At 38.2% G+C, this 265,446-nt stretch overlaps 1 protein-coding gene across 2 annotated transcripts; it reads right to left on the bottom strand.

The window, feature by feature from the left end:
• Positions 1–75,301: 75,301 nt before the first annotated feature.
• On the bottom strand, positions 75,302–251,026 carry Arid5b (AT-rich interaction domain 5B). Of its 2 annotated transcripts, XM_077798454.1 has the most exons (10): positions 251,006–251,026; positions 250,310–250,564; positions 216,618–216,843; positions 161,451–161,681; positions 114,808–114,920; positions 108,575–108,779; positions 106,517–106,569; positions 96,842–96,939; positions 81,282–81,480; positions 75,302–77,818 (listed from the first exon to the last, which is right to left on the bottom strand). In XM_077798454.1, exons 1-10 carry the CDS (start codon positions 251,024–251,026, stop codon positions 75,632–75,634), a joined length of 3,588 nt encoding a protein of 1,195 aa, XP_077654580.1. In that variant the 3' UTR covers positions 75,302–75,631. The 2 variants fall into 2 exon arrangements, with proteins under 2 accessions (XP_077654580.1, XP_026249505.1); XM_026393720.2 differs by lacking the exons at positions 161,451–161,681; positions 216,618–216,843; positions 250,310–250,564; positions 251,006–251,026 and adding an exon at positions 116,435–116,687.
• Between the last annotated feature and the right edge of the window lie 14,420 nt (positions 251,027–265,446).

The raw sequence follows: 265,446 nt of genomic DNA, 5'->3' as shown, positions 1-265,446 counted from the left end.
GTTACAATACAAAGTTGGGTGGACTTTTTTTTCTTCCTTCCCCCTCCTACACTCTGCCTCCTCTGCTCCTCCCCCACCTTCCTTCCTTCACAATTTAAAAAAAAATATCTAAAAATACTGAGTTAAAAACTGTCAGGGAGTTCATCAGAAGTATTTGTTTTCTCATTTCCTGAACCAGAGTTTATGACAAAGAAATATGCCATGTAATATAAAAGATGTTTCAGATTTTTATGAGCTGGCTTTTCATATTCCTTGTTTGTCCTTTTAATTTGCTTCTTGATGTATGAAGACTATAAACTTAAAGAGTTAGCTGTCAGATCTTGATAATAATATTATAATTAGAGAAACATAATAGAAGGAACAGATATTTTATATTATGATAATTTTGATGTTCTGAAGATAATGTCTCAGACAATTACATTTATGTTTTAAGCTCTAGGATATAAATTACTTACAGCAGCATTTAAGATAGTATTATTTTTAATTGCTACAAAGTGATAAATTTTTTATTTTTACATTTTGCAAGGACAAAGAAGACTGTTTTGTTGTTGTTTTAATTATAAATGCATCATACCTCTTACCTAAGGTAAACAGTCTTTCAAAAAACATTAGGCATGCCTACTGTTTCTGAGTTTCTTAAGCCCTCCTTAACTGTCTGCAGTGCCCCCTAACTTCTTTCAGTGGATGTGAATGTATATGGAAAACTAAATCCATTTATTATAAATATCTTATCTTTACCCTTTAGTATCCTATCAAATGTATTTTACCTGATACTAAAAATAGAGGTTGCCTTGGTTTAGAGAGGACTCATATAAGATAGGTTGAACAATCAAGTATTTCTTTAGGCTTATGTTCACCACCTCAGTTACCTACTGTGAAGTTAATTAATTCAGTCCAAAATGAAACTATGGAGCAGTTTGGTGCAGCTTATGTTAAATGCATTCTAATGTAATCATCTGTTACCATGAATGAAGAACAATCATAATAAATAGAGGTAGAATGTTGTACTGTGAAAAAGAAGAGAAATGCTTTTGCAGGAAAGAATATTTGTCCAAAATTTATTAAAATTCTTTTTTTAAAATAGTGAATTATTGAATAGTACTTAAATTTTAATTGATGACCATTTGTGTTCTAATAATTATATTCACTGTTCTGTTAAACTATAATATAGAGTTGACTTTTTGTACTTAAACATTTCAAAGTATTATTGTTCTTAAGTATTCACATGTTTATGTTTAACTTTTTCATTGATAATAATAGTTCTAAGAAGATTGTTTATTCTGGATTATGCATTTTTCTAGTTTGACCTGGGAATAATATTACCTTTGAATTTTTAAAAGACAAGATTTTATTTGGAAATATGTTAGGGTGTGTTTTTTTGTTTGTTTTGTTTTGTTTTTGACATGCTGGTATCCTTAGTATTGTTTATCATTTTTATTTTTTAATTAAATGTGGATCTGATTTCTGGATTAAAAAGCATTGATTTTATCACAGACTTTTAAAAAAAATCAAAGGTTTGGTGAAGAAGCCTAAGTCATGTAATTCAAACTTCTGTACATTAAAGGAACTGATTCATGAAGACATTTTCTGATAATTTTCCTTAGGTCTGCCCTCTGGGCTAGACTGATAGAAATTGTGTGGTTGAATCAGTTTAATTAGAGAAAGACATGCAGGAGCTGGTGCTAGTTATTATAAGACTAATACTCTGATTGGTTTGGTATAATTAACATTTATTTAAATGTTTGCATATAATCCTTAATATGTACATACTCTTTAAAATCTACTGATAGAACTTAATTTTTAGTTTGTGATCCAGAATCTCCCCAGAGCTTAAGTCACTCTGATAATAAATTAGTTACCTGGTATATTCAGTCACTGTTAGCCACAAGGAGACTTCTTACTTTAATTCACCTCCCTCAGTATGTAATTTATTCCCATGGAGCACATCAGAGGGAGGGGAAAACAAATGAGCACTTCTGGCTCGATTATATTATCTCAGCGTTTTATTTCTAAGTGTAGTATGATTAGAAATATTTCATGTTTCTTTTCAGGAAAAACTTCTGTTTCTCTAAGGAGAGAAGACTACTAATCACTGTGTTAATGTTGAACAAAATACCTTAAGGTTCAGTTTTAAAAAATAAGCTATTACAAAAATATTTTAAAACATTTTTTCTTTCTCTGACTATAGAAAAAAAATACCAATCCCTACATATTTGATAATTAAGCAAAATCATGCCAAATCTTAATGAAAATTGTATTTTCATTTGTAGCAGTTTGCTTTTGAGAGATATAGTAACCTCAATGCAGCTACTAAAGGAGAGGTAGATTGAAAAGATCTTGTTTATAAAATTATACTGTATTATAAGCATGTTTAAGGATTTCAAAATTAATTTTGTTGAAAAAGGATACTTTTCTGTCTTCTATCAAACTATTTTTATGTTTATTATCTACTCAAAGCAAATTCTATGTGAACAATTAACGTTTTTGTTGAACTTAGTTATTTTAAGAGATACATTTTAACTTAGTTATAATTTATATCAGAAGGAGAAAAAGTCTTAAGAATTACCCACTTAACCTCCAATGTTAAAATGTATGTATTATATTCCTTCTTTTGTGCTGTGCGTGAGAGAGCTGGATCATTTAAGCCTTTGCTTATAATTTATATTTTCTATTTTCTGGGTTTGTCCCCTGTATTACAGATTATCATAAGCTTAGCTACCCAACCCAATACCAGTTGATCATCTCACATTTCTCTATATAAGAAGTCTTGGTTGGCTCAAATGGAATCTTTGTTTATGAACGCATAATGCTGAAATCAAGGTGTTAACCAGGCTGGACTTCTTTCTGGAGGCTCTAGGAAAAATCTACTTTCCATCTTATTCATAGTTTTGTAGAGTTCTGTATGCTTGTAGGACTGGCTGTTGGCTACGGAGCACTCAGCAACTAGAACCACTCCCCAGTTCTTGTATGTGGTCTCTTTAATCTTCTAAGCCAGCAGCAGAGCATCAGATCTTCCTTATGCTTCAAGTCTTGACTATTTGCTACCAAGTTGAAGAAAACGCTTTGCTTTTAAAGGGCCCATGTGAAGGAGGGATGCTCATAGGATGATCTTTTGATTAATTTGAGATCCACTGATTGATATATTTAATTACACCTGGAAAGTTCCTTTTGCATATGAAATAATTCCACATGTGTTCTTTCTTCTTATTCATGGGGCAGGAAATATTGATGTGTCATTTTAGAATTCTGCCTTTTAGAATTCTACAGTTTTCAAAGCAAAGGAGCTTTGAAAAATGTCTTATTGAACTTTTAGCACTGTCATTATGCTATGATGAGAATGAGTACAGGTTATTTATTGAATATTTGTTGTAAGGTTGTGATAAATATTTTATATGAATTAACTTATTTAATAATTTCTGTAGCTTTTATTAGCTATATCTAACAAATGTAGGTAAATAGAAGACTTTCCCTAGTCATACTGCATAGTAGTTGAGTATGGATTCTGGAGTTAGACCTGGGTTTGATTATGTTTCTACCAGGACCTAGCTGTGTACTTTGGGGCAAGGCACTTTTTGGTTTTTTGTTCAGTTGTTTGGTTGGTGTTTTTTTTTGTTTTTAACCTCATCTGTTATGTTTTTTAAACATCTTTAGGGAAAAAAAAAAACAGTACTTACCACATAGGATAATTGCAAGTATTAAATAAGATAATACATCAAATGCATAACCCAATATTTGGTACTTAAATCTTTGTCTTATTTCTTCAGCATGGCATGTAGTACATGAAAAATGCATAAAAGGGGAGAAGATATACCTGATCAAAATATACCAATGCATATATAACCTTAAAGTCACTTATAACTCTTCCCATTTTCTTTTCTTTTTCTTTTTTCTTATTGTGAACATGTTAGACTTAGTGTATAAAACTTTAGAACACACCTAAAAATATGTGCAAATACTTATTGCCAATTCTGTCTCAAACCCTATATTTGGCACTATTAGGGCTTACAAATCAGAAGAACACCTAATTTCAATAAGCTCATATTCTAGTGGGTGGGTCCAAACATAATAGAGAATATTGAGATTAATTACTACTTGCCTGTCTCCATTTTATTTAGTATAAATCTATCCAGATACAGACATATAAAATAATTTCTATTTCCCATTTAAAAACAAGTTGTAAAGATGAAAGGATACATAAAACAATGTGGGCAATATAAATGAGTGGGCAATCTAACATAATTAGGCCTCTAATTTTAAGTGCTATGAGAGATTAGTGAGAGATATTAGAACTTTTAGAAAGCAATTTTTCAAATATGTGAAAAAGACCTTATTTCCTTTTACTATTAAAATAATGAGTTAGACAGTACAAAATTATATACTAAGAATATTTTGCAATGATGTCAGGACTCATTATAGGATTTTTCAAATCTTGTAGGGGGTAAGTAAAATAGGAAACATTTCATCCAGTGGTTTCTGTAGGTGTTTAATTTTACAGCACTCAAAGGGAGATGACTAGTCATGGAAGTTGTAGACAGGAATGGGTTGGGTAGGATACCTTACTGAGCAGAAGTGGAATGAGCATGTTAAGGCTAGAAGTAAGACACACAGGAACAATAAATTGGCATGATTGAAGCAAATGTCATGATAGGGAAAGGTAGGATATGTTGGTCCATATATAGGATCTTAAATGTCATTTCAGGAAAATAAAGTTAAAATAATAGTTGACTTCAGAACTAGCATTGGCAGGATTAGTGGAACACTCAGCTTACGATTTAAGGAAATTGAATTCTTGTTCCTGGATACCACTGACTAGTCATGTTCACTTGGATGTTATTTATTTACCCATTTAATTTCCTTATCAGTAAAACAAGTTGGGGGGGAATGGCTACTGGTGTTTGTCTCTCATGACCCAGTGATGCCAAGGCTCCTGAAAGATGGGATAATACCAAGAAATTGAGCCTCTGGGTCTTTCCTGTTCAGCTAAATGGACCTAACAGATAATTATAGAATATTTGATGCACCAGCAGTGGAACACTTTCTTCTCAGCTGTGCATGCAATCTTCTCCAAAATATATCATATTTCAGTACACAAAGCAAGTCTTATCAAATACAAAAAAAAAACTAGATAATTCTTTGTATGTAATCAGATCATAATGGAATGAGATTAAAAATACTAACAAAGTAAAAAAAAAGAAACCATGTTGAAACAAACCAGATTGAATGAGGAATGGGTCAGAAAAATCAGGGGAGAAAGCAAAATTTTTAGAAATGAGTACAGAGATACAACACATCAAAATTTCTGGGACACTACAAAGGCAGTTCTAAGAGGGAAGTTTATACTACTGAGTGTCTATCTTTGAAAAATCCCAAATAAATAATTCAGTCACTATAAAAGCAAGATCAAGTTCCAAAACAAGAAAACAAGAAATAATTAAGAATAGAGCCAAAATTAATGAAATTGAGAGTTTAAAACAATCCAAAGGATCAATATAATGAAGAGTTTGCTATTGGAAAAGATAAATAAGCTTGACAAACCCAGAGCCAAACTAACCAAAAGAATGAGAGAGAAGACCCCAATCAACAAAATTAGTTATGAAAAAGGAGTTATCACCATAGACATTTCTGAAATATGAAGCATCATTAGGAACTATTTTGAAAACTTCTATTTAAATAAATCAAAAATCTAGAAAATATTGACCCATATTAAACCAAGAGGATATAGAAAATATAAACAGACCAATATAAAGCATCACTATTGAAGCAATAATAAAAAGGTTTCCAACAAAGACAAGACCAGAATCAGATCGGTTCTCAGTTGGGTTCTACCAAACCTTTAAAGAAGAATAATCTAATCTCCTTCAAATTATTTTATAAAATAGAAGGGAAGGGAACACTCCCAAACATTCTATGAAGCCAGTATTTCTCTGATGCCAAAACTAGATAAAGACATATCAAGAAAGGAAATCTATACACCAATGTCCCTGATGAATGTAATGACATTCTTCTAGCATTTCTTCTAGAGTCAGGAAGAAGACAAGCATCCACACTTACCATTCCTATTCAATGTAGTTCTTGGAACTCTAGCCAGAACAATCAGGCAAGAGCAGGAAATTAAAGGGATAAAAATAGGAAAAGAAGACAAATCATCTCTGTGCTAACATGACTCTATTCTTATGAGACCCAAAATAGTATTTAAAATAATAATAATTCAGAGACTTCTAGAACTGATAAACAAATTCAAGAAAATAGTAGGATACAAAAGCAACATGCAAAAAATCAATTGCCTGTCTATATCCCAATAATGAATCTACTAGAAAGAAATCAAGAAAAAAAATTCATTTACAATAGCCTCAAAAGAAAAGGGGTGGGGTTTAATCTAACCAAAGAGGTGTGAAAGGCCTCTACAATAAAAATTATTGAATATTGAAGAAGACCTTAGAAAATGGAAGGACCTCCCATGTTCTAGGACAGGCAGAATTGATATCATCAAATGACCACATTACCTCAAGTGATATACAGATTCCACGTGATGTCCATCAAAATACAAATGACATTTTTGAATGATAGATACAAACTTTAATCTTGAAAATAAACTAATGGCATTCTTAACATTGTTATAGGTCTTTTATCCTCCCATATGAATAATTCCAAAATTCATATGGGAGAATAAAAGACCTATAACAACCAAATTAATACTGAATGATACTGGCAGAATCACAATATCTGATCTCAAATTATACTGCAGAGCCATGGTTACAAAAACAGCATAGTATTGCCACAAAACAGAGATGAAGACCAATGGCAAACAATAGAAGACAGAGAGATAAATCAACATTGATAGAGTCATCTGATCCATGGCAAACCTTGCCAAAAACATCAGAGAAAAAAATAGCATTTTTAACAAATGTGATGGAGAAGCTAGATATCCTTATGTAAAAAAATGAAACTATATTCCTCTTGCCCTGCACAAAAATCAACTCAGTGGATCAATGACCTAGGAATTAGACCAGAAAAACTGCAACTGCTAGAAGAAAACAGGGTCAACACTCCAATGCATTGGCACAGGCACCAACTTCTTTACTATGACTTCTAAAACTCAAGAAATAAAATCAAGAATCAATAAGCAAATGGCTTCAAGTTTAAAAGCTTCTGCAGAGTAAACAAAACTTAAGAGAGTGGATAGAATGGGAGAAAACCTTTGTCAGCTACTTTTCCAACAGGAAATTAATAACTAGAATATATATAAAGAGCTCAAACAATCTTACACCAAAAACAAGACCAAAATATATAAAACAAATAGCCCAATTAATAAATGGGCAAATGAACCCCACAGACATTTCTCAAGAGAAGAAATGTAAACAGCCAATAAATATTTTTTAAAAAATTTAACATCCTTAACCATCAGGAAAATGCAAATCAAAACTATACTGAACCTCACTCTAGTTAGAGTGGCAAGCATCAAAGCATACAAATAATAATAAATGCTGTAAAGATGTTGGAGGGAAATGGTATATTCATACATGGTTGGTAGGACTGCAAATTAGTACAACCACTTTAGAAAGAAGTATGATGATTCCTCAAAAGATTAGGAATGGAACTACCATATGGCCCATCTATCCCACTCCTTGGTATTTATCCAAAAGAAATACAATCAGCACACTATACTGATAATTGCATACCAATGTTTGTAGCAGCACAATTCAAAATAACCAAGTTCTGGAACCATCCCAGGTGCCCATCAACAGATGAATGCTTAAAGAAAATGTGTTATATGTATAATGGAGTTTTGCTCAGCCATAAAGAAGAATGAAATTATGGTATTTGGTGGCAAATGGATGAAACTGGAGAATACCATGCTAAGTGAAATAACCAATTGTCTTATTTGTGGAGGCTGGAGAGAAATAAGAAAATTTAAAAGGCAGGATGTCTCATGAAAATAGAAGGGAAAACAACAGAATAGATGAAAGGGAATGAAGAGCAGGGCAGAGTGTTGGGAAAAGGGTGGGAACAGTGGAATGGAATTAACTATGTTAGGTACATGTATGAACATATCACAACAAATTCCACTTTTATGTTTAACTATAATGCACCAAGTTAAAAGAAAAGAAAGAAAGGCTATTGGAATCACTCAGAAGATTAAAGAATGCCTAGGAAGGGTTGTACAGGATAACTGGTGGGTCCAGCAACATAAAGAATAAAGTCTGTTCTTCACTTAGCATGTTAGAAGAATCTTTCGGGTAGTGACTTGATACAAAATTAGTCACAGAACTTAATTGTCTAGAGCTGTATGACTCAATCAGGAGTAATTTTTGCCCACACAGAACATTTGACAATCTCTGAAGAGATTTTTCATCGTAACTGAGGGTGGGAAATACTGCTTGCCCAGGGACTGTGCTTAAGATCTTACAGTGTACAGGACAGGCCACCACAACAAAGAATTATCTAGACCAAAATGTCTGTAGTTCCAATGCTGACAAACCCTGGCTTGGAATACATGAATACTTATCCTTTAAGATTAGAGAGCAGTAAGTATAGTAAAACCAAAATAAAATAAAATGTAGAAATACAATGGGCATACAAAGAAAAGAAAGCGCTTCAGAGGCATTGAGAAGGCTTTTGGAGGAAGTAACAGTTAAACTGGGTCTTGAAAGTTATGTGGAATTGGGCTCTGCTAATAAGGGAAGTGACCTGCTGAGCAGAAAGAACAGAATGAGCAAAGAGGTGGGAGCATTATGATGGTTTAAAATATTTCCACAAGAATTTTGATACTTTTCCTTCAAAGATGGAATCTGATTCCTTTACCCTTGGAGCATGCACTGGACCATAGTAATTCTCATAGAATATAGTAAAGGTGATTCCATGTGACTTGTTAGGCTAGATTATATAAAAAAAAAAAAAGACACCTTATACCTGTCTCCCTTGGATCATTCTCTGGGGGAAATGATTGCTATCTCCAAAAAGATCCACGTGGAGAAGAACTGAGACCTCCTACCGGTAACCAGCATCAACTTTCTAGTTAGTCACCTCAGAAGTAGATGCTCAAGTCCTGACTTGACTGTAACCTCCTGAAGAATTCCAAGCCAGACCACATAAATAAGCTACTCCTTTGCACAGTAACTGTAGGATAATAATGGTTATTGTTTTAATCACGAAGTTTTAAAGCAATATATTTTCACACTAATAAATAACTTTAAAGACTTGAAAATATATATAGTGTATATCCAAGCGCTTAAAATGGCTTACTTGTATATGGCTTTTACTTAGGGGGAATAAGGTTAAGGTTGACTAGGCAGGTGGGGTCAGCCCCTGGAAAACCTTGAATTGTAAACTAAATAAAGTACATGGGTTTCTTTAGAAAGCTGAAGAAATCTGCCACATGGGCCTTCGTCTTGACCGATTCTTTTTTAACGTCGTAAGGGCAAAGATGGCTACAAATAGTATCGGGAGCATTTTTATTCTTAAATTGTCTCTCATAGGAGAACATAGCTTTTAAATATCATCAGTATATGGTAAGTTCATGGAGGACTGGGCCATTTCTAAGGCATGCTTTGTCATTATGAAGATTCAGAGAGGACCTAGCAGCCTGTGACTTTATAAAGAGGAAACTTTTCGCATCTATCCAGATCACTAATGTTGCACTATTGATTTGATTTTTCTTACCTACCAGCATTTTTTTTTAACAAGGAGAGGATGACACATTAAATTGCATCCACCTGCAACATCTTAGCATGACTGAGTCTTATCAAATTCTCCTCTTTGTAGCAAGAGGGAAGGAGAGGCCTGAAGGGTCATGAAGGGTGACCCAGAAAAGTGAACAGATTGAAAGGAGGAAACTCAGGGCCCTAGGGCAAACCTCAGTGATTGTGTCCAAGGCTTTGAATGGAGTCCATGATTCCTACTGAGGGATACTCAACTTTGTTTTTTTCTTTGTTCTTTTTTTTTTTTTTTTAAATTTGTGATGCCCAAAGTGTTGAAGTAGTTAGTTATGAAAACAAAGCTATCATCGTCCCCAAGTCAGCCACTCCAGGTTTCTTTGGGAAATTAGAATAGTGTGACTGGCATATACTTCAGAAGCCTTGCTGTGTTATGTGGTAATGTAGTCTAAGCAATTCAATAAAAGTTTGGAGATACAATTCCATTTTAGACCAATATCAACCAGTACAATAAAATGCTTGGAGGACTCAGAAAATGTAAGACTAAATGTACCATGAGTCTTAACCAACACCAGTGAGAATAATCTGTTTTTTCCCCCTGCCATGAACTGCCTGGGAAGAAATTTATAATGTGTGCTATTAATTACATATTTGGAGGGAAAATGTTCTCAGCCAACACTTTCCTAGTCCCCATACGGGTCTGTGGTGGCTTCCTGGGCCTAGTCTCTGTTCTCACAGAGACTGTACATTAGTTGGATTGATTCATGTGGTACAGTTCCAGTGTCAGTAAAAGAATAATTTTATAGTGTTTGTTTGTTTGCCACAAAACTGAATTTCCAACCATCTTATATAGATCTTGACTACATAAGACAGATGTGGAACTACTCTGGAGAGGGAAGGGGTGAAGAGCACAAGCCATGCTTCTCTATCCACTCTCCAGAGCTCTCAGAACCTTCTCCATAGGAACCTGACATTTCTCAGAAGAGTATGAAAACTGTGGTTTTAATGAATTGCTTGATTGACTTTACCAAAACACTACTACTTGTCATTTGGTTTAGAAACTGATAAGCTTTAGATAGACACTATTTGCTCTTTGTTGCAGTGAATTGGCCTTCTAGAACCTTACATTTTAACTGCTCAATACTGGGTTACTCAGTAGACAAAACTAATCAATGCTCAATTAAATAAAATACACCACACATACATGAGAGAGACCAGATTTTTTAATAGGAAAAAAAGTATCTTCATTTCAACATGTGTATGATTTATATTTTATGAGTTGGTACTGTACTGTTTTTAATTATATGGGATGGAGGGAGGAGGGCATCAAATTTTCAATGCCTAGTCTCCCAAAGGCCTAATTCCTTACTATCCAGCCCTCAACTGATTCCTGGGACCATGAATCATGGAGAGAACATGGCTCCTTAGGCCTTACACCTCCTTCTCTTATAGGGGCTAATAGCTCCTATCCCTGTAGCCCCAATCTCCTTCCCTGTTGACTGATGGAAGGCAAAGATGTTCAATGGGCTGTCTTCCTTGGTTGCAAAGTCCACACTATTCTTCAAATCAAGGTTTTTTCATCAGTCCCATTTCTATAGAGGAACTTTTTTAAAAAAAAAATTTCTCATTGTTTGAATACACTAAGTAGAAAATTTGGCTGAATTACAGAAAAATTCTGTAATATAAAAAAAAAAAACAATCTGAAAAGGTGAGTGGAGGAACTTTGGGTGGAGAAATGGGGACAAGAAAGATGGTGGGATGAGGTGTTCATCATTACCCTAGGTATGATTGCACGAAAGGTGTGACCCTACTTTGGGTACAACCAGAGAAGTAAAAAATTCTGCTCCATTTGTGTACAATGAATCGAAGCACATTCTGCTGTCATATATAACTAATTAGAATAAATAAATAAATCAGTAGATGAGAGTGAGATCCCCATGGCAGGGAGTCAGACATGGAGAAGGGAAAGATGACTCAGGTCTGGCAACACAGCTCTTCACTGTTGTCAGCCCTACCTTACAGGGTCCAGCTATTTTGCACAGAAAGCATCCACTTTGAGTTTTAGTCCCACTGTGCTATTTCACTGACTGACCTTCAGCCACTCAACGTAAGTCTTGTTAAAGCTCAGAGCCTATCAAATGGCAACAATAGGACCTTCCTCAGCAGGTCATTGCAAGGATTTATTGATTTGTCTGTGTAAAAAACTATCTGGAAATTTCCAAGAAGTGTTTAATAAATGTTCGGTACTGTAGCTATTAATATTGCTCAGACATTGTTCTAGGTCCAAGAAACAGTAGATGTACTGTTTAGTAAGCTAATTTAGGATTGTTGCAAAATGAGGACTTAGGAGTCACATGTAACTGTACCATGAATTCGGATGATTACCCTATTCTCTCCTGAAAGAAACCAAACTAAGAACTTCTCTGAAGTCTCAACCCACTTTGAAAGTGAGTTTTAATGCTTCGCCAGAAATTTTCTTTGAATCAGAGCCAGAGAAACTGAAGCAACCAAATGCTCATTAGTGTAGGCCTAACTCATTGTCCCAATCCAGTCAACTTGGAGGAGCTGTCAGTCAAAAATGTAAGGATTTTTGATTGTTGAGTGCTTGATTTTTATAAATCATAGAAATGAGGGAAATAAAAATGAGATAAGAGTCATCTGAACTTTGTCAGTGGCAAATTAGATCAGGAAGGCAAAAGCAATTATTTCTGGGGAGTTAAGGGTGGATATGGTGGCATCCACTATGGTAAGTAGAATGACAACTTACCAATTTAGTAACCTTTTTTTTTGGTACTGGTGATTGAACCCAGGGATGCTTAACTACTGAGCCATATCTCCAGCCTGTTTTTATATTTTATTTTGAGACAAGGTCTCACTAATTTGCTTAGGGCAACACTAAGTTGTTGAGGCTGGCTTTGAACTTGTAATCCTCCTGCCTCAGCCTCCTGAACTTCTGGGATTACAGGTGTATGTCACTGCACCTGACAATGTCAGTATTAAATTGGACAGACACTAAACCAGTAAATTGTAAGATTTCTAATTGAGCTTCAGGCAAAAGAGTATCTTGTACAAGATATTCTTTTTTTCTGTTCAATAATTAATAAGAACTGTTTGTTTTCTTTACTCATCTCTTGTTTGAGATCATCGTTAAATAATTATAAAATATAAATAGAATATTAGCATCTTGGGTGTATTTTGTTGTTGAGAAATCTCTCTCTAGAGAAAATACAATTTCATAATTGCAGTGCTTATCATAAGCTCCTTAGATGAGAAAGGGACCTCAAAGGTAATCTACTTCAACTCTCCCACAGGCAGAGGCCATTCCTTCAACCCATAATATCCAGCAGTATGTAGCCTCTATTTATCACAATTGTTTTTAAGATTGTTTTTAGAAAGTTCAGCCCAATTTCTGGTAAGTTTCAGTTCTAAGAAAGTTTTTCTTATAATAGAGACAACTCATTTTTCCTGAAACTTGTAACCTTTTCCACTGACAACCATTTGTGATTCTGATCAATGGTGATTTTCTGGTTTTCTCCTCACTTTCGTGGGTCTACAGGTGATTTTTTCAAAACAATACTAACCCAATACATAATCTCCAGGAACCAATATTGCCAGCAATCTCCAAATTCCCCTTCACATAGTATCTTAGATGCCTCATTGAAGAGCTGATGCACCATTTAAAATACCATGTGGCTTTGTTGTGGCAGAACCTAAGCTGCATGAGGGGAAAAACTTATGTTTTCTTCCTTTATTCCTAGCCCCCAGTAGAGTACTTGACACATGATAGTGGCTGTACAAGAATATTCAAAAGGCACCAAATGAGCCTCTGTGGAACTGTCATTTGTTTTCCATTCACTGTTTACAAATAACTTTCTTTTAAAGTTGTCTGCTATTCGGACAGTCACTTTATTGTTCATTAGTACGTGACTCTGGTTAAGTATATTTCCTGTGGAGAGAAATATTGTAACAAACTATTATGAAATTCAACACTGATATTGCAGTTACTCAACTAATCCACCCCCTGATAGAGTGAACTTTGAATTAAATGCTTTGAAGACTAAAGTCAAGTAAATCTTGATAAAAATCAAAGGCTGCGGAAATCTTGTTTGACAGAAAGCATGAACAAAAATGCTAAAATTAATACTGTTTGGGGAGAAACACTCATTCCGCAGCAGACTAAATGAAGAGCAATCGTTCAAGAGTATCAAAATGCCTATGTGATCAAAAGACAGAAACAGCTTCTTTTTATGACAGCTTTTAATATTCCGGGACTCATCTTCTGCCTACACGAGCACCTGTCTTTGGGGTAACTAAGATTATTTGATCACTTTATCTCATCCAACCTCAAACTTCCTGTGAGGTAGGTAGGCGCTGAGATCTCTCGGTTCTGTTTTCAAGATGGGGCAAATGAATTAGAGAGTCTGTTCACACACTCCACATTTCACAGAAGCCTGTGGAGGAAGTTGGGGTAAGAATTGACAGTTAACTCCTAGGCAAATCAGTGGCTGAACTTGAAAGGACATTGTAAGCCCCTAGACCATCACGGCTTTCATAGGATAACTTATTTGTGGTCACATGATTTCACCACCCACACAAATTTTAATCACAATAGTAATAAATACATGTATAAATGGTACAGAAGAATATTACACTTAAAAACAAATGTAAACATACATAATTATACCCTCTTCTCATCCTGTTGCCACTTTTCAGATTCCCATTGCTTAGAGTTATCCACTGTTTAGTGTATATTTCCAAAGTATTTTTGCAGTTATATCTTCCAGCGCCTTCTAAGTAACTACAGATGCAAGTCTATTAGATTTCAAACTTTTCATGACTTTTTATTATCTTCCAATTTTGATATTCTCACAATTCTTAATCTAGTAGGTAGAAACTCCATCCTTCCAGTTGCTCAGATCAAAAACATTGAAGTCAGCCTGGTGCAATGGCACACGCCTGTAATCCCAGTGACCAGGAGGTTGAAGCAAGAGGATCCTGAGTTCAAAGCCAGCCTCAGCAACAGCTAAGCAACTCAGTGAGATCCTGTCTCTAAATATAAAATAGGGCTGGGGATGTGGTCAGTGGTTGAGTGCCCCTAAGTTCAATTTCTGGTAGCCCCCCAAAAACTTAAAAGTTATCATCTTTGGCTCCTCTCTTCCCTTAATATCCTGTGTACAATTCATCAGCAAAATATAGTGGGTATCTGTTCAAACTGTATCCAAACTGCAAACATTTTATCTCCATCTATATTGCTTCCACCCTAATACAAGTTGACATCATCTCTTGCCTGAATTATTTGAATCGTCTTCTCATTGGTCTGCCTAACTTTACTAAGCTTGTTGCTATCTATGTTCGGGATGGCACCCAGAGGAATCCTGTGAAAACTCAAATCAGATTGTATACCTCCCATACTCAAAATTCATCCAAAGGCTCCCCATTTAATTCATGATGCAAGCCTAGTCCTTACAGTGACCTATCAGATTCCACATGATCTGCTGACCTCCTTACCTCTACAACTTAATAAATTGAATTTTGTTCCTGTTATTATATTTTGCAAGTCCTTTGACAGATACATGGTTTGTGAGTATTTTGTCCAAGACTGACTTCTCTGAACAGTGCTTTTAATTTCAGTGAAGGTTAAGTTCATCTCTCTCTCTCTCTTTTATTTTTTTCTATTTCATGGATTAATGTTTTCAGTGTCATTGAAAAAAAATTTGTCAAGGTCATTAAGATTTCTCCTGTATCTTCTAAAATTTTCATAGTTTTTAGGTTTCATATTTGCCCTGTGATACATTTCCTAATTTGTTTTTATATGTTATGACATAGAGATCAAATTTCATTTTTTGCATGTGAATATATAATTGTTTCAGCATCATTTATTGAAAACGTTACTGTCTCTTCACTAAGTTGCCTTTGTACTTTTTTACAGAATCAACTGTCCATGTATTTATGAGTTATTTTTGAATTCAGGTACTCTATTTTTTTCTCATTGATCTATTTTTCTTTCTTTACACCAAAGCCACACTGTCTTGATTACTCTAGTTTTATAATAGGTCTTCAAATAGGGTTGTTATCCCTAGAACTTTATTATTCTTTCTTTATTTAGATTTTTGTGGTTACCCAAGATCCTTTGCATTTCCACATCAGTTTCTACAAATTCCTACTGGAATTTTAATTAGGATTATATTTGTTCAATAGGTTTTGGAGGAGAAATTGGCAATTGTCTTCTTGCCCAGGAACACAATATATTTTCTCATTTATTTAGATCCTTCTTAATTTTTCTCAGAAATGTTTTGTTGTCTTCAGTGTAAAGATCTTCTGCATCTTTTGTCAGATTTCTACCTAACCAGTTTAAAATGTGATGCTATTATACATTATATATTTCTTTTAATATCTGGTATATTTTTGCTAGTATATGAAAATGCAACATAATTCTTGGATTTTTAAAATTATTTTTTATTTATATATGATAGCTCAATGTATTACAATTTTTACTACACATATAGAACACAATTTTTCATATCTATGGTTGTATGCAAAGTATATTCACACCAATTGGTTTCTTCATACATGTACTTTGGATAATAATGTCCATCACTTTCCACATCATTTCTAACCCCATGGCCCCTCTTTCCCCTCCTACCCCTCTGCCCTAACTAGAGTTCTTCTATTTCTCCCATGTTCCCCCTCCCTACCCCACTATGAATCAGCCTCATTATATCATAGAAAATATTCAGCATTTTTTTTGGGGGGGATTGGTTTGCTTCACTTAGTATTATCTTCTCTAACTCCGTCCATTTATCTGCAAATGCCATCATTTTATTCTCTTTTATTGCTGAGTAATATTCCATTGTGTATATATACCACATTTTTTTTATCCATTCATCTACTGAAGGGCATCTAGGTTGGTTCTACAGTTTAGCTATTGTGAATTCTACTGCTATAAACATTGATGTGGCTGTGTCCCTGTAGTATTCTGTTTTTAAGTCCTTTGGGTATAGACCAAGGAGTGGGATAGCTGGGTCAAATGGTGGTTCCATTCCCAATTTTACAAGAAATCTCCATACTGCTTTCCAAATTGGCTGCACCAATTTGCAGTCCCACCAGCAGTGTATGAATGTACCTTTTTCCTCACATCCTTGCCAACACTTGTTGTTTGTATTCATAATAGCTGCCATTCTGACTGGAGTGAGATGAAATCTTAGAGTAGTATTGATTTGCATTTCTCTAATTGCTAGTGAAGATGAATATTTTTTCATATATTTGTTGATTGATTGTATATCATCTTCTGAGAAGTGTGTGTTCAGATCCTTGGCCCATTTATTGATTGGGTTATTTGTTGTTGTTGTTTTTTTTTGTGTGCTTAGCTTTTTGAGTTCTTTATATACCCTAGAGATTAGTGCTCTACCTGATGTGTGAGGGGTAAAGATTTGCTCCCAAGGTGTAGGCTCCCTATTAACCTCACAGATTGTTTCTTTTGCTGAGAAGAAACTTTTTAGTTTGAGTCCATCCCATTTATTGATTCTTGATTTTAATTCTTTTGCCAAAGGAGTCTTATTAAGGAAGTTGGGGCCTAATCCCACATGATGGAGATTAAGACCTACTTTTTCTTCTATTAGATGCAGGGTCTCTGGCTTTATTCCTAGGACCTTGATCCATTTTGAGTTGAGTTTTGTGCATGGTGAGAGATAGGGATTTAATTTCAATTTGTTGCATGTGGATTTCCAGTTTTCCCAGCACCATTTGTTGAAGAGGCTATCTTTTCTCCAATGCATGTTTTTGGCGCCTTTTCTTGTATATGATAATTGTAATTTTGTGGGTTAGTCTCTGTGTCCTCTATTCTGTACCATTGGTCTACCAGTCTGTTTTGGTGCCAATACCATGCTGTTTGGGTTACTATTGCTCTGTAGTATAGTTTAAGGTCTGGAATAATGATGTCACCTGCTTCACTTTTCTTGCTAAAGATTGCTTTAGCTCTTCTGGGTCTCTTATTTTTCCAGGTGAATTTCATGACTGCTTTTTCTATTTCTATGAGGAATGTTACTGGGATTTTGACCAGAATTGCATTAAATTTGTATAGTGATTTAATGCAACTTAAATCACTTTAGTCAGAATGGCAACTATTATGAATACAAACAAGTGTTGTCGAAGATGTGAGGAAAAAGGTACACTCATACACTGCTGGTGGGACTGCAAATTGGTGCAGCCAACATGGAAAGCAGTATGGAGATTTGAAATTGATTTGTTTAAATTGTGCAGATTATCCTGATTCAATTTAGGCAAATTATATGACTCTAGTGATTTTGGTAGTATGGTCATTTTGATAATATTAATTCTGCCTATCTAAGAGCAAGGTAGATCTTTTCATCTTCTAAGGACTCCTTTGATTTCTTTCTTTAGGGTTCTATAATTTTCATTATATAGATCTTTCACCTCTTTCATTAAGCTGATTCCAAATATTTTTTTTAGGCTATTGTAAATGAGATAGTTTTCCTCATTTCCCTTTCTGAGGATTTGTCACTGATATACAGAAATGCCTTTGATTTATGGGTGTTGATTTTATATCCTGCAACTTTGCTGAATTCATTTACTAGGTCTAGAAGTTTTCTAGTGGAACTTTTAGGGTCTTCTATGTATAGAATCACATCATCAGCAAATAGTGCCAATTTGAGTTCTTCTTTTTCCCTTTAATTTCTTTCATCTGTCTAATTGCTCTGGCCAGTGTTTCAAGAACTATATTAAATAGAAGTGGTGAAAGAAGGCATCACTGTCTTGTTCCAGTTTTTAGAGGGAATGCCTTCAATTTTTCTGCATTTAGAATGATATTTGCCTGGGGCTTAGCATAGATAGCTTTTACAATGTTGAGATATGTTCCTGTTATCCTTAATTTTTCTAGTGTTTTGAACGTGAAGGGGTGCTGTATTTTGTCAAATGCTTTTTCTGCATTTATTGAATTTATCATATGATTCTTATCTTTAAGTCTATTGATGTGATGAATTACATTTATTGATTTCTGAATGTTGAACCAACCTTGCATCCTGGGATGAATCCCACTTGATCATGGTACACGATCTTTTTTATATGTTTTTGTATTTGATTTGCCAGAATTTTATTGAGAATTTTTGCATCTATGTTCATTAGAGTTATTGGTCTGAAGTTTTTGTTGTTGTTTTTGTTTTTTGTTTGTTTGTTTATGTGTCTTTGCCTGGTTTTGGAATCAGGGTGACATTGGCCTCACAGAATGAGTTTGGAAGTGCTGCCTCTTTTTCTATTTCCTGAAATAAATTGAGGAGTATTGATATTAGTTCTTCTTTAAAGGTCTTGTAGAACTTGGCTGTGTATCCATCTGTTCCTGGGCTTTTCTTGTTTGGTAGACTTCTGATGGCATATTCTATTTCATTGCTTGAAATTGATTTGTTTAAATTGTGTATATCATCCTGATTCACTCTAGGCAAATTATATGACTCTAGAAATTTGTTGATGCTTTCGATATTTTGTATTTTATTGGAGTTCAAGTTTTCAAAATAATTTCTAATTATCTTCTGTATTTCTGTAGTGTCTGTTGTGATATTTCCTTTTTCATCACATATGTTAGTAATTTGAGTTTTCTCTCTCCATCTCTTTGTTAGCATGGCTAAGGTTCTGTCAAAGAACCAACTTTTTGTTCTGTCAATTTTTTAAATTCTTTCTTTTGTTTCAATTTCATTTATTTCAGCTCTGATTTTAATTATTTCTTGCCTTGTATTGCTTTTGGTGTTGATTTGTTCTTCTTCTTCTAGGGCTTTGAGATGTAATGTTAAGTCATTTATTTGCTAACTTCTTCTTCTTTTAAGGAATGAACTCCATGCAATGAACTTTTCTCTTAGAACTGCTTTCATAGTATCCCAGAGATTTCAATATGTTGTGTCTGTGTTCTCATTAACCTCTAAAAATTTTTTAATCTCCTCCTTGATGTCTTCTGCAACCCATTTTTTATTCAGAAGCATATTATTTAGTCTCCAGGTGCTGGAGTAGCTTTTATTTCTTATTTTATCATTGATTTCTAATTTCATTCCATTATGATCTGATAGAATGCAAGGTAGTATTTCTACTTTTTTATATTTGCTAAGAGTTGCTCTATGGCATAAGATATGGTCTATTTTAGAGAAGGATCCATGTGCTGCTGAGAAGAAAGTGTATTCTCTGGTTGAAGGATGAAATATTCTATATATGTCAGTTAAGTCTAAGTTATTGATTGTATTATTGAGTTCTACAGGGGATTTTTTTTTGTTCAGCTTTTGTTTGGAAGATTTATCTAGTAATGAAAGATGTGTGTTAAAGTCACCCAAAATTATTGTGTTGTGATCTATTTGACTCTTGAACTTGAGAAGAGTTTGTTTGATGAATGCAAATGCTCCATTGTTTGGGGCATATATATTTATAATTGTTAAGTCTTGTTGTTATATGGTTCCCTTGAGCAGAATGTATTGTCATTCTTTATTCTTTTTGATTGAGTTTAGCTTGAAGTCTAATTTATTTGATATGAGGTTGGAAACCCTGGCTTGCTTCCGCAGTCCATGTGAGCATGTGAGTGGTATGATTTTTCCCAGCCCTTCACCTTCAGTCTGTGGATGTCTTTTCCTATGAGATGAGTCTATTGGAGGCTGCATATTGTTGAGCCTTTTGGTTTTTTTGATCCAATCTGCTAGTCTATGTCTTTTGATTGGTGAGTTTAGGCCATTAACATTCAGGGTTATTATTGAGACATGATTTGTATTCCCTGTCATTTTTGTTTACTTTTGGTATTTAATGTCACTTGGTTTCTCCTCTGATTAGATTTTCCTTTAGTATAATACCTCCCTCTGCGGATTTTCATTGTTTTTTTTAATTTCCTCTTTGTGGTTTGCTGAGGATGTTCTGTAGTACAGGCTTACTAGTTGTAAATTCTTTTAACTTTTGTTTATCATGGAAGATTTTTATTTCATCATCAAATCTAAAGCTTAGTTTTGCTGGGTATAAGATTCTTGGTTGGCATTTTACTTTCAGAGCTTGGTATATGTTGTTCCATGATCTCCTGGCTTTGTGGGTCTGGGTTGAAAAATCTGCTGAGATACTAATTGGTCTCCCCCTATATAAGATCTGATTCCTCTCTCTTGTGCCTTTTAAGATTCTATCATTATTCTGTATGCTAAGCATTTTCATTATAATGTGCCTTTTTGTAGATCTGTTGTAATTTTGTACATTTGGTGTCCTGTTAGCCTCTTGTATTTGGTTTTTCAATTTGTTCTTTATGCTTGGGAAATTTTCTGATATTATCTCATTGAAGAGATTGTGCATTCCTTTGGTTTGAAACTCTGTGTCTTCCTCTATCCCAGTAACTCTTAGATTTGGTCTTTTGATGGTGTCCCAGAATTCTTGGATGTTCTGTTCATGGTTTGTTACTGTCTTCACTGTGCAATCAACTTTATTTTCCAGATTGTATACTTTGTCTTCATTATCTGACATTCTCTTCCAAGTGATCTAGTCTATTGGTTATGCTTTCTATTGAGTTTTTTATTTTGTTTATTGTATCCTTCATTTCAAGGATTTCTGACTAGTTTTTTTCTTCAAAGTCTCTCTTTCTTGAATTAATCTTTTGCTACCTGTATTTGCTCTCTTATCTCTATGTTGGAGTGATCAATTTTTGCCTGTATTTTCTCATTTAGATCATTCTTTAATTCACAGATCATTTTAATTATTAACCTTCTGAACTCATTCTCTGACATTTCATCAACTTTCCTATTCATGGGTTTTATTATTGTATTATCCTGGTTTGTTTGGAGCACTTTCCTCCCTTGTTTTTTCATATTATCTATGTGTCTTCCTTTCTTGCAGTGTGGATCTGAGATATTACAGTTTCTACCCTATATTCTTGTAGTACCTATGCAGATTGTCTGTACCTTACCTTGATGTTCGGCTTCCAGGCCCTGCTGGTGTCCCTCAATGTATGCTACATGCCTTAGGGTGGTGGTGGCAATAGCCAAAGTAACTCGAGGTACAGTTGAGGGGCCCTAAGATGGAAGCAATGTCTGACAGAGATGGGGCTGAAAGGGTGGGCCTCACATTCTCTTTGGGATGCCTGCTTTGAGATGCAGCTGCTTCTAGGCCCTGTCTATTGTCAGAAAGTTAGGGGCTATTGTATGGGGAAGGCTAGGGTGATGACTGCAGGGTCCCAAGATGGAGAATGGGTTAGGCTTAGGCTCCCAGGGCTCCCAGGTTGTAAAGTTGGGTACAGGGGGCAGGGCTCGGACCTACCCTGAACCTGAGTCCTGTGCAAGTTGGTGTGGGTGGATCTGGGCCAGGCCTGGGCTCCCAGTGATAGTCTGCTGGTTGGAGGAGGTGGTCTTGTGCCAGAAGCTGGGCTCTGGCAGGTATCTGCTGGTGGAGGGGTCTAATTCTTGGATTTTGACAGAGTTAATTATGTTGTCTTTTGGATAAAGACAATTTTACTTGTTTCCTTCACAATCTTGATTTCTTTTATTTGTTTTCCTTACCTTATTGCGCTGCCTGGAACCTCCAGTGCAGTGTTGAACAGAAGTGGTTGAGTGCAGGTGCCTTGCATTACTTCTGATCTTAAAGAGAAGAAATCCAAAAAAAAAGGGAAGACTTCATCATTAGTTATCTATACATCTTTCATAGATGCTTTTTATTTGATTAAGGAAGTTCTCTTACATGCCTAGTTTGCAGTTTTTATCTAAAATGTTTTTGGATTTTATCAAAGACTTTTTCTGCATCTGTTGAGATAATCATATGGGTTTTTTGTCATGCTAATATGACAAATTACATTTGTGGTTACATGTGGTGATTTTCAAAATGTTAAACCAAACACATTCCTAGAATAAATGACCACTTGATTGTTGTCCTTTCAACATGTTGGTAGAATTGATTTGGTAAAATTTTGTTCAGGATTTTTGCATAGGCATTCATATGGGTCAGTAGTTTCTTTCCTTGTACATCTTCATCAGATTTTAGTATCAGACTAATGCTGGTCTCAAAGGATTACTTGGGTAGTATTTCATCCTCCAGTTTTCTGTAACAGCTTGTGTAAAACTGGTGTTAGTCCTTCTTAAATATTTGGTAGAACTTACCAGTAAAAGCCCTCTGTGCCCAGATTTATCTTTTTTTAAGTTTTAATTTCTTTAATAGGTAGAAGGCCATTCAGATTATCTATTTCTTCTTGAGAGATCTGATAGTTTGTGCCTTTGATAAAATTTTTATATTTCATCTAGGTTTTCAAATTTATTGGTTTAACCTTGGTTACCATTTCTTTATTTTTTATAATGTTTAATATAGATACTATATTATTTCTTTCATTTCTGATATTGTAAAATTTTCTCATATTTTTTCCTGATCTTATATTTTTCTAATAAACCAGAAGTTTACTGATTTTATTGATCTAGGAAATTTTTACTTTATTACTTCTTTTTTTCAAGTTCACTGATTTCTACGTGGTCTCTGTTATTTCCCTTCTGCTTACTTTGAGTTTCATTTGTTCATTTCCTAGTTTGTTTGTTTCTCTCCCTCTCTCTACCTCTCCCCCACTTCTCTCTCTCTCTCTCTCTCTCTCTCTCTCTCTCTCTCTCTCTCTCTCAGTACTAAGGACCAAACCCAGGAACCCAAGGCCTTGAGAATGCCTGGCAAGCACTCTTGGCTGAGCTACATCTCCAGCCTGTATTTTCTTGTTTTTTAGAGGGGAAGCTGAAGTTGCTGATTTGACACTACTCTTGTTATCTTCTATAGGCATTTATTGCATCAATTCCCCTTCAAATACAGCTTTAGCAGCATCTTACAAAATTTTGGTATGTGTGTTTTCATTTTTTTTTCAGCTTAAAACACTTTCTTGTGATTAGTGTTAGTATGGTTTACCTCTTTTGATTGTTTCACATTTAACCCCATTGTTCTTTATATTTAAAGCAAGTTTATTGCAGGCATTCTAGAATTAAGGTCTTGCTTTTTGATCCAATTTTAAATCTCTGCCTTTTCTTCTATTTCTGCCATCTTTTAGATTAATTGAGTTTTAAAAATTATTCCATTGATCTCCTTTGTTGAATTTTTAAGCTATAGTTTTATTTTAATGGTTTATTTAAGGTATATAATAAGGCCAATTTATTAGATAAGCAACCAGGTTTCTCTATACTATAGTCTCCTAAAACTTTTATAGCAATAAAACTTTTTAAATATCTACTATGTGTCAGGTACTTTTCAATACTTTAAATATATTGGCTCATGTAATATAATAGTACTGTCATATATGGATTATTACTCCCATTTTGCATATGTGAAAACTGAGTCCTAATTAAGATTATACAGCTGATGCATGATTAAGTCTGGATTAAATCTTTCTTTCTGTAGTCATGGCTCTGTGGGTCAGTAAATTCACAGTGGAGATCTTGAATCAATATTATATTGTAACTTCCTCCTTTGAAATTTTAGTTTTGTGTTATTTTTATTGTTCTTGTTTTAACTTACAAACCTATTTGTGGTAGTTTAAGCATTAAGGATTTCCTTGCATTTTTAATTTTATGTGATTTGGAAAATTGCCATACCACATGGCTCATTGCATGGCCTTCTCAGTTCCTGCAAGGTAATCAATCCATCAAACAAAAACCACAGCATTTATTATTCTAAATACTCTTCCACTGGATGCTATGTTTAACCTTAACCAAGGTTCTTTTACAACTTTACCAGCCTGGGTTTTATTTGTTTGTTGGTTGGTTGGTACTAGGAATTGAACCCAGACACACTTAGCCACTGAGCCATATCTCAGTTTATGAGCCATATCTCATATTTTTCACTTTTTATTTTGAGACAGGGTCTTGCTGAGTTGCTCAGGGCCTTAGTAAGTTGCAGAGGGTGGCTTTGAACTTGAGATCTTCCTGCCTCAGCTTCCCTAATCACTCAGATTATAGGCATGTGCCACTATGCCTAGTATCAGTCTGAGTTTTTTAAATTCCCCCTAGAATTGATTATTGAAAAGTTATAATTTGCTTATGCTTTTATTTAATGTAGCACTTTCCTGTTTAATATGGATGTACAATTTAATTGCTCAGTGGTTTCAGCTTATACAAATCTGTGTTTAGCAGGCTGATATACATCAGATCCCTGGCAGAGGCGGTGGTAGGTTCTCTTTGATACCACTTGATAGTATGAAAATGCAAAACTATTATCATAATAACACTAAAATGATGTTTGCCTTCTTTACTATGTTGACTTTACCCTGATGGTAAAAAAGCTGATGGGTAAATCCAAAAGCAGCTTCAACAGCAACACCAGGCCCTGCTAATAGTGGTTGGTCATTGTATTCTTTGTGACAGTGCATGAAATAGGAGTGGGGGAGTTTCCTATAGCATATTTAATGGAACAGTTAATTATTATTATCATTAAACACTGATCCTTGATGATATGTTATTTTAATGTTTCATGTGATAACAAGTACCAGAATATGAGGATTGTCTCAAGGAAAAGCTCTTGAGTAGGAACTTCAATTGTAAGCTTATCTAGCCTTCTTCTTTTTTTTTTGAAATAACAACTGCTTACAAATAATGGTTACTTAGGCTTGTGTATTTTTCAGGCATTTTATCAAAAGTAAACCAGGTCACTATGTCTAAAAGATACAGAAATAACAACACTCTAAAATTTAAGCTTTCTAAAGAAAATTAGAACTTTGTGACGGCTTCTTAGCACTTAAAAACTCCTGATGAATTAATTGGTGATAATAGTAGAAAATGTAGTTTTTATATTGCATAAGAAAATATCTCAACATTTGGAAAACATGTATAATTCAGTCAGTATTTTTCAAATGACTATTGTTTGATGTTACAAAATTGTGCATGAGTAAAAGTACTAGATGACCTGATAAAACTGTAACTGAGTACAAGATGTGCATTGATAAAGTTTCCTATTCTACATTGCAATTATCATTTGTCAGATTTTGATGGAGTACCAGAAAACAATATTCATGACTATATTAAGAGGCTACTAAAGTACTCCTTCTTTTCCCAGATACATATCTGTGGAAGGTGAATTTTCTACATATACTTCAGCCCAGTAATATATCATAACAGATTAAGTGCAAAAAGAGATAATGAGAATCCAGCTACCTTTTATCAAGCCAGAGCTTCGCAAAAATGCAAAACAAGGCTACTTTTCTCGCTACTTTTCTATTTATTTTGGAAAACACTGTCATTTTAATTAAAAATGTTATCAATATTAACATACAGTGGATTTGTTTTTTAATGAATTAAAAATTTTAAATTTCTCATTTTTAGATTCTAATATAGTAAATTTTAAAAAAAATTTAGTTGTAGATGGATGCAATACCTTTATTTTACTTTTATGTGATGCTAAGGATTGAACCCAGTACCTCCCATGTGCAAGGTGAGTGCTCTTCTACTGAACTACATCAGCCCCCATCTAATATGGTAAATTTTGATAGCTATAAACCATGTAAACAAATACTACTTGAGATCCTCAGTAATTTTTAAGACTATAAAGGGATTCTGAATCTAAAAAGTTTGAGAACTGAGTATAAATCTTCTAGGGGACACTGAGCCAGTTCTCTTCTTGGATAAATTCCCCTCCCTCTATCCATGATGGTTGTTGATTTTTCTGGGTTATGATCCTTCCTCTTTTCCCTGGATCAGCTGAAGGATAGAGAGGGGTCGATGGGTTGTAGGGGCTGTTCTTTGACTCCAGCAAAACCTTTCCTATCCTCCCCTTACTGTTCAAGTAGGCTAAAAGAGCTTCGTCTTTCTCCAACATCTGACCCCACAAGACAATATGTCTGTTACCATAAAGGGTCCAACTCTTCACCTACTGGAGAGAACAGGGGAAGAAATTGGTTTGCAGACTGAGAAAAGAATAAAGCAGATAATGTAAAACATGTAACACAAAAGACAGAAAGCAGCATAAAATTTCCTAGTGTTCCCACAGATCTCCCATCCTTGGTTCCAGTGTGTGCCTGAACATGGGCTTGTATACTCTGAGAGAGCCCAGTACTAAATATTATCTTGTCCTTTTATCTGCTTGAGTGGACTTTTTTTTTTCTTTAACTTGGCAACCACATTGAATCATTTATAGCTAATGAAGTAGGACACATGTGATCCATTATCAAACTTAAGTTTATGATGTGCTATATATTTTAAGGTCTGATTAGACTAGAAATACAAAGCCAAAGTTTCCTGGAAATGCAAAGATACTATTTCTATATTGAACTTAAAAAGAAGAATCACCATAGGGTACACATGGATTAATTACTATCTTCAAAGAATTAGAACTCTATTCTTACCACAAAATTATGCTGAACAAAATTTAATCTTTTATGCTGAACAAAATTTAATCTTTTCTCTGACTGTTCAAAGAATTTAGCATCTTGTAATGCTCCAGGGACATTATCATTTTGTAAATTGCACAAAAAATTCTCATTATTTCATCTTTCTGGTAGTTTGGATTTAGAATAAATGGGAATTTACTGTAATACTCTGAATTATTAAGTTCTGGGGAGCTCAAAGTGCTTCAAATATACATGCATTACATCACTTATCTTTCTCATGAAGTTGATAAATGGAAATAGTTAGTAATGGGTAGATTTAGGATACAAAGTCATGTTTCTTGATGTTTTAATGAATAATTCTTCCATTTGGCTATTCCAAACTGATGCTGGCTTACTTTTCTATTTAAAAATATTTCATATGTATAATATATAAATATATGCCATTTTATATATATATATATAAAATATATATACATATATATATATATTTATACACATACATATATATACACACAAACACACACACAAGGACTCCAACTATAGCTAAGACTAGAAGCAAAGAATTTGGGTCATAATTTTATTATAATATTAAGTATATAGTGATTAGATTATAGGTTTCAGCTCATAAATTTTAGATGAACTTAAATTGAAAAAATGAAAAACTCAATGGTAAAAAATCAAATATATTTATGTATACTCATGAATTTCAGCAAACTAAAAAATATAGTTTAAAATCAACTAAATTGTATTAGATATATGGTTGCTTATTATGTTATTTATTCTTTTACTTTTTCTTTCAGGATTTTAGGGCCCTGAGGTCCCCAGTATAAATACAGACTATCAGTAAGAAAATAAATAAATAAATAAATAAATAAAATGTACAGGGAAATAGTTGACATTAATTTTTGTCCCTTTAACCTTCCCTCTTGGACTCAGTATAGTAAAATTTGGCTTTCTACTCATGGACTATCTATGACCAAATTTATTTACTTTATAAATGACCATCTTGCCACCCAAGCTCCTTTCTAAATATCTCTTTCCCTTAAAATGTAATTAGTTTCTTTCTGCTACTAAAAAATTTAATGCTCTCAGAAGCCAAAGCTTATTTCTGCATCTCCTGCTGTTTTAGAGTATCTGTACCTTTCCTCCTGCCAGTTAGCATGGATAATCAAAAGTGAACTGTAAGAAGAAATCTTCCATTTAGGAAACATCAATTTGTACTAAGTCTAATCTAAAAGATTAATATGGAGCATGTGGTACATTCAATAGGAAAATGGCATTTAAATATTAATACTAGATAAATACACTCTTGCTGCCGTCTTTGATAATTTATAAGTCATACACTTCTAGAAGGAAGTAAATCACTTGTTTTTTATAGTGTTGCTCAGTAACATTATACAGCAACATGTAAAAACAAGGCGCCATTTTCCTAGTCAGTTCTGACAAGGGGAAATGAAAAATTTGGGCCCAATTTCAACCTCATTACCTTACAGCCTCAATTCGTGTCCTACCTGGTCCTTGATCCTAACTGGTGTTTTTCCCAATTAAATGTATATTTTTCAAACCAATATCTTAAGTGGTAATGTTCCAACAGTCCAAATGTCGATTACCAAAACAAACATTTGTTTCTCTAGCAAGTGTTTTCACACAAAAGCATTTGATTCGCGCACTGCAGCAAACAAACATTTGCTTTAGGCAGTTAAGGCAGCCAAAAGTTCTTGCAGAAACATTTCACAGGCTGGCTGGCATCCCTCCCTGGAGCAGGGCTTGCTGATGTCCGAGAATGCCTAGGAAGCCATTTGCTGACCAAGAGAATCCTTTGCAAGACATTGGGGCCATTAAGATGCTGAAGTTTTTCAAAACATGTCTTTTAAGAAAATGTGCTTTTAGTTATGTTTCCATTAGAAAATGCCTCCGTGTCTTCACAGTACTTCATTTGCTAATATAAATTCAGCCTTTGATGTAATCACAGAACTAAATTCTTAGGAAAGTTCACAAAACCAGTTTTCACATAAAAACATTCACACAATTCAAAAGTCATTATTTATGCAGCAGCCCATGAGAGCTCATTGCATAAATAGTCCTATTACTACATTAAAGTCTATTTTCTGTCTTGAACAAGAGGTAGATTGTCTGTGTAAATATATTTTTCTTAAGTGTACATCTACTTCACTGTCAAGATACAGCTTCCACACAAAAATCCTCTTGTTTTCCATATTATTTAAATTCTTTTGGAATGAATTGATATTTCTGAGGAAGTGATTTACTTAAATACATGTTCTTTAAAGAATGGGGGAAATTGATTCTTAACTTCTGCTCCAGAGACATAGTATCCTAGCAACTGGGTCAAGATTGATTCTTTGGCTAGTTCTAAACTGAGAATAGTTACTAGCCCACTTAAAAGCAAACAAAGAGGAACTCCTCTTAGAGGAATGAATGAAGGAATTAATGAATGAATAAATGAATGAATGAATGAAAACACTCAGATGCACATGCACACACTAAATTTCATGTGATAGAACACATGATAGTTTTGTCATCTACCTAATCTACTTGCAAGAGAAATTTGATTCCACAGGTTTGATTCTCTTTTGGCATTGATGGGGATTTGGGCAAGCATGAAAAGAGAGAGCAGATAAATGGCTGGAATCATTCTGCTAACAGTAGATGTAGCATGTATATGGGCCAGTGCCTGCCAGTAAAATAACTTGAAACAGAAGATGGTAGATCAAGCCTTACCCTAGGTCTGATGTTAAGACTCTGTAAACTGTAGTGCTTTGACATGGAGTCACCTGAGAGAGTAGATATTGAAGTGCCAATAATATTAAAGTAACAAAAACTTGTGTTTATTGAGCCCTTACTTGTGTCAGGGACTATTAGAAACCTGGTATCATGGAGGAGATGGAACATGGCTTTGGGCCTTGAAGCAGGTAGGGAATCAAGGAGGTTGTGTCCTTCATAAGATGCAACTGCATGAGCAGAGGCATAAGGAGGTGGGGAGGTGCTCTTTTTTGTGACCTGACAGGCTTGGGGTGATGAGTTGCTGGGGTGTGGCACTGAATATGTAGGGGGTCCCCAGATTATGGAGGATTTTGCATACCATGCTGAGATGCACAGTTGACCCAGGAGGAAAATGTGAACTCACTCTAAGGTTCTTGAGCATTGGCAACATGATAATCCCCCTCTGTAATTTCTAGGACAAAGGGAATATGAATATTCTATTGAAATAGCTACAGCCGGTGTTCTCCAAAAAGGTTCAACATTTACAGTATCACCAATATGCCAAAAGTGGCTTAAGAGTTTTCTTATCTGCTGCACTTGCAAACACTTTAGTTTTTGCTAACTTTTTCTTTAAATATGATATCCTCTGTTTTTTGATTTGCACGGTTTTGACTTTTGATATGATTATGTATATATTTATACATTCATTGTTCATTTGCATTTATTTTTCTATGAATTGCATGTTTTCCTCCCTTATTCTAATTGGCAGTTTGGCTTTTTTGTTAATTTATAGACTTTTTAATATATCATAGATTCTGCCCCTTTATCATATCTTTTCAGTTTTTTTTCAGAATATTGTCTTACAATTGGATTAAAGTGTTTTTTTTCCATATAGAAAATTTTTATACTTATGTAGCTAAAGGTACAAATCTTTTTTTTTTAAATTCCAGGCTTCATCTTCCTAGAAGAAAATGCCAAACTTATAAAAATATTCCAATATTTTCTCCTAGTACTTAAAATTTTTGATACATTTACATATACATACATTTGATCCATCTGGAATTTAATTTGAGTTAGGTGTGAAGTAGAAATTTATTTTCATTTTTGCTACTGATTTGAAATGCCTAATTATCATATGTTAATTTTCTATGTACGGGTCTATTTTCAGTCTCTATTCTGTTTCCTTAGCGTATGATAAAAAGGCACAAGGTTGTTGTAATCACTAACTTGTTATTTCAAAAAGTCCTGTTGTAGCATAGTTCTGTGGTTAAGAACATAGATGGAGTATAGTAAATAATAGCATTAGACTTGGGAGCCAGGTGACACTTTACCACTTTCCAGCGATGAGATATGTTACTCAATCACTCTGCACCTTGGTTTTCCTGTCTTTAGAATGGGAATGATAATAGAGTGATTGTAAGAATTCAATAGATTTCTATATGCAGAACAGTTAAAAAAAAAAGTACCTAGCACATAGTAAGCATTTATAAAGGTGTCAGCTATCATTGTCATAATTCCCCACCCCCACATTTTCTTGCTTTGCTCACTCATTCTCTGGGTGAGTTTTATGAAAAGTCCCTAAGAGAGCTTATCAAGGGATTCCCCAATATAGTTCCCTTCTTGTGAAGATTTCTGATGTCAACTGTTAAGAGAGTTCATTTTTTTTCCACCTGGCACAGAGTAAGCACTTGATAAATGGGAGTCAGTCTTATAGTTTTAATTATTATTTCAGAAGGAACAACAATCATGCAGCTAATAGTCCTCCTCAGATCTATCATTTTCCACTACTAAGGGAACCCCTTGGAGAAGGGAAGAAAGCTGGGGATAGAGCATGAAGGAGGATGGGGAAGGAACACCCTCTTAAATATCTTGGGGGAATTTGTGACTCAGTCTCTTTCTTGCCCCTCAGAGCATTCTGCCATGGTCCTTGCCTGTAAAGAGCTGTTGTGGGAATTAAAGGAAAGCCACCCATCTCTGTATTTCAGCCATGGCATTCAGAGATCTGGAGAAGATAATGCTTCCAAGAAATGCAACTCAAGAGTGATGGAGGGATTCAGCTGTTTAGTGAAAGCCTAAAAGGGCCAGTAGACAAACACATCAGTGGTCATTGAACATTTTTGCTCATGAGCATCCTTAATTTTTTTTTTATAAACTATGTACCTCTTACCAAATTTTTAGGTTAACTCTTAAAGATAATTAGAATTGCACATTAAATGGTAACATTAAAAAATAAAAGTTTACATCATTTAACAAAATGTAAACCCCATAGTAATTTGAAAGCACCATCAACCATTTAAAAAAAAAAAAGAAAGCACAACTTTTTATTTGATACACAAAATTTTACTCTTTTCCTCTGTGAATTCATATCTTAATTTATACCACAAAATTTTATTCTAATATTTGTTTTCATGTATTTTCTCAGTGCCTTAACAGACTTCATACTGACATAAATAAAAATACAAATTGAAATTTTATTTCTTGTGACCAGAAGGTCATACAAGTGTTCACAAAATGTATCTTCTGGAAAAATTGATCAAAACAACCTACATATACTTTTAACATTTTTATGAATAATAGTTAAACATAAAATTAGAATTTTACCTAAAAATGAATGCCTGTAGACGATGGATGGGGTTTTATTTTTTCCAGTTGGTTCATATATGGATGGATGAATCTTAATACTAAAATCAACAAGGTTAGCAACATCTCCATTTCTGTTTTTGGCATTTATAGATGTAAAGGCTAAAAAAACTGGTTTGCAAAAAAGAGTAAAGAGGGTTGGAATTGTGGCTCAACCGTAGAGCACTCGCCTGGCATGTGCGAGGCTCTGGGTTTGATCCTCAGCACCACATAAAAGTAAATAAAATAAAGATATTGTGTCCAACTACAACTAAAACATAAATATTAAAAAAAGAGTAAAGGAACCATTTTGTTACATCAACTTCAATATTCTGAATAGCCTCAGTGTCAACAAAAAGTTGTAACCCCATATTAAGATGGCACCATAGTATGATTTGAGTTGGGCGAAGGGTGTCTATCTCCTTTGCATTGAGGGCTGGGTTTTGGAGAAGCAGAATGTAGGGAAAGATGTTTATTAGGCATCAAAATTAGAAAGAAAGAGGGGAGGTAGCAGGCCTGAGTAGAAAAGATATTGTTGTAGACTTAGCCAGCCCAGAGGCAAAGTTCTGGTGACAGGCTGTACTCCTACACTGTACCTCATACACCCAGCCAACAGGCTTCAGGCTGTCCTGGGAAGGGTGTGGCCTCAGACAGGGCTGGAAGCAACTGACCTTTGGTTTTCTGTCTACTGATCATAATCTCCTATGTTTGGGCTTCATAGAGCTGTCACAACCAATTACTACATATTTGTAGCTTAAATTAACAGAAATTTATGCTGTCATGGTTCTGGATGCTAGAAGTCCAGTAATCAAGATGTGGACAGAGTTGGTTCCTTCTGGCAGCGCTGAGAGGGAATATATTTCATGCCTTTTCTAAGATTCAGGTGGATCCTGGAAACCCTTGGCTTTTGGTGTGTAGATGCATTACTCCCATCCCTGCCTCTGTCTCCATATCTGTTCTCTTCTTTTCAATCTCTTATAAGGATATCACTGCATTTAGAATCCACTGTAATCCAGGATGATCTCATCTCAAGATCCTGACCTTAATTACAAAGACCCTTAATCCATTGAGATAACATTCTAAGATTCCAGGTGAACATATCTGTGCAGGATGGGCTCAGAATTTGACTCGGACAGACTGCAAGTCCTTTGTTGAAGGGGTAGCTGAGCCACAGATCTCTCTATCTACTATATCTAATAAAGTGGGAAAAGAGGGATTGTAAAGGCAAGCTGAGGGAAAAACAGGGCAGCTATGAGGCTCAGAAACCAGAAAGCAAGCTGGTTGCCAAGAAGATCAACTTTAGAAATGAGAACATATGGAAATTGAGTGTCTGGAAATTGCTATTCTTTGGAAAGTCATAGAGTACCCTAGGGTAACAGGTAACCCAGTTTGAGGATATGGTTCGAGCTGATTATTTCCTTGTAGAAATACAGACCCTCAGCTTGTTAGATCTCCAGTAATCTAAGAGGATTAGAAATTCAAACTTTAAATTATATCTTCTTGTTTTTAAATGTTGAAAACAAACTATACAGCTCTAAGAAATAAATATTTTGGAGCTGATTATAGCCACTGAAGTCAACTGTGTTTTATGTTTCTATGCTTTCTCTTACCTGTTATCAAGTAGAAGATATGCATCTTCCTTTGATTGCCATAGTTTTACCGTCTTACCTGGAGAGCTGTCTGTCAGGGTTTTCCAGAGAAAAAGAAGCAACAACATGAATATGTACATAAGAAGATTTGTCTTAAGGAACTGGTTCACACAGTTGTGGGGACTGACAGGTCCCAAATCTGTAGGGTGGGCTAGCAAGCCAGAAACTGGCAGGAATAATTCTACAACCTTGAGGAAGAATTTTTCTTTTCTCCTGGAAACTTTAGTTTATGCTATTAAGAACTTTCAACTGATTAAGCAAGGTCTGCCCTCATTTTTTAGAGGGATTCATCTTATTTACTTGAAGTCAGCTGATTGTAGACATTAACTGCAACTGCAAAATAACCTTCACAACACCTAGATTAGTGTTTAATTAAATAACTGGGTACTGTAGCCAGCCACATTGATATGTTGTTGAAGAAATTGTGAAGGCTACCTGGCTCAAGAGCCCCTGATAGTTCAGCAGAGGAAAGTGCAGTGAGGTGAAGGCCACACAGTGGGAAAGAGAAAGAAAACTTGAAGCAATGTTCTCCCAGTGCAGAGCTATTCACACTATCTTACCATCATGCAACTCAATATCTCAAGAATAAAATCATAGCACTTGAGAGCACAGAAAGTCCCTCAAAGGTTAAATGGACCACTCCCATCATTTTACAATGAGCTTTAGAGAATTTAAGCCAGGAAAATTGTAACTTCCGGGAAAGAACATTTTTCCATCACATGCATCGCCCTTCACACAAGATTGTGTGCAAAGTGGGTTATGTTCATTTTTCTTTTTCTTTTGAGACATCTTCTCTCAGGAGAATCATTGACTTCCCATGAGTGTGTAACAGTCAACAAAACAAAACCAATGTGATTAATTAAAAGTTGAATTAGTTGGGTGTTAAATCAATATCTTTCCTAAAATTTTTGTGGATATTTACCAATTATATTTCTAGAACAGCAAGACCAAGAATTGAACAGTTCCCTGATGGGTGAACTTTTAAACTCCCTCCATTCTGCTATGCTGGTTGTTTTCTCAGAAGACCATGGGAGTGGCCTCACTTTAGTAGATTTAACAAAGTGAATCCAACTCAAATCAGTTCTATGTCATATCACATCCATTCCTCAGGCTTATTCAGATGGCCTAAGTCAAATTTCCAAATCACCTTTTCCCATCATATGCCTCAAACTCAGTCCACACCATCCATAGATCAGAAGAAATGGCCCCTATAATTATATTTCTTCATTTTCCAAGTTTGGCTATCATTCAGCACAACTTGCATGTTTACAACCCCCAAATGATTAATGACAGGTGCATATTAGATGATAAAGGTATACCAGTATAAGGCTGGTGAAGAGGGAAGGGCCAGAGTAGTTTTTGATTCTTATGGTCTACAAAAAGGAGGGAACTGTTGTCTCAGTGTGTCCCTGAGAGGTATACAGATGAGCAAGATTTTGCTTTTCCTAAGAGCGCATCTGTGATGACGCTCTGACTTTCATTTCCAACAGGGTCTTGATATTTATTATATGTTTTGCTTATTATTTGAGGAGAGTTTAAAATTAAACGTTTTTCTGTTGGCAAGAATGTCAATTTATATATATATATATATATATATATATATATATATATACATATTTAATAAATAAATAGTAAAATGTATATACATATATATTCAAAGGGCATAGATGAAGGAAATAAACATTTCTCAAGTCATAATATCTTCTCCCTGGTTCTTTGCCACCCTTAATTAAAATTAACCCAACAAAAGGAGAGGGGATAAATATAATTTCACAGTAGCATGGAGTTCACTGTTTCTCTAGGCAGAAAGGGGAAAATCAAGTCCCTGGGTACCACATGTCCTCTGAAATAGCAGTGAAGGAAAAATAATTTAGCAAATTCTATTTATTTATTTTCACAACCAAAGTCATGATTCTCTTCCCACAGAATCAAGGCTTAAAATCCTGATATCAAATTTAACAATACCAAAATTCTTTATTTTCCAGGATAAATAGGTTTGGGAAATGGCCAGTGGAATTTTCCACTTCAGTTAGCCACAGTGGGGAGTTTACATTGTTACACAATTGCAATGAAGTTTAGTAATGAGCATCACAATGGAAAATTAATAAAAGCTCAGTGTAGCCCGGCTCATTCAAGTAATTGTCAATTAAGGCTACAATCAATACCGAGGTAATAGCTCATGAACAAGGATACTTGGGTACTTACTTCATTAACGTTGCAAATCGATGTCGACCATTTGGGAGTAAGTGCAGAGAAATGAGCTCATATATTGGAGGTAATCATAGTTGGGGAACTTGCAGGCTGAAAGGAAACATAGGAATCAGAGTCTGCATATAAACAAATGTCAGAGAATAGCTCAACCTGGTTCATAGAAGACTTTGGTTACTAGTAGGCAAAACTTTCTTTGTTCCAATGTTTGGTGCTGAAATCCTTTGAAAGTACCTTGGTTTCTTTTTTTAAATATGGAATATTGATCAATTGCATTTATTTACTCTTCCTGTTTGCTTTTAGTCCCCCTTAGATATTTGTATATTTTTCTGTCATTGAAAAATGGCTATAAATATTTCTTCCATAGTCCTCTGTAGCACCAGATAACCCTTCCTAAGCTGTGTCTGTTTATTCAGCAGATGGGCCTTCCAAAGGCATTTGCTCAGAGAATAGTCTATGATCAGCATTGATAGACAGAATGTCTTACTCCTTCTTTTCCTTTTATTTCCATTCTCCTTTTCCTCTCCCCAAAATAGCACCTAAATCAAATATGTGCATCATATGAAGTTGAAACCTGAATATAATTTTAACATTGTATACCTAATGGAAGGAACGTGATCATATAGATTAAGCGGTATGTGTTGTTGATTTTCCCGTCAAAGTTGAAATCAGTGCAAACCTGACACTATAATGGTAGTCATAAATTCCACCACTATCTTATTACCATTCAAAGAATTAATTTACTTAATTTTATTGTCTAACAATTTATAAATTTCTTTCTTGCCTCATATCCTTCACCAGAGTGTGCAACCTGTGGTTTGCTCATCGACTTCCATCCTCTTGCTATTCTTGTGGTTGCTCATGGCTTCATCCTATTTGATATTTCTCCTCATCCTTCAGTTCAGATATGAGCTTTTACAAAACGCTGTTATTGTTGGTAATGCTACTTGGAAAAGAGAGACATGGTAACAGATCTGAGGTCACAGAGTCAAAGACAAGGCTGAGTCTTAAGGCAAAGAGGGAATTCTAATGCCAGTCTTGCAAATCTTTCATTATCCTGGGTGGTTTCTGATATGCTGAATGAAGAGCATATGTTTAGAGCATTTTTAGTTAGGACTCATGGAAAGGCAGTTACTGGGAAACGTAAAAGTAGAGGGTCAGACTATGGAAACAACTGCATCTTTATTCCCCAATCTAAGAGTATCTCATTAGTAGCAAAATGGAAAAGATAAAGCTAAGAGGTGTTGGATGTCAATGTCTTGGCTCCTGCTGCTACTGCCCTGCATTAGGTCTAAGCCAACATCATCTCATGTAAAGGGCAATCAAGTAGGGGTTAAGAAATTGGGGATTCAGGAGCAAACGTGTGTGGTCTTGGAGTGAAGTCACTGAACCTTCAATGGGCTTCCATTTCCAATCTACAAGCAATGTCAGGATCCAAAAAGACAATGCACTTGGCAAGAAATACAGCTCTCTCATCTAAAGTATTCAACATCATTAAAGCCTAGCACAGGCTATGTCCACAAACACAGATCTGGGTAGAAAATTCAAGGAATTTAAGCATTGCTCAAAATTATTCCATAATAACAATAATGAAAAAGAGATGTTACTTTTTTTGTATTGAATTCATCATGATTTTCTTTTCCAAACCAAGTGTTCTCCATAAAGAAGCCATGGGGAGTCCGTAATTATGCAATAGCAGTAGAGTCATCTGCCCTTGCTACTTCCAGAGGAGCTGTAAATTGGGACACAATCATGCAGCCAAAGGAAACCATTTCCTTGCCTGTCACCTCATATGTCAGCCATCAGTCAGGAGCAGGTTTTCATGTCGCTGCTGTAGAGCCAGGAAATGGGGCACCCCGATGGAGTCGCAGACAAGCCCTGGATGACCCCACCACTAACTGCACACATTTTGTAAGCTTGCCTGCCAGGAGATGCTTTCTTCACAGATGTAAAATATGAAGTGTTTACTCTAGCACTTCATGAGGATTCCCCCTGCCTTTCTTCTTTCATGAAGAAATCCCTCCTCTGTTGAGGCCTCCAGCTCCCCTCACTGTGCTCCAGTAGGGCCTAAAGTTAGTCCATGCAGGGTGTGAGGAGAGGGTGCCTCCTGTGTTCTAAGTCACTTTTTTCCAAGGTGGGTGCAATAAATATATGCACCTGCCTCTACCACATTCAGAGAGCACTGGGCCCCTATCAACTCCATCCACACCAACATTCATCTCAGTCCTGCTATTCTATGTTGTGATCATCAGCAAACTGTTGGTCAGAGTTGTCACTCTACTTCTTCCTCCCCGGCCCAGCCACCTTGAGAGAATTATGCTCAGATGTGCTTAGATAATGTTCCCATGGGGGTGTTTCAAGAAATAGCCATTTGAAACCCACAACTATATCTGTCTTAGGGATGTTGTTATATATACTGTCTCACAGAAAAATCCCTTTATGAGGACCATAAAAAAACTTCTTTGATCCAGTACTGGAAAGAACTAGGCTTTTCCTGAGCCAATGACTTCTAGTTTTTTTGTTTGTTTGTTTGGTTTTTTTTTTTTGTTTTTCCTATGAGTCTACCAAGGGACCTTTGCTCTCTTTTCAGTGGCTGCAGGAAGACTTATTATAATTCACCTCAACTCAAAAAACTATTAAGTATTTTCAACTACTAACTTTAATTATGGATTTTATGGATTTTATTTATTTCCTTATCTTTTCATTCCCTTGATCTGATTTATCATTGTGTGTGTGTGTGCATGTATGTGTGCATTTTAATAATGTGTACAGCTCTGTGCACAATTTCAAAAATGTTTTGGAACTGGTTGGAGCATAAGTACCTAAAAATTCCATCACCTTTCCAACATTTGTTGGGCACATACTGTATGCAGAAGGCTGCCCTGGGGTGTCCACAGCCTGGATTTGTTTTTATGTCCTGGGAGCCCTAAGATGAGAGCACCACTAGGCAAACCACACTTAGATGACGCCCTGAAGATGTGGAAGCCAGAACAGTGACAGGGAAGGGCAGTTGGGCTGGCTGTGTGACTTCTAGGTTATTCATCCTTTCCTTCCCACACTTCCTGTGATACATGGGGATTGGCTTCTCCTTCTGCAGGCTGGCTTGTTTGTGTCTGTCTTTCCTTCAGAATGCTAAATCTCCAGCCACAGTTCAACACACACATGCCGGGTAAGAGAGGGTTCTCAATTAATGCTTCTTGAATGGATGAATGGACAAAGGCCTATCACTTCCCTGCTTAAATCTTCCAGTTGATAAAAATCATACTTAGCATAAAATCCAAATTCCTTATGTTGGGCTGTGGCATTCACCTACTCCTCATCTCTCTGACTTCCTTTTCTTTGCTTCCAAACTTCCTTCTTTTGTTAGTCCCAGTGCCTGGAAATCTTTGCTCCCAGGATATGGAAAGGGCTAAAGCTGAGGCTTCGGGTCTTTATTCAGGTCTCAGCTCTCATTTTTGAGAAGCTCCCACCCAATGAGTAATACTACCACTGCCAGCCCCACCACCATCCCTGTGGGATCCAGCAACCCTGCTTTCACTTCCTGGCACTCAAATTGACTGCTAAATCCCACCTAAGACTACTGAAATAACACTGATTGTACCAAGTCATGTTTGTTGCTTGGTGTGATAAGTGGTAACTACGTTGATGGAGTCCTAGAAGCCTATGGTGGGATACTGGGGTTGCACTTGTAGCTCAGCGGTAGCACACCTACCTAGCATGGGTATGGCACTGGGTTCAATCCTCAGCACCACATAAAAATAAATAAATAAACTAAAGGTATTGTGTCCATCTAAAACTAAAAAATAAATAAAATATAAAAGATTGGGATATTGATAAGGTTTTGAGAGTCTATGTTAAAGTGGGTCTTTCAATGTGAAGACAGATGGGAATTGCAAAGTCTGCATCAAATTACAAATTTGTGAGATAATAGTTTAGAACGGATGAAAACAGTGAGATGAGGGTTCCCAGGGGGCATTGAAGAATGTGTAGACCAGTTGGATTGTTCTGAGAAACAGCTGACTACCTGTTAAAGAGTCTGTTTTCAGAAAAAAAAAAATGGATTTTCAGAAAGCTTCTGAGACAAACATTATTTGCAACTTGGTCATTTTAGGGCTAGAATTTTGTGGAGTAGTGTAATCATGTTCGTATAGACAGTAGACTGTGTGTCTGTAATGGCTTCAGTTCTTATTCATCACTGTATGAAATTATGATGTTTATTTATTTACTCCTTTATTATCTGTCATTACCTATTGTTATCTGTTATTACCACCAGCCCACACAAATGTAGTTTCATATGTCTGTAATTCCTCAGTTCCTCTATCCTGTTCATTTCTATGTCCAGAGTGCCCACAATAGGGCCTGGTACCAGACAGATGCTGAATATTTATGAAATTTGAAGTAAAATAAGGACTCTGCCTTTGTTCAACATCCGAGGCCAGAATGCTGTGTTATCAACTTCTTGCTTAAATTCAAACAGGAACTCTTCCATCCCATGGGAACCGATGTGATGGAAAATGGGCATTGTGTTTGGGCTCAGGTGCTCCAGTAGGGTTTATTCTTTCATTTATTCACTTAATCAACAAGTCTTTCATAAATTCCTCCTCTGGGTCTGGCATGGTGCTAGGTATTTACCATATCAGGAATCTGATAGTTAATCACGATCTGCCAAAATGGAGGTGTCTGTAGAGATCTGTCCTGTCACTCCCCAGCATGCCTGAGCTGGAGTAAGTGAGCATTTTCAGCCATTAAAAGACCTTCTCATGGGCTGGGGTTGTGGCTCAGTGGTAGAACGCTTGCTTAGCACATGTGAGGCCCTGGGTTCAATCCTCAGCACCACATAAAACATAAATAAACTAAAGGCATTGTGTCCATCTACAACTTAAATTTTTTTAAAAAAAAGAACTGCTCATGAAGGATATTAAAGATGTAAGAAAATATATAGCATTAAACATATATAAGGATAAGTAAAATAAAGATTAACATGATATGTTTAATGTTACATATTTCCTCAAATATAAAAATGTTTTCATATATATGTGTAATACTATGCAGAATAATATAAAACTACGTATTTTATATAATTATAATTTTATAAATAAACATGATTCACAGTAAATCAACCCCCACATACATACACACACGGACTGACAAGAATAGACCAAAATGTTAACAGTGGTTAACAACTCTGGGTGGCAAATTATGACTGGTTTTAATTTTTATTTTTCATACTTCTCTAAATTTTTGACAGTAAGTGTATTTTTTTAGAATGATATTTTAAAATGTCACTTTCCTGTTTGAGGGTGGGGACGGTAGAAGAGTTGCCAGATAAAATACACGGTGGCTGTTAAATTTGAATTGCAGATAAATAACATTTTTTTTAATATAAGCATGCCCCAAGTATCACCTAGGACATACTTTTGCTAAAGAGTGTTCATGGTTATTTGAAATTCATTTTTAACTAAGGTATTGTGGTTTTATTGTTTTTTTGTTTTTTGTGAAATCCAGCAACCCTAGAAGATGGGGATCAGCTCAGGAGATATATTGGGGAGTTTTTGAAACATATCCTTCCTGCCCCCAATCAGACTCAGCTATGTCTACCCACCTCCCTGCCTACATTCAGACTTTGAAATCTCCCAAAGTTATCCCAGACACCTAGGGCTGAGGATGGCATTGCAACGGAGTAGCACAGTGTGCTGGGGTCTCTCAGGAGTCCAAGGGAGCTTCCTTCCTGTGTGTGCCCCTGTTCTCCCTGGTGGAACTCACTGCACTTGACATTGAGAGCTCAGTTCTCTAGGAGGTGGCTAGACTCTTCTGTGTTCTGATTCGCCTGTTTTCACAATTTTTGTTCCCAAGGGGCACTGGTGGACCCTCCCACATGTGTAAGTACAAGCAGAAACTGGCAACTTGGATAGAGTAGAAGCCATCCAGACTGCCTGAGGCTTCTGGATTGGAAGATCCAACTCAGGATTTCTGACAGACCCTGGGCCTGAGACAGAGGGAAATCTGTCTTTAAAGAGTGTGGGAGTCCCCTGCCTCTGAGAGAATACTCCAACCTCAAAAGAATGCAGTTCTGCCAGAGGACACATGTGTCTAGGGGGCATGGCCTTCTCTGGGGAAGAAGGGATCTAGGACCCATGGCCAGTTCCAAGCACCAGTGTGGCACCTTTGGGGAGCTTGAGGAATTCACTGCATGGTCCTTTTGAAAGAACACTGTAAAAGATCTGAAATAACCCCATGTGGCAACACCAAAAATATATTACTAGAGGTGCAAATAATTAAACATCAGCCAGAAGGTGTAAACATGGACTTCAAAAAAGAAGATGATAAATGAGATATAGGACAAGGAGCAATAAAGGAGAAACATCAGGCTTTGAACAAGGCCCCTTAATGTTCTAGATCTTCGTTTCATCATCTGCAAAATGGGTGGGCTGAACAAGGTGGTATGAAAAGTGCCTTCTAATTGTAATATTCTAGAATGTTAATTTGGGGAGTTCATTGAGTGGGGACTCAGTCTTCTGAACCAGAGAATAGATTGATGACTCACATAAACCCAGCATCATTTACCAAAACTTACAGTATGGGGGAGAGGAAGGGATTCATATTCCTCAGGTACTTACTTGGTGCCAGTAATTATACATGTCTAATCTCATTTCTCTGCTTGACCACTGCTCTTAGAGGTCAATATTATTATCTTCATTTTATATCCAGGGAAATGGAGCCTCAGAGAGGTTAACTGTTTTTCTTAGGGAGACACAGCTAGCAAATGTAGAATTTGAACTAAGAATACCTTATGCTGAACTTGATGCCTTGACCACCATATTGTGTAGACCTCCCTTGGTCATCTTTGTGGTGAGCTCTCACCAGCACAAGGTGAGGTACAGAGATAGAGAGAGAGAGAGGGAGTTCCACCATGCGACCAGCACACTGGTTTCATTAAAGAGGTTAGTGGCATAAAAGTTAACTAGTGAGATCAAAATAAAACACACAGACTCAATTACCTTTTTCGATGGCCAGGTCTGAGACGGCTCTCACCTCTCTGGCTCACACCTCAAACCACCCGGTGGGGCAGCAAGTCTTACTCAGGGCTAGCAGGAGAGAGAGAGAGAGAGAGAGAGAGAGAGAGAGAGAGAGAGAGAGAGAGAGAGCACGCCAGGGAGTGGCCTTTTATTGGGGAACAAGAAATTCAGGGGAAAATTCCATCCAATGAAGGTCGAGGGGGGCAGCATTCCAAGGTCAGGGTCAGTGATTGGCCCTAGGGTCAGTGGTCAGTCACACCCCCACACGGACAGGCTCTCGCACCAGGAGAGGGTGGGGAAAGCTCCAACACAGTTTAGCCAGAGCGCCTCACACCCAATCTGGGAGGTGCCCAATCACGTTCGAGAATGGCTTCCCACAAGGGAGGTCTATGCCCCTTTCACTATGATTAATCTGCAAGTTGTAAGAAAGAAGAAGCTACAACCAACTTCCAAGGGTCTGTGAGATCCAGAATTTTCCTCATACCTCCAATTATGGTCCCGGAAATATCTTGAGCAATACCCAAAGCATTTCATTATGTACCCCTGTCTTCCCTTCCCCATCTCCTATTGAGAAGAAACAGAAGATATATGTCAGCCACTTAATGGTTTCATAAATTCTTATGAATAGACTTTGTGCAAGAGGAGAGAGAGAATTATGTGCATCATTTTTGCCTGAGAAGTCACTGGGGTATAAAAAGAGAGAAGTGAAAGGAGGGGAAGGCAGGGGATGTGGGGATAAGAAAAATAGTAGAACGAAACAGATATTATTACTGTATTATGTATGTGACTGTATGACCAATGTGATACTACAATATGTATACTCAGAAAACTGAGAAATTATATCCCATCTATGTATGATACATCAAAGTATATAAGTGCATTCTACTGTCATGTATAACTAATTAAAACAAATTAAAAAAAATAAGAAGAGGGGCTGAGAAAGAGGAGTCAGAAAGTCTTTGACTTGACAGTAAATTTTCAAGTAAATTTCCTTAAATTGCCAATCAGATGACTTATTTGGCTACTATAAGTCATAGCCACTTTCAGGCCTCTGAGGGATAGTCATAAGAAAAGTGTTAAGTGTAAATATTGCAAATAATCATAGCACAGAATTTTGTTGGAGAGAAATTGAAATTTTACTTATTTGTATGAGCATCTGCCATTTAAATGGTGCTGGTCACTCCACTTGGAGGAATCAAATCTCTTTGGAGTAGACTGAGTTGTCTATGAAAATGGAAGACCAGAGGGCAACCACCACCTTGCCCCTTTTGGAAGGTGTCTTGAGTTGAGTTCTGCAGGAGCAGACTCTGAAATCAGGGTCAGGAGGAAGCAATTGGTTAAGAAGTGCTCCCATGAAAGATGGGTAAGGGACTGGAGAAAGCAGAACAAGCAAAGAAATAGCAAGAATATGAGGTTGCTTCACCTGGTCCCACAGGAAATTTGGAGGGTTATTTGCATCCTATAGTTGTCTACCACAAGGCAAAGGGACTGGGTTTTCTTCATTGAGAAAGGGCCATTTTTGGTGTAGGGTGCTGTATGTAAATTCACAAATCACTTCTAGCTCTGTTCAAGTGTAAGCAAAGTGGCTCCAGCCATAGGGCAGTTCTTTGAAGATCCATAGGTATCTTAACAGTGTTGCTTCTTTATAGTCTTTGGAACACAGAACTAGTTTCTGGACAGCAAGTGGGTAACTTCTGTATAACTAGCCTTAGTGATGTCCCCCCATTTTGAAGATCTGATGACCTGAGGTGACCCGGAGTGAAGCCTGCTTGCAGGAAGCCCAACTGAGAGAGAATTCACCTAAAAGATGGAAGAATTTGAGTTTGTAGATAGCCCTATTGACTTATCAATCTGGCCTGGTGCGTTCACTTTGGGACATGGACTGGATGTGTGAGGGGGCAGTTATAACCTCCTCAGGAGCCTGAGGAGTACACGTAGATGAGGTGACGCTGAGGTAATAGCATCCTCCTCATAAACTGACCATCTGAACAGGGAGTGGTGTTATGGCATCAGTGGGCAAAGATGGATCAGGCCGATAGCACCACAGCTTTCCATGGTAACAGAGTCTAATGTAGTCATTGTGGTAATGGAAGCAGCAAGGGATGAAAAGGAAGATCTGTTAGTGGACTCAGCGGATTCTGTAGTCCCTCACAGTAGGATATTTAAAAGTTTAACTGACTAGATTGAGTACGTTGTTGGGTTCTAGGATAATTCGGCCAGGGATTCCAAGATGGAGACATAATACTTCCTGCTTTTATGGACAAATGATGGCTCAGTGTGTGTGTGTGTGTGTGTGTGTGTGTGTGTGTGTGTGTCTATCTGTCTGTCTGTCTGATATGTCTTGTTGCTCAAGCTAACACCAAACTCATGGGCTGGGGTGATCCTCCTGCCCCAGCCTTCCTGGTAGCTGGGACCGCAGGGGCGCACCATCACACCAGATATAAAACCTATGTTTTAATGTACAATAAATAAGCTAAGATGAGAGAAAATGTAATGATATAAAATGCTGAATTAAAACCAGAGAAAGCAGAAAAAGTAGTGGAAAACAAATAAATGAAATAATGGCAATGTAGAAAACAGACACAAATATAGTAGATATTAATCCAACTGTATCATAATTGCCTTAAATGCCATTAGTCTAAATACAAAATTAAAAGTGAAAGATTCTCAGAGTGGATAAAAATTAAGACCCAACTAACTATAAATTGTCAATAAGAACCCCAGTTGCCATTTAAAAACATGGATAGATAAAATACTACTACTACTACTACTACTACTACTACTACTACGAAGGATGGAGAAAGATATACTATGCTAACACTAATCACAGGAAAGCTAGAGTAGCTATATTCATTCCAGAGAAACCAGGCTTCAAAATAAGAAAAATTTTGGGGGGCAAAGGGACTCATTCTCAAGGAAAACCTTATAATCCTTCGTGTGTGTTCTTGCAGTGTATTTCTGATGCTAACTGCCCAGAATTAACTAAGATTTCACAGGCTAACGGCTTAGTTGTCCACAAGGCTCTCCTTGTCAGACAACAACTTCCAATATTCTTAGGCTGCTCATACTTCTGACCAACTGACTATAAATTCAGGGGTTCCCTTAGGTACTGTATTTCACTGGAATGACTTTGACATTTACTCTCTCCCTTTCATATTTTGCATGTAAAGAAATGAATCTTAGTTCAATAGTTTGGCCGGAATAGTGAAGCTAAAACTCTAATCCATGTCTTTAACAGGTATCAGCTGTCAAGGTTCTACTCCTGTCTCTTCCAGTCTTTCCATTTCAATGCAAGCCTGCCCCACCTCACCAGCATTTTCCTCTCTTTGCTTGAGAGCTTCCTCTTACTCCTGGAGGAGCTAACTCTCAACTAAGGAGACTAGTTTTGTAGTATAAATATCCCTTTTTCTGGTCCCTGGGGTGAGGGTAACTCTGAAGTGTGTTTTCCCCTGGCTCACACAGAGTTCCCCAATGGATCAAGCTCCAATGCTCTCAAAGGTCACTTGCTTGGTAATACACACTTCATTGGCTGCCTTCCCTGCCCTGACTCACTTTCCTGCTCCATGCTGGTATTTCCTATACTCCCAAATAGTCTCCATTTGTACTGAAATGCTTGTCCTAGGGTCTGTTTCTGAGGGAACTCTAAGACAATTGAGTTCCATGGAAACAATGTTTCTTGAATTTCCTAGCACTCATAGCCATTGCTGGTTTAGTCACTGGGTGTGATCTTAATATTGGTTTTCTCTTGTCCACAAGGCATAATTAAAAAAGAAAAGAAACACTAGACAAATTTCTACTTTTTTCATTTTCTTTGATATTGAGTAGGAATTATTTTTATAACTGTCCTTTTTATATTGAGGCATAATTCTCATATTGCAAACCTCATTATTTTAACATATATAATAGTGGTCTTTTTCTCAGAATTGGGCAACCTTTTCCACTATATAATTCCCAGATATTTTCATCACATTAAAAGAAAACTCATACCACTTATCAGTTGCTCCCCTTTCCTCCTGTCTCCAGCCCCTGGCAACTCCTAATCTAGTTTTTGTCTATATGGATTTGCCTACTCTGCACATCTTGTTTAAATGAAATCAAATATGTGGATCTTTTGTATCAGGCTTCTTTCACTTAGTGTAATGTTTTCAATTCTTAAAGGCTGTTAGCATGTTATCAGTACTTTATTACTCAATATTGCTAAATAATAGACCATGATATCTGTGTACTAAATTATATATATCATTCTTCAGTTGATACACATTGGGCTACTTCTACCTTTAGGCTACTTGAATAATGTGAATATCATGAATAATGCTATAAATATGTACACATTTTTGTTTAAACATCTGTTTTCCTGGAGCATATATACCTAGGAGTGGAATTATTGGGTTATTACAATAATAATAACTCTGATTAACTTTTTGAGGAACTAAGAGACTCTTTCTAAAATTGGCTACATACTTAGTCATTCCCACTGGCAATGTATGAGAGTTCCAAGTTTTTCATATCCTTACCAATGATTATATTCTATTTGTTTTTTTTAGAATTATAGCCTTTCTAGTGTATATGAAGTGGTATCTTGTGAACTTTATTTACATTTACCTAATGACTGATGATGTTAAGCATTTTTCAAGTGCTTATTGTTCATTTATCTTCTTTGAAGAATCTATTCCACTCCTCTGCTCACTTTAAAATTGATTTATTTGTCTGTTAATAAATCTGGTATCCTGGTCAAAATGAGTTATTTATAGATAGATATGAGTTTATTTCTTAATTCCCAATTCTATTCCATTGATCGATGTGACTAACTTTATACCTGTACCACACTTTTGAATCTATAGCTTTGTGGAAAGTTTTGAAAGTGGGAAGTGTGAGTTATCCAACTGTGTTCTTTTTTTTTTTCAAGATAGTTTCAGCCATTCTGAGTCCCTTGCCTGTCTCCCACAGCTGGGGTTTTCCTTAATTCCTACTGAAGGAGACTGGCATCTACTGTCCTAGCTGAGGAAGCCTGAAGACATGCATCTTCTAGGAAAAAGTCTTCTAATTAGGGAAGAGTTGCATGGCCACAGATACCTGCTCACTGCCAGAAACTTCTTTATTGTATTTTTGTGTTTTTAACTCAGAGAATTTTGAAGGATCTCAGGAGTCAATCAGGCCAAGGCCTAGAGGGAATCCAGGCAAGAATCCTGTGAAGGAATAAGAGGCCAACTTGTTAGGGACACAGGCTTTGGAGGCCAACATACCTTCACCACATGCTTGCTGTGTGATGTGGTTAGATACTTAACTTCTTTGAGGTTATGTTTCTTCATTTGTATAATAGGGATAAAAATATCTACCTGATAGCATTAGTAAGGTGATGAATAGGATTATGTATTTAAAGTACTTAGCAGGGGAGGACAGAGACTTTGAATTGTTTTTTAGACCCACTCACTCCCCTGTTCTAAGCCTGATAGGCTCAGGGATAAGAAGTGGGACCTGTGGGTGATCTAGGAGTCAAGGTCTACACAGATCTACTTAAGCTTACTTCTACACAGGACTGTTTATCCTGAGAGGCTTTCCCATTAGGTATGAAAGCCAGGGAGACTGCAGAACCAGAGATAGAGTTTGGCAAAGGGAAAAGGAGAGAGCTTCTTTCTAGAAGGGTCAAAGTTGGGAGAGAGGCAGTGAAGGGGCAAAGGGGTGTGGATTGTAGAAACAGATTGAATTTAGTAGCAATGAAGATGGAAGTTCCATAAGGCGACTTCCACCTTCTAAGTACTAACTCAAGAAAGATGTTAGCAAAGAAGACTCACATGATACACAGGAACTTTCTGGTTTTGTTTTTCTTTTACAAGTCCTGCAGTATATAATCTTATGCAAACTGCAGGGAGAAATTGGTTCATGTTGATTTTTATTTGCATCTTCATTTATTCATTGGCACTTACCTGGTACCTGAAACTCATTTGAAAATCTGACTCGAGGCTAAGCATGGTTTTGTATTCTTGTAAAGCTACACACCATCATTTACTCACAAAACACATGGGGTCAGGACTCACCCTTCTCCCTTCTGTAGGCCATAGCTCCTGATAGCAAAGCTGGCCTGGGGTTTGCATGTGGTGCTGGCTGCTTGCAATCACAGAGAAATGTCCTTTACCCTTGGTGATGGCAAATTGTGTTTCAATTTTTGCAAATACACTTATGTACGATTACAGAGATGTGTCAAGAAAGATTCTGCATCTGCATCTGGTCTCCATGAGGAAAATTTTTGATTGATGAGCAGGGTCTGTTTTGGTAATGGTAGTAAGGAGATATCAGTATAGGTCATGATTGGTCATCCCTGATTGCACTATGAAAGAAAAAAGCATATGTAAACATTTTGTCTCTTTCAGAATATGAGGATCACAGGTTTAAAAGATATCCTATCTTTGGGTCCAAAACATGTGATGTGCCCATATAGACCCAACCAATGCCTGGTGGGAAAATTCCTCTCATCTTCTATTTCATTTCTTTAAAATTTCATTGAGCCAGGTATAGTGGCAAGTGCCTACAGTTCTAGCTGCTCAGGGGTCTGAGGTGGGAAGATAGCTTGAACCTGTAAGTATGAGGCAACCTGGCCCAACACAGCAAGACCCTGTCTCTAAAAAAAAATAATTAAAATTTTAAAAACTTTAAAAATATTCATTGAAGGCTGAATGTTCTCTCTGATAAATGGATGCTGATCCACAATGGGGGAGGAGGTGAATAGGAAAAATGGAGGAGCTTTGATTGGACAAGGGGAGGGAGGAATAGGGATGGGGGAATGGGGACAGGAAAGATAGTGTAAATGAGATGGACATCACTACCCTAGGTATATGTATGACTGCATATGTGGTGTGAAGCTACATCATATACAACCAGAGAATTGAAAAGTTGTATTGTAATTGTGCACAATGAATCAAAATGCATTCTGCTGTAATATATACCTATTTAAAAATAAATTAATTAATTAATTTAAAATAGTAAAAAAAGCCATTTCTCTGCAAATTAACTTTCTCTTTATTTGGTCTTTTTTTTTTTGTATGTGGCAAAATATATGTAACATAAAACTTATCACTTTGATCATTTTAAGTACAGTGCAGTGACATTTTCTGAACCATCACCACCATCCATTTCCAAAACTTTTTCACCTTCCATTACCATAATCCATTTGTAAAAAGTTGAACTTGAGCCTCCAATAAAATCACAAATCCACTTTAAAATGAACAAATGCTATACACGAAAGGTACACAGCATAATGGTTAACAGAAGTGACTTTATGGTTTTAGACTGTACTTCTGGATCTCTTCCACTCACAAACTGAAAAATCACTTGTGGGCCCATGTCTCTGTTCCTCCATCTGTAAAAGGGGACATGCATAATGTCAACATGTCATGAAAATCAAGTACTATTAAGTATTCACTATTATTGTTATCCCAACAACATATCATATCACATTTCTTATGAAGAATACCTCCCCCTAAAAAGTGAAAAAACGTGAGATTTTAGAAAAATAGACAAAGTAGAGGTGCATTGTTTTCTCCAAGCCTTTTTGTATTGGCTTACATGGTCCCCCAGTTTCTAAATACTCTCCTTTGGCCACTGCTAAGCTTGCATATATACCTGCCTTGATGGTTCCAATGAGCCAGGAAGGTTCACAGGGTGGCACCATTAGAATGTCACTATGAACTTCATCAGGATCCAAAAGACTATGTTGGCAGCGAGGGTGAGTCTAAATACCCAAAGGACCATATAGGATTCCTGCAGGAAGAGAGTGACTGGCTTCTCTTTTAGGCCAAGCATAATGGTTCATCTCACTGGGGCTCTCCCTTGCTCCCTCACCTCAGACACACTCTATTTCTTACCTAGTTGGATTTTGTTCTTTACAACTCCTCTCATTTTCTAAAATTATCATTTCATTTTCTCATTCATTGTCCATCTCCCTCATCAGGATATAGGATGCCATCCATTTCATTTATGATATTTCCAGTGGTTAAACCCATGCCTAGTGTAGGGTAGGTGATCCACAGATATTTTTGAACATTGCCTCCATGACTTAGGGACTGCAAGAATATAACTGAGGAAAAGGAACTCAAGAGCTTATTCTAGTAAATATTCCCTTGCATCTCACTTTCTCCCACACATTCCCATTTTATAGATGAGAAAATTAAAATTCAGAGAGATAGGAGAATATCAAGAGAACCAATAGGACAAGAAATATGGCTTCCGAATTTTTGAACCCTCTTTTAGATTTACACTGATATTTTCTCCCTTTGGAAGGGAAACGGAGAATGCAGAAATTTTCTTTGTGTGTTCAGTACATAAGAAGCTTGAAAAACCAGGCGCTATCAATCACCCACTATGAGTTAGAACAAATTATATCTGCCTTACATGGGGTTTTTAAAATATATTTTAAAAATTCTTATTTTATTATAAACAAATTTTATTTGCATTTCTCATGAGAAAAACAGTAATTACCATCTAAGAAAAAACTTGTTGCACTGATTTTCAGAGTGAATATATAAAAGGCTTAACCAAGCTCAGACAAATTCTATTGTAATGATAAATACTGATAACAGTTTGATAAGCAAACTATTTTTCTTTTTAGTGCATTGTAGTTATACATCATAGTGGGGTTCATTTTGACATATTTGGAAATACATATAACATAGTTTTTCCCATATCTATCCCTAGGATCCCCTTCCCTCCCTTCCTCCTTTCCCTGATACCTTTCCTCTACTCAATTGGTCTTTCTTCTTTTTATTTATTTGTTTAATAAGTTTATTATTCCTATATATAAAATTGGAATGCATTGTGATATATGCACATACTATAATTTGGTCAATGTTATTCCCCAGTTCTCCTTTACCTCCTACTCAGTCCCCTGCTTCAACTTTACTGCCTTCCCTTCTATTTTCCCAAGATCCTCTTTTTAAATTCCTTTTTCTCTCTAGCTTCTGCAAATGAGAGAAAACATTTGACTTTTGACTTTTTGAGTCAGGCTTGTTTCGCTTAGCATGATGTTCTCCGGTTCTTTCATTTACCAGACATAATTTTATTTTTCTTTATGACTGAGAAGAACTCCGTTGTTTCTACACACCACATTTTTTTAATCTATTGATGGGCTCCTAGACTGTTTCCTTGTGCTGCTATAAATATTATTATGCATTTATCACTATAGGATACCAATTTTAGTTCTTTTGAATAAATACCAAAGAGTGAGATAGTTGAGACATGGTGGTTCCATTTCTAGTCTTTTTGAGAAATCTCTATGCTGCTTTCCAGAGTGGATGTACTGATTCTCAGTCCCGCCAGCAATGTATAAGCATACCTTTCCCCCCATGTCCTTGCCAGCAATTATTATTATTTGTTTTCTTGATGATTGCCATTCTGACTGGTAAGATGAAATCTCCGTGTAGTTTTGATTTGAGTCTCCCTGAGTGCTAAGGATGTTGAATATTTTTTCATATATTTGTTGGTATTTGTATATCTTCTTTTGAGAAATGTTCCTTTAGATCTTTAGTCCATTTATTGACTAGGTGATTAGTTTTTTGATGTTGACTTTTTTTTTTTTTTTAGTTCTTTATATTCAGGTTATTAATCCCTGCTGGAAGAGTAGCCAATTAGAGATTTTCTCACATCCTGTCAGTTCTCTCTTCATACTCTTAAGTTTCCTATGCTATGCAGAAGCTTTTTAATTTGAAGCCATCCCACTTATTGATTCTTGATTTTATTTCTCAAGCTTTAGGAGTCTTTTTAAGAAATTTGGTGCCCACACCAGTTTGGAGTGTTGCCCTGTTTTCTTCTAGCAGATGCAGTGTTTCTGGTCTCATTCCTAAGTCTTTGATGTACTTTGAGTTGACTTTTTGTGCAGGGTGAGAGGTAGGGATCTAGTTTCATTCCTCTACACATGGATATCTAGTTTTCCCAGTATTATTTATTAAAGAGACTATCTTTTCTCCTACTTATGCTTTTGGTACCTTTGTCAAGAATCAGATGACTGTTTTTATCTAGGGATTAGCTCAGTGGCACAGCGGTTGCCTAGTATGTGTGAGGCCCTGAGTTGAATCTCTAGCACCATAAACAAAAGCCCTCAAACAGCAAAATGCAAGAACCAACACACTCCCTTCTCATGAGTCCACTACCTCTCCAGGTGCCCTCAGAAAGGCAGAAGGAAGTACCTGTGAAACTTCCAGGCTATCTTAGTGCCTGACAATAATATCGAAAAAAAAAAAAAGTAGATTTGTTTCTGGGTCTTTTTTTCTATTCCACTGGTCTTCACGTCTTTTTTTTTTTTTTAATGCCAATAACATGCTGTTTTTGTGACTATAGCTCTATAGTATAATTTGAGGTCAGATAATGTGATTGATTCCTCTGTCTCACTTTTGTGGCTCAGGATTGCTTTGGGTATTCTGTGTCTTTTATTCTTTCATATAAATTTTTTCTATGAAGAATGTCACTGGTATTTTAATAGGGATGACATTGCCTTGAATTTGTAGATTTCTTTTTGACATTAATGGCCATTTTGATGACATTAATTTTATCTATTTATGAACACGGTAGATCTTTCTATCTTCTAAGTCTTATTCAATTTCTTTCTTCAGTGTTTTATAATTTTCATTGTAGAGGTCTTTCATCTCCTTAGTTAGAATTATTTCCCAAGTTTTGTTTTGTCTGTGAGGTTACTGTAAATTGAATAGTTTCTTCATATTTTCTCAATGGATTCATTATCAGAATACAGGAGAACTATTGATTTCTATGTATTCATATTGTATCCTGCAAATTCACTGAATTTGTTTATCAACTCTAGAAGTCTTCTGGAGGAGTTTTCAGGTTTTCTAAGCATAGGATCATGTCATAAGCAAAAAGAGGTAGTTTGATTTCTTCTTTTCTTGTTTATATCCCTTTAATTTCCTTTTCCTGCCTCATTGCTCTGTCTAGAATTTCAATAACTATATTGAATAGAAGAGTTGAGAGTAGACAATCTTGTTCCTTAGAAAAACTAAACAGATGATTTTAGATTTTATAGGAAATGCTTTTAGCTTTTCTCCATTAAGTTTAATGTTGGCTTTAGGTTTGTCATATATAGCTTTTATTTTATTCAGGTACTTATGTACCCAGTTTCTTCAAGTGTTTTGAACATGAATGGATGCAGAATTTTGTCAAAGGTTTTTCTGTATCTATTGAGATGATCATGTAATTTTTGTCCTTGCTTCTATTTATGTGATGAATTATATTTATTGATTTGCATACACTGAATTAGCCTTGCATCTCTGGAATGAATCCAACTTGAACATATTGTAGAATCTTCTTAATATTTTTTATTGTGGATTACTAATATTAAGGATTTTTGATAAGCAAACTTTTTTTCTTTTTAGTGCACTGTAAATGTTTATCATAGATAGTGATCTGTAATTTTCTTGATGTGTTATTATCTATTTTGGGTATCAAAATGATGCTGGCTTCATAGAATGAGTTTGAGAGCATTCTCTCACTTTCCATTTCATAGAATAATTGGAGAAGGATTGGAATTAATTATTTTTAAAGGTCTGGTAGAACTCATCTGGTCCTGGACTTTTCTTTGTTGGAAGGCTTTTTATTACTACTTCAATCTTATTGATTGATATTCATCTGTTTAGTTTTTCTGAATCATCTTTGTACAATTTGGATAACTCTTAAGTGTTTAGAAATTTGTCATTATCTTTTAGGTTTTCCAACTTATTGGAATACAAGTTTTTAAAACAGTTCTTTATGATCTTTTGGATTTTAGCAATGGCTGTAGTGATACCTTTTTTATCTCTAATTTTGTTGATTTGAATCTTCTCATTCTTTCTTTGGTTAGTTTAGCTAAGAATTTGTCAATACTGTTTATCCTTTCAAAGAACAAACTCTTTGTTGCATTGATTCTTTGCATTTTTATTCTCATATTTTATTTATTTTGGCTCTAATCTTAATGTTTCCTGAATTGGTTTGTTCTTGTTTTTCTAGGGCCTTGGAATGTAGCATTAGATTGTTTATTTGAGATTTTTCTGATTTTTGTTTGTGACCTAGAATCTGGTCTATTTGGGAAACAGTTCTATGAGCTGCTGGGAAGAAAATGAATTCTGCTGTTTTGGGATAAAATATCTATAGACATCTGTTAATCCCACTGGATTTATAGAATTTTTTAAGTCACAAGAGTCCTAATTAATTTATGTCTGGATGATATGTCTGTTGGTGAGGGGTGTTTTGAAATCACTAAGTATTATTGTATTGGGGTCTATCTAGGATTTAATGTCAAGAAATGATTGTTTTATGAATTAGGTGCACTGAAATTTGGAACATAATTTCAATCACTATATATTCTTGTTGGGTCATTCCCTTTATGAATATGTTATGATTTTCTTTGTCTCTTACTAATTTTTACTTGAAATCTGCTTTGTAAAATATGAGAATAGCTATCCCTGCTTGATCTTGGACTCCATTTGCATGGAATATCTTTTCCCATCCTTTTACTTCCAGCCTGTGGATGTCTTTGCCTATGAGATGAATCTTTTGCAAGCAGAATATAGTTGGATCTTGTTTTTTAACCTATTCTTCCAGTCTATGTCTTTTAATCAGAGAGTTGAGACTATTTACATTAAGTTATTATTGATAGATGTTTGGTTTGTTTCCTATAATTTGGTCTTAAATTGGATTTACTTAATCACTCTTAAAAAGCTTCATCCATTTGAAGACTCTGGGGTTTGTTGTTAAATTCTTCTGTGTGCAGTAGGTCTTTATATATTTCTTGTAGTGCTGGCTTAGTTGTCATGAATTCTTTTAATTTGTCTATATTACTTGAATTTTGAAAGAAGCTTTGCTGAATATAGCAATCTTGGCTGGAAATTATTTTGTTTTCTTATAGAGTCTGTAATAATCATAGGTGGTGTCTTTTAGCCTCATTATATCATTCAAAGCTCTAAAAGCTTGATTTTAGAGTCTGAATTGAGAAGTCATAAGTAAGCCGTATTTGTTTACTTTACATTTTTCTCTGGTGGATTTTAATATTCTTTATTCTCTGTTAGTCATTTTTATTGTGATATATTTTGGAGAGCTTCTTCTTTGATATTGTCTATTTGGGTTCCTATATGCCTCCTATATGTGAAGGTACATCTCATTTCTAAGGTTTGAACATGTTTTCTGTTATTATTTTACTAAAAAGTTTCTTAATGCCAGTATCCTGCATCTTCATGCTCACTTCTATCCCAGTGATGCTTAAGTTTGATCTCTTGATGTTGTTCCAAAGTTCTTGTATATTTTGATCATAGCCTTTTAAGGTTTTTTTCCCTTTATTGTATACTGAGTTTCAAGTTCACATTCCCTGTATTCAACGCTTTAAGTTCTGTCTTTGAGACAAGAAGCTCTATTTTATATGTAATCTAATTTGTTGGTGATACTTTCAAGTGAATTTTTTATTTGACTCAATATGTCTTTCATTTACAGGAGTTCTGATTGATTTCTTTTCGGAATCTCTGTCTCTTGGAATATCTTTTATTGATATTGAAATAATCTTTTATTTGATCTCTTAATTTGTTCCTTAGATCATCTTTTAGCTCATTGAACATTTGCACAATCAATTTCATATAGTCTTTCTCTGAATTTCATCCACTTCCTTACCTGTGTGGTCCTTTTGTTGGGGACTGTGAATTTGACAAGGGAGACTTGTTACCTCATGTTTTCAGAGGGCTTGGACTTTTGTATATGTTGAGATGTATTCCTCCTTCTCTTTTATGTGTGTGTCCTTTATTGTGTAGTTATCTTTTTTGTAGTGAACCCTATATTTTAGGTATATTTCAGCTGTAACACCTAAGCTCAGCATAATCTGAGTATTAATTTCAACCACCAGTGCTTCTCAGTTTACTGTTGTAGAACTGCTGATTTAATTCATTCTTGGTGAGCTGTTGCAATACTTTGGGTTCCTCTGAGCTCTCATCTTGAGACTTCTTTCTGCTTTCATTGTGGATAGATAGTATGTCCAGAAATGAGACCTCAAGTTCCTGTCTAGCCGATACTAGTTGGGGCCTAATCCTCAGTTGTTTTTTTTTGTCTCCTCTATTCTATGTGCTAAAGAATTGTTGGAGCTTGAGTAGGACTAGCTCATGCATGGAGTGAGGTTCATTGTCACTTGGCTGAGTTGTGGGATGTAGCTCAGCAGTATATTCTCTACCCTGTGAATATATATTATTCTGATCATTTCTCAGTCCCTCTTAGAATGTGGGGGAGCAATAGAAATAATAGTAGCAATCAACATAAAGTCTTAAAATAAATGTCCAGTGCCTACTATCACATATATAACACTAATTTCCAAACAAAGAGGAGAGATAGGGTCAGCTTTTAACATCAGTCTAAAAGCAAACAGCCACAGAGTAGATCTAGCATTAAATAGCAGGTATCAACTACACCATATACAACATCATGAATGGTGGGGGGCAGGAATTATATAAATCAGGTAGTTCTAAAAGATAGTAAAATTACAGTTCTTTAAGTGGAAAGAAAATGAGATAGAATGGGAATAGAATGTTTAATATATTTAAAAAGTGAACAGAGAGGAAGCAAGGAGGAGTAAAAAGATTACTAAAAGTAATAAAGAGAAAGGAAGAGGGAACAAAAGAATTTGGCTATTAGAGGGAGAAGAATGGGAAGAAGGAGTAATAACAGGAACAAAAACAAAGATAAGAATTTTTAAAAATTAAACTAAAACAAACTCATGAAAATCCCTATCCCTCCAAAGTCAAAACAAGACTGAAAAACGGGTGAAAGCAAATGATAAAAATGAAAGAAAAATTACATATGTAATTATATATAACTATATATATTTTTTTCTTAGATCAAAAGCACAGCAAGAACACATACACACAAAAAAATGAAAAAAAAAACAGGAAAAAAATCTTCATGAAAAACAAAGGGCTTCTTGCCACTGAAGTGATCTAAACTGTCGATAGGATGGATATTTACTACCTATGCTGTTGTGCCCTTCTTTTCATTTCTTCTTGGGATATGAACCCCTTAGATCACGAGCTAAGGTTATCAAATCTGATCTCTTTGTGTTTCTCTCCAAGTTGCTGGTTGATGTGGCCTGGAATGGAAACTGGTCATAATAGCTGTCAGCTTCTCTTCACAGTATAAGGTAGGACAGACTAGGGAGTCCTGATATTTGGAGTTTTGTCTGGGCAAACTAGGTCAATGAACTCCCAGAGCAGAGTTGATGCAGAGTTCTAAATGGGAAGTTCCAGTGGCCGGGGCTTAGTTCTGACCATCCTTTGGAACTTTTTCAAGTGGTATTTACTCCAGAGAAAAAAAATGCCCTATTGCTAGGAAGATGTTCTTTGCTGGATATCTGTGTCTTAGGGACCTCCTGAAAATCCCTATGGTGGCATGGTGAGGTCCAGAGATCTCACATATTCCACTGTTGTGAATGTGAATTTCCCAATATCAGACCTGGAGAGCAGATGTGCCTCTCTGACCGGTTTCTGGACTCTTCCCAGTTGCTTGCATGGGCCGGCAGCAACCATTAGAACCCAATCCTTTCTCCCCTTGGTATCCCAAGCCTCATACTCTGGATTGCATGGCAGGCATTTGCTGGGATAGATTGGCAATGCCCTTTATGAACTCCCAAGCTCCCACAACTGAAAGCTGGTGCATAGCCATCTGTAAATGGGCCCCTTCTCAACTCTCTGCTCACCAGCTGAAAGATTTGGAGCACTTTTCAATCTTCAGCTTGCCATCCTATGTGTACATCAGATGGATCTGCCTCCTTCTCTGTTCTACAGGTCCTCCTATGCCAACTGTATTTACAGTGATTTTATGTATTTTTGCCTGTTTTATCCCTCCCCTCTGCAGTGAACCGGCAGTACTGACGCCAGGACTGCTTCTGGCAGCAAAGCTGGTGTGTCTCTATTGTTTCTTGTTCTGTGTTCAAAGCTCCTGAATTTCTGTATCTCTATGATTATTTTACTTTCTACTGTTGAATGTCAGTGCATTCCCTTGCTCACCCATCTCACTGAGAAGCAGTCTCCTGATGCTGGACTCTCAAGCCTAGGAGCCATTGGAAACTGCAACTTTCCTCTAATCTGCCATCTTTGACCTGCCTGCCCTACAGAATTTTGAAGGAGTTTTATTCTTTGGAAGGAAAAGAAGCAGGGAAAGTAAAAAATAAAAAGACAAGAGAGGAGGAAAATGTTAACAAAGATTTTAATTACTTGTTGGTGCTGGGACTTCTCTGGAAAGTCTTCGGTTCTGAGCTAAGGGATACCTTCTTCCAAGATTCTCTGAGACCTACATTCCAATTACCCTGAGCTTTCCCTGGAAGGCTAGATTTCAGGTCTATGTCAAGAGGCAAGAGGATTTGTTTATGGACCCCTTGGCATTTCTTGGTTTTCCCATATGTCCTTCTGGATTACATCCCACCTCTTGCTCTGTTTGTGTTCCAGTTAAGCCTCACTTACTTCATCAATGTCCTTCCACATTCTCAACATGAAATTTATCAAATATTTATTGAGCTGAGACTTCTTATGTACAGTTACTTTCACTTCCTATTTTTAGGGAGACCTTAAACATGTATGTGAGTAGCTTTTTTTGACCTTGTTTTTTTACTTTTGTCAACAGAGAACCAGAAATGGTAAGTATAATTTATCCTGGCAGATAAGCCACACGACTAGGATTTAAACCCCCAACTTTTGATTCCAAGGTTGTTGCCCTTTTCACTGTATCAGAGCTATGTCCTCTTAAGACCAGGTGAATCGGTTAATAATGGATTTGGCTGCAACTAACCAAACACCCAATTCCTAACAACTTAAACAAATGGGAGGCTCGTTTTTCTCACAGAATGAAAAATCTGGACATGTCTATCAGGGCTGGTGCAGTGGCCCAAACCTTTCAGTGGAGGTTCTTGCCATGTTTTTCACCCTGCCTGCCTCGGTGGGTTGACTTTGCCCTCATACATGCTGTAGAATGTGAGTTATGCGATGGCTACTTCACTCACAGTCTCTCAGTCATATCCCCAAAAGAAGAAAAAAGGAAAAGAGACAAAAATCTGAAGGAACATTCCAACTCATCTGTCCTTTAAAGCAAATCTTTCCTAGAAGCCTCACCTAGAGATTTCTCCTTTTATCTCTTTGCCTGAACCATGTTCCAGGGATGCTCCTTGCTGTATGAATGAAGAGGAAGTTTGTTGGAAGTTAGGTTAGCTAACTGATTGATATCTGTCCAGTCTCCATCTTTTGCACCCCACATGGTGCACAGAGTGACCAGTGTGGAATAAGTGAACAAAATTGCCTTTGTATGATGGACATGGAGGAGCAAGAGTCTCAGAAGCAGGTGGCAGAGGGGTGAAGACCCAGGCAGGATCTCAGGACATATTCCCTGCATCCTGGTCTCCAGCCAGAAGGCTGATGCTTGGTGGCACCACTGGAGCCTACAGGGCCCATAAGAATACCAGATGGGTGTAAGCCATCTTAGTCTGCCCAGCTAAGGAGAGGGGAAAGAAAGGCAGGAGGTGAGCCTGTATCTGTTTTTGTCATCTCAATTTTATCTGCAGAGAGGAAATGCTTGCACAAATCATAACGACATTCTTTTAAGAATTTGATTTCCTTTCATTTATTTTAACTCTCTTGATGCTGAAGCCAGATGCCCTGCTGGTTATGTATAGGGCAACCACCCTTATGGGAGGCAAGTGGGGAAATGTCTGAGATATTGGACCCTAGCCATGTTCTATGGGTTACTGTTTGAATTTTATTCTTTTTGGTCAAAACCTTCTTGGCATCTTTGTTACTCCCACTTTTAAAAAATATATAGACACTAAAGAAAGAAAAGTCTATCATTCTACCATCTACGTAATCCCTTTCCATGTTTTAATAAATAAAAGTAATTTATCTATATACTTAAAAACTTCCAATAGTAAGGCGCAGTATAAAATGAGATGTAAAAGCCTTCCTTCCCCAGCTCTGTGCCTCTGCTAAGAGATATAAGAGATATAAGTATATATCTTAGCTATGCATTTGGTTTGTTGTTTGGGCTTTTGGTTTGGGGTTTTGCTTTTGTTTTGGTACCTGGGATTGAACTCAGGAGTTCTTAACCAATGAGACATATCCCAGGCTCATTTTTTCAGGCTGTTTTTATTTTTTTTATTTTGAGATAGTATCTCCTTAAGTTGCTTAGGGCCTCAGTAAGTTGCTTAGGCTAGCTTTGAACTTGTGATTCTCCTGCTTCAGCCTCCCAAGCTTCTGATGTTACAGGCATGTACCACCATGCCCCTGGCTAAGATATTTTAATTTGTCTTCAAAAAATTTATCTATGAGTATACCTGTGCAAATGTCTGTCTACTTATTTTTGTAAAATCATCATTTGTAAATGATGATTCTGTACTCATAGACATCTACCTGTTTTTTATTTACTTCATTCTTTCTTTAAAATTTCCCAATAATCTTTCAGATAAGAGCACCACACTTTATCAAGGTTCTTGGCAGGTTTCTTCTCCTTTTCTTTTTTTGTTTTGTTTTTGTTGCTTTCTGCTATTATAAACAGTGCCATAGGAACACACTCTTATATACCTGTTGACCAACATCTGTAGGTATAGTTATAATGGAAAATTCCTGGTAGGGTCATTACCACATAAAATTATATATACCTTTAAATTTTGACAATTTTTGCAAAGTTTCCTTACAACAGAGACATGGCCCACCATCCCCTGATTCTGCTCAGTGTCTTAATACCAATTGCTTCTCCATAGCCTTCTCAGAATTAGGCCTCATCGCTGCAGTTTCTCACAGTCTGAGTTAAAAAGAAAACGGTCTCTACCTGCTTTGTAATTTACATTTTTTTCCTTCTGAGTAACATTGAGCATATTTTTATATTACTGAATTTTTATTTTCACTTTTTAGTAATTGACTACCCATATTGTTTGTCCATTTTTTTTTGCCTATAGGACTGTTCATCATTTCTGTTTTATTTGCATAAGTATTTGGAAAATGAAACAAATTAGTCCTTTTTCTGCCTTATGAGTTATAAATAATTTCCCAACTTGTCACTTCCCTTTTCTCTTGGTTAATGGTATATATTTTTTTACCTCCCTCCTACAGCCCCAATCACAAGTTTTATATGGTCAAATGTATCAATCTTTTCCTTTGTGGCTTCTGAACTTTGGGTCCTTCTCAGGCCTTCCCTATGCCAGGAGCATAAACTCATCCACTTATTTCCCTAGAACTTTTATAGTTCCTAGTTTACATTAAATCTTTGACTTACCTGGAATTGATGTTAGTGTAGTAAGTGAAGTAGGTATTCAGCTTTATTTTTTTCCCCTCCAGTCAGCTATTTTTCTAACACCATTGCTTGACTGATCACCTCTTCCTCACTAGAAGTATCTCTGTTTCACCCATAATAAATTCACACATGAATCTGGTTTCATTTTTAGACTCTCCATTTTTATTTATTGATCTGTTTTTTTCTAATGCCAAACAATTTTAATTATTGTAGCTTTAAAGTAGTTTTTGTAGCTGGTTGTGGTGGCATATCCCTGTAATCCCAGATACTTGAGAGGCCAAGGCAGGAGGGCCATAAATTTAAGGTCAGCCTTAAACACTTTGCTAAATCCTGTCTCAAAAAAAAAAAGTAAAGGGGCTGTGGATGTAGTAGTGCAAAAACAAATAAATAAAAATTAAAACAAAATAGTTTTAGTATCAGAGTGGACTAGTTCTTACTGTTTTTCAATTCCAAGAGTTTTTCTGATTAATCTTCATAATTAGTTTTATAAATGAACTTTAATATTCCCTTAGCTTATACTAATATGTTAAAATTCCTATTTCAATTGGGATTTTATTCAATTTATAAATTAATTTAGGAGGAAATGATATTTTCCCATCAAAGACCAGTTTGTATTTCAATTTAAGACATTTTGGGGTCTGTTCATAGATGATTAAAGTGTTTTTAATAAAGGCCATGCAAATTATTTATTATATTTTTCCCTTGGATTCTTTTGGTTGCTACTTTTTTCTTTTTTCCTGAGGCCCGAGGGATTGAACCCAGGTCCATTCTACCAGTAAACTCATCTCCAGCTCATTTTTTTTTTTTTTTTTTAGTTTTGAGAATGGGTCTTGGTAAGTTGCTCAGCTGGCCTCCAACTCATCATCTTCTGGCCCCTGCCTCCCAAGTCTCAGGTTCTCTGGGCTTGGCATTCTCTTTTAGAATGCAAATTAACAGCCAGTAATATCTGTCAAGTCATTTATTCAGCCAATATTGGCCGAGTGCTGTTTTGTGTGAGGCTGTGGTCCAGTACTGAGTCAGCCCAGTAAGTGAGTGATGTTCATACTTTCCCAACTCAGGTACTTCCCCCCAAAGTCCCATTTCCCCATCTCAACCACAACCCCTCTGCTCTCTCTCAGTTCCTAGAACACCCCGTGTGCTCTCTTGTTTGTTAAGTTTCATGTGTCTTATTTCTCTATTTATCACTTCCCAGATCTTTGCTTAAAATAACTTCCTTCAAAAGCCCTCCCTGAACCCCAGTTGCCGTTACTGCTCCTCCCTCTGTGCGCATGGTCTTGTCTTCTGTACCACTCACACACTTAGAAGGACTGCTCTCCTCCTCAACCAGGGCTCCAGGAGAAACAAGACTGCTGCTCTCCTCAGTGCTGTAGCCAGAGCTTCACCCCACCCAGAACACAGGCAGTGACCAATGCATATTTGTCAACTTGCAGCTGCCACAAATAGAACGTTTTTTTGAAGTCTGTGATTTTATCTTAAAACACAGGAGAATTTTGTCTTCTATTACCTGTTATTTTTGTCATTTTTAATATAAAAATAATGGGTTTTTTTCCCCCTTTTTTGATGGTGGAGTAAATGAGGACAACAGTAGGTGGTCATGGTTTTTCTATGCCTCTGTGAACTACTACAGATTTAAGCTCTCTGTCTTTAACTTAAAAGATTAATATTGGGTTGTGGCTCAGAGGTAAAGCACTTGCCTAGCATATGTGATTTGATCCTCAGCACCACATAAACAAACAAACAAAAATAAATAAATTAATTAATTAATTAATAAAGAGATGTATTGTGTCCATCTACAGCTAAAAAAATTAAAAATAAAATAAAAATATAGAAAGATTAATGTTGACTTAATTTCTCATTGAAATTATATTATTGTTATGGACCAAATGTTTGTGTTCCCCTGAAATTTATGTGTTAAAATCTAATCTCCTAAATGGTATTTAGAGGGGCTCTTTGGGACATAATTAGACTATGGATATAAAAGCCTCATGAATGGGTTAATACCTTTATAAGAAGTGAGATAAGCTGTCTCTCTCCACTACATGAGGATACAACAAGAAAATGGTGAACTAGGAAGCGGGTGCTTACCAGACAGTGGATCAGATCATCTTGATCTTGGACTTCCCGGCCTCCAGAACTGTGAGAAATGTTTGCTATTTACATCATCCAGTCCATGGTATTTTTTTTATAGTATCTCAAATTAATGAAGATGATTTATGAATAAACATGTTTTTTTTAAAAAAAATGCTATGGGCTCCTCCCACTTTGCCAAGTTTGGAGGAACCTTGTCATTCACACTTTTCTGTGGATTCCAGGAATCTCTGGGTGGGTTACTGACTGGCAATATGACAAAAATGTTTAAGAGTGAGAAAAGAACTTCCCAAAGATGAACCTCCCAAAGTTTAGATAATAGATCCAGAGAAGCTGAGAAAGAACAGAGACCAAGAGGGATGGAGAAAGTCCAAGGGCATTGTGGCAAGGCTCACTCTCACTCATACCTAGAGTCTGGTAGAAAAGGTACAATTCCAAGGAGAGAATTTATTGTTTCAGTTCATGGTAGAAACAATGCAAGAATGCTGGAGCCTGATGTTCTATGTTTATAGTCAAAGCTGACATTGTTTAGGTGACTATGGGCAAGTTGCTCTTTCTAAGCCCTAGTTTCCTTTTCTATTAGGAAAACATGAAGTACTGGGTATGAACAGTCCCTTACTTGCATTGCAATAAAGAATCAACAACTATTATTATTATAGTTCACTAAAGCAGAACATCCAAAACAGTCTGTTTTTTTTTTTTTTTTTTATCCACAGACATTGAATGTAGATGGCAGCTGGTTACTGATTTAAGAGGATACCCCATCTGTTGCAGACCATTGCCCACAAGCATAATTTGCCCTTTGATTTACTTCCTGAATACAACTTAGTCTACACACAGGAATGGAGCACCTTCCAAAAATTAGACATTATGTTAAAAGTGTGTGTGTGTATTGGGGGTGGGGGATCCCATTGATTAAGGATCAAAGGAGTCAACAGGACTTTTTTTTTTATATACAGAAAATCATCTTTCCTATTGGGGACTCTGTGAAATACAGATGATGGATTAAAACATACTCTTAGAGGTAGAAATTCTGGACTTGAATTTCAACTTTGTCATAAATGCTTCAGATGATATTTTGCAAGTTATCTCTAGCTTCTCTAAACTCCAGTCTCCACATTTGTAAAGAAGAAATAAGATTAACCTCAAGAGTGTTGTTTTTAAGAACACTTAGCACAGTACCTGTGTGTGTGTGTGTGTGTGTGTGTGTGTGTGTGTGTATATATATACACACACACAAACACATGCACCAGCACACATCTTGATTTGGAGAAGGAACTGTAAGTGAACCCTCATGGCCCAAGGAAACCAGTCCCATTACTTTGCAGCCCCAGATCTAAAGCCCCTCACTTCCCCATCCTGATTCTCTCCTCTAGATAAGTCAGTGTCCCTCACAACCATGCAAGCAGTATCCTGCCCACACAGATATTAGAAGCCAATCTTGGAAATTGTTTCTGATATGTTCTTGAATTATGTAAAAATGTTACCACCAAAAAAAAAAAACCCAGAAACATATTCCTCTTCAATCTATGACACAGCTATAATAACTGCCTTCCATCCACACCTGTTTTGAGAAAAGGGCCAGCCTGTGAAGACCATGAGCTGTGAGAGGTGGCAGATAGAGCAAAGATGGAAATAATGTGCTCTCTGAGGGATCTGTGCCCTTCTCATTGAATTCCAGGAACTGGATCTTGGGCCTCTCTGCATTAGGCAACCAGGAACAAGTTCCACCAGCGTTGAAAGTAGTTAGGAGGTAAGTAAGAAGAAGACATGAGGTGGGGAGAGTCCTGAAAACGCAGGTCAGTGTTTGGAAGCATCTCAAGGTGCCTGGGCTGGGGAATAGCCATCTAGAGTTCAGGAGTGGAGGTTTTAGAATGAGATGCACCTGTGTCTAACTTTAAGCCTTCTGCTTACTTCCCCAGGACCTTGGGTCATGCACTTACTACTGTATCTGTACCCAGTGAGCTGTGAAGTGGGGATAATAATAGTGCAATACCTATCTGTTGAGGTTGTTGTAAGGATGGCATGGCTAATGCATTTGAGGATCTCAGCAGGGCACTGATACATGGAAAGAATGTGAATGGTGTCTCCTGGAGCTGCACACTGCAGTGTCCCTCAACATCAGCATGAATACTGAGCTTAGCTGTATTGGACTTCACTGCTTATCACACATTTTTGTGCCAGCAATACTGAGAAGAGACCACATAGGGGTTATTTGTCCCCAATTTCCATTGAGTCAACTGGGGCTTGGAGGGTGTCAACTCATGTCTTTACCCTTTTTGCAGCATTATATGTCCATTAGTTGGTTTTATACAGCAGGAGTAATTTCATGTATATGAAAATATGTCATAATGTATCACCGTATTCTTCCCACTCAAATTCAGTAAATATTAACATTTTGCTTTTTTGCTCTAGACAATAAAAGAGATAAACTACTATAAAGGTCACCTTCTCCTCCATCAGCTCCTCCTTCCTTGATTATGACCTATTTATATTATTATATATTTGTTAAATATATCCATAAACAGTATTACCTTGTTTATGTTTTTGATTCTTACACTGTGTTGATAATGTGCAATGTGTTTTTTTCACTGAACACTGTTTTTGATACTTATTTACATGGATACTTAGATATTTTAAATATTTTAACTATTGCATGTTATTTTCATATACAATAGTTATTTACCTATTCTTTTTAAATTTGTTTTTAATGGTAGATGGATACGATACCTTTCTTTTGTTTATTTTTTGTGTGGTGCTGAGGATTGAACCCAGTGCCTCACACATGTTGACAGGTGCTCAACCACTGAGCTATAGCTCCAGCCCTACCCATTTTTCATTGACAAACTTTTATGTTGTTTTGTTTCTGTGTGTTTTCTGTGTGTGATGCAGAATCAATGTGGCAATGAACACCCCATACATACTCCTAACTTGAGTTTGCTCGGTGTTAACCCACAGTGTTCTTACTGAGTTTATAATAAGCAGTAAGCACATCTGCAGTTTTACTGCATTTTGCCAAATTGCTTTGCAACTTATTTTTTAAATTTAATTCATAGGTGCATTTTCATTTTATTGCTATTGTGAATGGAAAAAATTTTTAAGTATCATTTCAGTTGTTTCTACAAAATAAAAATGTTAAAGACTTTGGCATTTTAATCTTATATTGAGCAAATGTGGAGAGCTCTCTCATTCATTATAATAATGTACTTATGGATTTTTTTTGGGGGGGTTACTTGATGAATAATTATATTGTTTATGAAAAATATTAATTTTGTTTCTTCCTTTCCAAACTTTATACCTTTTAATACCTGGTACAGTCATATTATAACACTGCAAGAAATCTGCAGCACATTGTTAAATAAAAGCAATAATATGATAGTAAAATATCTTGTGTTCCCAGTTTTTAAAAGAATATTAAAAACAAGGAAGACAAACCTCTGATGATAGAAATCAAAACAGCAATTGTCTTCTTCTGGGTCAGAGTGGACTAATCGTAGTGTCATGAGGAAACATTCTGCCAAAATGGAAGGGTACTAAAATTTGTTCTTGCTTATGATGACAGTTGGCCCTCCATACTTGCAGGTTTTTCAGTTGCAGGTTCAATCAACCATGTATTGACAATATTTTTAAAAAATCAGTTGCATCTGTACTGAATATATTTTTCGTTGTCGTTATCACTTATGTAATACAGCATAACAATCATTTATAGAGCTTTTTACTGTATGAGGTGATCCAGAGATAATTTAAAGTATATAGGAGAGTGTGTGTAGGTTCTACGCAAATACTGTGCCATTTATATGAGACTTGAGCATCTGGGAGCAAATGAATTAATAGCAAAAAATCATTTAAAACAGCACATATGGAGCTGTCAGTCAATATCATTAGTTATTATCATTAGGATTAAAAGAGAAATAGAGAAATAGAACCAGGCTTGAAAATGTAGAACCAGAGCACAACAAATTAATTTATCATAAATTCACCCACACTGGGTCCTCCTCTCTCCGCTTGGTCCTGACCCTCACACTGAATGCCCATAGCTGACTGTTGAATTGCCCCACAATGAAGCTGTGTAGCTTGAATACGGCCATGTCTAATATTTCCCAGATTTTCTGAAAGTTGCCTTCAAGCCTCACACAGATTTAACACAAAAGGCAGGGCAAGATTACAAGATGTCATAATTGTAGACTTCTCTTCACACTTGTTCAATGACTTATTTGCTCATTTAGGAAGTATTTAAACACCTGTGATGTTTAAATCTTGAATGAAAAATAATATTGTATCCATTGTCACCCCTAATTAACAAAATTTTGGCAATAAGAGGCATGATGTCATCTGCTTTAGTGTTTATGTTAGATTTTATATGCAGATATTGGCCATGTGCGATCAAGTCTATCCATATGTGCATATTGGACAACCTTCAAAATCTGTTGTCTCATTCAGAAACCATTAGCTACATGTGGCTATTTAAGTTTAAATGACCAAACATTAAATAGAATTTTTAAAGACTCAGTTCCTCTGTCTACCTAGGCACATTTCAAAGGCCTGATAGCCACATTGGCTATGAGCTGCAACATTGGAAAGCTGAATTCTGGAACATTTCCACCACACCAGGAAGGAAGACCATGGTATAGAGAGAATTTTAACAATAATTAGAGTAGTGGTAGGGTCTGAGGGTTTAGCTCAGAGACAGGGTGCTTGTCTAGTGTGCATGAAGCTTGGTTCCCTCCCCAGCACTGCAAAAATAAAAACCCAAAACTCCTGTCAAGTAATTGCTGCTCTTCTGTGGATGGCTCAGGGAACAGACTACTTTGTTTGTCCCAGGCTGGCTGAAGTCCCATGATTATGGCTAGCATGATTTAAAAGAGTTTATTCTTTGAAGCAGGTTAATCAAATGCTTTCTCTATCTTGGGAATTTTCCTGGAGATTCCAAAATTCAGGAGTTCTGAATTGGTGAGACCCATTTGGGGCCTCATAATGTGATCCTTGTCCCTCCTGCTGTCTATTCAAATCATAATGTGATTTACTCTATGCTCTAGGTCCATCTCGAAAGCTGTACTTTCTTTTACATAATTCCTGACCAGAGGTCACCTCCAACTCTATTCCTATCTTCTGCCTCTCGCATACTTGTTGATGTAAACCGTTGCCTATTTCCTGGTCGCTATCAGCCCTAAAACATTTGTCCTCTTTGGCCTCTTTCCTGGAATATATGTTTGGGCATTTTCGTTGCTTTTGCCCTATGAGTGACACCTTTAGCTAAGAGCACTGTGTCTTCCCAACAATATTTGCCAGCTAAGCCTGATAAAAATAGATAACTTATCATGATGCTTCCTGTTGTGTATGAATCAAGTATCAGATCTACAAATGCTGAATGTGTCAGAGATGGAAGGACATTCTTTTGATGTACTCTGAGCAATTCACATGATAATGATGATATTCATGATATGATGAAATACACATGAATCAGAGTGAGGGCCAGGAAACCATGGGGCTGGGGATTCCTGCTGTGCTTGTTGGATTCTGGATTAGCACAGCATTGACAACCAGCAAGAAGAGGGTAAGGCTTCTTGTGTCTCTCTGCAGCTCCTGCTGACCTGACTTGAGAGGGCTGGGCAGGGGTCCTTTAGGGAATTAACCAAAATGAGAAAAGGATCCTGTGCCTTTTATCAAAATGTGTTTTTCTCCTCCTCCCAGAGTTGTGCTGACACACTTAATAACACTTTATTTTCTTTTGTCTGTTCCAAGCCATCCTGACCATGTGTGCTATGGTCTTTTTTTTTTTTTTTTTTAAAGAGAGAGTGAGAGAGGAGAGAGAGAGAGAGAGAGAATTTTTTCAATATTCATTCCCTAGTTCTCGGCAGACACAACATCCTTGTTGGTATGTGGTGCTGAGGATCGAACCTGGGCCGCACGCATTCCAGGCGAGCGCGCTACCGCTTGAGCCACATCCCCAGCCCTGTGCTATGGTCTTAAGCCAAGGCTCTCACCAAAGCCCTGTTCCCATCCCTGTCCCTCGTCCCCCATCTCTGGGGACCATTAGGAGGGAGCATCCAGCATGTGACTTTGTTAATGCCTATTCAAATGATATTAAGGTGAGAAAAGCCAGGGGGAAGCTGGGAGGCAGAGGATCAAAGGGAAGATTAGAAATCTTTGTCCATCATCACCAGGTGTATGAATAACAGACACAGACATTAGAACATAGAGTATTTTCTTAGATTTTCAATTCTGCCTGGTATACTGCCATCAATTGTCCCATTTAGTCCACCACCAAGTTTGTTCTGTACCTGTGGAAGGGTCTGCTTTCCTATTCTACCACTCCAATTGAAAAGACCCTGGTCTTAATGTTACGCTGCTCTCCATCTGCCTGCACATAGTGGCTCTCTAGAGTGATGTTGGAAAAAAACAAATCTGAACCAGTCATTTCTTTGCTTAAACCTCTGTTCTGCTTAGGGTAGACCTGGTCCCAGCTCTACTCTACCCTCACCCAACCTCATTCCCTCAACATTATATATGTGGTGCAGAGGCTCCCCCCGCATCCCCCAATTCCTATCACAAGCCTCAGGGCCTTTGCATGTATGGTTCCCCCAGCCTGGTTCTCAATCCTCTCTTCTCCCAATTCCTCTTGCTCATCCTTACTGGGTCAGCTCATCCCCAATCATCCCTTAGTCATCACACTCCTCTCCCATAGAACTAGGTCAAGATTTGCATTTATAAGGCAACTCTGACTATTTCTCATAAGATTTACGAGTTTCATAAACAGTATTTATCTTTTACTTACCATCATATTACCAGCCGGCAATATAATGGTAACAGTATATCTGGCAATTGAGGCCTGAGTCAACCTCCATTGACTGAATAAACAGTAACTTTTGTGATCTTCAAGGAAATGAGTGTACGGATTTAAGAATCCTGGGTTCAATTCTTAACTCTGCCATTTGTCAGTCATGTTATCTTGGGAAATTCAATGCACTGGGCTAAGCTTTAGTTTTCTCATGAGTAAACCATATTCACATGATTATGAAGATAAGAGATAACATATACTAATTGAACATCCAGTAGGCTCTCAACAAGAGCAGATATCACCATCATCACTATCTAACTTAGGGCCCAGGGGGTGAAAGGTCCTCTAATGAAGCCACATAGCTTCTCAGAAAGAAGTGACAGACACCCAAAAAGGAAACAGATAGTAACATTTTTTATTAAATATTACAGTGGATCAAAAAGTACAAAATATCTCTTGCCTGCTATGTGATTGGGAAACTATTGGCACGTAATACAGTATCAAAAGCAGTAATAAGTACAATTTGGAAAACATACAAAATTGAGTGTTTATAGTTGGCTCAGCATTCTTCTGGTAGTGTTTAAACTAATGCAAAGGTTACTCAATAACCTCTCCATTGGGAAACTATATAATATCACTGGGCCACGTTGCTATATACAAATAATCACCTTACAGAGCATAGAGGTTACATAGCTGGAATCACCAAAAGTATACAATATTTACAACACAGGAAAGTTTAAAAAAGTATAAACAGCCAAGAGATTATGCTGCTATTCTTCAGACATATTTCAACCATGGGGAGACAAGCAGAATACCAAATACGTCAACAGCCCACACTGGAGTTGAAGTGCTCAAGGTAATCACGGCAAGGGTGTGGGTCTCACCAGGGCGAAATCGTTCCCATTTCTCTTTAAAATCGGGACAAGAGTAAAACTAGACCAAATGGGACTTGGCTGACCACCACCAAATGTGACTTTGTGGGACAACAAGTGAAGAGAAATAAATGGTTCTCTTTGAAGGCACACTACATAAAATATTTTTGTGGGACCACCTTGAAATTTCCATCAGACACACCAACACAGTGAAATACAGTACTTGAGAATTCATGCACCAGGTCAGAAAGTTGTAAAGTCAGTATTGAGTTTTAACAAACCCTCCTGTATATGCCCTGATAAACAAGTGAACTTAAGAGCTTCTAGCTAGTAAATAAATAAGTCAGTCCTGTGGCAAATATTACAAGTGTGAATCACTTATTAGGAGAATACTTAGTTCTGAAACTCAGTTAGACTGGGCTTTTGTTGTTGTTGTTTTTTCTTTTCTTTTTTTTTTTTTTTTTAATGTTGAGTTGCCAAAAGTTAGGCCAGAAGTTACATGGAAAGGTTTTTTAAAAAAATATTATTTGGAATCTCCAAATCTCCAATAAATCACAGGCTTAGTGCATTTTGAATTGCAACATTTCTTGGAAGCCACACTCAGTAAATAGATTTATAACTCCATTACCAATTAGATTCCACAGTTTCCTTTACAGAACTACCAATAACAATGGTTTGATTGCACAAAGAAAGACTTGTGCAATCCCATTCAATAATAAGGCCCCTTGAACTCAAACAATGCAAACAAAGCCCTATTTAAGACTTTTTAAAACGTAGTTCTCAGCCAATGAAGAATTCAATGGTCTTCCTGAAAGATTTCCAAGATCTCTGTTCGGAGTTTTAAAACAAATAACACTCAGCTTCTGTTGGGAATGTATACCCCCATCTCTATATTTGTCCTGATGTTTTGCCGAGGGTATGAGCTTCCTCAGACAGAAACAGTGAGTCTCCTCTCGGAAGAGATGAGAAAAACAAAAGCTGGACTATGTTAACATTGTTTGAAAATGGTGTGATCAAATTCCAACAGGATGAAACCAGACTGAAATCATCATCGCAGTGGGGAAAACAAATGCCCCATCTTCCAAATGGACAGGTGAGCTCTACTGGGGACAGATGGCCCCCATTTTCTTTGAGAAACAAACTCACAGAAACCATGTACAGTCTAGCCCACGTCTGCTGCAGAATCATCAGAGTTTCATTTTCTTCCATGTCCTTGATTCTGTGACCATTCAATCTAGTGCAACTTTCTTATATGTGTCCTGGCCAGCATCTTGCCAGCTGAAATTAAGATTCTTTCCCCCTTATTCTTGTGCAATAGCAGGATAATCTGCACTCACACATTTATAATCTAAATTCTACTAGTCTACCTATGGTTCTATTAAATATATATATATATATATTATTCCACAGGAAGGTAAATAATTAATTGAAGCAAATGGAACTCTTAACACTGGATCTCTACATTCTTTTGTTTCCACCTTTGGATATTAAGTATGTTACATGGAATATTTGGCTTCATATCATGGAGACATTTCAATACAGATGCACAGCATGCATGGCTTTGTGTAAGAGCCGTAGTTTCATTGTTATCAGTTTTGATTATTTTGCAGTCGAGTTACCTATTTAGAAGTCAAAAATTGTCATCAATTTTCATAGACTTAAAATATCTCAGAGGTAAAAGACTTGGTTAACTATGGTCCTAAAGTCTACCGGTAGTGTTGGGGGCAGGGGACAGGGGGCTGGGGGTTCATCAAAGCAGTCTGCAACAGGGCTGGATGGGAAGGGGAAAGAAGATCCACTCTCTACCGACCAACTCTTCACACACTGCGAAAATGCATCCGCCTTGATGTTGTATCTCAGGAGCCAATGGAACAAAGTGGCCAGAATGACAAGAGGCATTCTCCACACCTTTTGACTGCTTCAACAGCTCAACCACTAATTTCCAACAATAAAATAAATGATCAAGTGGACTGGTATTGCCAGGCAATTAAAAACATGGCACAGAGCATGGGAAGTGTGCACAAGCACCCAAAACTCACATCCCATCCCTCCAAAGAGGATGACTTTCTTTTGAAACAGGTAATCCATCATGGCAAATAGACCCTGGGAGAATCTTCTTGGGGATGACAAGAAACCAACTGATGAAAAGCAGTGTGAGTTGCTACCACTCCAGGGGCCAAGGCCCAGAGAAGCCATGTGGCGGCCGGCCAGGCCTTCCGCTGCTCCTCAGCTGAAGGCTCAAGCTCCACCCTCTCCCCAACCCCCTTTCCCAGACCCTTTAAAGGGAGCAGTGCCAACACCGATAGAAGTCATTCTGGCTTCTGTTTTAATTTTTGAAATTCCTAAAATATCTGTGCAGCCCACAAATATGTCCTCTAGATGCTGTTGTTATTCAGCAGCTTGCTGCCAGTGAGGTTTTTTGTTTTTTATGATTCCTCTGGTATGTAGGACAGTTTCACAGCCTAGATAAGGTAAGTACAATGCTCAATATTTTCACATCACCCAATACTTCAAAGCAAAGCATTTGGCCGGACAAGCAGTGTATAAGCTCTTTCAACTATGCCATTTATGAGGAACAAACTCCGTAAGTTGTGGATCTGCAAAGGAACGTTCTCTGCACTGTGGTGTGCTCGACTGGGTCTTTTTTCATTTGTTCCACTAGAATCAGTTGCTTCAATATGTAAACAATAACTTTACCACCCAAAGCTGCTCAAAATGATAAGATGTGGAAAAATTACAAACACACATCAACAACAAGGACAGTCAGTCAGCCTTAAAACAAAAACAAAAAAACAAAAGACCTGCAAACAAAAGCAAAACTGTTTAATTAAAAAATATATATATATATAGGGACATGAAGGAACCGGGAGAAAAATGGAACTACCTGTATATAAATTAGGTGAGCAAACAGTGATACGGGTAGTTTTAAGAAGCAAATATATACAGTCAATTTAACAGTGTTTACTTCTCTGGATTGTTTAATAGTGTCAAAATGAAAGATCTACTGAAGTTTCACTATACATTGCATTGATTGAACGTTGGAGAGTTTTTTTGAAAAAAGGGGCATTCCTTGGCTATGTGTGCCAGTCTCTCTTGCCCCTTTCTTTGAAAAGCCTGCCCCCATTTTTGCACAGATTGTTTCCCAACCATCCAAACTCAGATGGGGTCCTCTAAGTTCTTCCTGGATATACATCAATCCCTTCACAAGACCCATCAGCAAAGTGAATGATCTGGAGGCGCCGGGGGCATGCGCATTGCAAGGGGATCAAGACCGACCAGCCAAGGCTGGAGTTGTCCCAGAAAAATCAGGCCTGTTCACCTCCCTCTCTCGGCCTCTATGGCTGGGACGAATCGTACCCCCAGATTAGAAGGAATACTGACTTCTAACTCTATAAGCCATCACCCCTGGGTAGGGAGTGAGCCTCTGATAGCCACCCCATTTGGGGATGCTAGGCAGAGCCGGGCTTACAGTTTTGTACTGGGGTGTACGGACGACAGCTGGGAAGATGGAAAGGCAGCTTGAGGATTTATAGCAGCTAAAGGGTAAATGCTGTTGTGCAAAAGGTCCCCATACGAACTTCCTACAGGTGTGGCCGCAGCCAAGTGTCTGTACAGCTGCTGAGAATTTGTCGGTGATGTAAAAATTCCCCTCTGCATCACCAGCGAGTGGAAAGCCAAGGGCTGCATGAGTGGAGAAAGCACAGTTTGGTTTTTCAAGTACTGCAGAGAATGAGAATACCCAGCTGGGAGCCTGGAGTTGAGGCCCGAGTTACACAGGCTCCCCGAATACAAACCTGGGAAGATAGGGGAGGAGAGGGGAAGCTTGTGGCCCTCGGATCCGCCCCCGGAATGCCCACCACCACCATAGGCTGCCTTGCCTCCTTCACTCTCCTGCTCGGAGGCCTTCTCTTTCCCAGAGACCTCCTTGGACGGGTCCAGGGGAGACACTGCCCGGGCCTTTTTCCCAGCAATCACCAGGTCCAAATCCTCCAGGCTGCGCTTGATGGGACGTGCTGCACCAATGTTCTGGGGGCTCATTTTCCGGTGCAGGATAGGATGGACCATGCCTTCCATCTTTCTGAAATTCTCCAGTCTCACGTGGTGAGGTTTCCCCGATCTCGAGAGTGACTCTGGGTACTTTTTAGGGGCCGACATGGTCATGGGCGATACCCGACAGGCTTTGGGGTGGCAGTCTCGACTCTGGCTGCTGACGACCTGGAACTGGGAGATTCCTTTGTTCTCCTGCGGCCCTGTGGCTGAGTGGGCCAGGCCCAGGACCTTGCCGGTTGGTTTATGTGGGTTCTTGGGAAGGCTCAGATCCGTTGGTTGATCATCCGTAGGGGCTTCTGCAGCGGCCAACTTTTCTGAGGCCAACTTTTTGTCTTGCAGATGCAAAGATGCCAGATAATTTACATGGAGCTTTTCTTGATGTTTGTGGGAAGGGAAAGAACTGTTTTCCGATTCCCTGTACATGTCTCTAGAAAGATACTTGGGTGTCTGTTCATTATGAAGATGGTGTTCGGTGTGTCGATAGAGGCTATGGAGATGTGGGGATGAGTAGAAATCTGCCAGGAAGCTGGGCATGTGGGAATGGGGGAGTGCCCTCTTCTCTAAGAGTTTATCCTTGCCCTCCTGAATTTCTTGCTTCAGGACATAGGAGTCAGCCAAGGAGTTCAGGTGATGCTTGGAGAAGCTGCAGCGGTGGGCATCTGATCGACTCAGCTTGTCATGCTTAAAAATGTCATTGATGCTCTTTCTGTCCTCCGAGGGCTTGCTTTTGAAACTCTGGACATGCTGAATCACCGATGGCCGGCTGACCGCCATGTGGTCGGCGCTCTGACTGTGGTGGGCCTGGGACAAACCAGAACACAAATCATCCCTGGCTATCAATTTCTTTTTGCTGATCAAAGGGGGTGGGGAGCCATAGGGGTAGCTGCTGGAGAGGCTGGCCCCACTCACTTGGGACAAAAGCTTTTTCTTGGCCAGTGGGGACATGATGCCCGGGTTGCCCCGAGAGTAGAGCAGGGGTGTGTAATTAAGTCCATGGTTCTCATTCATGGGTCCAGTCAGGTCTTTGTCCTTGAACATGTCAAATGACTGGACCACAAGGACCTTGGGGGTCTGCTTTAGTGCATTGTGGATGTCGTCACTGCCCAGCTGGTCCACCTTCACAGTGCAGTTGGCGATGTAATCAGCCATGGCGGGTAGTTTGTCATCCTCGATGTCATTCTGGTTGGCCAGTGGTGGCTGAGTAGAGGGGAAACTGGCAAAAGATGCTTCTTGGAGGTCACTGTCAGGGTTCTCTGTAAAACAGCAGGGTTTGGATTCTGGCTTTGAGTCCACCAGGACATTAGGAGAGGTGAGGGACTGCTTGCCAGCCCCAGGGATTGGGACCGGATCCCTTTCAGGAGCCACGGGTGTGCTCGGGAGCGGAGCTGCCGGTCCCTTCTCTCCCACCTCCTCCGCCTCTTTCTCACTGTTGGAACCTTGGTCCGTTTCATTGTCGTTTTCTGGGTCTGTTCTGGATGCCAGGGACCTTGCTGTAAAATCCTGGTACCCTTCCGCTTTTTTCTTCAAGTCAGCTGCTGGGAGAGGCTCTGTGATGCTTTTCTGGTTTAAAGTCTCTTGTTCTTTCTCTTGCTCTGATGAAACCTGATAAAATATTTCAAAAGACAAGTCAGAAGAAAACCAGATACACTTGACACGTTTTGCTACGAAATAAAATGTTACACACAGCAGTTTTTCTTGAAAACAGGCTTGTCAATCAGCTCACCGCGTTTCCGTAAGGTTTTATTACTCCCCAATCATGGCTCTAAACAAAGAAATCTAAATTACAGAAACATTAGGGGAAATATGCATATTCACTTCATTCCCTCATGAGACACCTATCAAAATAGCAAAGTGTTATGTACTGATGGTATACAATCACATCACTCCTTGATTCTAATATATAGTTTAATTCTAAGGTTGTCTTCTTGTCAAATCAGTCAATTATCCAAATGGGTTTTAAATTACATGTTGTGTTTTATGACACTTCTGAGAAAAGATTTTTTAAGCATCTCTCTTTCAAATATCCAACCAACTCCACGTCAACAACAACAAACAGTACTCTTCGCCTTTCTTTGGAGAGCAAATCCCTTCCTAATGTGTTCACTATGATGCATTGGAAATTAGTGGGGCTCGAGTGTCCATGATTTCCACTCTATGACATTGTGGCAGACAGACAGTGCTAAAATATTGAAGAAGTATGCAGACACCAAGGTAGTCTGTCCACCTGAGGGACAGAGAATGTTCTAAGTCCTTCTGGGCTTGAGCAAACGATATTTCTATCACAGCCAAAAATGAAATTGCGGGAATTTATGCGCTGAGTGCCACCACACATATAGCTCTTATGTTCACTACGATAAATTAAAGTCAATCCGATGGATGTTTTTTATGTGTCTCTATTCACAGAAGTTGTGGGCACCGTTTAACCCATTTATTGTATTATATAGCTATGTAAGCTTTGACCTTAAAAGATCATTTTAACTTTTCATCAGTGGTCCAGCTGACTGACAAATCTTTTCAAAATTGCTGTCATTCTGCCCTTCCATGTCTTCATGAAGGAGTCACAAAACAGTGGTGTTGGTTGGTTCCCCCCTTCCCCTGCCCCAATCTCATCCCTAGAACTTTGCCCTTTCTTAAGGGAAGAAATGCCAACCACATTAGCATCTTTGAGTTAAGACTGAAAATTCTGGTACAGGGATACATAGGAACAAAAATTTTAAGGGATCACACCCATTTCATAGACATTTCTCCTCAAATCCCCCTAAACATATTTCTGCTTTCTAGGGTTGTGTTATATAACTAAGTGCCTCTGCTTATCCCCTCCCTTTCTTTCACTAATAGCTGCTTTTTTTTTCAGTACAAATATCATTACTTGTTCTACATTAATAATCAGCATTGGTCTCTTGAGCTTATGCATTGCATGAAAATACAGAAAAATGAGTAAAGGCGAATGCAAAAGGCAAACTGCATTTAATTGTTACTTTCTGATGGGACTGTAGTTTGAAGTGAGGCTCTGGGGAGTACTCAGTCACACTGAAGTTTCTATAACCTAGGCCTTCAGTTCTATTGGAATCTCATCCCTCTGGCTATAAAGGAGGTTTAGAGTGTGTGAGAGCTAGGCTGAAAAAAGCAGAAGGCCCTTTTCCTAAGATTTTATGATCTGCTTTAGTATGCTGAAGGCTAAATGAGATCTTCCCTGAAGTAGCTTGCAATTCAATCACCTGAAGATAGGGGATCTCACTAGAAGAGGTTGATCACCCCTCCCATCTCCACAGAATGTAGTGCTTTACATAAAAGAAAAAGAAAAAGAAAAAAAAACCCAAAATGTAAAAAAAAAAAAAAACCAAATAATTGAATCCAATTGAATTCAATGAGAAGAAATATAATTCAATAATGTGGGTTTATGTTAGAGGTGGGGGGTGATTCTGACTATAAGCCCAGTTTTGAAGAGGGTGGAAAATTCGGTGTTGTTCAGAGAACCTCACAGGTCAACCCTGTGACACTCCAGACACAGATAAGTCCTGAAGAGCACAGCTGGGGCCTGTAGGAAACAAGGAGCCTCACAGCTTTCAGGGTTTCTTTGGACTCTGGGGAGAAGGCTGCACTCTTGGGAATGATCATCTGCCCGGCTGGGCCGACAGGCTCAGTGTGGTGGGGCTGAGGATCCTCCCACAACTCGCAAACCAACTGTTTCAAACTTCACCCCCAAAATGGAGCCATTCCAAGGTCAGCCGGCCCCTTGGTCCTCAGTTTGTCCCCTGGTGCTCTGGCAGCACTGTATATATGGTATCTAATAGAATTCACTGATCCGAAACCCTATAATAAATCACCAGGCCAACAGGATAAAGGAAGAATGGAATGTAAGCCTTAACTTGGAATTTCCTTGCTTTTGGCCATTTGTGTTGCAAATTTGCAGATGTTTAAAAGTCTGCATCATCTTTCTTCCCCCCTTCCTTTTAAAATTACTAGAGCTTAAGATAATTAGGAAACTTAAAAAATAAGAACAAAACCAAAATTTCTCCTCTTGGTATTAATAGTTTCTTCATACAGAGGAATCAGTTGGATAAGTTAATATCGTGATGAGGTTGAGAGAGAGATAGAGAGAGAGAGAGAGCAAGCTAGCATGTTTTAAACTGGAGTTTAATTAGGGAGTCTCTTATGTGTTCATTATAAGCCTGATTTTTAGAGGGTGTTTAATATCAGCATCAAAATTCCCTCAGGGGTTGAATTCTAGAACATGCTGTCTCCAAATGTGGCTGCTAAGTTTTGTTTTTCAATTTTTTTTTTTAATGGGCAGTGGATTTTTTTGTTCTTATTATTATTCATGTTGAAACGGAGCCCAGACCAGCCTCCATGGCTGGCTGTATGCTGACAGTAATGGTTTCTACCAAAGAGCAACAGTTGGGGTCTGTGGGTAGACAGGACTTGTTTCAAAAGGTTAAGAAACTACCTGTTAATAGGAGAGATAATAATAGTTTCAGAGGAACCATTTCAAAAATTCCCCTATAAATAATAGGTACTTAAGATATTGCTAAATCGGTCCCCACCCAGGGCTGCTGCATAGAGGTCCATTCCAATGGAGACTCACAGCTTCTAGAGTTTCAGCAGAGTCCTGCTGAGTCAGAGCAGTCATTTCACTGCCATCCTCCTTAGACTGACCCCCCCCCAAACAAAGCTGCACCCCACCACCCAGATTAACTCTCTGTGAGATGGGGGAAGCATTGTTTCACTATGGAATCCCTGGGTTTCAGAAAGAGCTGCAGCCCTGACTCCTTCCATCTCAAAGTCTGAGCATTTGTTCCGTTTTCTACAGGATGTTCTCATCTCTCTAGATTCTCGACTTAGCATATCTCATTCCATCCTGTGCACGGCATCTCATCTCCCCAACAAACCAAAGAGTCTTCAAGAACTGGACAACTATGGTGGGCGGGGAGGGGGGCTGTGAAGCTCAGGTGTGAGATTTCTCAGTCCAGCTATGAACTCTGCAGGAACACAGCTATGGATTCGGGGTTCCAGAAGATGTCAGGTCAGGACACTGTCTTCACTCCTGTGGAGCACAGCGACTCACCTCCGCTGCATCCTGGGGCTTTGGAGCATTCTCTTTTTCTTTTTTGCTCTTAGGTATTTCATGTTTGATGCGCTTGGCTCCTGATACTTTTGTTTTATTTTCATTTTCCTGTGCACTGTTCTCCTGTTTTCGAGGTTTGATTGGAGGCAAGGGCTTATCTTCCTCTCCTTTAATAAACCTTTCATATGGCAGGATTAATCTACAAGAAGAGCAGAAGAGATGATAAATCAGCTGACCAACTCCAGCAGTCTCTATGCTGTGGGGGGTTTGCTTTCTTTTCTCAGTACGGTAGTCCCTTTGCACAGGACTTGGTCTAAACCCCCACAGAAGCAAACCAACCTAATTTATGAATTAGGTACAGTAAGCGATTACCCATCATAACTAATAATACAATAGGACAATTATTATAATGATTACTGTAATAAAGGTTATATGAACATGGTCCCTCTCTCTTGAATGAGTCAAGACAAATATTATTTTTGGACTGTGGTTGACCTTGGGCAACTGAAACCACAGAAAGCAAAAGCACCACGGATAAGAGAGGACTACTCTACAAACAACTTGTTAAATTATTGCCAGCAATCCAAATGCGTTCTAGAAACTTCCAGAGCTGAGTGGTGAAAGTCTCTACCTGGCCATTTAAATATTCCTCTGCAAGACAGACATCCTCCTTGGATTTTGTGAGTCTAGATACCAAAGATGCCAAACGGATACATTCAAGGTTGACAACATCCTCATTATAGCCCATGGCACTTGGCTACATGCCAACAACACCACAACAGTAATGATAGTTTCTGTTAATTTTTCAGTCCATCACTGTTCATTGAGCACCTATTATGCCAGGCAGTGCTCTAGATGCTGAGATACAGCAGTGACTCAAATATCCAAAGCCTCTGACCTCATGAAGGGACTAGTATGTGCCAAGTACGTTATACAGACCATTTCACATACTCTTTCCCACATCCCTATTCTTCTTTTAAGCATATGAGACAACTGAGATCCAAAATGGCTAAATAATTTGCATAAGACACTTGTTAGAGCTAGAATTTGAATCTGGCCATACCTATCTCCAAAGCTTTTATTTTTATCCACCTTAAAATGCAGACCTGACACCTAGGATGAAAAGGTCAAGGGCAGGCAGGCTCAGTGTGGCTGAGATGCAGCCTTTTCCTACAGCTCTGGGGAGACAGGTGATGCCAACCTGAAGAGGTCTGTTTTAGGGTGCCAAGTCCAAGAGGGCCCCAGAGAGAAGTAACCAGACCAACCACTCGAGCCACAAAAATCAGAGGGCTGAAAAATTCAAGCATTTTAATTATATAACTTTTTAAACAAAGTGCATAAAATTGCTCTAAAAAGAGAAACATCAAACAGCTCTGGTTTTAATCTGTTTTCCCTTTGCGATGCAGCTCTTGATCTGAACGGGAAAAGAGCTGATGTAATTAAAAGGCACGGATTGCATTACAATCTCAGTTTCAACTTCAGTGATTAAAGTTTTTATAATGCATTTGGTATGATTAATGACTCACTGTGGGATTAATACAAGACCCAGCCTTAAAAATATGAACTTTAATACAGCAAACATAATTTGTTTTAAATAAGACAAGTTGACTCAATGAAGAAAATGCAGTTGGCTTATAAACAACCAAAATCTGTTCAAATATTGGGAATCCTAATTATTTTTACACTAAGACACCCAGGCAAAAACTTCTTTGCTTTGGATATTTGTTTGCTATTCTAAAATTGCTTTCTAACTACATAATTTAGATCTCAGCTACTTAAACATACACAACAACTGTTCAGGTTTGAAATTAACGGGGCTGGGGGGGGCATTTGGGAACATAATATATCATTCTTTAAAAGCAAACCAAGTAAATGGTGGGAAAATCAAATCCCAATTTATAATATATCTGAAACCAAATTCATTTACTGAGCATGCTCGGACAAGGTATGTGCAAGGAGGCGTGAATAATACCTCGGAGCCCTCCATCTGGCAGTGGGCCAGCCATGAAGATCAACACAGCCCATGGGGAATAGTTATCTTCAGATCCCATTACAAACTGAGTTTAAACATGTTACAGCTGCTAAAACTGGAAACTGCTCCCTCTATGTGGACTTACTAAAATAATATATGGCTGCCAAATACCTGCTTCCCACTGTAATATTACAGTTAATGTTTATATAATAAAAAGCATAACTAAGCAGACACGAGAAAAAAAGCAATCTTGTTCATACTTGAATTTATTCTGTCTCATCTGTGAAGTCCTCAACATTTCCCCCCACCCCCCAATTCCTTTTATCTGAGTAATTCTGCCAGGGACTTTATCCCTTTCAGTATCAGCAGGTTAGGGATTGTCCGGGAACAAGACGCCTTGAATATTTTAAATTGGAAAAATATTTTAAATTAATTTTAATAAAAACATATTTTATTGTGGGGACAGATAGGTTTGTTTTACTTTTGTTTTGTTGCCATGGGAACGCAAGGAGCTTGGAAGCCTGGGTATTCCATTTGCTGGTACTACCCTTCCCCCAGCTTCATTCTCTAATTGAGATGGTGACACCATGAGGGACCCTCTTTCCTGAGAAGAATTACAGCATTACCCCTGAGTGTGGGGAGGGGGTTGAGGGAAAGCAGAGACCTGGGGTGGGGGAGACACCCAATGGGTCCCAAAGGACCCCTTGCCCTGAGTTCTGACAGTCTTGGGCCAACTCAGCTCTCTAGATGGGTGCTAAGGAGACTTTAATTTCCTTTTACAATTTTGCAAGTTCATGAAGCAGGGCAACATTTTCATTTCTTTTTTCTTTTTCCTGTCTTTTTTTTTTTCCCCCTCTCCCCTTCACTCAACTCAGCAGCTGGCGGTTCGACAGCAGTAAAAAATACATTTCACTTTGCTGGTCAAAGGCCTAAAGCCAGAAGCAGGAAATCTGGAATTAAATGTTTCTTGTATCTGGAAAGAGGCATGACTAAGGTAAAACTGAATCCAAACACAAGCTCTGCCTGTTCAAGGCTTCCAAAGGAAAGTGTGTGTGTGTGTGTGTGTGTGTGTGTGTGTACACAAAGGTCAATTGAATTTTTTTCCCCTTCTAAATCATTGAAAGATAATTATAGTGGTGGGGAGGTGGGGGGTAAAAAGGCTCCCAGAATAAAACAAGAAAGGCAGCAGTTAAAAGGAAACAAGTAAAAATATGACTAGCTAAGCTCTGAAGAGAAGGGCATGTTCTCCCATAGCACAGAAACAATCGCTGCTTCATAGAGTGATTTCCGTTTGGTACGATTTTCACTGAATGTTTTTTCAGTTATCCTGTCATGGTACAACACAATTACCCCACAGGATATGATCTTATCATTTGATTATTAGAAGTTTTTACAGTACAAGAGGACGAAAGCTATTATAGGTTTCTGAACATTTAAACGTTCAACGTACATGGGGTAGTATTAAAAACAGGTTTGCCAATATAAGGTCAACATTGCCCAATGCAGGAAGCTGCGTAGGTTTGTATTATATAAAGAATTCAGCATAATGCAACCTGCCTGTGCCTTGAAGATTATTATTCCTCAAATATTTGTAGTACAACAAAGATTTAATCAGTTTCTAAACTGTGCAGATAAAAGCAAAAATGCACCCAGTCTCCAAGAATTCATTATACAGGAGGAATATTTTCAATGGGCTGCATCTCTTAAAAACGGGGGCTGGATTTTAGGTGGGTGTCAGTAATGGGGAAGAGAAGTAATATACTCATTAGTAAATCAGAAACACCCCCCTCCATCTAGTCTGGGGATTGAAAGCTGGGCACATAAATGGGTCTTTATTTTTATCCAGATTTCACATTTCAGATTAGTAAAATGCTTATTTATGATGCCATTAATGGATCTGAAATAGGTAAGCCATCATGTATTAAAAAATAACATCTTTTCATAGGCATAAGATTTGTAGCAGCATGAGATTTTATTTTTCCCTAGGAATAATACAAGAATAACATTTTCTACCCCAAAGCAGAAACAGTAGGGGAGCCTTTTGCTATCACAGAGATTCTTATTAAATTCAGTCACTGTGAAAAGCAAGATTTTTTTTCTCCTTCTCATTCTTTCTCCTCCTCTTCTTTTTTATTTTAAATAAAGAAGACTTAAAATCAACCCAAGTTAAAATTAACAAATCAATGGCATTATAACCTTGATTTATTAGTGTCTGAGCCAGTAAATTATCATCATACAAGAAATTGCTGGTTTGAAAAGACTTCGGCTTTGCTAAATCTCAAGTTAAATAATGGTGCTCGGTATACTAGGGTTTTAGATTTGCCTCATCTGATATTATAAAAAATTCAATACATTTCTCTACAGCAGAAGTCAGGGGTCAGCAAATCTATTACTGTAATGTAAGTAATCTGGCAACCTGCCAACTCCTTCTCCCTTTTATTATTTTTTTAAACACCAAGGCAGATAATTTTATATTTACAAAGTCTAAAATCCTCCAGGGCCTTGCCTCTCTTTCTCAACAAAAAGCAGCAGCCTGACATTAGAGAAATGTATATCACACATGTCCTCATCATTTGCATTTCATACAAAAGAAGAAAAGACCCTTCATCTTTATTAGGCAACATTCCTCTCCCCTCCCCACAAACAGAGGAAAAATAATGTCAAATCTCATCTGAACGAGTAACCACTAATGTCTCCCGTATTGATTAATGCTTGCATGGAATGACTGAACTTTTGGGCCAAAACATTTAGCAAACAGTGCTTAAGAGAAGAAATGAGAATCCATCTATTTATAGAGCTCTGAAAAATGATATTATAATAATGTCTGGAACTGATTCAATTCAGAGAGTGGGGGAAAAGAAGTAGGAAATCTTGAGGGTTGTATTTGAATCTCAACTCACCCATTACTTCATAGGCACTTTCATAATATTAAATCAATGAAAAATTCTAGGTCTAGATATTTGCTAGTATTCTTGGAGCAGAATATTTAAGAGGCAGAAGGAAATATAGTTGGTGTGCATGTCAGGTCAAAAATGTTACTACTATTCTTATACTATTAGGTGTTTTTTTTGTGTGTGTGGCAGTAGAAAAGAAATGACATATTGGTTCCACTGGGGCTTCGGACCTGATCTGATCCCAAATGGACTCATTACACCTCTGAGTTGATTTCAGGGTTGATAAATTCTAAGTCTTGGCCAGACGTTTCCCTTCGCAGCCAGAAATTGAAAATATAACTTCACAGTGAACTGAGGGAAGCAATTTTTCACCAAATATGGAGCCAATAGAAGGTATATTTTTCCTTTCTGAAGATGAAGTACATGCACTTGTTAAGGTTCCAAAGAGCATAGCTATCACCTCTCAAGGTGCTAGACCATGACTATAAAAATGGCAGAACATTTGGGGAGTAGGGAGCCCAACATACATAAATGAGCTACGTAGATATCCACAGGAATAAGAAAGTTTTCTCAGTGGGCACAACACTAGTGGAGGGGAACACAATAGCAATTGTGCCACTTTGTTCCTGTTTTTGAAAAGGTAAGCTCCATTGGAGAAAGGTGGGGGCTCCTGATAAAGATCTCTGTTTTATGGTGTGAATTTTGGTGGAGAAGATAAAAATTATGTGTGGTGTGTAAGGAATGCAATATCATAAATCAAGAGAGCTATGAAAGAGGCCTCCAGTTGCACCTTTCGGCAGACAAGAATGTGAACTGAAAGCTTTGCACATCAAACCATGGAATGAGAAGCCATCTTGACAGGCAGGATGCCAAGAATGAGCCTATGTCAGGACACACCTGAGCCAAGAAAATGGTGGGAGAATGTAACATGGATTCTGTGGGAAGGACTTAGCTTGCCCCAAAGCTACCAAGAGCAAATCTTACTGTGCTTTTTAAAAATGAAGTAAGCATAAATGGTATCATTTGTATTCTATGCTAAGACACCAAAAAGGTATGGGGTCTACTATCACTAAGAACAAAACATGGCCACTTGTCAGAAAAACTCTCTTCCCTGGGAAAATAATCTGTTCACCAGGGGCTTCATTACCTACTCTATGGCAGAAATTGAACAAGAAAACTTTTGGAAGGTTTTAATACTCTCCACTTTCCCCTGGAAGTGATGAGTTTTTTCTTAAGCTCACTGTTAAAAATTTTGACACTCTCTTTATGGTCTTGGAGTGACTATGACCCTAAGTGAAGAGAAGAGTGAAAGGTACATGATGCTAGGACCCAGAAATATTGTGGCTTGCCTCCTATCAAGGTGTGTCAGCGTGGGAGAGAGAGCTCAAGGTTGAGCATTCTCTTGAACTGGAATTATGAACTGGAATGACTCTAGGGGAGTAGGTTAGAGGCAAGGTGGGAGGGTAGAGAGAGAAACCTCAGGTTATTCTTATATACTAATTGGCATTATTCTATTAATAGCACCCACCATATATTAAGTTCCTATTAATACCAGGCACTTTGTGTGTCTTTAATATTAATGCTTACAAAAAGAGATAACCTCAGGTATGTTATCTTCATTGTATGGGTGACAAAACTGAGGTTCAGAAACTAAATGGTGAAGTGCAGAGACAATGGCACACAGCCCTTAAGTCTCCAAGATTTTTCCAAGCACAGATCTGCCTGCCTCTGTTAGTTCATTCATCTCAGCAGTGGAGATGTGCATGTTCATACATTGCCTGAGAAGTGTCAACATACAGGAGGTACTAAATGATCCATGCACAGGTTAAATGAATTCCAAGTTCCTAAAGATTGCCTAAGAAAGCAAGCAATTCCTTTTTCTCAGAGGCAAGAGACCTACAGAATACATGTGTAGCCATTCCACAAAAGGCCAACCTACTATATCAGAAGTAGCACATGGCTAGAGCACTGGGCACACTATGTCTCTTATAATGTATCACAATAACTCCTAAAGAGATACTACCTAGTTGGATCAGGTCCATATTTAATACTGAGTAAGAGAAACTCAAGAATCATATGCTCCACGAATTCTGGCCTCTAGGACTCAATCTTACCATGTCTGAGTTTCCCAAGATCTCCCCAGTAGAGCTCTTCAGGAGATTTGTTTCACTGAGGCCTCCTTTGCCACTTCTAAGGGTACCTAGATGCACGTTATCCCTGCCCCTCTGCCTTTCAAATGAAGGCCACACTGAAGAAAGCAGGGGTGGGCTTAAAGAAGCTGACTTTATGGCCCAGAGATTAAAATTCATGATTACAACAGAGAACATGGACCATAAACAGCACCCAGCCCTCCACGGTGCCAGCTAGCCAAGATGGCAGCAATTACTCTTCTCAATGAGAAAACAATGACTAATGCAGAACGGAGTTGCATGGATCCTTTCCAAGGGCAGATGAACAGTATTTTAAGAATAATAAATAAACATAACTATCATATTTTCAATGTCAAGCGTATCCCACAAATAAAGGCAGGCAGTGTCCATGTGTAAAAATAGGCAATCGATGACTACATTTAAGTCCCAAGGCATGTCAGAAACCACTGGTTCCAGAGCTTCTGAAATGTTCACCAATTCCCCACAACACTTAGGATTTTGGCCAAACTTTGTAATAACTTGTACAAAAACAAAATGTTCCAAGAGGTTTGCAGTGGATGAGTTAAAGATATATTTTAATGGTAAACAATTACATTCTTCTGTCATCTGATACTCCCCCCCCCCTGCTTTTTTTTTGGAAACATGCTTTCTGAATTTTCAATAGTTCCTTTGTGAAGGCATCTGTTACTCACATAATTGAAAAGATGTTTGTGCAGTGGCATGCTTGAGAGTACAGTTATTTAATCTTAATGATAAAGCCCCGAGGACAGAAAATCATAAGTAGAAACCTCTTGTTATTTATCAAAAAGAAAAGGGGCTAAGACACCTAATCTATTCTCAAATTTAAATTCATGCTTGATGAAAACTATCAATAAAACATAGGACCTGAAAAGTTTCTTAAGTACTATAGTTAGGTCCAAAGGCAGCAGGGAGGTAGGTTGAAAACAAAAATGAGACAATAAAGGAGCCTTGACAAAGAAAAAACTGCTGTTTGGCAAGATTTTTTTTTTTTTTTTTTTTTTTTAGGTCAAACAAAGAAACTTGCTGCAGTTTTACAGCATGACATACACACTTGATTAGTTTGTGCCTAAGGGTGTTTTTACACTCAACAGTGTAAACTCCAACTTCTATTAATTACAACTCGCATTTAGAGGCGAATTTTAAGAATTTTTAAATAGAGAATTTTTTTTTTTTTCCAAAGGCTGTTGTTTATTTTTTTTTTAAACAGAAACCAGTTTTTCTACTCCAGGGTCTGGCTGGGGTTTTGTTTTTCTTTTTCAAAGTTTCTTGAAATATCCAGGCATTGGAAAGTTATCAGAGCATTTTAGGCATGCTGAGTGATATGGAGTGTGAGGCTCTTCTGTATGAAATTACCTGACTATCCTTTGGGGAGAAATTCTTTACAGATGATAAGAAAATGCTACTCAGTGGAGGGTATGTTGATCTGGTTCAGGTCTCCTGTGAGAAGCAGCTTGTTGGGGTATAGACAGCAGCTGCACAGCCTGGGGCCACCTAAACTCTGAGCCACTTGAATTTGACTTCCTGGGAGGCTGTCTATTGATAAGGGCCAGCAGGTTTTCTACTGGTTCAAGGAAAAGGAACCCAGCACCTGGTGGCAGTGTTGCAGAAGAGGAACAAGAGAGAGGCCACTGGCTAGGACTTCCCTCAACAAGACAGTTGGGAAGGAGGCATACAAGGCCATAGACAAGAGAGTTAAGGAACATCAAGAAGACAGACCACACTGCCTGCCTTTAGAAGTTCAAGACTTAGAAATCTCCTGAGTGCCCCTCCCACTACCACATTTCCTACCTCTTTACAAATATTTTCTAGTGGGAACCTCCCTTTTGGTTTAGATTTCATTTAGTTCATTCAATCCCTCTCTCCTGATGTGTTTGTTCATGATGCTTCACTGGGTGCCTTAGAGAAATTTCAAGGAAGGCCCTTCCCAGCTGCTTCTTTATGGTCCTTGAAATCTGCAACTGAGTTATTTTAGGCAACCTGTGATGATCTATCCTATTCTCTCATTCTATCTTTTTAAGATCCAGTTCAGATTCTAGATCCTCCAGGAAGACTTTTCTTATTTCAGTTGTAAATTCTTTCTTCCTTCCTGGATCTCGATTGAACCTGTTATTTGTATCCATTATGTAACTGTTTTTTTTTAGACCTTAAATATTTAACTCTTGGATGCATATATGGTCTATAAATCAGATCTTGTGATAAGTTAGAAAAATCAGGAGTCACAGTAACTTCGAATTCTAATGATCTGGCAGTGGGGATAGCTGAGAGTGCCATATTGAGGATGCTAAGGCTGAACCTGGGCTTATGGGAAGCAACATCATGTTCCCTTACCAATCTCTGCCATGAGTGCAGTAGCATGGGCATCTCCTCATTGTTGGCCAGTTCCATTCTCAACTCCCTAGTTCTTATATTCTCATTATCCCTGACACTGCTTTTCATAGGGTTGATGTTCAAAAAACACCAATTGGCTCTTGAGGACAGTAGCAAAGGGAAAAAAAATGGCAGTTAAACAAATGGAAAAATCCATCCTACTCAAGAAAAAGAAAGAGGAGGCCAAAAGGAGAGGCTTCTTAACCAATTTCACATCCAATCTTAGGCTTTGCTGATACACTGATACAGCTCCCATCCCAAGAAGTATTATGTCACATCTGGAGTAGCTTGGGGTATTCTGAGTGACACAAATTGGAGCCATCTATATGAGAGCAAGCCAAGCTGGGGAAGTACCATAAATTGTGCTCTGAGACTTGACTGAATGGAATGAGAACACTTAGAATGAGAAGAGAGCTTTGCCAGGCGTCTGGAAGCCCATCACTGAGAAAAGGGAGCACACAACAGATTGGCCCCAAAAGGCAAGGCAGGGTCAATGGGAAGCCACAGAAGGCTCCGTGTGTGGAAGAGTGGAAACAAAGCACCTTCCACTGTGCCACTTCCTCCTCAGTCTCCCACTGCAGGTGCTTAGCAGAGTCTGCAGAGCCTAGGGCAAAGCACAGTTCATTCCTATGCAGCTTAGCAAACTGTGGACTATATTCTGCCCAAGGGAATGGTTGGTTTATTTTATGTAAAAAAAAAAAAAAAAAAATCAGGAATACTGGAGCCAATATTTGTAAAGTCACATGATTTCACCTACAAATGATCTTGAAAAGATGGACGGTCAGGAAGCACAGAGATTACATCTGACTATGGCAATGGTGTTGGCTTCTCCCACTGGGCCTCTCTGGCCCAGACTGTGAAGGTGCTTTTCTTTCAAATAATCTTCTGCTATTCTACCTTGCCTCTGCTCACGTCTATGCCCTTTGCCCCGGTAAGCATCTGAGTTGGTGACAATGGCATGGAACAGTGCTTCTCCAATGATCGGAGAAGAATGATCTTCTAGATTTCCCATCTGATATTTTTAAAAAATACCATAAAAATGAGTTACTAGAAGAATGAAATTTAAAATGAGACACACGAGGCTTGGGAGGCTGAGACGGGAGAATCACAAGTTCAAAGCCAGCCTCAGCAAAAGTGAGGCACTAAGCAATTCAGTGAGACCCTGTCTCTAAATAAAATACAAAGTAGGGCTGGGGATGTAGCTCAGTGTCTGAGTGCCCCCAAGTTCAATCCTCAATAGCTATCGCTCCCAAAATAAAGCCACACAAAACACAAGCCCCGGTTTATAATTACATTCAACAGACATAAAATTACATTCAACAGACATAAAATTATTCTGGCAAATTTCAGGAAAAGTGTTATCAAAGCTTATTTGCAGTCGTGCTTACTATTTTCTTTATGGACTTGTAGCAAGCAATTCATGGATGGGCTAGAAAACCTCATTTTAGTAGCAGTGGTCTTAGCAGGGTGGGTACTAAGGGAACTTTCAAATATAAAATTCTGAGGTCCTGACTGGGACTTTCTCAATTCTGTATTTATTAGCTTCAAGGATGTCAAAATGAGCAAGAACTCATGGAATTGTGTCCTGAACATGAACGGAACTGTAACTCACCTTGACTTCCTTTGGCTTGCTGCCATGGCATGATTAGCTGAGTTCCTTAGAAACTGACAGATTTTTGGTCTTTATTCTAAAGCACATGCTCATCTTACTCAGAGCATGAAGCCTCCCCTACCCTGCCTACCACCTTTAGCAAAAACAAGGCAGACCCTCCAGCTGTCTGTCACTCGGTTTCTGCCCAAGTGCATCTGGCTAGGGCACAATTCACCCCAAGACACTAAGAAGGAAGCTGCGTCAGGCATGCAGAGTGACAGTCTTGTCCAAGAAATGCTTATGGGAAAAGCAGAAGGTTAGAATTTGAAATTGGGCATTACGTATGCAAGAAGATGAAGCGTAATTGCTCATTTCCCTCACAAACAAATACATTTGTTTATGATTTTGATTTTCTAAATACTCAGAAAAGCACATCACAGAGTACTTTTGCCTTAATGCTCCTTTTAAAATCCCTAATAACTACTTCATGTGCTCTACAGAAACAGACCATGTAATTTATTCAGGAAAATTAAAACCAGTAATCTGGTATTCTGTGTAAAGATTTTTTTTCCCCTTGCTTGTGCTTCAAAAACATTTAAAAGAAAAAGAGAGAGGGAGAGAAAGAAAGAAATCTGCATGTGAAAACAAAGCCTTTAAAGTGCATTACCATTCCAGAAAAATCAAGCTAAAATTCCATAAATGTAGCCATTTTCCTTTTGGTTTCCTTTACTGATAAAATGATTTGGGATGTCTTAGGTAAAGAGTTGGACAAAAAGAAAATGTTCCACTTAGAAGGGATCTGTGCCTAGGAGGATGTGGGCATTTTTCTTTGCGCTATAATCTATAGTAACTTTATCTATAAATCCTGAGCAAGAAATGTCCAGAATAACCACATTTCATAAGCTTTGCTGAGTTTGAGACATCTACATAGCAACAGCCTTGCGATGGGAACACATTAATGCTTTTTATATTGGTAATCATCTGTAACATGAGCAATTAAGTACAGTACTAATGGACTATGGCCAGGAGCCTGGTACTAATATTAAAAACTGACAGAGATGAATAGGTTTGGAAGCAAAACCAGGCTGACAAAGACATTTTTATGAAGTGCTTGGACCTATTTGATTTAAACCAATCAGAGGCAAGTTTGGACGAGTCGGGCCTTCAGCGACAATGATGCATTCACAGGCATTGTACCATTTCTGCTGTGCCTTAAATAAAAACACCCATTGATTCTTTTCAACAGCCCGCACTTTCATGATTACACTCATTAATAAACCAAAAGTGCCCAACTAATATACAAGTAACATTTACTGAGGAACTGGCTACTTTTTTCTTGTAGTAAAATGAAAACATTTACTGGAATCATGAACCACACTGCATGAAAAATACATCAGTGGATAATGCATAGTGGATCCCTCGCCCCTTTCTCATCTTCTAGGAAAGCAAAGCTGGTGGGAGGGGACTAGGTAAAGGAGCAAGTCTCCATAATAGGAAGGAAAAGAAGGAGAAACCAGCAGGTAGGGATTCCAAATATTCTGAGATGGTTTTGGAAGGCTGTAAGAATTTCAAAGGGCATCTCCAGATTAGACATGTGCCTGCAAAGTCCTAACCCTTCTCAAGGAGCCTTCATAAAAACAGTGGCCCTTCACCAATCTAGTCATCTCTGTCTTATCTGTGTTTGTGCAGCCTGTGACTAGCAAGAATGATGAAATCCACCCTCATCATGCAGCATTAGCCATGAGTATAGTCACTTCTTTGATCTGTCTCTGTACAGATCTGAGTCTCCTCTGCCTTTCTCTGGTAGAATAAAATAAATAGAAGATGCCCCAGCTTCTTAGCCCCACCACACATGTAGGATTATAGGTGATTGCTTAAAGATGGTGATTGGTTCAAGAATGAGCATGGTACTGCAAATGCAGTCTTGAATTTTTGAAAAATAAATCAATGATCTTCAAATATTGGCGGTTGGCTATTATTAATTAGTAATTATTTATGGCACCCCCCTTGCATCTGATTACAAGATCACAAAAGAAATGTAGAAAAAACACTAAGAGCTTGCTAATTGCCTGATGAGCTGTGCAGAGCTGTCCCTGTTGAGGTTTCAACTTGACAATTGGATTATTGTCTCTCAACTATAAGTTCACCGTGCTGTACTCGACTAGGTTATATTTGGAGAGGAACTTTTAAATGCCATCTCCCTTTTGTCAGCTGTCTTCTTGTGATAGTTCTGCAAATAGGGGGCTCTGGGATACATGAGGAAGGGATAAGGGACCCCTTTCTTTCTTTTTTGCTTGCTTTTCATATGAGCACCGTACCAACAGTGTTTCACATCAACACCAGCTTAAGAAATTCCATATGGTAAGTTCTCCTTATTGAAAGTCTAGAGTGGTTTCCATTTTTCTTCCTGCACCCTGACTGATACACTGACCACACAAATTCTAGATTTGGAAAAAATAACGTGGCTCTTCAAAAACTTTAATCCAGTGGGAAACAAACCTTTATGAATTATCCAGTCCGACCCCAAGAATAATGAAAAGAACTTTTTTTAAACCCTGATAATGTTTGGTAAGGGTTAGAGTTTGTGGTATGTCTACTAGAATTTTCCAATTTGACTGATTGAAGGTTTTGGGAAATCTGCTACTTCAAGAAGAGGTAAATCATGAATCAAAGTGCATCACCTTCAAAAGAAAATATCTTGGCATTTCATTTAAGACTGGGTTATTTTTAGACATAATTTCTCAAGTGAATTACACACACACACACACAAACACACACCCCACTATTGGATTCAATCCTTCTCTCTATCCCAAACATTATGTACTTATTTTCCGACCATGTGATGTTTTGTAATTCATTGGATTAGTGTGTGCACTCTTCAACTACACTGAGCTAGCTCACAGCTTTTTCTAATTTCATTTGTTATTTGGTCCTTTAAGTTTAATGGTTCAAGTGTTGGGGACATTTGCACATGAAGGAAAGGGACATTCACTCTCAGAAGTGAAGCTATTTGAAAGCAGAGACAATATTTCTAACAAAAATGATATAATTAAAACCTTGATTCACAAGTCAAAAACCAAGTAGACTATGGTATCCTTGGATGTTATTTATAGAACAGACACCTGAGGAGATATGGTGCATTAGAGGTGTACCTTTTAGGTACAATGAGGATGTGCAGGGCTTTTGTATTAAATACTGAGAAAAATAATATATTTTTTAAATCGATGCATTATATTGAAAAACAACACTATGAAGAGCAGCCATTTGAAAGTCTACTGTCAATTTTTAAAAATCCTTCTGGATTCTAACATTGCCAAGGCAAGCTCTTGGGAATACTTTGTGGAAAATTTTCATGAGGTACTAAACCCAACTCAATTTACTTCGATTATTCCTACAAAAGCATTCTAACTTTTGTTGAATGGCCATACTAAAAGAGGCTCCAGGATAAATTCAGTACAGGTGAAAGTACAACTGAACTTAAAGGAAACATGACTAAGAACTGGTGTGTTAAATGGCATCACCTGAGAATGCCCATATATAATCCAAAAGTGAATATCACTGATATTCCATTCAAACTGGACTGAAGTGGGAATTGTAACCAACTCTAAGAAGAACATCCAGTAAATTTAGTAGCTGCTTTATCTTTCAAAATAGCAAGTGAACTGGTCTTTTTATTCAGATTAAGATTGCATGCATAGCCACTATTAAAACACACACACACACAGACACACACACACACACACACACACACACACACACACACACACCCCTACTACCAAGATCTAAATTTGAAAGCAGGTTGTTCACTCCATCAATGCACTTCTTCTGGGAAGTGCCAATTTTAAGAAAGTTGGTACAAAATAAATCAATGGAGCTTGAAGCACAGAACAGGATAATGCACAAATTTGCAAACCCGCCATCAACATTGTAGGTAACTCAGTTCTAACACAAAGGGGAAAGACTCTTGCAGACACAACCTACAGGAGGCTACTAACTCCTGCATTGCTTCCTGGTTGCATTATCACCACCCTTCTGAAACAGGCAGAAATTGTTAGAAAACTAAGTTGCATGGAGTTTGGCAAGAAGATTTCTTGGGACAAAGACAAAGCCATAGAAGAAAAAAAAAATATTAAGATGGGAAAAAACAACAGACCTTCTCTGAGACCAGTGCAGTTATCCTAAGAACACTTACTTTTTAATGTTAATTCAGTTACATAGCAACATCATAGTAACACTGCAGATTTTTTTTTCCAGAAGTGCAAATATTTCATGGTAAATGACCCCCCAGAAACATCCTGAGTAATCTATGCTTGTAAAGGGAGAAGAAGGCATTGCCAGACAGGTGGTCACAAGACAAAACCTAACTAAAAGAATATCTCATTTTAACTCCAGAGAAAGCCATGTTCTCTAAAAATCACAGGGCAAGATGCAAAGAAAAGGCCATAGGGATATTTACGGTTTCCTAAAAGGTCCTTTAGACTTTCTCCGTCTTATCTTTGACCAGAGCTTCTTCCAATGAACACACTTTTAATTTTGCAAAGACTTTCCAAGAAATGGTTCCTTACCTTTCATAATGTCTGCGGGTGCAAGTGGCAGCGCTGGTGCTCCCAGGATTACCGCCTAATTCATCATAAATATGTTTCCACTGACGGCGGGCTGTTATCTGAAAAAATGGCAATGAGAAATTCAATCTAGCACCATCGGCGAGTCACAGTGCCAGGCTTCAATACATATGTAACAGTCAGAATAGAACAGACTGTTCTGGAAACCCAGAAACAGAGAAGTCCAAGTGAATATATGGGGAGACTTGTGGTTTTATAGCAAGATCTTACTTTACAATAAAAATGGCTCTATATTTTTGTCACCCACGTGCATTTTCATCTAAGGCATCTCCCTGGCTATTTATGTAGTTGTTTGTTCCCCTCCTGTGATAAATCATCAAAATAAAGTCACATTTCCACTAAACTTTATCTTAGTTCATCAGCTTAAGAATCAAAATTAATACTGGTTGCCTAAGGCTGGTGAAGGCAGGTGGCCAGGTTCACAGGTTAAAAAAAGAAAGGATTTTTTTACTAAACATGCTTTTGTATCTTCTGATTTTTGAACCATGTGATATGCTACCTACTTTAAAATATAAATAAAATTACTATGTAGATTAAATAAAATGATCAAATCGGTTGAGGAATTTACAGTCATCTCAGGCTATATTTTTATGCCAGCTCTTCTAACCACCAAAACAAAACCAAAATCTGAAACTGTATATGTCACAAGCTGTTTATTTTTATTCACTTAGGTCAGGAGTATGGGATATTGATCAAATCCTATGTAAACTAACATATTCCAAAGTTAGAATGCTCACTATGTGTATTATTGAGTTGGGTGAATAAAACAAACAGCTTGAAATATACTGATATACTGAACTGCACACTGTGGTCTTGTTGTTTTTTTTTTTTGAATTTTACTTTTGTACATAAATTAAGATTTTTAACAAAATAACAGATGCAAGATCTGGCAAATGATTATTTTGGGGAAACCACGTCACTTACTACATCCAAGCAAGTGTAGTGTTTCCTTGAAAGTAGGAAGACAGGGCAAGTTTTGAGGTCCTAGTGAACATTTCAAAACAGGGTTACAGGAAAACTGTGCTACTGGAATATGTAGGGGACAGATGCAAAGGTGCCAGTGGCATTTAGTACAATCAGGGCAGGAGTTTTTTGTTTTTTTTTTTTAAATACCCAAGGAGAGTTCTCAGCACCAGCAGAGTTCACCAAGGGGCAAAAGGCAGCAGTGGAGCTGGGGGGATCTCAATTTGCAACTGGGACTCTGTAATTGCAGTTGAAGGAGAAGAGTGGGGAGATGTTACAGGGTAAATAGTACCTTTTCCATTTCAAATAAAAAAGAACCCTTTCATTTCCATAATCTCTTCTCAACCGATCCAAGCAGGATCTCAAAGACAAGGTTAGTTTTTCATTCTTCAATTTCCCAAAAAGCATTCTCAAACCAATGTGTTCCAACTGTTCTCATTAAACAGAACCATATCTTACATCTATTAGCACAGACAACTGAAAATAAAATCCTCCATATTATGGTTTAGTTAATTGTTTTCAAAACCCCCTTTAAAACACCTAATATATATATATATATATATATTTTGAAAATCATTATATACTGAATCATAATCTCCCTCCAATCTTTCAATGATACAATCTTGGGCTGATCTATTCTAGAGCCATCCATCAAGGAAGAAGATGATCTCCTCCCAGGTGTTTACACTATCCCTCAAAGCCCTGAGAATACTGAGATCCCTTGAAATACACCTCTAGCATCTCATCCCTCACAAGAGGTGAGGGCCAGGAAAGCACAGCAGGGCCAGAGAGCAGCCTAGGTGTGTCTGTGTCCCTGCAATCACCTGAGAAGAAACCTTCACTTCATTCTTATATTTCTTATATACAGCACTTTATATGGTGTAAAAGATTCTTGCTTTCTATCATTTAATCTTCTCTTAGCCTATGAGATAGGTGGTTGGAATCTCCTTCACAGATAAAGACGATGAGACTCAGGGCTTGCATAACTTGCCCAAGGACACACAGCAGCACAGTGACAAAATCCAGACTCATGTGGTTGGTTGTCTCATAGTCCCAAGAGAAGACTCAAATTTATTTCTAAAACATCAAAGAAGCCTCACCAGAATGACCTGATGAACAGCCCACTCTTGTGGTAATGTGGTAACGCAGGGCTCTGGGGCCTTTTCCATAAAATGCAGCAGATGACTATGGAAAACACAACTTTTACTATCGGTTCTCAACATTTAGAGCTTTTGGTTTTCCTCTGTGGGGAAATACCGCTAACAGGTCAGCATGAGTCAAAAGGTGCACTGTCAACTGTGAAGACAAACTATGGTTCCTTCTACTGTGACTAATTATGTCTCCAGTTAGGATAAGAGGGTCTGTATTATGATCACTGAGACCCAGAGATGTTCCAATTATATGAGAATCTTTCCACTTGCCCATTCATTCATTCACCGACAATTTACCAAATATCTTCCATTTTTTAGGTCTTATGTTAGTAGTTGGGTGCAATAATGAAAAACAGACCCGACACTGGAGGTGACTACATTCTAGTTGGGGATACCAAAAACAAACTAAGGAATATACAAACAAAATAACACAGGTCGTGAAAAAGATGACAAACAAGAGAACCCACTGCTCACAGGGACATTAAATGCATTTGCACACTGGCCTTGTCTCCTTCCCACAATATACCATTTAGACAAGGAATTACCCTACCAGACTCTTGCTATCATAAAAATGACAAGCCTGCTTTAAGAATAAATAAAGAATCATTGAAAGGGAGAAAAGGAGACCTCACGCTAGGTTTGAAAACATGGCAGCTTGAAGTGGCACTGTGTGTTAATAAGCCATGTTCAGCCAGCTCGGGGTCTCTGTTAGCCCCCTGGCTAACAGGTTCTGGTGTTTCAATACAGTTTTTAGGAGGGAGGCTTCATCTGGAGCGAAGACAGGGCTAAATCTTGGAGAAAGTGGTCTTTTTGCTCACTGAATTCCAGTGGACAGCCTGTGTGAATCAGACCATTTTGAGATATTTTCTTTCCACAGCAAAGTCATAAAATGTGCCCTTCCCAACAGCTAAATGCTTTTTAAGCACACAGTTCTCTTGAGCACACCGATCTCTCTTTTTTTTTTTTCCTTTTTGTGTCTCCCAGTGTACTCTCTATTCAAGCAATGACCATGGTCTCTAAAGTAAGAAATGTCTAAACTCCTTCCACTGTCCAAACCCACCAGGAATCTCAAAAAACAATAAGGAGAGGGGAAAGGGCAGGAGACTCTCCCGACCCATCCCTTAACCTCCCATAAATCGGCCATCGACCCTAATTATGAATTTGCTTGGGGTTTTTATTCTGTTGTCCAATGTCTTCTCTGGGGGTGCATTAGCTTTAAAAACCCACCTGGGGTAAAACCAATGTCTGTCTCTTGCTATCTAGCCCCCAACCCCAGCCAGCTGGGAAATCTGATCGAGGCTAGTTTGATCAATTCTCTCACCAAACTTCAGGCCTCCTGGTTATTTTACGTTTCAATCTGATCTTTTATTATATTAAGTTCTTAAGAGAATGTCTAGCTTTTCATTTCCAAAAGAAAATGGCCAAATTCATCCAAGCAGTTATTTCTCTTGGATTATGCTCCCCCCATCCTTCTTTCAAGGTCTTCACTTGGATGACAGGGATTCCTGACATCACCATCTACTGTTGCTTCCTATTTTAGGGGACCCTGTTGGGTTACAGAGAGGTTACAAAGAGGTGTGGAGGAGGATGGAAGGTAGAGGGTGAGGAGACCACGGAAAAAAGGGATGTTTCACTAGGTCCAGTGGCACACACCTATAATCCCAGAGGCTTGGAGAGCTGAAGCAGGATTGCAAGTTCAAAGCCAGCCTCAGCAACTCAGCAAGGCCCTAAGGAACTAAGTGAGACCCTGTCTCTAAATAAAATATTAAAAAGGGCTGGGGATGTGGCTCAGTGGTTAAGTGCTTCTGGATTCAATCCCTGCTACCAAAAAAAAAAAAAAAAAAAAAAAGAATGTTACTGCTTTCAAGGGTTCATAATTTAGCAAGAAGCATAATTCCACACAATTAACCACAAGCAGGATGAAAAACTGAGCAGACCACGCCCAGGTAAAATAAACCAATCTGGGTTCACGTGACTCTAATCTCACTTTGAAGACACTTGAAAGTTACTTCTTTTCCTAGTGTAGGCAGGATCTAGGGAACTCTATGAAAAGCACTCCATGACTATTATGTTCATAAAATTTTCACTGCTTATAAATGTAGTGGTTTTCATACTGGTTCTTAGAACACAGGTGGTGTTTTAAAGGTGGCCTGAAACTAACTCTCCACACTGCTGATCCTGGTCAAGAGCAGGTCTAATGAATGGGAAGAAGCTATTCCTTCCACAATTTTATTTGATGAAAATATTCTGCCACTTAAAAAAAAATTGTAGACAACTACTATGTTAACCCAAGACTCTTGGAGCCTTGATTTCTCTCTTTGAAGATTTGGGAAGGAAATAATGCTGATATTTTTGTGGCCCGGTGAGGAAACAGCAATCAGAAATCATCTGGACTCCAGCTCTTCTAATGGTTTGAGAATGCATAGGAAATATGAAGTCAAAGGAGCTTGCACACAGTGTTGCCCAGGCTGCTCTGAGAAACAGTCTCTTTCTCAGGACACCTTGAGAGCAAACTGAATTCAAGGAAGATGACTTTTTTTTCCTGGTAGTACTCCAGGAACTGGAGCCTTTCAAAACTACATGACATCATCTTTGGCCTCGAGAACTCTGTATTAAGCCAGAGGCTTTGTCTGTCCAGAAAACTAAGGTTAGATTCAGAGGATGTCTTGAAAATGATGTCAAAGCCAGAATTTGATGTCAAAGCCTAATCCTTCCAGCAAGAAGACAAGTGACTTCTTCCAGATGAAAAATCATGGTCCTGTCTCACTGGTGGGAAGCAAAGAGGCTGTTCACCAACACTCTAAGAAGGTACCACCAAGTGTCACCCCCCCGCCTCCAGGGTAAGATTTCTTCAATACCCATTTCCCTACTCTATCTTCGCTCCAAGTATTGTGTCTGGCTTGCCATCAAATGGTTAGCAAAATGGAAATTGCTTTAGCAAACCACTCTCCATATGCTGCATCCTGGTAATATCCCAAGCTACTCTTCCAGCATTAACTGCTTCCCCAGACACTGAGGTGAAGGTTTCTATAGCTCGCCAGTTCTGCCTCTTCAATTGTAGGTGATCCATTCTCTAATGTTTGGGAGGAAAAGGTGGATAGATGACTGCAGAGGAAGAATCCTCACTGCCAACCAATCAAAATGCCAGAATATTGTTTTTTAGAAAATCAAATCTGTTCGATGCATTTCTGATCTCTAAACCTAAAAATGAAGTGACACTTTATACATTTCCAGCAAAAGCAGAGGAGGCTAGGGGATTGTATATAGTCATTAGTCAAATGCCATAAAGGCTTAAAATAAAACTTCTGTTCCTCTTCTTTTTTTTTAATTCAATTTGAGGGTTGTGAAGGACTGAAATGAAATAATCCATAATCCACAATTCAAACCAGAAGGTTTGGAATAGTTTATAACCACAAACAAAAACAAGCCAATTAAGATGGCCTCTTTTTATAACCAGAAGGAATTCCAGAAAGATGTCTTTATCCAATCACAAGTTAACAGCAGAAGTAATACATCTACAAATTTTAAACTTGCACTTTGTGATTATTACTGAATATTTACACTATCAAGATTTCTTGACCCATCTCCTAAATTCATATGCTTTCCCCAAGAATCAGGCAAAAAAAAAAAAAAATCTCAGCTAGTAACTCATCCATCTGGTAAAGCTCAAGTTTGAATGGACTGAAAGATGGTGTTAACAAAAGCAAGTTATTAGACCCTCTTTCCAAGACATGGCCCCAAACATGTAGAAAACATTTTAGATACATAAGGAACTGCTAGGAATGGAAGGCACAAGGAATGGTCATTTATGAATGTCTTTCCTCTCAGTGATGCCATGGAGGTTGTGACCATTGTGCTCAAAATTCTCAGCAAGTCAGAGACTGAAGAATGACACGATGACACCATGCAATTCATTTCATCTTCCTGTGACCCAGCGTCCTCATTTGTAAAATGAGGATATGAACTAGAACAGAGCAAGAAGCCTTTTTTGCACAATTGTCAGTTCAAGAAAGATACATAACATGAGAGTGCTACACCTTCCCTTATTCAGAGTGCAATGGCTCTAAGTTGAACTTTGACTACCACTTTACAGAATGGAAAAATACTCATCTGAAACTTGGTGCTGCTCCTGAGCTGTGGAAATGTTAATATTTTAGCATGTTTACATGTATAAAGTCAAATGTCTAATCTTTGATATTTAGCTTAGATTGGGGTCCCATTTTGAAGCTAGGTGCTGTGGAAGATTCTCAGACTCTGCATATTATTGTACATTTCCTAGACTGACTTCAAAATTAAGTTTTCTGAGATTTTTTACTAGTCAAAAACATGCCAATAGGTTGGGGTTGTGGCTCAGTGGTACAGTTCTTGCCTAGCATGTGTGAGGCACTGGGTTTGATCCCCAGCACCACATAAAAAAAAAAAAAAAACTAAGTAAACAAAATAAAGTTATTGTGTCCACATACAACATAAAATATTAAAAAAATATATGCCAAGATGTCTGTAATCCTGGTGGGTTGGGAGGCTGAGGCAGGAGGATCTCAAGTTCAAAGACAGCATCATCAACTTAGCAAGACCCTAAGCAACTTAGAGAGACCCTGGTCAAAAAATAAAATAAATAAATACATAAAATAAAAATGAAAAAGAAAGTAAAAAGGGCAGCAGATGTGGCTCAGTGGTTAAGCACTTCTGGGTTCAATCTGCAATAACAAAACAAATAAACAAAACAAAAGCCAACCAACCAAACAAAAAATGCCAAGAGAAAACTATATTCTATACATAGAAGTTATGGAAGCTTAGATGTAGGATGGCAGTATTGAATTTACATGCCTATAGGGCTAACAGGTAGCATGAAGCATCAATGAAGGAAGGAAACTGGAAAGGAAATAGGGAGGAATTTATTTAAAAAATTTTGTTCATTGCTGGGCATGGCAGTGCTTTCCTGTAATCCCAGTGGCTCAGGAGGCTGAGGCAGGAGGATCACAGGTTCGAAGACAGCCCCAGCAATTTAGTGAGACCCTGAGCAACTTATTGAGACCCTGTCTCAAGATATAAAATTAAAAAGGGGCTGTGGATGTGGCTCAGTACCAAACAAACAAAACTGTTCATAACCAGCCAGAGGGAAGATACCAATCTGTAATCTGGACTTCTATCTTCTCCCACCTCAATCAAGGGGATCAGACTAGGTCATCTCCCAATATGCAAATTGGCATAAGGATCATCTAAGATGAAGGCAACTGAGAATCAACAGATGCAAGAAGACCTCTCTGCCCTTCCTTTATCAGCCTAAAAGCAGCATAAATTTCCACTTGTGAAAGTGAGCTCCCCACCCCCCTGCCGCCCACAGAGAGAAGAGCTACTCTTATCACCAGAGATGGGAGGTGGCAACCCTCTATGCTCCCCACTTTCCACAGTCCACTGAGTAACTCTAGGTTGTCATTGCCACTATCATTTAATTCATTCTCACTTTCTGGAAAGCCATGACTGTTTATCTCTAAATCTCTTTCATCCCCCCCTCCACCACCACCAATCTGCTCAAATGTCATCAGAGCCATCAAGCCCTCCTTCCCCAGCCCCACAGGGGAACTGCTTTACCTCTACAGAGTACTGATCTTTTTCCACCTCTTCTTTTATTTACTGTTTCTTATGAATGGTAACTTAAGGACGAGAACCATAGGCCTAGATATTTTGTTTTTCCCACAGTGTCTAATACAAGCCTTGTACACACCAAGTATTCTGTAAATATGTGATCAAGTGATCTGCTGATCCTACAGTCATTCATTCATTCAACGAAAGAATAAATATTATTTGTTGAAAGATTCCACAAATGCCCTGAAACTTATCAGAAGTTTCTTCTGTACATTCTACACCAACTTGCTGTCTCATGGGGGAAAAAAAAAATATCTTTGTAAAGATACAGAAGATACAAAAGCAGGAAAAATTGATTCTGTGAAATGTTCTGGCACTCTTCCTATCAGTGAATAACAAAAAGTTCCTGAGTTTTCTTTTTAAAGACATTTCATAATGTTGTGCAATATCATGTAACTATGTGCAATCACGGTTCATAAAAATGTGCTCTCTTATTCTTAATATTTAGATTTAGACTTAAAAGTCTAGGCTGTGAGGTTGACTACTAAGTTATCATCATTTTCACATGGATGAAAGCTATAATTAAGATTTTGGAAAACTATGAGCTACAGTGACAAGGAATCTATATTCTGGTCCTATCAATAGACTCAATCAAGTGAAAATTATTGCATTTATTTTTACACAGGGTACTTGGTAAAACAAATATTTCAAGTAAATTCAAGTGTATGAAATCCACATTTTACATACAGTTCATGTGAGTATTGTATTTCCTTATAAACCACACATTTACCCTGTATATCAAATAAATATTTTACATATACATATAATCATATCAAAGAATTTCTAGTCAGGGTTCATAGCAGATATCTCTATAGTAAATACCAGGTTATCTGAATCACATAATGTTTGCCATCTTTTCCCATCCCAAGCCTCCAACATCAAAACATGATATTAGTTTATGGAACAATATGCTTTATCTGGCAAGAAACACTGGTTGTTGTGTTTGGGCTAAAATAAATTTCATTTTCTTGACTCTGTCTCTTACTGTCATTTTCCTATGGTACAGAGATATTCCAGATTACTTCTTAAGGAAAGAAAAAATAATTTCTTACTCAATTGCAGAAGAAATGGCACAACTTAATCTGATCATTGTGTGGAGGAGAAAATATTTCCAGTGACGACATCTTCCTATGTCAATTGATTTTATTACAGATGTCATCTCTGTGTGCTATATTAATGCAGCTCTTTTTTCTTATTTCAAGATCTTAATCTTAGTTTGTTGCTCTAACATTTTATTGGTTCAGAATACATGCTGTAAAAATCCGTGGCCATCAAATTTTCCCGTGGGCTAAAAATAACCCATTCCTGTCAGTTGGAATTAGCTGATAAAGAGTGTCAGAGCCTGTTCTGAATAAGTTTGATAACTTCCTGTTTATGCAGCACTGACCCTTGTCTAATAAAGCTTCTTTGCCCTAGAACGAAAGGAGATTCTGCTGCATTCTATTCCTTAATGGCCAATCCTGATTACTTTTGAAAGCCTTTAATACATTTCCCATATTAGACATGAACAGATGTCAGGTATGTTGCCAAGGGAAATTTCTTTTATGCAATCTTGGCTTGTTGTACAATAATAGCCCTTTCTCAACATGGGAAAAAATTACAGACCCAACTAATTTCCCTGACAGGGGAGAGTTACATATGTTTTCCACTTGTAGTTTTTACGACAAGTTTACAATTTTGCCAAACCTGGAACTAATTGGGACTGTTTCCAAAAGCAGCCCAATAAACCCCCAAAAGTGTAGAGCCATTTGAAAAGGCAGTCAATGATGGTTTGCTTTTGCATTTTCTCCATTTTGGCCAAAGAGAGGGGGAAAGTTAGATTGCAAAATTATTTCATTTAAGTTGCTTAAACACTTACTGTTTCATATCCTCCCAGTTTTTGAGCAGCTTGAAACATAGTCCAAAGGTTAACTGTTAGAGGGACAATAAGTATTTAGATAAGCATTGCATTAACATAATTCCAAGAAATGTCAATTAAAACATTTTGTTTTGTTTTTCAATGAGAAAGAGAAAAAAAAAAAAGAAATACTAATGTACCCCAGAGAGCTAAATTCTTAGGAAATATTTTGCCAAAGGGCATTCAACAACAGAATCTATTATACCACTTAAAATATTTCTTAAGAAACAGTCAAAAAACTACAGAGAGGTTCTGGTTTCAGGATAAAGAACAACACAATTTTAGTTCTGTTGCCATCAGTAGAGGAAAAAAAAAAGAAAAGCTGAATTAGAGTGACCTTGGGAAAATGTTCCAGGATTTCAAAATTGGGGTTGGTCTTGCTTAGCCTTTAGAAAGAAGCCATTGACTAAACAGTAATAAGTAATGCTTCCCTCAGATAAGACCTTTCTGGGATCAATAAATTACAGCCACTTTAATATATGATTACCTTCCTAATATTAAGACTGTCTGATGGCAACACTATATTAAAGGCTCAGACCACATGTATTTCATAAGTACGTGGTCCCTTGCAATAAATGACAAAGAAAACAAGTAATTCATGTGGGAGGCAACCACCTTACCATAGGTCAAAGGAAAGGAAGGTGTTCATTCACAGAACAACTGAGTCATGAGCTCACTTAATCCCCTAATTTGCCTGTGTGATGTTGCTAATATGTTTTTTTTCCCAGATTCTCTTTGTAGGATTTGTATACATTTATACTGTTAAACAATTATGCCCAACTGCCAGCAACCTTGTTTCATTTGTAGCAAATACCATGGAATGTGACTGCTACAGATTTGATTCTTTTATTTATAAGAGGGAAAAAATTGAACTTCTAGTTATTCTGTGGTAAGGGAAATGAATAAAATGAAAATTAAAAAAAAAAAAAGGCTCTTTGACACAACGTGTTCGCAAAGCCTCATTGAACCTTGCACTATTTCAAAGCTATCAAGAGCCCTGCCTCGGCCTTGATTTAATCTGAACCAATGCATAATGCAACAAAGCTGTTCATAGTACATTAATTTTACTTCTATTTCAAGCAACCAGTTTTCAGACAAACATTGTAATCATTCGTAGTTATATAAGTTTATAATGGCTGTGAGTGTTCTCTTGCAATCAGTGCCAATTGCTATTAGGTATGTAAATTGTTATGTAAAACATACAGGTTTGACATTCTTCATCAAAATGACACATGGTTTTAATCTAGGAAGATGCGTTTAGAGAAAATACTATTTCAAGCCAGAGGCTCATTGCTTTGTGCACCACTAAATCCAGACAGAGGCAAAATATATATATATTCAGTGGTGAACTCAGGGCAACACCAGGATTTCTTCTCTTTTGATATGGAATTTTGCTAGGCTCTGAGTTCCCTGGTCTACTTGTACACAACAATGCTTAGATGTACATCTCGAAGTCATTCAAAACTGGGACCTCTGTTCAAATCTATATATTTCTTGTCTCCCCTGAAGTCCTGTTTTTATTATCTTTTAACAAACTGGGGGGGGGCATAGGAAATGTGTTTTCTCTTTGTGGTTGTTTTGTCCATCTTTAAATGTCTTCCTTTCAAATGCTGTCTTTTTCACAGGCAACATCTGGCCTGATAAGGCTACGTCATATTATTATCTCACAAGAAAGGCGTTACAGGCACTCAAGATTGACAAAACAGAAAATGAGAAAACTTTCAACATGTCTATTTCCAGTCATAATCAGTGGATTCAAACCTATAAATATCTCACTGCAACTGTCCCAGAAGGGAACAATGTAGCGGAAAGAGGCAGGGAAAAAAATTCTTGGCTGGGACAATTTGGAGATTTAGTATAAACAGAGAACACCATCCCCAGATTTGGATTTCAACATAATTCCAAGTAAAGAAGAAAAAAAAAGACCCCAAAAACAAAAAAAACCAGAACTTCTTTTTCCCCCATTTCAAAGAATTTGAGCAATTTTTATGTTTCAGAAATGAAAACCAGTATACTTACTCTGTTTAAAACCTAAATAGGGTATTCGTTCTATTGGCGTTTTCCTTTCTTTCATGTACTTATAAAGTGCCACCAAGAAGGCCTGTTCATCTGCCCTGCACTCTTCACCAATGGCCAGCTTTGGTTTTTCTTCATTGGAGACTTTTTTACAATTATTATGGTTATTCTTCGGCTTGGTCAAGGCTGATCTGGCCTCACATTTCACCTGGAAAACAGAAAATACACCATATCAAATCAGGCACAGCACTTGAGGGTTTACAAAGACATGGCTGGTGACACTACCCTGAGTGGGAAGGACGAACCAGTAAATGACTCTTGCCCTGAAATGGCTTTTCAGAAGTATCATCACATGTGAACGATTCTAGGATCAGGGGATGGCCAATTTGTAAAGGGCCACATGTTAAATATCCTAGAGTTTGGGGCCCTGTGGTCTCTGTTGGAATGACTCTGTTCTAGGCTAAGAGCAACATGTATGATGAACGGGTGTGGCTATGTTCCAATAAAACTTAACTGACAGAAACAGGTGGCCAGTGGCCTGTCGTCTGCTTAACTACACCAGTTTCTTTTAGACTCTTTACAAGTATGCTGAAGCCAGAAATAGTGTTTGTATGAACCTTTTTGTCTGCTTCTTGACAACATCTTTTTTCCCCCCTAAGGGATATTATCAGTGTCCTTGAACAAACTTTGCTTTTTAAATAAATTGTCCCAGTTTGTTACACTTTGTATCAAAATGAATGACAAGTTTGGTAAACTTATCTTGTTGCTATTCCTGCCAGCAACCTGGAAAAAACAAGCCAATGCCAGCCCATACTGGTAACAAGAAAGCCAGCCAGGTCTCTTCTTTCTGTCACCTAAGGGTGACACCTGAATACACCCTCAGTAGGAAACAAAAGACCCCACTCTTTAATGAGGACTTCTTGCTTTTCAGTCGGCTCTGAGACTATAATAGAAGATGTTCACTGGCCACAAAAGACAGAGTCGAGGTCAGCTAAAAACTCAAGAAGAGTGAGTGAAAAGCTCCATGATTAAGAAATAAATGGCGGTAAGCGCTCCAGATGTTCTTGCTTCCACACTACAGGCGGATATGGAGCTCAGCCTGTGGAACTGCTAACCTAATGTTCCCTCCTAGCTGCCATGTTCTACAAGAGGCCTTTGATGGTTGTTAAATATAACGCTAAGTTGCTGAGCTATTTTAATTGTAAAAGGGGGAAGTACAAAGGGTCAGACTTGGAGTTCAAGTGCGCCCATGGGGAATGTGTACATTCCAATATTCTTTACATCTCCATATCTCACATCGGGCAGGAAGAGGGCAAGTGCTGAGGAAATGTTATGAATAAAAATGCCCCACAGATTCTACAGTGTTCTCCATTTCAGATTTCTGAACCCTTTTTCTTTCCCTGCAGATTCTCCTTCCAAGCACGAAGAACATCAAAGACCAAGCTTATGTATTAAAGGGGAGCATCTTCTGCGAGGATTTTCTTTATTGCTTATTCTCTCAAGTGAACACATTAGTTTGATGTTGTTAGACTGGTCCTGGAAAAAGAAAACTTCATGCGCAACTCTTTCAGCGGGGCCTCTAGATAAGGTTTTAATTTTTAAGGGGCTGTGGAAATGAGATTAAAACAGTTTTTTTTTCCATGTAGAAGTTTTACTTATAATCTTCTCATACTTTGGTACTTTGTGGTATTATATGAAGGCAAACATCCTGTGAAACTTTATGCCGTCATCATCTTTCACTGCCCAATTCTAGGTCGTTGGGTCCAAAGTTCTGATGAAATTTATTATTTGATGGCTCATAAAATCACTCTAGTTTTAATCTATATTGCCTTTCAGCCCTTTTGGAGTGTTTATGAGGTGGCCAGGGTCTATCATAAGAGGTGTTTAGATGTTAATTATTTCATTTCGTGCTCACAGCCCCTGGTGAGGTAGGTTCTTCTTCTCAAATTACGAAAGTGGAAACTGAGGTACAGATAGCATGAGTAACATGTACAAGTTTATATGAATATGCACAAATTCACAAGTGGTAAGTTTGGAACTGAACTCTGCCTTTAGGGTCGAACTCCAGGGTTTGTGGTTTTAATACACTATGCTTTACCGACACTCTTAATAAAAATGTTAAAATCTGCAGTCAAAATGAACTTTTTAACTAGAAAAGTAAATCTTATTACTAGGCATTACAAAACTTACCACTTAGAAATGCGATTTTTCAAGTGAGACACAAAATACAAGACTAGGTGGTTTTCAAATCATAAAAGAGCTTCATTCCTTCTATTGTACATAAAGCCAAGAGAAGGAAACCCTACATCAACTGAGCACCCACGATGAGCTAGATATAAGGCTATGGCTTCAGAGAGCCTACCCTCATGTCCATAAGAATTGAAAAAAGGAGATATCCAGCTCCATTTTACAGTGGAGAAAACTGAGACTAAGAGTGGTCATGGGTCTTGTCAAATGGCTGGTGTGGGGCAGATGAGTGGGCTTAGAGCTCTGGTATAGAGAGAGCTCCAAACTCGAGTCTGGTATAGTAAGAGTAGAACTAAGGACTGTGGGTAAAACAGGCTGAGGCTTAAATCTGCAGGGGTAACGAACAGATTATCTCTATTATTAGGTCAGAAGCACCACTGCTTAGGGACTATGAAGTTTGCTCTTCAATGTCTAGAGAGCTGTTTAATGTTGTGCCTCACCTGTGTAAAAACACCCAGAAACAGAAGGAAAACCCACCAGGGTGCAGTAACCAGGTCCAAAATAATTCCCACCCCTTGCTTCACAGCACAGGCTCCCAGTGAAGTCAGGGTGCTGCCTGGTGAACTGCATCCTGATCTCAGTGGGTGCCCCAGCATGCTGCACCCAAGGAGGCCAGCTATCAGCAAGAAGCAAATAAGCAAACAGTGGCTTCCCGGCTGCCACTAGCTCGATACTTTTTATTTTTATTTATTTATTTTTTAGTTTATATAAGTTTAAGGTATTATTCTGTTTCTGGGTAGGACCAAGTTCTTTTCTACACTTTTTTTTTCTACATTTATCCAACACATTCTCAGTATTTTAATCTACTGAATTATTGCAGTGCAGGTGGAATGGAAACATGAGCTAGTCTTCATTTTGACCTTGAAAAAGCCCAGCCTTTTGATAGTGACAGTTAATTACTAGATTTGTTTTTCCTGACCTGAACACTGTACACCTGTTGCGTTCACTAAGCGCTCTGGGGTTTCCAAAGTGATTGAGGAAGTACTAATTAGAGAATCAACATTTAATGTTTTCAATGAACCACCACCTATTTGATATTAACCACATCCTTCCACGGGATTGAGTTATAACTAATCTAGTCTTTAACTGGGGCAGCAAGATATGCTGAACTAGTAGTAAACAAGCTAGAGTTCTAATCTTGGTTTGGCCACTGATTTGCCGGGTGACTCTCAGTTTATTCCTTGGTGAAGCAAGGATAATCCCTGGGGATAGTTCTGAGATGCAAATGACTTGAAAAGTATTGAAAATAACGGAAGTATTGCATTTGTGAAATATCAGAGTATGTTTGTGATTGAAATAAAAGTAAATATTGCACACCATCGTGTCCTTCTCTGTGTTCCCTTTTGAATGTAAACCACCTGTTATACACTTCTGCTCTTTGGAAAATGCTTGAAAGGTATAAGGAAATATTTGCCTTCTATCAATATAGATCTTTCATTAGCAACTTAGGCCAAGTTTTATCTAGAGCAGATTGCTCTAAGAACAAGACAGGGCTGCAGATCTGCTGCTTTAAAATGATCCCAGAAAAAAGACAGGATTTAAACTGAATGTCTTCAGAGAACTGGTAGCTCTCTCCCCATGTGACTTTTGCTGTCTTTGAGAAGTCATAAAATTCTCTCTCCCTGGGAAAACAGGGTCTTGCAAAGCTGCCATCATGTACTCCTTGAAGAGACTGCAACCTTTTGATAGTGACAGGCAAATTACCAGACATGAACACAAACCCAGAGGGTCCCACTCTAGGAGCTTTGCTGTGTGGAGCTGCAGGAAGCTGGTACTTATCCATAGTTAGGAAAGGTCTGTTTGAGGCACTTTTTTAAAAAAAATAAAAATAAAGAAGAGTCACACAGCCCTTAAAGTCAAACAGCTCATGGTCGCCTAACATATTCCTTCCAGTTTAGCAAATGAAGAGATGGTCACAGCTTATACTCTCTACTATAGCATTTCATGGGAAAAGACCACTTTAAGAAACAAGTGCCATTTTAATAGCTGTCCTGGTCCCAGATGTGGCTTGTTCACTCTGTAGGGTTTTTGAGACAGGTACAAACAGACGAGCTCACCACACTTCCCACCTATCAATCTTCCTCAGCGAGTTGAAGTGGTTTTGCAGACCCACTGGAAATGACCAAGGCAGGACTCTAATCCAAGACACCAAAAGGAGCCAAGCCATTTGACCAGTCCCCAGGAGCTGACTGCTGCATGACATTCACCCAGCACATGAACAACAGATGGGTTATGTGTCCCTTGTAAAAATCCTGAATGGCAGCACTGGTACCAGGTGGGGAGAAGGGGTCACTTAGAAAACTCAGGCTTGACTTCCATCCCTCCTAATGAGAATAAGTCAGTGGACATCTAATAGGACCCATCCTTAGAGCAGGCTCCTGTCTTCCTCAGTTTTGTGAGCCTGCTGTGTGAGTCCAAGCTGCCTTCTGTAGAGAGGAACTTTGGAAGCAGTGTTCTTTCAGATCAATTGTATGAGTTTTAGAAAATCCCCAGAGGCATACTTGATAGTAACTCCAAAGCACTAGGGAAGTAGCTTCATCCTGTTGGATTCAGGCACAATATATGCTGGAGTAAACACATGATGTCACTCTTCAGGCATGGACCAGCACCGACATGAGGCATGGGCAGTACCCACTCTGCTGAATGTGACAGATCTAAACCCTTCTTGTTCCACTATGCAGAATCTGCAGGAACTTGCAAACTATATCATGTTCATATCACAAGGATAAACTATTCCGGCTGATATCCTTCAAGACCATGAGAACCAAAGCCCTAGGTAGGGCCCTGACCAGCTCACAAGAAAATGCCCTTTGTGGTATCCTTGTGCACTCACTAACAAAAGGTCAATTGGAAACGGCACATTTCTACTTACTGGGTTCTTTTTAACCCTTTAGAATCATAAAAGCATGAAGAAATCCTACCCAAGAAGTCTTCAGAACTTCTTGATGAAACAATCGTATGCGAAGATAAGATTTATGGAATGTGAATGTCTAGGACTTACTTCATTACACCCAGAAAGGGGTGGAGTACATGAGAGATAAATAGTAGAATGTCAACACAGAATTCATTTTTTTTTCCCCTATAGCAAAATCTTCCAAATTCACCAATAATCCAAATGCTCCCATTTTCAAAAGTTTAGTTCTTGCATCTGGAAATGTGCTGTCAGTTCAAATCTGGTATTCAATTCAGGTCGCAAATGGATTATTGCTGTCTTTGGCTCAGAAACAACACCCACACACAAACCAATGACCGGAACATGGAAATCTGACCCAATCCCACAAAAGTCAAAAAGGTAAGTCTAAAAATATGACATGACTTTTCACCTTTCATGGTGCTAAATACTATGGGTGCACACTATAAAGATTCTAATTAATGCTTACACAAAATGGTCTGGGCCAAAGGGGGCCTGGAATTGAGACTTTCTTCATTAACAGAGATTTTTAAAAACGTAGAAGTAGATATATGAGAATATGTATACATATAAATATTTGACTGTGTATCTTTAATTTTATTCTAATGTGAATTAGAGGTGACTTTGAAAAGTACATAACTAAAAAGATTAATTCTAGCCATTTCTAATTTCATCCTCTGCTAATCTCTGAAACATATTTAGATGAACACTTTCAGAAAGAGGATGGTTCAGCTGGTCTATTTTTGATTCGAGCAGAGTAAACTATGTCATTGTGTCACCTACTATGAAATCTCAGCCTCAGTGACGTGGGTGCTTAATCATCTGTCCTTTATCCAACAGGCCAAACTGGGAGGTGGGAAGCCTTTCTGTTGACAAATCAAAATGCCTGCCTCCCACCACCCCCAGACACCAGGGAAGGGAGGTAGCAGGAACAGACATGCATAGTGCTTTCAAAAGCTCTGAATACCAAAGTCCGATTCTGAATTGAAAACTGCCACCAAGGCACAAGAGCAGAAAGATGAAGAGAAAAATGAAAAAAAATGCATCAAAGTGAATTCCACGGAGTGAATGATCATACCTTGGCAACAGCTTTACCATCGGAATTATTGTTGGAATCCTTAGCTCCACTGAATGAATCTCTTCTTTGTGGGCACGGTTTCTTTTTGCGTGGTCTGCCTTTAAGATTTGGCGCTGAAAACAAATGGAGAATAATTGATATACATTTTCATTGGCATGGCTTTCCTCAGTAAAGACAATCTTATAGCAGTGATATCCTCTAATTGTTCAGAGAAATGTACATATCTGTGGCAGCCAACTCTCATTAAATACTTCTCTCTCTGGAGGGCTACAGTTGGGTAGACTATCCCCCTCTGTACATTTCCCAAAGCTAAGTGATTACACTTGACTATGTCTAATTAATATAAATAAAATGAAGACTAAATGATGATGATAAGAAAAATGCCCTTCCCCACGGTTAGAAAAGAAGCATTTGAGGCTGAAAGATAACCCTGAACTGGGCTTCAAGATCATTTTGTGTATTTGGTTTTGTGTCTTGTTTTCCGAAACCTAAGTGATAATGCCAGCACATTATGTATCATAGTAATCTAACACTTGAAAACATCTCTCTTCGAAAGTGTTTGGAGACATGAACATTTTCTCAAATTATCATACAGAGTAAGGAGAGAGAGAGAGAGAGAGAGAGAGAGAGAGAGAGAGAGAGAGAGAGAGAGAGAAGAGAGAGAGAGAGAAGGAGAGAGCACAAGCTATGGAGTCTTTTACAATAACAAACTGGAAAGTATTTTTATGTGTATTTACTAATAACATCATGACCAGCATGTTTCAAATCTCAATAAATCTGGGAGATACATTTAAATCAGCATGTTCTCTTTTCTTTCTCAATATATTTTTTTTCATGAAGACCTAGAGGGTTATTTAAAATAAATCCTAAAGATTATGCTGGGGTTAACTTGATTCCACTGGGGTTACACTATTTAAAAGCCATAGACAAGATATAAATCAGTTCTATTTCATCCTTGATGTTGAGCTTGGTCCCTTTTAAGATCTGTACAAAAAGTAGTGGGGCGGGGGAGGCTGCTGTTTATGGAGTGCTAGGACTGTCCGGCAGCAGCTTTCACATTTGATTTCATCAGTCACTCAAGTCCAGCAAAATTAAAACCAACCAACTAACCAAACTGCCCTTGAACAATTCCAAACTCATGCATTCAATCCTGGCCACTTCTTGCAGACCTTTCAAGGTACCCGACACTTTCTGTGACTTCCAGAGATGATTATGACAATGTCCAATCTGAACAACTCGAAACCCTCTTCACTGTTGTTAAATCTCACTTAGGACAAGCAGTTTAACCCGTGGTTTTAGGATATTTTACATGGTACTCATTTTACAGACACAATCCATCCCTTTAATTTCATTTTTCTGCTGCGGTTATCAGTTTTTGCTGTGAAGCTCAGCAAGGCAGAGAGAGAGAGAGAGAGCTAGCTGCCTTGTCAACCAAGAGAGAAAAACAAAACAAAAACAAAAAAGTTCCCAAAGTGGTTTCGGGGCTCAGGTCCTCTTTCCCAGTCCCCACTCGCATCTCATTCCTCCAAACATTGGTCTGAAAGTCCATCCCAGAAAGCCAGCCCCGGAATTATCAAAGGTAAACAAGCTCCCAAACAAAATCAAGCAAAGAGAAAGTAGAGATTACCCATTCCAGTCGACAAACATCTGCCTGATTGATGTCTGTGTTCATGAAAGCTACAGCATGTGACTGCTCCCCGGCCACATCCCTGAAGTCTCTACTCCGTGTGTGTCAGCCTCCCTGTGAATGTTCCCCGCGAGGCTCGGTCTCTGCTTACAACTCCCCTCCCCCGGCAGCTCCATTACTCATGTAAACACTCCGCAGTGACTAGCACCGAGTGTGTGGGATGAGCTCTGAGCACTTTGCTGGAGCTGCCAGACTGGCAGGGAGGGCTCTGCTCTCTCCACCTCCCCGCTCTCTGGGCTGGTGATTTCATCAGGCCTGTTTTGTGGATCCTGACCTCTGGCTCCTCTGACTGCAGCGTGATGCCACGTTCCTTGAATCTGACACGGTCCACAGCCTGGAGCCAGGGTGGGGGCTATTTTGTTTAGAAGACTTTTTGTGTAGCACAGAAGTGTTTCCACAAGTGACCCAAGTGTGAAGACTTTCATGACCCCTAGGAAAGGATGGACTTTCATGTCCCTTATCAAAATAATAGCCCAGCTGAAAAACTTGACAGAAACAAACAGAACTGGAAAAGGGGGGGGGGGATCAGCTGGGGGGAGCAGGTCTGAGACATTTCATCAGAAGTCCCAGAACAATATCGCCTCTGTTCTAAGACTTGTTACTATCATCTTCCCCTCCCAACATTTTGGTGAAAAGCACTTAAAACCTAAAAGGCATTTATTTCCAGAAAAGCTTTCAAATCCCAAAGGCCTTTTTGAAAAAGATAACTTGCATTGAACATGCCATTTTAAATACCAAAGGCAAAGGTTCCAGGAACCCCACAAGAAGTCATCCCCCAACTGAGTCTATTTTCTCCATTCTTTGAGCTGTTTTCAGAACCCAGAGAAGCACAAGTCCTTCCCCAGCAGATTCTGAGAATTACAAATTTAGAACAGACTAGCACCAAATATTCTGGTCACATAAACTGAAACTCTAAATGGAATTTGATCAAGAGCAAAAACCTTTGGTTCCTAATAGGACAAGTACTTGTGTATCTCAGGTACTATCAAGTAATTCTCACTAGTATCTCAAGGCTCGAACTCAACTCTGTCTTTAAGCCTCCCCTCTCTTTTGCTATCCTTCTCTTACGGAACATATCACTAAATTTCATGTGCTCGCCGAGCTGTGCTTTTTGGCTTATAATTATAGTGGACTGGCCTTAAGGGCAGGATCGTGTCCATTCAGCACAACACTCAGGGGGCGGCATTACGTAACAAATTTATGGAATGAACAAGTGACTAATGAAAATAAAGATGGCCACATATTCTTTGCAACCTCATGAACTGGGCTGGCCAACCTGACCATGTGGTATACTTGGGATTCTGGACACTGGTCAAACTGCATTCACCTTTATGACTTGTGCTGATGCTCACAGAACATAAGCCAATGACTTGAGGTTGCACTGTGAATTGGGATAGGAGGCCTCAGGTCTGTGGCTCCTGATAACTGTTGAGCCATTGTGTTTGGCATCGTGGTAAAGTCATAACCTTGTCCTACATGCAATGAACAAATGAAGACCACAAATGTTCAATGTCCTAGGAGCAGAGGAGCAGTAAATATTAGGCAAGAATCCCCAAAATACAAAAGAAGACTTTTGGGATTCAAAAGACCCCAGCTGAAACTTTGGGATTGAGGGGCTGGGATTGAGGGGCTGGTTTTTGAGGATAGAGGAATTTCTGGTTTCCAGATTTCATCTTTTTCTCCTTGGGAGCAGTAAAACAAATCATTTGCTAGGCCAGTGGTTCAAAGTCAATACACCATGATGTGATGGTGGCCAGGGGCAGGGTGGGCTCTGAATTTTTATTTATTTACTTAACAAACAGCTCCACTCCTTCCAATCACCCTGGATGGACCCATATCTACCCTCTTCTTGAAAGCCAAGGACTATATACATATGAGAGAGCCAAGAGTCTAAGAGTCCAGAATTGTAGCAGCTTTGGTGCTTTAGGTTGGACTAATCTCTATTCACAAAGTTCTGCAGAGCCAGTGGTACACTCCCTGGTACACACTTGGTTCCTGCCAGTTCTTTAAACAATGAACAGTGCAAAGCAATAAATGCACAGCTACTTGTGCTTCTGTGCATAAATAATCCCCTGCCCTGCCCTATCATAGAGTTCAGTAAGTGCTTTTTGTATGAATATTTTCAATATTACATACCCATAACCAAAGTAGCTAATACTTCATACTTGCTGTGTGCTTGTTACTGTTCAGGATGCTTTATGTGCAATAACTTATTCAAAATTTACGACAAACCAATGAGGGAGGTGCAAATTCTTATCCCTGTGTTACAGATCAAGAAACTGAGGCAGAGATGAAATTACTTGTCTCAGGTCATGCAAATGGTTATTGATAGTGGAATTCCAACCCAGGCAACTGGACTTTATCCAGAACCTCTGCTTGAAGCAGATTCTAATAGACACACATACTCACTCTGTCTCATAATGAGGTATTCATATTAACTTGAGGTGGCTGTCACCAGTAAGCATAAAAATACTCTCAAATACTGCACAATGCCCATCCCAGCAAGCACTCTGCATCCCATTGACTTGACAGAGAACAGGGTCCCCTCAGTCTAGTCTAGACTTAGCAGTGGGTGACAGAACTTCAGGAAAGCCACTAAAACTTTGCCAGAGTCCCATGCACACTACCCCTTTACAGTGGGCCTGTGACTCTTCTGCTTAATCAGTGAAAAGATCTCTGTGGTTTAAAAAGAATTATTTTCTCCAATTGCTCATCTCTTCCTCTTACTCAGTGATAAGAAATTCACAAGTATTCACCTTTGCGAAGTCAGGGGTGTTAATCCCCAGAGAACCAAACCACCTCCAGCCATCCAGGCTACTCTGACATCTAATTCATTTTTGTGCTGTTTTCTTTCTTCTTCTTTATTTTTTATTTTCAATATTTTCAAATATTAATGAATTATAGTTATTTTCTCAACGACAGAGCAAAACAAGTTCAGACAAGTTGTGTGTTCAGGCAGTGCAGGTGTGGGAAACTTTCATCTCAGCCTCAACTCTTGTAACAATAATAATAATAAAACAAAGGAAATGTAACCAGTTACTGGCAAAGTAAATTGCCTTTGGCTTAAATGTTCCTGTTTTTTTTCTACTGTGTTCTTCCTGTCGTGGCCATCTCTCTCTTTCTCCCCCCACCCCCTCTCTTTTTATAGCATTTATGCTCTTGGAAATACCATGAAGATAAACTGCTATAAAAGCTGGATTGACTCATCAGTTAACAACTCTCTCTTCCCATTTTGCAGAGAGGATTTTTGTTGCCAATGCAGCTACATATTCTCTCGAGAAATTCTTTGTGAGACTGCGGGTTGGCGGGGACTGGGAACTGGGAATGGAAAACCAGGGGTAATTTTCCTAAGAGTTTGACCCCCAGGGTCAATGTCTACAGGAAGCTGACAGAGCGTTAACTCATTTAATTTGCAAGTTGTGCGTGTGTGCTTGCGCATGTGCACCTATGTGTATATTTTATACACAAGTCAGAAAAGAAAAAAAAAAACTCTACTGATTGAAGTATTAGATTCTGACAAACATTGGTCTATGTATAGTCTGTGTTCCTGATAATACTTTGCATTTCTGTAATGCCTTTCTGTTGAGGATCATAATTCTCTGGTAGATTTTCTTTATAGACAATAATCTTAAAATACTCTGGCAAGTTCCAGCATGGAGCATTGCCCTTTCTGGAAGAAGGAAAAAAAAAAAAAACCTAATTTAGTTACCATTTACTTTGTTCTATTTTCAATGTTTCCCTTTTGACTATTTAGAAACTTCCTCTTTCACTACAACAAAAATAGGATGAATGTTTTTAAAGTTATTAACGTATGAGTAAAAGATTTAGAAACCAAGAATGGCAGAATGCTTGATCAAAGCCACTCCTAAAATTTATGGGTGTAATAAAAGAAAGGCATTTCACAGATAATCTCTTACAGAATTTTAGTTTTCAAATACTTGGGGGAAAAAAACAGAAACCAAAAACTCTCAGTCTTCATTTTGGCTTTTACTAAAGCCAACACTTTAACTTAAGAATTCGTAAATGATATCTGAAAATTTTATTTCAAATCCACAGTTTTATTCCATGGAGTGCCTGTCAGTACTCAATGTCCATTTAATTGGTTAAATCTTTCTGCAAATTCAAAAAGACAAGTTTTACTTTTATTCAGTTTTCTTATAAACACTCTTCCACACCCAACAGAAATACTTAAGAAGCAGTTGTATTGTTTGAGATACAAACACACAGGGCCATTAACAAGAACAACTTGATCCTGCAGGACAACCAAACTTTAAATAATGAATTTCAAGCAATGGACATAGCAAAACAAGGCAGTCAGAGTGGTTATTTGGTAATTGTTCTGACGGTTTCCTTTATTCCTCCCCCCACCCCCAAATAAAGGCTTTGAAAAGATGTGTCTGGAGTTGTGAGCCAAGATGCTAGAGACAGATTTAAATGCCCTCACTTCCAAATGCCACCAAGACCACACAGCCCAGAACAACTACCAACCACTGATGGATGTCCTCCAGTTTATCAGGTAGATCACACTGGATGTCATGGGCTCTAAGTTTCCAAGTTTGCTTTAGCCCAAACCATTACCCCACATTGCTTGCTTCCCTAACTACAATTTAGCATTTCCAATGAACGATGCTGTCACAGATTCTAGGTCCCAGTTTTACCTCCCCAAAGGGTGAGCACTTAGGTTGTTAGAAAGAGGGTGGTGGTGGGGACTTTTATATAAAATCCAGTCATTTGGGCTCTTGGTCAAAATCATTGAGATCCCCAAGAGCCACTCATGAGAGTGGAATGTATTACCACATTTGTCATACCTGGACTGCTTGGGCAGTTTAAGTCCAAAACAGCCATGGACTTCATTGACTGCTCAACAAACCATGTAAGTAAACACTCTCGTAATCTCTTCCAAAACATGCCCAGTCTTACTCACTCCTGTTTCATACTTGTGAATGCTGGAGCATTGTTAATGCCCCTGATCAAAGTTTTAGTAATTTCATTGGCATGTGATTTGCATAGCTATTTCCTGATCCACCCTCTCTCTCTCTGCCCTGGAGGTCTTCATTTCTCAGAAACACTTAAAAACACAGATTATTTGACTTCTGCCCTTCCCCCACCCCATAAATGGCACAGGACTTGCTAGCTCATCTGTACTGCTAATTGGTTTGAAAACAGGAGCTTTCTGCATGAGCTTCTGCATTAAAAGACCAGCAAAGCTCTTTTGTAGTCAGTTTTTAATCAGCAGAGATAGGCAGATTTCTAACCTTGTTTCTCTCTGGGTCTTGAGGAAGGAGAGAAATTATCAAATATTATCTAGACATTATTTCAAAATCATAGAGTGGGTCCCAACATATTACAAAATGTTATAGAAGTCTAGGAGAGAGGTTTACAAGGACACTGGCCAAGAAGAAAGGGATTCTAGCAGTGTTTCATGACTACTTGAAGTAGGCCAGGTACTCAAGAGCCTGTGGTGGTGTGAAGAGAGATGATGGGTTTTCATAGGGTTGATGCTAAAGGGAGAATCCTGGAGAGAGGAAGGAGACTGATATCTGTTCCAGACCTCACCTTCTGGCCACCCACAGAATCCACCAGTGGAAACCATGGGGGGTGGGGTCCCCTTTATCACTTGTAAAGGGGTGGAGATGGTGACTCCTGGCTGTTTTGGAAAAAAAAAAATGTTTTCATCTTTGTGATAATAGGGTCCACATACCACAGCATGGATGGGAACATGGCCTTGGTTACCTGAGAGTCACAGCCTATGGGCAAACTCCTCTCTGCCTTAGAATACCATCTACTCTGTCCAGAGACATTAGGGCAGGAAAGACACCTTCAGATTTAGTTGGGTCCTTAGGGGTACCGTGGCAGCATTATCCGGTGTTTATTCATACCGCACACCTGCACACCGAGGCGCTGATTCCTACATCCTCATCTTATCACCCAGCCCCTCATTGCAAGGTCTTCTCATGAAGTCACAAACCAGAAAATACCCATGTGGTTCCTTTTTAGCCACAATGACTCAAACCTCCACTTTCCCCCTGGCAACTCATCTCGCCTCCTGTCCATCTCTCCGGATGCCAGGTATCCAAGAGTCACTTCTAGGTCTCTGCACTGGGCCTAGAGGCTCCTCTTTCAGTGGAGAAAGTCAAGTAGGCAACTTATTGTCATTAATGTGTCATTTCAATGCTACACTATATGCTTTTTCTAAGGGATTCGGAAACACTCCTGCTCCCATCTGTGGAAAACCAGGCCATGAATACAGATTTAGTTTTAATATGCTACTATGTAATCAGAATAGAATATTAACTTAATATAACTGTCTGTTTTTTAAGAATGTTTAAAGATCCACTCTGGAAATGCTTTTGTAGGACAGTTTAATCTCTACAATTCCTGAAGGTTATAAAGATAGGACCTCTTAAGTACAGAGAATTTTTTTTGCCTCTTATCTTTCTCTCTTCCTTTTTCTTTTTGTTACAATCAATAAATGCTCTCATTCTAGTCTATGATTGATATGTTCTGTGTGTCACTATTGAACATGACAGCACAGAACTGAAAGCTACATTTTTTTTTTCAAATAGCCTTGTAAGAACAGTAAATATCAAAACAGCTCTTAAACTCATATATAAACAGAACATTCTTGTTCAGCTATTTTTCTAGGTTTGGAAATGAGATATTCCATTTTCAACATTAAGGATAATTGATTTGCTACATCTCTAAAGAAAACATTCCCCACTTGGAAATAAGTGAGAGTTTTTTTTTTTTTTTTTTTTTTGGTATGTGTGAATGTGGATTAACATGGAGATATTTAACTTATTACCGACTTGCAAGAATATATTATGAAAGACATTATAGTTCTTAAAACACATACATGTAAGAAAAAGTAAAAGGTCATCAAATAAATATAGGCTCCCGATTTATTTTAAAAAATCCAAATGTAACCAGTACTGAAAAGATTTTTTTTTTCACCCTCTTTCTGCTTTTCTGCCTTACAAGAAAAAAATAATGGAAGAAGCAGGGACATGTTTTACTTAAAAGGAAAAAAGAGGACAATGTTTGTGTGTCTCAGATTCTGAGGCATTTTTCTTTGTTCAGGTAAATCCTCTCCCCTTCCTGAAAAATACCAGCACAGACTCTGAGAGAGCACCTTCCTGGGCTCTGAGCTTCATCCATTCATGGAGGTACAGAAGCTACCATCCTGGAAAATGATTTTAAAACTCTTCTGTCGCACCATGGGACTCACAGACCATGTGGAAGAGTTGTGAACTGGAGCAGGGTAGAGTGAGGGTCCAAAATCAGAAGAGAAAGGAACCTGGTTGCAGGGGTTGGAGTGGAGAGCCAGCAACAAGGCCCATGACACCTGGTGGTATATTGACTATGGACAGATGATCATAACTCCACCCTGCAAGCTGGGGTGCTCCATTAAAGGAATCAAGAGTTTGTTACATGGTAGAGGAACAACAGGCAGATGCTATCAGCAACCCTAATGTAAATCTCATGAGGAACACAGGGGTTAGAACTTTTTGGCCTTCTTCTCTGCAAAATATAAACCATTTCTCCCACTATTTAAATTGTGTCCAATAGAGTTCCCACCAGCCACAGGTGTCCACTGAGCACTTGAAATATGTCAAGTCCAAATTGAGACATACTGCAAGTGTAAAATACACACTGGATTTCCAAAACTTGGTACAAAAAAAGTCAAATAGCTCATTAATAACATTTTATATGGATTACATATTGAAATGATAATATTTTGGATATAGCGGATTAAATAAAATATATTATTACAATTAATTCCACATGTTTCTTTTTACCTTTTAAAATGTGGTTTCTAGAATATTTTAAATTACATGTGGTTTGCATTATCTTTCTCTTGGGTGATGCTGGTTGAGTCAACAATTCAATGTTATGATTATAGATACGTCCTTGGAAATACGTGTTTAAGAGCAGACAGGACAAGATTAACATCTGAAGCTAGAAGAACCAGCAAAAAATCATGATTCAAAGTTTTGATACAATTTAGCATTTTATTCGGTGTTATGGAGGACGGTTCTGTAGAAATGTTAGTATCTGAGAATTTTATCAAACTTGAGGTATCTCCTTTGTGAGATTCAAATCTGGTCATTGCTGACTCAAGGCTACGACATGGCCCTGAGGAGAATGTGATTTCATGACTTCCTTGACTAAGATGTCAAACCAAATGTTAAGCCTTAACAACAGACTGGGGGAGAGACAGAGATAAATGATAAAGAGAGACAGAGAGAAAGGCCAATTATTTATTTCACAACTTATTCTCTTCTGTTGCCAACATAAGTTGGGTATTATAATGTGACCCATTTTCATTCAGTGCAAACCGAATAAATGGAACTTGAACTTGAGCTGTTCTGGCTAGTCCTAAGCAGAGAATTCTTAACCACAAATTGTTGAATAAGTTCACAGTCTTTCTGTGTTGCCTTTTGGAGATTTTATTTGAAAGTAAGCAGAGAGGTCAGATATAGTCAGGCCCAGAGACAAGGGAATAGCCTAGTTGGCTTGGCCAAGCTGCCTTAGGTTCCATGGTTATATAGGATAGAAAGTGAGATTAGGCATTGAAGACAGGCAATCCAATGAGTCCAGAAAAAATTAGCAAAACAAATGGTTTGAGCTCTGGGGACAGAGAAGACATATCCACCTCCTGCCTCTTTTATTCCTAGCACTAGAAACACCATAAGCATCACCCTGAGAAGATGGCTGCTGAATGCCCAGCTGACCCCATGTTCCATCCTCCCAAATAACTGGTCACAGGAGTTGAAATCAGATCCAATCAGATCCCATTTTTCCCGCCCCCTTCACCTTTAGATGCCTGTGGCAGCAGCAACGCAGAAACATAACTAGACATTAACAGCCCTCCAAACACAATATGCAAATCAAAGTCCTACACTATCTCCTGGGTTGTCTCATGGATCCCCCCGCCCCGTTTACTTCCCTTAAAATGTGTCTGATTGTAAAAATAAAAGAATAGCAATGTGGCACTGGAAATAAGCTTAGGAAATATTTTCTTTTCTTAGAAGGCAAAAGTTGCTGTAGCATTTAAGGCAGTAGCATGCAGAGAGATTAAGACAGAGACCTCTGCAACATCAACAAAAAGTGCAGTGAATATTATGCATTCTACTGTTTAAAGTTTATAAGGTAATAATTTTTATGAAATTATTTGGTGGATTCAACCTACATCCCGTGAAGCAGTATGCACACCTCTGGTATTTTTCTGATATCTAACTATAGAAGTATTTGTCTTTGTCCTCCAGACTCTTTTATAGCACATGGTATGCATATTTCAGCATCCAACATTATTAACTCATGACCAACTGTCAGTTGATGGTTATCTAACACATGGGGTCTCCACAAAAGGGAACCTTATTTGGGCAAAAGCTCTTGTCTGCACCCGGCTGTCTATATTTTCCCTCAGAAGAACTTTATTTGGATTATTATTCGCTGTTAGTGGAAACTCAGAGGCTGCATGTGTGGCAATTGAAAGGCGGAGAAATAAATCCTTAGCAAGCTAAAACACTTAGCTGATATTAAAACCATTTCTAGCTTTGTTAGCTGTAAGCAAACTCTCCATCGCCCTCTAGTGGCAAATCTATGAAATACGGTGGGATGACCATAAAAACCCAGAAACCAACAAGAGTTTAATCAAATACAGGTAAGAACATTCATCTTGGATAGAAATAGCTGCAAATCACAACCATATGCTGTTTTATATGTTTTACATTGAACAGCCCTCCTATGTGGTGATGGATGTTGTCGGGGGTGAGGGTGGGTGGGGCTTGTAATATGGAAATTAGAACTTTGTCTTTCTAGAATACAATGATTTCACTATATGTACAATCAGAGCTGTTATGTATGTGGAAAACTGATTTTTACGAGATTGAGAACCTTAAAAAATCATGCCCACATTTTTAAAGTTCCTTCATAACCAAAAATAGACTGATGTTCCAACTGGTTTGGAATTATAGGAACCAAGTAAAGAAGTCTGAATAATTTCCTAATATGGAAGAAAAGCCATTATTATTTTTTAAATTAGAACAGTTTATTTGTTTCTGACAATAGGCAACATATGGAAACTTGGAATTTACGAAACCAACTATAGGTATCACAACTTATCTTTCCATATCTTCTAAAAATAAAAACTATGAAATTCTGAACTCAAAATTTAATAATCAGTTACTCAATTGGCATTTAATTCTATTTTTTAGAAACACTATTTAAAATTTCTGCTGTATGCCTTTTGACAATTTCCTGCCTGACAGGCCCATCCCCAGAAAGCAAACAAACTTTGTATTAAAACAAACTGAGCAGACTGAGAAGAAGCTGGGAGAGAATTTGCAGCAAAGTACACAAGAACATAAACTATTTTTCATGTTATTACCAGTAAATGTACCAGTTCTCTCTTTTATGTGTCTTCCCTTTAAAGAAAAGCCACTCCCCCACCCAGCCTGAACAAAACTGCTCTGTATTTTCAATATGATTTTTTGGGGCAGAGTCATCTGAGCTTCACTTTTCCACTCACACGTGGAAGTTCAGTTTTGCAACAATAGTTGTTTGGTTTGTCTTTGAATTAGCAAAGTTCTTAAAGTAATTTTACTATAAAATCAAACAGCTGTGAATTCTTTAGCAAAACATGACGGATCTTGTTCTTCTTTGTACTATTGTGCAAGCTAAAATACCCTTTCTTTCATGTCTTTTTATTCCAAAATGAATTCCCTAGTTAGTCTTGTTTAGCTTAAGAGGAAAAAAAAAATAATAAAGAAGGGGGTGGTATTTGCTGACCTCTGAAATTCATCTGCCTTTAAGCACAGGCGTTTACACAAGGTACGTACTCAAAGGGCTTTTGTTTAATTCCTATTATGGAATGTAAAATGATATTCTGCCCTAATAAAATGCCAGTCCTGTGTAGAATAAAGCCGTCTGTATTTCTGTGAAGCGTGCTATCTTATGCCTATTTTGCAGATGGGAAAACTGAAACATGGCTAAATGGTGAGGAAGTACAGAACTAAGACGTTCATAGAGGCTTGAATTAAATTTAGAATTTGACTCCTAGCCCAGGACTCTAACCACGTGAGGGCCCGGACTCTTTGGAATCAACAGAAGAGCAATTTTAAAACATTCTTTTGACATGATTAACCACAGCCTCAGGGCTCAGGGAAGTGCGGGTGGGGGGCGGGGCCAGGAAACATAATACAGAACTGTTGGGTGATAGCCTCTTGCAACACTGCTAATAATATGGATTATTTGATCCACGCTGCCATATATTCTAGGAACATTCAGAGGCTGAATGAGTCCCCTTGTAACTCAAAAAAATCAGAATCTAAAGTTGGGAGCTATTGCAGATGATTTTCTAAAATATGGAGCCTGAGAGTCAAGACATGACATGAATTGCAGGAAGTGGCTCCTGACTGTTCAGATGGGCTAGAACCCAAGACCATTGTTAGGAACTGGTGAATCCAAGGTGGGAGATGACAGCAGGATTCTTCCTTTGAGTAACTGATAGAATGGTGGTACTCTACAGCTTAAAGGGAACCTCAGGCACAATCTAGTTCAAACTCTCATTGGACACATCAAGAAAAGGCAGGTCCAGAGAGTTTTTGACTGCTCCATAGTCACACAGCTTGCAGCAGAGCTGTGATAAGATTCCAGTTTCTGCTGGCTGCTTGGGACCAGCATCAGTGCCCTGGCAGCAGATGGCTTTTCCATGGGTCCCAAATACCTCCACTCGGGTATCTGCAGGGCCAGCTCCCTCATCCCAAGACCACGATACCGAAACACACTTTCCAAGGAACTGCGATTAATAAAGTCAACTGGGAGCTGACAAGGACATTCCCACTGTGTTCAAATGCCAAAACATACAACTGAGAAAGCTCACTTGGAGCGTAAGGACCATGGGTCCTTCTGGCAGGACTTCTGCGCACCACACTCCCAGCTGTTCACTCAGCCCCGAGTGGGCGGGACTAAAAAGAAAAACCGCTTGCAAAGACATCAGGACAGCACTGGGGTATTTGGCTTCCATGTCTGCTGCCACCTGCTTGCTTTTGTTAGGCTGGAAAAAACGAAGTTCCTCCTGGGGTTGAAGAAAGGCTTTGAGAAATCAGGATCTCTGAGTGTCAGGATAACAGGTCCACAGCCTACCTGACATGGAGCACCTCCTGTGGCTTCCCCCCTGTGTACCTTTGTTCCCCAGATTCCTGTGGAAACTTTTTCAGATTTATTCCCTCTTGTCCCAACTCCTGCTTGTTCTAGACTGGCATTGGGCATACATCTCCTGAGAACCTTCCTTACTGTCCCTCATCTCCAGTGGACACCTCGGTCTGTAGCTTCTGCGTCCTGTTTGCTTCTATCCTAGCACCTATGACTCTACATGCAAATAATGTCTCCCTGTGTCAGCAGATACTAAAGAGATTACATCTGCCTTGGTCCGCGTAGCATGTTCATAGTAGGTGCTCAGGAAACAGTGACTGAACAAATGACTGTATCACGTTTGCAAATAAGTATCTGGCACTTAATAAGAGTACAGCAAATATTTGTTAAACTACACTGACTGCTGATCTCACAGAGACCTCTGAAGAGGGCAAGGTGATTTGGCGTGGTTCACCTTTACCTATAGCACCTTCCCTTGGTTGTGATCACCATTAATAAGGGGAAGATGTGTACAACCACATGTTAATTTCCACCACATAACTCTGAGACCCAGCTATTGCCAACCACTTACTTAACTGAAATCTGTCTTGTCTGTGGACATACAGATCTGACCTGTTTTTTCAAGACCTTTTAAACCCACAGGAATGTGGGCTGCCCTAGAGCCCCTATACCAAAAAAAAAAAAAAAAAAAAAAAAAAAAAAGTCGGCAACATCTAAGAGAAAAAAGTTCCCTGGGGAGGATGGCACCCTGCCTGCTGAGAATCGTTTTTTAAGGAACCCACCTCTGCAAAGCTGCCTGAAAAATGTGCACATGAAAGTGGGAGAATCTATAATGTACAGATGAAATTTGAATTCCAAATAAAGATTTTTTTTAAACAAGAATCAATAAAATAGAAGATTGATCTGCAGTTAAAAGTTCCCAGTAATGGGATAGTCTAGAAATTTCATAAATAATGCTTTTATCTTGATTGCAAAATAATCCCCTGCCACAAAAACAAGGCAAATCAAGGTAGGAAATTGTTCAGCGGGAATTAAAATGTCACACTTTACACAGAATAAAGCATTGCAATCACCAGGGAAACACACATTGCAAATGTGTTAACACAAAATTACATACATCACTTAATTATATAAGCACATAGCTCCTGAGCAACCCATTAGCTAAACATGTCGGGCTGCGGTTGAATATATACATGCAATATTTTTAGCTCAGAGGGGATGTAACTATGTCAGGCCTGGCACCATAAAGACTGAGATGGCAAATGCTATTAAACTGAGATGCAATCATGTTGGAAAGGAAACAGTAACAAACAGCAGACAATTGAGAAGAAAATACAGTGAGCTTGTGTTCTCCTACATGTGCTTCCAAAACCTTATATAACTACTCATTGTCTACTTCATCTGGCTCACATCCCAGGTTTGTCCTATGCTATACTAATTTTATAATAATAAACTGCTACACCAGTTTTGTGAAATCACGCACACAGAGAGTTGCAGACGACATTACATCTGATTATTTTCACCAGCAAAGGACACTGTCCTGAAATTAAATATAGCCTCATGCAAAACCATCCACTTCATTTAAAATGGCCCCTGGAGTTTGCTTCTGAAAAGAGACATCTTTTCTTTCATCTCCGCAACACTGGTGAAGTTGGTGAAACTGCTGCTGGCTACCTCAGTTCCACAGGGAAGAGGAGAGCAGGTGACTCTGAACACACTTTATGTAGATCAGGCAACTAGAGGATCCTGGGGAAGTCATCCTGTCTCTGGGGCTGAATTTACCCATTTATCCACAGGGGATTACAATGCTTTCTATAAAGATCATGATGTAGAAAGAATGCGAACAAGGTGACAGGCCTGGCACACTGTTCACACTGAAGACACTAATAAATAGTGGATGCAATAATGACCATTACTATATGCACAGACATGTGGAAGTAATATATCACTTCAAGCATTTCAAGAAGCCAACAGTTGCCTGGTGGGAGAGTTATTGACACCCTGGAAACAGCTGAGCCCTCGACACACAGGTAAGCACCTTGGAGAATCTAGGAAGAAAGAATAGGTACACAAAAACTATAGTATCGTTTGACACAAGCATCTGGCATGCCTGCCTATGGACCAAAATGGGGTCTACATTAGCATATCTTCTGATGCAGAGCACTTATGGGCTGGTAAAAGGAGAGAATGTGTTTTGGTGATAATGGATTCCATGTTTGGGACAACTTTAAATCACAAGATAAAAAGTGAAGAAAGGCAATGATCACGCAGTAAAGTGTTGTCTAAATAAGACCGAAGGATATTGAGGTAGGGGTAGGGTGGGGGTGGGGAGGGGGTGTTGGGATGTCAAGAATTCTTATTGAAATAACTCACTGAATACTTCTGAAATGTATTTGGAAAAATCACACTCAACGTGCAAATCCCCAATTTTATTTGAATTCCCTTGTGTCTAGGAATCACCATACTGAGGACTTATACTGTGGGTACTCACTAAATAGACAACAAATTTAATGGAATGGAATGTGGAAGGCCAAGAAGAAAGGCAATCTGTTGGTTATAGAGTCTCCGGGATAGACAAAGTGTCCCAATCCAATTAGGATTCAAGGCTCTTCTAAGATTTTCACTAGAACATTCCTATTAATCAAATCATATTTTACACAAGCCCTTACCTGGCAAAGAGAAGAGCAAATTCAATCTCTATAGAAGTTAGGGCAGTTCATGTGGGAGAAAAGAGAAAAAGGGAATAATTTACGAGGAAGCATTTATGGTCCTTATTTCTATTGGCTAAATCAAACCTTGATTTTGCCTCTAATTTCCACTATTCATTGATTCAGATAAATATTTATTGAATTGCCACGATATGTCTGACTCTGTGCTACTCCAGCTGGTGATAAAATAAAGAAACCAATAACATGGTTCCCAAAATTAAGGAGTTGGCATTTTTGTTGATTTAGAAGAAGTATTCTTACTCACTGGGCCTCAGGTCCCTCATCTGTAAAATTAGGAGTTCATTAGACCAGAAAGGAGGTCATGAGCTGGCAGTCATTGGATCAATCTTGTGGAATAGTTTATTCAGCTTGCACAATTTTTTAAAGTTGTCATCAATGGGAAATCATGAGATTGTTTTTTAAAAAAGGGATGTCTGTCTTTTCTTAAACAGTTGAGAGATCTGACAATATTCAACTTATATTCCTATAGCACAAGAATGGAGTGGAAAAAACTCTACCCCTTTAACAGTATGGGGGCTTCTCACTTCCTGATTTCTTTTCTTTTCTTCTTTCCTGTTAGAATTATTCCTTTAAATTTTTTTTATTTGCTCTTTTTAGCTATACATGAAAGTAGAGCATATTTTGACATATTATACATACATGGAGTATAATTTATCCTAATTAGGATCCATTCTTGTGGTTGTACAAGGTATACTTCACAGAGGAAGAAATACAAATGGTCAACAAATATATTTTAAAAAGTTCAAATCTCTATCAATTAGAGAAATGTGAGTTAAAACTATACTGAAATTCCATCTCACCCCAGTCAGATTGGCAATTATCAAGAACACAAGTAACAATAAATGTTGATGAGGATGTAGTGGAAAAGGTACACTCATGTATTGCTGGTGGGACTGCAAATTAGTGCAACCACTCTGGAAAGCAGTATGGAGATTCCTCAGAAAACTTGGAATGGAATGACCATTTGCTCCTTGATTTCTTGTAGGATTTCTTACAGTCTCCATCTGCCCTTTCCCCTCAAGATTCTCTGCTGACATGTCTGGACAAACCTGAGCTTGTTACCTTTGCTCTGAAAGGTCTCTTAGATTCTTTTCATTTCAAAAAAGATATGCCTATGGGAGTCAACCAATATAAAGCAGTTACCTACAGGGATGATACTAAGTCTTTGATTAATCCACGTTTACCCAGTTGGCTAAGTATCTCAAGTGTGCAAGATCCTAAACTGGATTACCAGAGGAGGTGTGATAATCCTGCTTCTTAAGAGTTTACCAAAACTCCATTTCCTATACATCAACTTGGGATTTACAGGAAGCAATCCTGCTCCAAGGTGGAAAAGTGAACCAAGCTACATGGAGAGATCTATCTTATGGCTTCCATTTTCTCTATTTGCAAATGTCAAAGATGAACAGAACATTTCAGATTGTCTCCACTGAAGCCAGACCAGATTTCTTAAAGTTGCATGGCCCCTGCCTCGTTCCTGGGGGATATGTTTTGAAACTCATATCAGAAACTCGGTCATTTCAGCTGCAGCACGAACTCTATTTGCTCTTCATTCATTTTTAGACCCTTTGCACTTCAAAAATGCTTCCTGATGGGTTGCTAGGCAACTATTGTTGAATACATGCAAGAGGCATTAATTGTGTGAACACTTTCAAAAACAGGGGAAAAATTGTTTAAAATCGAGGACCTTGCTGTACTTAAAATATTTCCTTAGGCTGCTGTCCAGCATAGGGCCACTACAGGCTTCTGTATGTCGCAAGGTAAGGTGATTCACCACAAATTATTCATCTATACTTCTTTGTCTTCTGTCTTCCTTCTTCAACACCCAACTCAAATATGTAAGTAGCCTCATTGTATAGCAAAACCTCACACACAGGGTAACTGAGACTCATCATATTAAGTCGTTTCTGTTTTTCCTGTGGTGTGGTCCCTCACTACCCACATTTTCCCTGACATGTGTATTTCATACTTGCATATCCTCGGGGCAGGACAGCTTGTGGCTCGTCAATTATTACATCGAGCTTCAGAACCCACTAAACTTATCACAGAGCGATCATCTCTTTCTCTGACCCAAATGGAAACAACAAGAACTTTTCTATTTTCCACATCAAAGACTAAGCTTTCTGCTGATGCCAAATACTTTGTGCTTCTTACCAGTAAATGTACATTTCATTTTATAGTGTGTTTTCCCCGCACTTTTTTTTTTTGACATTCCAATGTCATGATCAGCTACAAAGACAAAGGCTTTTATAAATGGAGTCAAACATCTAAACTAAGCAAGGGCACAATTTGTTGCAAGGTGATCTCCCTCCTTTGTTGAATATTAAGTGGAGAAAAATAAATTTCCACGAGGCTGAAGTCTTAACAAACCAGGCTGATCTTATATTCTTTCCACTATCTGGTTTACATCAGCAACCAGTTTCTTCATCTGTAAACTGGAGGAAGTGATTCAGGACTCAGATTAGTGCCAGGCATGTAGTAAATAGTATAAAGCACTGGTCATCATCATTATTATTCCCGTCACTATTATTATTACTTCTCAGATCCTAAATTTGTCTTCCCATTATTTCCTGGCAATCCAGTCTCATTTTTTTTTTAAATACCTTTATTTATTTATTTATTTTTAATTTTTAATTTATTTTTTTATAAGTAGTTGGACACAATACCTTTATTCTATTTTTATGTGGTGCTGAGGATTGAACCCAACGACTTGCACGTGCAAGGCAAATGCTCCACCGCTGAGCCACAACCCCAGCCTCTATCCAGTCTCATTTTGAGTTAATTCGAATCAAAGAATATGTATAAAATAGAGTCCTGGTGAAGGCCATCTTCCTGGTTAATAGTAGTGACCTTCTCACTGTGTCCTCACTTGGTGGAGAGACAGAGTGACCTTTGGTATTGATTCTTCCTCTTTTTATAAGGGCATAAACCCCCCTTGATGGCCATGACCTCCTCTCAACCTAATAAAAAAAAAGAGAATATGTATGAAATACATATTGAAGACATATTGAATATGTAGGTACAAAGAAGATGTACCTATGAAATTAAGTTGAAAAAATACTGGGAATAACTGAAACTGCCACACAAAAAAAGGGTTAAAAAAAAAAGGTTGCTAACAGAGATGAAAATACATTAAATAAATACAATTTCCAACTTCCAAGCTTATTTTCCTTTTGGAGATTGAGATCAAAGAGGGCATGGCATGCCTGGACCTGAGTACAGTCTGTGGGATGTGTGTGAGAGGTAGGGTGGCAGAGGGGAGGAGGAGAGTTAAAATGGAGGTGAGAACATCATGGCTCTGGAATCTTCTCTTTGGATAAATCCTAGACACACCTCCCCTACCCCAGCCTACTGCCACCCCAAATGGTCCCACAAACAGTTCTGGAGAATGGTTGGAGACTAGCAAATCTCTTGGTCTGACTTAGTTGTGGTATGTATTTTAAATCTCTTACAATGTTTTTTTTTGGCCAAGCACTGTCCTTATATAAAAATCCCCCTGAGATGGGTAGCATCATTGTCACCAACCTACAAATGAACAAACTGACACAGGGAAGCTGAATAATTGCCAGGAACATGCAGATAGTGAGTAACAGTGATTGGACCCAGAGAGTAGGCCCACGTGTCTTCACGGTTCATTTTCTTGGCTCTGTGCTTTCTACCTCTTCAGAGCAGCCTGCCTCACTCTATACCATACCAGCAAATAGGCTTTGTTATCCCAGAGGAGGGGGCCAGAGAGAGAGGCTGCAAAGCAGGATGCATGACTGGCACGCACTTCACATAGGATTGCTCACTCAACACCGTAAACTAGTATTTTAGTACCTTAGATCACTCCTTCAAACGAAGAACAAAACAAGCCCAAGCTCGTTCGTTTTTCTCCCTGTCCCCCACATCATTAAAGGAAACCCGTCTCAATTCCTGGCTAAGGTAGATGTAATAGCAGAGTTAGGTACTGTTTTCAGTGGTAGAGCTGCTGCCTAGCAGGCTCAGACCCTGGGTTCAGTCCTCTGTTCTGAAAAAAAAAAATTTTTTTTTTTTTTTAAATTCTTGGGCATCAATTGGCCTTGTGACTAAATATTTCTTGGGTCACCAAAGAAACATGAGATAGGGTTCCCACTTTTTAGGGATGTGGAGTTTGTCTGATAGGAGTCAGAGTCGACATAGCGTTTTTTAACATGTTACCTACAATGAGTAGGCTGCGCGCTGTTTTCCAAGGTCTCAAAGCTGAGGGTCTGGCGTGTGGCAAAGAGAGACAGTAGGTGTGATAAAAGGGCAAGTGTAGGAGCTCTGGAAGCACCACAGGGATGTCATGGGAACCTCAGGGAAGATGTCTCTGAGGAAGTGCTGTTTAAGCTGAGATCTGCAGGAGGGAGTAAGTGGGCCAGGCTGAGGGGTAATACAAGGATGAGAGGCTTTCTTCTCCAGGAAAGATATAGACAAAGTTTATGCTCAAAGGAGAGAAAAACGAGTTTAAAAACTAAAGTCTTCTAACTATAGTCCTTGGCTGTGCAGAACCCAAGGCAGGAACCATTATCCTCTTAGGGGATACTGTATGGTGAAGACCCTCCCAGAGACAGACTCCAGGGGGCTGGCAAAGGACTTGGAGCAAGATGGCACTTGATGGATACATAAGACTAGAAAAGATGGAGGGAGAAAGAGAAGAAGTGCAGATTCTGTTTCCTTTCCTGTTTTCTTTCTGCATTATAGAGGGTGAAACTCACCCTGGCTGCCCAACCTGCCAAGAGCCTCCTTACCCCAGCACCTTGTCACCATGACATGACTCTTCATTTGTATGTGTCATCCTTGGTGATGAAAGGCTCACAATTACTCCTTCCATTCCCACTAGCCCCGGTTCAGCTCCTTTGCAGGCCGAAGTTGCCTATTTTAATATATGATTCTTCATTTTTTCATTTTCAGCCAGCAAACAATTTTTAATTAGCCTGCTCTTTATTAAGAACACAGAGCAGGTTATTAACTAGGTGTATCTTTGGGTCTTTTAAAAGAGTGCAAAAGACAGTGAGTCTCCATGTGACGTTTACGGGTTTAATTTGTATTCGTCAACACATTTAGAGCAAATCTCATCAAGCTCCATTTTTGAGCCCTGACTCAAACTGATAATCCCACAAGGCAGAAGGGTCGAGTGGCATTCATATATTACTCACTTACAAAATCTGCAGTTCCTCAATTACATTAGTTCTCACAGAATGTTCTAGGGAATAACCAAACTTTAAATGCATCTGTGTGTATGTACATATGTATGTATATATATCTTCTGTCTACTAAACATGACATGAAGGATTCATTTAGCCTTATCAGATATTTATTTAACTGTTACAGTTGTTTAATTCAAAGATTTCTGTGTCCTGAAAGGCTGGCACTGGGTTGTATTCCCTATTGTACTAGTCTTATTTCCTTATGTGAAGTTAGTCACCATTGTGTGGTTGGGTAATCAATAAATGTCAGTTGGACACACAAATAAATGAACAAACTGATTGTCCCCACCACATATATCTCCTACTAGTAACACAGAAAACTGGGGGATCAAAAGAACCATACAAGCTATCTATGAAATTATGGAGAAGGTCTTCTGGTCACTCTGTTGGGTAGTTCTTCCCTGGTCAGTTGTTCCAAAAGGTATCACTGGTGGTTGGATGTAGGTGATGAGCATGATTCTAACGCCATGCTTGGAACAGCCACTTGGAATGTGACCCTAGGTGAAGTGGTCAAGAGGTAAATGAGTGGTGTTACCACCTTATTAGAAAGCCAGTTCTTAGGAGTTACTCAGCTATTTCCTTATTATCCACTCCAAAATACATGTGAGAATGTACAAGGCAGGGTCTTTGGTGCATCTTTACCAGATACAAATACCTTGTGGATTTCCATTCAGTGAAAGCCATTGTGAGGATATATTTATCAAAATATTTTAGAAATCCTTCTAATTTTACCAAAATTAAAAATGCAAATGAGCTTACAATTTGCTTCAGCTCCACTGGCCCTGGGTCAGACTGCATGGAATGGCTTGCTTGATGATGCACATAAAACTTGAAGGACTTATATAAACAGAGCCACAATATGGTCACAAGTTATACCTGTACTTCTCAATGTGCAGTGACTTGATCAAGAATGATTTATATCTGTGTTTTTCTAATTACACCTATGTTGTAACACCCAGCAGCAAACACAGGTTTGCTGGAAATACCCAAGCAAACACAGGTCATCTGGCTAATTTTGAGGCACTAGATGCCAACTATAGATGTAGGAGTAAGACTGTAACTTAAATTTAAGTGACCAGACTTGTTATAGGAAAGTTTACAGCCCCTCACACTGCCAAAAAAGGCAAACAGACAAATCCAAATCACTTTTTCAAAGAGCCATTAGACATGACCCAAATCTCCCCCCTCTCCAAACTCTCTTTGAAGATACCCATGTGAATCTGCTCCAAATAATGTCACTGAATTCTATTGCTCAGATAAAGAGGTTCCTTTATTGTGAGATTTGTTACAGTAAAAATAAGGCAGAAATGAATCACAAAGATGTGAGATAAGAACTGTGTGTGGAAAACACTGTGATAGATGACACATCTCATTAAATATAATTTTATGTGATCGGTAACTGTATTGCCCGTTTAATTGATTTATATACACTTTAGGAAGCTTTTTACTGTTCAGAATGTAATTAAATACTTTATAATTGAGTACATAGTTGATTAATTACAATGTTTATGGTCATTTCAATTGAAAGCTGAATACTGGGTCCTTGGATAGAAACCTACCCTCCCTACCTTTAAAACATTGCTTCTACAAATAATGTTCTATGAATACAAATTATACTTAACCTATAAGACTTCCACTTACAGCAATTTCCAGTAAGGTATTTATATGTAGTAATCAAGTGGATGTCTCTTCTTAGATAATTGTCTATTCCTAAGTATCTTGGTACAGGGTCATTTTCAATATTTTGAAAGTTCTTTCTAAACAATCTTAGAACAGGGAAAGAATATCAATACAGAAGATAATTTGTATCCAGTGGGAATGTAGGCATTGTCCACCCATGAAAACTTTTCTGGATTTTCTTCAACTAAATAGTTTGGTAGTTTTTATATTTTTTAATAAGAACAATGGGAAGTTAATCTCCCTCTGAAAGAAAAAAAGAATCAGAAAACATAATTTTGTCAAATCTCCTTCAAAGGAATTTCTCTCTTAGCTTCTTATCTGTTCAAAGCTGCTTAAGATATGGTAGTCAATATCAATCAGGAAACATTTGACCCAAAGAGATAAAAGTCCGGAGGTATGAGCTTTTGATGAATGCTTTGCCCTTATCAGCTTGTAATTGCTATTATAAACCCAACAGAAAGGTTCCCTTCCACTCTTTCTGAAATAAACTCCAAGGAGAAAGGAGTAGGACTGTTACCATTAAACTTGTGGCACTGAGCATGTGCCATAGCCACTGGGTGCCACAAAGCCACAGGTGTTGCTTTAGTCAAAAATGGAGACCTTCTCATATATACGTATCTATACACATATTTACTTGCTTACTAGTCGCATCCCTAGTTTCCAGAATTCATGAAAGCAGGGCATTTATCTCTGATCACTGGGGCCTAATATAGTGCCTGGCATATAATTAGTTCTTCTTAAATACATGTTGCATTGGTGAATAATGACCTGGGCAGAAAGAAGAATAGATGAATGGATAAATGAAGAAGATACTCTGTACAAGGATATTATCATCCCCATTTTAGAGCTAAGGCAATAGGGACTTATGCAGTCAGAGTTGGCGCTTAAATTGGTGTCTTCCATGTCTTTGTGCAGATGTTGCTGAAGATGCTAAGAAGCCTCTTATCACTCAAAAGGGTAGAAGCAGGAGAAGGGACACCACCAGTTTCATCTGTGTGACACTGATCATTAACTCCTACTTCTATTATTTCAAAACTACTCCACTGGGGACACAGTGCAAAACATTTCCCATACATAATCTCAACCAATCCTTACAATTACCATTGGTAACGGGGTTTTAGTATTCTTGTACATGAAGTGAGAAGACTCAGAAAAGTAAACTAACTTCTACAGTAACAGCAATGGAATGAGCAAGAAAGGGGACCAAGCATTAGGAAAACATACTACGATAAATTAAATACCTACTATCTCGTTCTAAAAGTGAGAAGACAACCACCATGGTAAAATGATGGCTTCATTTCTAAGGGCCACAGGAAGGCCCTAGCTCAGCATCCCATCCCTAGAACAAGGAGAGTGGCAGGATTCAAACAAGGGCTGGTTTATTCTAGACTCTTCCATTGATCTATTTTATTTGATGAGTTCCAACAGCAGTTTTTGCATCTGTGCTAATGGGCTCTTATTATTTCCCTCTGGCCACTCACAGGACCTCTTGGAGGAACAAGGAGGATTTCATTTGCCAGCTAAATGCTGCTGTGGTGATTTGAAAGGGAAGTGGAGCATTCGTGTGAAAAATTACCCATAAGGCCCTCATAATCTCCAACCCAAGGTTTCACCTCAGCAGATTAGTGGCTTTGTGTTCTGCAGACCGTTTCACCCACAGCTCCATTAATCCCAGCAGCCTCTACAGATCCACGGCACTGACGGCCCTCCCTGACAGGTTCAGCGACCCCCTCAAGTCTCATCGGGTTCAAAGCTACTGACAAAAAAAGTGTGCCCAACAGTGTGGACACACCTCCGCTTTCTAGATCATTCTCAAAGTTAAAGATCCTCCAGAAACACCAGAATTATCTTTATTCATCTGCCTATAATCTTCATCACACAGCTATCTCCTTAGTCTTCTAGTCAAAATTTGTTTTTTTGAATCATTTCAAATAGATTTACTTAAATCTCCCAAACAGGCTTCATTCTCTAATGTTTAAGGCATAGCAGAATAGTCACCATTCATTAAATATGTGGTTTGACTGGAATATGAGAAATAGCTTTCTTAATTTTTTCTGAAAAGTATCATTCTTATTAATTTTATAAGTAAGGCCTCCCTTTACTGAATTAATATCCCACGTCACTACTTGTCTTCCTATTCAAGGCCACGGCTATCTAGCCTTCATTTTCTTTCTGTATCTGACCCAGTAGTAAGTTGTTTCTGATTTAACAACCTGCTCTAAATCCCTAGTCTGTTCGCCTTTACAAATCTTACCTTAAACTCAACAATACTTTCAGCTTTGCGGTACTCTATTCCTCTGGTCTAAGAATGTGACTTAAAGTGTGGCAATGACCTGCCATGTGTGAATAAACATGCCATCTGGTCAAGTCGGTGTTAGGAGACTGGAAAGGGCTCTATGTCATATTTCCATGCATGCACAGAACTCTGAAAGCAATGCTACTTCTTTCAGAGTTGGTCAATTATGTATTAAGAATGATGGCTGAAGGAAGCAATATAGGGAAAAGCTCCCTAACCGAAATTCAAGGAGCAAACCTGTGGAAAGTCTGCATTGAAGGTTCTATTCAACATTTGGTTACTTTCCAAACATTTCACTATCCTCTAACAAAGCATGTCCAAAAAGAAGGGTTACTTTAGTGAACAGGTATGAACTGTCCATAGCAAGGGGTATGAGGCAGTTTTCTCTGACTGATCTCGCCCACTAGGTGGTTCCGCCATGTCTGGTAGGTGCTGGGAAAGGGGCAGGAGACTTGCCCCAGTGTGTGGAAAGTCTAGGCAGGGGTCCAGAGCAAAAGTCACAACTGAGTGATCAAGGAGCTCTGAGGCAAAATTAAAGGGGTGAGGTTTTCAAAGAACATCATGGCCCTAGTGAGTTTACATAGAACCGGACTGCCCCTAATACGAAACCCATGTGTCCCTTAGAGAGCCCCATCTATAGCAAGAGTTTTAGCATTTTATCAAAGCAGTGTCTAAAAGAGCTTAGAGTTCATTTAGTACAGACTGCTGGGTTACAGGCAAATTCAATTGTATAAACTCTGTCCATATTGCAAAGAACAAATTGTATTACAGTGTGTGTGTGTTGTGGGGTGGTGGTGGGGTGACTCTGGGGCTTAAAGCTACTAAAATGGCTACAAAATGTAAAATTTAGAAGAATCCAAAAGAGCTATGTGATGTCAGGTCTAATTTCTTCTCCCCCCTACCCAAAAGAACATTTGCAAATCATTAATAACTCTCCTCCTCTGATGCCTCTATGTGTTGTGTCATCTCTTGCTGTGTTTGTGCTGATGGTGCCCGTTCCTTACAGGCCGAGCTATAAAATATATGGACTAATTGTTGAACAGAACCAGGGAGCTATTAACACCGCAGTGGTGTGGCCCTTCTGGTCACACTCGATTATATCTATGCAATCGGGTTTGTACAACTCCAACTAATGCCTTGAAATGCTGAAATAAATTAACTCCTTTATTTAGACATAAACATCACAGCACCCAGAAGGGGCCAGAATGGACTCTTCTGACTCAGACATTCGTTCCAGGGCAAAGAGAGATACTTTTCAGTAAATATCATCACAAACCATAATCTGGATTCTCTAATTTCAGAAACCCATTCCTCTGACAGAGTAATATTTATAGAAAATGAAATTCGGGCTTTCAATTATGCCAACTTTCTCTTTCATATTCAAATGCTACATATATTCCAGAACATGTTTATAGAATTTTCCCATATTTCTAAATAAATACACCAAAGAAGTTCTGAAATATACACATTTTAAAGATGCCTTTGCGCGCACCAAGTTATTCCCAGATGTTTTACATTCCAAATTTCTCAATAAATGAATAACATGCTAGGAAAGCAAACACGAGCTGACAGTATTTAGTCTAAGTTTTTTAAATGGTATAACATGTGCTGCTAAAAACAATGTTCAATAACTGCATTTCACTATCAGCCGTTATTAAAGAATCCAGAACGCGCGTCTATGGGATTTGGCACAGAGCTCTAGATAAATGTGGTCCTTAGGATGATCGCTTTGTGTTCCTTACGACCAGGCTGTAGCAGCAACTCTTGCCTTCCATCTTCTGATACATATATATCTCCATGTGACAAACCCATGATCCCCCGTGCACTGCCACAAGCGCTCATTAACAAGCATCGCAGTCCCGCAGTCAGTTCTGTGAGCTTTGAACCAGTTCCAGAACGAGGGCTACAGCAAATGGCAACTTGGCCTTTTCACTTCTTCTATTTTTTACACTTAAAAAAAAATGTAGAAAACTCCCAATAACTGCTCCTTTCACACCTTTTATCTCCTTTATAAATTCATAATATTCACTCATTAAATCTCAAACTTTGCTGTGTTCTTATGTAATGCTTAATTCTCTTCTTCTCTGCTGTTGGCTTGTGAAATGTCTTTAATTAAAAAAGCTAAAAGCACTCTAAATCTGGATGGCAGACTCATTTCCAGGGCATTCAGGCATGTTGTCTAATTTTAAAACTCTGACAGGATACATGTAAATTTATGCAAGTTTCATAAAAGTCACAATTTCCTCCTTGAATTCAAGCTAAAGAAAATGCCCCTGAGCTCTTTTCAGAGCTGTTTGTTTTACTGGAGAGCTCGCTGTGCCCATTGTGTCCAAGGTGATTATTCTGAAGAATATCTCATGTCAGTGTCCCATCAATCCACTAAGAAGGAAGGAGTTAAATTTCTCGATTATTGATCAAACAGGCTCTTTGATCCCTATTATCCGGCTTCGAAACACAGATGGGAGAGGGCAGGGGGAAATATTATCATGCAAATTATTTTGGTTGACAGTAATTAAGAAATTATAGGTTAAGAAAATCAGTAATTGTTCACATGAGTCATTAAAGTGTTTTCATTCTTTGTAAAACTTTCTGGCACGCCCTTCCTTTCTTGCTTTAAATAAGCAAGGACTGGAAAATATGCATAGTATTTGGAACCCAGGGGAGTGACATATTAATTCAAAGTTTGCTTGGAAGGGTAGCTTTGTGGAAACTCAAACATGTTCCCATCCTTTTTGCTTCTGCCACCCTTCGCCCAAGACCTTCTCTCCAGAAAGTTGGGGTAGCCTCGGAATAGATGAGGTAGGGTCTTCTGCAGGCTGGAACTGTCCTCCCTTCAGAGGGTCATAACTAGAGCACCCGCTATTTAGGAAATCTATAAGAAAAGCCACAGAATGGGGGAATCAGAACAGCGGGGCTGTGGGCAATTAACCAGTCAATGCTAATTCTGTGGCTCCCTAGAAGCAAATCTTCACTCTGAATTAAACCTTTGCCAAAGTTTGTTTTGGAAAGGTCTTAAATCCACAGGAAAGAGACTAAAAGTGTGTGACGGAAGACCGAGACAGGCTCCCAAACAGCTGGGACACCTTAGAATGAACTCAGGTTAGCTTACAAATCGTCAATCCCTAAAAGAGCACAAACTAAAATTACATTTGTTTTTATTGAAAGACAGCCTCAAGTGCTGACATGTAGTGTGTGACATGTGATACATAATAATACTCTTAAACCAGTTCTGACATAATATCTCCGGCAGCCTAATAACCACAAATGATTGCTTTAGTTAAGAACTAGCCAGAAGCAAAATAGATCCATGTAAAAGTAGCTTGAACCATAAATACCTCAACAATATTTTATGTCACTTTGTAAAAGTTAAAGGAGTCCTATAATAATTAACAACAAAAACGCCATGTTCTTTACTATTGTATGGTGGTTGTGAAAGGTTATTTCATAGTCCCGGGGCTGCCAGTGCTGTAAATTATGCAGGCACCAAGAAACATTAAGGAGAAATAATAGCAATTTAAACGAAGGCTGACGTAATTCATGATAAACAGTCATTGGAAAATATTACAATGTTGTCTTTTTCGAGTGGGTTTAATCAGAAGAATGTGACCATATTCTAACATAAACCACTTCTCTTTTCCATTGTGCTCACACTTGGAATGTTGGCACTCACCCTAGCTGCAAGGTTCTTATTCACAATAATTGCTGAATCCAGAGCTCCAACACCTCCAGGGACCCTAACAATGTAAATTTGGTATTCTGATTGATGGAAGGAGCTTCCAAGACAAAGCTCCAAAGCTCTGAGCTGCATGGTGGTCCAAAAGGGGGACCGAAATTTGAGACTCATGTAGCCAGGATGCCTTAAAGAATACATATCAAAAAGATGGCTCAGTAACATAAACATTCAAGAGTTACTTTATTGTCACGTCTAAGAGAATCTAGGGATGGGGTATAAATCAAGCAGCTGTCCTGATGAAAGCAAACCTTTGTCACAGATTGTTCTGGGTGAACTGTAAATATAGCAACGCATTAAGAACCCCATATGACGAGGAAGACCAAACCTGCCAACTCTCATTAATGCAAAATATCACCAGGTCAGGATCATAACATAGGATCGCATGATATGGTGGTCAAGCAGATGTTTATATCTGAATGCACATAAAAATGGTTACCTTCTGTGCTTAACTGCTGATTGGGGGAAGATGTGTATGTGGGGGAGTTCAGAAACACATCTCACGCTAACGTGGAGACCGGGCAATATTTACTTCTCCAGCATCTACCCAGTCTTTGGGAATGTAAAGAGAATAAATGACATTGCTATTATAATGGCAAAGCTTTCTGATGCGGAGTTCATTTAAAACTCTTTAAGCCAGCTATTGATTATCTGTGCTGACGAAGGAAGGCCAGGAGAAAAGAAACACACACACACAAAAAATCCGATAGCTTATTTTTCCCACTGGTTTCTATTTCATTCATGATCCATTCTTTCCAAGGGCCATTAAGAGCAGCAGAAGTGATTTCATTTTTTCTTTCTCTCCTTTTCTCTGCCAACCTTCGGGTGGAGGTGCTAATGAGCTGGAATAAACTCAAATGAAGGGAGAAGAGGCCTGCCCAGCAAGTCAGGGACTTGAATAATCTACATAGTGGGGCCTCTGTATCTGATAATCAAAAATTAATTGCCATCTTCCAAAGATCACTTAAAATATCCATTAAATAGCAAAGCAACCTATTTTTGACACTGGATCCTTTCTTCCAACTGAATCTATTTAAATCATTTCAGAGGTCAAATATCTGGCCACTCCTTTAAAAATATTCTTTCAAAATAAGACAAATGATTTTCTCTGGCATTTATACGAATAAAAATGTAATTTATCTCCTCTTACCACACAAAACTTACTTTCTCAAAATAGCCCACTGCGAACAGTATCAGTGAATTTTGCTCAGTGTACAAATATTTTACGTATTACAATGAGTCGCAGAACACAAAACTTGCAAATATTTATTTTTAGACATATGGGAAAAAAAGCAATTAGAGCTAAAAATGTGAAGAATGAAGAGCTCACTTAGAAGCAATTACATTGGACATGCAAACTGTTCTGCCATCAAACTTTTATTCAGATGCTGTAGAGCATATTAAGAAATATCACTTGCACACACACAAAAGAAAATATTATTTCACAACTGAAAATATCCAATCACTATAAACAACATCTGGGGGTCATTAATAACTTACTCTGCAGCTGAATTAGGCAAGTAATATGTGGCCTGACTCAGAACTCCTAAATGTCTATTTTTGAAGAAGAAAAAAGAATGAGAGAACAAAACAAACTGTCACTCCATGACTTATTTTTGCAAATATGGATGCTCTCTGGGCAGTTTATGAGCATTTGGAAAATATGTGTACACAAAATGGACAATTTGTATACACTTAGGAGGCACATACTGTTTATGCATTAATCATGACTTCCCCTTACCATAGTGTCCTGTTTTTGTTTTCAGGAAGTTTAAAATTATAATATTGAGTTCACTCTTTCTGCTCAGAGACTTGTATATAATTAGCATATTTTTCAGACTGGTGAGAATCTGACCATAAGCAACATCTGAGAAGCTTCCCATTCCAAACTACTACAAAGCCTTTTGTATGCAGTCTTATAATGCATTTTAAGAACAGGCAGAGAGTTCAAATATTCCAGCCCTAAGATAAAAGAACTAACAATTTTATTGCCACACAACCCACTGTATTGAAACACCCTAAATATTTATACTAACAGGAGTTGAAAATAGTATCAGAAGACAATGCCAAAATATTTCTTCCACACATTATTAGCAACAGGCTTTGGGAAGACAGATGCCAAAAAGCTAGCACTTTTCTAATTTATTGGGTCCCATCATGGGACCTGTTGTTATAGGTTTCATGGTGAGTCAACAGACCGGTGGCCCAGCTGGATAAAACTGTCTTTAAGACAATCTATATTTTACATTTTTTTTAATGCCTCTAAACCATCACCCTGAAACAAATTTTTCAATTGTAAGACACGCCCCCAACACACACATTTCAGTGTCTCTAGAATCCCATGGTCTCCCAATTCATGGCTCTTTGTAAATCTAAATTACAGTGCTTTCCATTTGTCTTAGAAATGATGCTTCAGATTTGATGAGCTATAGTGACTCATTGGTCTATATGAGGGTCAAGAAATAACATTTTAATTTATTATTTTTGATGGTGTTGGGGATTAAGTCCAGGGCCTCAAGGTGTAGGGCAAGTGCGCTAGCAATGAACCACATCCTCAGCCTAAGGAAAAAAAAAATTAAATATCAGAGACTAAGTATTTTCAGCTCTGTGGACCACATTCATGTCTACCATCATAGCACAAAGGCAGCCACAGATAAGACATGAGCCCACAAGTGGGCAGTGTTCCAGTAAATCTCCATAGCAGACAGTAGGCTGCATGTGACCTGTAGTTTGCCCTGCGTAAGCCAGATCGCAGACAGCTAACTGACCTGTAAGAACAGACCCAGCAATGCACAGTGACTGAATCTCAGTCCTGCCATTGAACCCGTTAAAGGCAGAAACCTGTTCCACCTTCGCAGCTTTCTCGAACTTAACAACCTACCCACAGCAGGTGCTCCATGAGGTGAGGTGAGTGATCACTTTTACACTCACACTGTTCAGGGTTGGAGAAGCAAAGCCTATCCAGGTGAATTTGAGGAATGTATTTGGCTTCCCCTGCAGACGCTTTGCTTTATATTTTGAGTACAAATTAGGTTCTTGTAATCATTATTTAAATGAATAAGAATAGTTAACTGGCTATTAAAAAGAGCAGCACCGCACAATCTCTAAGAGCATTATCTGGAGGTTTACAGGGCAGAGCTTAAACCCCAGGTTCTCCCACTTAATGAGTCATGTTGGGTGACTTTCTCCAACAGCTCTGAGCTTTGATTTTCTCACCTGCAAAGCAGGGATAATGACATCTCCCTCAAACTATGATTGGGAGGATCAATGGGGATAATGTATATAGTAGGTGTTCAATAAATGTTAGATGAAGTTGGCTTTTTGAAGCCTTTCACCAAAGTGATTAATCATATTAAACATGCACAATTCAAAACAGATTTCACTTAGAGATGAAAACTGTCTTTATGCACCTAAGATAGCATCAAGAGCGCATGGTAAACACTCAGTAAAAGGTATGAGCTACTGTCATTATTGTTATATTTTAATTAACCAAAATCCTCAGGAAATGAGCCATCCTAGTTAATGAAGTGTGAAGTGCATGGTCAATTGTTAGAAATGCCTTTTTGTGTTTCACTGATAGCCTGCAAGTGTGTGAGAACAGAAAAGGATATTAAAGATCACCCGGTCCAGGGGTTCTTAACCTCAGGTCTCATATACTCTGTAACTCCTGAAAAATATATGCAGAATACTCTATATTTGCTTGATATGCTAATTTTGCTAACAACATTGTTCAAAGGCATTTTTATAATAATTGCATTTGCATACACAGTTTTATGAGTAGATTCCCAGTTTTCATCAGTTTCTCAAAGGAACCAAAGATCCCAAAATGCTCAAAAACGTGGTCCAATGTTTCATATTGCATATAAAACACAGAAATTCAGAAAGATTAACTGAGTTGCTGAAGCTTCTTCTTTGGTATGAAGGTCATATTCAGAACCCAGTTCTCCTGATATCCAGACAAGTGTCCTTTCTAATACATTGTACCTTTTCCCAATTTTTTGGTAACTAATACTATTGAGTATATCCCTCCAAAATCATGGCTATGCACTTTCATTTTGCAAAGTCTTTTACCTGAGCCTGTAATTGTCCAAGGAACTGACTCTTAACTTTCTGTGGCTACTTCTTACCACACTAACTGATGTCCACCTCCATTGCAGCTCAATAGTTCATCTGTATACATGAGCAGAAGCCAATAAAGAATGGGGGCTGGTGGTAGTACTTACCTTGTTAACTTCCACTCTTCATTATCCTTGCAATGGACGTCAACTCTATGTGTTCCTACAACACTCTCAATCTTACATGTGCATAGAGTGGGATTAAAATATTGGTAACAAGGGAATGTAAATTTGTATAGACATTATGGAAAATAGTATGCAGTTTCCTAGAGAAATTACAAATAGAACTAACTACCCTATGATCCAGCAAACCCACTACAAGGTATAAATCAAAAGATGTTGAAATCAGTACATTGAAGAGATACTGATACTCCCAGGTTCATTCCTGCATTATTTATAAGATCCAAGATAGGGAAGCAACCTGTGTCCATCAACTGAGGAATGGATAAAGCATTGGTGGTTTATACACCACATACTATTCAGCTTTAAAAAAAGAAAGAAATCCTGTCATTTGCAACAATAAAGGATGAACCTGATGGATACTGTGTTAAGTGAAATAAACTTGATGCAGAAAGACAAGTACCACTTTATATCCCTTACAGGTGGAATCTGAAAAAAATTGTAATTTATAGAAATAGAAAGTAGAATAATGGTTACCAAGGATGAATACAGGAAGCAGCTGGGAGAGGTAGGTCAAAGTGTACAAAATTTCAGTCAGAAGGAATAAATTCCAAGAGATCTACTATACCCATGGTATAGTTTACAGACTATAGTTTATAATGGTATAGTTTATAGACTATAGTTTACAATGTATTATCATTTTGAAAATTACCAAGAGAGCAGATTTTATGTTATTATTGTGAAAAAAATATGTATGTGCAGCAATGCATGTTAGTTTCAGTTAGTTATTCCACAATGTCCATGTATTTCCAAACAATATGTGTGTGTGTTTGTCTACTAAAATATTGGTAATTAAACACTACATATTCAAACTCTAGAAGAATCCAATCTGCAGTGAGATCTTCCAGATACTGACGCAAATAGGATAATCTCTGCTTAGTGGCAAGCTTACTTTCTTGCCAAAGCCCAGTCTTCGCCCCAAAAAAGCTATTTTCCTATTGGGCTTCAGAGCCATGGAGATCACAGATGTTCATTCTGAGTACAGGTTCTCACTGTCCTCAACCATAGCTGTAGAAGGTTCAGTCGATACCTAAATCCATAGCAAGCTCTTATTATCTGATACCTCTGCTATTGCTTAGAAGAAAAAATAACTGGCAAAAAGAGATTCCTAGAATCTCTCCTAATTAAATCATTAAAGTGCTGATGCTTTTAATGTATGCAGATGTTCATAACAATGTTGACTAGTCATTATTTACAATAGCAACAAAACAAAACCATGAAGGTAAAGTTCTAACCTTCTAATAGAAAGGGATTATGTAAATTTTGATAAGGTCATTTTACACAATATTAGGCAACCAATAAAATGGTATTCATAAAATGCTTATAATAATATGGGGAAATGTATCTTTTATAGTAACTAATAATTTAAGGTATAAAATGGCATACAAAAATGCTCTCAAGTAAATAAAAATGCCTTGGAAAAAGACTGGATAGAAATAGATAACATTGATGGGATTACTGCTCCTACTTAGTAGTGAGGCAATATCAGAGTAGATAAGCATACCAACTTTGAAGCCGGACAGACCTGAACTAGGATCCAGTTTGACTACTTACCCCTGGTATGACTTTGGGCCTATTTAACCTTTCTCTGTGAAATGATGGTTAATGTGAGCTTCCTGATAGTGACGCTGTAAGGATTAAACAAGCAAATGTATGCAAAGAGCTTAGTACAAAGAGCATGGTACATGCTCACAGAAGACTGGCAATTATTATCGTTATTCTACTTAGACTTTCCATAATGGAAATATTTTCATAATGAGAAAAATATTTTGAAAAATATTTTTTGAGCTATTTTTTACTGTGCATTTTTTCTCCTCCTCAGAACATTTACCAAGGGGATGGGGGCCATATTTGGTTCATGGAAGATTCTGGTTAAATGGGGTTTGCAGGTGAGCGGCCATCTCCTTCAACACTGGCCACATTCAGGGGGATGGCAGTAAAAGGACAAGTTAAGAAGCTGGTGCCCGTGTCCCATTGTGGTCTGGGCACATCTGCACTACTTTCTAACCACTGAATCACCCGATCAGCTTTGCCAACTGCCCGATGGGCTCAATGATACTTGCATTTCCAGTAACAGAGTTGTATAGAGACAAGACTGAGTGAAAGCCCTGTGCACAGTCTGAGGAGCCTCTTACACCCACAAGACCTTCCTCTCATAAATGATGAATGGCTGGGCTGAGGATGAGGTGAGCAGTTTCCAACCTCTGTGCCTCTTCCAGGCCATCTCCTCAGCTCCTTCAACTGAGGGACAAGATTTAACTTAATTGTGTGTGTGTGGGGGGGGGCGTGGGGGGGATTTCCACCACAGTCTATGAGTTTGCTCTGGTCCTGAAGAATTTCAGCCATGGTACCTGCCATCTTGAGACCAGTCTCAAAAGAACCAACTGGTCCAATGTCCTCTCTCTTTCTAAAGGGGTGTGTTCTGAGAATGAGACATGAACCAACTACCTGATATAATGTTGTTTATGGTACTTTGGGTGTGTGGTGTGGGGTGTGTGTGTGTGTGTGTCTGTGTGTGTGTGTGTGTGTGAGAGAGAGAGAGAGAGAGAGGAGAGAGACCGAGAGAGAGAGAGAGAGAGGAGAGAGACCCCTTTGGTAACATATTTAATCTCTAATTTCAAAGACATAATGTTCATGCCTGGGACTGAGTGGAGAAAATGTGAACTGCTAAACCTCATATGTTTTGTGGATATATCCCAACCAGAATCTTCTACAGAACTCTCCTATGAGACAGAAGGTCTCATCCTTACCTATAAATAACATGGAGTGAGCCAGTGATTCAGAAAGTGTCTTTGGGGTCTCAGTGCCATCCACCAAGTGGACAAGAAACATGATATCAGCCAAGCCTTTCCTTTCTTAATACTTTTTGATACTGTTCCAACATGAATTGACATCTCTGATGTTTCTGACCCATAGAGCCCACACTTCAATTAGAACCTGAAAATTCCCTGATGCTAACAGATCAGCCACTGTTGCTTGATTTTCAGAGTGAATTCCGATTATCTGTGTGGTAGAGGCAGGTAAGGTCAGTGTGGTGACCTCTAGATACAGGTTACCATTAGTCCTAACTTAAGAATACCCCTCAACTTCCTTAGAAAGAACACCCTTCTATGTGGTGCAGATCATAAGGTTTTTAAAGCATCAGAACAAATGAACAAACTTTAACAAAAGACATTGATCAATTCATGAAGAATGCTCCTGGGGTTTGAAAAGCTATATAAACGCTGAGAAAAACCTGATCCCTTTGAGGTAGACACTTCCCTTTGAGAATTAAATTCACAATGAACTACAGCTGAAAGATTGAGGTCAAGAAATACTTGACTTATCTAAGAAAGGACATAAAGTGATGGAGGTTTGAAGCCCTCTGGAATCTAGCAAAGTTTTTATATCATTTCAACAAACATATATCATCACGAACATGGGTGAATCATGATTTACCTCCTCAAGGAGCTAGAAATAAGTGAAGAAAAGTTCAAGGGAAGCTGTTAATTTTAATACAAGGCAGAAGGTGAAAATATAAAACAAAACAAAACCCCTCAACTTGGAAAAGTACTGAGTAACAGAAAGGAGACAGAACAAAATGTTGAAGATGATCATTCTAAACCCATTTCTCAACTAGAATCTCCCCATTAAAGAAACCAAGGAAGCCCCTCCCTCTTTGCTTCCCACTGCCATGATGGTGCATCCTTTTTTTCTTTCTTAACAGCCCAAGGGAAAGATCCAATGTAATAAAAGACAAGTTGATTTTTTTTTTCTTCCAAGAGGTTTCCCTTGGGTCCCAACCATAATGGGGTCTATGACAGAAGGACCCAGGAGCACATGCGCTCTCAGGGGAATTTAACATCTTCTAAGAAGGAAACCAGTTTTGCTTTGTGGAGGCTGCTTGTCGTCTATACTTCAAGCTAAAAATGACAGAGAAAACAACCTCTTATTTTTGAGCTTCAAAGTCTAGAAAAGTTTCCACCTCCTCACCTGAAACAACTTCCTCTTCTTGAGTCCTTCAAGGTCCACCTGGAGATCCACTTCCTCTAAGAGGGTTCCCTTGACACTGGGGCCATCTTTCATGCACCTTTTAACTTCAATGTGCCCTCCTCTTCAGTGGATCCTCCCTTGGAACGGCCATTATATATGATAAAACTGCTTTTCCTTGACAAAACTTTGAGAGATGCTATCTCCTTTCAACCTCAGCATTCATGGACTCAGCTCCACGCTCTTCTCATTTTGTGGGGTGAGCATACCTGAGTGTATGTGTGGGGGATTTGGAAGCAGGGGTAGGGCAGTCAACAAAGCTATTTCACCAGCATGCTAGGTCTGTCTGTGATCCAGTGAAAACTGCTGAACCTGAGGTCACCAATGGGTAAAATGTAGGACCATTAAGAGAACGACAAAAAAATATTCATCGTGGACCATTGTTCCTTGTCTTATCTCAGACAATTCGATATTTAAGTGTTTCAAGAACAGAGACCAGGATCCCAACCATGCCTGGAGTTCTGTCTGAAACAGTCGGTGCTCAAAACAATGAATGCACGAACACCCAAGGAGCATTAGAATGCACTAGATCTTTTCTGCCCAAATCCAGTGTGTTCTTTACTCCACCAAGATGGCCACTGGAGAGTCAAAAAGGTCACTGAGAGAAGGGAGAGAATTCCTAGGCAACTTCCAAAGGGAGAATGAACCCCAGATGATGGAATCAAGGCCCACGCCAGCCGGCCACGAGAAGACTTCCTGATCAGGCAGCAGAGCCGGCTCTTGTGCCAAGAGCTTGGCTACTCTGCCTCCTTTGAAAACCCATTACCAAATCATGGCAAGTGAAATTTAATTTTAAAAAGGGAAATGATTTATGTGCTACAGGAATAAAGAAGTGACAGAAGCAGGAAAGCTTGCATACATTTCATTTTTTTGAAATTAGGCCTATAATTTTTTCATTAAAGAAGGATGCCAAGTTGGGAAAGCCAATGTGTTCTAAGCAGAAAATTATAGAGAGGTGTATAATGAAAGTCCTGTCAGCATTGAAGCTCTATGTCTTACAGAGTCCATGAGAACACAGGCTGTTTACTATCTACCCCCTCCAACTTCTCACTAGTTCCAGGTCTTAAAGAGCCCGTTCCCCACGTCTGTTTCTTTGATGAGAGGGGAGCCACAGGAGATCTGAGCAGGGATGGGATTACTCTGGCTGGGGTGGGGTGGGGTTGAAAAGAGATCCAGGATAGAGGGCCGGGGCAGAATGAGTGGGATAATAGAGATGAGACAGAGTTTCCATCATGCCAGCACCAAGGCTTCCTGAATCCAACCTGGTGGTTTTCATATAATAATCTTTAGAATTATTTCTTTCCCACATAAACCAATCTGTCCATTTAATGGCTACAGAACCTACTAAGCTATGCATTGTCTTGGAAAGCTGATCAGTTACCAGTTTCTCGTTAACCTGGTATCAGGCAGCCCAATTGCTCTTTCTGAGCAGGAATGAGCTACAGGCTTTCTGGGGAAGAGGGGTGGGGGTGGAAATCATGGATGATAAGGTGAGCTTCCTCCATTAACACCCCAATTTGACAACTTGCTAGCTGTGTCACATTACTGAGTTGCAATGTCTTTATCCATAACACAGGAGACAGCAGTGATCCTGAGCCATGGTACAAATGTATCCACTTGTTCACTTAACCAGTATTTATTACACATCTATTATGTGCCAAGTACCGTTCTGGTCCCAGGGCACATGATTGTGAACAAGACAGAAAAGTCACCGCTCACATTACCAAGAGCTTACCATGTAGAATGTGGGCAGACAGACTATAAACATATAAACAATTATGGGAGTTAATTTCAGATAATGATGAGTTAAAGGAAGATAATAACACACTGAGTGAAGGGATAGGGCTGGACTTGTGGAGGAGGGATGGTCCAAGATTTCTCTGGGGAGATGTTGGGTTGAGGCCTGAATAATGAGAAAGAGTTGGATCCATGGTATCTGGGGAAACACAGTCCATGCTGAGGGACAAACAAACAAGAATGTCTAAGTTTCAGTATCAACTAACCTATCTTCTTCAGCGGTCAATGTAGGTATGAAACAATTTTGTAGGTGTGATTTTTTTTGATGAATGGGCCCATGTGTGATCCATGTTGTGTTGGGTGAGGTCAGAGGTACAGGAAGATGCAGTGAACAAGGAGACTTCCACAGGACACACAAGGTACCATCTCAGCGCTTTTACCCTTTTCATCTTCACAACAATCTTGCAAGGTCTACTCCTGTGGTGTGTGGTCCATGGTGATCTTGCATGTTGTCACTCTCCTTTCTAGATACTATCATGTAACTGCTTTAACAGAGAGGAAATTTCTATCTTGTTCACATCTGTTGTACACAGCGACCAGAATACCACTTGGCAAAAAAAAAAATAACAGGTGCCAAATAAGATACTGATGAGATCAACAAATGAATAAATAAATGAATGAATGAAGGTGTACTGTGTATCAGCCACTGTACTAGGCTTAAAGCCTCCCAGTCAACCTCACCTACAGTCCAAGGAACTTGAATTAGTCTAGTTCCCTTGACAAGATAGAATGAAGGGGATTAGAGAGCATTATCATTTATCAAGAGAATTTTAAACATTGAGCAAATATAGACTTATTCTGAACCTCATTCTGATATTCCTGACCCTAGACTAGCACATCTGCCTGTGATTTTTCAATGACCTGGTTCTTTCCTATACAGTATATATGTTTTTAAATTGACAAAAATGTCTGTTTCACCCTAGAGAGGAATATGTTGATCTTGCTAATATACCAGGATATAACTTTCTTGCTTTTATAAATGAAATGCTAAGTGGAATATTGGCCAACAGACACAAATCCTTTCTTCTGGGATGAATAAGAGTTTATTGTACCTGTGAGTCCAAATAGTGTTTAATAAACCCATCCAGTCCATGAAGCTACAAAAGGAGTCCAGAGCTATTTTTAAATCTCCTTTCAAGTTCCCAAAATAGAAAAGGAATCTACTAATCTTACCTATTCCATATATCATGACTGTAAATTAATTTATGGTTGCAACATAAAATTCTTTTCATTAATCTCCAAGAGAGGTGATCTCCCCACTTTCAACGCCTCTGTCCAAGGAGGTCTGCTCTCAAGCTTTCCTTGAGTCTTACTGTCTTGGAAGCTGAGTCCATATGTTAATCATGATACGATCCCTGGAGCACAATCTGACACACCTCTACCAGCAGATTTATTTGGATTTGACTCATTATGCTGTTTGACCACCTCAACCTTCTCTTTGTCCCTACTTTGTCAGCAGAGGCAACAGGAAGCACAGAGGGTGACTTGCATAGATGTTTCTCCAGTGATAAAACCTCTAAAAACATCTAGGACAGAGCAGTGAGATCTCTGAAGGTTAAGGTCTTCTGCATCTACAGCAGTGTACAAGAAGCACACTCCTTTCCCACTGGCTTTCAATTACAGAAAAATGTCTGCTGTGTTATCATTTGGGAGATCGGTGGGCACCGCAGGCAGGCAGTGAAAGCCTGAATATGGACAGGGGCCAGGAACAAAGCCATTTGATCATCGAAATCCACTGTGACCATGAAACCTACTTTGGCAAGGAAAAAAAAAAAATGTTTACTCACTTACAAATTCCCAGGATCCTTAACAAAACAACTGTATTTCCTCTCATTTCCAGTAAAACATGTGATGTTTAGAAGGAAGAGGCAGAGTCCAGCTCATCCTTTATGCTTCAAAATAATTTTATATGTCCTGAGTTTTCTTTCATAAAATCTCAGGGTTTTGTCCCCTCATCTGTTTTGCTTTCTAACCTTTGCTTTTTCTCTTCTTTTGTCTAAAATATCATTATTTCAACCAACAGGAAAAACAGCAAGGGAAAGTTCAATGCAGAGTCAGAAAACCTTTGAAACATACTATAAAAAGTACAAAACTTTTCTTTTCCATTAAGATTCTAGTAAGACCCCCAGGAGCCTCAGGGGATTGGGCTCCTTTATTATTCAAAGAACAAGATCATTTCTGATGAATACAAGTTGTCTAAGACCTAAGACTCGAATAGAAACAGTAAAGAAGTTTCACTTACACGAAGATTTTTTTTTTTTAATTATATTAACACAGACTTAACTCTAAGCTCAGCAAGTTGACTGTGATTACCTGATTTTACACAGGAGGCAAGTTAGGGACTTCATGTCACACCTGCCCAGACACAGAAAGAATCAGATGTTTGAGCCCTGATTTAAACCTGGGCCATTTGCCCATGAGCTTAGAAATCTTTTCTCTAATCTGCTGTCCTCTGTCCCGACCCCACAGCAACATACATGTCTTAATAATGATATAGCTAACTTCTCCCTGAAGATCAGAGCTCATGGTATCTACACATGGGTCAAACATTTAACAACGATTCATCTCTTTTCTTTCCAGGCGAGAGACCACAGCCATCTTATGACCCCCAAACACTCACTGATGTCAAAGAACTTAGAAGCACCACTTTGACTTCTTACGTTTCTTTGCAATTCAAAACCCAGACCAAAACAGACTATTTCTTTAAGTCAATCATACCTTAAGCCATTTAGTCCCACTCACCTCTAAGAACTGACTTCATCTCACTTATGTCTATTGGGTTGCCTTACATCTCCCTGATGGGAGCCAGCATCTTAAACTTATCCATTTATCTACTATACTGCATGTGCCTCTGTTTGGATTTAGCTGTCAACACTTCACACATGTGAAATTAATCTGTGTGATATTAATGTAAACACTGTGCATTACAAAGTGGTGGACATTTTATTGTTCTAACAGCAAAAATAGGCAAAATGTTTGCCTGTGTGAGTTTTCTCTATAGTATAGACAATAATACAATATAAATGACAGGATGCATTTTACAAGAGAGGAATCATCACCAAAAAGGAGGTAAAAGGAAGGTAGGGGGCTGGTGGGGAATGCATTATGTCAGGAGATTCTAATAGGACCGAGGGGACGGAAATTATGCATAGTGTGAAGATTTTCATGAAGAAAAAAATTACCATTCATGTCACTTTCCCCTCATTGTTATTATAATCTCATTTCCTAATTGCATGTGCAATACAATGAGTTTTCATAACGTCTTAATGGGCAGTCCGGTTGCTTTAGTTTTAAAAATAGTCAAGTCTCTCATGCACATTGCCTGTAGAACAGCGTAACTGACAAGATGGAAGAATGCGGACAGGATGTTGAGGCTGAAGCGTTTCAATCACCTACCATTAATATGATTCAATTTATGCTTATGTCATAGGTTTAGACATTGCACAGTGCTGTAAGCAAGGAAGGGACTTGAATAAAATACAGTGAAGAAAGCAGATGGTATGCTATCAAAACCCTTCAAGCCTAAAATAACCTTTCCCAAGTAAGGAGGATAGTTAATTAAAACCAGGATATATTTACTCTTTTCTGAATATCTCAATGTAAATAAAAATCAAAATGACACTACTGTAATGTTGGATTAAATGATGAAATTTCATCTATTCTATTTTTCTTTAATAGTTTCTAATCAAACTTTTCATTAAACAGCTTCATAAAATTCCATGGAGAATTTATTTACAGGGACTCATTGCAGATTTAAAAGCTTTACTTTTATTGTTCAATTAAACTTGTTATTCGGTGGACAACATTAAAGAAGCAGGGAGGAGGTGCTGTTTTAGGCAGTTGGGCAAGGGTATCTCTTTTCAGAGATGAATACAGAGAATGCAGGTAAGCCATCTAGAGAGCACCCAGAGAAAATGTGGGGACATCTGTATCCAAGAAAAAAAAAAGCTGTTCCAGTTCCAGAGATGCTCTGGGATCTTTCAGGGCTCATATTCATGTGCCCTGGTAAAGAGGGCATCAGGCCATTCTTACAACCCACCCAAAGATCAGGGGCTCAGAACAGAACTAACCTGAGAAAGACCAACAGCAGACCCAGGTCAAGGGCAGCCTGTTTCTAATATGGAGAGTCAAGGACATGAATTTTAAGCAATGGACACTTGCTAGCAGTTTTAGAATAACCTGATTCCTCTCTTTTAAAACCACATCAAATCCTACCTTTTCCATAAGGCCTTTCCTGACCCCCTCACCCTGACTGCCATACACAGCTGCCCCCGACCACTGCCAAGTTCCTTCTGCACTTGTTTTCTGTGACACCCAAGAAATACTTAATCATTGACTTTCTCATAACATTAGTTAACCTTTTGGGCACGGTAATCCTGTCTTTTCCAATTAGATTTTAAATCCTCAAAACAAGCAAGGGCCGTGTTTTATTTATTTTTTTGGTCAAGCCCCTCCCACTCCCATTCTATAACCCCACTTAATAGAAGAAAGCAAAAAGTTTATTGGTTAATAAAATAAACATTATCCAATCATAGGAAAGCAGACACTGTCCTTTTGAGAAGGACTTTGGAGGCATTTTAGGGCAATTTATGAATTTCATGTGTCAAAGGTGTAGCTGCTAAATGCTATAAACTCTTTGCCATCAGCTCTACCATTCATCCACCTGGTGATATGGCTAATAAAATTTGATTTTTACAGCCTAGGCATACTGTTACCTAAATTACATTTGACCAATTACTGAAGTCACCAAACGTGTGGTACAGAATATATACTGTGTAGAAAATTCATCTGTGGGCCCCTTGGCACTCTCAGTAATCTGACAGAAGTGTTTCAGTCATCTGGCAGTGTTTAATATTAGGAACATTTGTTTAATGCTAGTCACTAATTAAATTTATGTTCTTCCACCAACTGTTGGTTGGAGAAACCTAACGCCATGTTTTAACAAACACGTTAGCCCATGCCGATTTCAAATACAACCAGTTGGGAGATTTAAAAGGGTGTTCTCTGGAAATTAAGATTTGTGACGGAAAGGAGGAGGTGGGGGAGACATGTTAGTTAAGGTGTTCAAATTGGGTCAAAACAAGCTTTTTTTGTTGACTTGTTCACACAAACTACTTTCAAAAGTAGAAACTATTTGAAGTACAAGCTTAACTAAAAAAAAAAAAATCTAATACTCCAATTATTAAGAGAACCATCTAGAAGCTCTTTAAAGATACCTTTATTCCAAAAGAAAACTTCCCCTTTAAGAGGCTAAAGAAGAAAAAACAGCATTGACATTAGCTATACCAGAAGAAAGTTCAGGAAAACATTCAAAAGTCAGACGCTTGTGTTTGTGAGAACATTTAAAACTAATTTAGGAACTCTTAACAGCCATTGTGATCGCTGTTGAATTGGAACTTCTTTTTATTACCAATTCTAGATGTAACAGCTTTGAAAGGCAATGACTAATAACTCTTAAATTAGCCAAAAAGGTTAAAACTTTTTTTTTTCATTATATTACATTGTGAAACTCTAATTTTGAATCATCTCAAATGAGAGAAAGCACTCTTACAGTTTCAGTGGGTGCCAGGAATTTAGAGACCACTTGAGTAACAAGTAGGATACAGGGTTTTGGAGCAGGGGATATGGAAGAAAAGTTCACCAATACTGAAAAGGGGAGGTCTGTACATGCTAATCTGATGATCAGATGGATGAAAAGAGGATATTGAAAAAAAATGCACATTTATCTCCTTAAATAAGATTTTTTGAATATTAAAAATATGACAATAAATCCTTCTTTAAAGAAAGAAAATAGAACTTGTACAAACACGATTACACTCTCATAGATTGAGTCATCTTATAAGCCAGAGTTGTAAAAGACATCTGAGAAAACAATTTATAAGGAAAAAAAAAAAGTAATGGCCTTTAGACTCCAATGAAGTTAGATCTTTCTGTTCTCTTTTTTTTTTTCTCTTGTCCCTTCCTTCTTGAGTCATCATTCCCATCCCCTCGCCCCCACATCTGCTTTACAAAATCCCTCTAAGCAGGAGCAACAGGGCTGCTGGAGTCACAAAGAATCCATTTTGAAAGGACTCTCCAACCATGCTGAGGTCTATAATGGTTAAGCAGGATAACCTGAAATTGAATAATCTGTAAACCAGGATTCTTTGGGGGGGGGGACATAAACCAACAGCATCAGGGAATGTTCCAGATCAAAGGGATGCTATGCTCTTTCTAGATCAGGGGGTCTCAACTTCTTTTCCACCGAGGGCTTCATCATCCCATCTATGGGGGTGATTCCCAGAGAAGGTAGAGGGTGGGGGTAGAGGGTGAGGGTGGAGGTGGTCATGCCTCTGTAAGTATAGGAATTCTGTCTGCAGAGAACCTCTAATGTGATCCAATCTGTTTGACAAACAGATGAGAGAGGGGAAGATGTGAGAGAACAACTGTCTGCATCCTCCAGTCTCTACACCATTCAAGACTTCCCAAACTGATGATGTGGTGTCTTTCCCCCCAAATCCCTATGACTACAGAGACTCGTGGACACTTAGCTTTAGACAGAGAAGCAGACAAATGTACATGCCCATCTTGGGTGGGCACTATGTATGTGTGTGTATGAAGAAAAAATTGGGGAACATGGAATCTACTCTATATATCCATCCATCCATCTACCTATTCACTTCATAGTACTGAGGTACCTATAATTTGTGCATTTTACAGTACCTTACCAAAGAGAATGATTAACCAAATCTAAAAAGACAGTATTTGAATAGCCAAAGCCTTTTAAGAAAGAGCATGAAAGCTTCCTGTCCCAAAGTCCAATTTCAAGGTCAACCAACCAACTTCACAGTATATTGAACAACAAATATTAAATAATAATCTTTAAACGGTGGTAAACGAAGGCTGCCAAGAAGGGAGTGACACTGTAGGGGAACGGGAGGAGTGGGATGGCACACAGGCCTGTTCCCCCTCACCACCCCTCACAAGAACAACTATTGACACATGTTGAATTTCAGATAGAAAAACAAAAAAACAAAAAAACAAAGACTCACCAAATTCATCACATATACTCTCATTTTCTATGAGAGTGGGGTGGTCAAAGGTGTCCCGGCAGTACAGGATCTGAGGGTTCCTGCTGACCACTGCGATGCCACCCAGGGCTAGCGCGAACTGGTCGGTTAGAATGGAAGATGGCTTATCCTGAATGCGTTTCAGCATGGAGCGGTAGCGGCAGTACTGAGGGTAGCTGAGAACGATCACATTGGTTTCTTCCTCGTCCTCCCCTAGACAAATGAGAAAATATTTGCATTACCTCCCTTTTTTTCCCCCCAACAATGAAAATAAAACAAAAAACTTTCGTGGCTATGGCATAACTTCAATAATCACGTCTGGTTCTCTGTAAAGATGTCATCTTCAGCAAGGCTCTCAATCCAGTTCTCCTCATCTAGGGTGACAGTGCCAGAATCTTCTGGCTCCTCCTCATAATCCAGCCCTCCACCCCCCACCCCCATCTCAGGCTCCCTATGGAGTGTAACCTCTTGCAAAGAAAAGAGGAGCAGGGTGGCTCTGAGGACATATTAAACAATGTTGGTGTCACCAGTGAGCAGGAGAACCAAAAAACTCTTTTGAGAGTATTTGACATTTTAATCATCAAAGTCATCATGGAAATAAAAAAGCAGAAATATGTTGAGCTTCTTTATACACTGACTCCCACAGTTTAATATTGCTTTTATACTGGAGATATATATGTATCTCCAATATATATATATATATATATATATATATATATATATATATATATATATATATATATATATATATATATATATTAATGTTTGTGGCCTCCAAAAAGGTCATCTGGCATGGGAGAAATGTTCATGGGTCCAAATAGCATTGTTACCTGCTCTGGGGGTCATTATTGCTATACAGCCAATATTTCCTGTTCTCTTTATGGGCCTGAGGAAAGGCTGTGCTTTTTACCCTCTAGGGAGTCCAGTGGCCCTGTGACTTGTTTTGGCCAATGATATATGACAGAAGTGGTGGCTGTGCTAAGAGCCAGTGTGCACCAACCAGAGTCTCCCCGTGTCTTTGTTCTGGCCATCTGTAATGCTTCAGATAGCAGCTACTCTGCCAGTCTGGGTCTTGGAGTAAAAATAACATGGAGCAGAGCCCCTGGTTGATTCAAAATAGATGCATAACATAAGCAGAAAATAAACCCTTGTTCTTTTGAGCTACTATGATTTGGAATCATTTGTTATTGCAGCATGATCTATCCCAACTTGACTGATATATCCTTCTTCTCCACCCTGCCTACACATACCCCCTATCTTGTAATGTTCCTCAAATCCATCTGGTAACTTGGCATATTTCAGAGAATCATGCTGAGAGATCTCCCCAAGCATTCTTATGAGAGAGTTCCATCAGAACCAACTCAAGTCAGGAGAACATTTCAGCACATTTAATGAATCTTCCTCTTACAATGATCCTAATGCTTGCTTATTTACATGCCTGTGCTCATTTACAGAAACCAGATTTGGCATGGATGAATCCTTCCTTCATTTTACGCTTGAGATGTGGCAAGCATCCCCCTTTGGTGACCTGTCACCTGAACAACCTCAAGTGGAATTTAGGTTCCATGACCCATTTTGCCATCACTCTCCACAACCACACCATTGGGGCAGTTGTAAGCGATTCCAAGACTTGTCATTTGCTTATCCAGAGGGAAAACACTCAATATTTTGAGCCCTTGCCATGCTGCAGGGAATTTCACAAGACAGTTGTTAAGGATTCTGACATTATCATGGCCATCTGGTAACCAGTAGGAGACGAGTGAGTAAGGACAGCACATAATGATGGAACGTAACCAGTACCCATGGAAGGTGTGCATATGACCTTTCAGATAGGAGGCCAATACCCAGATGTATTTCTAATTATGTTCACTTAGTTCCTCAGGCTGGAGGCTTCTCCGTGAATGGAGATGTTCAGCTGCTTGCAAGATGACATCTTTTAATGGCTTACATTCCTTAGACTCCTGCCTGGATTCTCTGGGCAGCCACTTTATCAGCTGGCACACTTAATTAAGAGGAAATATGTTTACATTGAAGGCAAGCCCATAAAGGAAAATTAGTTTTGAAATGCTGATACATATGTCCCTTGATATGCTAATCTGAGATTCTTTTAGCAGACCTAGACACTAAGTTCAAACTTTAGGATCAAATCTGAGCCCAACAACTTTTCATGGAACCGCTCACCAAACACGACCAGAAGTCCAGTATCTAAGAGCTATTCAAGAAGCAGCCCTCAAATGTGTCATGATATCAGTATACCCTCTGTATATGACTATACTCTATTGGTCCAGCACATTGTGAATATGAGAGGAAGACAACCAGGAACTTCCCATAATTTACTCTTCTTAGCATCCTCAGTATCTAATACAAATTTTTGTATGTAGCAAATATTGTGCAAACACCTAATGATCCAAAATTCTGTTTTGGTCATGCCATTGGCTTTCTGTGAAGGAGAAAGTTGCACCAGTTTCTTTAGGTGCTCTTGAAATAAAATGGAGAAAGTTGCACTTTTCAAGTTGAATGACAGAGAAAGAACAGTCGCTTCAGAATCAGTTTCATGGAAGATGGCATTACCTGGACACTACGATCCTCATGACTTCCTTCCTATCATTTTGTTCTGCTTTTCTCTAGCCATTTTTTTTTCATGATGGAGCCATCTCTAATCTCTCCCTTATTCTCTGTTCTATACAGAATCACCTCCCTGGAAATATTCTGCACCTAGGCATGGCTGCTGCTTCTTTTGTTCTTTCTACCTCATCCTAGCCAAAATATGTCTTCTCCTTTCCTTCACGCAGTTGATAACTCACTAGCCAAGTCATGAATCCTTCCTTTCAGCTGGATGAGAAATAGCAACTTCCCTCCACTCCCGACTCATGGAAATGAATCTCACAACCATCTATTCATTCTGAAGTCAATGTTTCTAAGAGAGGTTCTGGGACTGCTTATCTCAGAAGTACACAGGATGCCTGCAAAAGAGCAGACTCTGTGTGCCATCAAGGATGACTGATTCAGAATCTCCAAGGTTGGGGCCCAGGACCTTACATTTTTAACAGACATCTCACATAACTCTTGCACACTCGACTTTGAAATCCGTAATTCTGAATCTGAGTGTAGTTTTTTTTTTTTTTTTTTGCATAGAATTACAGTAACTTATTTAGCTTGGGTTTACACACACACACACACACACACACACAATTCAGATAAATCTGTCATGTATATGTATATGCATATGTATATCTATCTATACACATGCATACATACATAGTTGCCAGATACACACACACACACACACACACACACACACACACACACACACACATATATACATTATATGCACACACACATATTTTGATTTCTCTTCTAAGTCTTCTAATACTTAGAACAAAATATAGGAAAAAAGTTCCCTTCTCCCTGCCACATTTTTTCAGGATTATTGCAGATATCACGAAAGATAGCAAATGAAAAAAAAAATCTTCTTAACTAAATATATGAGGTCCTGAGGGACTATTTTCCTGTTTAGAAAGCAGAGCAAATATTAATGCTATTTCCGGTACTGATAATAAAACACTAAAATTTGCAAAGGTCCTTCACATAACGTATTTCTTTTGTTTCTCACAGCAGCCTATGCACAGCATTATTACCTGTTAATATTACCCAATTTAGAGGTGAGAGAAGAGGTTAAGACATCTATGTGACTAGTCCAGAATCTGAAAGAGCTAGAAAATGAAGGAGGTGAGGGTATAACCCAATCTTCTCACTCCAAGGGTGATGAACTTTTTATTATGACAAAATGCCTCAGATAATAATAGCAGTAGGAATAATAATAGCGATTGAACTAATTTATAATATTAGGAATGAGGATAGTGACCTATGATCAAGTAAAATAGGAGATTTCTGTTTCATGGAGAGTTTAGCTAGTTATAAGTCAGAATCATTCTACTTTGGCTAAATTAGCTTATTATTATTTCAGAGCATTGCAATTCTTACTGTAGTGATTTAATGTTATTGACAAACTCTTCATGGACATCAGCTCTCTCTTCAGGTGATAGGAAATCGCACCAACCCTGTGTTTTGCGAGCCTATCACCCCTGTGCCTCATTAAACTCTCTCCACACAAAGAGCCTAGAGGTACAGCTGGGATCTGGCCTAGTGTGGCAAAGCCTGATTGATGCCAAAACAAAAATTATGATAACTTTGTTGCTTATGAACAGAACCACCCATTTGGACCAGAATTCTGGCATTGTTTGGACAGAGGCAAATTTCCAACCTCATAATTAGACATCCCCAGGGAACTGACTTTCATATTTACAAAACCAGAGAAAGCCCATGAGATCCTCAGAACTCTATGGATGCTAACAAAGCACACTAAGGTGAGACGAAAGAGAAGATGCAGAGGTGAAGTGAGACCTGGAAGAATGAGTCAGCTGGGTCAAGTTTTCACTAAGCAAAGATACCCCAAGACCCCTCTTTGTAGTTTAGGCAGACATGTTTATTTTACTGGAGAGACATTTTTTTTTTCTTCCTAGAGACAAAGTGTGGTCAGTTTAATAATATATTTTTTAAAAGGGTGTATAACAGAGTATAAAAGTATGAGTTTGAGAGAGCTTTCCAGATCTAAAATTCTATGATCCTATAACGGCCTCCTAAGCCTCTGCATTAAATTAACTTCCTCCTGATACAGCTACAAAAATATTAAATTGTTCAATGGCTGGCATGTTTTATTTTGCCCTAGTACACTGTGAAACAAAGTCAAAAGACCCTTTCAAGAATGCTTATTTAAATTCTTCAGGATTCTCTTTTCCTCCTTATGCATTTCATACACACATAAACAAATACTCCTATGCAAAGCTACCCATGAAATAGGGCTGCCAATAAATGCTATGTAAGACAGTTCTCCCTTTCTAATTCATAAGAGGCAGAGTAGATAAAACTAAGAATGAATAAAGAATGGATAAATTACACATTTGTTTGGCAAAAGACAAAGTATTCCTGGAACAAAGATTTTCTTTCAACCACACCCACATAGGAAAAAAAAAAATCAAAGTACTACCCTAAGGAGTATCCTTCTAACACTCTCGTTGGTTGTATTTAGTTGGATTTTATATATATATATATATATATATATATATATATATATATATATATATACACACACATATATATGTAATATATATATATATATGTATGTATATGTATATTACTTTATTCCAGTCAATAGAAAATGATCAGCAATAAATTGCTGGTAGCCAAGACTGAAATTAAAAACCACAATTATCATATTCTATTAAAATATCATCCTATTCCTCAATTCCCCCTCCCCACCCCTCCCTAAAAAATGTGAACATGCCCATTTTAAAATGAAGTATTCAAAGGGAATAAGAGACCCAAAATTACTAAACCTCATTTCAACTTCAATAAAAAGAACTTTGCCTATTAAAAGTTAATACCTAAAGTACACTGCTTGTAATGCTCATCCAAAATTACTCTAATCCTGTGCTTATATCATAATTACACGTTTTGTTAACCTCTCTCAATGTCAATTTTTCACTTATTTATATATTTTCAAAGTCCAAAACAGAATTCCACAGAGAAACTGTAATTATAACATGAGACTCCACCCAGGCTTTTCAAACAGTAACTGTATACCATTGCTTTAATCCTCAAAGTGGGGCTGGGGGTGGGGAAGAGGTAGGGGGAGAGGGTAAGAGCAGGCATTCATTCTGAATAGCACGTTGCTCAAGTTGTCTTTGTACAAAAAGAGATGCATGAAATGGCAAACACAATGAATTAATGGAGCATTGACTTTCAAATATCCATAATGCTATTTTTTAAAAATAGTTAATGGTGGCCAAATGCACAGACGGCTGAAAACATAAATTCCGGAGGAGAAATTTGCTTTTATCTCTTACACAATTTAGAAATGTAACTTTCTTTTTGATTCTGTGGGGAGGAAGGGAGACTTGTTTCGGAAACATCACACTATTATGCTTACTGAAAACCACTATAATCTACTTCTAACATCAGTAAGCTTAAAAAAAAAATCTTAAAAAAAAAAACCCTGCACACCAGGATTTTATAGAGCCTGGTGGAAAAAATATGCATGTTCCTTCCTGCACCTAATTACCTCAACTGAAAAATCTGCCAAGTATTTTGCCCTTTAGTTCCCTTAATCGTATTAGGGCAAATGCATTTGGATGCCAACAGAAACAAACATTTAAAGATTTTCACTTAAAAGATTCCAAATATGTATGAAGGCTAAGTTTGAAACACAATGTCCCTCGTGCTTCTGAGACAACAGTTTTCTTTTTCTTTTTTTTCCCCCTCAAGCAAATATGAATTTGCTCATGTTATAAAACTTGATGTCTAGTTTTGAAACAATTTAAGTAAAATAATGTCAATACGAGAGGCTCTCACAATGATTTATGCTTCCTTCTGTTACTTTATTACATTAGACATTCCTTTCTCAAAGCTTTATACTTTTCTCTGTGCTCCTAGCAACCAACCAAAGGCAAAGCATCAACTTTATATACCTGGCACTGTTCCAATACTTACTGCTATTGACAATTATATTGAAGTTTCTATTTAATTGCTGCTCTGTTGTGACACTGCATATTCGTCATAATTAGGCATTTCCTATTTTCTGTCCATTTCTCTTTGATTATTACTGAAAATGATTTTTTTTAATTTCAGAAAACCTGAGCATGAAAATTCTACAGATAAGAGTAGCTACAGCTGTTACTATCATTATCAACATTGTAACATTCAGAAAAAAAAAAAAGAATATAATTTCTCGGAAGGTAATTTTCCTTTCAGTCTAAGTGCTCTTATTCATCTTACAGTTACTCAATGATTTCCTGTTCTAATTACAGGACATTATACAGAGAGACATTTGTAAAAGAAAAATGCAGCAGGGTATATGACTAAATAGCCTGAATTGGTTGAAAGTGTTTAAAATTCCAAAGTTGTACATCAACTTTATCAGTTCGTGGTAACAGTTCTGTGTAAATGTGTAATGGGCCCCCACTGTATTTCCGAATCTCTCTAAAGACAGTCAACTTTGTACTCAAAGTTAGTACACATCAAAGGGGAAAATACATTTGCAGTTAAACTGATGTTAGAGAGTCGGGTGAGAGAAGATCAGTTGGTTTTTGTGTGTGTGTGTGTGTATGTGTGTGTGTCCCCCCTCCCATCAAAGCTGTTAAATTGGAGACATGCCAAGACATGGAGTGGAAAATATTAATAATAAAAATAAATTAAATGCCTGATTAAAAGGGAGAGAGAACAAGATTCCATCCGGAATAGAAATGAAAATGCCACAAACTATTTCATAAAAACATACTGTGACGTAAATGACACATCAGTATTGCACTGTTGTGGTTATTTTGAGAAATGGCTTGTACTGTAAGTCAGCTGGTGCTGCCCCACCCTTAATAATTTTGTAATTCTCTACACAGTAAGCAAGTGAGGCAGCCCTGAGATTGCTAAGACAGAAAACAGACCTAGCCAGACAGAACTGGCAATAAAAAGATAATGTACTTTTAACATAACAGAACAAGGAGATTGGCTTTATTAACTAAAAAAAACCCTCCTTTAAATGGTCCCTAGCTTGCCATTTGTTTTGATAAATGGAAACACAGATCTTCCCAGGACATGCAACAAAAACATCACAGGAGAACTTAAAAAACAAACAAACAAAAAAAAAAATGTGGGAAAATATATCAGTGCATGGTTACAAATGGAACAAAGAATATTTCAAATACAAAACCAGGGGTTTTTAGTCAACCATGTCCAAAAGCCAGGCACTTAAAAAAGAGGGACACACAAATATAAAATATGTATTAACATGTTAACATTGGCGTTTGCCCTTACTGTTGCTTCATCGCTCAAAAGAGAAAACATAAAACCAAACACTGCTATCACTCTGAGTAACCAATGAACCCACTGGGAAGGCAGCCAGTGCCACCTCCACCATTCTCCTGGATGGCCTCTGAATTACCAGCCACATTCAGAAGCCGCTCTGGATTTCAACTTGAGAATTTTGCATCTTATTTCCATATGGCTCATCTCAGCCAAAATTTAAATGTCACACAAGACAGGGATTATGCAATAAAAACACCTACTGGTGAGACCTCATGATCTGACTGATGTATTTGTAGGTAGAGCTGTGACCACACACGAGGTATAATTGTAGGGTCCTGAACTACCTTAGCTTCCTCCTCTTTACAAGATTTAACCTTTAAGCTATCACCAGTCATTCATTTTTAGTATAAATGAATTTGAGTATCCCAAGAAGAAACTATAAGAAATCCATGGCACATCAGGGAGCCAGGGCCTAGACAAAATTTTTTCATGCTCCAAAGTCAAATGAAAAGTTTCCTCAGAGATTAATTTATGTATTATATAAATATTCTACCGGATTTTTGGATTTGAATTCCATTAAACTCAACCCTGTCCTGGCTTACTAGAAAATGCCACTAAGACTCCATCAGCCCCTATGGTTACCATGACTAAGTTGTTATACGAGGAATAAACTGAACCATCATTAGCAGAACGGGCCTTAAAAATTAAAACAACTTCTGGAATCTTTCCCCAGGGATCATCTACATGGCTTTTTATTTTTTTAAGTTGTATTTTACATCTGCCGTCATTGTAAAGAATCGCAATTCTGTTAGTGCAGCAGCTGCACAAAACCCTTGACATTTGAGATACTCTCCTGAACCCCAACTCATGAATAAACCTAATTAAGGTGCAGTACTGGACAGATCAATAGCTAAATGATTAACTTCCACACATCAGTCTCTCAGCATGTGAGATACAAATTTGTGCATTAACAAAATGACAAATCACTATTTGTCATGACTTTCATGGACATGATCATTTCACAAATAGTCAACACTAATTAGGCTAAATCTAATAATTGCCAACATAATTTATATCAGGAAAAAAAAACTGCATAGAGAGAACCAAATACCCATGTAGGAGTGACTAATATTGATGATCTAATGCCTACCACTTCAAAGGCATTTCATACACAGATATGTATACACATACACCTGTGTCCATATGTGTGTGTGTGTGTGTGTTTGTGTGTATATATAATGATATTCTACTGGTATTAAAATTGTAAAGCCATGAAAAATAATTAAGCTAAATAACATTTCAGATCTTGCAAAGAAGTTTCTGTTATATTAATATTTTTTTTAAAAAAAAAGAGAAGGTATGGGCTGGGGTTGTGGCTCAGCAATACAGCGCTCACCTAGCACATGCGAGGTCCTGGGTTGGATCCTCAGCACCACATAAAAATAAATAAATAAAATAAAGGTATTAAAAAAGGGGAAGGTATGAAATAAGCCCAGACTTGTGTGTTTTGTTAATTGCTTTACTGAAGATACAATTCATTCATTTTCAGTGTACAAGATTTTAGCTTATTTGTGTTGTGCATCCCTCAAAACAATCAAATTTAGAATATTTTCATTACCCAAAAAGAAATCCTGAACTCTCTTGCTCTCACCAATCTTAAATAACCAGCAATTTTCTTTCAATCTCTATAGATTTCCTATTCTGGACATTTATTGTAAATGGAATTGTACATTTATATGGTATTTTGTGGCTGGCTTCATTCACTTGACATCATGTTTTCAAAGTCCATCCATGTTGTAGCACACATCAAAACTCCATTCTTTTTTATGGCTGAATAATATTCCACTGTACGCATAAATCATATTTTATTTATCTTGTTTTGAATAGTACTGCTATCACCATTTGTGCAAATATTTTTGCGTGGATATTTGTCTTTACTCTTGTGTATACACTTAAGAGTAGAACTGTTGGGTAGTATGGTAATTCTAGTTTTACCTTTTTGAGGAACTGCCATACTACTATTTTCTGAGGTGACTACACCATTTTACGTTTCCACTGTTAGTGTATGAGAGTTCCAATACCTCCACATCCTCACCAGCACTTCTGATTATTTGTCTTTTTTTGGTGGAGAAGGTACTAGGGATTGAACTCAGGGGCACTTGACCACTGAGCCACATCCCCAGCCTTATTCTGTATTTTATTTAGACACAGGGTCTCACCGAGTTGCTTAGTGTCTCATTTTTGCTGAGGCTGGCTTTGAACTCACTATCCTCCTGCTTCAGCCTCCCAAGCTGCTGAGATTAGAGGCATGGCCACTGTGCCTGGCTTATTTGTGTTTTTGATAGCTATATTACTGGGTGTGAAATGGTATCCCATATTGTCTTGTTTAATATTTAAAAATAAGACAGTGGCTGACTCTAGGGTGTGATATTACCTATAATTCTATTTCTTCCTTTGGTTCTCTGCATTTTCAAATGTAGTTTTTAAAAAGAAGGGAACATCTGCCAAATCAATATGCATTTTTGAGGGGCCACTGAAAATAATCTTGAATAAAGAAAAACACTGGAGGACTTGCAATTCTGGATTTCAAAACTTCCTATGAAGTTACAGTATCAAGAGGTTATGGGGTTGGCATCTGGATCGACGTATATACTAATGGGAAAGAAGAGTCCAGAAATAAACCCTAACAGCTACAGTCAATGATCTGGGTGCCCAGATCATTCAATGAGGAAAGGGCAGTTTTTTCAATAAGTGGTAGCAAGAAGATTAAATATCCTCAGGCAAGAGAATACTATTAGACCCTTCTCTCAAATCATACATAGAAATCAACTCAAACTTGATCAAAAACCCAAATTTAAGAGCTAAAACTAAAATTCTTGGAAGAAACCCTTGGTAAACATTTTTGTGACCTTGGATTTCCCAATGACAGTAAAAATGCAGGTAACAAGAAAAATAGATAATTGGGCTTCATAAAAATTAATTTTTTTTGCACCAAAGAATACTATCAAGAAAGTAGACAGACAGACACAAAATGGGAGAAAATCTGCAAATCATATACCTGATAAGGGATTCACATACAGAATCTATAATGAGGACCTACAGCTCAGTAACAGATAAATGATCCATTTAAAAATGATGGAGGACTTCAACAGGTATTTCTCTAAATAATACGTACAAGTGGTATGTTAAAAATGGACAACATGATTAATCATTAGAAAAATGCGAATCAAAACTACAATGAGAAACCACTTCATATCCTCTTAGATAGCTATTATGAAACAAAAACAAAAATACCAAGTGCTGGTGAGGACGTGGAGAAATTGGGATCCTCTCTCACTGCTGGTTCAAATGTGAAATGGTGCAGCCATAGCAAAAAAGTCTGTCAGTCCCTTAAAAAGTTAAATCTAGAATTACTATATAAACCAGTAATACCATTCCTAGATATAAACCCAAAGGATCTGAGAACAAATACTTATATACTTCCACACCAATGTTGATAGGAGCATTATCACAATTGTCAAAAAGTGGAAAAAACCTAAGTGTCCATCAACAGATGAACAGATAAATGTGGTATACCCATACAATGGAATACTATTCAGCCACTAAAAAGAATAAAGCTTTGATATATGATACAATATAGATGAACACCTTGAAAATATCATGGTAAATGAAATATGGCAAAGACAAAAGGGCAAATATTGTATGAACCTACTTCTATGAGGTATTTAAAACAGGCTGACTCATGGAGATTGAAAGAAGACTAGAGGTTGCCAGGCGTTGGTTGGGTGGGTGGTAGAGGGGTACTGGAAGGAATAGAGAATTCTTGCTTAATGGGTTCAGAGTTTCTGTTTGGTGTGATGAAAAGTTCTGTCAACAGATAAGAATGACAGTTACACAATATTGGGAATGCACTTAATGCCACTGAATTGTATACTTAAAAATGTTATGTATATGTTATACAACCAAAGAAGAGGGGTATGACTGGCAAGGGTTATATGCTAGAGTATAAACTCCTGGAGGACACGGAATCAGTGTTCTAATTTCTTGGTATCTTTCCTAGACCTTTGAGAGTGTTAGCAAATGTAACTGCCTACAGACAGTGTCTCAACAAACATCTGACCCTTTCATCACGATTTCCCCCCGGGCTCTGGATCCACAGCTCTTCCTACAAGACAGAATGACTCTGGAGAAAGATATCTGCCCACCAGCCCCAGAGGCATGGGTTGGCAAACCTTCTTAGATGAAGGGTCAGGAACTTAGGCAGTCCTTCCATTTTATGAGATCTCTCTCTCTATCACTGGAGATTCTGAATTTTACCCCCAAGCTCTGAGCCCTGTCCACAAAGCTGAACCAACTTCTGGAAGCTCATGCCCTAAGGCAACAAGAGAGTTGGATGATTGCTTTGCTTTCTTGTATCTTATCATAGGGATCCTGGAGTGACTCAGCACAGAAGGAAGGGCAAAGGCTTTTTATTCTGTCAGTGTCTCATCTTTAAAAAAAAATTTAGTTTTAATCAGGCTTTTATTTTTATTTTTTTTCTGGTTGTATAGAAAGTGTATTCACACCAATTCGTGTCTTCATACATGTACTCTGGATAATGATGTCCATCACATTCCACCATCTTTTCTAACCCCCTGCCCCCTCCCTTCCCCTCCCACCCCTCTGCCCTATCTAGTGTTCATCTAATCCTCCCATGCTCCACGTCCCTACCCCACTATGAATCAGTCTCCTTATATCAGAGAAAACATTTGGCCTTTGTTTTTTGGGGACTGATTAACTTCACTTAGCATTATCTTCTCTAATTCCACCCATTTACCTGCAAATGCCATGATTTTACTCTCTTTTATTGCTGAGTAAAATTCCATTGTGTATTTATGCCACATTTTTTTTTTTATCCATTCATCCACTGAAGGGCATCTAGGTTGGTTCCACAGTTTAGCTATTGTGAATTGTGCTGCTATAAACACGGATGTGGCTGTGTCCCTGTAGTATGCTGTTTTTAAGTCCTTTGGGCCTCATCTTAAATCTGTATTTGAATTGGAGAATCCCTACTGAGTGCTCAGGAGGCTTTCTGAGGGGAAACTACATACAGATGGGGTGGATCCTCAACTTCTATCTCACATCTCCATTCATTTACCCAAGAAGGAGCCAGCATCCAGTACAGTCAACACCTTTACCCACCACCCATCCCTAGTCTTATTATGACCAATAAGGAGTCAAATCAAAATACTGTTTTGGAGAAGCTTCCTTTATGTATATATCAAGACACCTCAAACCATATATTCTTGATTTTTTCCCTTCTTGCCTATATTTCAGTTAAAACAAAGGCTTGGCCTGGCATGGTGATCCATGCCTGTAATCCCAGTGGCTTGGGAGGCTGAGCCAGGAGGATCATGAGTTCAAAGTCAGCCTCAGCAATTTAGTGAGGCTCTAAGCAACTTAGTGAGGCCCTGTCTTAACATTTAAAAAATAAAATAAAAAGGGCTGGGAATGTAGCTCAGTTGTTAAGTGCCCCTGGGTTCTATCCCTGTTACACAAAACAAACAAACAACAACAACAACAAAAACCCACAAAGGCTTGTCTACCCTGAATTCAGAAAAGCCAAGTAGTAAAGTTAATGATGCTGATCCCTCAAAATGTAGCTATAATGATTTGCAAGGCAACCAGATTTTTTGACATAAATTGGATAAACCCAAGGATAACAATTTTACATGATTTATTTCGAACTGCTATGCTTTATTAACTACAAATTTTAACATGTAAAATCTTATCAAATCATATATAAAGCTTCTTCTAATGATAGTGAATCACCATCTTATTTTATTCTCTAGCATGTTTAACATTTTATACTATTTAACAAAAACTTACTCAAAGTCATAGTTAAAAAAAATTTTAGATGTCTACTTAAAATTTAGCAAAGGAATATATAGTTTTTTCCCCCAAATCTTTTGCAGCAGCACTATTCAATAAAATGTAATGTGAGTCAAGTATGTAATCAATATTAAAAAGGTAAAAAGAAAAAAGGTGAAATGAATATTATTATCTATTTTATTTGGCCTCAAATATCTAAAAATATTATTCCTTTTATTTTTTTTTTCAGTACTGGGGATTGATCAAAATATCATTTCAACATGTGACCGCCAAAAAGAATTGTTAATGATATAGCTTATATTATTTCTACACACTATTTAAAAAATCTGGCATTTGACATTGATAGCATCTGTTGATTTGGGCAAGCCACACCGCAAGCACTTACCCACCATGTGACTGGTGGGTACCATATTGGACAGAGAAGCTTAAGAAGAGTCCACCAGAAAAGACATTTGAGAACAACCTAGGATAAATGGGGCTGTTCTGGACACAGAGCATGGTCCCCAAGGGGCCTTTCCATTTTAGATTCTAATAAAAAAAAAAAATCAGAAGCACAATAGGAGAAGAAACAGAATCTGGAGAAGAAACCAAAACAGGAGGAAAAGAGACTCGAGTGGAATTTGATACCTAAGACTCCAACCAAGGCCAAGAGATGGAGAAAGTGTGTTACTATTTTAGTAGAGATCCTGCTTGGTACCTTTTGTTTTTGATGAATGATATAACAAAAACCAAAGCCAAAAAGCTTCCCACTATAAAAGCTGGCTGGAGTTCTCTCTTCTGGGTTATACCTTTTCTTCTGTGCTAACTAGCTGCAAGTTCACCTAGTGCCATTTCCACAAACCATCTGCTCTGCTTTCTGTCATGATGCCAGGAGAACATCAGCCTTTCAGAAGGGGTATTTTCTTTCTTTCTTTTTTTTTTTTTTCTGGTGTGTGCAATACTAAAATTAGTTTAACATCTGAAGGAGATACTTATAAAACCTACTGGAAACCGAAACCACTCTTCAATCTCACGGCTATGCAGTCATATAAAAACTCCAGCACCTTCTAATGTGCTCTTACAGGGCGGCGTGGAAGAACATCATTGAAAGCGGACGATATGGATATGCTCTGTTTTACTTCCTTTTTGAACAGTGTCAGTACTGAATAAGCTGATGTAAGAGAGGAGGAGGATGAGTCTATTTATTCACATTTCCCATCATCCTCTGAAAATGAGTTCCACTACAAATGTCCTCCTTGACTCAATCTCTAATATCCATATCTACTCACTCCTCTTTTCTCATAAAAGACAATAAACAAATTGCTGGTGACTAATATATTAATTCCAGTCATAATTTTGTGATTTTATACCATGAGTTCCCTGGGTGTTGTTTATATTTCTGGGAAGAAGGTTTACACTCACAAGGTTTGCAAACTATGAGCCAACTCTGGCCTGTTGCTGGTTTCGATCAATAAAGTTTTATTGCAACATAGCCATGCTCATTCATTTACATATTATCAATGACTACTTTTGTACTCCGACCACACAGTTGTGTAGCTGGGACAGATACATCAGGACCCACAAATCTAAAATGTTTACTCTCTGATTTGGCTGGTTCTTGCTCTAGAGATTATATATTTTTGCTTCCAGAAAGCTGCTATTTGGATCATTGGCATCAGCTGAATTCCTAAGACACAGCTACTCTGCTAACACCCGACTGTACTTATTGATTCATGTTGGACTTTTCTTTGTAGGCGATGGGTTCTTTGAAGGGCAGGAGGTAGATCTTTAGAGGGTCTGAATCCCTAATGCTCTATGAACAACAGAAGCATGTGATAGACTTTCAATTTATGTCGTTCTCTTTTTCTGGATATTCACTCTTTGGTGTTCTCCTTTCCTCATAGTATCCCCTGATCTATTATCTATTTTCTTTACCTGGCTCTGTGACCTCTGAAGTTTAAGTCATTGGGCTCCTTCACAGCCTGGCTTCTGCTTAGTTCAGCCAACAAAATACCCAGCAGGAGATGAGATGTGGGAAGAAAGAAGTTGTGTTACAGTTCTCTCTTTCCAACTTGCTGACAGCTCCCCAGGTCATGGCACACCCAAGGGCAGTTCCTCCAGGATGCCGGTCTTCACCAGGTAGCACCATCTCCTCCACCTGCTTCCTGACCTCATGAGTCCCCTCTTGCCTCAGCTGCTGTCCTTAGCTCTTTTCACCCTAACCCTATAAGTCTTCCCTTTGTCAATGTCCTATAGGTTGAACGCTCCAAGAGGAAATCTCTTTCATGCCTCCATCTTGACTGATACTCCTCTATGGATCCCATCTAGCAAGTGGTGACTCAGTGGATGTCCCCACCTCAGAGGCTCAACAAAAACCGAGAGAGGACTTGTGTTCTGTGCACCATTAGCATCAGAATCACAGAGGGGCCTGTTTTAAATAGAGAATCCTGGGTCCCCATCCTGCTGTGAAGAAGGATGTCTGATCTGGGTCTCTGGATACTTCATGACAAACACCCCCCCCCCCCAGTTGTTTCCAACGCACCTAATCAGAACAGATGGTGAATTTCAGTTTTGGGAAGCAAGGTGAAATGAGAAACCAAAAACCAGTTTGAAGCAACTGCAGTGTCTTTAAGATCCTATAGTAAGATGTGTTAATCATGAATTTAATGAAAAAGGAGGCCAGAACTACCTGGAAGAGGGCCACAGGAAGTGCTGAAGCTAAAATCAGAAATTACCCATTTTTCTTGGTCATAGGGTGAAATCCGTTCAAGTAGGCTGTCTGTTTAAAAATCACACAGTCCACAACATTGCCTTCCATGGTCTAGCTACATGTAAGTACCAATATAATGATGAGCACGAAAATCAATTGCATTGACAGATGGAACGGCATGAGTCACACAGCCCAGGCATGTGCAGAAGGTAGCACATGTGAATGACAGAGGGCCGGGGCCTAGTGTTGGCCAACTACCAACTGTGTCATATGGGGAAAGACCACCTTAGAGAGTCTTGGATTTCCAATCTGTAAAATGACCAAAAAGATGACTTCCTAAGAAGATACCTGAGTTAAAAAAATAAAAACTAGTTAAGTGTGGCATACTAATCACTCAGGAGGTATCCTGGGTTATAATTACTTTGCAGGCTCTTCCCCCAAATGTGTCAAGAACACTTAAAGCTCCTGGTGGGAGTGGGGAGCCTGTTTCCAAGCATCCTGTGGAAGAAAGGGTGTCATAGTAGGGAAAGCACTGAGTTTCACCAAAGGTCACACAGATGGAGTTCTCGGAAACTTTAACATGCTAATAGACATTTTAATCTATAGGAGATGAATTGCTGCCCTTTCTGAACTTGACCATGAAATCCTCTCCTTCCCCTCCCTGATCCTGACCCCCTACCCTTTGTCATTCATGCCTTACCTCCACTAGCTAGTATTTCTCTCATCACATTTTGGGGACAAAAAACGTACCAACTATGTTGACTGCATCAACTGCCCGACTCCTTCCACACCCTCCCCTCAAGACACACTCTGCTTAACAGTTTATAACTACAAATAGTTTACTATGTGTCCTATCGTTACTCATCTATTAAACACTTCAGAATCTATAAAGCCCCTTCATGTGCTTAGATTTACTTAATCCTTCCAGAATCTCCCTTGAGATCTGTCAAGAATGCTGCCCATTTTTAACACGGAGGACACAGAAAGCTCATTGGTTTCTATAAATAAAGTTTTATTGCAACACAATAAATGACTTGCCCAAGGTCACCCTGCGAACAGGTCATCTGGCACTAAATCTCACACCATTCTCTTTACATTCTAGCTGCATTCTGCATGGATCCAAATCTCTGAGAAGCATTCTGGCTGATTCACCATATTCCCAGTTAACTCATACAGACCTTCCAACAGACATGGCTTTGAGAATCCTTGTGATTTTACTAATCATATGCAAACTTCTAGTTTCAGGAACCCTTTCGGTCTCATATTTAAAACAATCCCCTAAGGAAAACCTGTTTTGCCTTCTGTGGATCAATAATTTCAAATAGAGATGACCATTGCATAAAGACCCTTCGCTAGCAGAACTGTGTACCTTTGACCTCTTTGGTAGCACTTTTCAGGTTTAGTGAAGCCTGTGGTGTTATTTCTATTGTTTTCCCTTTGGGTCCTGGGATGAACGCCCACCCACCACTTCTTATCCCATACACAGAGCTCAGAAAACTGCAACCTGTGTATCATCAAACGAACAGCATTCAAGGTCAAAATGGCCCACCATCCAGTGACTACTCAGACCACAGAGTAAGACCCAAGACTCAAGACCCACCCCCTTCAAGGATGTATAGCTTAGCAGAGAGGATGGGCATTTGAACAAATAGACAAATAAGTGTCCTGAAAGAAGTCAAACAAAAGTGGCAGAATCTTGGTCCTTTCTCTTCATTGTGAAGATAAACTCAAGCTAAATTTTGAAAGACACAGAAAAACTCCCAAGGCAAAGGAAAATACCAGCATTCACTAGACACCCAGTATCTGTCAGGATGAGAGAGAAGGAGGACCATGCTCTAGGAGGTTACTACCACTAGCACCATTTTTCAGATAGAAAAACTGATGCCAAAAAGAGATTAATGACTTCCCAACAGTCACTCAGAAGAGATGTGAGCCAAGAACCTGGGTCTGTTGGCTGCTGCTGTCTCAAAGTAGAGCAGAGCGCCTCCAGACCCCAATCCTGTAAGTGGCGGGGTCCAGTGAGAAGGCTGGAATCAAAATGCTGTGGCTGCAGTCCATGGCACTCCCTGAGGCCACAGGGGACCTCAGGGGCCATGCCATTGGGTAGGGTTTCCATTACATCCTGAAGGCACAGAGTGGAGGACAGAGGAGAGCCGGATCCTGACCCGGGTCTTCATGGTCTTCCTTCTGTCTGGTTGACAGAGGTCCTCCTGCCTCCCCCAACAGCATGAGTGAGATCATGGTCACTGTCCTGATCAGGTCTCTTCCAGGAGAATGAGGCCATTTCAGCCAGCATCTGAAGTCAGGATCCCAGGAAGGCAATGCAAATCTAATTCACTAGACATACGAGAATAATGTCTTATTCTTCAGTTGTTCCTATATCAGACGTCATTCCCACTTAGGGCTGCACACTGCATTCAGCTGTGGGTCCACACTGGTAAACGTAGCAGGGCCTGCCTTCAAGAAGCTCTGGCTTACAGACCATTGAGAGAGAGGAGAGTAAAGTAGTTTCCAGGTGAACATTTCCAGGGAACATTGGTGGCTCTAAAGGGAATGACAGGGCCCATAGGATGATGAATTAAAATGCCACACATGCCACAGAGCTCAGTGCTTTATGCGTAGCTTTGGGGGAAAAAAAAAGGGCTTCAAAAAAATTCATCTTTGAGTTTGAAATTTTGAAAGCTGTGGTTACTGCAATAGTTAGAACAAAAGGGATTTTTTAAAAAACTGCCATCTGACTATGACCAGGTTCATGCAGAACGAGGCTGGATCCATCAATTGTGTCGCCTACAATTTAAATGCATCCTTTTTCATTCTTATTTCTGGCACTTGGCTTGCTACATCTTCCGTGGGGCAAGCACTTCATATCCAGCGCATGTAAGCAGCTCAGGTCTCTTTTAATGATGAAGGATATTACTAATATATTTTGCCTCCAACTGAAATTCAAACCCAATTTGATTTTCTCCCTCAGGTGAGATGTGGACAGAGAACAAGTAGATAATAGGTGTGATCATTCACAAGGCTGAGGCTGAACTGATACTTTGTAGCTAAATGTAATTCGTAAAGCACAATTTAACAGCTCCATTTAGCGACTCTTCACAATCAAGATGATTTCAACAGTCTCTGAACACCAGCCAAGATACCTCCAAAGTGTACTTAAATACCAGCAAATATTACATGTTATAAAAATTCCATGTGTGTCTCTTTCTCTGACTTAAGAAAAATCAGCCTTCTCTCTCATCCTTGTAAGGCAAAGCCATTGCCATTCTTCTTTTCTTAAATGGAGAAGGACCAAGAGACTGAGCTCTGAGCTTTCCAAAAATTAGCATTCGTTTTCCCCACCTTTCTTTTTATTGACTGTTAAGCTTTCAGGTCCTTATTTCAAGCCAAGTGGGACACCCCAAAACACCATTTCTTCCTCCAGTCACAAATCTTGAAACTCAGAGGACTTTCAACAGGAGTTATTCCAGGGATTCAGTCAGAGACACGCATGGGCAGTGTAGGAAGGAGCCTCACTACATGGTGTTAGGCAGCCAGGAAAGAAGCTCTGAGATCTACCATGTCCCTCCACCTTCCAATCAGTCTCCTTATTCGTTGTCATCTGCATATTGTTTATTTGGTTGGTTTTGGTGCTGTGGATTGAACCCGGGGCCTCACGCATGCTAGGCAAGGGTTCTACCACTGAGCCACATCCTCAGCCCAACAGTCCGACTATGTTCAAGTTACCTTTGCTCTTTCTGTCTAAAGGGGCCAGCTTCTAACTTAATAAGCAATATAATTTGCCACCTTGGGTGGTTCTTTCTTATTATAACTGTGTTCATGTTTGAGATCTGGAAATAAAATCTTATCCTCTCGTGTGCAATTGGAGAACAAAAGCAGGAGCCTCTGAGCTGTCCTTTCTGGAGGTCACAGAACCTCTCACACTCCTCTAGTGGAGCGGAACTTCTGAGCTGAGACAAATGTTCTCACACGCAGGTCACTACAAGAGACTTTTCCAATGAAACTCCCCCCTATGTGGTATCTTGGGTTAAAATGCTCTTTGTAAGTATCCCTGTTACTCTGTGAGTCACCATGAAGAGGCCGTGTTTCTTCTGCTAGAAGACATGAGATAGGTTCCTCTATCTTTGCTCACATATTTTTTAAAACCATATTTTAGAAAAAAACAATTCAGAACTAATTTGTAAATACACCCCTGTTGTAAAGGATAAAATGATGATGCCCTTGACCTATAACCCCTTCATAATTTAAGGGAGACTTACATTTCCATCTCAACAGGAGCCTTCTTCACAACTCAAGAACAGTCTTTCTTGACAGGAGACTGAGAATAGTTGTTCTCAAAGGGACACAATCAGTCCCTTGGTCTGAGGTCTCTGCCCCTTTCAGAAATCACCTTGAAATCACACTCTTCTTAACTCTTCTAAGTATAATTTACCTAGTGCAGACACAAAAACATCCCACATACATGGTACACTGTGACAAGTTGGAGAACACAGCCAGGATGCACGTTTGTGTGAAAATAACCAGCCAATGTAACCCCAACTCTCCAACTGTGATACTGCTTCTTCCAACACATGGAGAAGTGAGAATGATTACATTTTGTTCAAAGTGTCTCATTACATTGATTTAAATAAGATTTCTAAACCTGCAAAAAGAAAAGCAGTTTAAAATGCTACTTGTTTTGAACAAGATTCTATAAAAAGACAGGTAGTGAAACCCTTCATAAATTCAGGCGGGTGAGGACCAAAGTCTCTTCTGCTGTGGACATCTGACAGAAGGATAATGGAATTTAGTAACACCCAGGTCAGGTGTTTCTGTTCTGCTTAATGCCTCCTCGTATGCCCACCATAATGTAACAGACAGGTGTTAAGAGACCTGTATTGAGGGATACACATTATAGGTTTTGAGATCTTAAACTTGATGAACTTGCTTCATCTCTGACAACACTGCAGTCCAAGTCACAATGGAAACAGATCTCACAGGACAGGTAAGATGTGGACCAGTTTGCAAAACGTCAAACATACTTCCTGATGTTTATTAACACCGAAGGCATCACAATGCTTAATGCCAAACTCACAACAACTACAAATGGAATTTCTCAGCCTACTAGTCAGTATTCAGCTATTGAACACTGCCAGAATACAGTATCTGTTATTGAACATACTGTAGACCAGCAAGCACTGAGCCTTTGATGTGTATTTAAGCACCACAGCAATCCAATGAGGGATACTTTTACTACTTCCATTTCACAGATGAGAAAACCGAGGCTTAGAGAGATGATACACCAGCTCAAGGTCACTCTGGAACCCAGCTGTGTGTGAGTCCAAAGATGATGATTCAGGGTCATTGCTTACAAGTTCTTAGAGAAGCGTACACCAAGACAGACTAATGACAGAAAGGCAAATTCACTGATGCAGGCAGACTAAGAGTGGAGCTGCATGCTGAGCCGAGATCCCCAGATGAGCAACCTGTTAGCTGAGTGATGACACTGGGGGTCCAGGCATCATATGCAATGGGGATCCAGAGTCACTATCCTGGGAAGCCATGAGCCTCCCCATTTTGTTCAGGGTCAGTACAAAACCTTTGACCTGGGAGGAAGCAGGAGAGGGCCCATTCTAGTTTTGCAATTTTAATTCCCTCTCTGCTCCCTAAGTGAAGGCAGGTATCTTCTGAGCCCAGGAACAACTTTATTATTTTAAGAGAGGCCTCTGGAACCAGGAAGCTCCATGAATTGATGAGATCAGCAGCTATTTTTCCAAGATGGTTATAATAAGATTCATTTCATTTGCAGCTGGTTTAACCTGAAACATTGTTTAAGAGAGACAAATAAACAACAATTCACATTCTCTGGGCTTCTCTCCTCTCCACCCCTCCCAGTTCTTCCACAGGAAATTTTGTATTGATTAAAGTGCAATTACATTATGGTTGGGAAAAATTGGCCCTGGAATAAATCGTTTTAAGAAGAAATTGTGGTGACATCCTACGAAGCAGCAGCCAACGAAAAGGAACTCTGAGCAGCACTGGGTTTGTGGCTGTGGGTTTCAGTCTCCTGATCTGTAAAGTGATTGATGGGGGGCCCTGCCTTCTAGGGAAGGTGGGATCAGGTAAATATGGTCATATTGTGACTTGCATGAGCCTCTAAGCACCTCTGCCACCTCCTGGGCCCCTTCTTCCATAGAAAGATATTGAAAATTACTTTTTAGGGTTGCCTTCGTAGAAAGTCAAATAAATACACCGAGTCGGGTATTTCATGTGGGACCTTTAGCAGAGGTGCTGGGAAATCCATGGAGGGCACAGGGCTCTTCTTTTCCCATCTGCCATCCCTTATGCACAGCTGCACCAAAATGCATATTTTTATGTAAACTTTCAGTGGGAGGACCACTACTCTATAGGTTGAATCCTCAGATACAACAGAAAATGCAAAGGCCAAGATCCAGGAAATGAAGGAATTCTTCCTGATCAGCAAAGATTGGAAGACAGATGCATTTTGATGACAACATTCAAAAGGATCCCATGCTTCACCTTATATTGAGACCTCCATGGTGGTGTAAAGAAAAGGGAGAATTACACCATCCTAGAAAGAATAAGCATAAGAGAAAGGAGATCATGCTGGCTGTCGCCGTGCAGTGTAAGGAGGATGAGAATGTCAAAATTGGTGGCTTCTCCTGTGAATGCCCTTCTGATGAATGTGGTACTGGAGTTTTTATGACCAGCCACTTTGACAGACATTATTGTGGCAAGTTGTCTTGACTTCCTACTTCAACAAATCAGAGGAAAGGAGTAGTGTAGGAGTTAATGAAAGACACAAACTAGCAACAATAAGCAAATATATAAATTGTATTAGTATAATATTTTCTTTGAAAAATCATTGTACTTTCTTCTGATTTTAATATACACAAAAGTCTTTTTGTGGGTCCCTAAAGTATTGTGGGCCCTAGGAATTATGCCTACATGGCTCCTGGATAAAGGGAGGGCCCTTTGTTTGTTGGGGGCCTGGATCTGGAAAAGCAAGTTTGGAGGTGCTGAGCCCCCAGCTCTGCAAAAGAAGAACTTTATGAGGGAGAAGACTACAGGGGAGACCTCCACTAGGGAGTCAGTTGAAGAGATGGGGAAGGAGAGAAGTGATAACATTCATCTATGTATGGAGAATAGGATGTAAATCAACCTTCCCTCCATCTCTCCTGTCTACTCTTGAGAAATTCTCTCTGTAAGATCTACATTGCTCATCAGGAATGTGGAATTTAAAAAATAAAAACAAAATAAGGAGGCTGGATCCCATGATGTCTAAAGTCCCTCTCTTCCCACTCTAATATTAGACTTTTCACCACAAGTATTTAAATAACTGTTCCATAATGCCAAAAGCTGCTTCCTCTCCCAGAGGAAACTTACTAATGTAGGAAGTAAGAAAGGCCTTTGAGGAACCCGATGGCTTACAGGGATGCATCACTGCCAAGTGCTGCTGCAGATCTCTGGATATAGCATCTCCTGATGGTCTGTATGTCCAAGTCTTGGTTAGCTGTACTTCACACCTCGTACATTTGGAAGTCTCTGTCCCATCGTTACAATTGAATTTAGATAACTCAAAATGAAAATGTGAAGTGCTATCTAATTTACGATCCTATGAGACAAGAAGTTATTTAATCTGTAGTTCAATCTTTATCCTGCAAGTATGTCAACTGGGCACTGATGCCCCCAAATCGCTTCCCGCTCACCAAATGAAAATACTCCAGATTGCTTGGTTGGGCCTTCCTCCCAGTCTGCCATGCTGTTTTATCAGGGCGCCATCTTGCCTGCTCACCAGGATTCAGGCATTGTTTAAGTGTTTTATTCATTGTCCCTATCAGTGTGTGCCAGTTCTGTTTCAACAACATACACACTAAAAAGCAACCCATTCTTCTTTCCACCATTGACTTTCTTCACACTAATTTTTTGAGCTTTGGCATTGTGCTACATTAAGGAGAACAGAGACATGGGTAATTTAGTTTCCGTGTGTTCACGAAATACTCAGCTTCACCTTCCAATCTAGCAATTGTGGTAGCAAATCTTTACTCTGGAGCTGATGGCCCAAACAATAACTGTTAGCTGCATGTGGCTATTTAAAGTTATATTAATTAAAAGAAAACAAAAATCTAAATAGATAAAAATTCAGTTTCTCAGTCATACTAACTATATTTCAGTGGTCAATAGCCACATATAGTTGTACCTTGCTGGAAAACACAAATACAGACATTTCCATAATTGAGAAAACTAAAGTCTTGGACATTTGCAAAACAAAGGCTACATACCTTTCACCACTATATTCCTGGTGACTAACATGTAGTAAAAGCTCCAATAAATGCTTAAGGAACTGAAAATTTCCATCTCTAAATATGGAAACAAAATATGATCCCCTAGAAATGTTGAGTTAGACAAGGAAGAGTAACAACTACAAAGAAGGGGCTATGTTGGGCAAATTGTTTCCATTAAGCAAACTAGAATTCTAGTGTTAGTACACAAAAATTATTTCTAGATGGCTCTCTATGAAAACAAAGAATTACTGAAGGAGACAGTTGCCTAAAATATGCATCCATGAGCCGTTCACAAAACCAAGAGCTCAGCAAAGTTACCAAAGCCAGTATTATAACACAAGATCCACAGTAATAATGATGAGGTTAGTGATGAAGGGGATATGTATGAAATATGGAGCATTTTATACTTAGAAAACCCTTCCACATCTTGTTTCACAATCTCAAAACAATTTTATGAAGTTGGAATTCTTATACCCATTTTATTGATGGGGAAAAAGAGGTTTAGAGATTCAGTGCTCTGCCTAGGATGAATCAGCTGATAAGTCAAAGGCAGAGACTTCTGGCCTCGGGTTTTTCAATTCCAAGTCTTTCTTGCTTTCTCAAAATTGCTGCTACATTTTGCCCTGAAACTTCCCATTGTGCTATTCCTACCTATCTGAGCCCTTCAGTGAAATTGACATCCTTTAGCAAAAGCGCAACTATACTTGCAATGCCTTGGAAGGCCAACTAATCCGTTGTCCTTTTTAATAATAATTTTTGGTTTCTGCAATACTGCGAGGCTAATCTTTGGTAACCGTAGGCTCCAGAAACATTATTAATTTATCACTGAAGAAACCATTTGTTCTGTGGATTACCCATCTCAAACGGTGGTTGTGAAGCCCAAGCGTGATATACTGTGCTCTGGGTTGCACAGCTGCTTTGCATTTTGAATTCTTTATTTATAGAACAAGTCAAATTAATAACTCAAAAATGTTGTTTCAGGCAAAGTAATGGACACACAATAAAACTATTCATTTCCTAAAAGGTCACTCCAGGAGATGCATACATTGTTTAAAAGCCTACCAACAATGCTATTATTCCTTCGAAAACTGAAAATGTATAATAAGCAGTTAGAGCACATATCTGCCCCTGAGACCCCAGGCTAATTTAAAGTACAATCACAAGGCAATCAATCATACTCCAAAATTACTTCATTTTCCAAACTGTTTACACTTTTTAAGTTACAAATCCACTTTCTGCTATTTCAACTCACGATTTACAACTACAGATTTAGACCTCTTGGCAAGCAGCCAAGCACTAGTCATGAGGGAACTAATGATATGAACAGATCAGTGTTTTATAAAGGAGAAAAGCGCATGTAAATTTCCAGTGTGTCTGCAAGTAATCAAGGCACTGCTGACTATAAATGAGACCGTCTCAAATTTATTTTAGGAGAAATATCTTAAAGCTGCACTTTTTATCCAGGCCAAAAAAAGCCTTTAAGAGGAACTCTGAGATTACTCAAATTATTGTAAATAAACGGTTATGTGAACAATATGGAAAGAATAGTGAAATACACGACTTATTTCAAAAGCGACTCATTTCAACATTTCTGTCCCACATGTCCTTATCGTGATTTCTGGAATGCTGGAGTTAATGGAAATGGAGGAAAAGATTTGCTATTCACACCCCCCTCCCTCCCTTACTCCCTCTCTCCCTCTCTCCTTCCTTCCTTCTCTCTCTCTCTCTCTCTCTCTCTCTCTCTCTCTCTCTCTCTCTCTCTCTCTCTCCTTTAAAATGCTGTTGTTAACTGTAGCAGCAAATCAAGTTTGTTTTAGTAGCCAAAAATGCTCTGAATAAAAGGAAGACCCTGGGGATACTGTTTTAAATTAAATATGATCTTTATTGTTTCATTACAATAGCATAGCCAAATAATCACTTTGTGCTATTTGTACAAATAATGTAGGATGCTCATTTTCTTGCGGAAATAATTACTCTAGTCTATCATATCCTGCTCGTCATCAAAACCTCCCTTTTTGCTGTCACCAAGCATGTGCATTAGACTCAGGAGGCTAAATTTAGCCAAAGTTTCATGTGTTCTTACATGCTAAGGGGGAAAGCCAAGTAAGCATATTCAGATGTAAGGGTGCCTGGAAGAGAGAGGCTCGAAATAACCTCACAGTATATACATCACAAAAGTCTATTTCACCATGATTGATATTTTAGTTAGAGAATCATTACATGACTAAACTCAATTTTATAATTGGATAAGGCCAGATACAATAAACCGGCACTGCTCTGTTAAAGCATCCTACATCTTAAGACTATCTGTGATCATAAATCAACCTAATTATTTGAAATACTGTCATGAAGTGGAAAAGAAAAGAAATTAAAATAAACTAGCTGTCTGAATATCTCATTTTATTTTCTAAAGACCAACCAAAGCTTTTTATTGGACTTAAAGCCCAGCCCCACAATGGCTGATAAACCACACTTTTTAGATAAAACCATATACACAGAAAATCAATGGCAAAGATTAAAAACATCCCCTTGCCCCCTGCATTTTTCACACTGGCATCTGGAGTGTGCGTGTACATGTGTGTGTGTCTGTGTGTTAATTTAACTGTGACTAAAAATAATGATATTCAGGAATCTAGAGCAAAAAAAAATATAGCCCTGTTTTTATTAAAACTTCATTTTCCTAACCTTGCCTTTGTTACACTCAGAAAAGCCACTAAGATGGAATGAAAGCTTCCAGTTCTGAGTGATTTTTTTCAGGAAGACCCAGGAGCCTTAGAAGTCATCATTGTGACATCACTGAGATCCATGCTCATTGGCTGCAACAGCCTTTCTGGTTAACACACTCAGAGATGTCCTAACCTATTACTTTGCTGGCTCTCCAATGTGGGAGCCCTACATTTACCTGTGAATGCACAGAACACCCAATCCCTACACATACACATAAAATGCTGCTAGAACATTCTATAGGGCAGGGATGACCTCTTCTTCTGGAAGTCTTCATACAAATATAGGCCCTCTGAAGCACACTGTGGAAGGTTCTGGAAGGTGGAGAAGGGAATGCCTAGGAGCTCTCCTGAAGGTGGGCTGTCCTTCCTCATAGTTTGAGGACTGGAGACAAAATTCTGGGTATCTGAGTATCTTTGTGTTCTCCACACATAGTACAAGGCTGCTCAAGATAGGCTATATCTAAGCTTGCTCAACTCCTTTTGAAACTCAAGGACAAATTTACCCATTTTACATTGGCTTTAGCAATGCCGATCACCGAGGGAATTTCAGAATACACCATATGCTAATTGTACTGAAAATGTTCTTTACAATCTGACCAACAACTAGCAAAGACCTCAGAATTCTGCTTTGACCTTTGACTTCAAAAGTTCCACTTCTAGGAATTTATCCTAAGGAAATAATCAAGAACACAAACAATGATATAACTTCAAAGATGTTTCTGAGGTTTATATAATCAAAAGCTGGGAAAAAACCCAAAGCTCAACAATAAGGGAAAACTTAAATTATTTCACTTCTACATAATGGAATACAGTGAAGTTCATCTATAAAGGTGAAACCACAGACTAATATCTACTGTGTAAAAGAGCACATTTTTTAAGCATGATATAAAAGTGTATAATAAATAAAATATAACTCATATAGTATCAGGGGAAAAACGGGAATAATCGGGAATAATATCAACACTAGTTATTTCAGATTGATGGCATTATGGGAAAATTAAACTTTTTTGTGTCTTTGTATGTGTCTTACAGTGATAAGCACACATTACTTTTATTAGAACACATAAGCACAGTGAAAAAAGATTAAGAAAAAAATGTGGAAAGAAAGATAGAAAACAACTCCACATAACCCCCTCAGTGTTAGATGGGTCAAATATCTTCACCTCTCTGCAATAACATACCCATTTTTTTGTGTCTTTGTTATTGATTAAATCCCTCAACACACCTCCCAAGGGGATGACAACCCAATAAATATTTTCAATTAATAATATTGATAAAATAGTTGCATCAAGTTAAGGAGGAAAATTGGATTTAGGTTTACATGCCACTGACTTTGTGGGGGAGCGGGGGTGCTGGTATCTTTTTCAAAACATTTAAAAAAATAACCTCTTATTTTCATGTGGTACATTTGTTATAACTGGTAAAATAATATGCTACATTACCCAGGGTTTTCATTAGGGCCCACGTACTATGTTGTACAGTTTTATGGGTTTTACCAAATGCACAATGTCACGTGTTCATCATGACAGTATTCTATAGAATACTTTCACTGCTTACCAATTTTTTATACTGAAATTGAAAATTTCTTTCTAATAACACATACTGATTTTCCGTTATCAGAATAGTCACACATATAACAACCACCCTTAGTACAGTTCAAGGTACAAAAACAGCTACAAAGTTTCAGCAAAACTAAACAATCACTATATTTTTGGTGCCAGTTCAAAGGGTGGTTGTGAAAAGAGATAAAACTTTGAGATCAGCTAGTCCTTTTCTCTGAAACAAAAGGAGGAGGAGGAGGAGGACAGACTCAAATTTCCTTCTTCTCCACTCTAAATCCAGAATTACTATTCAATTACAAGACAGAATGTCAAGATATAATAAACTGAACTGAAAAAGGGAAAAGGAAAACATGCTTTTTTTTTTTTTCCTACAAATGAAGTTCAGAGCTTTTGTCCATTAAAGTAAAGCAAATATGTTTCTCTCTCCAAAATTCCAGCCAAAAGGCAGGATGCCAAACACACTTAACAGATAAATCACTGTTCCAGGGTCTCTATTTTACTTTTTCCTCTTTTCTTTCTTTTGTTTTACTCACACACACACACACACACACACACACACACACACGCGCGCACACACGCACTTTAAAAGTAAACCAACATTCCTCCCCCCTCTTCTCAATCTCCTTGCAGAAAAATAAACCAAAGGAAACAATTACTTTTGTTGAAGAATCCATTGTTTAGGGGAAAAGTCACATAAAAATAAGTTCTACCTTCTTCATCAGAGATTAGCATTTCATATCTTGGGATCAAGCCATTGTCCTGAACACTATGTATAACTTATTGCAGTTAATTTATCACTAAGGTCATTGTAAACTAGGAGGGAGTTTGTAAACAAAAATGAATCACAGGTTTCATTTTTGTATCCTTTTCAAACTGGAAGACCTAACAGTTTCCTGTTCCAACATACAAAATAGTATTGCTTCTATCAACCTCCTCAGTGCTCTTGCCAGCAGTTTCCATTTAATTAAACTGACAGCAAAACAGGGCCTTTGCTAATGGGATCCAGACCATATTTCCTTCAATGTAAATTCTCAGGCATGAAATTACATCTGAAACAGACACAATAATCCTTCTCTATCTTCGACATACATTTAATCTATAATAACAATTCCTTTGTCTGTCTAAGAGCGTGTTTTAGATTGCAGTCAACTTTGTTTTCACTGGAATTCTCAAGCGTTATCCAATTTGAATTCACCTTAGCATTCCTCTGGGGCCTTGACTCTATCTAACCATAGATTACCGTTAAAGACCAGATGCCAACGGCCAATGTCCACAGTAGGGAGGAACAATTATAAAATGAATGAATTATGTTTCTTTTTGCATCCTTGTTCTCAAAATCAATTTGTTTAAGTAAGAGCTTTTTCATCTATTGTGTATTCTAAATAAAAGCTATTGGCATTTATAAGCATGTCTGAATTTCACATTATAAGTCCGTGTTTCAAGTATTTCAATAAGGCTAATCAAGGCAAGAATATATTGATTAAATGCATCTTGCAGACTTGATCATATGAACATAATTAATGGACTGACTAAACTATTTTTCTCTGTTTCGATGTTGGTCACTTTCCTGGCAGCTTAAATATGCTTAAAAACTTGATTCTTTCCTGTGCTTTAAAGCGTAAGTATGAAAACAAAAATCTCTTTATTGAATTTATTGGTTAAAGAGAGAATCTTTTCAGGTTATTTAACATGGCAGTCAAGACCTCTGGGGGGGGGTAAATAAAATTCCAAAATAAATAAATAAATAAATCCATTCCTAAACAAAATTAAAGTACCTAGCAAACTGAGTGGGGGAAATACAAATTTATTCTGATCACTCTTGAGTGCAAATTAGTTTGGTCAAGTGTCCTTTAAAAAGAACAGTTTAGGGTACAACTCAGGGGTAAAGCACTTGCCTAGAATGTACAAGGCTCTGGGTTTGATCCCCAGTATTGAAAAAACAACCACAGTAAAAACTGAGCCTCTTTCCTACTCATGGCAGGTCTAGAGATCAGCAATGCAGGTGTATGAGAATATAAATAATTTGGAAATGCTAAGGCCAAGGTCAAGAAAGGCTGATTGGTAAACTCAACTCAGTCCTCCCTCAACACTGACGAAATGGCAGGTCCCTTGATATGGTCTGCCTAGCTGTCAAAAAGAACTATTTCAACAAAGAAAAGGAGTTTTGTTGCAGACACTCATGACCCTAAAGAAATATAATGGTGTGCATATTTTAGGTTCAATTCTTTCTCCATATTCAGAGAGCTACTGTCCTGCTTGGTCTTCCCACAAAACTGGCAACTCTTGTTAGAAAGTGAATCAAAAAAGATATTCCTGCAAGCAACTTCATGAAACAAAGAAACTGTTGGCAAATAAGCATTTTAAGACTTGCTGAAAATCATATCTTCCAATATAAGAAGTAATGCCATTGTTCTCTTGGAAAATACAAAGCAAAGCACTTTATTTTTAAAGGGTGGGGGGGGGACTGCAGAGCATTGAAGGAGCTGTCTTCAGAAAATCCTGACAGTCTCTTTGAAAATGAAAGATTTCATTTATACAGCAGAAGACAGTTGTGGCAAGATTAGAAATCATTTTGAATCTCCTAGGCAATCAAAATACAGTCTTTCCATGCGATGGAAGGTCTCCTGTTTTACAGAAAATGCTAAATAAACAATTCTATGGGCAGAAATGTGAAAGCAATTTATTATTGTTCTATTCACTTTGGTTAAAACTTTAGAAACCACATGAAGCCTATAAATAGAAGCTTTTCTTTGTCTTTGGGGTGTTGAAAGCAGTTTCTCTTAGGTCCAGGGCGAAGAGGCAGGAAATTATTGCTCTTTCTCCACTGAGGAGTAAAACACTGATTCAGACAATGCCTGAAAGATGGATTCCTTAAAAACATCGTGAGAACAGCGGCAAATCTGTCTATATATTTTGAAAAATCAAGAGCACTATATTATAAATGGATTTGTGTTATAGGGTTTTCCTTCTATTTTAGACATTGGCAATTTAATTATATATGACAATATTTTACATTAGATTACCAAAAAGAGCATGGAACAGCACCAGTTATGGTGCTTTAGAAATAGGATACCTGCAAAGGGTTCACTTTTAGATTTTGGAAAAGAAATGCAAATCCTGCAGGGGTTGTTGAAGGGTTGGGATAATCTAATTAAAATTAGCCAAATTCAGATCTATAAACACTTAGTTAAGTTTGGAAACAGCGTGTGTAACCAGAAAGAAGGCATCATGAAAAATGATTACTTCTAGATCAGTGTTTTCCAAACTGAGGTTGGCAGCCCATTAGTAGGATTATAAAACCAATTAGGTGAGTTGCAACTAGAATTTTTTTTTTAAAGAAAAAGAATAGAAAATGTCAGGGTGCATTAACTATAATCATAAGTACTATTTGGATATAGATATTCACACACGTATTCATATGCAAACATATATCCACTAATAGGTGTGCGTGCGTGCATGTGCGTACCCTGGCTTACCATGTTAAATATATTATCTTCTGTGGAACATTATATTAGGTATATTTATGTACTTACAAATTCTTACCCAGGTAATTTTCACAAAATGAGCCATCCTCAATACTGCCATACAATAAAAATGTGAGCATTTTAAAGAATCTTTCTAAAAAGCTAGACTAGTGGAGCCTGGACTATAATAGGTCCTTAAGTTTTTACTGAATAAACCAATGAACAAATAAATAAAGATAAGGTACAGATGGGCTATGTGAATGCACCAAGCATATCCAAACCCAAGGTTACATGAACTACCATGGGCCTGGGCAACCCACCTTTATAACATCTAGCTACACTACCAACATTCCATTGGAATAAAATGCCAGCACTATTCTTTCTGTTGTAAATAGCGCACACATTAACAAAGGCATTAACATTCTCAGGCCAGAAATGTATCTGTTAAGGCTATGTCTATATTATAGCAAAACATCTGCTTGGAAAAGGAAAAACTGAGCTAAATGTTTGGGTAGTTTGGCTACACAGTATAAATCATCTAGCTTGAAAGATGAGCATTTATCCATCAACCAGCTCTGCTTGTCTTTCTGTAACAAAACACATGGATGCAAGAAAAGGACTTTTTTTGCTTTAAGGTTCACTGTCATTTACAATTCCTCTTTGGGCATTTACAAAGAAATTGTGGTGATGGCAAAAGGTAAGGTAGATACATGATTCACTAATGGCCAATGGATCAATTAAAAATTTACTCTCAACTCAGGGCTCAGAATAATATAAATATTGACTGGTAAGATAAGCTTCTTCCCATAAGACATTGGAATCAAGTCAGGAGACATACCCTAAAAAGAAATTTGAATGGTAATATGGTAACATCCAAATGATAAGAGTGGTTTGTGTTTCTTTGGTGGTTACTTGCTTTCATCAAGTTTACTTGAGTAAAGATACAGAACACTTCTCCATCTTGCAAACAACACAGAAGATAAACCCAAATGTAGGTGAGTCAAGAGCAAAAAGCTCTTAAAAGGCTGAAAGGCTGAAAAATGGCCCAAAGCTAATAAGATCTAATAAGGGGAAATGGAGTCCAACATTTATTTTTTGGGGGGAAAAAAAGGCCTGATTCTTAACTAATCATAATTTCTATAAGAGCCAATAGAAAGTACTGCTAGCAAGTAACAATAAAATGTAGGCAGAATTTGTGGAAATACAGGTCCTAGATAAAGAATGTGACAGCTCTTATCATTTGCCACATTGGTTAGACAACATATGTTGTCTGCAGACAGAATTTTAAAGTGGGTATTGATTAACTGAAACACTGACAGAAAGGAAGTATAAGGAGTATTACACTTGAAAGCATCAGGGACATTTAACCTAGAAGTCAGAAGACATCAGAAGAACCAGAAAGATTTCCAGAACTCTGGAAAGCAACAGAGAACTGCCTTTAAAATATCTGAAAGACTTTCATGTGGAAAAAGAAGTTTATACCCAGGTGCCATAAGGAAATTGGTACCAGTGGGAAGATGTGGCAAAGTCACAATACAAAAAAAATTTTTTTTTCTAAAATTCAGAGCATGTGGGGAAAAAAAATCACTAGTTGCATAAGGTAAGGAAGCTCAATGATACTAGAACAATGGAAAGATACTGATATGGATATAAGATGAAATCAGGTTGAATTGTTACATTTCCTTACCATCCCAAGAGTCAGATTAGGGAATGTGGGTACCCAGGAAGAACTATGACCTCTGAGGAAGGAAGGCCAGAGGTGGCCTTTTAAAACAGGTCCCAAGGACTGAAGATGTGACTCAATGGTAGAGCACTTGCCTGGCACATGCACCACTCTGGGTTCAACTTTCTACACCAATAAATAAAATAGATTTTAAAATGCACTCCCTGCCCCTTTTATAACTTTTTAATTATCTGAAATCAGTTTCTTAAAATGATCCATATTATTAGAATGGAATAGTTTCCTGTACTTCAAAAGCTATTGTGAAATCAATGATGTCTCTTTACAACCACAGACACATGGGTATAAAAACAAAACAAAAAATAAGTTGGAATGAAATTGTTATTATTGGTAGCCCCTGGGAAGTGGGACTATTAATTATTTTTATTTCTTCTTCTTGTATATCTTTCCTTTCCACAATAAAAAAAAATTATATTCGTAATGGGGAAAAACATTTTAAAAGGATGATTTAGAATGCGATTGGATCTTTATCTAGAAAAGCCCCACTGGTGAAAAATGAAAGTGATGTTCAAATTAAGACATTTCAATGTTTCCCGGAGAGGTCACATGACCTTAGTTCAGCCAAAGCATTTACTTCCATGGATGGTGGAAAACAACTCATAGCTTACCTCTTTGAGATGTTGGCTTCAAATCTAATTTTAACATCATTGCCTAAAAAGTTATCTTTATGTTTCTGCTCCTCAAATACACCCATATGTTCACATTTTAGTGACCAATGATCCACTGACATTCTTTTATTAACTTAAGAAGTTAGTCTAAATTGTAAAACTAGAGCCCTTAGGGACCCTCCCCCCAATTTTTTGTTTTAAATACAAAAAAGGTGTTTTTTTTTGTGTGTGGGGGGGGGGGTTGTTGTTGGTGGTGTGGTTTTTGTGAACTGCCAGCATGCACAAAAGCCATTCACTTCAGAGGGGGATATACCTTGACTAAGCTGTGTAACAGTAATGTAATAAACACCAACCCACCTACCTGACAGTAATCCTGCTTCCCTAACATTTACTAATTTTCAGGATGATTGGAGCTGGAGGTTAAAGGTGTATTATTATATCCCACTTTGAGGATTTGCAAATTGGATTTTTTAAAAAAAAATTCTGCGCCTTTAATATAGTGTTAAAACCGGTATACATTTAAAAGTTTTCCTCTTCAATATCAAAAGGAACATGGAGAATATTTCCTATTATCTTTAAAGAACTGTGTTCAAAGGAGGTATAGGTTCGAAATATATAACTCTGAATATACAAGGCTCCTTCAATAAAGGCTGGGCAAGGGTCATAAAACTGTAAAAAGAAAAAAAAATACGCTGCCCCTTTGGACTGTAACAGCTAATCATTAGCCATCCATTCGTAATGTTTACCTTTTAGTGTGTTATTTTCACATTTTTCTTCATGGGGACTAACCATTAGTACCCCCCTAAGACTAACAAAAGTACATTCATTGCCTGCTGGCAAATGATTTCCGGCCCCAAAGCATTCGCTGGTAGAAAAAGTTAAAGTATATCTAGGCTTATATTTCTATTATTGTTGGGCATTAGCAGCAGCATAAATTTTTCAGCCCAAGAACTTAATTCTAACTGACTTCACATAAGACGGCACTCCAAATCCACTCGCAGGAGAGTTACATGTTTGTGAATCAAATTTAGGAAAATACAGCATTTTAAACAGTGGATGTCTTGGAAATACTTTACTAAATGGACAGATTTTAAATTCATTCTCTACTCAACTTCCCTTCTCCCACCCCCACCCAAAGACTACCCCAAAGCACTACTAACTCCCAAATCAATAGTCTTCTGCATTTTATAAAGGGAACTTGTTTGTATTTAAACATGGCTATGTAAACAAGGTGTTTGACTGGGGGAGATTTTCATCTCATAGTATTCCAGAGCTGGAGTGAAGCTATTTAAAGAATGGAGTATTCAATTCCTTAGGCCAGATGCTAGTGTAAATATGAAACTATGTTCACGCTGCTGATGAAACTATTTTTAGTGGTTGCGTTTTGAAGAGGACTATTCAGTTAAGTATTGTAGGGTGGCACTTCAGTAAGCTTCAAGCAGAATCCAGGGAACCAACCCCTGCGTTAACACACTGATTCCAGGCCTGCAGGGAGCGCTGTAGGGAGCAGGGCCACACAACTTAGGCTTCACCAGGTATTTACCTTCTGTGTAGGAAAGTGAATAGCCATGGCCCCCATCCCCTCTGCCCAATGCTCTCTCCCTGTCTCTTCCTAGATCTCCCTAGATCTTCCCTTGCGAGCCCAGGAGCATCTCACAGTCTAGGCACTGAAGGGTTAACTCCTGGAGTACACCAGGGGTCCCTAGTTGCTGTTCTAGCCCAGAGGTCTGTGTCTATTCTGACCTGTACCTGGCTGTAACCCCCAATTGCTAATGTGCCGATTCCACACACATACTCCCATCTGATTATTCAGTAAGTTGGACTATGTATTTGACTCCAGATTTTAAAATCAAAAAAGGTGCAAATCTAAAAGGGATTTGAGGACCATAGAAGTGTGCAAAAATAAAATTACTCTCAGGCAGATGCTGGCAATGTTTTTCATACCAGACACATGGCTCCCTGTGTGTAAGCTCCTTTAAGTGACTGTTGCTAATGCCGCCAAGACTATAGGTATGCTTGCCGCATGGGTGCTTTCTTTCCTATCCTAGGTACAATATAGTAAGTGCACACAGAAGGGGCCCAAGAAATGCCAATAGTGATGGAAGTCTCCATGAGCAAAAATCAAAAGAGTGAAGCAAAGATACAGCAAGTAGTTCCCAACATTCCTCCAATACTTGTCTTGGATCATTTTCTACAGGAATAATTAGCTTTATAAAGAATGATCTTGCGGGCTGGGGATGTGGCTCAAGTGGTAGCGGGCTCGCCTGGTATGCGTGCGACCTGGGTTCGATCCTCAGCACCACATACCAACAAAGATGTTGTGTCCACCGAGAACTGAAAAATAAATATTAAAAATTCTCTCTCTCTCTCCCCTCTCTCACTCTCTCTTTAAAAAAAAAAAAAAAAAAGAATGATCTTGCTCCTTACTCAAACATAGGATGTTCTACCAATCTGGTCCTGCAGGGACACTGGCCTAGAGATCAGCTGTCTGTCTGGTCTTCATCAGAGACAGGGCTGTGACGTCCTGAGACTGTGTTCTGGGCCTTGTCTTGCTCTTGCTGCCTCTCTGATTGGCCGCCCTTCCTGTGACTGAATCAAGCAGCCGGCCAGAGTGGGGTGGTACCCCTTTGTGTCTCCTCCATGAGCTCACCAGCAGGTAACAGGACGGGAAACACAGTGCCAGCCTACAATCTTTAATGCTTTTCTTTTAAGAATCAGAAACAGGAGACAAACCAGGAAGACTAAGGGTAAGAACCCGAGAGGCCCAGGCCATTCCATGTTGTTTTTTTCCAACTACAGAAAATTCATTCAAGGGAAAGAAACCAGAATAAGGAAATTAAGAGTGAGACAGGAAGAAATACTTTATTTGCTTAAGTGTGTTTTCTATTTGTTCTAAGAGTCATGCATTATACAAACTGAGGGCCTGGTCTCAGAATGCTTCTGTTGGCCCCAATGGAAAAAAAATTGCACTTTTTTTTTTTTTTGATAAAACATCAGTCACACACCACCACCACCCCCATCCAAAAACCAACTGTGGTTCTACAAACATGGTTTTAAATATTTCTTAAGGTTCTACCAACATTAGAAACCACTCAGCTTCTCTCGTGGTTTATTATGGTATCACCAAGCAAATCCCTTTCATGTATTTATAGCCTTGTAAGTCATAATTACCAATCATTTACTCTTAAGACCATAAATCATTTTTTGTCCACTTAAATGGACAACTGATACTATTAGTCAATGAATTCAGGTACTGCTCGTGAATGGGAAAAATTACTCTAGTACAAACTTCAGGAGTTCATTTGACCAGTATGTTATGTTACCATTCTTTTTAATGATTCAGTTATCTTTATAATAGTTGTATTCAGAACTGTGGTGTTTCTAGCCAACAGTGGAATGTTTGGTTGAATTAATTTTTTCTTTCACAGTGTGAAAGAGTAGAGCACAGTCAAATTGAAGATGGCCTTCAGAACACCGTTGGAATCAGATCATCAGGCAAATGCATCCAGACCCATTTCTAGAACCACATGTAATATTCTGACTACCAGTGTGCCCATCAAGTCATTAAAAAGCATCCTAAAACAGGTAATACATATTGAAATGATGAGGAGAGTAGTATGGATGGTGAGGCTTCTTCAAGTGGGGCTTCAGCTTCTGTCAATTATGCAACACAACACAGATGCAAGCCTTCACCATTGTTTTTCGTGTGCAGCTAAAGTACACTCTCTGACGGCAGTATTTATTTCCTTTTGCTCACCTTAAGCCCAGTGCATAAGCAAATGAGTTGTTCTAATCTAGCCAGTCTGAAAGATTCAAACTCAGCAAGTCACCTTTACCTAGGCAAGTTTCTAAAGAAACTAGTTTTATCTAGGACTCAGTTTTGCAAGATTATACAATTATCATTCCAAGTAGTCATAAAAATTTTCTTTTCCTCACCCTAAGGAGACCCGTATTCATAAACTTCCCAGAAGTGAAATTCTTAGAGGTCTCCAACCCCAATTAGGAGCTGAGTGTTTAATCATCTCTGAGTCCAGGCATGGTGAAAGTAAGGTTCATGTTTTTATTCTACTGTTTCTACAGCATGAAACCTACTGGTGCTCCATGAACAGTGACTGGCCCACAAAGGGGAGGTGCATGGGGGTATTATTTTCAGAATTCACAACTGTGTGGCAGTTATACTTATGAGCCTACAGATCCATTCAGTGCAGCTGGGTCCAGCTTAGCCTGTTGCTGACAGAGGCTTGCATGGCCTGAGAAGGTCTCACTGCTGGCAATAATCTGGTTTGGGCTTTTGCCCAAGATAAAAACCTCAAAGGAAATGACTTAAGTGTGGTGTATACTGGTGGCACCCACGTCAATGTTAGGTGGTGCGTGGATAAACATTTTTTCTTATTTTAAGAATTATGTACTTACCTTTACCATTATTTATTACAAATCATATAGGTTTTCCATTTACAGAAGTGCTATGAAATTTCCTATTTAAAATAAAGTCATTTAAGCAAAAAACAGCAGTTAATTTAAAGAAAAAATTAAGAAAATAATAAAATTGTCAGTTATCAACATGGTAAAAATTGCAAAGTTGGTTTATAAATGACTGAAGTCTAGGATATCCTAACTTAAGTCCTCAGACTTTAATAATGTTATCATTTATCAAATGCTGTGTTTTATCTGACACTGTCCTAAGTACCTGGAATTCAATACGTTATAAATCCTACAATATTCTTGTGAAGTAGCAATTATTATACCCATTTTATAGTTGATAAAACAGACTCTGCAACTTACCCAAGGTTATAAAACTAGAAATCGGGGTTCCATATTTTATGTCCAGGTCTACCAGACTTCCGGGCCATTACCATTACATTATACTGCCCCACGTATAAGATTTAAGGTCTACTCATCCATCATACATCCAGCACACACAGTGAGAACCTACGCATGCCAGACAATGACTTGGATTAAAAGATTCCCTTCCTCTCAAGTCCTTTAATCTAGTATGGGTCCTGATCAGGGAAAAAAAGGAAAAGGTTCTCATGTCAGGCTTCAAATCATGTTCCCAGGGAATAGGCCAAATTTAGATCTAAAACAATATGCAGAGCTCCCCACATAAAGACAAAACGCATTGTTTTATAAATATTTAGAATATTGAGTGTGAGATTGATTCACATAATAAACATATTGCTGTTAGAAGAGACAAAAGGCTTTCAAAGAATTCTTAAGCAGGCCTCATTTTAGGAAACCTGATATATAAAAATTAAGCTGTAGAAAATTTATTTCCATTACAAAAGGTGCTCTACTTTACCAAAAGGCATTTTCATAGGCTTTCCACACTATAAGCCTTATTTGCACATTCCAGAGAGGAAGTAACTAAGGAAGATCTAACATCTACACAGCGTCTTCACACCAGCCAGACAGTTCAGAACAAGTATTACCCATTGCCCATCCTTCTGTTAAATTTTATAATTTGAAAACAGAAAAGAAAAATATTCAAGATGAGAGAGGCATGCCTTCCTTCCCTCCCATGTGTGGGGGACCAGAAGTTCTCCTACCTGAAAGTGGACTCCCACCAGCCTTGTGAGTAGACATTACATGATCCTTGTTGTTCTTCATAGCATGATGGTTTTGTACAATCAACTAGTAGTTCTCAACCAAGAGTACATGGACCAATTACAGAAGGGTGCTCATGAATGTCCCCAAATGTCATTTAAATTTTGTGGGTGTGTTTTCTGGGTATAGAGTTTATAGGGTTTTCTAGCTCCTCAAAGCCTCCATATCACCCTCTAAAGGTGAACTCCTGCCAGGATAGGAAATCCAGCTGTCTGTCCTCCAGCCCACATGTGCCTGGACAAAGTTATACATTTTTGGGAGGTGCAGGAAAGATAACAACAATCAGTATGCCACCTGCCAAACCCTGACCTCACTATCTATGCTACAGATTATATACCATCCCTACCTTCAGTCCCAGAACAGAGATGTGACAGAAATTTTATTCAGCCAGAAAGTTCTACCCAGGGTGAATTCTATGATTTGATGAGATCCTACCATTAACACTGCCTTGGGGAGAAATTGTTTTATATGAATTGATTTGATTAACCACACTAGTCCTATTTGCAACCATGAATAATGTAACTAGGCAGAAAGTTGACATTTTCATGGAAAAGTTCTATCATTTGTGATCTAAAATTGCTAACTTTTTTTCTTAGTAAGTTATACCCTTTGAATATGATATAAAAATGTCGCTGTGATGAATCAAGGACACACAATGAGAAGATAAAATACTTAATGTTTTGAGATTCAACTGATAGCCTTTCATTTCCAGAGTGCGTATTGGCTGGCATGAAGAATCTTCATTGTTTTGAGACATATGAAACTCAATATGCCCAGATAAATCAAGAAAGAACCTGAAGCTTCATTATCATCCCTTCAACATCTCAAAACACTTTCTGGATAGAAGTGCTCAAGCTTTGGTAGAATAATAGGAATTTCAACAAGGCATACACAATGTATGTTTTCTTCTGATAGACTGATAGCCTTGATATGAACTACTACATATTTATCAGAGACAATGAAAGGTCAGTATTGAACACTGAACACAGCATTTCTAGCTAAAACGTCAAGTTTGAGTTAAGTTCAAGTACCTGGTGGAATGAATTGATCTAAGAGAGAGATGAGCGTGAGATGCTCCCTTTATTCAACAATCATGTATAAGACAACTGCCAAAGAAATGGGTCACAATTCCTGCTCTTCAAACAGTTCTGAGTTTGTTCACAGGCATGACAAGTTCTCCAGAACCTTCCTCCATGTTCCAGTGCACATTGTTTATACCTTAATCCATGTACTGACAGAATTCTGCCTTATAACACAAGTAATGATATGGTAATTGCCCTACCATATCATGACCACTTGAGGACAAGGACTGGACTCATCCCACAGCAAATATAATGACCTAGCCTCATTAAGTATCAGTGCATAACACAGTGATTCCACTTTAACATAAAAGATTGGGCTAAACATCATACCCGTATGAATTTCTATATATGATCAGCATTGTCCAATAAAGTGGGCTACCTATATAATTTGAAGTTTTATCATAACCATGAAAAAAATTTTAAAAGGAAAGGTCACACTAATTATAATAATATATTTTATTTGATCCAATATGTAAAAAATATTATTCCAACATGTGATCAACATAAAATTAGTAGTGAGATATAGATTTTTTTTTAATGTTGTGTTTTTGACAGTAGGGTTAAATTCTGTACTGGCCATAGATCCAATTTGCATACTAAATATTCAATAGTTAAAGTGATATAGTCCTACCAAGATAAAAGTTTTAATAAAAAATTTTTACAGTGCTTCATTTTTAAATTTAAATTAGAATTAATTAAAATTAAATAAATTTAAAACTCAGACTCTCGGTCACAGTAGCTACATTTCAAGTGCTCAACAGCTATTTGTGGCTAGTGGCTACTATCCTGGATAGGAGAGTGGTAGGCTACTGTTAAACACTGATAAAAGCAAGCTGCAAAATATGCACATAGTTGGGTACTGATGTCTTAGCAAAATAATTTATACACAAACACATACACACCCATAGACACACATTTAGATAAATGGAGAAATAATCACCAATTGTTAACAAGGTGTTTACTTCTGAGAGGAACCATTGGACTGACTTCCTGGAAGGAGGTAAAGAAGGATTTTTACTTCTATATGGCTTAAATTTTTACATGTACTAATAAAAAGTAAAATCAAGGGGAAAAAAACTTAAGTATCACATTTTCTTTAAATAGAGGCAAATATAGTTATATTTTAAGGGTGATAGGGGTCAACTTAGGTTTCTTGGTTTAGGGGCACCCAGAAGGTAAAGGAAATAGAAATCACTTTATATAAGGAATATGGAATCAGGCCATTGGTGTTTGCCCCAGAGATGGGAAAACTGGAAATAGAAACAAGTCCTCATGGAGTGAAAAGCCCTCGTGAATATTATCAGAAACAAGAAAAATTTGATTTGGCTTATATTGTTTTGAGAATAGAACTAGGAAAAATAGAAGATAGTGAAAACATTGTTCATACTGTAAACCATGCATTCAGATTTAATTTACCCAAAGTAAGAATTTTTAACAACCCGACATATCAAAGATAGAATGGGGCTCTCATAAAGTAATGAGCTCTCAATCATTGAAAAATATTAAAAAGTAGACTGAGATTTCTGCACAGGCCATTTAAGATGTAGTAGATGCAGGAAAGAATGTCACAATTGTAATCTTGTAACTAGATGATCTGTAGTTCATTTTAACTCTGAGACTTTATGATCCTATGATATTCACCAGTATCCTGAATGCATGTATGATATACTATATATATATTCCATATATATATATATATATATATATATTAACATTCAATTCCTCTCTCCTTCAAAGAATGCAGTAGAATTATATGTTCCAAACTCCTTGAAGTAAAACAAAGCCATGAAATTAGTAAACTAATAATTGAATAGTGTAAGTAGAAATGACACATGTTACCATGTGCTATTAATGAGTGTAAATATTTAATTGCTAGTCCTCAACCCTTTACTTGTTTTTTTCTTCCTATATGAGCATGGAAACATGTTGACATAGAGGTCCAATGCAGTTACCATGGAGGAAAAACTCTGGGCAGAGTTCTTTATAGCAGAGTTAACTGTATCTAAACAAGAAATAAGTCTTTGTGGTATGAAGCCATTAAGATTTTGAAGATTTTTTTACTGTAGCATAACATAAGCTATGCTAACATACATTGAGCATTCTTGCTCATAACCTCCGAGAGAAAACAACACATAAAACCATGGCCATAACAGTGTGTTTTGGTTTCTTTTGGAATAATTAAGCACCTTTAGGACAAAAGAGATTTCCAGTTTGGATCATTCCACAAACACACAAGCATATTCATACACTTACCCATACATGTTCGATAAACCGCAAGAACAGCAAGTTCACTGTCAGAGAAGCATCAGAGAAGACCAGTAATACACATGTTTTATGTGGGACCCTCCAAAGTACAATTCTGAATTCCTGGCATCAGAATTACTAACCAACTAGGATCAGCTATTAATTGTGCTCTATGAGTGATCAAAGGAAGTAAAAACAGATGGTTTGCAGAACAATACATATTTAGGTAGATTTCAGCATAGAAAATTTAAAATCACACTTAAAACTCATCAAAATAACCCTCTTGAGTTTTTCTGGACCCCTAGGGGACTGAGATCATGGCTTATTTAACCCTGAATCCATTTCAATGCCTTACAGTAGATAACTCGAATGTTTGTGAAGCAAATTGAATGAGATCACATGCTACTGTTATCTATATCTTGGTATTCTTTTTATGTTGAAACTGTCCACTTAACTTTCTTGGGGGAAGAAAACAGCATTTCAGAAGGTTTGCTTTTCTAAGGGAAAGACAGAAGAAAACTGATGCTGTTGACTCAGTGCCCCCACTGTGCCTGGTGCCCCCTACACATGATTTAATCACATCTCCCCAGTTCTGTGAGACAAGTATTGTTAACCCTGTTTTCCAGATAAGTGATCAAAGCATAGATAAAACTTGAAGATCATACAGCTTATGGAGCAAGGATCTGATCCAGATCTGTTTTGTTTTAAAGTCCATGGACTTTCTACTACCGTATAATGACTACTACGACTTAGTGCCATTGTAAAACAGAAGCTACCCTAAAATGGTGGCTTCCATGGTTGCTCATTCTTCTAAATCTTTGATTGAAAACATTCATGCAAAACAATGGAAACTAAATGAACATTCAAAAGAAAGAAAGAAAGAAGACAGACAAGAAACCCACACAGAAGCTGCACATGTGAAAGCCTATATTTATACACACAGCCATCACGTGATGGGTAATTAGCCAGGTAACTATAGGTTTTTCTCTGGTAGAAAAGTATACGTTTCATCATGCTTTGAACTCTGCCTTATTATCAGCACTGCTATGAAAACAATGTTTTATTTCTTATTGAGAGAATAGGCCAGGCACGAAGTTTTGTTTTTGCAGGGCCTAACAGAATACTTTCTTTGTAAACCAAAGGAGTCAAATGGGTAGTTGGAAGGTGGAGAAAATCTTCTACCATGATTAGCAAGGCACCATTTTTAAGGGAGGTGAGGATTACAACAGGGCAATTGCCTAGAAAAAAAAGAAGCATTAGATGTCGAGCTAAAACCATCTCCTTAATAACCTGTCACCTAAAAAAAAGACAGATTACAAACAAGCGATAATAAAAAAGATAAGGCGGAACAAGTCCAGTCTGGATTTGTTTACTTCCCTGCACATTTTTGTCTCTGCTATAATCCTAAAACATGGAAAAAGATTCCCTTGAGGAAGGGAGACATTAATATGTGCCAGTATTAATATGTAAAATGTACAAACACATACCCCCATACCACCACCCCCAATCCTCAGGCTGGCAGGCTAGCTTCAAGCACATTCAAAAATCTCTTCCATAAAGATTTTTAGAATGAATGACAGATGCTTTTATACTAATTAGACCAAGAATAGTTAGCAACCAAATGCTCCAAGTATGTTGCTTCCTCTACCAGGTACTAATAAGACATCCCCTTCCACTAGAGGGTGTCCTAGAAAGTACTGTAAAAGCAGTCAGATCAACCTTCAAATACACATAAGTGTCTCCAGTAGACTAAGAACAGAGAATGTGAGAGATTCCAGAGAAGGCTGATCATAAAAGCCGTGTGTTTACTTAACTTACTGGTATAGCTTTGAAGTTAGACAGCCTACACCATAGAGCTAAGACTGTTACTGGGAAGATAAGACAAACACATGAACAAAAAAGGTACGGCATTATATTGGTAGTTATAGAGTAAGGTGCTCAATAAGGTGGTAGAAACACTGAATGTGATAAGATAAGAGCTCAATAAAGCCGGACAAATCCCATGAGCAGGATAGCTAAGAATGGTTCAGCAGCCTAAACTGAGCCTTAAAGGAAAGGGAGAATTCCCAAAGGTTAAGAGTCCTGGAAGAGATAACCAAGTGCAGAAAGGCATGAGCCACTTAGAGTATATCAGAGAGTTTGGACGGCAGGGGAGCAGATGCATGTGGTTACAGAGGAAGAAGACCAGGTGAGTAAATTAACAAGACTAAGACAGAAGATTCACAGGACAGACAGGAGGTAAGGAGGAAGGATGGACGGATGGTCTTAAAATTCTAAGCACATTAAGAGTTAGCAATGTCTCCCCTGCTTGGATATGTGAAGAAACAGTCATGGATATGTGCATAGCAGCAAGGATTTCACAGTATGTGGGAATCAGAAGCAAATGAAAAGTCCAGCAATAATTAGTCAAAGTATGAAACACCTCAGTAATGAAACATTCTGGAGCCATAAAGTGTTTCACAATAGAGAGGCACAGTCATCAGAATATATGGGTATGCAAAATACGTATGAAGGGCAGGTTCCCAAACAGTAGATTTTATTTTTATGGGGAAAAAAGTATGTATATGAATTCTTGCCTATATACCAGTCATACACATTGGCACATATGTAAATGCCAATAGCACTTACATCTGTGTGGGAGGAAAATACTTAACTTATATTCTTTTGCTTTGTGTTTATCTATACTGCCAGCACTTTCCAAAGTGAACATGAATGATATTGGTAGAAAAAAAAGTAACCACAAGAATCTGGGAATGGTGGTGCATGCTTGAATCCCAGCGTCTTTGAAGCAGGAAGACTGCAAGTTCAAAGCCAGCCTCAGCAAGTTAGCAAGGCCCTAAGCAACTTAGCAAGACCCTGTCTCAAAATGAAAAATAAAAGGGGTTAGGGATGTGGCTCAGTGGCTAAGTGCCCCTGGATTCAATCCCCAGTAACCAAGCACACACACACACACACAAAGTAACCACAATGAAAATTATTAATAAGGAATTTAAGACTGATGAAACTGCTCACTAGATGTTTGCCTGTTTGTGTTTTATTCAGTAAACACAGAATTATTGAAAAAAGAAGCAGGGCACCCTAAGCTGAAAGCTAATATTTAGAGTAGGTCAGAAATGTAAAAAAGTGTAGAAATGTTTAAAATTTTTAAAAGCAATTGAGGAAGTCCAAAGGGAGAATGTTCTAGGCAAGGCACAGCTCTGGGATTTTAGGGAAGAAATAAGCAACATACCTTCGTCCCAGCACACTAAAGCAAAACATACTGAGTTAGGCAACCAGGAAAACCCCAAATCAGTAGTACTATTTGCTCAGCCCCTACTGTGCATGATGCACTTTGTAAAGCCTTTGAAAACCCACTATTATTCCAGTCTGTCCTAAATAAATATATTTACTAAAATGGGCTAAAAGTCCAAACCTCACCTTTCCTCTGCAGTGACCTGTACAAACTACAGACTTAAACACATAATGTTAGAGGAAAGCAGGGGAGTGAATCTTTGACATTTAGGGAAATTAATGTTTTGCAATAAAACCTCACATTTAAAGCACTCTAAAAGATAAATGAGCTGTTCAAAAGAATTGGTGTCAATACTAAAGAGTATTAAGACTAAATGCCCAAATCAAATACCTGTTCCTGAAACCCTCTGGAAAAGCTGTATAAATTCACATGCAGGATGTATGTGCTTTGTATTCCAAGGTAATGTTATCACGGCAATGGGCACAATAATGATCTATGGTCAGTCATCATGCAGGTAGGAGGTGAACAAAAACATTTTAGAGTTATAATAAAATGGAAAAGCTTCATGTACTCCAACCTCAAGGGGAACTCATTTTAAATGCACATCAGAAAAATAGTCAATGTTGCTTTTTTCAAGAAATAGTTAACAGACCATGGTGGGCCAACTGGATTTGTTCTTCACAATAGACCCATTCTTCCTACCTAGGGAAAATAGAATCATTGCTCCAATTCTGGCAATGAATGTAGGAAGCCCAGGTGTTTTTTACAGGAGACCCAAGGGACATAGCAAGAGACTATCACCCATGGGAGGAGAACTCCACCACAGCTGAATTCATCCTTTCTTCTCTGATTATCTTCCCATCACACAGTGATGGTGACCATGATCATTGTGAAATTAACATTTATCACTAATGAAGCTAAAATAAAAGCATGACTTGGGTGCCTTCTCCAACATAGTCTTATCATAGAAACGGCCTTAAAGGACCTGATGAAGGACAAAGCACCAGGAAAAAAAAAAAAAAAACCAAACCAGATCCCCAAAACCAAAACAACAACCATCAAAGAAAACAAACAGAAAAACGAATACAAGAACAGATAAAGTTCAGGAGGAGGGTCTGAATTAAACTACAACATTTGCTAGGGTAGGGAATTATTTGTCAATCTTCATCTTGTTTGGCTGAAGCACCTTGAAGAAATTGAACACCAAGCTGGTCTTCTACTCTGGATCTTAATTGGGGCAAAACCCATTTGGGTAAGTCATACCTTCAATGCGACAGTATACAACTAAAGGAACTACAGGAGTTTAAAAGGAACCAACAGCCCTTATTGAGTCACAGCGGCTGCCATATTAACAATGATACTCATTAGAGAATATCTGTACTTAATAATACTGTCACTAAACTTCAGAGGGTTTAAAGGGTGAAATAGCTTGATGGTCTAGTAAAGGTAAGGCCATACAGCTGTAAGGAAGAACCTAGTAGTTTTGCTAGTGTCAGGACATATCTGGAGGGTGTGTCAAGTCAGTTCCTTAGAGCTCTACTGGCCGTGAATGATGGATGTACCATGGCCTTTATTTCCCCATAAGCCTCCTACTATGGTTCTAGGATTCTTAGCAAAACTGCGTTCCTACAATATAAATGAATAAACTAGTATTAAAAAAATCCCAAATGTATTCTGAGATGAGTTGCCAGAATGGTGAGGAATTTTGAAAACATGTCCTGGACAAGAACTGAAAACTCTGGAGTAGTTTAGCCAGGTAACAAGGGGACTGAAGACTATTTAGAGAAAAACATGGAGAAAACTGGACCCATGTCCCTGGTGGTCCCTTCCAGCCTGACAATAGTATGAAGAGCTCCCCCCAAAGCCTGAATTTCTTACTTTTTCATGCATTGTATTCTATAGGTGAATACTGGTAACCTAGATATTGAACGTAACACTAGAAGTTCTAATCCCCCACCCCACCCCGCGCCAACATCTGCCCTGACATTTCCAAGTCTAAAAGTAAAAATAAATTCCTAAATTCTACAAAATGTTCTTCAGCTGATTGTCAATCTGTAGTCCATCATCAAATGGAGAAATGAACCTGGAATTCTAAAAGCATTATGATTAGATTAGGTGGTCAAGCTGAATTTTAACTTTCAAATGAAGTGAGTCATCTTATTCCTTAAGTGTTACAAGATTATGGGTTCCCAGGTTCTTAGAAAATGTCTTGCTACTAAACAGTTCTAAAACTTTGAATATTTTGTCAGGAAGCTGAAGCAGGAGGACCGTAAGTTTAAGGCCAGGCTGGTCAACATAGCAAAACTCTGTCTCAAAATAAAAAATAAAAAGGGTTGGGGATGTAGCTGAGGGGTAAGAGAACCCTTAGGTTCCATCCGCAGTTCCAAAACAAAACAAAACAACATCAAAAGAAAATAAACTATTTTGAATGTTTTGGATGCAGATTCCTGGAAATGTGAACTTACTCCTTTTACCCGTCCTCACTTTATAATAGCATAAAGCAATCTCTTGAAGGAAGAGCCATGGTGGTATTGGGACAGCATGCCTCACTCAGGATAACTGTGCTATGAGTAGATTCTTTAAAGAATCATGGTAAACACAATATTATCAGAGGACCTTGTGAAAAGACCCTTTGGAAAGTATCTTTCTAAATTATTGATGAGTCCTACATGTAATTGATTTCTATTTTGAACTTAAGGATATTATAAAGGACAAATTTGTTTTAGTGAGGAGTCTGTTCTTCAGGTCTTTCTTAAAATATTCATGAATAGAATAATAAAAATGTAAATCATCTAAGAAACATCTCAAATTTCAGTGTTAAAGAAAATGGGTTTACCTGGCCCAGCAATTGAAAGTGAAACATAAACAACAATACTTCAAAAGACTCTTTAACACACATACAAAATTTCCATTGACCAAGGAAGGAAGGATTGTTCTGGTATGAAGGATATTTCCAATCCTAATAAATTCAGATATCTCAGATTAAAAAAAAACCCTTATTATAACAAATTGTCACCATCTTAACATACTTCTTATAAGAAATATTTATTTCTTCCAGGAAGAGTAAGAATCCTTCCCCTGACTACATCCAAGGAAGCCTCCTGATGTATCAAACTCAGAAGGAATCTGAAACCATCATTTGAAACACAAGGTCTCAAGAACTTCTAAGCAAAGACTATATTCAATTTTTTTTAAAAAAAGAGTACTTGAGAAGCCACTTAAACAACAGGCCACTTACAATTCAGCTTATTTTGACAGAATTTTCAGAAGATGTAAAGTTTTAGAATATACATATATACTTACCTGTATAAATATATAAAACATTCTGTATTATATAATGTATATAAATATAACATTTTAAAATATATAAGTGGCCTATTTATTATATTTAGTACATACAGTTAAATAATTTCTAGAACATTATAAAATATATAAATAATATAAGTATATTATATATCTATATAACTGTATATCTACAGCTATATATAGTTTATATATATATACTATATATAGTTTATATATATATTATATATAGTTTATAAACTATATAGGTATAGTTTATAGATAAACTATAGATAAAAATACAGATATATATGTATATAACAACTTGAAGGACTTCCACTGAGGCAGACAGTATTGAGAGTAAATCAGGGTTTACTCTAGAATGGGTGTATGATTAGAGACCTTCAGCATGAACAAATCAGCTATCATTGTACCACACAGCTCTCTATCATATAATTTCCCTCTAAAAATAATATAATGAAAATACTACCTTTGGCTTCAGTATCACAAAAAAACTCATAGATACTAATTAATTTGTTCTCAGCTAATCTCCTCCAAATCCAATGAGATAAAACCAGGTACATATTACCACTCATTTCACACACAAAGGACCCAAAGTTATAAACATACAGCACCTTTTTTCCAGGGAGTGACAAGCTTCTCCTGACATCCTGTCCACTGCCCTTTCAACACCACCATGCACAAGTACCGGGGAAGTCCCAGCCACAGAAGGGAGAGGGAAGCTAATCTTTCTCAATTTGATGGGACTTTAGAAACAGAAATTGGGCCGAGGGAACCTCCATCATTAAATTCATGCAGACACACACACACACACACACACACACAACCACACAACCACACACACACACATACACACACTGGGTCTCTTTTCTCAATTTCAGTTCCGACTTCTCTATCTTATATTTATTTTTCTAAAGGCACATTTGGAGATGAAACCATTCATAACTGCCCATCCACAGACAGTTTGTGGCAGCATAATTGACAATGAGTCTGCTGCAAAAAAAATGAAAATGCTGTTTTAATAACCTCGGCCTAAAATACATTTTGTTGTATGCCTCAAAGGGTTTCAATAAAAAGTCAACCTGTAGAGACATATTTTCTTGGCTTAAACAACAATCCAAAGCATATAAATGTAGTCCAACTATAATGACATATTTATAGGCCAATAAAGCTTACACTGCAGCTTTCATACTTCACTTAAAGGAACTCTGTAAGAAGCAGTGTTATATAAAATAATTTGATTTTTTTTTCAAAGTATAGCCCAAGAAATTAAAAAAAAATGCAAGTTTGCTATGTTTAACTGATAGTATTTATATTCCTCAGTTGCTAAAAATTTTGTAAAATGAAGCAATTCTTCATTTGACTACTTCCAACTGCCATACCAAATATGGGTATCAAGTCCACTTTATTACAAAAGCTAAGTACTGTAATTCTAAAGACAAAAATAAATAACTAGAGGCTTGTGTAGTGAATGATTTAATCAACCCGATTCTTCTGGAAAAACAGGTTCTTGTGTTCGTTATGCTTATGAATAATACATTCCTTAACCCTTCTATTTTAACATAGTTATTTTTCTTCATTTTTAAAAATAAACTTCAGCATGAAATAGACTGAAAGAAGGTAAAACATCTTACCCAGTAAAGTCACAATTTGCACTGGTTTCATATGGAATTTTCTTTTAAAAGGACAAAGAAAAGGGAAGACGTGAAGCCACTTTACCATATCTCACAAGTGTTTTTTAAAGATGACTAGTTTTTCCACTACACTTCTCTGTAATTTTAGTCAACAGTCATTTAGAGTCTTAAATGAAAACTCCAGAGATCTTTAAGAAACAAATGGGTCATCCTCAAATATTGTCCAAATGTGCCCCTTCAAGAAGGAAGGGGTATAAAAAATGAAAGACTTGTGATTTGAATCACAGCAATTATTGGAAGCTGCCGTTTGAGGCAGAGTTTCTCTTTGTGGAGTATTAATTTGTTGGCAGACGCGCATTTGTGAGAACATTCTTGGTTTTTTTTTTTTACTATTCAGAGACAGGAAGTGACACAAACTGGGATTAAAGGGAACTTATTCTACCTAAACACAGAGCAAGAAGAGTTCTTTAATTACCCTGGATATTTTAAAGTCCCTTCTTTAAAAATCAACCTAATTTCTTTCTTTATTATTAATTTTGTAACAGGATGAAATCACTCAGTTAAAAAAAATAACATGTTAAGAATTTTACTTTATCCATAGAAAGGTGAGATCTTTGCATTCTTTGTTTACTTTCACCAGGAAAAAAAAAAAAAGAGGAGGGTCTTAGATAATCTCAAAGTTCATCTTTCTTTGGTAAGAACAATGAGAAGTTGGAAGGGTTCTACAGAAGGAAAAACCTAATAAGTGTGTGAACTTCCATTAACAATGTGGTATTGGAGATGGTTTCAGTGTGGCCAAGAGAAAAAGAGATAAGAAAACCACTGTGTAGAAAGAAAAGTACAGACAACAAATATTTTGATGTTGTATACAGAGAAAGGAAGAGGCTAAAGAGAGAGTTGGTGGGACAGGATTGTGTACAGCAAATGACACCCCCTCTCTCCCCAGTATAATTCCTGACAATGTCGACTTACAAACCTTAGATCAGGCAGATAATGGAAACTCATTACATTAAGGAAAGTTTTTGTTTCTCTTTCCACATTATTACAACACAGTGTGCATTCCAATTACAAAAGCTATTTGTCTCAAATTCCCCACAGTTCATACCGACTGAGTAGAATTTCAAGGCCCTAAATTCTATCCTTAAAGGGGTAGTTTACATTAAAAAAAGAAAAGGTACATGGTGTTTCTTGCCCACCAAATCTCCTGTTGATTATTTTCCTGTCTTCAGCACTAATCTTGGAGATGTCTCTCAAGACTAGGGAAAAAAAAAAAAAAAATCTGAATCACCTAGCAAGACTTTTATCAGCACACATTCTTGGGCCTTGCCTTAGTCCAACCTGAAAGAATCTGAGGAAGCTGAACCCAGTAATCAGTATTGCTTTTTAAATTCCCCTAGTGAATCTGAAGAGTAACTAGATTTAAAAACCACTAATCTAGATTTTCCAGGCCAAACCACCTGCAAGTATTTTTAATATTGTCTATAAACCCACTTCTTCTGGAATCAATTTGTAAAAAAAAGGTAGATTATGGATATTTTTTAGAATCCAAGAGATCAAAGTCTCTAAATCTTTTTGATGGAATTAAGAAATTGGTTTTCTTTTCATGCTCATTAATAAACTATCCACTTGAAACACAAAACAACCCTGCTATAAATACTCTTGTTTATATGTGTGACATCAAGCTTAACCATCTACACATCCTTTTGTCCCCCGTGGGTTTCCTGTTTAATTTTTTTTTATTAGTAACAGTATATTCCACAACTAAAAAAAAAAAAATCAAACAAAGAAAGGTTTTAATGTTAAGGAAAACATAAGACAATGGCAATACATCTTAGATCCTACATTAGGAAAGCAACAGAACGGATGTATTATTCAGCATTTTCACACGTCATGAGGGTAGTCATTGTGCGTTCACAAAATTGGGGCATGTGACAGTATATATAAGAAGACGATTAAAAAATTCTTTGGCTTTAGGAAAAAAAACCCTGGCTTCATACTTTTCTTTAATTGTGCACATGACAATCAGGCTGCCATGTCCCAAATATTACCCTCTGACATCAGTAAACTGTTGACTGGCAAACTGTAAGTCAATATTAATGCTGTTCCCAAAACACAGCACAGCTCGTCACAAACCAGAATCACATGAAAGACCCAGTCAGTTACTGGTGTTATTCAGTTTCTTTATGCCAGTTAAAATAAATCATCAAGGTTTCTTGTAATAGTTAAGTTCTAGGTTTAAAAAAAAAAAAAACAGGAAGTTGCCACATTAAGGCATAAAATAGGGCTGTGAAAATCAGCATTGTGTTAGAATGAAAGAAAAAGATCCCTTAATATGTTAAAAGTGAAGTTCCTCTTTGCCTAAAGAGGAAATAACTAGGCTAAATCAGAGGTCAACAACTTTTTGGTCTTGAGCAATGCTAAGAGAATAAGTCAGTGAAGGCAACAGAAGGATATAAACAAAAGGAAAAGAACAAAGAAAGAAATCATGGAGGGAGAAGAAAGTGTTACAGCAACAGAATCAATTATGCAGTCCCTAGTGTCTGTCATCACCAGGCTGGACTCTTTACACCTCTCTTCTTACAATGACGCTATTTTACACAAGGGGAAACTGAGGCTTTGGGGTTAAATTATTTGCCTAAAGCCACACAGCTAAGTAGGTGTCAGAATTAGTGTTCAAGCACTAGTCACACTCCAAAGCTCCTTTTCTCCTTTAAACTTATAGTAGAAGAGGGAAAGGAAAAAAAGAAAAGAACACAGTTGAATGCTTAGAGCTCAAGGAAATCCACTCCATAAACTGCCAAATCCATGGATCCCCTGCCTCTGGTAGTTCTCTCACTTCACATTAAGTAACTCATCTCTTTTCTTCACTTTGCCCTCTACCCATTGTAAAACACAAAATTCTGACATGGCATCAATAGATGTGGCACAATCTACTTAACAGCAGCTCTTCATCAATTCAATTTTAGGTGCCTGAATTTAAGTCTCCTGTCTTGATGGTGCCCTATAAGTTGTTTAAGGACATCACTCAGCACAGGGCTCTGTGATCCCACAGGGAACACCCGTTCAACCATTCCTCACCCACCCCACTATCATCTCTCCATCCGTATTCTCAGTCCCTTTTGAGCATAAAGTGTGAATACACACAAATGGAGACACACTTCACTAGAAAAAAAAAAAATCTACAACAAAAAAGGTAGGTTACGATCTATGCTCACGCATTGGATTTAGAAGCAAGAATCCTATTTACCAAGGTCGGCCTTTTCCTTGAGAACATCTTTGAAATTGAGTCCGCTGTTGAGGGTGGACTGCCTGTACTTCAGCAGAGCCTCTCGCTGTCCATTTCTTCCCAATGCCTCTGCTTTCACTGGCCCAGCTCGTAGACCACATCTCCACTTGGAGAAGTCAGAATGGACCCACTTGACCAGGTCTTCAAGCTTCACGATCACCTTTTCGGAAACAGCAATGACTTCATCCTACAAGAGGTGAGATGGGCAAAAAAATATTATTTATGGGTTAAAGATAAATGATACACTCTCCCACACAGCCCACCTGAAATGCCATGTGAATGTTTAACCTTAGGCAAGCAGGCAGTGTGTTTTTCAATATCAGAGGATCTCCAATAACTCACTGGAGATTTATTGTTTTTTCACTGCTAGTTATTTAAACAATAATTTAAATGATATATTTGTTACACAATTAGAAAGTATCCAAAAAAAAAAAATAGGGCAGTAATCCTAATAGTCATTTTGAATGCTATTTGTAAAGCTCACTCTACCTTAATCTCACCACTTGGGCAAAAGCTGATTTTTAGGTGCAATTAATTGCAAATGTAAAAAGCAAGGGCTAGATGACTAATCGTTAGCCTGTCTCCATATAAATGGCCTAAGTAAATCTAGGATTCTTGGAACTCTGACTCACCCCAAAATTCCTATGTTTATGGTACATTTTCCCTTGGCTTATACACAAATATTGAATTTAACTTTTGTCCTAAAAATTAAATAAAACTGTGATGTAATCCCAAAAGAAATACTTCATAAATGTTATGTGCTTCCCACTGAAAGAAACTTACACATTCTCATGTTTCTTGAAAACTTTGTAAGTTGAGAAATGAACTGATTTTTTCTTTTAATACATATGGGGTAGGGGGTGAGAGGGTGGAGTGAGGAGAAAGTCTTTGAATCTAAGAGAAGAAGTTGAAACTTAAGTTCCTCCTATGGATCATAAATTTGAATTTTAAGCATCTCTAATTGCTTCCAGGAAACAACCAACTTTTCTGCTTCAGAATTAATCCAGCAAGATATTTAATAGATATCCATACGTGGAACAAAGGGAAGGCTCCCTTGCCCAACAATTCTTTGAAAAAGGCTTATAAAGATTGTCTCACTGGGTTTTAAGTTAAATTATTTGAAGCATTTGACATTTCAACTTGCACTGACTCCTTTTATTTCTTTTACTTCACATTTCTGAAGAGGGCTTAGCTGTGAAAACCCCTAAGCTTACAAAACCTTCGAAATATTTTAGACAAAACAACAACAGGAAGATGTCTCTAAGCTATTAAAGACAAGGAATTCACAACTGATTTTGGCTAATTTTACTGTTAAACATAACTCTTTCCTCCTTCCCCCACCTACACATATGCACACACCCCCACACCCCCAACACACACACACACACACACACACACACACACACACACACACCACTGCAAACACCACTTCGATTCAAACCAAAAGGGGTTTATTAAGATAAGCTTCACATAATAAGAAGCCCTGATTTGTTTCTAAAAACTCTTAATAAGGTAGGATCTAAAATTTCACTTTTCCTCACTCAGTCCCAAGTTGCTCTTGAGAAGAAAGTTTACTAGGCAGCAGAAAGTAACAAATACTCTATCAAAAATGAAAAGTAAAACTTTGGTAATGGAATCTTTTCCCTTATCATGATCAAATACGAACTTCCACTAAAGGAGAAACTAAGTGGAAAATGTGTTTTCATCTTCTGCTCAAGAAAAAAAAAATTTCAATACTTTATCAACAATGGGGCACATTACAAAGTACCATTTCAACGGGTGATTTCATCCAGACTCACCACACTATCCTCTTGAAATAAAAGATCTGTAGTTGTCATGCATTTTATAGCTATTACATGGTGATTATTAAATGTCAGAATAAAAACTCAGACTGGGTATTGTTTCAAAGCATATGGGAACAGCTTCTGGACAGGACATACCAGCAATCAAATCTAGAATGTACTGGAAAATAATTAAGTTGCATGATATATCAGTCTCAACGTTAGTAAAAATGGAATTTGGCAACATTCTGACCAAATAAGGTTTCCTAGAATAGACAAGTTTGGAGATGAGTGTTATTTTCAAATAGCTCTGACTATGATCAAATGATTATCATTTCAATTACCAGTTGCTTCAGATCTTTTCCAAGAAATGGCATGACTAGCTCTGGCAGGCTTACAACACCCGCCAAACAAATAGTTTATTAACCAAGAGAAAATACAATCCTTCTGATGTCACTGATGAATCAACTCATCTTTCAAGATTCAGTCTATAGATTCTGTGCTTGTTCCTTTTCTCTAACACACACATAAAAAAAAAAAAACAAATGCAGGAATTCACATAAACATGCAAACCATAAACCCCAGTTTGTATTAATTGTGAAACAACCAGTATGTTTTACTGTGGATTCACAGAGAAACTGGCCCGGCAACATTGTTAAATGCCAGAATTTAAAAGGAAATCTGATAAGTGGAGGAGGGCGAAACAGCAAACCAATCTCCAAAAAAACAAAACAGTCAACACACAAGTAGAAAATGTCTCAGGAAACATTGCTTTGAACACACAGTGGCATAAATCACATGCTCATATTTACTATTCTGAGCAAGTGCTGACTAAAGTTCCTAATATGTACCATTCTTGGGCAAGTCTCTATGTCTAAGAAAAGAATTTCAATAAGCTCATCTCATGATTACATTAGCTCTCTGCAAACTGAGAATTAGCACTGGATAAATATTGCTGATTTGCTCTAATACAACACAAAAGGAACACAAAGAAATACACTTTGTTATTCTATTAATGTACCTTGACTTTTCAATTAACCCAGCTCTTAATCAATATTTATGTAGGCTGTGTTAAGACACTTTTTAAGTCCTTATCCCCTTTCATCGTTGTTTAAAATTATTTCTGTAATTCGGATTTTGTTTCTACCACTGTACAAAAACAGCCCATTTAATCATGAATCCTCTAAGTCAGAGGAGATAATCTAGTCAAGAAATCACAGACCAGCCAGCCGGTGTGTATGCCTTGTCCCACCAACTGTTTAAAGAATTGGAAATTTTACACAAAAATGTCCAGACTTCAACCTTCTCTTATAAAATAAAACAAAGAAAAAGAAAAAAAATAAAACAAAACCAAAACCAACAACAAAAAAACCACTTGAAACTAAGCTGCAGCAGATGCCTTCTTTAGACAAGACGTAAAATCCCCACCACTCATTATCACATTATATTTAGTCCACTCTTCCCTGACCTGCCTGGTACCATCAAAGGTACATTTTCACTTATACCCACAGATTCAGTCCATCTCATGTTATTGATGAGGACAATGAGCTTCAGTGGCATGTCCTGGTGTCAACTTATGGCAAGATTTAGATGAGGACCTGGGTTTCTTTTCCACCAACACAGTACCTTAGACTGCAGCCAGAATGCCTGGGTTCAAATCTCAGCCCTGGAATTTACTTCCAATGAAACATAGGGCAATTTCTTTACATTCCCTGTGTTTCATGTTTTTTTTTTTTTTTCATTGATGAAAAGAAAAGAAAAAGGATTACACTGTCTACCTCTTACATTAATTGCCTGGATTCAATGGGTTGGCACAAATGAAGTAATGCCAGATTTAGCTATGTGTCATTACTTCTCTACATTGATGTTTTCCAAAGTGTAGCATGCCTAGATGAATTCAGGTCTTTCACAGGGAAACTTTACATAAAGTTATTCGTTGTTTATTTATTTTTGTGGTTTCTCTATTTATGGAAAAGTGGTACTGGTTTTCTACTTATAGGAGATATAGAAAGTTTCCTCTTTAAATAAATTTAAGCCAATAAGTGGATCACTTTTTACAAAGCCATTACAGAAACAATGGAGATATGTGGATATGGGGAGGACAAGTTTTTGAAAAAATGAGTGAAATTTCGGATGACATGTCTTATTAGTGGTTCTTAAAGTAAAGTCCAGGAAGCCGTGGAAATCCCTGAGACCCTTTCAGGTGGTCCAGGGGGTGAAAACAGCAATTCTAATCATATCAAGACATAGGCTTTTTTTTTTTCTCACTCTCATTCTCTTTCAAGTGTGCAGTGGGGTTTTCCAGACCTGTGACATGTGATATCACAACTGTCTGAATGCAGAAACACATACGTGAATCCAGCTCTCTATTAAGCCAGACAGTAAGGAGATTTACAAAAAAACATAAAACCATGCCACTGTTTCCACTGATCTTTTTGTTTTTGAGAATATAATTAATTTTCATTAAAATGTGTTACATTTTCATAGTGGGTTTATATTGGTATTTTAATTTATTACTGTAATTAATTTAGAGTAAAATTTCCTTTTTTTGGCATACAGTGCTGTGAATTTTAACACAAGGACAGAATCATAAAACCAGTATCACCACAATCACTAGATATAGACCAGTCCATGGCACCCTCAGAAGCCCTTTGTATTATGTTGTATTTGTTACATTCCCCCCACTCCACACCAACTTTTGGCAACCACTGATCAGCTCTTGCTTTGGTTTTCTTTCTTAAAATGTCATGTAAATTGAATCATATGGTATAAAAACCTTTTAGATTGCTTCTTTCACTCAGCATAATACTTTTGGGATCCACCCATGTTGCTGCATGAGTCAACAGCTTATTACCTTTTATTGCTGAACAGAATTTGATGGTGTGGATGGCCACCAAACTTTGTTTATCCATTCACTGACTGAGGGACATCTGGGCAGGTTCAATTTTGGTGATTACAAACACAACTACTATAAACTTGCATGCACAGGTTTCTGTGTGAACACACATTTTCAATTCACTAGAGTAAACACCTAAGAGAGGGATTGCTACGCAATGTTTGAGAAACTGCCCAACCATTTTCTGGAGAGGCTGCGCCATTTTGCATTCTCACCAGCACCATATGAAAGTTCCAGTTGTTACTCATGCTTGCCAGCACTTGATACTGACCCTATAAATTAATTACTGCCATCCTAATATGTACATAGTAATTTCTTATCATCTTTTTAGTTTTCCTTTCCCTAATGACTAATGATATCATACATCTTTTCAGGTGCTAATTTGCTACCTGTATATCTTTTTTCAAAGAAGTTGATGTTAAATCTTTTGCCCACTCAAAAATTGTGATGTTTGCTTTCTTACTATTGAGTTTTGAGAGTTCTTGAAACTTCTAGATTCAAGTCTTTTGACAAATATGTGGCTTGAAAATATGTTCTCCCTCTTTGTCGCATTCTTCTAACAGTTTCTTTAATAAAACAAAAGTTTTAAATCTGATTAAGTTCCACTGGTCAGCTTTTTGTTTTATGGATTGTGGTTTTGCTTTTTATATCTATGAACTGTTTGCCTAATCTGAGGTCACAAAGAATTTCTATGTTTTCATCCAAAAGTTTTTTACTTTGATGGGCTGAGAAAGTATCTCAGTGGTAGAGCATTTGCCCACCATGCTTGAGGACCTGGGTTCAATTCCCAGCACCATGCAAAACAACAACAAAAGCAATAAAAATTTTATACTTTAATGGTTTACATTTAGGATTCTGACCAATTTTGACTTAATTTGGTGTAAGCTATGCAGTTCAGCTTGACATTTTTTTTTCATGTGAATGTCATATTATTATTTTTAAGTCAATTTAGCATTTTAAATTATTTCTTAGTTTTAATTTCCAAAACCATAAATACTGATATGTATCACTCACATACACAAAACTTATTGGGGTCCTCAGTAATTTGTGTGTAAAAATTCCTGAATCCAAAAAAGTTTGAGAACCATTGTATTAGTCACTAACTCAAGGCATTTCCTTATTCTTAATTTTCCTTGACCCCTTTGTATCATTTGATAATAAACAATTGTACTTCTGACTTGAACTTTCCCTCGTGTTAGGAACTGAGAAGGGTCTGTGATTTTACTATATAATATGAATTTTTCTCTTCCATTTCATTCCACTGGCCTTCATGTCTATTTTTATACCAATACCATGCTGTTTTTTGTGACCAAATTTTACTCAAATTTGCCTCCCACAGTTTCATGGATGCAGAGACTCCTGGACGCAAAGGATGGTTTATTGCTCATGGTGCTAGCAGTAATCAATGTCCCAGCATTTGTGTGGGCCTTATAATATCCAATTCCCCCCCAAAAAGACACAAGGATCGATAGATGAAAGGTGCTCACACATTGGGATGAGTCTTGAGTTTAATGAATCTAAATCTTCACTTGTTTATATGCTTCTATTAGTGCATTATATTATACATAATGGTGGACTTCATTTTGACATAGTCATAGATGCAGATAACATAATTTGCTCAATTTCAATCCTCAGCAGTGACCTCTTTCCTCTCCTCCTCCCTCCCTCTGACCTTCTTCTGGACTTTATTCAATTTGTGTATGTTTTTAATGGGTGTATTATTGTTATACATGAAAGTGGAATTCATTGTGATATATTCATGTATGCACACAGCATAATTTGGTCAGTTCCATTCTGCAGTTCCTCCCCTTTCCCATTCCTCCTCTGTACTCCTTGATCCTCTTCCTGTACTCTACTGTTCTTTCTATTTTCATGACATTTACTTTTTTAAAAAAGTCTTCATTTCTCTCTAGCTTCTGCAGACAAGAGAAAACATTTGACCTTTGACTTTCTGATTCTGGCTTATTTAGAATGATGTTCTCCAGTTCTGTCCATTTACTGGCAAACATTATAATTTTATTCTTCTCTATGGCTGAATAAAATTCCACTGTGTATGCCACATTTTCTTTATTCATTCATCTAATGATGGACACGTAGGCTCCTTCCATAGCTTGGATATTGTGAATTGCACTGCTATAAAATTGATATGCATTAGTACTATAATGAGCTAAAGTTCTTTTGGAGAGATACCTAGGAGTGAGATATGTTGGTTCCATTCCCAGCATTTTGAGAAATCTCCATACTGCTTTTCAAATTGGTTGCACTAATTTCCAGTCCCACCAACAATGTATGAGTGTACCTTTCCCCCAACATCCTCACCAGAAATTATTGTTATTTGTATTCTTGGTGATTGCTATTTTAACTGGAGTTAGATGAAATCTCGGTATAGTTTTGATTAGCATTTCTTTGATTGCTAATAATGCTGAAATTTTTTTCATATATTTGATGGATGTCTGTATTTCTTCTTTTGAGATATGTCTGTTTAGATCATTTGCCCATGTATTCACTGGTGTGTGTGTGTGTGTGTGTGTTGAGTTCTTTATATATATTTCAGATATTAATTTTCTAAGAGTTGCTGGCAAAGACATTTTTCCCAGTGTTTAGGCTCTCCTTTCACACTTTTAATTGTTTTCTTTGCTGTGCAGAAGTTTTTAAAGCATCCTACTTGATTCTTGATTTTATTTTTTTATGAGTATTATTAAGGAAGTTGGTGCCTGTACCAATATGTTGGGATGTTAACCCTGTTTTCTTCTAGCAGTTGCAGTGTTCCTGGTCTAACTCCTACCTCTTTGATCTGCTTTGAGTTGGTTTTGGTGTAGTGTGAGATAGGGATCTAGTTTCATTCTTCTACATATGGACATGGAGTTTTCCCAGCATCTTTTATTAAAAAGGCTATCTTTCCTCCAGTGTGTGCTTCTGGCACTTTGTTAAGGATCAAATGACTATACAATATGAATTTATTTCTTCTATTTCATTCCATTGGCCTTCGTGTCTATTTTTATACCAATACCATGCTGTTTTTGTGACCATAGCTCAGCAGCATAATTTGAGGTCTGGATACCTCTGACCTTACTTTATTGCTTAGTATTATTTTGACTGCTTTGAGTCTATTATTCTTCCAATGGAAATTTAGGACATTTTTCCTCCTAGTTCTAGGAAGACTGTCACTGGTATTTTGGTGGGGGTCACACTGAATTTGTGATCACTTTTAGTAATATGGCCATTTTGCCAATATTAACACTGCCTATCCAAGAATATGGAGGGCTTCCCATTTCCTGATATATATATTTTTAATATTTATTATTATTTTTTAGTTGTAGTTAAACACAATACCTTTATTTTATTTACTTATTTATTTTTATGTGGTGCTAAGGATTGAACCAGGGCCTAGCACATGCTAGGCGAGCGCTCTACCACTGAGCCACAACCCCAGCCCTCCTGATATCTTTTTCAATTTCTTTCTTCAGTGAATTTTTATTTGAGGCTATTGTGAATTCAATTGTTTGCCTGATATTGTTCCCAGAAAATTCATTATCAGAGTATAGGAAAGGTATTGATTTTTGTGTGCTGACCTTGTATTTTGCAACTTTGCTCAATTTTTTATAAGTCTAGAATCTGCTGGTGGAAATTTTGGGGTGTTCTAAGAATAGGATAATGTCATCAGTAAACAGAGATAGTTTGACTTCTTCCTTTCCTATTTCCTTTAATTTATTTCTCTTGCCTAGTTTCTTCAGTGTTTTTAACATGAAAGGGTGCTGGATTTTCTCAAAGGCTTTTTTCTGCATCTATTGAGATGATTGTGTGATATTTTTTATCCTTAATTCTATCTATGTGATGAATACATTTATTGATTTGAGCATGCTGAAACAATCTTGCATCTGTGGGATGAAACCAATTTGATCACAGTGAATAATCTTCTCAATGTGCTTTTGAATAAAGATTGCTAATGTTTTATTAAGAATTTTTGCATCTATGTTCACCAGGGATATTGGCAGGTAGTTTTCTTTCCTTGATATGTCCTTATCTGATTTTGGTGTCAGGGTGATACTGCTTTCAAAGAATGGATTTGGGAGTATTCTCTCATACAATAATTTTAAGATTGGCATTAGTTCTCTTTAAAGATTTGGTAGAACTCAACTGAGAATTCATCAGATCTAGGGCTTTTCTCTGTTGATATTGGTTAATTGATATTGGTCTATTTAGGTTTTCTATATCCTCATAGTTCAATTTGGGTAGGTAATATGTGTTTAGAAATTCCTAGATTTTCCAGTTTATTATTAGAGTATACATTTTCATAACAGTTTCTAATGATTCTCTGGATTTCCAAAATTTGTGGTGATATCTCCTTTTTCATTTCTTAATTTTGTTGATTTGGGTCTTCTCAAACTTTCATTAGTTTGGCTATGTGTTTATCAACCTTTATCTTTTGAAAGAACCAACTTTTTGTTGCTTTGATTCTTTGTATTTTTTTAATTTTTAATTTCATTAATTTCAGTTCTGATATTACTTCCTATCTTCTCCTGGTTTTGGAATTACTTTGTTCTTGTTTTTCTAGGCCTTAAGATGTTACATTAGACCATTTATTTGGAATCTCTGTTTTTTCAACGTATGATCTTTCTTCTTAAAACTGCCTTCATAGTGTCTCAGAGATTTTGATATGTTGTATCTCTGTTCTAACTGGTTTCTAAGAATTTTTAAATTTCTCCCCTGATCTCTTCTGTGACCCTTTCTTTATATTCAAAAGCACCATGTGTTAAAGTGGTTTCTATTTTTTATCTTGTTATGAATTTCTTATTTCATTTCATTAGGATCTGATAAAGCGCAAGGAGTTACCATGTTTTTTTCTTGTTGTTGTTTGTTTTTGTGTTGTTGTTGTTGTTTTTGCATTTGCTAAAACCTGCTCTGCGTCCTAAAATATGGTCTGTTTTGGAGAAGGGGGAACCTAAATCTTTAATATTGAAAAATTAGCATACTATCTCCTTGTTCTAGAACAAGACACTATCTTTGTCTTCCCAAGTTGTTCACTATGTAAACAACTTTAAAAGATAGTCTAGGACAAAGACAGTCAGTGGCTTTGCTTATAAGATGCACAGATATGTAAGAGATTCATGGAGAACATCTACCCAATATCTACCACCTCTACTCTGTTTTGTTCAATTTCTCTTCTTCCTCATTCCATCTCCCAATTGGAAAAATGTAGGAAACAAATATGCATAGATGGAGTCTAGGTTCAGGTCTTCCTTCTCTGCATATCACTCCCTGAAGATACCATTCTCCACTGGGATTTCTGTACTCGACTCTAAACTTCATGACTATATTCTAGTTTGATTTCAAAAATTTATTGAGTTCCTTGTTATCAATTTAGATGTCTCAGAGTAACTTGAGTTCAGTGGAACTGTACATCCCCTTTGGCTTATTTGTAAGAAAATGTCTTACCTGACATAAGGGGAATTTAACACTTCCCAACTATGCCTAACTTTTCCCCAATATCTACACTTCCTTAATGATAAGTTGAAATTCTGCACAGAGTAAAACACCATGTTTCTGCTTTTTTTTACATCCAGGTACAGCCATGTGACCAAATTATAACCCATGCTATGCATTAGTGAAATTTCATGTTCCAGGTCATGCACTCAAAGGGAGTGAATATATAGCTTTGGATCAGACAAATGAGACACAGAAGAAACCTGATCCCTAACCACCATTCCAGCCCTGAACCATCCACCTGTAGGCTATGACAGGAGACAGATTTTGAACTTCCAACTTATTTGAACATCTGTAACTATAGTCTCTGTACACACAGCTGAACCTCTATCTTTACTAATATATCATCCCTCAGGAGACAGCACACGAATGGAACCTTTCCTATCATACCACATGATACACAACAGTATGGCTGAGAAGAAGTATAATAAGCTAAATTCCAAGGACAATAAACACATGACTGGTAATCTCAGAAGGCTGGCCAAGGAGGGAAGGAATGAGAAAAGAAAAGCATGGCTTATTTACCTCCATCTTCCCTCAATGCTCAGATTTTTAGAATGTGCCTTGTAGCATTTGAAACCTGATAAATGTTGTGTGTTAGTCAGCTTTGTGTCACTGTGACCAAAATACCTGGCAAGAACAACTTAGAGGAGGGAGTTTATTTTGGCTCATGGTTTCAGAGATTTAGTCCTCGGTTGGCAGGGTCCATGGCTCTGGGCCGAGGGTGAGGCACCACATTATGTGGTGGAGGTTTGCTGCTCTGTTCATGGCAACCAGGAAGCCGGGGGAAGGGGCCACACCCCCAGTGATCCATCTCCTCTAGTCACTCCCAACCTGCTTACAGTTAGCACTAGCCCATTCAAACTAGGATGGACTGATTAGGTTACAGCTCTCATAGTCTATTTCACCTCTGAACAGTCCTGCATTAACACAGGAGCTTCTGGGGGGACACCTCATAACTAAACCATAACATATTGGGAACACAAAACCACAATAAATGATGATAGCTGAAGAAATTGTGAAACTAAAATACCAGATGGTTCCACGAGAGTGGAAAATTTTCATCAAGATGGAAACTAATAATGAAAAAAAAAAACTGTTGTGTCAATTTTTAGAAAGGCCAACTATAGCCACTTGAGATCATGCCCTAGGAAGGCACGGGTGCCTATGATGTGCACTGGGGAACTCAGGTAAGCGGGGGAACATGCCACCTTTGAGACTGGCTCTGCTGGCCACTCCCTTGATTTGAAACCTCACTCAGACATGCTGCAATGGGAGGAACTGACCAGTTTGCTCAACTGTGCTCCATTACACATTATTTTGCTTTGTTAATGGTACAGCCCCAGGGCAAGTAAAAAGGTTTCACTCTACAGGTAAGTGGTTGCCACTCAAAGATCCAAGAATGTCAGGAAAAACAGGGTGGTAAAGATGAGGCTTTCATTGGTCAGTTGTGAAACAAAAAAAAAAAAAAAAAAAGAGGACAGTGCAGCAAGGTTTTATAAAACTAGATTTCAAGAACTATCTTTGTATCCGTCAGGATGCTAGCAGGAGATAGATGGGATACTCGTATAATGATAATCTGAGGGGAGGATTTATAAAGAAACTGATGAGAAAGGTGTTGATGGGATGTAAAGAGGCATAAGGGATAGACAGTACAGGAACCTAGGCCAACAGCTGCTCAGCCAGCACCAGCCCAGGCTAATGGGCCAAAGAGGAGGTGGCAGTAGTTACTAGGATCAGAGAAGACCCTTTGAGCAGCAGCAACCCTTCCTTGGAAGTGACAACCACCAGCCTGGAGGGATCTCCCATGAAGGAGCAGAGAATGAACACCTGCCTTACTCTCCTCTCTTACCCTCTCCTGGCAGAGAACCTGTATGGCTGAACCCTCTAAAAACCAGAGGGCCCTGGGTTCTCACATATCAGCCTTCCATAGCAGAAAGAAGAAATGAGCAACACTGACATGGATGAAAACTCCAACTTTCTGCTGAAGACTTTATTCTTCCTCATTTCATCTGGCATCATAATATCCTTTTTTGTTTTGTTGTTTTTTTTTTTTCTGAAATGAGGATGGCAATTTTTAAGGGGTAGTTGTTCTGTAATATCTTTGATAGGCTAACTCTAATTCTCTGAACTAAAGATTACTAAACTTACTACCTGTGACATGATGTTAAATCTTTATTAGGCATCAGTATTTGATGCTGAATTGCATAATTCTTATCTTATACAATAAACACCGGGATTGCCAACACTTTATAGAGGCAGATACACTTGCTTAACTTCTGTTTCTCTTATAAGAAAAAGAACCAAGGATTGTGTTGGACCTAAAACACATGATTTTTAATGGTACACCATCTCTGGAGATTCCATGTGGGGAGAAACTAAAGGAGAACTAAGAAAGCATCAACTTTTTTGAGGGGGTACCAAGAATTAAGCCCCAGGGTGCTTAACTACTTGAGCTACATCCCCAACTATTTTTTTTTAAATATTTTATTTAGAGACAGGGTCTCAATAAATTGCTTAGGGCCTTGCTAAGTTCTAAGGCTGGCTTTGAAAACTAGTTATCCTCCTACCTCAGCCTCCTGAGCTGCTGACATTACAGATGTGTGCTGCTGTGCCCAGCAAGCAACAGCCTTAGAGTCTTAATGACCAAGGTTCAAATGCAGTTGCACTGCATTATTGTGCATGTTAATCTTGGTCTAAAAAAAAAAATGAGTCAAATGGAACAAAAGAATCCACCTAAGGCCTGGGGATTTGGCTCAAGCGGTAGCTCGCTCGCCTGGCATGTGTGCGGCCCAGGTTGGATCCTCAGCACCACATACAAACAAAGATGTTGTGTCTGCCAAAAAATAAAAAAATAAATATTAAAATTCTCTCTCTCTCTCTCTTTAAAAAAAAAAAAAAAAAGAATCCACCTCACAGCATAGTTAGGATGCTGCAGGTATTAGAGTTCAATGGTCGAAGCAGAGAAGGCATCCAAAAAACTGATGGCTATTCCTATTATTACATAACACTGGAATAAAAAATTAGAGAATGAGGCACAAATGTATTCTACAGTCCCTTCTGAGTACCTGCGTACATTCCTAACTCTTCTTAATTCTTTGTCTACGAACAATAATGCCCTACAGCTCCTGCTGGATACCTTCAAGGAAAAGTTTGGCCAGAAGACCATTAAGAAGACCGGGATTACTCATTCTCTTCCACTCTAAAGTAGATAGCAGGAGAGAACCCTAGATTTATTACTTGATCCAGATAGTAACCCGTGAATTCAATGACATTATCTCATCCAATACCTATAAGTAAAGATTCCCTGAGATAAGTATTCTTAGGCCCATTTCAAAGATGAGAAAACTGAAGTAGAACCAGAAACCAGCTTGGTAATATCCTCTTCTTTCTGGAAAATTGGTCATTTAAGCCTTTTCTATAGTCATCTCCCACCCTGCACCCATCCTGGGATGACTAAAGATTTCTCCATTTCTAGCCAATTCCACGGGGTTTGTGGCATTTAAAGTCACTTCACAGTAAAAACGGGTTTTAATTCTTATAGTGCTTTTGCCCCCCAAAGTAAGACTACAGATCTTGGTATTTACGTGCTAGTTAAAAATGGGAAGAATTTTCTGTTGACTGAGCAGTGAAGATAACGTCTCAAGTACATGCTAAGATTTAATTTGACTCCCTTAACACGATGGAATGGATTTGCCACGGAGGCTCCTTAGTGTATTGGATTCCCATTTCCCAAGCCGCCTTTCCTCTTCCAACCTTTTCCATCCCCCATCCCTCCCTCAATGGAGTGAAGCTGGTGGCTCAATGAATTTTGGAAACCTAACTTGGCACAATTAGAGGGAGTAAGCAAACAGAAGACTGCTCTGAGGCACGATTTGTCAGAGGTAATGTGACTATCCTTCATGGTACAGCCAACGGCATTTGGTATCAAACAAGTAATTCAAGAATCCTAAATATTTTATGTTCCTAAATACATTTTTAATACACACTAATCTAAAACATGTTAGGTTGCAGCCTGCTTCCCTGACCAGGAGACCATTTCCAAAGAAAGTCCCAGAAATATCCTTTTGTTAATTCCCAGTTCCACTTCTTTCCTCTTCGACTTATCATGCCTACACCATTTTTGTCCTCCCTAAACTTAAAAGACAATTTACACTGAGAGCAAGAAATTGCATCCTAGTGTCCTAGATGTTTCCTCTTTAAGCAGCAAGCATTTTATAATGTACAGAAGATGCCTTCAGTTGGTGGTTAGGTTTTCCCACATTTCCTTTGGCCAAATTAATAGGGTGTTAACTCCACAGTCTATTTTTTAACCACTTTCAGGTTGCCATAATGAAAACTAGCTTGGCACCCAAATACTTAGCTCTGGCCATTAAAACATTAACAAAAGAAGATAAATGAGCCCAATTCCAACGTTAAAGCTCAGTTGAATTACCTAGAAGAACACTCTATTAAAGACAATAAAAATAAAACCCGAATCCAACCACCACCCAATCTAACTCTTCTATTGTACTGAAGGAGTCCAAACTATTACTTTTTTACATCTCCTGTTTTTTTTTTTTTTTTTTAACCCAGTTTTGAAAGCACATGACGCTCCACTCAGGTATGCTGTTCTGCAAGGCCTATAGGCCATAAAGACTCTCAAAGGAAGAAAGAAAACCCTTTGCCCTGTTGGTGTATGAAAATCAGAGTGGAGGCTGTCTGCATTATTAAAACTTATTCGTCATCTGGCATGGAGTCTGGATATCCCATTGCCATTAATGAGAATAGTCTTCACAGAGAATCACCAAAAGCTTTGTGCCCATTTAGAACACTATAATGTAGAATCCCAGTCAATCTTCCTGTTTTGTGTAGCCTCTGTTTAAACGTAAACATATTATTCAGACATGCTCCCTCTTGTCACACATTTTTTTTGCTCAGCACAGTTCACATTATTATCCTCACATGTACAACAGCAGTAGAATAATTTGAGACCCACAGCTTTATTTAATAATGTAATTATCCTACGTTGGATGACTTCAAGGGGCTTTGTATTTCTAAGTTCTAGTTTTTCCTATAGTAGTGATATGTTCTGCCACAGTAAATGACTCAGGCTTCAATCAAAAGCCCTAAATTCAGTTTGGAAAAAATATTGAGTGTTTTTAAATTAGCCAAGATGAACACAAGAGCCAATTTGCAACCACGTTGGGGACCTTTCTACTCCTGTTCAAAGAGTGTAGCATAGAGGCCAACACTGAGGACAGATTAAGCAACTACAGCCAACTGATTCTAACTCTTTGGAGGGAGGTTTCCTCAAAGTAAGATTCCTAGAGTTGGGACTGAAAACTTGGATTGTTTCCCATGTCCCATATACAATGCTCTCTGTACCGTCCAAGGGGAGCTTGGGAACGAATGAATGCATGCATGTATGCTACCAGGCATTCTGAAAAAAAAAAAAAAAAGCCACAGAGGGAAATCCAGAAGTTGCCATTCCTCCACCTTTAAGGAAGCATTCACAAGCTGAACTTTGTCTAATGTTGTCAGAAGAGATTTTGCGCTAGCTTTTTCCCAATTCCATTCAATCTGATCCAATTAACTTGTGTGGACTCTGCTCTGTGCCAGGCACTGGGCCACACATCCAACCAATGAGAGATAAAGATGAATAAGAGATGAGTATCATCCTTCAGAAGCACAGAGTGCCCAGGACCTCCTACTCCTCACCTAGACAGTGAATGTTATTGTTTTTCTTGTCCTATGTCAGAAAGTTCCTTCACTCTTCCTTCCTCACTTTTCTGAGTATCTACCCTGAGCTCTGCTAAGTAAGGGGGAAGGGCTTGGGAATAAGGTTTTGATTCAATTTGGGGGGGGGGGGATGGACAGTAAACAGTAAGCTGTCAGCTGAAGGTGATTTATATAAAGAGAAATGGCCACACGTGATTTTATGCATCCAGGAAATACTGAGTACCAACTGTCTGCCAGGCATTGGGGTTAAAACCAGGAATAAAAGAGATGAAATTCCCTGCTCTTCTGGAACTTACAGTCATGTGCATATGTAGGTAGAAGGAGTGGGGCAGAAAAGCCAGAGAGTAAACAAAATCTGAAACAAAACTGTTAAGAGAACAATAATGGGAGGCAAGGGACAGAACCAGAAATGTTTTAAGTTGAGTGGTCAGGGAAGGTTTGGGAAGGTCTCTGCAGAGGGAACAAAATACACAAAGACATGTGGTGCATTGCCAAATTCAAGGACAAAAAAAAAAGAAAAAAAAACACAACATGCCCCATGCATGTTTTATAGTTTTGGCATCTTCTCAGTGAATGCAGGCCCCTTTTTATTGAATTCTCACTAGGTTTAGCCTGGCCACTACTCCTGAATCAATTTCCATTATTAAAAATCCACCAGAATCTATCTAGTTTCATCTTTTCCTCATACCTTCAATGCCTACATATGTATGTTTTGAGCACTATGTTGAAAACCAAGATACACCCTTCCTAGAAGAGAAATAGAGCAGTTTTCCTGTAAACAACTAATTTTCACAGAATTTAAAAGATGGCAGGTCAGCTGCTCTCTTGACATATGCACAAGATTGAAGGGCAGCTAGGAGATATCTCTTCTGTAGACATACTCATTAGGAACACAAATTGAAATAGTAATTCCTCTCATCTGGAGTTTTAGGTTTGCTTTAAAAACCAACTTGATTTAATGCCCCACCTCAACTACCGTGCATGAAACATTCCTAATTTCTTATGCATTAAGAAGCCTGTCTGTATGAGCAACAGGCTCCTCCTTCCCCTTCTCTCTGCAGATTTATCAGCATACCAGACACAATGCCTTTTCCAGAAAAACTCTCCAAATTCATTGATCAAGACATTAGGTTTAAAAAAGACTCAATATGGCTTGTTGACATGCTGTAAGACTAACAAATCCTTAAAAGATTAAAGCAATCTGCTGTCTACTGTGCATGTCATCTATAATTATATGCCCAGAAGAGGGAGGAGGTGTTTGGGAGGCACTGCCCAAGGAGACTGCATAATAACAATAAAAGGAGAGAGAAAAGAGCAAGATGGAGTAAGAATATCTTTCAACCCTCATTAGATTAAGTGTCCACTGAAGTGATTAGTTCTGTTGCTGATCACGGTAGGGGGCCTCTAAGATGGCCCCCAAAGATCTCTACCTTCCTGTATTCACACTTTTATGTGATCTCCCACTCTTGAGTATGTGCCTAGATATGATGTCTCACTTCTAACAAACAGAATTAGGCAAAGTGATGGAATACCTCTGAGACTGGGTTACGAAAGGACTGTGGCTTTAATCATGTCAGCTGCCACTCATGAGCTGTCCCATGAAGGTGCCCATGTGGCCTGGCAAGGAACTGAGGGAAGCCAGGACAACAGCATAAAAGACCTGACATCTCTGATTGGCAAGCAGGTAGGCTTGGAAGTAGATTTTGCCCCAACAGAGATTTGCAATGACAATGTCCCAGGCTGACACCTGAATTCACAGCTTTAAGAGCCCTCACACAGAAGAACCCAGTTAAGCCACACTCAGACCCTTGACCCTTAGAAACTGTGAGGAATAAGATGCCAAATTTGAAATAATTTGTCATGTGACAATAGATAACAAATATACCGAACACACTGTACACTGTTCTGTGACAATGAAACAAAGTTTGCAAAATAAAGGTGCTAAACACCAGTTTCAATTACACTGGGGAAATAGATTATGTTCTGCTTAGAGAATGAAAAGCCAATGAAAAAATGCTTCATGCACCCGTCTAGATCTTGAATTGCCTGTACAAGAGAGTTTTTATTTGGGGAATATCCAGAGGCATTTCCAAAAACTACTTAACAATGTGAGCACACTTTTCAGGATGGAAGGGGCCAAGTAAAATTTAATTTTGCCTAACTTGCATTAACTTGTATTTTATTTCCTCTAAAATACTAGAGAGAAAGAGGCTAATCTTACTTTTCTCTTTATCCATCCCATAGTACCCTGGTACATATCAAAAAATATTGAATTTAATTGAATGAAAGGTTATAGTCAAGAGGCCTATATTTTAAAATAGAAATATTTTTTAAAATAATTTTTAGTTTTTATAGTTGGACACAATACTTTTATTTTATTTATTTATTTTTATGTGGTGCTAAGGATCGAATACAGCGCCTTGCATGTGTCAGGTGAGCACTCTACCACTGAGCCACAACCCCAGCCCCTAAAAATAGAAATATTAAGTTTTTCAAGAGCAGTATTATTTTATGCTCTTAGCCACAAAAGAAAAATTCCAAGCCTCATCTCTCTTTTTCCTCTTCCTACCCTTTCAAAATTCATCTTTTGAGGACCTTTGGCACAGCTGACCAGCTAGAATTGTGTTGCCTATAGGCACAAGCCTGTGTATACACAACTCTATAACACTTGGTACCAAAACTGAGGTGAGGTTTTTCTGTGCTAAGAAGAGGCACAAAAGAGCCTTTAAAAATGAAGTGAAAAAAAAAATTAAGGCAACTGAGACATCTCAATATTCTGACATGCTGAGAATGTTTTCACTCCACTGCTTCGAGGGGTCATTTAAGGAATTCTGGGTGTCAGGAGTGATTTGAACACCTGCTTGGCTGTCTATTGAATTACTGATCTAACTAACATCAAAAATGTGGAGTGAGAAATAGGACCTATACTGTAAAGACATACACACAAAAAAGAGCAGAGTCTGTTGATAATTTTAAAAAGACACTACCATTTATGTGACTCATAGAATTTGCATCAGAAAAACATCTTTAGTCTTTTTACCAGAACCTTCTTTTTTGCCTGCCCAGATAGTCAAGGATGCATATTTTACAACAACTCAATGCATTGTTTCTGGATACATATTCCACCCCTTGGAGCACAAAACACAATTAGACTATTATGGAGAATATTCACAAGAATGGAACCGATTACTTCACTTAAGACATAGAAAATTCAATTATTTTCTGTATTTATAACCCATGTATTTTGGAATAATTCACTGAGGAGACTGAGTACTGCAGCAGTGTTTTCATCTGAATTCTAGTAATCTGATACACACTGTGGGATTAACCCAAAGCAAAAGGATTTTAATGGCCCAGCAGGCAGTCTCTATTTTGAAGATCCTTCTTCTAGGATCCCTCAACCATTTTGGCAGGGACCCTTCCCTTTACATCCTTTTGCTGATGCTTTTGGCATCTTTAAGAGTTGGACTGGAATATACCCCCTACCACCACCACCAAAAGAGAAGAGGAGGAGGAGTGGGTGGAAAAGGAGACAGCAAGGGGAGGAAACAAATTTTCAAATTAGGGGTGTTTTTTTTTTTTTTCTTTTAAGAATGGGAAATTAGAGAGATCTTTGTAAATGAAGCAAAAATGGGTATATTTAAAATAAATTCCATGTTTTGCACATTCAGCAGATCAGCACCACATTTCCTGGCGGTTGCATCATGAACGGGCAGGGGCTAGGAGACCTAGGAAGCACCAGGTTTGAACTTTGGCACACAGAGAGGACATTTGGAATTCAGGTTTTGTTTCTTGACTTCATTGTCCTCCCATTCCACTTTATTTTGCTATGGCTGATAGAAGACATGCCCCCTAATGCTCCTTTGACACCTAAGTGGAGCAGAAAAGAATGGGTTGGAGTAAGTTCCCTTCACTGTCACTGGAAAACCCCAAACATAAAAACTTTAAACCTCACTCAAGAAAAGTTTCTGGGGATAGATGAAGAACCAGGAAGCTTAACACTATTTAAAATGATCGTTTTTTTGTTTTTTTTTTTTTAGTTATTATTTTCCAAATGACTCAGCCAATAAATTACTTATTAGAGACTATTAACATGTGGTCTAGCATCATGATAGACTTCAAAAGTTAGGATTTGGTCGTTGACCAAGAAGAGCAAAGTGGATAACTAGCGTCTGCCAGAGGCCTGGGATAAGCCAGGTCATGGTTTGGTTCCCAACAGCTGTAAATATCTCATTCAATATTTTTGGTCTAGCAACCTTAACCCATTTCACAAATAAGAAACTAAGAAGCCAGAGAAACAAAACAGGTTAGCCAAAACGACACATAACTACTAACTGCAGAGTAAATATTCACACTTTGTTCTACCATGCTTCAAGACAAAGGGTTTATAACCAGAATGAGAAAACACAGATGTGAAATTATTAATCAGCACTGTCTTCAGATTCAAGTCCAAATGACAGGAGGTCTGGTCTTAGTCTACCTTCTATCCCACTAAACCCATGCTCTCTTACCAAACTCAGCCTATTTCTACCCTTTTCCTTTATGTCCCTATAGGACCAACAGGTTGCTTCTGCTTTAATTATAGAAAATGGGTCAAATATGAGACAGTTTCAAAATTTTTTAAAACTTCAGAGCTTTGCTCTGGAGATTGCAAGGTGGCAGGACGTGGGCCATATATGGACTGAAGACATGTTTTGCTTGGCCCACAGAGAGTGTTTTAAAAATCAGACTGAATGGCCAACTCAAGTTATACAAAAATCTAAATTTATGGCTTTTCTTATAAAATGGAGAGATCTGACAATGTTGGAGCACATCCCCGCATGCAGTGATAGGCAGGGCCTGAAGGACAACATTTTAGAGACATGCTTCACATAAGGCATGCAGTCCCCAATACCCCCTAACTCCACATCACATCTCAGATCTTCTCCCTGCTCATCTTGCCTGCCAGGCCCAGTGGGCATCTTCATCTTCCACAGCTCCTTTTCCCCTAGAGTCCTTGGAAGGCCTCCCAGAGGAAGTGGCTTCTGAATGGGCCCTTGTAAGGCAGACACTGCTGTGGTGTAGCTTCACCTCATGGGGTAATTCCTCAGGTAAGGTGACCACCCGCTTTCTGATACTACCTCTTTCCTCCACTTGTATACAGGACAGCACAAGCCTTCTGCCATCTCCCTCATCTGTACAGCTTGGGTTCCCACTCAGTGTCTATCATTTACCTGATGAATAAAGTTGGAAACCTGAACAAGTTAGTCAACTGCTGAGATTACCCTTCTGCAACATGGAGATGACCCTGGAACCTACCTCACAGTATTATTGTCATGAGGAATAAATAAAAGGTCATAAATAAAGCTGCTAACACCTAGTTTTACTACTAACTTTAATAAGATTATTTTAGACCAGGAGTCAGCAAACATTGTCTGAAAAGGGCCAGATAGTAAATATTATAGTCTCTATGCATCAGCCAGTCTCTGCACAACGACTCTGCCACTATTGTATGAAAGCTGCAGGAGACTTTTGTCAACAATTGGGTGTGGCTGGGTGCCAATAAAACTTTATTTACAAAAACAAGTAGCAGCCCAGATTTGGCCTATGGGTCTAGGGGTTTCCCTTATTTTCTACCATATCCACAGAAAAAATAATATAAATCAGCTCTGAAGATGTTACGAAGGGGTCTGAATGATATCTACAAAAATTGGTGTCTTCAGTGGGCCCTGGTGGTTATTTCTAAAGTGGTGACTGGATTCACGAGGCCAGGCGCAGCCCAGAAATCATCCTGCAGGGAGGATGCTCCCTCCACCATGTCTTGCCTAGAAATCTCTTCCCCATTTTCACCTCTGTAGACCTCAAACTCAAATGGGATTTCTTCCAAAATGTCTCCTCAGACCTTCCTGACATGGTCAGGCACAACTGTCACAGGTTCCTAAATGTTTCTTCATTCTCATCACACCACAAAATCACTCCTTGGTTGATGATACTTTGATTAACCATATATGTGCTCCCCATGACTGTAACATCCATGAGGACAGCTTCCCATCTCTGTCACTTCAGGACCCAGCGCTAGGCTGCTCACAAAATGTTCTCCAAGGAACTGAGACAGACTTCTCTTCTGAGAAATATGTAGAGTCTAAGGAGCCCTTTAATGTGTATAACACAAATGCATGGTACTACTAATGACTTGTCTGTGTTATCAGTCAACTGCCAAACTGACTGCAAGTTCCTAGAGGAATAGGTCAGGATATAATAAAAATCCCAAAGTCCAGAATTCTCAATATATCCTGAAGTTATAGGGAGCTACAGAGAATCAGGGAGAACCCAGGTTTCAAATCTGGCTCTGAGTCTTTCCTAGGTGTGACCTTAGGCAAGTGACTTAACTTCTCTTGGGCTGAGTTCCATCATTTGTAAGTATGGACTGTCAAAATGCTACCAACCTGACAGGGAAATCTGTGAGAATTAAATGAGCTATTTTATTTAAGTTTGATTTATTTATTAATACATATGCAATGCCTGACACATAATATTTAGCGAATAAATGGAACATGTTATGACTTGGACTTCACTGAAAACACTGAGTGAAACTCTCACATGTGGTTTTGGAATAGGGAAAGCTGGGCCATTTTCTCTGGCTTGTGAGTACACAGAGAAGAGAAAGGAAAGTATTCTAGAAGAAGGAAGCCTGAGAATGGTTCTAAGAGTTAGATGTACAGAGATGGTTTTCCCTTCATTTTGGAAAAACCAGTCAAGTTGCTTCTCTTACAATAGGAGAGTAAATAAGCCCTATGAGAATAGGATATCTTCACATATTAGGAAATTTGTTCACCAATACAACCCCAGCACAGAGAACTGACACCCAAACATTTCTGAATTAATGAAATCACCCACGAGTATCAGATATTGGCAGGGATACCAATTCCATCTATCACTAAGATTCCTACCTTTTAGCAAAAATTTTTGTAAGCCAAAATAAATATCCCTCTCAGAGGGACCCCTGGCTTTGAGAGATGATGGAAATAAAAGTGAGGTCCAGCTTGGAATCTGAATATCAAACACGATTTCTCTTTTATCACTGGCCCTCTGCTAACTAAGTATCTCGTCCTTCCAATAAAGTCTAAACTCTCCATTAGTGATTTTATAAAACATGATGTCTTGATGGGACAACTTTCAATGGGGTAAGACAGGTGCAGGACTGACCTGTCCCAAATACCATTATGGGAACCACTTGTCTACTTCCTCAGAGCATTACTGCAAGACAGTAGCCCTTCCCCAAACCAGCAGACAAGACTGCCATTCTGGAAGGCACTGGGTTCTAGCTCTACTTGCCACTTTCTAGTTCTGAGCCTGTGCCTAGGATTTTTATGAGTCTTGGATTATTCAACTATTAAATAAAGGGAGCTGGACTCATTGTCTTCAATTTTGTATATCCTGTGACTCTGTTAAAATGTCCATGGCAAATTATTTATTCTTAAATAAAGAATTGGCAATTCTTCTTGATCATCTTTATCAACAATACCTAGGGACATTGGGCTAGTCACAACCCAAAACACAAATGTCTACCAAGGCAGAGGAAGAGAGACCATCTTTACCATTGGATATGCCAACATTCTGGGCAGGACAGAAACATTATAGGCAACTTCTCTTCGTGACCTTCATTGGACTAACCTTTGTTTCTTATTAGCAGCCCTTTTCCCCCCACAATACAAATTTCTAATTCCAACTTTGCCAATATTGCCAAAGTTGGGTAGACATATAAGGTGGAAAAACAAAACTAAACCTTTGCCTATCATTTAAAAAAAAACTTGGAGATAAGGCAATGAGTAAGAATGTCTTCATTATTTGATATAATATGTAGCTAATTTGCTTTATTTCCAAGGGTACTCTGAGCTGAATTCCCACTGCATAATAGCAAGCAAAGACTGTTCTGTCAAAACTGCTTCCATCTAATATTCCAGAGGGAACTTAGGTCAAGTCACTATATGGTAACTTGAACTATTATCTCTGAGGCAAGCAAGCTCTCCCTTGTAGGAGTAAAGAAGGCACACACACACAGACACACACCTATGTGTGTGTGTGTATGTGTGTGTGTGTGTATGTGTACACATACACACACACTTAATTTTTAATTTTTATTGCTTTTCAGCTTTGAGGTAAAATTGACAGAAATTATATATATTTAAGTTGTACAGTATGATGAATTGCTATTATGCATACACTGTGAAATGCTTACCACAATCAAATTAACTAACATCCATCATCTTTCAGTTACCTTTTTGGTGAGAACACTTAAGATCTACTCTTTTAATGATTTTGAAATACACAAAATACAGTATTACAACTATAGTCACATGAGATCCCCAGACTGAAAGTTTGCACCCTTTGACTAACATCTCCTATTTCCCCCACTCTATACAAACATATTTTTTTAAAACATACTTCTCCCTTAAAAAGAACAGACAGAATTAGTAAGTTTAAATTATCTGCACTGAGTTCTTTGTCTCCAGTTATACTGTGTTCTTTTGTGCTGGTGAAACAACATGTACTTTAATTAGCAAATATCTGTAAATAATTTACTTGCTTTTCAAATATAACAGAACAATGGGGTCAGTTTTCATACATTTACCAAGCATGTATCCTGGATCTTAAGCCAGAATCTCCCATTGTTCAATAACTATATCAAGCTGTCACATTCTTGCTGCCCTTCTTGGTGGAGGTTGGGGGTATGGGGCTGGAAACCCAAGTTCCAGTGACAACATCCATTTTGTGAGACCCCCAAGGCAAGAACACAGGACTGTGCAGCCCAAGCTGAACAAACTCTCATAATCTCTAACCCTGGAACCTTCTTTAAGGAATAAGGAAGTGTGTCAAGGGTGAAGGCAGTGGAGAAATGGCTGCTAGACACAGGCACTCTTCTGACCCCTTGCTCCCCAACCTTGACACCTCAACGGCACAAGCCAAAAAACATAAGATGCAATGTCTGAGGGCAATGAATCACAGGACCTCATCTAGGCTCTGCAGGGTTAAAACTGGGCGCGTGCATGCAGTGCAAAGAAAGATGTTAAATCAAATGAGAATGACTGCTCCAGGACTGGAGGCACTATTATTTTGAATAAGATTGAAAAGGCCAGAAAAAGCAATTCAAAAACATTTCAATTATGTATTTCCCAGAACTACATCTTTGAGCAACTAATGCAAATGTTACCACCACAATAAAACTTCTTCCCACATAAAAGCATATAAAACAGGTTGAACAGCATATACTTTATATATCATATGCATATTTTTGACTATTAATAAAAAATTCAAAATCTATGTATGCTTTACTCTCCTAAGCAATACAGTAATTATGATTAAAGGACAAGCAGCACAAAAAGAGCCAATTTATCTTACTCGTGCTCAGGAATACTATTGTGTAACTAAGCAACTAAAGACAAAATATGGTCTAATTAATTCACTCCTATGCTTATTTAAAAGACACAATTAGAACATTTTTATTTTCCAGCTTGCACAGTAGCTCAACATGCTTGAGGGTGTAGAAAGCAAAGCCTATTATTCTCAAAGACAAGAGTTTAATGTTTAGTGCCACTGATCAGGCCTGGAACTCAACTGTGGGGAGAAGGAGGTGTTTCATAGCCCGGATGTTCAGGGCATCATGAAAAAGAAAGAGGGGGGATGTTTATGGGGTCCCTAGACGTACTAACAATATGTGGCCTCTACTGCCTGCTTTCCTTACTAGGGCACAAGGACAGAGATGGGACCATGAACTTGATGGTCATGTGTACAAGGACACATGCCACTGTGTCTACACACAGCCATAAAGATCCTAGAGAAAATTCACATAATTAAACCACCCGTCCTAGTCTGTGTGATAAATGTCAAATATCCATCTTTCATGCTGCTAACAGTGCATCTGATTTTAAAAGCAGAATTAATTTACGCAAGTATGTGCTGGAGACTGATGCCATTAGCATGATTCTAAAGCACCCTTTCAATAATCATCATCATGTGCAGGTTTCGAATGTGTCATCAATACTGATGCTCACAGTCCAGGAAGTGAGTGACATTCTCTTGAGGGCCAAGGCCTGGGTTCTAATCTCCAGCAAGACAGTAAGGCTCACAAGGTGGCCAGAAAAACCATCTTCCTGCAAGGGCACTTTCTCTTCAAGAAACTCGGGAATCCATGACCACAATTCTGAGAGGCAAATGAATCCTTAAGCCAACAATCGATAAATTTATTTTAAATTTCTTAAAAGCCAAGCCAACAAGTAATCACTAGCTTCAATATTATTCTGAGTAAAAGATGGCAAATATCCAACCATGTTGGCTATAAAAAAAAATGACAAGTGAATGCATTTGATTTGAGCAATTATATTCTGGATATTGGTTAAAACTAGACTTTGATAAATGATCTTGAGTCATTTCTATCATATATCTCTAGGTGCCACTAGGAACAATGGTATGCTTTATTAATAATTAATAACAAAGTATTTACATGTGTGGACTCTGGTACTTCATAAAAATAACATATCCTCAGAATGTGCCTGGCAGTCTAAATGTCAAGAGAGGTTTTAATTGCTTACAATTTTGAGTCTCTTAAATATATGACCTAGTTAAAACCATCAACCTGAAAAAAAAAAAAAAAAAAACCACATTGGCTCCTGTGAACTGCCAACCAACCCTCAGGTGAGGGGCGATTCTTCTTTCTAGAAGTCTAGGTTTCACCCGTTGCCACCTCAAAGCCCTGAATATTAATGAGCTGATTGCAGAAGATTGGAAAAGTACCCAAAGAGATAAAGAGGCTAGCCCCAGCCTCATCATTCAGTCCTAAACATATGCCCATTTATTTGGTGAATGCTCCACCACAAAAAAATGTGATTTTTTTTTTACACCCTCTGGTATAAAATAATTGTGTGGAGCTTTTAAAAGGGAAAGAAAAAGTGTAAGATGGGGTGGGGGGCTGGTCCACATATGAGAGACTGATCAGGGCCCTCTGATGGAAAGAAATTTGGCCGAGCTTAAAGAAGGCAGACTGTGAGTAAAAAAGGCATTTGAATATTATGCCATTTAGTTATTTGGTACCTTCTGAATAGCAATGAATATTGAGAGTGGAGTGGGACTGGGGTCTGACCCAGAGATGAACAGAACAAGGCAAAGGAAAAGAACTCAGATAACTATAAAGCAGGATGTATTAAGCACATGAAAAGTGAAAACCAACCACCGGACCACAGGCTCACTCAGAGCAATCCTTGCTCAGAGCAAGGATTATGGTCTATCATGGCCGTGCTATATCCCCAGGACCTACAGCAGGCTCCGGCACACAGTAGGTGCTCTATAAATGTGTGTCTAGTGAATGAGAATTCAGAGTTGAAGACAGTAACTTCTAGTTTCCAGAAAGATCATGAAAATTTACAAATAGTGATCTTAATCTCAGTTTTAAGGGATACAGATGGAAAGCCTGTTGGCTTTTCCAGGACTGGTGCCTGGCTATAGGGCTAGTTTGTGAGCTCCTTGAGAACAGGGACCTTCTACTTCATCTCTATAGTCAAGTGTTCAGCACACAGTAGGTCTTTAATCAATATCTGAGGAATTAGGTAGATTTTCCCTCAGAAACATGCTGCCCATGAGCCTTCCTCTGACCTATGTCATATGTACTGAAAGCAACATTTACTCCTGTGTTACACTGCATCTATAGCATGTACTGATCTTATCTAAGACTGATAAACATCTTTAGAAAAGGCCCAAATCACCAACTGTTTTACCTCCATGTCTTCACCTGGCAGAGTGCTGAGGACATGATTAACACTCAACAGGTAGTTTTCTTTTTTCAGAGAGTGTTTGTTTTTTTCCTTTTTTTATTGGTGCATTATAATTACTATTATAAATAATCACTATTATAAATAATAGTGGGATTTGTTGTTATGTATTTGTACAATAACAGTATAATTTGATCAGTTTCATTGTGGGCAATGAAATATTGGCTGGAGTTTGGATCTCAGTGATACAAAATATAGTTTAATATTTTACTCATTCTTAAATTTTTAACATGCTTGACTCAATGATGAGATGGAGGTTTGCATGTTTAAATGTTATTTTGATGAAATATTAATGTTAAATTATTTCTTATACTACTGGATTTGCTCCAAAACAAAGTGAGATATAGCTCAGTTGTAAAGCACAAACTTACATATATAAGACCCTGGATTAAATCTAAAGCACAAAAGGGGTGTGGGGGGGGGAGGGGAGAGGGAAGGAGAAGAAGAAAGGAAAGAGGGGGAAAAAAAGAAATGAGTATGTTATCAGGTACTTTCTTTCATATCAACCCTACAGGCCAGGGATCAGCAAACTTTTTCCATAAAGGACCAAGCCAGATAGTAAATATTTCCATTTTGTTGGCCATATGGTAACCATCAAAACTACTCAATTCTGCTGTTGTAGCCGAAGAGCTATAAACAATACATAAACAAATGAGTGTGGCTACATTCCAATAAAACTTTATTTACAAAAACAGGCAGTGGGCCAGATTTGGTCTTCAGACCTTAGTTGGCTGACCCTCAGTACAGTCCAGTAAATTCTCTCCATCTAATTCTTTAGTTCTAATCTCAGTTGGACAGGGCCTGCCAGGTAGAGAGTAAAGATGTTCCCTCGAAGTTTAAATGATTACTACAAATAAATAATAATGACTATATCTACAACTATCACTTGTTGTGCTCTTATAGGAACTACGCTAGATTCCAGGCCCTTTTCATTATTATCTCTAACTCTCCAAAGCAGAGTAGAGATCATTAAGTCCATTGTACAGATAAAGAAACTGAGGCTCAGAAAAGTTAAAAACATTGTCCAAGGCCAGTGACATCAGGAATATCAGAATCTCTAAAAAATCAGTTTATACATTCAGACCAAAGCTTAGGGACTATCCAAAAAGATCAAGACCAAGCCATCACTTTCTGGATTCCAAAATGTGTCTGCCTAACCCCATACATGATCAAATTATGCAATCTTTTTTAAAAAATCTTGCCAATCCAGTTGACAGCATACTTCAATAGCAAAATGTAAATCCTTAAGAAGTCTTTTATTTTGAGGACACAACTAAATGCAATAAACAGATGAAAGCCTGAGCTGAAGGGACATGTTCTAGCAAACATGGATGGCTACATGTTCTAGCAAACTAGCCCAGGTACCAACCCCTCATACAGAAAAGATTTTTTCAGTAAGATCCACTTTAGTGATCTCAAACTTCCATGAGAACAAAAATACTAATATTAATGGTAATGATAGCAATCAGTCATTATCAAAGTATCTACCATGGGTCAACTTTAATTGTACACACTTTACATGTATAAACTCATTTAATCCTTTAAAGATTCCTAAGAAATAAGTACTATATTTCCATTTTACAGATGGAAAAACTAAGGCACAGAGAGTTCAGAGCTTGCCCAAGATAATACAGCTAAGAGGAGCTGTTTAAGATGTTTAAAAGTTTGAATTTGAACCTAACTTCAAAGATTTTAATTGAATTAATTGCAATAGGGGCCCCAGAATATGTACTTTTGACATTTTTTAAACTGGATGATGAGTCTTATGACAGCTAAATAGTGTTACAAATCCTGAATGCATGTTGGAATCCAAAACACCCAGGTTCTGCTTGATCTTAACTGTCTGACATCAAGACTTCAGGCATCCATATTCACTGTTGCAAGTGATTAGCAGACCTGCATGCAAAACTCATGCCATGGATGGTCAGGCTCAAATCCAAGCCTGCACATCACCTATTTTAAGAGGGTACGTTGCCAATAGATTAAGCACTTGGCAATTTGAAAATGAATGTAATCAGAAGTTACCCAGTAACAGAACCAATTACCCGCCTACTTTGCCATTTTCCTGCTCTGAAGAGCTACTGGCTGAATGTGGCAATTGTGGGTAATTACTAAAGACACTTAACTCCTTGCACATGGCCCTGCTATTCACTTTCATGGTAATTTAAGACAGTATCATGATTAGGTCCAAGGACCTCAACAGACTCAAGTTATTATACTTTGCTATTGTTTTTAAAGGCAAGAATATCTAGAACAAAGGCCACTATAATTAGAACTCCTTTCTATTTATGTAAGCACTTTTCAATATATAAAGCATTTCTACCCATAGAATACCTCTTGGTCCTCACAATAATCCACAGTCATCCCTACTATATGTTCCCATTTTGTAGCTGGAAAATAAAGGCTCAAAGTACTTATGATTATTCAAGGTCAAACAAATAGTAAGTTACAGAATCAAAGTGTTTCTTTTTGGAACACTTCCCCCCCCACACACCAGTTGCCAGCAATGGAAATGTATCAAGGCAGCAGTGTATATAAGCATGCAGATCATCACTATCACTATTAAATAGATAACCAATTATTAATGCTTATAATAATAATTAAAATATAACTGTTCCTGTTATAAAACGCTGGCTAGAATTAGCTAAACATTATAGAATAAGAATGGTTTTACTACCTAAATATCTGGCGACCTCTGGCAAAGTTAATTGAGTTATCATAGTTCTAAAAGGTACGAGGGACTGAACACATAGGTTTCATTGGGGTAACGCAACCATAAAGTTGGGCTCCAGACTAGCAACCTTTGACAAACCACATAATCTTTCTAAGTTTAAACCCCCATCTATAAAATGGGTATACAAAGTCCTGTCTTCCTCAGCCTCACACAATGATTGCAAGGATCAATGAGAAAATATTCCAAAAAAAGCCCTCTGCAAATCATAGCAAATCACACAGGGACGCTATTTCTAAACTTGCACAATGATCATTTTCCTGCTTTTAGAACTGACGTCTTTACATTTCAAGAAATCACATAAAGGCAGAATGATTCTCTTAAACCAAAAAAGCATGCTGAGTTCTGGACGTCCTTTTGAGATGGATGCTGATGTCAGCTCAATCAAGAAATTATTAACCTCCATTTGGTTACTTAAAATAAACTGTACTAGCTGATTAAATGTGCTGAACATTTTCTCCAAGTAAGAGTGCCTATCACCAAGAAACCTTTTTCTTTTAGTTGCAGGCTGCAAATGGCAAATGCATCATTCAAAACTATTTAAAATCAATAATAAAAATCACTTCAATGTATATAAACAAGTAAATGGAGTAAGTGAAAACAAAGCAAATTTCTTAATGAGAGGGCCCTGTTGCCCCCTCTAGGTGCCAGCAGTAAATGCTGGTTTCTTTGACTCTCCTCCAGAGGAGACTGCTGCTGCTATTCTCCTAATGAATGACTAACTTAGGCCAGGGGGGAAATGACATCACTAGGGTGGAAAACCAATCTGCATTGGGAAACTTTCTACCTGCTTTACATTTGTCATAATTATTTTGCACAATGCAGTCGGCATTTGCATAATTTTGAGGCGTGTCATTATCTCAATTGAAAATTGTTTTAATATGGCTGAATAATTCACAATGACATCAGCCAAAGTCCTAATGAAATATACAAGTATAATCATACAGCTAATTACCAGCCGTGTTAGCATTAAAAAAACAAATCATGCATAATATTAGAGGATGTATATGCAGCTGAGAATTATAAATAGAGCCATCTCCCTCCACAAACCCCCTAGAGTTTACTTTTAAATGGTAAGATTAATTTTCTCAGGTATGGCTCATATAACAGAGACGAAATGCCCAGATCATTACAATGGTTCGCTTTCAATTCCCCATAATGAACAATTAAAAAGAAATCGTGTATTTAAAAATATATCTATTCACCGACAAGAGTTCCAGCAGATGCACTTTGGCAAATGTGGCTTTTATTCTTAAATCAGAATTCGTATCTAATTATACCAACAGAAATTTAAAATGTACCAAGTGGGGTCAATTTGGGGTCTTTAAAAATATTCTAATTTCATGCCTCCCCCCCCCAAAAAAAAAGAAAAAAAAAAGAGTGGCCACAAAATATCCCATAAAACACTGAATAATTTCCTCCTGGGTTTAGTCAGAAGTCTATTAGGCACCAGCTCTTTTCTGGATATTTAATCCTTCCCTTTTCCAGATCACAGGCCATGTTGAAGTAATAAATTTGAAAAGCAAATAATAAGAAATCAGGAGGGGGAGGGGGAGGAAGACAGCTGCGCAGCAAAGTTGGGTCGGGGGAGGGGCCGAGCGAGACCTTGGGAGGGGGAAAGAGCTCAACCTGTTGGTAGGTTGCAGGATTTTTCACAGTATTTCCAAACAACACCTTTGTAAAATTGCAGGCGGACGTAGGGAAATATGAACGTTAAAACCCAAAGCTGCGGGGGGAGGGCGGGGGAGGAGTGTATGCGGGGGAGGAGGGAGGGGCTTACTTCGGAAAAGCAGATTTGAGTGCAAACGTTTTGACTAACTCAAGTAATTAACCGACATAGACCACTGTTGGGTAATTCGATCCTGAGGAGAGGGAGTGAGCTGGCGATGCCAAAAGTACAATCAACTCTATCAGATCAAGGAATTCTAGAAGGATTGGCATCTTGGAGACCCGGGATGAGTTAAAGGGGGCATCATTCATTTAACAAAAAGATCCTTAGACCTACCTCGAAAGCTCCACAGCCTGGCACAGAGCTAGCTGCCCTCAAAAGTCTCAGTTTGAGTGCCCTCCTCTCGCTTTGGCAACACAAAGCCTTGCCAAGTGGCCGGGCGCCCTCCCTCCCCGCCGCGCCGTGGGCACAGACTCCCCAAAATAGTTCCCCGGTAGGTACCATGGCGCTAAGGTCGGCCAGCTGACTAGGGGAGTCCGCAGAACTGCGGTCACACATAAATGACAGAGCCGAAGGGAGGCGGCCGCCCCGGCGCCCGGTGACTGCGGGCTCACCTCCGGCGTCCTCCCGGGAGCGCGGCGAGCGCCCCCGCGGCCGCCCAGAAACGTGCCGGGAAGGCTGGGTCCCTCCCTGGGAGCGCTGTCTGGGCACGGAGGGCGCTGGACCCGCAGGGCCAGTGGGCGAGTTCACACCCCTCTGCCCTCCCTCCTGTCCCCCGCCCGGTTCCACACACCCCCAAAGATCGCGCTGGAAGACGTCCACTTTGCGTGGAGTAATTGAAAACTAGAACATCAAATGGCTTGTGGGGGGGGGGGGCGGCGGGGGGAGTGGGCGAGAGATAGTTGTTAATGCTTAACGTGTTTGTGCCGGTTACACGACCGCTTTGAAATCCGCCCGGGCAGATCTGCAAGTTATTTGAATGTATTATTCCAGTACCTGTCATTTATCACTTTATTCAACACGTCTTTGCCAACTCAATAGCTTTTGATCTCATTCTGCCTCCATTTCGTAATTTCCGCCCTCTTAAACATATCAAATACTTACTTAAAAAAAAAAAACGTGAACAATATCGAAACCCACCGAAAGAAATCCACCCAGCCCCGACCAAGCTAGACACGAAGGTAAATTTTCAAAAGGCAAAAAATATAAAAAACATGTGATGTTCAAGCGGCAGTTAGCAGAAGAGCGATCTCTCTCTCTCTCTCTCTCTCTCTCTCTCTCTCTCTCTCTCACACACACACACACACACATCCTTGAACAAAACCCTTCTCGAACAAGTTATTTGATCTTGACTAAAATCAGCAGTTGGATCCTCTTTGTAAAGCTGACAGCCAAACTCTGACAATGGCAAAATACTCGAGCCCCAGCTAGTGGCGCTACCCCTTTAAAAAAGGAGTGGATCCTGCTCGCCTGCAGAAGTGAATACAGTATTTTCAAGCTTGCCCTGTAATAAGCATTACTAGGGGAAAAAATAATAAAGAAAGAAGAGAGGGAGAGATAGGTTTACCACCTCGCCATGGTCGCTATTTCTGCCCTGGGGTGTGTCTTCGGGGAGGAAATAAAGTTTAGAGCTGGATAAAAGTTGCCGGCTGGTCCTTTCTTCCCACAACAGCTGGAGCTCCGCTATGCAAATCGGATCCTTTGGCGTACATCTTACAAAGAAAAAGTCGCCAAGGGACAAAATTCTTGGTTTGCCTTCAAGGTGGAATTGAAAAGCCTTGTAGAAAATGTAAGGTCCGTGCAAACCACACGGTGAGCCGACCCACTGCAGGGGGGAAAAAAGCACCAAATAAATAATGTAGCCATCAGAACACAAACATCTATTCCCAGACACATTTACACACAGACATCCCCACTCTTAATACAGACGAGCCCACAGATATAACGCTGGGTGGAAAAAAAATCATAGAGCCCACAAATTTTCTGCCTCCCTTAAAAAAAAGAAAAAAAAACCCTCCGCCACCCCCCTCCCGCCCGCTACCCCTTCCCACCTCCCCATCTGAGGCGGTAAAATCACATTATGTATGTATGATCAGTGCAGGGATTTTTTTTTTAAACAATAAAAATGATTTGGGGGGATGCAGAGGGTAAAAGTTTGGTGAAAAGTTTGTGGGGGGTGTGGGTGGGTGCAGAGGTGTGGGTGAGCTGGAGGGCTGGGGGGTGCCGGGGGGTACCGGGATCGGAGGAGCGGAGGAGAGCGAAATACCTGGAGTGAGTTGGGCTCCATCTCGACGTTCTGAATTGATTGAACTCAACATTCTCTCCAAACTTGTTGGCGTGAATGGATTGCATCAGGTCCTGGCAGGGAAAAACATTCTCTGCCTTCAGCCGGCGTAATGTCTCAATATAAAATTGAGCTCTTGCCTCCCCTTGAGCACCAAAATAATTTAAAATATGTCCTAATATTTCTCTGACGACTCAATTTTCAGCTCCTGTCAAAACTATGTGGGTTTCCTTCCAAATATGGGTTGATCAAATTCATAATCGGGAGAAAGGCTCTGTCCGATCTCGGCGGGAAGCGAAGTGATCAAGGCAAAAAACCAGATGGGAAGATTTGTAAAAATAAAATCCACTCTTAAACTGTGTGAAGACGAGATCTTTCTCTTTCTAACAGTAACTGTCTAAGTGTATCGTCTGATGAAATTTTTGGAGGAGGTCAGGGCTCGAGAGCTCTGCTGTGTATCTGACAGGACCTGCTTGTATATGTCTAATATAAAGAACATTTCCTGCAGAGATTCCGGGGCGCTGCTCCTCTTTCTAATGCTCCTTAGCAGATTTGCTGTTATTAGACATGTAGATTTGTTTGATAGTTAAATTACGCTTCCTCACTGCCATGTTTTCGAGAACTAATCTGTTAAATTATCTTTTGATGCCTATTTACATGGAAGGGAAAAGTGGGTTATCGATTATATAAACATATAAATATTAATGCATTTGTTCGCTTCGCAAAAAAAAAAATACTCAGCCAAAAAAAAAAAAACCAGAAGAAGAACAGAAAGACAAGTGAGCAGTGCACACATATCTCGGGATTTTGCAAACAATATTTAACGGACAGCAACTGCATTTAGGGACTGGAACAATAAACGATGCATGATAAATCAATAAATGCAAGCAGTGAGTCTGCTCGGAATATGAATTCAGGCTCCCGGTTCTGCGTGTGCATTCTTTAATTTTGAAGTATATACACTAGTACGTGTTTACAATGCTGATGGACGCCAAGGGCGCTCTCAAATGATAATGTGTTTATATAACCCAGCGCTACAGGAATAATATACCAACTCCTACCCCACCCCCATCCCCTCCCCCGCCAAAAAAGGGAGGGGAGCTTCCTCAATAATAGTTTGAAACTGAAAAAATCCATTTGCAAACTAGTTAAATACAACCAGAAATTAAGCTGTTGAAAACCGGGGGCACGAACCGTAAGACAATAAAGGCTTTAAATGTGTATATTTATTGTTCTGAAGCCCTGGAGCATTGCGAGGTTTGCATGCACGGCTATTATGCAAACACAGAGAAACTTAAGAGCGACAGAACAAGGAACAGGCAGAGACTGCAAAGCCCTCGCTCGCTCCGACCCAGCTGCCGGTCCTCCGCCAGGCTAGATTGCATTTTCGCAGTGTTGATGTAAAATGGTGTACTCGCTTCCCCCACGTTCCCCCACGTTCCCCACCCCTTCTCCGCTCTCCTCCCACTCTTCCAGCACCACCCCCCCTCCGCGATTTTATTATATTGGCACCAATCTTCCCAAAGTGGGTCTGGCATGCTAAAAAAGTAAACATGTACTATATGGGGAATAAGGTCTGTATAGTATGACAGTTGAAACTTGATCTGTGATAAAATTACAGGATGTTGAAATTACTAGTAAGCTATTTTTAACGCTTTCGCAACGTTTCACCTCTAGTCACAGCATCTAGTTGAAACAGGATTACTTTAATGAAAATTATATTCACATGGCTGAAGTTAATATACCCAGTAGAGCACAAATGCCTCATATTCAGTGACTTGAGGTGGAAAGACCCTCTGTGTGTATTTTATGCCTTTTCATAATGTCTGCGTCCTCTGCAGTAAGAATTAGGGCACTTAACATTATCTAAACCACATTTTTGATTCAGAACATGGGGAAGTAATAAAAGGCAAGATCTATCTCGTTTCTATACACACAGAGATAAACGAAAGAAAATGGCAGATCCTCCAATTACAATAAGTAATAAAAGCCCATGCCAAAGAGCCAGTATTCTGAAAGCTGTTGAAAACTATTTTAATAATTTAAAGTAATATCACAACTCTGCACCATGGAGGACGACAATGTAACAATTCAGTCTCCCATCTTTTGCATTAGCCAAATTATGACTTGCACATCACTCTTTAATTATCTCCCTTTAAATTCCATCTGATCTTCCTATTTTATAAACATGGGTTACAAAGAGAAATTACAGCTCTCTAGCCCTCTCTCTCTCCCTCTTTAACTTTATGATGCATATTGCAGACATTTGATTAGAATAACCCATTTTGTTCGTTTTTAACCTATGAATGGACATGACTGAAAGGCATTTTACTTTTTTTTTTTTAAAATACATGACATATGCCTCAGGCTTCTGTTAATCTCTGTCCTGTTAGCATAAATATATACATCCAGTTCAAGAAATCCTATATTAAAAAACTTGAGTTGCAGTATTTTGACAAGATCTTATTTGAGATCGACTCTGAGTCAGTTTCCTGTATGACCAATGCAGCAGCATTTATGCAGGAAACCTCAACAGAATGCCTGAGGGTATCCCTCGATTGTATATTAGATCTCTCTCTTAAAAAATACACAGCTTTTTACAGCATCTGAGCAACTTCTGCTGTCACTAGTGCTGTAAGTCTTTAAGTGTCTGTAACCAACTTAGTCTAATTAGAAACCCTGTTTCCATATCTCTTCAAGGTAGGCAGTGAACTAGCTGCATGCTGCCTAATCTCTCTGATAAGGTTTCTAAGATGTTAACAATTGCAGGGACCTGGGTCTGAATGTTTTTGAATATCTGCATTCTTGTAATCAGAAGAATGCTAAATTTCAAAACTGAATCACAGGGTTATCTTTTCCCTGTTTTTTTTTTTTTTTTTTTTTTTTACAGCACCACGAGTACTACCATGAACATAAAAAAAAAAAATCTAATAAATCAAACCTGGTCCCAATACTGTGAATGGTTTTTAAAATTACAGATCACAATAGTGGTAACCCCCCCCCCCAAAAAAAAAATAAAAGCCTCCTCTATTTTACCTCTTCTTTAATGCGATGCTTGATAGGCACCTGTAAATTATCTGTGTAGCAAATATCCATACAAAGAAAGTTTCAATTAAGATAAGGAGATTGTATTGAAACAGTTCTTTGAAGTAATGTAGTTAATAGCCTGTTTGATTTCTGCTTGTGAGAGAGTAATAACGTGGATTCAAGGCTCCATCAATCACAGAGCAGATGTAAGACTTGAGACACCGACACCCAGGGGAATAGAGGCAAACTCCTGCAGTGCAGGGTCCCTGGGCTAATGTAAAGTAAATACTCATAAACAGATTGAATGTTGTAAGAAGACAATCCATTCAGGACAGTTATAATCATGAAAGCAACTGCTTTATTTATCTATTAAAAAAGCTTGTAGCTGGGACTTGCTGTGTATAAAAGAGGAGGTGGGGGGAACAGTATATATTTTATATGACTCACTATTTCTGGGATCTTTCTTGTACTGAAACACAGGAGCCTATCTATACCCATACATCTATATTCCTACTGTCTTATTAGCCAGAAATTCAACTCTGTTTTAAGTTATCTGATATATTTAAAAGATAAAAAATTAAAAATCATTCTCAGCCCTCATGGGGGTGAGGGAGCAGGGACACATTATTCAGTGTCTGTGAATCGTTTCATAAAAGATCAGGAGGATTAAGTTAGTTCCAAAAACCAGCAGTGACATAATTAGGCAGCTTGGACTATAATAAACAGGATCATTAAAAAAAAAAAAAAAAAGTACAGTTTGAAGAAAGAAGGCGACCATTTCGAAAATGCAAATTTCTCTGCGAACCCCTGGGCCTCCCCTCCCCCAAATTGCAAAAGACAACTGAAGCATTTTTGACCTTGGCTACAATAATACTTCATGTTTTAGCACTTTAGTCAGCATTTTATCTACTAATTGCTACACACTACCGCATGTGGCTCGAATCTGCCACTGCAGCTTTCTTTCATTGGTGAGCGAATTGCTTGATAAAGACTGGGAATTCAACCTGGCTCTTTCCTTTCTTGCTCCCCCTCCCCGTACCCTCCCCCCTTTTTTTCTTTCCTCTTCCAGCTAGAAGCCGCTAATTTTTCCAGAAAATACCACGCGGATCAAAACAGGGACGTTGAATGGTTCCCTAATGTCCCTCCAACGAGCCACTTTTGATGATCCCTAGGCAAAAAAAAGGGAGGGCAGGGTGGGGGCAGCGGGAATGAGTGGGAAGAAATGGGAGACATGGACTGTTGGGGGACCTTATGCTAGGTGATTCTGAACACTGGTCCCTTAGGAGGTTCGTCGCTGGTTCAAATCTGAGGGTCTCCGGGCTGCATACCTGGGAACCTTGGGTCTCTGGGTCGCTTTCCCCTCTTCCTTGGTCAAGAAGTGGGGTTCGAGGGGATAGCCCTAGATTGTGCAGATTGTTGCGTGGATTAAACAGCGAGCACTGTCTGAGGGTCAGCCACCTGGTCCCATCCCCCTCTAAGCCTGGCGCCATCGTAAGCAGTGGGGTGGGTGGCGATATTAATAAGGTGGCCTCCAGCAGAGCAGGCTCCTCAAGTCTTAGAGCAAAAAGTCTATTGGTTTGAAGGAGGATAAACCAGGTTATATGGGTCATTGCTTTCCAGGAGACATCTAGTGGTCAAAGGTTGAGCTACATCTTAAGTTTGGGGCTCAAATTTGTCCTCAGGCTCCAGGATTGTCTAGGGGGTGGGACTCTAACTCAGAACCTGACAGTAAAGGTTGGTAGCTTCACAAGGACAAGGATGGCGACAGATTTCTTATGGACTTGAAGCCAGACCCAAAACTGTCACAGGGAACTTAAAGGGATCCCAGGGGAAGGGGTCATGTGTGGCCTTTTGTGGGCCCTGGAAGCCCCAACTTCCTCTACCCACAGTACAGATGGAAACTTCCTGTCTTACCTTGATTTTCCTCTTGGTCTGAGATTAATCAAGTATTCAGGGAAGTTGGATTAAATTTGCCCAAGTCATTCCCAGTTACAATAGTAATGCTGAGTCTGTTTGTTTTTTCTAATTTATTTGTAAATTAAAGCCAAGTCCCACTCTCTCACCTCAATCACAAACATACTTGAACACCCCTTACTTTCAACAATTCATTGCCTTTGAATGCCCTTGACATTTATGAGTTATTTAGTTTAGAACTAACTAAGCTTCTTTTAAAAAAATTCTGTGCAGCACAGGGGTACACTGCAGGGGTATATATATGACTTTTGCTAAATTGTAAACTTGACCCTCCTTCTGGAATATTGTACCATTGCATATCAAATGGCAGGGTGCTGGCAGAAAGGGTAGTGGTGACTCACAGTCTCCTTGTTCTTCAGACTCATTTGTGATCCTCATATTAATAAATAATTCCATCAAACTAACCCCCAGCATGGTATTAAAGAAATTGCTGGTAACAACTATCTTAGGTCATACTCAAAACAGAGGTTCCCGCCATCTGAGATTATTAAAACATCTTGCCATACCTGATTTTTAAAAAAGAAGACAAGAAAATGTACAGACATACAGTCTTGGCTGCATTGGGGGACTGTATATTGCCTATTAAAATTTTCTCTGTGCAGTTTCAAATAGACGTTAATGATGCCTTGTATTTGGTGATTTACAACGTAAAATTGCTTGACAAACATTAAGTAACTCATTATTTAGGAGCAGAGTGGGTATGGTGGGTAAATCACCAGACTGAAAGTCAAGGGAGCCATTCTTCACTGATTTTCTATGTCTCTGTGTCCCTAGCTATAATTATCTACAAGACTTAAACCCTAATTCTGGCTTTGTTGGAATTTCTCAGATAATTGTGGCAAAATTACCCAGACTGGTCATCTATATTGTGGCAGCCCCTTACACTGTTTCGTCAATCAAACACATGGGAGCATGAACCAGTCCCTTAGCTGACTCCACCTACATTTTGCCATGCCACAAACTGATCATTTTATGACTTATTATTGCAGGTTGAAATATATACATGTGGCAAGTCACTAATGATGTAAAGAGATCAGTGTACTTCAGGAAAAAAATAATACTAAGAAGAATAATGAGATTAATCCAGTACTCATTTTTGATAAGTTTTGACCAAAATTAAATTGGGTGGTATTTCCACAAAGAAGGTCAGGGACCAGATGAATCTCTGCAGGGATTACACAAGACAATTCTAAGGATGTGTGGGGATTAGTTCTTTGGACTCCCCATAGCTGATTATTACATTTTTTAGGACTTTTTTAAGCCAGCTATTGAATATATCCATTATTAAATATTAAATTATATAAACTCACAATTAAATAAATTATGTTAAAAAGAAAAAGTAATACATACTAAAAACTCATCAATGTCTAATTATTTTACTATTATATACAATCTTAAGTTTTTTTTAATCTTTTGTATTTTTGTGTTCACAATATCATAAAATAACATGCTAACACTACTGCATATTTCCTCTGTGTTCATTGATATCACATAGGCATCTTTAAAATTGGCCGTGGTGACACCATTTCACTGTGGAATCAACAGATATTAAATGAGGATGTATGGCTTTGATAGTTTAGACTTAAGTGATAGAAAAATGTAAATAATAGATCTTCATGGATTTTTAAATCCTGATTTGACTGGGGCTTGGGAGGCATTCATATTTAATTAAGCAATGTTGGGTGTGTCTATAAGGGTACTTCTGAATGAGGCTAACATGTAATTAGCAGACTGAGTGAAGCAGATACTTCTTCCTAATGTAGATGGGCCCCACCCAAACTGTTGAAGTTCTGTCCCAACTTGAGCTGGGACATTGGTTCTCTTTGGCCTTTAGACTCAAACTGAAGCCTTGGCTTTCCTCATTCTCAGGCCTTTGAATTTGTACTGGAAGTATACATCAGCTCTCCTCAGTTTCCAGATGGGCAAGTGACTATGTTGAGATGCCTCAGCCTCCATGATGGATCATGTAAGTAGATTCTTTATAATAGATCAGCTTCCCATGCACACACATACACACAAAGACATGTGTATGTATATGATTATATTTTACTGGTTCTGTTTCTCTGGAGAATCCTGACTGATACACAGATTAAACATAAAAGTGTGTCAAAGTCTGTTGCCAAATTTGTTGTGAAGATCACAAAAAAATTGAGGAAATATTTGACAGCTGTTATCTAATATTAGCGAAGAAGTTGCTCATGATATCGATGAAAGAACGAAACTCTCGGACAATTTTTCACTTTCATCCTACTCCTTATTAGAAATAAAAATATAAGCCAACATTCAACCTGGGACCACACTCAGCTATGAATTGTGGTCATAGGTTAGTCATGAATACAAAAGTTCAGCAAATATCACTGAAAGCATTTTATAAGAGCAAATTGGCTATATGGAACTCAATGAAGAGTGCTGTATATTTTATCACTATTTGTACATTTATGCTATACTTCCTGTGTAACAATAAAATGTATATTAACTGTATGAACACACTGTATATAAGTATTTAACTAGATCTAGATAGATACACACATAATTCTAAATATCTAGATCCAGATTTATGTACATATATAATCAAATAAATACATTCATAATTTTTTAAGGTGTGAGGAACTACTTATTTAATGTTTAGAAGTCCATCACTGGCTAGAGGTATCCTTGAGCATGACCTGCAATACCAACTTGTACAGCAGCAATCAGCAAACTACTTCCTACTACCTGCTTTTATATAACTCACAGGCTGGGAACATGTCTCACATTTTTAAATGGTTAAGGATTCACTAGAAGAATACTATTTTGTGACATGTAAAATTATATGAAATTCAAATTTCAGTGTCCATAGATACATTTTATTGGAAATACAGTCCTGCTCATTCATTTATGTATTCTCTATAGCTGTTTTTGCACTAAAATGGCAATAGTTGAGTAGTTGTGACAGAAACACAATGGCTCTGAAAGCCTAAAATATTTACTATCTTGCCCTTTTCAATAGAAATTTGCTGCTTCCTGTTCAAGAATACATAGGTACATTCCTTGACTAGTAGTAGTAGGCTAGACCAAATGATCTTCTCTGGAGCAGAGATAATGGAATACTCAGAGTTATATGGGATTCAAATTTTTTACTCAATGTCAAGGAGAGAGACCATGCCATCACAAAAGCCAGAATGAAGCCATCAGGTTGGTTTGTGTCCCAACCACTGGACGACAGTGCCTTTCTTTTGTGCTGCTTGTCCTAAAGCACTGTATAATTTTGTTGGGTGTTGTTAAATATTTATCGAGTTTTCTTGTCCAATGTGGTTCATTTACTGCATGTCTGTGTGTGTGATGGGACCCTTCAGGATTAAAGGTGCTATATAAATAGAAGATTATTTTATGACTTGTTATCGCAGGTTGAAATATGTAAATGTGGTAATTCACTAATGCTTTATCTGTGCATATGTATAGGAAACTAGACTGCATTATCTTGCTATTTGAATCTAAAATCATTTATGTTTTTTTAAATGCCCAATCAAAAAATTTTTCAAATGAGGAAAAACAGTGGAGGAAAAAAAAAAAACTCCTTTAATGCAATACTTCAGCTGAAAGTTTAATGACACAAAAGGCAGGCAATTCAAAGTTACAGTTCCCACAGCAACTGTAACTCTGCTATATAGCACATTTAGGCATAGATTTCACAGCATGTACTGCAATACAAAATACTCCACACTGGGCATGCAAGGGGGCAGAGTTATGGTTGCTATGGGTACCACGACTTTGAATTTTCAGATTTTTTTGAGAGTTTAAATTCTCAACCAGAACATCACATTAATAGTTCATTTTTTTGCATTGAAAATAATAAAGGTTGTATCACTGTTTCCACTGTCAAACCCATCTCCAGCTCAGTCCTCTGCTTAGTATAAATACCTACCCAAACATATTCACCCTACTTGCTAAAATTAAACACATGACCTCAGTCCAGGGAGTATTTTAGTTTGCAAATTTATATGCAATGACTTTGCCTGGATTAACTAAATTCACTCTCTCGTCCTTTCTCAAAATCACCAATAAATTCAAATTAACCCTCACAGCATTCTGGTGTATTTTATCTGTTATTCATAGGCTGAGAGAATACGATAATCACATTCATTGTATACGAATGTGTAATGTATATATTTATAATTTATACTCTGTCTACTTCCAAAAAAAGAACTCAAGATAGTTAAAACCACACGGATTCATTTATTCATTTATTCTTTGAACACACCATGCAATTTAATGTCTTTGCACAAATGGTCTCAGAACCCCTTTTCACTTTTAAAAATTACGAAGGACCTCAGCTTTTGTTTATGGTGGGGATGCCTGTACCTATGAATACCAATACATAGGTATAGATCTCTCTGTGTTAGAATTTAAAATTGAAGTATTTAAAATCATTTTTTTATTAACTCACTTTAAAATAACAATAACAAACCCATTACATGTTGAGAAAATTTTTATGGAAAAAAATCTGTCTTTTCCAAAATAATCAAACTTCACGAGAAGAGATACAATTTTACATTTTTACAAATCTTTTTAATGGAAGATAGCTAAATTCTCATAGCTACTTCTAAATTCCATCTGTTGTGTATTGCAGGCCACAAGATTTCTGAGAGACTCCACTATACTTTTGTGAGAGAATAAGAATTTAAAAAGCAAATAATGTCTTGGTATGATTGGGATCATTGTTTTGAAACTAAGGACCACCTAAAATTATCTCAGGGATTCCCACAGGTCCCCAGACCACACTTTGAGAACTAGTGTTGATGTATTGCTCATGTTATTATTCCGAGCATATGTTTTTACCTCATCTACAGGAAAACTCCTATCCATGCTCAAGGCACAAGGAAGAATTAATTGCTTCCTTACTTGTGTTCTTATAGTACTTTATACATATGCCAGTTAGACTATTATGTGGCATTATGATTGTATGTTTAAATGTCTTTTGTTATTAAATCATGTGTTTTCTAAAGGGGAATTATTTCTTATACCTTTTTTTCTAATTTCCTAACAAGGTACCTGGCATTTTATATGTGTAGAATGTAAGAACTCAATTCAATGAGGCATAAGCATAACTCCCATTTGTTGAGTCCTTAATATGTTAGGAACTGTGTATAACTGTTTCAGATTTAATGCTGTGATAAATAATGTTGTGAAGTTGGCACTGTTATTTTCAATTAAAAAAAATTTTTTTTGGTACCCAGGGTTAAAACCAGGGTTGGTTAACCACTGAGCAACATCCCCAACCCTTTTTATATTTTATTTGAGACAGGGTCTCACTAAATTGATGAGGCTCAAATTTGTAATCCTCCTGCTTCTGCCTCCTGAATTGCTAGGATTACAGGCATGTACCACTGTGCCTGGCTTATTTTCATATTTTTTGGATGAAGAAACTAAGACTTGCCTAAGGTTCGATGACTAACATGTGACAGACCATGATGGGTCTAACACCATGCACCATGCTAATAATACAGGAAACAGTAAAAATTCAGAAGCAGAGTCTTTGTCTTAAAGACATTTATAATCTACTTTGGGAGACAAAACATACTGTACAGATAAAAGGCAAGTAATCATATAAAAGTTAGCTAATAGTAGACTATGACGATCATAATTAAAGCAGTGCCTACTTAGTAGAAATGGCTACTTACCCAGGGGATTATTTAGATTTAAAGTTTTGGAGAGTATGTATCTCTGAGAAAACCCTTGTTTTAGAATGCACACCAAAAAATATGTATGTATTTACAACTTATAGATTTACTATTGCACTGTTACAAGTGTCCTAATATACTTAAAGATATTAATTATAAAGGAATTGAATATAATGAGTTCATTTGTGTGTGTGTGTGTGTGTGTGTATTATTTTTCAGAATGCTGGTAAATTATGAATCCCACTTTAGAAAAAATTCATCTTGATGAGTGGTGCACAATTTGGGCTGAAAATTAGCTAATCTGAGGAGTTTTTAAGATCTTATGCCAGAATTCCACCCATCACCAGTCTAGCTAAGGACTGTGGCTCCATTCAAGGGGATTGGTGGGCTACAACCAGAAAAGCTGATATTAAAGGCTGCTTTGATATTTTTATGTAGAAATGTTGAAAAGTTTTGCTTGTGAAGTTGGGCGAGCTTATTTTTAGCATTTCCCCTCATCTAAGTCCATGCTGTATTTTGATGTTTTGAAGCAGTTCCCATCTTGGATATGCCTGGCTTGACAAAGTCTGGGGATGAGAAGCCCTGAGTTGTACTCTGTTCCTGGCTGAGGACTTTTGCTGTCTTTGGGTAGTTTTCAATAATGGTAATCATGGAGGTGGGGATTTTCGATAGTCACAAAATCTTTTGTTTCAGTAAAGTATATTCTTGGAGTCATTACATAGGCCCACAAAGGGAATCATGAAGTATTTTGGTAGACATCTTTTAGAATAGCATCCTCACTTTATATACGAGGAAACTGAGACCCATTGATCCTAAATGGAGCTAGATATTATATAGGACAGAGTTCTGAGAAGAAAAAGTTTGTGATCCCGGTTGGTGGAGGAAGAGAATGTTGATTGTCATTAGTTAAATGGTTCTTAAATATATGCTATGGAATTCATCTTAATAAATGCCTCAGGCCATTGTTGGACAGGTTATATGGGCAGAATAGGGTAGAATAGTGGTGGCTTTTCCATCTTTAGCTGATTGAATAAACACAGCACTGGGTTTGAACATCTTTAAACAGACTACATAGAGATTTCCAAATTCACTAAACTAGAAAGCCTCCTGAACTCTCTGTTTCACAGTCTTGAATCTGTGATCCAGAATCTTCTTTGTAAATGGGGAAGTTGAAATAGATCAGCTCTGAAGTTCTTTTTGGCCCTCTATGAAACTTCTGGGGATGTGTATATTTCTAGGTAATGTCATCCAAACCTGAGGACACCATCAGAGCACAAAATTAGGTTCTAATAATTTCCCGCTGTGCGGCATAATGGAGGAGAGAAGTATTCTTGCATAATTTGCATTTAAGAATAGAGTTTGGACCCACTGAACTCTGGGGAAAAATTTAGACATACTTTACCATGCCTGCTCAACATGGATTATTCTAGGTGAAAGAACAGCAGAATATGGGAGCTGCTGGACCCAAGGGAACATTGTCAGTAGTGGACCAAAAAAACATCTCATTGATGCCTTGTCAAGGCTTAAATTGAGTTTCATGTAATGGAAGCAAAGCATGAAACCATGCCTGTCTCTCAGTCTTCAGAACACATTAAAATATTGGAAAGGTTCAAATATGGGTGCTACCATGATATTTCATACCCTTCTGTGATTTTTTTATGCCAGTATTTTTTTTCTGGATATCTGTCTTGTTGTTTCACTGCATCCATGTAAAGATGTCTAATGCACCAAGTGAAAAATGGAAAATCAGAAACAGTAGTTCTCTCTCCCAAGTGCTCATCTAACAATAAACATAACTATTGTCCCCATTTTAATGAAGATGCTGAGGCACAGAAAGGATGAGCCTGAATCCAGAGGCAGAGCCTAGATTCAGACAGGCAGTCAGTCTTAACACCTGAGCTCTTAACACCTTTTCCCATCTCTTTGACCTCTTGTCAGGGATGTTACAGAAGAAAATATTCAAATATTTGTTGAATGAATGTATTATAAATTTTCATGATTACTTTTGATAAAAAATTATACCAGAAACAAAATTATATTTTGACTTACCAACTTGGCAAGAATTTTAAATAGTAGTTAGTGTTGGGGTGGATGTGAGAAAATGGAATTTGCCCAGCTGGTGAAAGAGCCAATTCGTGCAGTCCCTCTGAAAGACAATTTGGCAGTACAGAATATAATAAGTCGTTTGATACAATGGACCTCGACAGGATCAGAATTTTTTTTTAATGAATTAATCCTAAGGAAAATTTTTATGAATTAATCCTAAGGAAAATTTTGGTTCACTACATATACACACAAAACAAGATGTATAAAACTTATACCAGAATATTGTTTAAAATATCATAAGTTGGAAACAGCCTAAATAATTGACTATAGGGGGATTAGATAAATAAATCATGGCACAACTCTAATAAGGAAAATAGGCAGATATTAAGAATGTAATAGAATCATGTTTATTGACATAAAAAAGATGGTCAAAAAAGTGTTAAGATTAAAAAGGAAATATTTTTGTACTTAAAATATAAATTAATGTCAACAGTAGAATTAAGGCAGTTACAAATTTCTTCATACTTTTTGGTAGTTTCCAATTTTTCTATAATATATTACTCATGATTTACATAAAAAGAAGAAGAAAAATGCTAGAACTTCCTTATTTTAGCCATTGGAGAATTTATGCACGTGTATGAATAATCACCAACTCTAACCAGAGCAAGTTCAAAATTAAATTAATTGCTGAGAGCCACAGCCGAGTCTGTATGGCCCCTGGCATTTTGCCAACAGTATTGATTGACAGGCAAGGCGTTAATATCCGCCTCTGCCGCTACTTTTGAGTTCTAGCGCTAATTTTGAGTTCTCGCGCTATTTTTAGTTCTCACGGGGATTCCCTGGGAGTTCCCATTGGTTGGCGAAGGGCAGGAGGAGGGTTTTCCCGGAGAGATATTTTCCGGTTGGGGGTTCCTGGAGGAGCCTCGTGGCTTTTCGGGAGGATTCCCCAGGAGCGTGTGTGAGGTTTTTTCTTGCAGTAGAAAAAATAAAATTTGTTCCTGCTTTAGTGGCTCGTGATTTGTGCCCAGCCAGACTGCGGCATTTGGCGGCCCGGACGGGGAACGTCTGAAGCTTCGGGGTAAGTGAAATTGCTTACCCCTAAGGGAAGGCAAGAGAATGGGTGACCATTTTAAAAAACAATATGTTCTTGCTTTGATTTGTTTTGGTTTTGTTTCAAGCTGCCTATCCCTAGAATTTTCTCAGGCAGACTGGGAAAAATGGTTGGCTCAAGGTTTGAAGTTGTTTGCCCCTGAGGAAGAGATAGAAATAGACCACAAATGCACATGTCCAGAAAATAGGAAAATTGATACAACGATTTTTTGTTCCATTTTTGTTTCATTCTGTTTCGGTCTTGTTTTGTGTTATCTTTTTGGGTTGCGTTATCTTTGTAACAGATTAGAAATTAGTACAAAACAAACTGAAAGAGTGTTAAATAAATTGTTAGAGGTTCAAACCATGGAGAAAGACAATTTAGATCAAGCAAAAGAGAAGGTCTCTCAAGCTAGTCAGACAGAGGAAGAAAATTTAAAGGAAGAAAGCTTAGAGGAGAAACAGCTATCAGGGGGGAAGCAACAACAGGAGGCTGCTACTAACACCGATCTATCACCAGAGGGCGTAATTCAGCCAACAGCTCCACCTATGGAGATAGCTGAGTGGCCCTCAACCCCCTCAACCCCCGTAGTTGATAGATGGGATCCTGAGACAGGACCTCAAAGA

This window comes from Urocitellus parryii, chromosome 5, assembly GCF_045843805.1.
Source record: "Urocitellus parryii isolate mUroPar1 chromosome 5, mUroPar1.hap1, whole genome shotgun sequence".
NCBI lineage: Eukaryota > Metazoa > Chordata > Mammalia > Rodentia > Sciuridae > Urocitellus > Urocitellus parryii.
Note: the sequence above shows the minus strand (reverse complement) of the source record. Positions and strands in the feature narration are given on the sequence as shown.

Coding starts and splice junctions, on each gene's coding strand:
- Arid5b (XM_077798454.1), bottom strand. CDS start 251,026: ATGGAGCCCAACTCACTCCAG. Junction 106,570..108,574: donor CTATTTAGGTTTTAAACAGA/GTAAGTATACTG, acceptor TCCCTCTAACAG/TTAACCTTTGGACTATGTTT. Junction 77,819..81,281: donor AGCCCCAGGATGCAGCGGAG/GTGAGTCGCTGT, acceptor ATATTTTATCAG/GTTTCATCAGAGCAAGAGAA.